This window comes from Nuphar pumila, chromosome 13 (genome assembly GCF_984573655.1).
Source record: "Nuphar pumila chromosome 13, dmNupPumi1.hap1.1, whole genome shotgun sequence".
Classification (NCBI taxonomy): Eukaryota; Viridiplantae; Streptophyta; class Magnoliopsida; order Nymphaeales; family Nymphaeaceae; genus Nuphar; species Nuphar pumila.
Genome location: NC_143261.1, coordinates 5,565,534 through 5,853,891, shown reverse-complemented (window position 1 = coordinate 5,853,891; position 288,358 = coordinate 5,565,534). Strand labels below are relative to the sequence as shown.

At 38.1% G+C, this 288,358-nt stretch overlaps 3 protein-coding genes across 3 annotated transcripts; 2 read left to right on the top strand and 1 right to left on the bottom strand.

The window, feature by feature from the left end:
• Positions 1–28,527: 28,527 nt before the first annotated feature.
• On the bottom strand, positions 28,528–29,989 carry LOC149817610 (putative transcription factor At3g04930). Its single transcript, XM_089984617.1, has one exon. It carries the CDS (start codon positions 29,879–29,881, stop codon positions 28,676–28,678), a length of 1,206 nt encoding a protein of 401 aa, XP_089840743.1. The 5' UTR covers positions 29,882–29,989; the 3' UTR covers positions 28,528–28,675.
• Positions 29,990–51,669: 21,680 nt separating this feature from the next.
• Positions 51,670–62,460, top strand: LOC149817609 (protein S-acyltransferase 18-like). The gene is made up of 10 exons (XM_089985464.1): positions 51,670–51,711; positions 51,792–51,905; positions 52,014–52,337; positions 58,825–58,893; positions 59,000–59,071; positions 59,168–59,296; positions 59,412–59,492; positions 61,660–61,824; positions 61,906–62,070; positions 62,101–62,460. Exons 1-10 carry the CDS (start codon positions 51,670–51,672, stop codon positions 62,458–62,460), a joined length of 1,521 nt encoding a protein of 506 aa, XP_089841590.1.
• A 5,396-nt stretch (positions 62,461–67,856) lies between these two features.
• Positions 67,857–280,386, top strand: CHR18 (chromatin remodeling factor18). The gene is made up of 26 exons (XM_089984290.1): positions 67,857–68,128; positions 71,207–71,262; positions 83,629–83,704; positions 83,795–83,837; positions 88,864–89,030; positions 89,130–89,185; positions 89,307–89,382; positions 98,715–98,781; positions 117,770–117,836; positions 118,275–118,341; positions 140,152–140,235; positions 140,369–140,410; positions 177,587–177,742; positions 187,636–187,713; positions 187,786–187,854; positions 187,960–188,025; positions 188,144–188,272; positions 204,664–204,720; positions 225,522–225,611; positions 260,834–260,899; positions 261,712–261,780; positions 261,861–261,965; positions 262,119–262,244; positions 264,591–264,649; positions 264,728–264,764; positions 280,031–280,386. The coding sequence occupies exons 1-26, from the start codon at positions 67,904–67,906 to the stop codon at positions 280,244–280,246; spliced, it is 2,349 nt and encodes a 782-aa protein (XP_089840416.1). The 5' UTR covers positions 67,857–67,903; the 3' UTR covers positions 280,247–280,386.
• Positions 280,387–288,358: the final 7,972 nt, after the last annotated feature.

Here is a 288,358-nt window from a genome sequence, read left to right as displayed (position 1 = left end):
ACATCTCCAAATCTTTTGTTGCCATGATAAGTATGTATAATTCATCCGTTGAGAGTTGGTTTCCAGACACATAAGCAACTCACCACATAACATCAGATAAAAAGGCTCTTGCAAATAAGACTAAATATCATAGCCATGCCTTGGTAATAGTACGAAATGGGGCCAATCTCCCGATTGTTAACATGGGTAATATTTCTCTACCTCTACTATTGGAAATTTGCTTAGTGAGAGAAATTTTACATGTCCCTAAAATTAAGAAAATTTTATTGTTGATAGATTGATTTAGTAAGGATAATAGTTGTATTTTTTAGTTTCATGATAAGGGCTTCCATGCTAAGGAGTAGAAGATCAGGACTTGTGGATCCCCAAATTTTTAAAACAAAAATGAGGGTTTATCTGAAAAAGATTTTGGATCCGAGAACCAGATCCGAATATCAGATGAGAGAGTTATGGGTTCTGCTCTTTAAGTTGTGTGTCTTTCCTCCTTTATCGAGCAGAGACCAGCCACAATAGGAGCTCGAAATCTTTAACGTCAGGCTTTAGCTTGTGAGTTATTATACTTCATGTGTGGATCCTATAAAAAAAATAAGATTGATGGTGTGAGCCACCACCAAGGTTCAGAATAAACAAAAAAACACAAACAAGTATGTAAAAGTTAGAAAAAATCACACTTATAATAATAAAAAAATTTAAATAAATACATAAAAGGGGGTGGAATCAAACTTCGGGCTTGAGTAGCCTGTCTCTATGATGATGATGAGTGTAGTAGAACTCAAGCAGCACTTCGGCTAGGCATAAGCTCTATGAGCCTGGGTTAGATAAAGGATCTGGATTCTAGGCTAGGTGAGGTAGACTTAGCTAGGCTAGACCTACTTAAGAAGAGTTAGGGTGCTAGGTTGAGTATAGGCTTCTACAGAATAAGGGAGCTTCTAAATCTCCAATACCAAATTCAAGATTAGAAATACCATATCCCTATTTATAGATTTTTTAGCAGATACAAACATTGTTCCTATGTATTTGAGATTCAAAGATTCAGATTCATCTATGAATGGCGAGACCCAATTGTTTGAGGGTTTAAAGATCTCTTTCTGATTGGCCAGCGGTTTCTTAACTTAGAGATTAGGGAAAAGATAGACTAAAAAATTGTCTAGGACTCTAAGGGTTAGACTAGGTTTAGTGAATCTTATCTCACGAGTTAGAAGGATAAGGATAAGAGTTTCTTGAGGTTTATCTCTATCTAGTGCATCTTTTTTAACCAAATTAACTAGTAATGACACATGGTGATAATGATACATGGTGCTAACGACAATTCAGATCTTCTAATGACAATTCATGTGTTGTTATGGAGATGTTGATAACATATCCAAATTTGTGTCAATTGCTAATGACAGCTCATGTGTTAGGAAAATGTTAATGACAGAGCATAGTCTAGGTCAATTGTTAATGATAATTCATCATTGCTATTGATACTTCAAGGTCTACTAACGATAATCCATGTGTCATTAGTAGCTGAGACAAGACTATCAAACTAAGTGGATTTGTTTTGGTCATAACTTTGAACTCGAATGTCATGTTGACTTAATTTTTGGCTTGTTTGAAAGCTAAGGTCCTCTAGTTTAATTCATCGCTTGGGCAAAAATCTTGAAGATGTAATTTTGAATGAAAAAATTTAAGTTGAAGATAGAATATCTCTGAAATGAGTTGAAAATACTAGATTTGGGGATATGACTCATACCATGACTTTAGTCAAAATTGGGGTGTCTACAGATATCTCTCTTTGTTGTTGAGTGTGTGAAGCTCAGTCAATAACAAAGAAAGTAGACACACCAGTTTTAAAAAGAATAAATGATTGACTTTGATATTGTGTTTTGAAAAAGTCTTGTGAAAGACAAAGACATGATGAAAAATTGCGCAATGTGAAACTAAACGCATGTCCATATATGTAACACCCTAAAATTTTAACTCAAAAATCATGAGAACTTTTTCTTTTAATCCACAATTCAATGTGGGTTAATCGCTTATGTGCATGCACCGACGTTTAATAACTCCTTAGAACCAAATTCAAGAAAGGACTACCATTGTGTTAAAATCTATTTTTAATACTTTTAAAAATAACAGAAAAATAATTTACGAATAAATTTGGTTAAAGAGATTTGGCGAATTACAGAACTATCAAACCATACACTGAATTAAATCAAGTTTTGTCATTCGCATCGATTAGATTAATTCAGTTTCATAAATTTAAAATAATGTCAAAGTCCATATAATGTCCAAAATAACAAATTAATGTTTAATCCAAAAGTACCCGAGAAAGGAAAAGATTTGACTCTCGACCTGCCGTAACATCCCACCATCACAAGGCATCCTCAGTTAATACCTATATGTAATATTTTGGATCAAACTCATCAAGTCCCAATAGGATGTACTAAAACCAATACGTGTAAACTGAATCAATATATATGAAACATGTTTTATTCACTTATAAACATTCCTTTAAGTAGACAATCATTTAAAAACATGCTTTCAATTACAATTGCATATCACGAACCTATTCAATAGTAAATACTAAATTTATGCATGAGCAGATAGGTAATGCATGCACTTACCAATGCAAAATAGGTAGCTTTTTATTCATGAGTGGCCCTAACTTCTTTAATTTATGTTTTTTTAAATGATTCATACCATGTCTAAGTTAATCCACATACAATTTTTGTTTCATTTCTTAGCCTTATGAGTATTAACATAGGTTTTACTTGGATCAGAGCAATAGCTCAGAAGGAGAATTTTTATACAACTTGTGGCTTAACTCTGGTCGAGCACCAGTCATCTGTTCTGGGTGAGGGACGACCTTGTCGAGAAAGAGCTCCCAACACCTCTATCCTGATATATCACACTTCACTCATAAGTTATTTACTTGCCACTCTACAGCTACTATGGAGGTTTTTTCTATCTTATCTTCGTGGTTGGGGAGAAGTAATATTTTGTGCTTAAAACTTAATCCCAGACAGCCGAAAGTACTGCTTACCCTCTCATTGTAAGCATCAATAAAATTAATGTTCATAATTTGTTCATTAATTTCAATAATCTTGTTTTTTTCTTGCACACATATAATGAACCTATCTCAAAGGTTCTTTGGTTACCTTGATGCATGATTTCAATGTCATCATCACTTTCATACCAAACATGTAAATCATAAAACATTTGTATTCATTTATATACTCATTTTAGGCATTGAATATAAATAACATCATGCATTTATATTATCACATGCCACACACTTCAGTACACATGCATTTACATATTCAGTATTAGCTTTCATTTAGTGGGCAATAAAAGAACATTCAAATGACATGCTTTATCAAAATTTAGAACATGCATTCAGTCAATATCATATTGCACAATTACATATTTTGTACTAAATATCATGTCATCTCATTCACTTATCAAAATCAGAAGCTTATGCTTCACATTAATTCAGCCCGTACTTGGTTAATGGTCTGATTCGGTGGAAACTACCTTGTTGTTACAGAAGCCACCCTGCTATACACAGGCTGAGTTCAGGACCCACTTTTCTGTGATGGATACCCTCATTTGTAAGCTTTCATGCCCTGCAAACCCTTCGTAAAAACTCCTTGTGGTTTTGAAGTTACGAGTGATTTACTAATTAATGGTAGGTTGCCAACTACATAGTGATAAAGAATAAAGGCAAGTATATGCTAACACACATTCTTTTTTTATAATTATCTTACATTTTTTATTGAAACTGGTAAATAAACATTTTTTTGTGAGGACTACAGCTGAGCTGCAGCAAGCCTGGGGCAAACATGCAACTCGCTACAGTCTTTGCAAAGGTGCACCAGCAAAGTCGCACCTTACTAGTCACCTGGGACTGGAAGGCAAGCTAGGGTCAGTTTGACCCTGACCTACAGCATCTACACGGGTGCAGCTGTGACTACCCTCTGACCAACACAACTATGTTTGTCAGGGCAAGCATGGCCTGCATCAACATAAGAGCAGCCGGCTGGGGCATTGTCAGACCCTAGCCGGTTTGTATTATTTTATTTTATTTTATTTTATTTTTGCTGCTACAATAGAACGTGAAAGAACTCAAAAATCTTCATAAAACAGATTAACATACAATCCTAAATCAAACATCACAAGTAATGAAAATAAAACAGTCCTACTTTGATAATAGATATTACTTATAGACAATGAGGAATCAGGTCTTCATTAAATTGGATCTGAATCAAATCCCCACATAAGAGTAGTTCATGTTAACATCTAGTTGTTTGTCCATGAATCTAATTGAATTAGGGTATGTAGTTTTGATGCTAACATCGGGACAGAACCAATTACTGGGGTAGGCACATTAGCCTTAGACAAGAATAAAAATTCCTCTTTTTTTCTAAACCCAATCAGTCCCAGCTTGACAGGGACTGATCCACACCCATGTCCAGCACCATAACATGACAGATCCACGAATGGATCAGTCCAAATCATTCCAAAAAATTTCTTTTAAAGGAAAATGCTCATACTGGGGCGTTACTACCCGTAGTGTTTTTTTTTAACTCGATCAGTCCCAGCCCAATTAGGGACTAGTCTGAACCATTTATAAACATTGTTCAGAACTGATCCACAAGTGGATCAATTCTAGAATCAGATCCGCATGCATAAAAACAAAAAATGACAAATGTCCATATCGATGGTTATACAGGTAGCGATTTATAATAATTTTTTTTAACTACTATTTTGTCCTTGCTCAGCCAGGGACTGATCTGAGCCAGTTTCAGTTACACATACATGACTGATCCATGAATGGATCAGTCCATACCATTGGTTTCGCAATTTGTTCAACAACATGCTCAAACCCGAGCATCTATACCCATACCGCCAGTTTCTTGGCTTATTAAATGCTTAATTAGAAACTTTGAATTATTAGCCTTTTTTTCTTTTTGTTATTAAGTAAGTTTTGATTTTACATTGGCTTACCTTCATCCATATCCAATTGGGACCACTAGGGTGGACGTCCCACCCTAGGGATGCCGATTCTCAAAAATATTAAACTTAGGAAACGTCTAAGTGAACTCTATGGCTCACATAGTCTAATTTCTTTTTAGGAAAGTTTTCAATTTCTTTGACTTTAGGTTTAAGGAGATCCTAAACAAAAATTTTCAGATTTTATTCAATGTAGGAAACTCCATTTAGGTTTGACCCACATAAAAAACGTCCAACCTATTGGACTCTTGCAATTTTTATTAATTGCAGTTAAGTCCCAATTTTTCATTATGTTAAGTTACTAAAATTAACTCTCATATAAATTTTCCTTTAGATTTTAAATCCAATTAGGATCCAGACCCAATTAAGCAAATCCAAACCCAATCCATATTCAAATTAGGCTTCTAAAATCCAAACACAAATTCACATTAAATTCAATTCAAATTAAATTAAATTCTAATTCTAATTTAAATCCAATTTAACTTTGAATTTAGATTCAATTTCAAACTTAATTAAATTATGTTTCTATTAAACATCTAAATGTATTCTCAAGTTAACCTTAATTAAATTTTAAATTTTTCACCCAATTTAAGTTGAAAAAGTTATATATTTAGCCTTTAATAATTTCTAAAAAAATTGCAGGTATAACAATATAAGCCTAGAGCGTCTTTCCAAATGAGGATGAATCAAATACTAAGCAAGAACCTTGTTTCACATGAGGGATAGCAAGAAGTTTTTGTTGAGTGAGGTTATATGAAAGACGAACAAGTGCTTTGTTACGTAAGATTTTTCAGAAGTCATCTCCAAGTTTTTCAAAAGACAAACTTCTTTTAAAAGACAAGAATAGAGACAAGCTTTTAAGAAAAAAACATCGAGATAAGACAAAGACATCTGCTAGTCCAAATATGCTTTGAAGAAAATTTGATAGTGAGATGATTTGTGCATTGGTCAAATAGGTTTTGGATTGGTTCATTAATCTGTAGGATAACCTATGGGCTTAATGTTCATTTATCTACAGGATTATCCTAATATAGAATTGGGTTAGCTTTTCTTAATAGGTTAACTAGGTTCCTGCAAGAAAATAAGTTAGAAAAATGCAAATTTCAATAAAAAAAATCATGTATCACACATTTGTAGACTAAAAATGTAATAACCATAATTTTTAGGCATTTATTTAAATATATTATAATATATATTTCATAACAGAGTGATTTGGGCCTGAGATCCAAATTTCAGATCCAGGACCCATAAAGGGATTTTTTCGAATAAATTTACCTCGTAAATTTTATATGTATGTATAAGTACAATAATTTTTAATTAATTAAATGATTCAGGGAATAATTATTTAAAAGGGGTGCGTAGATGGGTCCGGGATCCACATTTCGGATCCATATACCCGTATAAATATTTTAATATATATATATATATATAATCATAATAAAATAAAGAAAACAGTAAATAGTGGAGATGGATCCACTCTTTATCCAGCCCGGATCCAAATTGGGATTTGGATCCCGAGTCATAGAGTTCGGACCCATTACCCGAATCCGTAAATAAACCACAAATGGGGGTTAAATTATATGTATAATGTTAAATTCAAATTAAATAAATAATTAATATTAATTATAAGAAAAAATAAATAAACAACTGTGGTACAGGGGTCGGACCCACAATTGGACCCGCAAGGATCCAACTGAGGATCCGCTAGCGTTTTGCGACCCGGATCCAGTTGTAGACTGGATTTGGTATCGCGGGTCACGGGCTCGGACCCGGACCCGAGTTCATTTTAAAAGGGGGTAGGGTTGCCCGATAAAGCCATAAAAAAACAAGAAAGGGGGGCAAGAGGGGGGTTACGCAGGGCGTAACCGACCCCGCACCTCTCGGTAGAGGAGGGTTTTTGGGGTCGATAAAGGGGGGAGTGGAGAGGAGATCTCGCCCTCTTCCCCCATCTATCTCGTCTATCCCTCTCGTTTTCGTGCGCTCCGAAAAAGAGGTGGTCGCCGGCGAACTTTGGCCACCAGCAGCCACCACAGGCCACGGCAAGCGCCCTCTGTCACGGCAGCAGCGTGGAGCGACACCAGCAGCTTGGCCTTCGCGTCTCCAGCCTTCGATCGCCGGGAAATCATCAAAATGGTACGATGCTCCTCTTGATTCTAGGTGAGGGATCGAACATGGGTTCGATCCCGTGTAATCTTTTGAGGCGAGGGTCCATGGGGATCTTTTGGATGGCCAATTTTTGTTTCCTTGGTTGCTTCTTAGATTAAATTTCGATATGGGGGTTTTCATCGACCCTAATCCGAAAACCCTAACCTATGATTTGGAGGTTAGGGGTTTCCATTGTGAAAGGGGGGTCGGCTAAGGTAGGGGATGGCCCCAGCCGTGTAGGTCCCGAGTATTTCTTTTTGGGATTACCTCAGATTTGGGGGTTCTGTCAACCCTAAACCTAAAACCCCAAATCTATGATTTGGGGGTTTCGGATTTCCCTTATGAAGGGGATGTACGATTTCGATTTTTCTTATATAAAAGGGGTTTCTTGTTTATGCAACTCTTTAGATTTCTATTGGTGATAATGGCCCGTTCGATTTATAAATTTGTTATGAATGATGTTTTTGTTAACTATAGATATGATGGATGTGTAGGGAGTCTGATGGATTGAGTCGTTATAACTAAAGTATGTGCATTAATTCTCTTCCTTGACTCATTAGGTTGATTCTGTTTAGCAAACTCCAACGTGTTGAGGCAAGCTCTAAGCAAATATTTATTAAAGTAGTAGGTTGTTTCTCTGAGCCAACTTTCAAAGAGGGATGGACAATTTTTACACTTAAATTGTATAGCGGACTGGGTTATTGTCAGCTTATTGGTTGCTACATCCTCTGTCTTTGGAGTTTGAGCAATTCTTAGGTTATGACTCAAAGTTTGCTTTTAAGTTGTTAATGGACTATCTCAGGCATTGGAATTTTTATCTTAGGCAGATATGGTCTTACTAGAGTTATAAGATGTGAGTTGCTGGTTAGCAGATCAAGAGTTTCCCAGACATTTGGTGGGTATATAAATTATTGTTTGTGGTATTTTAGGTGTTTAGTTTATGTGCAGAACAATGCCCTGTTTTGCTTTCATAATTAGTTACAAAGGATCAATATCACATGATGCACTTCACTTCCTAAAGGATGCATACAATTGAAGAATGACTTGCTTTTGCTGGCCTATAGTGAACAAAGAAAAAGGGAATCGACCTTTCTGTCCAGAATTAAGAAAAGGGGAAATCTGAATAGTTTCCAACTGAAATTGTTACTGGGAAAATACTTGTTGGGTACCCATCTTCTTTGGGTTGTTTTAGTGTCGAGCAGAAAATGAAACTTTTGTTATAAAACTGTGTGTGTGGGGGCTGTACTCACACTGAAATTGTGAGATACGCAGCTTAAATTCGTGTGGGGACACGTGCATTAAGCTAAATGGTGTTCGTAATGGTTGATTTTATTCATAATGTTAATCATGTTCATTCATGATAGGTTGATAGTGATGCTCATGCATGAAAGTTGTCAGGTCTGTTTCTGTATTGCATACATAATTGGGTTTGACAGATTTATCATGGGGTTGTGTATAAGCACCATGTAAATGTTTCTTGAAACCCTGAGCTTTGGATAATGATCTGATCATGTTGATCGATCCTTGTGCGCATTAAGAAAATTATGCAAACTGTATTTTCTTTCCTGAAAATCTATGTCCTTTCAATATGATTGGCTGATATGTGTTGGCTGGACTGAATTGACTATATTTCTAGCTAGGAGGTTGGCGGGTCTGGGATTGGTAAGCCCGACTAACTTCCCTAGCATATGGTAAAGCTTACACTTTTGCCCAGTAATTATGTAAGTGTTGTTTTGCTTTTCATCATACTAGTTGTGAAATCTGGAATGTGAGTATGATCTGGTTATCGATAATTCTTCTTGGGCATGAATGCTTGTTTTATTATGTGCAATGGTACATGAACACTCACACACTCAAAAGAAGACATGGGTTGGTTAATACCCGTATGTGATGTAAGTAACACACATATAGCGGAAATGCATATGATTGATAAATGACATGCATATGGTTGGGTTATGATTGCATGAGTGTACATGCTTTTGGCATTATTGGCATAGTGTTATGAGTAAACACTACTTGGTTTTATTGTGTGATGCATCGATGGCCTAAATGGACCATTATCGGCCTGGAGAGCCATGGGTTTAGTTTTCTTTCACATATGTTTTAATTGCATCACTTAAACCACATAAGATGGTTTGGCACATTACTACACTGTTCTAGTTAATCATACGGGCTGGAGTTCCGTAAGGGTCCCTGCAAGGGAGAATGCGGGTTTTCACTTTACTTTTGCATATAGTGTTGCAAACTTAAAGAATTAACTTTAATAAAAAGAATAAGAACAGTGTAATATACATTCTAGGATATCTCATCTAGAGTATGAGAATCTTAGATATCCAGTCTTGGAGAGACTGTGAGGATACAAAAACTCTGTGTGCTGTAATTTTGTCCCCTGAACCCGATATTGAGGTTTTTTCTCCTGGCCACGGTTTTAGGGAGAGTCCGTCACTTCACCCGAAAGTGGTGTGTTGGTCACAGCTGTGAGTTTGTTAATGGTACCAAGAAAGTGGCACATGTGGGCGTGGGGTGTCCCTTGTGTCCCCGACATTAGATGTGCAGGTTTAATGTTCCGAAGGTGATTCGGTCGAGAGCTAAGTTGGAACCCAGAAATAAAATACAAATTGTGTGTTAAGCTACCCTGGAAACCTACTTGACCTCGGGGTTTGTATCCATTTGGTGTATCCGCGGGCAACGGTAATTAAAAAGAAGAACTTAAAGTTGTGTGCATTTAATAGGGCATGCATATGGAAAGATGAAACTTAAATAAAAGATAACAAAAAGGAATCATGCATTGCACATAATCATGCATTTTCCTGTCATGCATGTTTGAATCATTATCTATATCATGACATGAGTTGGTGGTAGCATAGGATTTACTTATTGAAATCATGCTGCAAGGTTTGGATATTTAGTTCTTGATATATAGTACTGATTTACTGTTCTTGATTGTTGAGCATATGTAATTGTTGGTAGGAATGGATATTTGAATGCTGTAAATTTTACATCTGCACTCACTCAAATCATTGCATGAAATCTTATCCATGTTCTTTGTCTCACCTGGTTTCTTTAGAAGTAGTTGTGCTCAGAATTTTGGTTCTGACACCCTACTTTGTTGGTTTTTCACAAGACATGGTGAACAGTGAGGCTGGACTGGCTACTGGGGATGGATGAGAGTCATACTTGAGCTTGACCGCTTCAGCAGGGGACAGAGTGGCTCTTTCTTTTGTCTTAGTTCTTCTCGCTTCTTTTCAGTTGTCGCTTTATTTTCAGTTGAATAAAACCTTGTCTTTAAAATTTACTCTTACTCATAAATAAAGGAATTGGTTTGGTTCTTATGGATGATGATTGCAACTTCGTTTGTGGTGGTTGGGCTATCGAATGGAAATTGAAACTGTGAGGACCCCAGATCTCTGGGAAGGTTTCCGCATCTCTTAGAAAAAAAAATATTCTGCATTTTAAAAGGGTATGGATTGGGGTCGTTACAAAAAAGATCAATTTATGGGTTGAAACAAACCTCATAATCTTAGTTCAAAAGTTTCTCTGATGAAATTCAAAGACATGGCTTTAAAATGTCAACATTGGACTATCTGTTGTTTATATATAAAGATATAGATAAGATTACTTTGTTACTTATCTATATAGAAGACATCATCATCATAGGGAGTTGTGAAAACCGCATTTGAAAAATCAAGTCTTCTAAACAAAAGGATTTGGGGAAGTTGATATATTTTCTTGTAGAGGTTGATCATAGAGGAGACAAGCTCAGGCTTACACAACATAAATACACTCTTGATTTATTGGTCAAGATGGGAATGGTAGACTACAAACCTTCGCCAACTCTGAATACTCAATCAGAAATTGAACATATATGATGTAGAAATTTATGAGGATCCCATCAAGTATTGATGTATAGTAGATGTGCTTCAATATTTTTACTTTTACCCATTCTGATGTAGTCTATGCAGTGAACCAAGTCTCCCAAATTATGCATGAACAACAAACAGAGCACATGAAGGATGTTAAGAGGATCCTTAGGTATTTGAAGGGAATGATCAAAGGTGAAATGGTACATGTAAAAAGGTCTCAAAATAAAGATGTAATTTCTATTATGACATTTTCTTATGCAGATTGGGTAGGAGATCCTAATAAAAAGAAGTTGTTTTCAGGTTATTGTGTATATATTGATGAGAATACTATATCCTAGAGAGGTAAAAAGCAAAAGGTTGTTGCTACATCTAGCACAAAAGTTGAATATTGATCTACGGCTGCAACTACATCAAAAGTGACAAGGATTCATCATTTGTTGAATGAAATCAAGAAAAGAATATCGAGATCAATACTTTTCTATGATAACCAAAGTGCAATCAAAATCTCATTGAATCCAGCGCAGCATGGAAGAACAAAACACACTGAGATAGATCGGCACTTCATTAGAGAGAAAATAGAAGATCTTGAATTGAGATGAGGTTTGTTAGGACTGAAAATCAAATTGCAAATATCCTTACAAAGAGGCTCACCAAGCAAAGATTTTGGCTATTGATGTTAGAACAGTGAGATATGTATATAAGGGTATTCTTGTAATTTTATTATTTTTAACCCTTTTTCTCTTATTAAGGGCAATGTTGTAATTGGCCTTGTAATCATAATATAAGGAGAATTTCTAAAGGACGACCCACATAGGAAAATCGTCCTTTTTGCCTACCCTAACTCTCTCTTTCATCTTTCTTCCATATGTGATTGATCTTTGGGTAAATCTATCTGATATCAAAGTCTAAGACATACTAGTCGTGGTGGTTGTTGAACAGGTAGAACTTTGGTGGCTTGATGTGAAAAATGCATTCTTCAATAGATATTTAAATAATGAAGTTTATATGCAGTTGCTATATAATGTGACAGGTTTAGAGGTGAGAATAAATCAGCTACTTAAAGCAATCTATAGTCTGAACCTAGCGCCTAGTTTGAAAAGTTCAATACAGCAGTTAGACAACCTGCTTTTACACAAAGCTATTTCATGAGTTCATGACAAACATGTTTATTTCTTCATCTTGGCACTTTTGTTGTATGTTGCTGAGAAAATTAGATATTCCTCTCCTCTTTGCTTGGATTGCCATAGTTATAGTAACATTTAGGACACTGATGAGATTTATCAATCCCAGTGTTAAATTACTAATCTGCATAAATTTGTGAATATGATTTCTACGTTGCCAATAAAAACTTCATTTGTGAATATGCTGGATATATTATTAATAAGATCTTCACAGTATTTGAAAGTTTTGCCCATATTTTGATTATCCTGAAGTCTCGATAAAATGTCGATCTCCCATTTAGTCAAGAACTAGACAAATTAACCACTATAGAATATGTTAATTGCACCATGGCCAATATCCTAGTATTTGAAACTTCAATGTGATTCTCTATTATACATTGACATGATCAAGGTTTTGACCTTGCCGTCACAAAATGGCAATTTGAAACATGTTTGGTCCAGCAGTGGAGACCATATTGGCTGTTTGTCTCTTGGAGAGCAATGCATCATGTATTATGTGTTTTGTCTAGAATATACAGATTTTTCCTCTATTGAAATATTCGGATGAATCAGAATTTTTTTGCTGAACAGAACTTGTCTAGAGGTGATGCAACCAAGAAGCCTAAAGTTGCTGAAGATCTCCTCTATTATTGGAAATGATGGCTAAACAAACCACATGCTTGTGTAAGTTGTATGTCTGTGCAATAGAAATTGCTCCCAGTATTTGGTATCAACTACAGAGAACTCGAACTAAAATCTATGCCAATAACCTGAGACGCCTCCCTGCCCTTTTTCATACAACTTTTTGCCATCCCAATATTGCTTATCTTCTCGGCTATCGAAAAAATATTGCTCATCTTCTCTTTGCTGTTATATCTCATTTTTTGTTCTCTTTTTTTTTCTGGTGCTTGTCTGTTGGGTATCATTGTAATCATCTAAAGTCCTTGAAGATGACAAGCATAAAAGTTTGTAAAGAGTCCAGTTCGCTTCTTCCCCAATTCAATAGCCGATAACTGTCGGCTGTTGAATCTGTCTTTTACAATGGTGGCTCCACTGAGCATTTCCCAACACGCCACCCTCCACATTTAGCATGAAAGACTGAGTGGAAATTAATGCAGAATTTGTGGGGATCACTACCCTCAACCTGTGTGAGTGATACTTTGCTTCACCATCCATTTTGAAAATATGGATGATACGGTAATAAGATGCCAAACCATGCCAGGGTAGGGAGCGGCAACAGTGCCCCGCAGCAGAAGTCAGCATTTGCAATTCACTTCCACCAAGAGTTTGTGATGCAAATCAAGTTAAGGGTGATCCATTGGAAATGTGGAGAAAAGAAATTCACCATTTGGAGGTTGAATTCATCCTGTATATGTTGCACTCATCATGATTTTTTTTGTCACTTTGTGTTTTCTTTTTCTTGTCTGATACCAGGGATTACCACCGGTAGGGTTTTAAGCGTTCCATTACATGCTGAGAGATTTCTGCAATTTCAGTGTAAAAAGCAACAAATGCCCAGGGAAAACCACCGGTAGGGTTTAAGCGTTCCATTACAAGTTAAGAGCATTGCTTGCAGTCACAGGCAGAGAAGTGAAGTTAAGAGCATTGCTTGCAGTCACAGGCAGACAAGTGATATGAGGTTGAAGCATCCCACACTCGCAATCCTCTTTGTACATCGATAAGGGCCCAGACATTGCTGAACAGGGGCAAGAGAGAGAGAGAGAGAGTCCACCCAAACAAAAAGCCCTTTGTCGTCTAATATGCCCACAAGCAACCAGTGGAACTTGCATATAACCTCTACCCTCAATGAACGTCAATCATTGCCAACCATAGTAGGCCATAACATCACCACCACCGTGGTGATCCACGCGCACCAAGTCAGGTGTTCAGAGCATTCTAAACGAGAATTTCAGAAGAAAAAAAATCATGTATTGGAATGGCAAAGCAATTGGCCGAACTCAGACACCTCTCAACCTCATTCATGAAAAGCAGGGAGGTAGTTCCTGCAAGTCCCTTGTTACCATGACACGGGAATCTAAATGAAGCAATAGTTGTAACGAGAACAAGAACAATCGGTAACTCAGACCCACTCAACGCAACACCAATTAATCCAACATTGTATAAAAAACAAAGAGAACCTCAAGAATTTCAGTCAAAAACTAGATGTATAAGAAACAAGGTCTTTAGCTCCTAACTATCTGTGTTTCTAACAAAAGCACAGTTAATGCATTATAAGGAAATATAAGTGAGACTAGCTAATCCATTTTATAGCAATTGTATAAGATGAACCAAAAACTGAGACATTTTAGAACCACCTTAAATTGATTTGCAATACAAGTTTTTTATTGGCATAAACCATTTTATAGGCTCCAAGATCAATCTTTGATAATGGATCTAGTTTCACATGAATCATCAACATTCCCTTCCGGAGCCAGACATGCCTACAAGTAAATTAAATGAACAAATTTTACAGCAAGAACGCCAATATATAGAACACCAGATAATCAGATGATATACATTGCAAAACAAAACAGAAAAATACTATTTCGTGTCAGATGAAGCAGAAATTATATTGCAAAAACTGGAATTAATACTCATGCTGGACTGTATCTTTTAACAAAGGCAACACTTCATATGCTCATCCAAGGGCCTTCCAATCTTGTATGAATCCATTGCAACTCAATTAATGACATAGGTAGCTCAACACACAAGCTTTTCCAGACCACAACATGAGTAACCAACTAAATAGGCTCACAGAATCAAATATCTGTAATGAAACAAGCGGAAACAAGAAATATAATGTGCACAAACACATACACAAGTCAACTATAGGACAATACAAATGCACTAATGCACTACACAAGCACAAAGGGAATACAAAAGCTTCAAAAAGCTTAACAAAAACACAGAGGTAAAAAAGATTGATGTATTGATCACAAACATGCTTAGCAAAAGCATGGAATACAAAATGGGGGGAAACAACCCCTTTATATACAAGTGGGGACCTTGGGGAGCTCCCAACAGAGTCGTTGAGAGCCTCCCATGACCCTTGGGATTGCTCCCAATGACTGGTCTTTTAAACATAGATCCCTCATACAACAATTAAATGACATAAAAATAAATAAAATATGTATATACAAAAGATATATACAAAGACAAAATGGTCTCCTAATGGACAGTACCTATTAGAAGAGTAAAAAAAAGGCCAAAATGCCCTTGAAGGAATATACAAATTACACAATATAACTATATAGATGCATATTTTAACACTCAAACTTACGGTGGAATCACCGAGAGTTTGTTGAGAAGAAAAATGAACTAAGGTGGCAAGAAGAGCTTTGGTGAAGAAATCTGCAAGCTAGTACTTAGATGTGAATATACGGCTATTTGATAGTTCCACGTAAATATTCAGCACGAACATAATGGCAGTTCATCTCTGTGTTTTGTATGCTCATGGAATGTGTGATTGCTCGCAATGTAGATTGCACTTTTATTATCGCAACACATCTTCAATGGTTTTGAGATAGACAATTCTTATGTCTTTGAGAAGGTTCCTTAACCATACAATTTTCATTGTTGTCATAGTCATCGCATGATACTCAACTTTAATAGAACCCCTTTTGATTGTTATCATATCCCATGAAGACATGTTCAATGGCCTTAGGTCATAACTTATCCCTTTTGTAGAAAAGCACAAAGCATTTGCAACAAAAAATTCAGTCTTTTGAAATCGGGGAATATTTTAAACAATTTTTCAAATGGAGAAACATTTTGCAAAGAAAAAAGCATTCTATTTATTAAGTATCTTGAAGGCAAAACAGCTTCGCCCCAAAACTTCTTTAGAACATATTTAGAAATAAGTAGGGTTCCAGCGGTTTCCATTATATGTTTATGTTTTCTTTCCACTAACTCATTTTGTTGAGGAGTTCTAAGACAAGATCTTTGATGACAAATACTATTTTTGCTTAAATAATTGTGAAAAACACATGTATTCACCTCCTGAGTCGAATCTAAGAATTGAAATATCACTTTGAAATTGATTTTTAATCATCATATGAAATTCTTTAAAGAAAGAGAATACATCTTATTTTAAATTAAGTAAACCCATGCATATATTGTAAAGTCATCAATAAAAACAACATAATAAGAGTAACTTTTGAACTTTATAAATATATTTTTTTTGCCTCACTCCCGCACCCAAGTTTTTTTAAAGTGCCGCACCCTCGCACCCGCACCCATGTGACATAGCATAGCCAAATTATATCATACATGTATCACAAAAATCATCGCCATTTCTGATACATAGTACAGTTAAACCTTTCTGCAAACTATCAATATCATTGAAACTCCTTCAAGGTACTTACAATCAAAAACATTACAACCACTAGAATCAGCAAAAGATCTCCACTACATTTGTCCAACAGCTTTTCTGAACAACCATCATCATCCAACCAACAACTAACCCTTATAAACTTCTTTGATAAGCTCCCACCTGCCTTCATATCTCCAAGAAAATATATTTCAACTAGTTTAACAGATAAGCCCTTTCGGGGTAACCAATTTCTTCAACCACATATACAAAGAATTAGCATTTGACTTCCAACTCACAATCAACTTTAAGTGAACATATCCTTTCATTGTATGAGATTGCATCAACTGTGCTTTTAATAAGATTTTTCTCCAGGATAAAAGTTCTGTCCAAGTCATAATCTCATGATTTAAGACCAAAGCCTTCCTAGATGAGAACAATATCCATGCTAAATGGAACACAAAATGCACAAAGACAGAACTCACATGACCAAGGGAAAGAGTAACCTCTCGTAAATTTTCTAGTCCACAACTATAATCAAACTCAAGATTAGGCATGCCTTCCTATATGAGAATAGTCTCCACTAAATGGCAGGCATATAACTCAACAAAGATAGAATTCAGATTACCAATGGAAAGAACACTATCTCATATATTTTCTACCACACAAACCAAACTCAGGTTCATATTTTAAGGTAAGTGCATCAGATAAAGAATGAAACTTACATGTGCAGGCAGCATAGCCATCATTACCCCCAATCCCCATCCCTCACCCCCACATAAAAAAAAGAATACTTTCTGTCACCAGATTATCCTATTCTAAGATCCCTTCATAATATGAAAAGTTTCCACCCAAATTAAATGAATCAAATCAGGTCAGGCCTCACTCCTGCAAAGATAAAGAGTTGCACATATAACCAATTACATGTAACTGTACATTTCAACAGCCAAAAATAGCAAACAACTAAAGATGATAGCAAACCTAGTACCATGTTGCAACAATTGCAAGGAAAAAAATAATGATTTGATGCCATATCAGTTGTATGACATTATTGCCTTTTAAAAGCCAAGAGAATATTCTCGATTCATGGCAACAAATGATGAGGACAAAGTAACGAGTTTGATATCATCATACTAGTAAGTCTTTAGAAATGCAACAAATTAAACTCCAGGGAGATATGTGAATTCTTCTATTTTCTTTCATTTTATTATTGCTACAGCACTCAGTAATGAGTTTAATGTGATATCAGTTCACCATAATCACATCTGGCAGTTGAAATGTTCAATACAATGGCATTGCAATTACTTACACGTGAAGAATCATTAGCATTATGAGAGTGAACTCCTGCCCACTTGTGAGTGATTCAACTCTGACCTAGTCTAGAATTTTGGGTCCTCAACTTGAATAGGGGAACCTGGGACAATATCATGATACATTTATTTTTGAGATATTCCAGATTATCATGATGTTTGCTTTGTTATGGGGGGAAATCTTTAAAAGCACAATAAATTGGACTAACATAACATTTTATGATGATGCATGTATCTAAGCATATGTATGGGATGTGTATATATTGCATATTCACCAATGCACACTTGGTAGGATGCAGTTATACAAAGACACACACAATTAGGACCAAGCAAACACGTGTAAGCTCATCATTTTAAATTAACAAAATCAACCTTCAATTCTCTGTTTCCCAAATTGTCTTTCAGGCATATTCGTTGTCACAATGACTTGGTCAAGTACGTTAAACTAGTGCAATAAGAGTCCCTATCAAAATCTAATGGCACGCGAAAATCCAATGTCAACTTAATTTTCAATACCTCTCTGAACAATATGAAACCTCCTCGAGTTTAGGATGCATAAAGAACCAACAGAAGCAACCCAATGCTTTTCCACACACTAAGCCCACCACAAGATAAAACTTGTGATCAACCTGAGTTAAAACACTTGTCAACAGAAAAAAAGAAACCTACCAAACACTTTCCTCACCTTCACCTATCCATTCATTATTCTTACCACACAATGGAATAATTAGAATCACTTCTAGACTGTCACAGGGACTCGGCAAAACGGGTGCCGCACCCGCGTCGACGCGACGCGGGTGCGCGTGCGGCACCCGGCACGGTCAACCCGACCTTGGGTGCGGTCAACGCACCCAAGGTCATTTGTGTCTTTTTTTTTACTTTAAAAAAAAATCGCCCAATAAATGTGCTGCTAAGGGGAGGATTAGGGCAAATTTTTGCCCTAATCCTCCATTCCTCTCTTCCCAACCTCTCCTCCTGAAGCCTCCGCCGGACCCCGACACCGCCGCTGACTGCTCCTCTTTAGGTACGCTCTCTCCTCTCTGACTCCCTCTGCTCTCCTCCTTTACTCTCCAACTCCCTCTGCTCTCCTCTTCGACCCCTCCCCTACACAAAGAGGGTGCAGGGAGGGGGGCTCGGACCCTCCCCTGCCAACAGAGAGTGCAGGGAGGGGGCTCGACCCCTCCCCTGCACAAAGAGGGCGCAGAAAGGGGGCTTGGCGCCTCCCCCGCCAACAGAGAGTGCAGGGAGAGGGCTCGGCCCCTCCCCTGAACAAAGAGGGAGGATGGCCCCTCCCCTGCTAACAGGGAGCGCAGGGAGGGGGATCGACCCCTCCCCTGCCAACAGAGAGTGCAAGGAGGGGGCTCGACCCCTCCCCTGCACAAAGAAGGCGAAGGGAGGGGGCTCGGCCCCTCCCCTTGCCCCTATGTGGGCTTTTGGATGTTCGATATGCGTTGGCTCAGGTGGGGAGTCGAAACAGCTCTCCTTCCTGCACTGATATTTTCAATGTCGGAATTGACGGATAACGCTTCGCAGTTGCGTGGCCTTCGGGCCAGTGCTGTGACATTTACGAGGGATGCTACCTGGTTGATCCTGCCAGTAGTCATATGCTTGTCTCAAAGATTAAACCATGCATGTGTAAGTATGAACTAATTCAAACTGTGAAACTGCGAATGGCTCAATAAATCAGTTATAGTTTGTTTGATGGCACCTGCTACTCGGATAACCGTAGTAAAGCTAGAGCCAATAGTCTTGTAGAATAGAATTGTAGATTGTTAATTTGATTTATTGCATGCATGATGGATTGATTTGATGATATTGTGATAATTGTTTTTTATTTCATTAGTGTTAATGTTGTTAACTGATAAAACTTAAAAATTATATATATATATATATATATATATATATTTTGCCGCACCCCCGTACCCAAGGCTTTTGAAAGTGCCGCACCCCCGCACCCATGTGACATAGCTTCTAGATCACAGTCATGTCTCAGTTTTTCTGTTGTATTTGAACCTGAAGTTTGGCGTGCTTTTTGAAAGATATCAGTAATACAGATTCCAATGAAAAACTGAAGATAGACCTCTATAGAGAGAAAAGAAATTCATAGTATCTAAATTTATAACATAAGACTACTCATTCCCAAATTCACCAGATCTGGGTAATCAAATCCATGTTTAAACTTTAAACCATCAGAAAAGCAAAGCTAGTTTTTTATCATTTTATGGCCCGATGCATCTTAGGCTCAAAGGACAAAGTCAGTTGACATTGCAAACAAATCTAAATATGTGAGACTTCAAATGTGCATCTTGATCTCAACCTACCTGAAACTCAACAGTGTCCATTCAAGCATGCATAATACCAACATAACTGCATCATCCACCACATCAACAATATAACCCATCCATAGTATCCATTATCCAATCATGACCAAGTCATATGACAAGGGCAAGAGTTGCCCTTAAACTGCCTTAGCTTTTCGGTAACCAATTAATAGTATTCACACATATCTGGACAACAATACCAGAAGTCACACCAAGATATGTCAATTGATAGCAGGCAGTATATGTATATAAATACATAAACTTTGTTAAGGTTATACTTTATTTATATCGTAAACAGTTTTATCTCTTAATCATCTTAAATGCTTCAAGAAAAACAGTTACAGGCAAATTTTTTGCTTAATCTAAACCTGTAGGGTGTATCATTGTTTATTTACTAAAAATTGATTTAACCAGAATTTGTTTCTTTTTTCATCAAATTTAGTGAGATATGAGCCATTGATTTTTTATCACTCTAAGAACACATTTAAACATGAAAAATAATTATCTAAAGCATGTTTTCATCGAAAGATAAAAAGTAAGATTTACCATCTAAAGCATGTTTTTCTTTTTAGAATACATCACACACAGATGTATTCTATATAATTTACTAAACAGAAAACATGTCATAAATGGTAAAGCTCTGTGTTTAGATGAAAACATACTTTAGATATACTTTAAATAGTCGCTTTTCATGTTTAAATGTGTTATTAGAGTGATAAAAAAATAAATGGCTAATATCTCAGTAACAATGATAAAAAAATCAAATGTTTAGTAAATAAACAATGATAAACACATCAAGAGATTTGGATTAAAGCAAAAAAAAATACTTATAACTATATTCTTTTTAAAGCATTTAAGATGGATAGGAGATCAAACTATTTAGAAGCTAAACTATGTTTTTTTTAAGCGTTTAAGATGGATAGGAGGTACCTTTATACTGAAAAGGCTCATTTCTAACAAGAATCCCCAATCTGATGTCATTTTTCACATTTTCCTATTTTTGCATTTTCTTTTTAACTTTCAGCTTTTAGTTTGTCCTATTATTTTTCATGCAACAAAACCTAAGAAGATAAACCCAAGCAATTAAAATTTTCGCCCACCATCTTTAGTGAATGTATTATGTTTCAAGGTGCTATTATTTATATCATCGTGACATTTTCATCGAGGCCCAAACAATGTTGTGTCGCAGGTATGAAAGCAACTCTCCTCCTAATGTATGACTAAATTCAAAATTAAAGCATGATTAAATGTTCCACAGCTTGCCAATCACATATGCAGCATCAGTGATAACCACCACTAGTAGCCAGATGTGATCTTCATGACCTAAGATCATTCTGGTACCATGAGACAGGTATCAACAACCATAAGCCAGCAAAAGCAACTACCTATGCAATTATTCCAAACATCTAGTGGGCAGCACAAACCAGGCAGGATCTTCTTGAACGCAGCTATTGATATAGATATTCCTGTCCCATCTAGAACTAAGCCATTTTTCCAGATGCAACTATGCGGTGCAGCCAATAAAAAACAAACAGGTTGATACACCTAATTTGAACTGAAACATTGAACACCCTAACTTCAATTGCAAATAGCCAGGAGTCACTCTACTTAGGTCTTCAAAAAAAGCAAAATAGCAGCTTGAACAATTGGTGCCGCCAATAGTTACAACAAAACCAAGAATCCTAACAAAGGTGTACCATCAGGTTGTGCAAGTAATTGTTTCAAACCTTTTACCATATGTTTTTGCTTCATCAGATGACAACTATGAAAACTGGAAGGATCTCTGCAAGATGGGTACTCTACCAAGCCTTGCACTGGTATCATACCTGTGCCAGTTCTTGTAAAAACCGAAAAAAAAAGTGTTGCTACTAAATTTTTGTCTATCTTACAAAATATTTCAAAAAAATTGCAATTTGGGCCTAAATCCACATTTCGGATCTAGGACCCATAAAGGGGCAAGCAGTTATAAATAGTATCAACCAAAAAGGAAATAAAAATAATAAAATAAATTTTTTTATTATAAGGTTAATCTGGAGATCCACAATTGGATCCATTTGGATCCAACTTGTGGATCCATATCATTGGGGTTGGCTTACGGGTCTCGGGTCCGGACCCGAGCCGAGCCCTGTGTAACAGGGCTTATAAGAGTAAGGGGCAACCCGATAAGGGTTGCCCGATAAAATCTGAAACGAAAAAAAAAAGAGTAGAAGAAGGGGCAACCCGATAAGGGTTGCCCGATAAGTCTGGAGCAAAAGAGGGACACAGGGGTTAGGGTTCTGAGAGAGAACCCTAACGGTATCGCATGGGGGAGAAAGGGGAGGAGGCCTTGAGGCGCAGCCGCCGGCGGGAGGTTCGGCCCCGACTTTGTCGGGCTATCCCTTTCAAAAGCAGGGGGGGTTCTTGGGTTGGTTTCCCCCTCTCGCTCTTTCTGATTCCCCAAAAATCTCTCTCTCTCTCTCTCTCTCTCTCTCTCTCTCTCTCTCTCTCTCTCTCTCTCTCTCTCGCTGTGTGTGCGCACGCCGGAGGAAGGAGCCCATTACCGGCCATCCGCAGGCATCAAGGGCCCCTCGAGCATCTCCTTTCACGGCAGTTGGAAGGAGCGTCACCAGTCGGCACCCCTCTGCGACAGCCGTCTCCGGCCATCGGAAAACCACCGTAAGAGGTACGGGTCCCCTCTCGTGGAAATAAATGAGCAATCGAACCCCGGTTCAATTTTGTGCTCTTTTTCTTTGGATGGAAACAGAATAAAGGGTTCGGTGGTTTATTAAACCCAAGGGAGTAGGGTCGATTGTATTGTTGAGTGGACTAAGTCTGTGCAGAACCTTGGTTCGGTGGGGTTACTGGTTATCGTAAAGAGGGCTTTTCTTTTACATGTATTGGATTTTTGAACCCCAAATCCTTTATCCTCTGCCCACCCCATTGGAGAGTGCTGGACAGTGTGTTATGGATGATTCGGCTTATGATTGCTGAAATCTAAGGTCGCCAAAATCCTTGTTGGTTCGGCTACAGTCAGCTCTCTTTTAATAGACCAGTTCATTTGGTATAAGTTTGTGATTCGTAGTTCTGTACTGCAAATTCTAAGAAGGGGCGTGTTATTTTATCATCCTGCGTAGTTATATATATACTGTAATGGTCTAAGTTGGCTGACTGGTATGCATAATATGGATTACTTGATCTGTGTTTTGATCTTGCATATTCTATTGTTTTGAGAAGGCTGTAGTTTTATGCTTTGTTGTCAACGGTTGTCAAGGAAGAAATGGATAATAATGATTTATGATTTTTTTTTATGCGTACAAACTGAAAACCGGATTTGGTATGAAATTTGCTCACTCTAAATTTTGCTCGCTGAGTCTGGAAGATTAGATTGATCTATATTTTTTTTTGTTAGATTTGGACCATGTAACACGTATATTTTCATTCCACCAAGCTAGTTAAAATACTACATGTTATGTTAATCCTCGTAAGTAGGAACACTGAACGCTTCTGTTTTACTTGGGAAAGGGCATGTGAGAGGTCCATTATGTGGAAGCAAGATTTACCTGTCTAGTGCTCAGGGTTGGGATAAAATCAGACCCTATGGTTTTCTTTTAAATTGGGATAGTTGTGGCAAACTAGTTACTACATAAGAAGATACCTACCTGGGTTTGACTGTTCCCGGTAGAAGAGTTGTGAGACATTAAAGAAATGCCATTCTTTGAAAAGGGGATTTTTTTCCTCTATGATGTTTAAGTCTTGACAGCATACACAGGCCCAGACCGGGCCTGTGCATATGCTGTCAGACCCAGCCGACAAGGTCGGCTGGGCTGGATGTGTTAAAATATATATATAATGTATTTAATTCCTGCCTCCCTCCTTCAGTGATATATTGTTCGGTTTGACAGGAGGAGTGTGAGTTTTAATAGATGCACATTTTGATGGAAATGAGCAAAGTTATGAGTATACATGTAAACTGTATAGTCATGCTTCTACTAGACTATTGATGTCTCATTTAACATAAGTAAGCGAAATTGCGGGGTTTATTCACGTGCACATACTTGTAGGAGATACGTTTTGATGGATACCTATATGTGATGGAGGTAGTACACGTAGTGAGAATGTAAAAATGACATGCTTATAATTGGGTTTATGGTTGCATGCTTTTGACACTTTGGCCTAGTGTTATAAATAAAACACTACTTTTGCTTTTGTTGTGATGCATTGATGGCCTAATGGGTCATCACGGCCTGTAGAGCCGTGAACTTGGTTGTTTTCCCTATATGTTTAATAGCATCACTCAAACCACTCAAGTTGGTAGGGCACACTACTACACTGTTCTCGTTGTCCTCACGGGATGGGGTCCCGTAAGGGTTCCCGCAAAGGGAGGATGTGGATTTTATGGTGTTGCACACTTAAACAATTGACTTTAATAAGAACAGTGTAACTTATGTTCTGGGATCTTCCATCTGGAGAATGGAGATCTTAGAAGTCCAGTCTTGGGGAGACTGTGAGGATACAAAAACTCCGTGTGCTTAAATTTGGTCCCCTAAACCCGATATTGAGGTTCCTTCTCCTGGCCACGGTTTTAGGGAGAATTCGCCACTTTACCCGGGAGTGGTGTGTTAGTCACAGCTGTGAGGTTATGGTACCAAGAAAGTGGCACTTGTGGGCGTGGGGTGTCCCTTGTGTCCCCGACATTAGATGCGGAGGTCTAATGTTCCGAAGGTGATTTGGTCGAGAGCTAAGTTGGAACCCAGTAATAAAATACAAATTGTGTGCTAAGCTACCCTGGGAACCCAACTTGACCTCGGAGATTTTACCCGTTTGGTGTATCCGCGGGCGATGGAATTAAAAAAGAGGAACTTAAAATTGTATCATTTAATAGGGCATGCATATGGAAACATGAACTTAAATAAAAGAAAATAAGGTGTTCATACATTACACATATATCATGCATAATTTTGCTATGCATTAGATCAGGCATGGTCTGTTTCTTTTCCCTGATATATGTTGTTGGATGGGTGATGGTTACTCTTTAATGTATGTAGAATACCCTGCTTACTCAAAGTGAATACCTGTTATTGATTAAAGTTTATGCATACTTAAATGATGTTGCATGGATGCTTAAGTTGGACTGAGTAGATGTAATAATTGTTTTTCCTCAAGGAGAATTGCATACAATTGTACTTGTGTTCTTTATGCTCATTTATTTTCATTAGAGGGATCTGTACGCAGAATCCTTTGGATTTCTGACCCCTCCTTTTTATGGTTTTTCACAGGAGAAGGAACTCAGTGAAGTGACTGGTGTCTGGGCAAGTCACGGGTGCTACGCACTTGCTGGATAAATCTTAGAGGGACATCATGGCTTTACTTTTGTTTTCCTTTTAGGTTCAATTAATGGATGTTGCACTTTCAATAATTCATTATGCAAATGTCTCTAGACATGTTTATTAGTTTTTCAATAAATGAATAATGGTTTGATGTTGGTTGGGAAGATAAGTGTAAGCTCTATCGTGGTGTGTGGTTATCCAGCGGTGAGTGGAACTGTAAAGGCCCCAGGTCTCTGGGAACATTTTCACATCTAGAAAAAAAAAATCCGCATTTTCGAGGGAATGAGTTGGGGTCGTTACAGTTCTGGTTACTCCTAGGTACATGCTTTACTATCTTTCAAAGTTAACTCGGCTCATTTTGTCCATCTTATAATTCAATCACTTTGTAGCCTATGCTCGACATTAAAAGTGCTTACTATTAACCTATGTCAAAGGGACTCGCCAAAGAGCTTGCCACATCAGCATCGAAGCGGGTTGCCAGGGTTATATGTGTCCAAAATAGACTAACAACTTTGACCAAGACTATTTTGGTCCACTTTAAAAATAAAATGTGTGTGTGTGTGTGTGTGTGGTGGTACCCTCCCCACCGACCCCTCCTCCGGCACCTCTTTTTCTTCCTTCTCCTCCTCCTCTCTTTCTTCGTCCTTCTCTTCCTTCCTCCTCCCCTCGTTGGCGTAAGGGCCGAACCCAAGCTTGTTAGGTTCAGCTCTAGTGAACCCAAGCCTATTGGGTTCGGCTCTGGTGAACCCAAGCCTGCTAGGTTCGGCTCTGGTAAACCCAGGTCTGGGTTCAGCAGAACTCAACCCAAGCTTGGGTTGTGTTCCAAGTTCGGCTGGTTCTTTTTATGAATTTTATTTGAATAAAAAATTACTTTTTTTGGTTTTAAGGACGAAAATGGTGAATTTATGCATGAAGAATGGTAGATTGTTAATTTAATTTAATGCATGATGAATTGATAATATGATAATTGCTTTTATCTCATTAGTATTAACTTGAAACTGTTAAAAATATATATATATATATACCTTCTTTGCACCCCCACACCCAAGTTTTTTTAAAGTGTCGCATCGCCGCACCCGCACCTGTATCCACAATCGAATCCACACCTATGTGACATGGCTATTAACTATATTTATTGATCATATATTTATCGATCATTTTTGTTAATTAACTACACACCCTTGACATGCATTAGATTTTAAGTTCACGAATTTTTTTTTCAACTTTTAGTTCATAACTAATGGCTTATAACATCATATGTGCATAGCATGTAAAATGCAGTATAATTGCGCAATTTTGCATGTGTGTGTATATATACTTATGTGTGTGTATGCATCTGTTTCAATCTTTTTAGAAATTCCTATGCCATACCTTTCTTACCCTGTACCTATGTGACATAGGGAAGGATCATCTGCTGGCTCTCATATAGGCATACACAGGAGATTCAGACTAACTGAAGAGCCATTTAAAGCCCTAGTTTCATCTGTCAACAATACATCAACCTCTAGAGATTACTAGATGCTTCCTGAAACCTCTGCAACTATGACTTGTTTATTGTAGTTCAACAAAGAGGTCATTCTTCTTATATGAAGCACAAACCTACTCTAACTGAAGAAAACACAATTCCTAATAATATTGTAGGAACCAAAATTGTTTTTGTTGTGTTATTTGTAACTGAAAATGCACTATACTTCTTTAGAAGTTTCATGTGTGTGTGGTTGTCAAGATCACCAATCATAACTAGGATTTTTTTCTCTACATAAACATGTCTTGATTCCGTGACAACTAAAATGAGAAAAGCTTTTCCATATTGAAGACATCTAACTTGATTTCATCATGGTAATGTGTTGTAACCCAGGTCACTTTACCCTCTTTTCTTTTAGTAAAGTTATCCTTTTGAAGAAAAAAAGTTGGTAGAAAAGAAAAGAAGATTTATTTGAAGAGTTGTTTAGAAGTTTTTCTGAACTCTTATTTGAACACTTGGTTAGTAGCCTTCTGAACTCTTCCTTGTAGAGCTGTGTGCATTGACAAAGAGTCATTCCAAAATAAAATGGGATAACTGAACTTTATTATATCTGAAGATCTTCAGCCATGAGAATTTCCTGCCAATGTTATTATACAAATAAGGGTACAGTTTACTATATCCATGCCAATAGCATGAAGAAACCAACCATCATTCTTTAAGCTTCAAGTATCCAACCAAATAGCCATGGCCTAGCATGCGACTAGAACTAAAACAGACATAAAATAAAACAAGCTACTTATAGGGTACAAGTACAACCACATCAATCATTTACTTTTATAGTTTACTAAACCAATGCCAATGGCATGGAGACCAAACAAATAGCCATGTCCTAGCGTGGAACTAAAGCTGAAACAGACTGAAAAGACAAAACAAGCTACGTATACCTGTAGGCTCTTATTGTCACTTCAAGCAAATGAAGGATTGCTCACGAGCTTCCAACAAGAGTTCAGAACAAATATTATTACAAAGCAAGGACCATGCAAAAATCCAGCTTAATGACATCATCGTTAAAACTTTCCTGAAACTACCAGTGCTCAGCTGAAATGATTGATCACGAAAACAGCGGTAGTCCAGTAAGCAACACACTCTTGAAATTCATCAAACACAGAAAATCTTAACAATTCCATGCTTGTTGAAGCATAACAGAATAAAAAGATGTGGTCATATATTTTTTTGTTTCCATTGTGCCAACCCAGTGCCCAAAGTATCTCTTTATTTCGCCACAACATTCCTCATGCTTCACAATGGTGCTAAGCACTCAGGTTTTCTTCATGTTCAAATCACATCTCATGCAACAAGTGCAATTTCAGAAAACAAACATGCCCACTTCACATCTCTTGTAGGTAAGTACGGTTGCAACTTCTTCAGAATTTCTCATTTCAAAACATATTTGAAAAAAAAAGAGAAAGAGGAAAACACATGTAGACTTACAATTATGCATATAGACAAGAAGTAGCTCACGAAAAGAAGGTGGAGGAAAAGGAAAGAAAATAACACTCGCTACAACCAAACACCCACCGGTAAAACAAAAAAAAACAAAGAAAACCATAAATTAAATAATGGAAAATTTTCAACATGCAAGCGCAAACGTAAGCCCAATAATTTTCACATTAATAAACAGTCATAACAATCAAGAAAAAACAAAGAAAAGCACAAGGGAACTAGGACAAAGGGGCAGGGAAAAGAAAGAAGGAAGAAAAAAAGAAAAGGAAAAAGATCTTTTTTTCCTTTTCTAGTTTGTTCAAGTACCCAACGACTTCAACTCTTGCAACGTTAACTTGATCTGTTCCTGCACCAGCTCTATCCTCTTCAAATAGACCTCCAACTCCAAAATCTGCTGCTTCCGCCACTTCTCATCGGAGCCGACAGCCTTGAACTCGCCGGGTTTGAACTCGCCAGCACCGCCGAAACTCAAAGGCAACGGATTCATTCCTAGTCCAAACCCCGAGTGTGACGGCCCGTTCACCGCACAATACATCATCTCCTTGAAGATCGGCGACAGGCAACTCCGAACCGTCTCCTCCACCACGCTGTGAACCGAAGGGTTACCGCAGTTACCCCCTGAACCAGTAACCACTCCTCCACCTCCTCCTCCACCGTCCGCCACCGGCTGCGGAGGGGGAGTTGGCTGAGGAGCTTGAGCATGAGATTTCCGCGGGGCCCGCCCAGGCTTGCGCTCAACCACCGGCTCCTCGTCGTCGTCCACCACAGGAGCGAAGCCAGCATGCCATATCTTCTTCGATATCTCGAACGTCAGCTGGTCATGCGCGCTCTTGAAAGCAAAGTCCTTTCCGGAGCTGAGCTTCCGGACAACGTTCCGGTACTTCTTCTTGAGCCTCCGGAGCTTCTCGACGAGCTGATTCTTGTTGAAGTCGAACTGCAGGGTAGCCTTCATCTGCTCGTAGAACGGCGTCATGTCATGGAAATTAGGGTTTCCCCTCCCAGAGTACTCGTAGAACCCGTTGAGCAGCCCGATCTCGTCCTCCTCCGTCCATAGCCTCTGGAACAGCCGGCGCGAGTCCTCCCCGACGGTCACAATAGCCTTCTTCTCCATCTCCGAGTCCCCCGGCGTCACCTGCACTGGGATAGAGAGCGCGACCGAGATCGGCGTCGCCGGCGTCACCCCCTGCGATGCCGAGGACGACGAGCGGATGCGCTTGGTCTCTCCCTCTCCGCCACCGACGGGAGCGAGCGGCCGCTTGCCCCCGCCACAGGCGGAGCCGTTCTCCCTGCCGGAGGAGGAGGAGGAGAAAGAAGGGGAGGAATTGGGGCCTAGGGTTTTGGATGCGGGGACCTCACCCTCGGCCTCACCTTCTCCGACGCCGTCCCCTTCTTCCTCGTCGTCCTCCTCCTCCTCGTGATCTTCTTCTTCCTCCTCCTCCTCCGACGAGGATGCCGAGGAGCAAGAGAGCGGGAGGTCGGGGCCGGGAGGGGACGGCGAGGGCATTTCGGAAATTCACAGACTTTTTGCTCTCCCTTTTGCTCTCCGCCCTTTCGTCGCACTTACTTTCGCCTCCCTCTCTCTTTCCCTCACACGGCACACCGGCGCGTAATCGAATGCGGGCGATAGCGCACAAGCGAGGGCATTTATAATGGGACAGGCTGATGCGATGGCAAGAGCCTCTCGAAATGTCAACCCTACCACGAATCATTTCGCCAAATGACCTTTGCCGAGGTCCGGCTGCACAACGAGCCGAGCTTGAGCAAGCCATTGACATCGGTTAGGCTTCATTAGCTAGATTAAGCTCGGTTCTTGTATTTGTATACGGGGTATTATTAGTATAATATGTATATATTTTGATAGTCATATCATCGCAACAAACAATGGTGTTCCAGCGAGTAAGTTGTTGTCACTCTCAGTATATGTCGCGAGTTCGAACCTGTTCCCTTTCCTGTACGTTTTCAAAGAAATTTTTTAAGGTTAGGTTGTTCATCTCGAGTTGGGCTTGAGTTTGACTCGAGCTGGTTACAGACATAGTGTTCAACATGCATAACCTTTTTAAGAGTTGAGCCAAGCTAGCCCAAGCTCGGCTCAAACCTGGTTTGTGCGCAGCCCTATCCGAAGGTTGAATGCCAGCATCGCTCGATGGATTTGGTCAGATAGAAAAAGAATAACGCGTTCTCTCATATGCGTATGTATGGTAGAGGTATTGGACATAGGGCACTGGCAAGTATGGATGGGTCGGAAGTCTTTGGATTATGGACATTGGACAAATTTGTGCTGCTTATGGACTCGAGATTTTTTTTCCCTGTTAAGGACGCCTAACCAAGTTAGGTCATTAAGACCTAAAGAAATTGTTGGGCGCCCATTTTAAGGAGTAACTCAAATGTGCTAACTGAAAATATGTGAACTTTCATGTTAATTTGGAATTTCATGAGTTCTTTTTTTTTAAATCTTGCTGTATGGATGTGATCTACCTACTTGGTTTTATAAGAATGAGCTCTTAGATCATCCAATTACAACGTGTAAGCATGGTATTTTAAGAGTTGAAAATAGGCGGTACAGAATTTTCATAAATATTCAAACATTCAAGTCATATTTTTTTCTTCAAAAAGACAATTCAGCCTACCAAATGAACCACGTTGAACATGTCTATAAAGTTGGATTTGTGAAAAAAAAATATCAGAAATACCCCATACATATTATTCATTATTCACATATTCCAATGATCCTTATTTTTAAGTATTATAAACTTTAAACAACTTAGTATACGTGTATATGCTAATACAATTTTTCTAATAGCCAAGATAGAGGATAAGCTCAATTGTAAACCTAATATCTTTTACACTACAAGAAAAATGTTATTTAGCGACGGAAAATTATGACGAAAATAATTCATCGCAATGTTGTAACGGATTAGTGAGAGAAAACTATTCATCCCTAAAATTGAAATTAGTTACAGAATTTGCGATAGAAAAATTTCATCGCAAACGTTGTCGCAAATTTATGATGAATTAGTGACGGACAAATTTTGTCTCACATTCCGTCGGAACTTCACGACGGATGAGTAACAACATTTTTCTGTCACTATTTCGTCGCAAATTTGTGATGGCGTTTGCGATAGATTTTTTCTGTCGTTAATCCATCACTAAATTTCTCGTAAAACCCTAATCTGGGCCCCTTTCTTTTCACTTTCTGTTTCATTCTGTCAGTCGCAGTCTTCCGCCCTCACCTTCACCTCCTCCTTCTTCCCTCACTCCATCTCTCGTCGCTGTGTGCCGCCACCGACGACCCCCGAGCATGTCATCGTGTGCCACCACCGCTGACCCCCAAGCATCGATGTTGTTGTGTGCTGTCGCCGTCGACCTTCGAGCACCGACGTCATCGTGTGTCGTGTACCAACGACTCCCAAACAACCTAACTCATTGACAGTGCCTCATGGTGCGACAGGGTCCAGACACGACGGGGCTCTCACCCTCTCCGGCGCCCCCTTCCAGGGGACTTGGGTTCAGTTCATCGGTGAAGACGCTTCTACAGACTACAGTTTGGTAGGCGAAGCCTACCGATTTTCAAGTTGGGCTATTCCCGGTTCGCTCACCATTACTAGGGGAATCCTTGTAAGTTTCTTTTCCTTCGCTTATTGATATGATTAACTCAGCGGGTGGCCTCATCTGACCTAGGGTCGCTAAGCTGAGATGAGAAATCGCCTTCACAGTTTCAGCAAACTTCTGACGCTTCATGCGAGCTGCTACAATCCACCGCACACAGAGTGCACGACTATGGTAATACACCGCTTGCCTCACCGCATCGTGTTGTGAACCAACATTTCAGTCGATGGCACACCCATAAAAAAGGCATCGTAGGCCAATCATTCATTTATATATTTGTGCTTTGTAGGTGCGTAGCTGAGCTAATTGCGTGATGCTTAGTGCTAAGCATCGCATGCGGCTAAAAATGTCATGAAAAAAGAAATAAGAAAAATGCAAAGCCAAAAGCATGCAAATCGGGTAAATACCCATGGTGATTAAGTGATGTAGGCGCATCACAGGTTATTTAATTTCTTAGACACAACACTTTTTTGTTCACACACTCACTTAGTTGTGGATATCTAGGACTGCTTTGCTGGAGTTCAGAGATAATGCTGAGCATGATTTGAATGTATGAAAATAGAAGTGCTCTTAGTTTTGGAGTTCGAATTTCATGCTAGTCATGGTAGTAGTTAGCGGGATATTGAAGTGTGTTGGCTGCAAGTACATTTTGACATTATTGTGGTATGAATGAGTGATTGTATTTCCATGTTTGATGTAATTGTATTCATGCTTGCATGAAGTTATTTTCAATTTGATTATGCCTTTTATGTGAAATTATATCATAAAAACATGCTTCAAATGAATGTATCGTGTTGATGAATGTAATTTCATCATTCTAAATATCCTTGTGATGAGTGTAAATATGATATGATGGTTTTGCACATGAAAATATTAAGTTATCAATGCATGCATTATAGTTCCTGTGATTAAATGACATTATATATATATATATATCAAATCATTATATCTACCATCAATGCATGATAAATTAGATATTTTCTTCATCATAGCATTCTTAAGATTCTCTTTTAATTGGTTATGATAATATCTGTAACATCATAGGACAAAATGACTGCAAACCATGAATGGATATACCGTAAGATAGTTGACAATAAGGTATCGCTTGAATAAATGGATGGTGTTGACAATTTTATTGAATTTACAACTGCAAGTGTCAGTACAGTGGATCCCGTCGGATTAGGTTTCCCTGCACAATGTGTAAGAATAATCGATTTGTAGATCAAGTTTTGTAACATATGAACCATTCATATTAGCCTCGCAAGCTCAACAAGTTTACTATACTTCATATCCAAATACAAGAAAGTCAGATAGAAATGAACGATGGGCAGTTTGCAAGGTGAAGTCTAAACTATACTCCGAGTATTATCAGTTACAGAAAGACAAGATTGCTGAAGAGGGTGATTACTATCAATCAGATGATATGTATGACTTCTCTTATGATCATAATGTCATACATGGTCTGCATGTCATATCTCCATTGTCTCATGGCACACATATGAAAGAATGTGATCCAAATGATATACCAAGTGGATGGGCGCCCAATGAAAAAGACGACGAAGAGAAGAAGGAAGAAGAAGAATATGAAAGTCAAACAAGTGATGAGGAAGCATACTCGAGCTAGTAAAATACATCTTATAATACATACCATATCACTTTCTCATATACTCTTATGTTTATATTTCGGAGACCATACTAGTCGTGGTTGTAGTTAGCGGGATATTGGAGTGTGTTTGTTGCAGGTACATGTTTGACATTGTTGTAATATGAATGATTTAAATGTATTGCAATGTTTAATGTGACTATGCATGCTTGCATGAAGTTATTTTTCATTTGATTATGTATTCATGTTCATGGAATTGCATATTATGTTAAATTCAATGCATACTTATCATATACATGCACAATTTATGCATAGTTATAAAACTGATTCATGTAGAACCTTTAAATCTTTACATTTCATGCATATATCATGTCCATGATAAGATCAAGAGTTATGTAATTTGTAACGCCCCAAAATTTTGACTTGTGATTTCAAAAACTTATCGAAAAACCTTTCAAATATTTAAAGTTTTAACTTTTAAAAACGGCAGCGGAAGATATTTAGAAAGGAGCACAAGTCAACAATCTTGAGTACGTTAGCTAAAAAACTATCATTCACATGAACTATAACTTAAAGAAATTGAAGAAATAAGGCAATAGATTAAAAATCTGCAGTTTATTACAAAATGAGCATTTTGTTCCAAAGTTCAATAATCTAAAGAAAACTCAAAAAGACTCAGAGTCAAGCCGCCAACAGAAAGAAGATAAATCTTGATCCATATTGCACCACGCCATCGGCCGCCTGTGAAGTCCTACTCCTCACCTGCCCATGAATTGGGTCAGTTTTATAACAAACCAGTAGGTGCACGAACAGATAAGTAGAATGAAAATAAAGCAGGACATTTATGAGATAAGCAGTTATGATATTTAAACAATCAATACAATTGTAATCTATTCTAACAAGTGTAATATGTGCAAAGAGTTGTTAGTTGAAGCATTTCAAGCAGTGTAAGTCTCAATCATCTACAACTATTAAAGAAGATATTCTTTAAGTTCTGATATTAATTGGACTGTGGGTACGCACAGGCGTGAAACGTAGAAACAGCCGAGACCGATCCGGGGGTTTATTATGTCATTTGTTTTCATTAACCCGGATGGCTGACTGAGTCCGCTCCTAAGAGGACGGTCAGTGACCAAGTGAGTAAATCCCCAAAGGCATTCGTGGCTCATGGATGCATCCAACTTCTACAGAAGTACCTAGGAGTTACCACCTAGGATAATTTATGGTAATCCCAATTCCCCTAACTTCGATGACTGGGGAAGCCGAGTCTTTTGCCCGTGGGGTGATTGTTAACAACCTGTCCATCGACATTTTTTGTACCATCCATCCTCTCCCTTGATGAACCGTGAAGGTCGAATGGGTACGACAGGGGTTTCTTTACCGCCGCCCCATCCTACATGCTCTGGTCTATTAGACTCACTCGAGCATTTTGCCTGTGAAGGCGAATGATCACCATTTATGTGATCTCAGCATTATGCTAAATGCACGCATCGAGGTTGCTACAACCTCATCATCCAACCATCGTAACCCACATGGGACGTACTTGTCCAAAAGTACGATCGTACCTTCCTAAAGGTACAACTACGATGGAAGGGCAATATAATGTTTTATGATTGTTTTGGTTCATACATGACATGCATTGCTCTTTGAGCAATTGGCCTATGGAGGCCGACATTATCTCATCTATATTAATAAAGTGTTGGGTTCCCACTTCAAGGTACTCCATGACCTTTTGTCAAATTTATACCATACCTGCCTTAAGGTTCAGTGATAATAGTAATTGTAGTGGGTTTCTCTCTAGAAATGAGTCTATTCATTAAGTATGCAAATTTCAAAAGGATAAGCATGCAGGACAGACAATCACAAGTCAAGAAGTCCTACAGGTAAACAGGTATACCAATTAAACTACTTGATTCTCTCTATAATGAGTCCACTCATAGAGTTTACTCTAAACATATAGTTTTAAAAGAATCAGAACGAGTTAAACACTAACTAGCAATTCATAAATTAAATACTTATTCAGATAAGTAAGTATGTAAAATAACTATTTTATCTCAGGAGTCTTATTTTATTTAATTCATCCAAAATCCTCGTGTGACTTTCCCCTACCTCGGGATGTCGTGCAGTTGCGTGCGTCTACGAGTGTAGATGATACGAGGCTCAGGCCGCGGAGCCAGAGCGGGGTTCGATGCGAAGTCTGCAAAAGTGTGAGTATTCAGCGCTACGTTAATTATCATGCGAAGAATAGAAGGTCAGGCCTGTCGATCAAAAAAGAGAGAGGCAGCAGGGGTGTGCCCCTGCTGGCCGAAATCAGAAAAACGACAGAGGGTGAGCCCCTGCCTGCTCACAACAGCGGAGCGACCGGGGCTGAGCCCTCTGTCGAAAACACCGACGCGGCAGGGGGGGTCAGCCTCTGTCGATCGCAACAAAGCGGCAGGGGCTGAGCCTCTGCCGACAGCCTTGAGACGACAGGGGGGCAGCCTCTGCCGAAAGCAACGAAGCGACAGAGATTGAGCCCCTGCCGACAACAACAAAGTGGCAGGGGCTGAGCCCCTGCCGGCAACATCAAAGTGGCAAAGGCTGAGCCCCTGCTGGCAACATCGAATCGACAGGGGCTGAGCCCCTGCCGATGGCGTTAAGGTGGCAAGGCCTCGGCCCCTTGCTTGCCAACACTGAATGGCAGGGGGCTCGGCCCCTGCCAATAAAATTAATAGAAAAAAAAAAACGGGGGCTTCAGCCCCTGCCAGGCGGAACAGAGAACAACAAGGGCTTCAGCCCCTCGCATGGCGAACAAGAAATGGCAGGGGTCTCGACCCCTGCCTGGCATAAATATAAACGGCAAGGGCCTTGGCCCCTGCTCGTACAAATAGGGAATGGCAGAGGCCTCAACTCCTGCCTAACGAAATAAGGGATGGCAGGGGCCTCGGCCCCTTGCCTGAAGAGCCAACGAATGGCAGGGGTCTCAGCCCCTGCCTGATCGAGTCACGACGACACCAAAACAAAGAAGGGGAAAAGAAGGTGTCGTAGGGGTGACTGGACCCCTGCCAGCTCTTCGACAGCCCCAAGAGATAGGGGGAAAAAAGTGACAGGGGCATGAGGGCTCCCTGTCGACCCTCCGATGGGCACAGGAGAGGCGGGAGGGCGCGACAGGGGCTGTGCGCCGCCTGTCGACCTCCCGACGAGGTGACAGAGAGGGGAAGAGGGAGGAGAAGGGGGGGGGGGTACGACGTACCTGGGAGGAGATCGACGACGATGTCCGGCGTCAGCGTGGGGCGCAGCGACGGCCGTGCTGGTAGCGTGCGCAGGGAAGGAGGAGGTCGGCAGCGTGCGCAGGGAAGTAGGAGAGGGTCGGCGCAAGGGGAGCGAAGAGTTGTGTGCTTCCCCTTGCCCTCTTGCAGGGTTCTTAAAGGCCTTAGGGGGGCGATGGAAGGGGAAAAACCCCGGTGGGTTTCCCTAATCTACCCGAAAACGAAGGGGGGAAAGGGTTGCGGCGCTCGGGAAGGGGGTTTTCTCAAAAATCCCCTTCTTGAGTCGGGTTATGAAAACCCTATTGATGACAGGCCTGAGTCGGGTCCGGACCCGACCCAACCCGGATCCGATACAATTTTTTTTAGTGGTTTTTACATAATTGATCAAAATAACATTTTTATTTGTTAGAATATGGTTCGTAGAGGTCACAGTGGTCGAGGACCCAATGGTCGAGGATCAAATGGAGGTCGTGATAGCTAGTCAAAACCTTCGTCTTCACGTAATGCTTTGCTAGGTATATCATTTAAATAATTGTATACTTGATTAGTTTAAATGTGCACTGTGTAAATTTCTAACTCATTTTTCTATGGATGTTGTTTCGCTTGCACATGACCCACCTACATTAGCTATTCATACACATCACGAGACAACGTCGGATGTAGGGTCTTCTCAGTATGACACACGATGACTCATTCAAATAGTGTATATCAATAGTCGACCATAAGTATTTCATTTTCACTTATCTAATATTTATCTTATAAATAGTGTATATCGATAGTCGATTGTTAATGTGTACCAATTTATGTGCAGTGCGAGGTTCGAGCCACAATAAGTAATACGAGGAATTAGGTAGTCACTAGTTCATCATCTTTCAGGACCGATCGTTAAATGGAAAGAGTACCCAAATGAGGTGTTGGACAAATTGTGATCCTCATTCATGGTATAGAATCGTTTATCAAAGCTAATGTGTTTTATATTTAATTTTTTATTATAGTTATGTGTACTAACTTTTTAAAATTATTTGTAGGCTTTGAATCGCTTCACGATTGTGAAGAAGGAGCAGGACGCGAGGCAGATGTGGCAGAAGGTGGATGTCAGTCGATTTGTCGATATGCTGCACAATATGAAGACTGCAACAATAAAAGCATCTGGTGGGATAGATGATCCACTATAGTGGAAAGGCCATGACCCTCCTAATATCAGGTCAGATTATTGGGATGCAATGTGCGACAAGTGGGCAGGCCATGAATTTCGAAACCACTTAGCAAAGGCTGCACAAAACCGAGTGAAGATGCCCAATGCTCATCTACATACAGGTGGATCTAGGACTTTTGGGAGCCACCTAAAGAAAATGGTAACTCATTAATATATATTGTCAAATTTATAAGTATTGTTGCATACTTTTTAATTGATTTTTTTATCATTTAACCTCGCAGAAAGCAAAAAAAAGAGACATTATGCCTTATAAGGATGTGTTTGTTGAAACACATAAACGTAAAAGCATGGGAGAGCTCGTATCAGAGAATGCGAGAGCGACAATGATATATATTTATTGTATTAATAAACATTATAATAGACAAGTTACCATGCACATTATAATTCTTAATTATTAATCCATACTGTAATCATTACTTTGTAGGAGTTATACGAGCAGCAGATGGTAGAGCGATATGACAATGACTCCACTCAGCATTCGCCTTTTGATCATGCTGCATAGGTGACTATAACCGGTGAACCAAAAAAAGGTCGTGTGTTCGGGTTTGGGAGTAATATGAACACCATACCAGTCGTTGCCTCCTCCAGCCAAGGCTCTCAGAGTTCTCCCGCCAGTATCAACTCTCAGTGTCTGATTGACCCTGCTAATTATTGAGATGGTGTTCACCAGCTTGTTAAGGATATAATGCATGACTTTTTACATGAAGTCATTCCCGACGTTGTCCGTAATGAGTGGTGCAGCTTTTTTTCGAGACAGGAGAACTTTGTCTGCAGGTGTCTGTCAGGTATGAAAGTTTCATATCATTTGTTTCATGTTGTTAGATTTCAATCTAGTATATGCATGATTTCGTCACATATGAGCATGATTTCATCATTATGAAAGTTTTTTGACTACCTAATAAAACATATATGATTAATTGAATCACTATAAAAGTTTTTTGACAAACTTAGAATACATATGAGCATGATTTCATCATTATGAAAGCTTTTTGACAACCTTAGAACACATATATACATGAATTCATCACTATGAAAGTTTTTTTACAACCTTAGAACACATATATAAGTATGATTTCATCACTATAAAATTGTTTGACTGCCTTATGACACATATATGCATGATTGAATCACTATGAGAGTTTTTTGACAACCTTAGAACACATATAAGCATGATTTGATCACTATGAAAGTTTTTTGACTGCCTTATAACACATATATGCATGATTGAATCACTATGAAAGTTTTTTAACAACATTAGAACACATATAAGCATGATTTCATCACTATAAAAGTTTTTTGGCTGCCTTATAACACATATATGCATGATTGAATCACTATGGAAGTTTCTTGACAACCTTAGAACATATATATGCATGATTGAATCACTATGAAAGTTTTTTGACAACCTTAGAACACATATATAAGCATGATTTCATCACTATGAAATTCTTTAACTGCCTTATAACATATATATGCATGATTGAATTACTATGAAAGTTTTTTGACAACCTTAGAACACATATAAGCATGATTTCATCACTATGAAAGTTTTTCGACTGCCTTATAACACATATATGCATGATTGTGATACATAACACGTTTATTTGACGGCCTTATAAACCATATATGCATGCTTGAATCACTATGACATTTTTTTGACAACCTTAGAACACATATGTGCATGATTAAATCACTATGATTTTTTTTGTCAACCTTAGAACACATATCTAAATTTTGTTAATGTCCTTCACTTTATTGCTAGTCTATGTGTCATTCATCCATGTTACTTTGATTGCCTTAGATTAGGTGCATTGCATATAATTTATTTCATTATATTTTTTTATCAATACTAACCTTTCAGTTCTCTTGTAGGATACTAGAGATAATCAGCGCAGAGGAGCTTGTAGAGGCATGGATGAAGGGGCAGATCGAGATAATGAAGAGGATGATGCTTCGAATCTTGACGATGATTAGATTCATGTGTTGAATTTGTTGCACCTTCTTGTTGTTTCAAACGAATCTTTTTGTATATGTTCAATTGTAAATAATTAGAACCTGGCGAGGATTATAGTAGATCACTAAATTTTTTCCCCTTGTAACTTGTGTTAAATTTGTTTCACCTGCTTTGTATATGTATTTTTTATGTGTACTTTGTTTTTTATATACAGGATATATAAATTGTATAATGAGAAAACTTTTCTCGATATTTATATTTAAAAAAAATATATATGTTTTAAAATTTTGCGATGGTTTAGCGATGAATAATATTCATCGCTAATTAGTATCGGCCTCCAATTTAGCGACAGATTAGGGATGAATATTTATCCATCGCAAAACTGAATCGGTTGATGTTTTGCGATGGATTATAATCCATTGCAAATTCGTCGCTACAATAGCGCCAGAATTGGCGATGGATGTGCATTTGTCGCAAAACTAAATCTCTGCGGATTAGTAACAGCCTCGCGATGAATCATGACATTCACTAATCCATCGCAAATTAGCGATGTAAGTAGCGACAGATATGTTCTATCTCTAATTAGCGACTAGGAAATTGCGATGAATGTTATCTGACGCTAATTCATCGCTAGTTCGTTGCTAAACTGTTTAGCGATTGATTTACGGTGGATTAGCGATGGATTACGTCTGTCGCTAATTCACAGATTTCTTGTAGTGTTAGCGCATGTATGGATTAGACTCCTGAAAAATCCAATTCAAGAAATTGAATTCCCAAGAGTCTAAGTTATTTGTTTGGATAACTTTCAAAATTGGAATGGTTCTGGATTTGTGGATAGAAATGGAATCCTATATATGTTCGTATGTGTAAGACTTTAAACAAAAAAAAAAAACCAAGCTTCTAGTGGTTTTTCATACAAAAGAGTACCATAAACTCAAACAACTTGACCCATTAGGCCTGTTTTATCTAAAAGTGTTGTAGACACGTTAATGTGTCCCTATCAATTGTCCAAAATTGTTGATAACATTTAATGTGTCGTTAGGAGTTTTTTTAAGTATCATTAGGAGGGTGTAAAAATGATGAATTTTCATTAGCACAAAAAAAATGTCTGTAGCACAAAAAATGCATTGTTAACACCAAGAATTATCGTTAACAAGAATTGTTGTCAACCTTTCTTTTGTCGTCAATTGCCTTTTTCAGGTGCATCATTTAGAAGAAACCTCTCTTATCCTTGCCCACTCACCTTCCAAACTTGGAATAGAATACTCTAAGTCCAAAACCCCTTTACAAAAATAAAATATATATTTAAGGCAATATGCCTCAAATAAATCTCAGTTTTTCATTAAAAACAGTTCAATAAGAGTCGCCCATCCCAATATGGACTATGTCTAAAGTTTTAAATCCCAAATATGCAGAAAACATATCTAAATTCATTAGAAAAACTATAAATGGGGGGGAGGGGGGCACTCCCCCTATTTCAAATATAATTTTTGTCATCCTAGCACAAATTTACTATGTTGAAATTTTTGCATAACCTAGTCTAGCCGACCTAGCCTAGTTCAAGCCCATATTGAGCCTAGTCTAGGACTCAGATCCCCAATCTCACTCATTTGGAGTCTGCTTTGCCAAAGATACGCCCATATTCTCACGCTATTCAAACATAGAAATAGCTACCTAAGCCCGAGGTGAGATTTAGTTTGTTTTTATGTTTACTCTGTTTATTTGATGTATTTTTCTAAGTTTTCATAGCCCTAACATTTTGTATATTTCTTTATTTTCATATTTTTTTGAGTCTTGGTGGTTCCTGCCACTGATCTTATCTTTTTCATAGGATCACATATGATATACGAGCTTTTGCAACATTGTCACTCCAAAAATAAAAATCGAAGGTTCCTTGTTCGGCTGATCCCTACTCAACAGAGGAGGAAAGATGTGTGACCTTGTAGAACGGTCCCTACAATCATCCTAAATTCAAATATGGTTTTAGACCCATCTATTATATAAAAAAATTTATCTTTCATAAAATCAATGTTTTTGTTGTTTTCAAAAATTTGAAGATTCATAGAATTATGCTCAAGGTGGCACTATTCATTTAATTAAAAGATCCAAGTTTCTGGGATTTAACACTACAAGGTTAGTAGCTTCGGTGTTTTTTTATATTTTTGAATATTGGATCCACCTTGGATCCAAATCCTATTTTTATGTATTTTGTCATGTCCGACTCTATCAATTTGACAAGATCGTATTGCACTAACCGTAAGCCATTTCCAACATTCTAGGTCTCATTGGAAAATAGACATTTGTCTCTTTGTTTCTCATGGTTAGCATGATTTCATATTCAAGATCTATGCTCTCTGAAAACACATGCGAACAAGAAAAATAGTCATTTTTTTTTTACAGAACAATCTCAATTCCCATACCTATATTTCTATGATTCGACATACAACAAAAGTTTCTTAAGAATATTGATTCAAGAAATACAACAAAAGTTTCTAGAAAATGAAGCAAAGTTAAGCAATTATAAACATGTGTATAGATAGAGGAGTCGGAATGTCCTAGTCAGAAAAGTTCAGCCCATTAGTGTGCAAGAAATAGTGATCCCGACAGTCATAACTACATCCGCTCAATCCAACAAATATGAAGAGATTTTAAAACCTGTAAGAGAAACTGGAAAATTTTACCCGTTAAATGAAAGGAATCAAGGAAGAAAGAAGGCCTTATGAGATCCAGGATTTTATCCTTGGTCTAGATAATGATCCCTTGGGTCTCACCTCCCTAAAGTTTGTTAAATTCAATGGAATAAAAAATCCTTAGATTCATGGCAGCTTATTCTTGGATACTTGCTCCGATTGTCTAAAAAATGAACACACATTGATCATATAGTTCATAAGGAGTCTTGAGGGAGAGGTCTTGTCTTTGTTCTCTACACTGGATGTTTATGATATAAGATAGTTTCAGACCCTTATGAACTTGTTCATTGAGCGATTCTGATTCAGGGTGGACACTCTATCGATGATCAATTAACTCTACAATCTTAGGCAAAGGAAGGATGAAGATGTCAAAGATTCCATTAATAGGTGAAGATTAGTGTATTAAAATATAAAAAACTCGACCTGGGAGTCTCATGCCATCACCCTTATCATGAACAACTTTAATCAACCTCTCAAGGGTCTCATGGCTACTTAGAGGAGTGAGACCTTCATAGATTTGATTGATATTCTCACTTAGATAGAAGACAATCTTAAATGGGGTATGTATGATGAGATTCTGGTTAATAGTGCGCCTAAGAAGGACATATTCGAAAATGAAGAATCACGTAGGAGTCGGGTTAGTGTGGCTACTCCTCGAAGAGAAAAGAAAAAGTCTTTCAAGCAAAACTAGGGGTATGCTCAAAATCATAAGTAGTCTAATGATAGAGAGTTCATCGAGATCCAACAAACTCAATCTCAAGTCCTGGATATTTAATCGTAAAATGAAGATTTTGAATTGCCCAAAATGTCAAACACTCTCTAGATGAAAGGAAAGGACCCAACAAAGTTATGTAGATATTATCAGACTCTGGGTCATGACATTCAAGAGTGCATTTTCCTTAGGCACATAATCTAAGACCATATTGACAAAGGTGAACTGATCTTGGAAAATGAAGAAGTTCAGAAGGAACCAAGTTGCATTTAAAACATGAAACTCTGCATAATTAGCAAAGATGAACTAGTATTACAAAATGTTGTCATAACCCCTAGAGTTTATATTGACTTTGTTGATAAAAAAAGAGCTGCATAATTGTCTGAATCACTATTTTCTACTTGCCCTTAGATCCACTAATGTGATACTCAAGTCAAGGAGAAAGATGAGAATGCCTCTAACCAAGTATTGGAAAAAGCGATTGTAACTGAGTCATCCATTGAGATCATCATTATAAAGGAAAATGAGGAAGGTCTTGCAAAGGTTACAAAAGATGAAATTCCTATCATGGTTTAGAAGTGGGAAGCCCTATTCAGGCTCAAAAAGAGGATGATCCTACCAAGACTCTAGAAAAAAAAAGTTCGGTTATGCCATAATCCACCACTGGTTCTCCCACTTAAGAAGAAGAAGAAGAGGTTTTTGAAATTTCTATTCAAGAGGAAGACTTGAATATTCTAGTGTGATGGAAGACTTTGACTTATCTAACTCGATAGATACAGGTGATCATGCTCAGACGAATTATTTGAATTATGTTATAAAGAATTCAAAAACTAAAATTCCTCTTGATTCTTTGGAGGAAGTCGAAAGTTCTATTGACGAGAACTCTCAAGACAACCCAAAATTTGAGAAAGGGAGATGCAACCTTGTTATACCCATGATAATGTTATTCCTTAATCTTGTGATCGTAGCTTGGACCATGAGAAATATCCATGGAATAACCAAGATTCTCACATAATCAATCTGAGCTTTTGCATCTAATATTGAAAATGGTAGAGTCACTTGTAATTTGCATTATATAAAGCAAATCTATGCTGGGTTAAGAGAGCAAAGAGGTTAATAAATATTTTCAATAATATAGAAGATCAACATCATCTGCCTTTTTACAAAGCCACATTTGAGGCAACAATGGAGAAAAAATTTAAATCATAATATTTTTCAAGGTTGGAAAGAAGGAGGACAAAATCATAATATGAGTGAAGAGGAAAATGTCATAGACCTATCCTCCCAGCACTTGCAGTCTATCACTTGGTCAGATCTAAAGCACACTTTATTCTCTATATCAGGTCAGAGAGTCACAGGAGGTAAGACTTCACTATCTAAATTATGTTTGCTTTCAACTTCTTATAATCCAAAGTCATGCATTCATCATTCTCACATCTTTCAAGAATATAAATTAATTGTGTAATCATATTTTGTAGATAGTCGTCTAAAATATATAAAATATAAAATTCAAAAAAATAAAAAATATCATAAGTGGAATAATTTTTAAAATAAAAAATGAAAATTTTTAAATTTTCAAAAAAGTGCCCTTGTTGCTGCAAATTTTGTATCATTTGAATGATTTTTGCTTAGAAGTCTTTGCATTTATGAGAAGTCCATATGCACTTTATCCAACTCCTTGCATCATTAGCACTAGTCATCTTTCTTCCTTTATTATAATGAGGAAGCTTGAAAGTAAAACCCTTTATAAGACAAAAACAAAAAATGAATAAGCTTGTAGTGAAATAGAATGATAAATCTCTTTGTGAAGCCTAAAAATAGCAAATAATAAATCATGTATGTTCATGTTGACTCGCATATTCTATGGTTTAAGATCACAATGATCCACTTAGAGGAAAAACTCTTCAAGCTGAAAGATGATAAGACTACCTTTTGTTTTATCTTTACTTCTCATCTCCTTCTTTGGCCAATCTTGTGGACTTATCTATCTTATACTCTGGTACCTTTAGCTCCTAAGTCATGTTTTCAACATCCTTGAAAAGGATTAAGTTGGTTATATAAATATATAATGCAAAACCTACCATTCAAGCCTTACCCTAGAGCATTTTTTTAATTTTATGAAGCGGAGCATCGAGAAAAAAAAGCTCAAAAAAATGGGAAAATGTCAAAAGTAAAAAAAAGAAAAAGAAAAGCGACATTATTTAAAGAAATGAACACTCCAAAGATTTTAGTGCTTCCTTTATAATCAAAGATTTCATGCAAGAGATGCCCTGGATCCTCTATCCACTTTATTTTCTTTGAACCTCACGTTCAAGGATAACGTATCCAACTTCCTTTGTTAACCCTTTTGAGCCTCGTGATACCCAAAGTTTAAAGAAAAAAAATCTATTTACTTCCAAAAAAATACCATCGCTTACCATTGTTATTATAATTATTCAAAGTTCAATAACCCATGTCTTATTATTTCTTTCAAAGTCTTTGAAAAATGGTTGGCCATTTAGAAATATTCAATATAGATAAGTTTGATGCAAGCCTTGGAATGAGAAGACTAAAGTGCATGAGAATGGAAAGTCTCAAACTTTTATGTGCTTAGAACACTCATTTTCGGGCCTACATGATCAAGGAATCTTACTCATTGTTAGGTTTCTATATCAGTAGGTGTAAATTCTATCATGGTCAAAATAGAGTGAAATTAAATCTAAGATTTTTATAGTTCATGCACAGATGAGTTGTTTACAGTTAAAAAACCTAGGTCCAATCTCAATTCAAATCAGGGAGAAATAAACCGTTAATTGAAATTGGTTTTTTGTTCACAGAACAGACTTGTTCGGTTTAGCTTTACCGAATATCCATCAATGAATTTACAGAATGAAATAAATTCTATAAATTATATTGTAATTAGTTGGGTGTGTCTAATAAAATCTTCAAAAGAAATCAAGTCTAAACTTTATCCTAGTTGAGAACTAAAATTCATTCACTACCAGCAGTTCTTGATCTTGGACAGATTGTGTTCTAAAAATTTTAGTTTCTAGGATATTTCACGATTTTTAATTCATAAACCATAATGAATTTGTGCACAAGATTTTTATTGTGTATTATTCATTATAACATACATAAAAATATTAGTCATAAACATGGAACAACTTTAGAGAAATAAAATCAACAAAAATATGCAGTCATTATAAATTTTTTGTCAAAAAAAAAATTTGTTATGACTTGCAATGGTTGTATCTCCTAATCTAGACCTCAAAGGAACCCAATTTTTTTTAGGATTGTTCCTATATGTCTGAAACATTTTTCTAAAATTTGAAAATTTTTGGATTCATAGTTTTGGAAAATCATGCATTTATTTGAGACTGATTTAAATAGAAATCACAAGACATAATACACTTTTAACAAGCATATAATTAAATACATGTTTTACATAAAAAATGCAATAAACATGTATTCCGTGAATTTTAATCAATATCAACATATCATACACATGCATTTACACATCCTAGCATGCTATAATTACAAAGGTTAAATTCGTAACATGCAAGATCCAATGTATTTTTATATAAGAATCTATTTTTTCTCAAAAGAGACGTTCAAACACCAAAAATGATTTTATAATAAAGATTTTGGATTTTAAAGCATTCATATGCATGGAATGACATATGCAACCTAAATCCAAATCCATACGTGTTGTTCATACATAAATGTCATGCTAAACCATACTTCTGAATTAATCTAAACCATTTTTCTCAAGAAGATATCCAAAAACCCAAAACAAATCAATTTTTACATAAAGAGATTTGATATTAATTCATACTTACACATCCAATATCATATTTAACATGAATTTGATATATTACATACAGTTTATGCATAAATATAAATTTACACCATCAAAAATGTTTTTAAGAAAATAGATACTTTAGTTTCTTCAAAACTGATTTTTCGCCAAAAATTGTTTAGAGCTTTGATCCATTATAATCAATATTATATCAGTCATATGTATTATACATGACTGATATATGCATTTTAATATGCATATGTGGTCTTCATGCATATGTATATTGACACTATGAATACATATTGTTAGTATGCCCCTATCTTAAAAGCTAAAAATGAAAAACCGAAACCAAAATTTCAATAGGCTGCACCACCAATTAAAGAACCACACTAGCTTTCAGACATTCAAGAGACTCTAAGGGGGCATGGAATATAGGGAGGAAGACAAGAGAGAAGGGAGAGAAAAAATAGAGAGAACGATGAGGGGGGGGGGGGGGCATGAATAGGGACTTTTATAGGCTTGTCCACATGGGTTTTTCAATCACTTGTGGCTCCATCCTAAAAGATATGAGAGAGAAGGGGCTTCCAAGAAATTCCTAATAGAATTCCTCTCTCAATAAGGAAGATACAACCCAAGTTGGTTTCCTTGACATAGGAGATTTTATTTTATTTTTTTACTATTAGTTACCTAATTAAATAAGGAAAGTAGGAGTGGACATCCCGCCTCCTTGGATTCTTTCTTTGGTTGAGTTCATTCCATAATAGATTTTCAAGGAATTAGGAGGGCCCCACCTAAGGAGCGTCCCACCCTAGGTATCTTTAATTACTAAAAAATATGAAATCTCCTAATTAATTAGCCTACATTTTAAATTAGGAAACTAATTGAAAGTTTGATTTAAGATAAAGTAGAGATTTCTGGGATATTAGAAAATAAGTAAGTACAATCTTTTGCCAAATAGGATGGGCTCACGGGGTGGGGGGTGGGGGGGGGAATCCCACCCTTGAGATAATTCTTGCTTAACTTAATATATTTAATTATTAAATTTCAAATCCCATTTAAATTCTTAATTTAATATCCAATTACATTTTTAAATTTAATCCATATCCAAATTTGATCCAATTTATTTAGATCAAGTCCATATCCCAGTCTAAATCCAAATTAACCTCTAAATCATAAATTCACATTTAATCTAAATTCCAATTCAATTCAAAATTCAAATTTGTGTTGAATTAAATTTAATTCTAATTTTAAATCCACGTTGAATTAAATCTTGATTAAAATTCAAATTCACTTGATATTCAAATTCGAATTGACACTCCATTTAAATTATAATTGCACCTAAATTGAGACATAAAATTTATATTTTAATTATTTAATATTTACGTAAATTTTGCATTTATTACATGAGAAGGAGGTCGATGACCTGCTGAAGATCCTTTCTCCGTCTTCCTCTGTACTCCATGCTCTGGATGAACTCATGGATTTGATTGATCTTTCCAAGTGGATTCAATGATGAGCTTGGAATGGGAAGGAAGGTCCTTAATGATCCTAACCCAATGAGCGTATCCTCTCTCCCTGGCATTCACATTTGAGATGAAACATCCTACTGAAATGAAAATTCCATGGTGATCAAGCATAGTAAAGCCGATCTTCCACCTATTCCTGAAGGAACTGGAGATATTGATCATCAGTCATTCATTAGGGGGAGGATGCCATCTACCATCACAGTGCCATTGACGGGCGATAGGATGGGTAGAGTTTTTACAGATGAGCAGGATGTATTCTCTGATTGCTCTGCTACACCGATGAGTAATGAGAGGACCCTCCATTCATAGGTTCTCAAACAATATGGCATTTCACAATTGCCACAGCTTCCAAATGGCAATCTGAAAGCCCACTAACCAAGCCTGATTAATTTGCTTCTGTTTGAAACGATGCTGGCTCCATCGTTGAAGGAAGCGAGAGACAGATCTTGATGGTAAAGACCATCGATTGAACCTCCTACAGATGAGTTTCTATACCTGTTGTGTAGCTGTACATGAAATAAACAGATGGGGATGTGTTTCTGCATGCATTTTATAGAAAACACAGATATTGGCCAGAGAAAAGCCAAGCCGCTGAAGACGATCCTGATTAAGGAGGCGGCCCTCCATTGCAAGATGCAAGGTGATTTCAGCCCAAGGATGATGACCCTTGCACCAAATCGACTTCGTGATATTGAGCTTGGGATGGTGTTTGCGGATTATCTGCCAAGCTTTGAGGGTCTCCAAAGTGGGGGATTTGACCAGCATCAGCACGTCGTCCCTGTCAGGACTTAACAGATTGATTGATAACTGAATATCGTAGGAAGATAGAGCTTGATGGATTTTGGGGGGAATATCCATCTCCTGAAGGTTGTCGTTGGGGAGACCGTCTGCCACAGAGATAGGATGAAGGAACTGAACGAATGGTCGTGAAATGGGCATATCTAGGAATTCAATCAAGGCCTTGGGCCCCCGCCCACGGATCTAGCCAGAATTTTGTTTTGTGGCCATTCCCTATACGCCATGATAGGCCTTCCTTAATGCTATGGAGACTGTTCACAATGCTTCTCCATCCGTGTGACCCTCTGTCAATGAGTTTAGGAACCCAAATAGAAGATCTACTCTGCTAAGGTATTTGTTCTTGCACCATATGAACCCATGGATTAGGATTTGACTGCAACACCGACCATCCCTGCTTAGCTAGACACCCCAGGTTATGCTCGAACAACGGTTTAATTCCCAGGGTTCCCACTTCCTTCTGACGACAAACCTTCTCCCAAGAAAGAAAATGGAAATGATGATGCAACGAAGAATCATGTCACAGAAAGGTCTTCATGAACTTTTCTATATTCTGAATAACTGAAGAAGGGAGTAAGAAGCAAGACATCGAATAATAGGAAACGAAGCAAGGACAGATTTAATCAAGATTAATCTCTCGGCCATGGAGAGGACCCGATTGCTCCAACTTTCCAATCTACTACGAAATTTGACCAGCAGTGGATCACACATGGATATTTTAAGCTTCCCTTTAAATAAAGGTAGGACTAGATACTTGATCGGAAGAGAAGCTTGCGACCATCCATAAATCTGGTCTATATATCTCAAACGAAAGGGATAAATTAAAAGGGATGTATAAAGATTTCCCTAAAGATTTCCCTAGACTAACAGATAATCTTGAGGCACTTTCGAATGCCTGTAAAATCGATAAAAAATTACCAATCTGCAAAGAGAGAGTGAGGCCATATGAATTCTTTGATCATTGCTGGGGAAATAAAACCCTCACTTTTCGCTTGAAGAAGTCGTCTGCTAAGTCTATCCATCACCAAAAGGGATCACCTATACCCCTACTGCTTTTCAACATCGGTAGTTCGCCATTGATTAACACCGCAAAGGAAGGAGTCGAGATGCACTGCATAATTCGTTGAACCCATGAATCGGCGAACCCAAATCTTCTCAAGGTATCTTGCAAAAAAACCCAATCTACGAGATCGTAAGCCTTCACAAGATCCGTTTTAAACAAAACTGACAGGATCCTACTATGAGCCATAGAATCCACCAACTTGTGAGCTAACAGGATGCGCTCCTGTATGCTCCGACCTTTTAAAAAAGCTCTTTGATTTTCATAAATAATGAGGGAACATTCGAGAAACCATTATTTTTGGTAACGATCTTGTGCAGAAAATTACACAAACTAATGGGTCTGAATTTAGAAAAGGAGTGGACACCTTTCTCTTTGGAATAAGGATAATATGGGTAATGTTGATGTGAGAGAGCACCCATATTAGCATGGCTCTCGTTGTCAATGGTCGGATGAGGGCCGGATGGTGCCAAAACCAAATTTAAATCTGAAATACAAAAAGTATATTTGAATCCTAATATGGATCTAAAGCATATCCGATCAGGTAGGGTTGAATGTAGATCCCAAATACATGTGATAAAGATGCATCCAGTAAGAAAAGGCTAAAAAAAAAGCATTTTACATGTTAAAAACATAATCAGGACAGATTTTGATCAGAATCCAAATTGGATTCAACAAATTAGAATGACCTGAATCCAAAAATAATCCAAGTAAGCAAATCCATATCTGATCCAAATGCACATTTGCGACTTGTTTTAAAGAACCGGGTCCAAAAATAATTTGTAGGATTCAGATCGAATACCCGGATTATGTTCGATCCGTTTGAACCCCTGTTTTAGACGTTAAATACGGATAATACCTCTAAGTTTCTAAACAACAAGTTCAAAATTCAAAACAGAGAGATCTGACCGTTGGAGCTCATCCCTCTAGATACTCACGAGGCCCATTTCCGCCTAACAGCTAGCCATTCCTCAACGAAACCTCGATCCCGAGAAACATGCTCAGAGAATGACCCACGGAACGACCCCTGCGCGCAGTTCCTGATGGGTTTCTGAGACACACTGCCCTCCAACCACAACCCCTCGGAAGAATACCCTCACAACCATGAGACGGCACGGATGGCAGCTCCCTCTTCACCCACTTCAGGTCAAACTCTCTGTTCCTCCGTGTACTGCCAAATCTGAAACCCCAACTCTGATAATCCCCTTTTTCTGTTTGTTTTTCAGATAGCGGGAATTGCAATTTACAGTTTTCTGGTAGTTTCCTTCTACACCTTCTTAGGCCTCTTCGTCGGAAACAGGGTAGCCGTAAACACCATCCTTACCCTCTTCTCTTTCGCGGTATGTGCCAACTACGCCATTCTTTTGTATCCCTCCCAGGTTCTGTTATTTTCTTTCAATCTGAGCTACACATTTCGATTCGGGTCCTGAATCGCCGGTTTCTTGTAGGCATTTTCAGTAATGGTGCTCTACATAAGGTGCACAGCGATTGATCCTTCCGACCAGACTCATCGGAAGAGAATACGAACAAAGAATAGCGCATTTTCGAAGCTGAATTATAGATATCTCCTGGTTCAGATCGTATTGAGGTTCATTAGGAGGGTGGAGAAGAAGGTCCTGAGGGGATGTATAAAGAGAAATTACATGGATACATGGACATCTTCTGTCCAGATAGAGCCGTTATTGCCATTTCCACTCGTTGACAAGGATGATGCAGTTTCACCCGATCTGAAATATGAAGACATCTCTTACTGCTCCTTCTGCGACTTTGAGGTAAGCGGAAGCATCCGTGTTATATTACTAGCAGACAAGTTATCCTATAAATTCTGTTTTGTTTCTAAGATTGGATTTTTACATTTGTTTTGGGATCGGATGGTTACTTTATTTAAAACACTAGTTCCTCCATATTATTCCAAACTCATTAGTTCTGCTAGATTCAATTATGCAACTGTAATGCTGTTGCAAAAGTGACCAACCATCTCCTGGTTTCAGTGAAATGAAAGGAATTGAATTTTCTTGTCTGGTGATCTCTTAGGCATGATCTAGAATCGTAAAAACAAAATACTTAAGGATTGACCTTAAAATAGATTATAAAGCAGAAAATTTTATTTGAGAATATGGATTTTTTTTTGTAAACAATAAAACAGAGAACATGACAAGAGAAAGAGACACTGATATTTACATGGTTCGGTGCTGGGGTCACCTACATCCATGGCAAGATTTACCACACTCACTCAACGTGTGGGTTCTTTTAGAATAACCGATAGCGATATATATACAAGAGTTTACAAAAAAAGGAGATTTACTTCAACATTTTTCTAAATCTCCTTTTGTTAAGATCTTTTCCTTCTAAACCAGAAACGTTATGTTTCCTAGATCTTACCGTGATTTGGCTGTTGCTGTAGATAATTTCCTGATTTACAGGACTCTCTTCTCTCATCTTCAGCTTTCTTTTGATAATCCTTATTGTGCACACCATTTGATTTCTTACTATTATCATGCCCCCTCAAACTTGCGGTGGGGTGAAACCATAACCCAAGTTTGCTACGAAGACGATCGAAATCTGATCGAGGGAGAGCTTTAGTTGGAATATCAGCAACTTGTTCCGATGAGTGTACAGACTTGGTAATTAGATTGCCTCGAGCAACTATCTCTCATACAAAATGAAAATCAATTTCAACATGTTTCATTTGAGTGTGAAAAGCAAGTTTGATAGTAACTTGAAGGGCAGACAGATTATCACAAAATAGTATAGGTGGTTCGGCAAGAAAAACACCAGTATCACGAAGTATAAAAGACAACCATGTGAGTTCAGTAGCGGTGGATGACATGGCTTTGTACTCTGCTTCAACACTTGCCATGGCCACTGTGTGTTGATTCTTGGCACTCCAGGATATACAGTTGGCTCCTAAAAGTGTGCAAAAACCTGTAGTAGATCGCCGAGTAATTGGACATCCTACCCGGTCAGCATCAGAAAAAGCATATAATTTAAGAGACATTTTAGAAAGCAATCTGATGCCATAATCTAATGTTCCATGCACATATCTTAAAATCCTTTTAAGTGAAATATAGTAGGATTTTGCATAAATTGACTAACATAATTTATAAATGAATTATTGGGTCGTGTAAATGTCAAGTATTGTAATCCCCCAACAAGACTTCTATAAAGGGTACTATCTTAAAACATTTGTTCACTTTCTTTTGTAGGCCACATATTGGAAACCATGGGAGTAGAGACAGGTTTAGCTCCAACATTTGCGCTCTATCGAAAAGAGCATAGGCATAACATTTCTGATTAAGAAATAAACCTGCAGAAAATTGATGGACTTCGATTCCCAAAAAGTAATGAAGATAACCCAAGTCCTTCATTGCAAATTCATGGCTAACCTCTTCAACAAATTTTTGTAACATAGAAAGATTACTGCCAATAAGAATGATGTCATCCACATAAAGCAAAAGAAGCATGGTCATGCCATTACTCTGATAGATAAACAAGGAGGAGTCCGCTACACTGGAATAAAACCCCATAGTAAATAAAAAGGTCTCAACCCTATCATACCAAGCCCGTGGGGCTTATTTTAATCCATACAATGCTTTATTCAATTTACACACATAATCTGGTTTGTGTTTATCGCGGTACCCAAGATGTTACAACAACAACAACTACGCCTTCATCCCAAAACAATTGGGGTCGGCGATATGAACCAACAAAGAAAATCATTATGGGTCTTCCACATGAATCCTTCTCCTCCATTCATTTCTATCCAATGCCATGTCCTCGGTGAGGTCGGCGATATGAACCAACAAAGAAAATCCAGGATGTTGATTAATAAAAACTTCTTAAGTTAAGAATCCATGTAAAAGTGCATTTTTTACATCCAACTGTCTAATATCTCAGTTATGAGAAGGAGCAATAGTTATCACGATACGAATAGTTGCAGGCTTTATGACTGGAGAAAAAGTCTCCAAAAATCAATCCCAGGGATTTGGCTAAACTCTTTAGCCACTAACCGAGCTTTAAGTTGCTCTAAGTTACCATCACTCTTTAATTTAGTCTTGTAAACCCATCTACTTTCAATAACATTCATGGTCGTGGTCCGGGGAACTAAGACCCATGTGTCATTTTGATGCAAAGCTTTGAGTTCTTCTTCCATGGCTTGACACCATCTAGGATTCTTTAAGGCTTCAGTCAAACTTTTTGGTTCTAAGGGAACTGACACGGCCAAAAAATATTTCAGATTTGGCTTTACAATTCCTTCTTTAGATTGAGTAAGAACATTGAGAGTATTAGGCTGAATTTCAGTACTTGGATTGTCAAGCTGCACGTTTTGGTCTATATATTGGGGTTGAGTCTCAACACCCTCTCTATGAGAACTTGTCTCATTGTCACTAGGATTGGAAGTGTTGTCTTGAACATTAGGCTGAATATATTCTTGATCACCAGAATTTGAAGAGATGATTTGATTTTCATTAATCAAATTTGAAGGATTCTCTTGAAAACTATCAAACTACCAATTATCTGTAGGAGGTTCAACTATGTTATTCGGACAATGGCAACTATTGGAATAAAGAAAACTGACCAACTCTTCATTAGACACTATGGATGAAAAAAGTTTTTCAGGTTGCCGATATGGGAAGGCATTCTCATCAAACACCATATGCCTCGAAACAAATACACGAACAGAAGGAGGATACAAACAGTGGTACCCTTTATGAAACTCATTGTATCCTAAGCAAACAAATGGCAATGATCGTGGTCCAAATTTATTTTTGTTGTACTCCCTGATATATGGAAAGCATCGACAACCAAAGGATCTTAAGCAAGAATAATCTAGTTCCTTCATTAGGAGAAGTTCAAAAGGAGATTTCATATTGAGAGTGAGTGATGGTAATCAATTGATCAACCAAACTGCAGTCAAGAAGGATTCTACCCAAAACCGGACAGGGAGGTTGTTGTGAAAAATCATAGTCAATCCCAATTCAGTTATGGAACGATGTTTGCGCTCAGCCATTCCATTTTGTTCAGGTGTCTTAGGACACGCCTTCATATGCCTAATGCCTTTGCCTTTAAAAAAAAATCAACTCTTTGATGTTTAACTCTCCCCCTTCGTCCATTTGAAAAATCTTGATTTTCTTTTCAAATTGAGTAAGAATCAAATTATAGAACTCAGTAAATTTTATTGAGATCAAATTTGGCCTTCATAGGATAAAACCAAGTAAAATGTGAATATTCATCAACTAGCATAAAAGCTCAAATTTTGAACTGAAGATATGGGCGCTAGCTCCCACAAGTCACAATGAATCTTGCCAAATGGTTCAGAGCAATGTTTATCAATTGAAAGAAAAGGTAACCTACTCATTTTGCCCATTTGATAGCTTGGGCGATTATAAGCTAATTGCCTTTGTGAAGTTATCTTAATTCGTCTATGCTTCGCCAAGAAATCTATCAACTGCATATTAGGATGACCGAGCCTTGAGTGCCACACGTCCTTATTGACTGATCTGAAACAAGAAGAATAAAAAACTTGCTTATTTTCTAAGGTGACAATACTATTGTCTGTCACCACCACCTTGTTGTTGATCTTTTCCTTTACCAAAAAACCATTAGCCAAAAACTCAAAAGAATACATGTCAGAAGTCAATTGACTAACTGAAATTAAATTCTTCTTAATCTCAGGAACAACAAGAACATTTTCCAGTTTTAAGCATTGATTTTCAACATTCAAATTTGCAGTATCGGTATGAATAATTTCAAGAGTAGAACCATCACCAATCATATTTTTTTCTGGACCATAATATCTATTAAGATTAACGAGTTTACCTGAGTCCAAGGTGATATGAGTAGTAGCTTCTGTGTCCAGGAACCAAGCATTATCTTGTCCATCTGACACCTTCAGGGTAGCAAGAGCTTGTGGGGTATCTTCTGCTTGAAACGCCTAATTAAATCGATGCCAAAAATTGATCGCACTATGATTCAACTTATTACAGATTTGGCAAACCATTCCTTTCTCCTTATTTTGATTTTGATTTGAACCTTGGTCATTGTTTTTGGGACCTAATTGATTGCCCCGATTAACGGTTTGCCCAGTTTGGGTAAACTCGTGGCCCTTGGAATTAAATTGCTGCTATTTTTTATTTGGATATCGATATTTTTGGTATTCAGTATTTTGTCCCACAAAAGCAACGTGATGACTAATACCATCATTAGCATGAAGATCATGTCTGGTCTAATGACTTTGCAACAAACCAACTACTCGCTCATATGAAGGTATCAGTGGTTTCAACATCATTGTTACAAACGATTCATAGCCAGATCCAAGTCCATTTAGCAGCCAAAACACTTTAGTGTCATCATCCATTGACTTGCCTATACCTGCAAGTTCATCGCATACATTCTTAAAAAAATATATATATTCAACCATTGATAATTCATTTTTGCGATAAAGTTGCAATTTTTGGACCAAGAGGAACTCATTCTCTTTAGAGACATGAGCAAACGAGGTTGTCAAGGCATTTCATACCTATTAAGACGTTTGAAGACCCACGACAATGCCAAGCACTTCTTCAACGAGGGTCCCAGTTATCCACCCACGCAACAAACGATCAGATTTCTTCCATGCTACATACTCTAGATTAGGAACGGTGTTGCTGATTTGGATATTCGGAGGGGATATTCACCATCAAGAAAACCCACCATATCTTAACTCTCAATGAGACCAAGAAGCTGAGTGCCATAGTAGAAAATTGTTACCACACTCACTCAATGTGTGGGTTCTCTTAGAATAACCGATATATATACAAGAGTTTACAAAAATAGGAGATTTACTTCAACATTTTTCTAAAACTCCTTTTGTTAAGATCTTATCCTTCTAAACTGGAAACATTACGTTTCCTAGATCTTAGCTCAACGTGATTTGGTTGTTGTTGTAGATAGTTTCCTGATTTACATGACTCTCTTCTCTCATCTTCAGCTTTCTTTTGATAATCCTTATCATGCACACCATTTGATTTCTGACTATTATCTTGACTCTCAATGAGGCCAAGAAGCTGAGTTTGCCACCGTAGAAAATTGTTGTGATTGAGCTTGAGTGTCACAAAGTTGGTGACATTCAAATTGAACGGATATGGATACTTGATTGAATTTGTCGATTATGCAGCCATGACGAAGAGTGAACCAGACATGCACAAAGAGAGGAAATGAGAAGCTCACCAGACACTTTTCTCTGATACCATGTAAACAATAAAACAGAGAACAGGACGAGAATGAGACACTGATATTTACGTGGTTCGATGTTGGGGTCACCTACATTCATGGCAAGATTTACCGCACTCACTCAACGTGTGGGTTCTCTTAGAATAATTGATATATATACAAGAGTTTTAAAAAATAGGAGATTTTTCTTCAACATTTTTCTAAAACTCCTTTTGTTAAGATCTTATCCTTCTAAACTGGAAACATTACCTTTCCTAGATCTTAGCTCAATGTGATTTGGCTGTTGCTGTAGATAGTTTCCTGATTTACAACTCTCTTCTCTCGTCTTCAGCTTTCTTTTGATAATCCTTATCGTGCACACCATTTGATTTCTGACTATTATCATTTTTGTCCACCATCCACCTATGGATGTTGATTCCTTTTGTGAAGGGTGGGAACCCTAGGAAAAGTGAGGATTGTGGAATTTATTAAAAACCACATGTGGAGCAATTTTAGGAGGCAAGAGGAAAGTATCCCAGACTGTGAACAGGATAACAGGATAGATGGCAAACTGAGTAATCTTAGCCACTTTTTTACCAACATTATTCTGGTAGGAAGTAAGCAAAATATCTAGTTTGCAACAGGAGAAATTGGTTGATCCCTAAGAAGTTACTAAAACTTGCCAAGGTTTCAGTTTTTGATGAATAGCAAAAACTAATCATTTTTTTTGTAAAGAAGCATTAAATGCCTTTCACTGAACATTTGATTTTTTGTTCTCCCAGAAAACCTTCCAATCATGCCTCTTACTGAAACATGGAAGTATTATTTAACACCCTTTGAGGCCATTGTTAAGAGAAGAAAAGGAATACTTACATGATTTGAGCAACTTTTACTTCGTCAAAAGAAATCATGTATATTTATTTTGGCGTCTCAATGATATATTGCTAAACTTTCTCTAGAAAATATGTTTGATAAGATTGTGCTAAAGATAATACAATTTCTAAATTAACTAGATCAATTTTTATGAATATGTGGAAGATATAATGATTTCTAAATTGAAATTTGCAGGTTAAAAAACACAGCAAGCATTGCAGGAGTTGTGATCGTTGTGTCGATGGATTTGATCACCATTGCAGGGTTAGAAATCAAACCAAGTTTCAAATGAACTGTTCTCCTTTTCTGCTAGTTCGTGAATCAGTCAAATGCTTATATACTGACAATAATTGATTAGCTATAATTGCAGTGGCTGAACAACTGTATTGGAAAGAGGAACTACACCACCTTCATCCTCCTAATGATATTTGTTCTGTTAATGGTCAGTGCTCCTACCAGCCACTTTGTCGACTAGCCTGCAAAGTTCATAGCTGCTTGCTTTAACTGATTTTGAGCCTGTAACTTCTAAATTTTACAGCTAGCAATTGAAGGAGGTGTAGGGATTGTGGTATTTATATGTTGCTTTGCAGACAGAAAGGGCACCATGCAGGGTTTGGCGCTGAGACTTCATACCAAGTTTCCAATTTGGGTCCTTGCAACCATTTCTGTATGCATATATTCCTGTGACAAATTTGGATATTATTGGTCAAATAAATGAGACCAGTTGATTCAACAGATTTATTATACTGAAGAGTTAATGAACTCACATTAACTCCATGCAGGCCTGCTTAACTGTAATTGCGGCATACAGTTCTGTAGCACTGGGGCAGCTCTTCTTCTTTCATGTGGTTCTTATTCGAAAGGTACAACTTTGATCAGTAGGCTGTGGGTGAAATTATCATTTATAGTCATCCTGTAATTCCTTCATAAAAAAGTGATTCCATGGCCTGATAAATGTAATGAAACAAGAACAAGAATAATGTAGTTCCTCCTATGGGCTTAGAAGAACACAACCAAATTACAAAGGACCACTTATGGGTCAATCACATAAACACATACAATCAACCCATCAAGGAGCAAGAACACACATAAAATATAAATCTTTGTGTTGAGAAAATGCTTGAGAAAGCATACCTTTACAAGGGGGGAGAGCTCCCCTATTTATACACACAATGAGGCCTATAGGGCCATTGGGACACTCCCCAACGGCTAGAAATAGAGCCACTCGGGAGGTCCCAACGACTCTATGGGCTGGATTACATTTAAGCCCTCAAACAAAAATATAAAAACCTATTCTAAAAAGAATAATAAAAAAGACTGTTGTGCTCCTAATGGGCACAACCTACTACATGATTGTGAAAAGACAAAAATACCCCTAATGGGTATTTGCCTATTACAATGAGTCAAGCATACATATTAATATATATATAGAGAGAGATAGATATGTATATATGCATATCTTAACTCATAGTGCTACAATCGAGAGTTTGTCAAGGAAGAAATGAAACCTGAGTAACGAAAGTGCTTTGGTGAAGAAGTCCGACAATTGATACTCGGATGGTACATATGGCAAAGTAATGTTCTTTTCAAGAATTCTTCTCTGATGTAACGACAATCCATTTTGATGTGTTTGGTTCTCTCATGAAAAGTATAATTGACAGTGATATAAACTGCACTTTTGTTGTCACAACATAATCTTGAGGATTCTACTACGTGAACACCCAAGTCTTCTAGTAATTTCTTCAACCAAACCAACTCAGAACTACGGCTGCCATAGCTTGGTATTCTGCTTCGGTAGAGGACAAAGACACCTTTTGTTGCTTGCATTTCCATGAAATCAATGAATCCCCTACAAAAGCAAAAACACCCGTAGTTGAGCGTCGATCATTCACATTCCCTCCCCAATTAGAGTCAGAATATACAATAACCTCTAACGGAGAAGAAGATGACAAAAATAAACTGTAATTAATAATATTTCTGATATATCTAATAAACTATAATTAAGCAGGCCTGGGGAGGTCCCAACGACTCTATGGGTTGGATTACATTTAACCCCTCAAATAAAAATATAAAAACCTATTCTAAAAAGAATAATAAAAAAAGACTGTTGTGCCTAATGGGCACAACCTATTACATGACTGTGAAAAGACAAAAATACCCCTAATAGTTTTTTGCCTATTACAATGTGCCAACCATACATATTAATATATATAGAGAGAGAGAGAGAGATTTGCATATCTTAACAATAAAAATCACCGAAGAATAGTTTTAAAGCAGTCAGAAATGTTTGTTCAACCTGGAGTAACAAGTAATGCAAATTACTGTTCTTGTTGCTTGCATTTCCACGAAATCAATGAATCCCCTACAAAAGCAAAAACACCCGTAGTTGAGCGTTGATCATTCACATTCCCTCCCCAATTAGAGTCAGAATATACAATAACTTCTAACGGAGAAGAAGATGACAAAAATAAACTATAATTAATAATATTTCTGATATATCTAATAAACTATAATTAAGCAGGCCTGGGGAGGTCCCAACGACTCTATGGGTTGGATTACATTTAACCCCTCAAACAAAAATATAAAAACCTATTCTAAAAAGAATAACAAAAAAAGACTGTTGTGCCTAATGGGCACAACCTATTACATGACTGTGAAAAGACAAAAATACCCCTAATGGGTTTTTGCCTATTACAATGAGCCAGCCATACATATTAATATATATATATATATATATATATATATATATATATATATATGTGTACAAATATAGATTTGCATATCTTAACAATAAAAATCACCGAAGAATAGTTTTAAAGCAGTCAGAAATGTTTGTTCAACCTGGAGTAACAAGTAATGCAAATTACTGTTCTTGATTCACATGATTTTTTTGTAACTAAACCCCCTTTCGCTGTTATTATGATAATGGGTGGATTAATTACTTTTTCTATGGATATGGTGTTTTGAGTTATCTTAAAACCCCTTGACTGATCACCTTTTTCTCTGGCATGTCTCCATTCCGAAATGCAGGGAATGAGAACATATGATTACATTCTGGCAATGAAGCAGGAAAGTGAAAGGATTGACATATCCGATGATTCAGATTTTTCATCTGATGAGAGTATCGATCTCAATACTCCTGAGAAAACTAGCTTTGCTTCAAGGTTCACGTGGGGAGGATGTACCACAAGCTCTGTATGTTTCAAATATGATTTCACAGTTTACTGGTTTTCTTATTTTTATAGTTAACTGAATTTCATTTCAATGCAATCACAGAGCAACAGAATGTCAACAAAACTAAACAAAGGAATGAATAATAACCCAAGCCCAAAAACCAATTTCAGAGTGACAATTGATCCATGGAAACTGATAAAGATGAGCAAAGAAAAGGCCTTAATGGCAGCTGAGAAGGCCCGAGAAAGAATTAGGAAACAAATGCCAGTCCATCCTGAGATGGGAAAAGGATATGAGTTAGATAGACCAGCATCGTTAAAACCACTTCCCTTGGAGCAAAAGAGCGGGCCATTGATGAACCAAGAAAGGAAGGCCTGTCCTGCAACTGACCCGGTCATTACCAGAGTTTGGTTGCCGAGTTCACCAGTAAGATCAAGTCCAATAAGGCGGTTTCCAAGTTCTCCAACTGTGTTTTCCAGCAGTCCAAGTACACTTCTGGTGTCTTGCCGGCAAAGTCCCTTGGACTCCCCGCGAGTTTACAAGAGCAACTTTGATTTGAAGCTCACGGAGGTGTCTGTGGAGCTGGAGACTTATATCTCTAAACAGGTCTTAAGTTCAGTATTGAAGAAAGGAAGGGGAGAGGAGTCACCCATGTAACTAGCCATTAAATACTATCCTTTCTACTGTTTCTCACTCTGAGAGAACAACTTGCTTGGTAAATTATGGTTTCTTACACACATAGGCAAGTGCACCCTCTCTCTCTCTCAACTCAAGGCTTTTGAGTCTAGCTTCCTTTGGCAACATTTAATGGTGAGAGTTATATTGACATACATCCTGCTAGCACTTCTATTAGCTGACTGGCACTCCTCTTCATTGCCTACTCTTTGAGACCGAATCTTGGGACCAGCTGCAAAAGGGGTATACCTCCAGTAATATAAAAGAATGTTTGGTATTCTTTTCACAGTTTCGTATAGATGATAAGGAATGTGAGTAAATCATGGCACTTGTGTTTGTAATAAAATGCTTTTTTATGTTTATTTTAGTGATTATTGCATCTACTTTTTTCGTGGTAATGTTCAACAATTACCTTCTTTTTTTTGTGATTATTCTATTACTGCATTAACTTGGCATAATTAGTCGGGCACCGCAGGGACTGGCTGCATTGAGCTCTAGACACTAGTGAGAGCCGACTTCTTTATCTCTTTGTATGGTGCAGTAATGAAATGTTGATGCATCATATTCAACTATGACCTTTATATTTGTACTCGTATTCACCTTGCTGAGTTTTAATTTTAAATTTGTGATCAGCAGAACTACTTTGTGAAAATTGACATGAAGTTTACAACTTTAACAAAGCAAAAGTGACTGATGCTGCACATGGATCTGGGACGCAATTAATTTGGAAATTGGAACATCTGGTATGAAAGCATGCCCAAGGAACGAGATGAAATAGCAATTATAGTGGTGATTTGGCAACGTGTGAGAGTTTCTACTGGTGTGGCATCTGGTCTTAGTTGCCGTCTTGATGAATATCTGAGCTGGAGTGATTATCGTCAATGTCCCTTGGCACTCCGAAGTGGCAAACAATGTTTTTGTGAGGCTAGGCATTTATCTGGCTTGGGGCACTCACCGCTTGTGGCCTTCCTACTACGATTCTGCTGCGGGTTCCCCACAAAAAATATGGATAAAATAGATCGCTGCAGGGGCGCCTTTAAATTCTTTTCAGCATAAGGAAATGTGAATCTTCTGACATCCAATAGTTTTCTTCTTATCTCCACCCCCAACCAACTAGCAGAGCAGATGGAGAATCGGTTTGCACAAATACCTGGACGAAAGGGGGGACAGTTGTAGGGTTTTGGGGAAGAAAGGTTCAAAGAATTAAACTGGAAGGAAAAAGTTCTTTTTTTTACTACCTCAAAATCTTTGCTGCAATGAATTGAGAACATGAAACTGAAGTTTTCTTCTGTTTATTCTCTTAGCATAAACAAATGTCAAGAGAACCGGTAGTTTCTAGTTCCCTCCTGCCATCCAAAAATTTTCAATTTCACTTCTGATTTTGTCAAACATGAAAACTAAAAACGGAAAATGATCGTAGTGGACGACAAAATGACATGTTTCTCAAAATGTCTCATAATTTTTTAAATTCACAAATGTTTGACTTCTTTAGGACCTTTTTTCCCTTCTAGTATGAACGAACTTCCTGAAGTTTGTGCGATATGTCAGTGTGCACTCTTGGTATCACAAACTCACTAAAATGTAGATTTACACATTTTTTTTAGATCTCACAAAGTTTGCGTAACTAAATTTGTGAACCTCCTATAACTAAAATTTGCATAACTTCGCGAATACCGTACAAAATTCTCATATATAGTACGTCATTCGCGAGATACCATGCAAACCTTCTTTCGATAACTGATCATCAAGGAGATATGCAAATATGTGGCTATCTACATAAATTTTTTTACATTCACATGTTAGTTTAATCATATACAAAGTCATTTTTGTTTCTTTTTTTTTGTCATTATGGAAAGAACCCTAACCCTTTTTTGCGATATACCATGTGATTCTCATGAAATTTTATTCTACATTCCGACGCGGTTGCGGTATCATTCTCATCGACTTCCCTGATTAGGTCAAAAAGAGAGTTTCATACAAATAATATATATGCATATTGTTTTATTTTATTTCAAACTTTTTTTTGTAGATATGAGCATTTAATAGCCCCATGCGTATTTGTGTTTGGTTGTTGTTGTGAATGTTTTTTTAAGTTTTCCTGTGTTTTATTTAATATTTACCACCAGATTTACCGTTTAAGGTTTTTTTCCTAGATATATATTTGTTTATGTTGCAGATTATTTATGTTTGTTTGTCTGTCCTTTAATAAATATTTTATATTTTTTCGTCGGTGTAATGGGGATAGGGTTGATTGTGCACAAGCATTGAATAGGGGTAATAAATATTTTATGTTTTTGCGTTGGTGTAATGAGGATAGGGTTGACTGTGCACAAGCATTGAATAGGGGTTAGGGGGTATTATAGGTAATTGGTTTTCATACTAGTTATTGTAGGTAGTTATGTTAATTGAATATATGAAGTGTATATGGATGATATTTTCTCACATGTTTTTTTCATTATATGAATGATATGATGGCCTCTCAAAGGGTTAAAGTATACTACCATAGCATTGATCACCTTATTTGGAGATCTGTAATGGTCTCCCAAATAGTAATTATAAAACTAAATATACGGAAGAATCAATGATCCTTGGATATAGTTGTTCTTTAAAACTAGACGGTCAACATATATTAATAGATGTCTTGAACGATGATGATATAGAATCAATGTTATTTAGTGGTGACGTTTACTTAGTTGCACGTAAAGCTGAATAAGAAGTTATTGCTTGTGAAGTTAAAATAAGTAGTTGAAAGTGATGTATAAGAAGCAATTGATGAATGAAATGATGAGAATCCTATAGAGAATGTGCATCTATCTCATACACCATCGATCGAGCTCATTCCTTTGCCAAACATCAAATTGTCTCAACAGTGAATGATATTGAAGTTCCAAACATTGAGTTCATACATGCAAGGATATGAAGTTGCCCAAACCGATTAGGGATAAAAATGTTTGACGTGCAAGCAATAAAAAACTTCCACGAACAATAGATGTTGTACATTATCAAAGGATCACTGCACGGGATGTGAAACCTATGATCATGCAAAAATTTTCCGCTTTTCCTTTTTATTTTTTTCTTTCCTTTCTACCTCTTTTCCCTTTTTAAAGGGGATAAAAGAAAGAAAGAAGATAGAAGAAAAAGAAAGAAAGAAGAGAGAAACTCTTTTGCAAGGTCTCACTTGACCTTTATTTGAAAACATTTGAAATTACTCACCTCCATTTTTTGAAAATTTGAGGAAAAAATGGAAAGACAGGATTGGCTCGTCGGTACGAGGTTCAACCGTTACTGGCGACTTTATCAGGGATAATTGAACAAAAGATCGAATAAATGCCTTTTGCTTTGCTTAAATACTGTCTAAGTAATTATTTTGGAATCCTAAATGCACAAAGAATCATGCTTGTGCAATGAACATGCAAAGATGTATGCTTTTGAGGAAATATTTCAGAATTTTTGGATTTTTCAAGTGATTTTGAAATAAGTTTGAAAACATTTTGAAAAAATGGTTCAAAAGGTTGAAATTGATTTGGGAAAAGTGAACTTTAAATCTAAACTTGGAAGATTTTGAAATGGAAATGAAGGATAAAACTTGAATTCAAATTTGAAATCAGAAGGTGATTTTAGAAAATTGGATTGATTTTCAAGGTGAATCTCAAAATGAATTCCAAAACTTTCATTTAAAATTCAAGACTTGAAATAGAATTTGAAAATAAATATAAAAATAAAGAATTTGAATGAAAATTGAAAATATTGAAAATATGAAATTCAGAAATGAGGATTGAGAATTGGAATTTTTGAAATAAGATTTAAAACCAAATGAAATTCGAGAATGGCAGTGAGGATCAAACTGATGGATTGGATCATCGAGATGCAAAATGAGGATTCACAGTTCTCATAAATGTTAGATGCTTGCAAGCATGATAAGTGAGCATTGCACTTAGAGTAATCTATTTGTTAAGAGTTGTTTAATGAATTGTTTTTTTTTATATTTATCAATTATTTTTTAATAAACTTCTTCAATGTTCTAAGTCTTTTATATTTTTTTAAAATATTTCATGTTGAATACTTATTATACACATAAAGTGAAACACGATAGCAGAAAGGAAACTAAACACTCAACCTCACTCCGAGGAAGGGACCCAATTATGGTGAATGTCTCAAGTCATATGTAAAGACAACCAGTGGTACTCGTATTTTTGTGTTTATATTCAATTTCAATTGATGATGAAAACAAGTTAATGAAAAAAACAGATGCACAACAACCAAAAGTACCAAAGAGCATGAATTTTATGAATAAACTATGTTGGTAAGCGATTTAAGTGTTATTTTTGCACGTTAGTTAGTTTGTTTTTTTGTAGCATTTGTATGTAGACGAATTTGAATCTATCATAAATTTATCACATATCTAATGTCTTATGTAGCAATAGGAGCAAAACTTATCAAGACCATTTGTGAATCTCAAAAGCGATGTTTTTGTTGTTTTCTACCAACTAAAAAAAATTAACAAGTAAATGTTCAAAACAAAATGAATGACATATGGGCTCGTGGATGCTTGGAGATCGGCTAATTATTGTATGCTTTCTTTAAATTTGACAATGTATCTATTGCACAATTTTGCATATTTGCAAAACATAAATTTTCATGTGCACAATGACTTTAAAACATGGGGCAAATTTTGAAAATTGTCGAGCATGCCATTTTGCTATACAATATGGTTATTTTATGAAAAAATGCTACTTGCAGTAGACCATATATATATATTTTCAAATGTGTGATCCGATTATGACACTCTTAATTTAGAGTCAGATTCAAAGAATGACGCTCTATATCACTAGGGACGTCAAACAATCGAATTGTATTTGATATCCGACCAAATTAGATTGCATTTAGTTGCATTTGGAAAGCCAAAACCATATCTGGCTATAATCGGATACATATGCGATTTTGATTTTTTGCGGCTGAGTCCACTAAATATCCTAATTTGATGAATACCCAAATCAGTTTACATGGGAAAAAGCCAATCTGGTATGAGCTTTTCACCATCCAAAATTTGAACCCGTTTAGCCTACATCTGATTAGTCGGACATGGTATTTGCGACATCCGATCCGAATCCGAACAGTTTACGGCCTTAGTCCCCACGTTTTCAAAATATGGACCAGCAATAACCTGAACCATATCCGAATTTTTCTGTTATCCTCGTAACATTCGAGTGAGCGTTGGCCTGGAGTGGAGAAGGGTCTTTGTAGTTGCTTAGCTAGTAAGGCTCGCTTTCTACTTTTGAGCTGTGACCAGCCTGCCCTGCGCACCAAAAAAGAAAGGCTCCCGCTCAAAAGCGAAGAGAACAAAAGGGTATTTAAACAGAGGGCGCCACAGCGGACGCGCAGACTAGGCAGAGAGAGTGCCGCGCGCTAAGGGCAAGAAATTGAAATGGAGGGCGACGACGACTGGGTGCTGAGCGCCGAGGACCTCGACTCCTTGGAGAAGGACGCCCTCAAGAAGATCGCCCAGCGGCAGGTCTCCTCTTCCGCCGCTTCCTCCCCTTCTCCCCCTCCTTCCCCTTGGAAGGATTTCTCTTCCTCCTCCAGAAGGCTCTCCGTCAAGATCTTCCAGCACTCCCCTGGGAAGATTGCCGTAGAAGCCCCCTACAATACCGTAAGCAACCCCCTCTCTCTGTCTGTCTCGTTCACTCATTATCATCGTGTTCTTCATTGAGAAATTCTTCGTTACGTTTGAAGAATTTGGAGCCCTAGCTGATCTTCTTCTGCTGGTATTCGCGATGGATGCATCGGAACGACCTCCGTTTCTTCGTTTATGTTTCTTTCGATAAACAAACATGTTATTTCCCCCCTTTTTTCCCCCGTCCATCAGATTATCTGTATAATGTACCTGTTTTGTATCGGGTGTGTGTTTCTGTTTCCTTCTGCTCACGATTTGGTAGAGAATGCTCATTTGCACTTCCCCACATGTTTCGGAAGCGCTGCGTTTCGCTCTTCCTAAGCGCTTTTGGGGGAAACACATTTCTCCACTCCTATAGGCGCTTCAGGTAACCCTGGGCAGAACTAAGAAGGAACCTGACTAAGATTGAATTCATGGACTGGCAAGATGTAGGGCTTTTTCAAAATGGTTGGACATTGAGTCTACAGATGACAGAATCATATAGGGATGCGCATCATCAATCCTTTATGAAATAACATATTTTTTCCCTCCTGCATGGTATTTGGGGGAATAGTCCTCCTTTGTCAACTGTATTTGCATATTTGATATATCTGAAAAGGCCTAAGACAAACTGCATGCAGTAGAAAGGCATCCTGTCTGTGAGTAATGTGTGATACATGCAATCAACTGTTATTTATTGCGTGTCTGCCCATTCTTTTGAAATAGCTCTTAAATGAACTTCGGCAGAACATACTGTGCGTCAGGTTATGGTATTATGACCAATTGGCTCCAAGAAGTAAAGAATATTGTTGGAAAAAATGGGGAAGATTAAAATATCCCGAGTCTTCACCTAAATAATCAAAATTGGAGGCACTTACCCCTAGAGGCATACATCCCAAATAACAATCACATATCTACCTCTTATGAAACAGAGACCTTTTTTACTTTCTAGATACCAATGATCCTATAGGTAGTTTCTACACTAAAGATGATCACAAACATACCTCTATTTGACAAAGCATACCCAAACATTTCTTGGAAGGTTTGACCCAACCTTTTGAACTTTGAAGCCATCAAATTGATACCTTGCTATGAGTTTGGATGTTGAATGAGGGTCTTCATCATGCATATTCCTCCATAGATAGAAAAGTCAGAAAAAGGATTTGATCCACTACATCCATATCTGTTTCTACTTGTTAGCCTCCATAGTGCTCATAACTAGTCATCCACTACAGTGATCATCTCATGCTCTTAGTCTGGCATCCTCTGCTGTATAAGTTTGAATGTTGCATGTTTCTCCATCAAGGGCAACAAGGGGATTTGATCCACTACATTCAGATCTTCTACTTTGTTGACCTCCATAGTGCTAAGAACTGGTCATCCGAAGAAGTGATCTTATCCTCAGTGTCTTCTATCCCTTGGTTGAGGCTGGTGTAATGAGTCATCAGCATAGCAATCCAGTATCTGGCTCATTTTTTCTGATTCCTGCAAACTAGTAATGCATGTACTAGCTAAGTGGCAGCCTGTTCTTTGAAAGTAGTGCTTTTTCAATAAGCACAAGATCGTGATGAAGGATTCAAATACCAACTTATTAGGATGTGATATGCAGAAGTGTTAGGTTCTAATGTCGAGCAGCAAAGTAGAAGCCACTAATATAGCTTATTGCGTGGCACATTAAGTATATCCATAAAACAAAAGGTACGAAGCTATTCTTTGAGAAAGCCCAAAATTTCTAAACCATTTTCTAATGGTTAATGCTGGAAATTTCAAGGAAGTGAATATGTGGTGGATTGAATTATTAGAGATGAGAATGGGTTTTCAGTCTTTCATGGCTCTAACAAGCATCAATAAATTGATAGAAACGGTTCATGGACAAATGGATTGTTTTAGGAACATGAACAAATGTTTTAGGGTTAACCACTTTCAACCCACTTATTCCCACTTCATGTAGCCCAAGGTGCCATTATCGCATGTCTGAAGCATGATACCTGATAAATGCATACCCTAGTCTTCCCATGCCAAGTAATTTCTGAAGAATGGGCATTCCGAACTAGATGGAGGGATATCTTATTCCGTTGCATTTGCATCACATATGACACAACTCTGGAGGTGAAAACCTCTAGGCATTAGGCTCTGTAACAAATATCGTGAAAAAATGCCTGAAAGTTTAAAATGCAATTTCTCACGAGATTTTCAAACTATGACCAATATCTCGATATTTACCGTTTTAGCAGATATTTATCCCGAGTTTTTTATTTTTAAATGTGTTTTATTTATATTTTCTTATAAAAAAGATATTTTTTATTTTTAATTGCTGAGATTTTGCCGAAAAATTGTGAGATTTATGAAAAATTTCAAAATCTCTCGAGTTTTTGACTCCCGAGATTTTGCCGTTTTTAACTTTTGTCACTATGGCATTAGGATCTTTAAAGTGGTGACCTTTTAAGGAAATTAGCCACAAAAGGTTGACACTTGACACCTTAGGCACTGACTCAGGATACCATATACCCTACCTTGGAAACGGCTGCGTGACCAACTCAAGTGACCATGATCAGAAAAAGTATCCAAGTCCTAGCACTTTCATGATATTATTCAGAAGTAAGACTAATTATTTCCTTCCATTCTCCATATCCATATTCGGCTGGAAGATCTAAGGCACACAGGTTATTCAGCTCCTCCTAACCAGCATTCAGCTATTGACCATGGCATTAAACACATTCAAAACTTGAAACAGTTGAATAACTTGTACATTAAGTCTCTCAGCATAACTGATTTTATGAGGTGGTGAGGTGTCTATACAGCTTATAGCTAATGCATGAACAGTTTTGGTATTTTTTTAACGCTTTGACTAATGTATAGTTTTGATATTTGTCAACCCTCTGTTTATCTATGACGTGTTTAAGTAAGAATTGCAGTTGCTAAATTTAGCACAATACTATTAACATCCTTCTCTCTATGCATGTATGTTAACTCTCACTTCAAATTCTAAAGTTTTTTATCTACCACTATCAACTAAATATACTCATCATATCATATGCTAAAAGCTTTTTACTTTTCTCTTCTCTGCACAATCAGCAACTGCTAGCTGCGCTGAAGTCCCTAGGTGGAGGTGAATGGGATAAAAGTAATAGGTAACATCTCTTCTTCTTTTTCTTTTTTGTTTTTCTTTCTTTTTCCTGCCTTTTCAAACATACTGCATAGATATGCATATTAAACTTTATTGCAATATATCTTGCACTTATTGTTATACCCTAAAACTGGATATTGCAGCATAAATTATTAGATTTTCCAACTTTCGATCTTCTATTTTTACCTTGGTTTCCATCCAAATTTTTATCTAACCTTAATTCTCATGGAAAAGGATCTACTTTTTCCTATTTTCTGAGTCTTCTTAATCGCTGCAACTTCTGTCTTCAGCCTGGTCGTTATTGGGTGGCATCATCAGGTGGTCATGTAGCAAGATATATAACATTGATACATAACTGAAGTTGGTTTGTCCTTAATGTTTGCCAGTGGAGTGATAAAATTGCTCTGGTCTGAGGCCTTCCATACAGATATGCTTCTCATAAATATACTGCCTGATGATGTGTCTAACCTAATGTTGCAGCCTGAAACCAGGAAAGATGAGAAATACCACATGATAAAGATGGAGAAAACCAGTCAATAGTACAAGAAGATAGTGAACAACCTGGGCAGCATAACAGAGATAGCATAGTATACAAGAGAAGGAGAGTAAGTGCAGCTGAAGGTGGAGTTATTAATTTTGGTATATAACAACATATTGAAAGTCACAAAAACCATCAATTGTTTGGCCCTTGGACAGCCTATTGGTCAAAAGAAAGTGGTGTTAAGAAGATCGGCTAGGAATTTTTCATTGATGAAATCTATAAATCAAAGAACCAGGTGATTAGATTGAAGCAGTAAGAGATAAAAAAGTGGATAGAAGCAATGAGAGAGATAGGAGACTGCAAAAATAGTACATGGGAAGTTGTTGAGATACTAATGGACGTGAATGTAGTTGCAACACATGGATATATGAGGTTAAATATAAATCAGATGGGAGCATAGAAAGACTCAAAGCTATATTTGTTGCGAGAGGATACAACCAACAGAAAGGTATGGATTATGTTAGAATTATATTGTCTGTTGCATTACCCTTTGACCGGCCTTTTTTTTCAATTAGATATCAAATATGCATCTTTGCACTGTGAATTGAAAGAAGAGGTGTATATGGAGCAACCATGTGCTTCTTTCAAGCACATTTGAAGAAATGTGTACAAACTTATTTAGTTCACTTATGGTCTCAATCAAGCCTCTATAACTTGGTTAGACTTTTCATAATGCCATCAAAGAGCGTGGTTTTATTGAGGTTCCTATAGTTTATTCCCTAAAGGTTATTGTGCTTATCTGGGAAAAAAATTTAATATCGCGGAAAAGTGAGAAACAAAATACCAACGTTAAGTCTAATACAAAAACAAAGTATAAGGAATTGGTTGGATTAGTTGAGATTTTTTGGGATAGAGGCTTGAAAATATCTCGATCAGATTTGTATTGTGTTAATAAGAGTGCTATTTCACTTATGACTAACCCTGTGTTGCATGATCATTTCAAGGATTTTCAGGCTAATTATCATTTTGTTAGAGGAAGAATTGACAGAGGAAAGGAGATAAAATTCATTCATGTTAAATTATATATCAAATATTGTAATCTTATATATATATATATATATATATATATAAAGGTGATACATATACTATATATATATGTATATGTATCTACCTAATTATATATATAAAATATATATTTCTTTATTATTCGCCGTAGGTGTAGTTTAATCATTTCACCATTTTTGCGCATATTCATTTTATGAATATGCTTGTAATTTTGTTTTTTTATTTTTCTTTTCTTTCTTTTTTTATCTTGACTTAGTCAACTCACCTTGGGGGGGGGGGACACTCTTATAGACGTTGGGCCCCTCCAACGGTCACAGACGTTGGGCCCCTCCAACGTCTATGAGTTGGACCCCTCCAAGGTCCTCCTTATTGTGTATAAATAGGGGCATTTTCCCCTTTGTAATTTTATGGCTTTGGCTCAAAACCCAAGTGTTTTTCAATAAAGCTTTTATTCTTTTATGCCTTTGTGCATTTGTGAGATTTAGTGAGTTGTGCTTTTGTGCACAAGTGTTCTAAGAGTGCTTTTTGTGCACAAGTGTTCTAAGAGTGCTTTTTGTGCACGTGTACACGCACTTATCATCAAGAATATTACGGTATTGATCATAGTATCTTGTTAAAGATACTTTTACATGGTATCAGAGCCAAGGTTTGAGGAAGGAAGATTGTGTGTTTCTCCACATTCTTGGGTGCTTCGAAAAACATGCCTTCAAGCTAGGGGTGGCAATCAGGTCGGGTTGGCGGGTCAGGTTGTCGTGTCAGCATACCTCAACCCGAACCCGACCCGTTTATTAAATGGGTCGGCTGTGGCAAACACGAACTCGACCCGTTTAATAAACGGGTAACTTGACACGACCCGCCAACTCATTTAATAAATGGGTTGGGTCGGGTAAACGAGTTTTCAGGTTGGCGGGTCAGGTTGGCGGGTTGGGTTGACGGATTGGGTTGGCAGGTTGGCGGGTCGGGTTGACAGGTCGGGTTGGCGGGTTGACGGGTCGGGCAGACGGGTTGGCGGGTTGACCCACCCGCCTAACCCGTTTATTAAATGGGTCAACCGGGTTGGCGGGTTGGCATACCCCCAACCCGAACCCGACCTGTTTAATAAACGAGTTACGCGGGTCGACCCGTTTATTAAACGGGTTGGCTTAAGCCCAACCCGAACCTGCCAAAAAGGCGGGTTGGCGGGTCGTGTCAGAAATTGCCACCCCTACTTCAAGCTATCGGAGATTGGAGTGGATCATTTTCTTCGGCCAATATTTTAGAAGTCTTCTTTGTCAAGAAAGACTTAAAAATCTATTGAGGTACATGTTCTTCTTTTATTTCTATCCTCTCTAATGGGCAAAAAAGAATCCCACTTCTCCCTCGAGTTTAAACTCAATGGTTCAAACTATCATGTTTGGACCAGTAATATGAAAGCCCATATTAAAGGGAAGGGGCTTTGGGGGTACGTTCAAGGTTTGATACCGGAACCCGAACAAAAAAATATCATCATGGAAAAAGGAGATCTACCTTCAAAAGTGGGCTTTGACCTTTCAACAAAATGAGATGACTATTCGAGAATACTTTGCCGAATTGTCTTCCATTTGGGACGAGCTTGCTATGCTTGAACCCAAATGGAGTGGTGACGCTATCGAGCTTAGACACAAACAACTAGAGGAAGATCAATTTTTTAACTTCTTAAATGGTCTTAGACCCGAATTTGAACAAATTCGGCCTTCTCTTCTTTCTTCTTTCACATCTTCTGCCATTGAAGATGTTATTACTAAATTAAGTGGGAAAGAAACCCGTCTTGGCATTAGTAACAACAATCCTAGCATCCTTGCAACCTCCTCTATTTAAGAAGAAAGTGAATGGGTGGATGTCGTTTCAAGACCGGGTAATAATGTGAGGACTTACAAACCTCATTTTAATAATCAAAATCAAGGAGGAAATTGGCAAAATGAAAAGAGAGGCTATAGCAAATTAAATTGCCATTTCTGTAAAGAACCGGGGCATATCAAAACAATTTGCCTAAAATGGAAGAAATTGCTTGCAATGGCCACCACCATTCAACCGGAAGAACGACCATCCTCTTCAAATGGGTCTCTCTCTCCACAACAAATTATGGAAGCTCTTCAACTTCTTCTCAAGGGAGGAATTTTCGAAGCCGCTATGTCAACCTCTTTCCCTCCCGGTAAGACATCTTGGCTCTTAGATTTTGGTGCATCATTTCATATGACCTCAAGTGCTTGTTCTCTTTCCGAATACTCTAAAAATTCTTTTTCATCTTTTGTCTCAACGACATATGGAACATCCTTTGAAATTAAAGGAATAGGCCCATTTATAAAAACAAGATTTTTTTATTCCAAAAATTAGATTCATATCAAAACTAAATCTGAATTTGCTTTTGGTTTCTCAACTCTCGGACCATGGTTGCGATACAAAATTCTCATCTAATAAATGTTGGATATAGGATCGCCGGTCCGAGAAGTTGTTTGGGGAAGGCTCTAGGAAAGGAGATCTCTACAATGCCGACTTTCTTCAAGTTTTCAAGAATCAATTTTGTAATATTGTCCAAAATAAAGATATTCATGTGTGGCATAAGAGACTTACATCCTAATATTATTAAAATTTCATATTTATCTTTTGTTAAACATCTTTGTAAAGGAGATTTTACATGTAATAAATGTATTCATGGAAAAATGAAAAGTTTACCTTTTTATCAAAGATCCATCCTTACAACAAAACCTTTTAAAATTGTTCATTCGGATGTATGAGGTCCGACTCCTGTGATATCTAAAGGAGAATTCTCATATTATGTGATTTTTGTTGATGATTATACTAGGTATTGTCGAATATACTTTCTCAAACATAAGCATGAAGTTTTTTCAACTTTCAAAACTTTTCATATGATGATCTTAAATCAATTTAATGGGAACTTAAAAATCCTTAGATCCGACTCTGGAGCAGAATACCTATCAAATGAATTCAAGAGTTATCTTGAAAGTTATGGTTATCTCCATCAAAAATCTTGTCCAAACCCCCCTCAACAAAATGGACTAACCGAACAAAAATATAGGCATATTATTGAAACAACTCAAACTTTGCTTATTTCGCAAAACATTCCAAAGAAACTATGGCCTGAGACAACCCTTATATCGGTCTATCTCATAAATAGACTTCCATAAAAAAATCTGAACAAAATTTCCTCTTTTGAAAAATTATACGAGAAGGAACCTGACTACAACAGGTTAAGGGTGTTTGGATGTAAATGTTTTGTCCTTACGAATAAAAATGATAAGCTTTCCCCAAAAGCCATTTTTTGTGCCTTTTTTGGTTATTCGAAAACCCAAAAAAGTTTTCGGTGTTATGATATTAAAAATGACAAATTGTATGTCTCTAGAAATGTAAGTTTTTTGGAAAATCTTGCTATCTCCTCCTCATCAACATATCGATGAGGGATCATCTAGAGAGCCTATCACCTATATCCATAGAGACAAAAACACCTTCAGAAGTGCTCTTGAAAGATATGATGACACCAGTAGGACTGTTTCTCCAAGCGAGGAGAACCTGCGAAGGACCGAAAGACATACGAAAGCTCCCTCTAGGTTTATCTCATATGACTCATTTTTACCTAAATACATGGCTTGTCTTAGTGCCATTTATTCTTACATAAAACCTAGAAATTTTGAGGAAGCACGTAAATATTTTGAATGGATAGAAGCTATGGAGAATGAACTCGGTGCTCTGAGAATAGCAAAGACTTAAGAATCTCAAGATCTTCCTAAGGGTAAGAAAACAATAGGATGCAGATGAATATTTTAAGTAAAAACTAAGAGCGATGAATCTCTTGAAAGATATAAGGCGAGATTAGTTGCAAAGGATATAGTCAAGAATATGAGATTGACTATGAAAAACTTTTGCCCCTGTGGTCCGAATGGTCACTGTCCGATGTCTCATCATCGTTGCCTCAATCAACAAATGAAACATCTATCAAATGGATGTTAAAAACGCTTTTCTAAATTGTGATTTGAATGAAGATGTATATATGGATGCTCTACCAGGAATGGAGACTCCCAAAGGGAAAGTGCTTCCCCATTGGTGTAGTTTAATCATTTCACCATTTTGCGCATATTCATTTTACGAATATGATTGTAATTTTGCTTTTTTATTTTATTTTTTTTTATTTTTGACTTAGTCAACTCACCTTGGGGGTTCCACTCTTATAGACGTTGGGCCCCTCCAACATCTATGAGTTGGACCCCTCTAAGGTCCTCCTTATTGTGTATAAAATAGGGGCATTTTCCCCTTTGTAATTTCATGGCTTTGGGTCAAGGCCCAAGTGTTTTTCAATAAAGCTTTTATTCTTTTATGCCTTTGTGCATTTGTGAGATTTAGTGAGTTGTGCTTTTGTGCACAAGTGTCCTAAGAGTGCTTTTTGTGCATGTGTGCACATGCTTATCATCAACAATATTAAGGTCTTGTTAAAGATACCTTTACAATTTATTCATATCTTAAGTAGCATATATATTTAAAATGGTTGTCAAGAGAAAGGCACATATTTGAAGGACAAGTTGTACATGTTTGGAGACATGTGTTGTAATGAAAGTATGCAGAAATGTATACACACAAGTGCACAAGCACAATAACAGTCCACTAGGGGACAATACAAGAGCCAAGAGGCAATATAAGCACAAAGTGCAAACTGGGCGTACAAAGAGCCAATATAAGAACACAATATAAAATAATAAGCTTTTATTGATGTGACGTGCTTGAGAAAGCAAGTTACAAAAATGGGGACAAGTGTCCCTATATATACATAACAATAGAGGGAGAGGGAAGAGCTCCCAACAGTCACATTTTGTGATGGTTTGAGGCAAAGAGAGGGTGAGTTCCCAACGGTCATAAATATGACCGTCGGGAACTCTAATGGCTCTATAACAATACATATTCTAACAATGTGTAACTTGAGGACTCTGTAACCCAGACTCTTCTAACAGGGCACCACACCCACGTTGTGTTAGAGCAACAAGATCGCGGGCGTACCGAGTTCGAGACCGGTTTGGATCTGCGAAAGTGGCAACCATGATGGAAAACACGCTGAGTGGCTCTGATCACAAGGGCTGCAGTAGCAGCTCAGGCATGAATCTGTTTATTATATAATACTGCCTCTAATTAGGGTTATCATACAAAGGACTAAACAACCCTTGATTATACAACTAATTACACAACACGTTTGGATCTCGGATCCACATCGGACCCAAATCCAAACCTGGGACAATGCAATAAAAGATATAACGTCTTAACAACCTCCCTCAAGAAGAGCATGCATTTGAATCATGCTCATCTTGCCTTTAAGAAACCAAAATCTTTTGACTGTCTAATCGACAAAACTGAAATGCATATGTATATTTCAGAAGCATGAGCAAAAAATTGTCAAATTCAAAAACACATGCGTGAGCATGAAATCGACATGTACATTTTCAGATGCACGAGCAAGGAAACTGATAATCTTGAATTACATACGTATTTTCTGTAACAACCCAACTCATACCCTTTGAAAAATGCGTTTTTTTTTTCTAAGAGTTGCGGAAAACTTTCCAGAGACCCGAGGTCCTTACTGTTTCAATTTCAGTTGGATAACCACACACCACAAACAAACTTACATTTATCATCCATAATCAACCAACTCTTTTATTAATGAATCAATAAGAGTCTCGTACTAATGTCAAAAGTGAAGTAACAACTACATGAAATAAAAGAACTTAAAGAAACAAAAATAGAGTCACTCTATCCTTAAGTGAAGCAGTCTGAAGCAAATGTGGCCCACGTATCCCCTCAGAAGGGAGTCGACTGATCACCTATGACTGTGAAAAACCATAGAAGTAGGGTGTCAGAATCTGATGAATCCCGCAAGCAGGTCCCTCTAGTGAGTCAAATATGAATAAAGAACATAAATAAGATTCATGTAATATTTTAGAGGGATATTGTTATAACCAATTCATCAGACGATTAACCATTCATCCAAAAAGGAAATAAACATTAAGCATGAGAGAACATTAAATAAGCAACATGGATAATAATTTAAACAATAAGGGTATTTAATATGCATTAGGGAACACCATCATACATTCATCAATAGATAACAACTAAGGGGACAAGTAAATATGCACGATCTAATGCACAACAGGAATATGCTTGATTATATGCAATGCATGGGCCCTTTATTATCTTTCATTTAAGTTTTCTTTTTTCCATGTGCATGCCCTATTAAATGCACACAATTTAAGTTTCACTTTTTTTTATTTATCGTTGCCCGCAGATACATCAAACATGTAAAAATCATCGAGGTCAAGTAGGGTTTTCTGGGTAACTTAGCATACAATTTGTATTTTATTCTGGGTTTCAAACTTAACCCTTGACCAATATCAGGAAATAGCACCATCCATCGGAATATTGGAAAACAACATTCAATGTCGGGGACACCATGAAAAACAGCATCCACTGGCGTCACTTTCTTTGCTATACCAAAACAACAACAGCTGTGTCAAACACACCACCCCCACGCAAAGTGACAGACTCTTCCTAAAACCATGGTTAGGAGAAGAACCTCAATATCGGGTTCAGGAGCAACAACAACATACACAGATTTTTTGTATCTTCACGGTTTCCCCCAAACCGCAATATCCTAGAATCTCATACTAAAGAAGAGACATCAAGGAAACACAAATTATATTGTTTTTTAATTTCTTTTATCTTGTTATTAATTTATCTCTTTTATATTTGCAAATCAACATGCAAAATTAATAACATAAGCTTGCAAATCAGCATGCCAAACTCTTTACGAGACCATAGCCCGTGGCAACAGAGAACAATGCAGTAAAACCATAATAACACATTTGATTTTTGCAATGCATCAAAACAACCAAAACAGAGAACAACCTGCTCTCGAGGCTCCCCGGATGATGCAATTAGGTCATCAATGCATTAATATGCAATCATCACCAACCACATGCCTCTATGCATTATTTTTTTCACATGCTTTTCAATGCACATTCATGTATGCAAACTTTTGAAATGTGCATAAAACAAATCCTCATATGCATGCGATCATATAATCACGCCAACTACATGCTTCTATTCATGAATCTTCTCAAATGAACAAGTGAACAATCATGCTATGATGTACTTGCCAAACACATAAATTCAATGTACACCCATGCAGAAGATGCAACCTTACCATATTACTTTAATTCAACATATTTATGTCAAGTAGAGGCGTATGCAACAATTTCATTCTTTAGCATGTAGATGGCTAGTTTTATACACAAACTTTTATAACTATTACATTCAACATCTATTTCCCGCAGATTGACTGATTGTCCAAGACTGATCAACTTTAACACTCCCTAATGGAGAACAAAGTTATAGGCAACTAAAATTTTAAATTCCAATTTGATTTTCCAAACAAATTTCTTTTACATGTTGGAAATCAGATCGTTAGTCATACCGAACATCAGACCCTTTTTTTTTTTACATGTCAAACTTGCTTCCAAAACCATATTTAATTAAATCAGATTTTTAGAACTATTAACAAAACAAATTTACTCAGGTTGGAGAAAACAAATTCCACACATGAAACTATAACTAGATTTTAAAGCATGACAGTCAATGCACTAACTCCAGATTAACAACATAATCAACACATAAGCATACTAAACACAGGCTAAACCATTTTCACTTATAAGAACATAGGAAACAAATGCATAATCAGATCGTTAGTCAAGGAATCAACACATCAAAAACTTCAGAAAACATTAACTGCAACCCTCAATACATATACATATACATATACATGCTGATCCGTGTGTGTATATATATGCCAGAATTGGTGTGTTGAGAGACCTATTTCAGCAAGCACACAAGAGTTCTACATATCGAGAGTTGTTACTACTGATCACTGAGAACAACCCAAAAAGATTGGTATTTAACAGACTTTCTCCTTTTGTTTTTCAATATATATATATATATATATATATATATATATATATATATATATATTTCTCGTGCAAATTGAAGAGGACCAACTAGATTTCATTATATTCCTGAGCCTCAAAACGTATATTAGATCCACCAATCAAGATACTGCAAAAAGCCGAGGGTAACTCTGATTCTCATGCAGATGCAAACCCATGATATAGTTATATGGAAATAAAAAAAACCGGTATCAACATAAACAAAGGAAATCAAATTTTGAGACACTGTACAAATGTATGATGAGTGTCCTGAGGGTGAGCAAGGTGCCGATGCAGCTAAGAACTCCTCCCCAATCTTAATGTAAATCGGTCTAAAATTTCAGTATTTCCAAAAACCTTGAACATAAAATCTGGACCAGATCTGTGCATGTTAAATACATGACAGATCGGTCCAGTTCCATAGCCCTATGGCACAAAAAAAATCGGCCTATACATATGTAAAAACATATATATATATATATGCATAAATATATATAGATTTCAAAGAGAAGGTAAACATTGATCTAGACCATGGTCCTAGAGTAGATTTGATCTAACCCTCTTTCTCATTGGCTTTTCTCAAAAAGAAAAATATCACATGGAAACCAAATCCATGTTCTTCTTCTCATCCGAAACAATAGAGAAACCCGTACCTCAAAATCGGCGTTTGAGGGTTGCGGCTATCACGAGAAGGAGAGCGATTCCATCTGCCTCGACTGCTCCGACATCATGGAGGGGATTTCGAGAGGAAGAGGAAAAGAAGGTGTCTACCGCGGGTTGTTGGTCGCCGACACCGGAGGTCCTGCTGTTGCGCGTGAAATCAAGAGGGAAGAAGACAGAGACGGGGAGGTTACCGGTGACAGTGACCTTGCTGCCGAGCGAAAGGTCAAGAGGGAGACAAGTGCAGAGTGAAGAGGGCGAGACCCTCTCCAGCCCCCTTTTATCGATCGAAGGCCTTCCCTCGTTCCGCGAAAGGCGGAGGGAGTCGGTTACGACCCTCCGTAACCTTCCTTCTTTTTGAGTTTGGCAAGAATCGTGCCCTAGGCATGATTCTTGTAAACGAGGTTTTATTAACAAGGGGTCGAGTTTGGGTCCGAACTCTGCGACCAACGACTCGGGATCAAAATCCCAATTTGGATCCGAGCTGGTTATAAGAGTGGATCCTTTGCTGATATGGGTCCATGAATTTGGATCCATGTCTAACTTGAAAATGTGGATCCACAAGTTGGATCCAAATGGATCCAACTGTGGATCCTCTGCACTAAAACGATTTTTTTTGGTTATTACATTTTCAGATTCATGCTTAATGAAATCAACAAGTCTAATATATATATATATATATATATATATATATATATATATATATTCATTTAAGATGCACGATCATGAAATCGACAAACCTAAAGTGTGTGTGTGTGTCTATATATGTATATATTCAGATTGCATGAACAAGAAAAATCGATAATCATGAAAAATAAATCTCGCTCTCTATATAAAATCGGTAATGTGTATATATATATATCTTTGAAATTAGATTTTCCTTTTTAACTCTAAACTCATGCTCGAATCGATTTATACGAAGTCTTTTTACGTGCGAATTAAGAGAGAAACCCGTACTTTGAATCGAAGATCGGAAAAGACTAGAAAAATTATAGAATGCTTGTTTTCTTCTTCTCTTTTCTTTTCTCTGTCTCTCCCTATACCTCACTATTTTCCCTATCTCGTCTTTCTCAACTTTCTCTCTCTCTCTAAAACACGAGTTCTAGAGGGAGAGAGGTCTCTAGCCTCTTTTATATATTTTTTATTTCTTCTAGAGGGGGGGGGTGACGTCCCCTTCGAGATGCTCCTCTTAGGGGTAGAGTTCTACAATTTGTAGAACTCTACCTCTAACCTCCTTATCTTTTAGATTTTATTTAAATATTATTTCTTTTTATTTTTAATATTCCAGGGGAATATTCTAGGGGGTCGCTCCCTTCAGGAATTCCATACGGGGTAGAGTTCTACCTCTCTACCATATCCTTATTCTGAATTAAAAGTAGTTGAATTTAAAGTTTAAATTCGTTTTATTTTAAAATTGCCATGGATGGATTATGGACCCATGATCCTAATTCGCATCCAATATCCAATTGGATCCCAACTTCGACCGAATCCTAGGCAACATGGATCTTGGATTGGATCCAGATCCATATTAACTTGGGTCCAATGGAGCAGATGTAGTCCAATCCAAACAAAAAAGATTAAAAAATAGAGGTCCTTCAAGTTAAAGTTTTAAATTCTTCTTTATTTTAAAAACTTATGGATGGACTATGGGTCTTGGCTGGACCCATGACGCAAGTCCAGATCCATTTGGATTTTAGCCCTTATATATGTATACATATATATTCATAAGTATTAATCAATATGGATCTAGAACCATGTCAGTTCTGTTGCTTAATTGGTTTTGTGGTGGCAATAGTTATTAGTGGGGAAACATCTAACTTCGAGTTCTGTTGGTGTTCCTGTGAAGAAAAATATGATTGCATTTTTTGTACACTAACTTGGACTTCCATGATTACCATGAGATACCAGTTTGGTTAGTTTCTACTCTTGAAATTCTGTTTTTAGAGTATAATCTTTCCACCAAGATATTTGCAGAGCATTGGAATCCTAAAACAAATAAGTTCTGGGCCGTCATCTATTAAATTTCTGTTAATTCCTCTTTGTGACAATTTTCTTTTGTAATTCCAGATAATTCATAGCATTCATGAATAAGAGAAAATTTGGCTTTCTTTTGTTTTTTTGCATCAAATATTTCATTTATCTATGAATAATAAGCGAATGCCTTTCTTTGTAGGATCTGGATCTACCCTGAATCCAAGCTGAAGAACATCGAAGCTGCTCTGAATTCACTTGAGAATCTTTTATCCAGTGTGCGATTCAGAGACTATGTTTAATAGAATTTCCTTGTTCCTTCAGTTTCTTTGTTGTTTCTTGATGGTCGGATCTTTTTTGATTGCCAGGTTCAAGTTTTGCCCCCACTTAAGCTACACAAGGAATATACAGGTGGCATATCACTTAGTTGGATGTCCTATTAACTTTGTCAGCTTTCCAGAGTTGATAAAAGTAGCTTTCAGTTCATTTATGTAACACGACTTCTGTTTTCTCCATACCTGTTAGTGTCATTCTGATTGAGTATCTGTATGTCTTGTAAGAGGTAGGTTGGTGGAAGATAACACATTCTCTCTCTCTACACACACATGATGTATGCATGTATGTCTCTATACATGTGTATGTATGTATAGAGGGTTCATCAAAGGCATAAACCATCTTTTTTAACTTTAGGAGTGTTCTATTATCAATGAATTTACCAAACTACCCTTATGATGTTGGTGCTTTTATAATTTAAATTGCTACTTTTAGGATTAGACTAAAACCGTTTTCTGGAGGGGAAAGTAAAAGCCACAAGATTTTTTCAAGAATTAAAAAGAGTAATTTAATTATTTTAACTTCAGCACATGTTTTCTTTGACTTTCAAACTAATGGTGGAATTTCAAAGTGCCACTACCTTAGTGTTAGTTTGGTAATTTCATGCTGGTCCAACACTCCTGAAATTAATTAAATGCTGACACACATATTGCAGCTGATGGTTTACTGTCTATGACACAATCTGGGCCTTTGTGAAAGATAAGGTGGCCTAAAATTAAAGTTGTTCTCAATCTTTCTCTCTCTCACATGCATGTTGTATGTGCATTCTGCATGCATGAATAATTTTTATGTGCTCTTATTTCTTCTTGTAAAGATGGATATGCATTCAATTAATTATTCTCAGTCTTGGAAATTCCATGATACCAAAAGAATTGAGGTGAGATGACGGCATGAGATGTTTACATTTACAGTCCTAAAAGTTTGCAGTTTGCACCTTTGGGTGGTGAATGTACCATTCTAATCCATCCTGGAAATTTGAAGGATCTTTGATATGTAGTTAACCCACTGGGAAGGTGCTGGAACCTTAATCTTTCCAATAAAGGAAACACCAACAATCTTTGTTCTTCATTTGTTGATATACGAGAGGTATGAAGTTGATAGACAGAGACAATCATCTTTCAGTCTCCAATCTAGCTGAGACATGTACCAAGATGGAGGGATTTAAGAGAAATGATAAGTAGGAAGATATTTCAGTTGCCTTCAGTCAACGTGATTGTTAGTGTACATACATAATGCTGCTACACTTGAAAGTGGTGATAGTGTTACCATTGTAAATTTGTATTCTCTTATAATGGTTCCATGGATAAACCCTCTCTCTCTCTCACGTCTGTGTGTGCTGTATACATAGTCCAATATCACGTGACAAATGAAATGTAGATTTTAGAGATCTCACAACATATTATGTAAAAGTGAACACCTGAAAGTTTTAGATTTTCAAAATATTGCACAAGTATAAAAAGTAACTATATTGCTACTTTAGAGTTTTGGGATTCTTGAGAGTCCATTTGTTTTGGAAGCCAAACCCTGTGAAAGTTTCATCATATTTGTAAGAGTAAAAAATGCTTGGAATTGTATGAAATCATTTTATTTGGTCACCAAACCATATTGAATGCTAGTCTTTTGCGAACATAAAAACTTCTTCTTTTCAGTCAATTGAAATATATATTGTTTGATTCCCTAAATATCATCCATAACTATTAATTTTTGTGGAAGATGCTATTAAGCCCCCCAAAACCTCCATTAATCTCTCTCTTTTTCTTTGAAAAAATTGAATAATCTGTGATTTATAAAAACAATTATGTTCCACATGGTTTTGAAATGCTGTTCGGAAATAAGGACAAAACGGTAAGAGAATTGAAAGGATATAGTCACATTATACTTTCCCATAGTATATGTATCTCCCAACCACAAATAAATTCACGATTTTTTTCCTAGTTTCTTCCACTTGCATCATGTCAATCTTTCTTATTGGTTTGTGATAGGTATCTGTACAACATGCCCAAACCATCTTAAATGGAATTTTCTATTTTTTTTAGTATATAACCATCTTTAATGTTTTAAATTTCTAATTCATATATGAATGATATTATTGTGATCTTGTAAAAACATCCTTTTAATAATAAAGGCACTTGTTTACCACATAACACTTCACTAGCTTGTCGCAACTTCAGCCGCTACAAGCCTAGAAGAAAGTTGAGAAACCGTATTGGTGATATCTTCTTTAAATCTTCCACACTTTTCATAGTGTTGAATAACAATATCTTGTATTTTTAATGACATTTTTTCATTGGCTTTCTCACTAAACTTGCACTCTATGTTATATTTTTTATTTATTAACTTAAAGCATTTTCTCCTATACGTTACATCAAAATTCTAGTCTTGTTTGTATATCTTTCTGTCTTAACTAACAACATCTGCAAAAAGCATACACGAGGGGATCTCCTCGTGGATACAAACAGTAAAGATTTATGATACATGTATAGTGTGTACCCAATGCGTACGAGCGTGTCCTACAAATGTCCTGGAAATGATACCCTGGGACGGATGTAAAGCTAAGCAAATTGCTTCTGCACCAAGAACGGAAGACATTACTTCCTTTTATAACTAATGCAAATAGTTATAAGCTTAAAGAAGATACTCGGTGTAATCCAACCTTAATTGAAAATATACTCGCCTCTCCATTTGTAGTCCTAGCAATCCTTACAACTCCCTCCTACATATCTTGAATGTTTTAGTGTTTTTATATAATATCTCCTTTTTTTGATGTTGATCAAATTAGTTTCCTTTGGAACTCTCTCATAAGCCTTCTCTAAATTTATAAAAAATGTAAATTTCTTTTCCTTTTTCTAAATTTTTCTATGAGTTGTCTTAACAAAAAATAGCCTCTATTATTGATCTTCTTGGCATGAAACCAATTTTTTTTGATATATGTAATTTGCTTCTTAGACATTGCTCTATCATTCTCTCCCATAAGTTTATAGTGTGACTCATAAGTTTAATACCCATATAATTAGAGTAATTCTAAATATCACATTTGCTTTTACATATAGGAACAAAAGTATTCTTTCTCCACTCATTTGTCATTTTCGCTGTATGTCAAATATAAATAAATTTGCCAACCATTTTATCTCAGTCTTAACCATTGACGTACAAAGCTCAATGGACATACCAACCTGTTGTATCTATTTTCTTCATCTTCTTTGTTGCTTTTTCTACATCATCACTAATTTTTCCATCATTCTCTAGTGAAACTTTCCTTATTGTCATACTTCATTTTTCCTTTCATTTAACTAGTCACTAAAAATATTTTCTCCATCTATCTTTACACTTATCACCTTTGCCTAACTGCTTTTCATCTTCACTTTTAATGCACTTCACATTCTCTGGGTTTCTCTTTATTTTTGGTTAACTTAAATATGTTTTACACCTTATTTTGTACTCAACATGGTATAAATTCTACCTTTTACACCTTATTTTTGTACTCAACCTGGTATAAATTCTATCATATGGATCATATTTGGCCTTACAAGGCCTTGTGTCTACTTTTTTTGGTTGCTTTATGTTTGTCTAAATCTATCATGTTTTTTTTCTTCTTTTGGCTTGTTTCAAAATATACTTTCTTATCCTTATTGATTTTAGAACTTTGATGCCACCGAGTTTCTTTGTACATATGAGTTTTTGCTTTTGATTCCCACGTGCTTGTTTGGCAACCTACGTAGTAATCCATGCCATTTGCCTCTGAAGTTGATCTGAATGTATTATCCAATTCTACCTTGTTTGAGTAACATTTTATTTAATCTTTGTCTACATTGTCTCCTTTAGCTGCCACCACTTAATCCTTGGGTTTCTTTTGATAACTTTTATCTTGTCATCTTGCTCTTCATGCACAAATCTAAAACTAGTAGTTTATGTTTGGTTGTAATACATTCTCTTGAAATTCCCTTGCAATTCTTGCTTGCACATTTTTAATTCTCTTCCTCCTAAAGGAAAGTGATCAATGTGTTCAAGTGTGATTCACTCCTGAATTATTTCATGTGTCCAACTTTCTTTTGAAATTATGTATTAATTATTGCGAGATTGATCATTGAATGCGATTGCAAATTAATAATCATTTCTTCTATCTCATGTAATCTCCAAATCCACATCCTTCATCTATTATTTCAAATTCATTTTTTACCTTTCGGATATGTCCATTCAAATTTCTACCCATAATCATGGTTTCATTTTCTAGAATTTTTCAAATTGCATGGATGAAGAAGAGAGAAGATCATTGTAGAAGAAAAAGGTGAGAAGGCAAGGTGTGATACTTGGTTACATGTGAGTCGATTATGGAGAAAGAAATCATGCCAAAGAAGGGTGGAGGAAGACAAGTTATTGAGAGGCGTGGAATTATGACTTGAGAATTTGGGATTATAGTGGAACTTGAGTTTTATAGGTGGTTCTAATCTAATTTATTTTTCTGGAGAAAATGCTGGAGTTTAATTTGTACAATTCCCGTATGACCTTGGATGCAATATCTTCTTCTAATGTATCAATCATGAATGGAGGTACATTTTGAACTTTCCAAAAAATATAATTGAGTTATTATGTTGTGTTGTGTTTTTTTTTACTCCCACTCTTTCGCTTTAAAATCAGACTCTGAGAAGCACACTTCTTCCTAGACCTCTGTTTCCTATTGCTCCAAAAGTGCTGCAATTTCAAGCATTGGAAGTGTGCTTCCAAGCACAGGCAATGCTTCTGCAACATGGTACTTGTTTAGAAAACTTTATATTTTATTTTTGATTAAATCTTATTTTTTTAGTTCAGAAAATTGTTCTCTTTTTATTTTCACTTCCTGTTTATGTGTTGGAAGTTGATATACTGTCTAGGAAGCTGCTTTGCTTGGTGTTCTATGAGTTTGTATTTGTCTTTTTCTTGTTTATTACTGAAGTTTCTTAAATAACGTCATTCTGCCCATCTGTGTGCATTACATCTCAGTGTTTCCAAATATTTATGTTTGAACCCTTAGCAATATAAATGTTCAAATGCTGAAGTGCGTTTTGATGAAACTGCATTTCTACATATAGAACTTTCTTGTGTGGTTAATGTACTTCCCAATCTGCAGATCAGTGCAAGGTAGCCTCACCAGGAAAAGTGCATTTGCAGCAATCATCTAGCAGCGAAAGGAGTAACAATCCCGAAGATGATAGGTCAAAAGACGTGCCTAAACTACATCTCAGGATTTTCCTTCACGCTAGTGCAAACATTGCTGCTAAGTTTGATTATCATCCAGTACTGTCTAACTGTTCTTATATGTTTTTTATTTTATTACACAAATTCTTTCAACGTGATATGGATGTTGGTCTGATAATTATCTTTTATCTCGTCCAGTTACTTGTGAGAACAATGCACATGATTCCAAAAGCTAGTTGGCATGCAAAAGAAAGGTGCATGCTATTTTTATTGCTATAGTTGGAGTCCCCTGGATGATCCTGTGGAACTTGACTTATATTATTTTTTAGAAGTTCTTGTATTGACGATGTTGCTACAACTTGTATTCCATTGCAGATTATGGATGTTCCCTGTTTCCTCTTTGTCGTCTGCAGAGAAAATTTTTAGCCAGATTCATGATGTTATTGTTGAGGTAAGAAATTAAATCTGTGGATTTTAGTGGGTCTTATTGGGTACTGGGTATCTGAACTATCTACTTTAGCCATGATATCCAATGAATTGCCTGATTCATGAAATGATGCACAAACAAGCATAGTCACGTGCACTTTATGGGGTATGATTGTTAGAAAATAACATATATGATTATACTTGAATATATATATATATATGTATATAACTATATATTTAACGTATGGACTTATATTCTTGTAATACTTTTTATTTATTTATTTTGTTTTTTTATTTCCTTTTTATTATTCTGTTTGTCTTTTTCAGCAAACAGCCATTGTTGACTGTCAAGGTCTGTTAAACAGTCACAATGTTGACTGTTTGACTAAGAGCTGTTAGGCTACTCCCAACAGCACTAATTAGAGCTGTTGGGAGTAGCCCAACGGCTATTCCAACAGCTCTTTTCATGTACAGTCCTCCATAAATAAGGGCATGCTGCCCATTGTAAAGACATTGAATATAGAGGGTTTCTCCTCTCACATGTATTAAATCCATAGTGCATGTGATGCATTTTTTTAGTTGTCCCGTGAAGTGTTTGAATACTATTTTAGCACTTGTATTTGAATGCTATTTTGGTCTAGCATATGTTGTGAATGTTTGATATATCAAGTTATTTGGAAACTTGATTATTTGTAAGTGTCTCTTCACATGGTATCAGAGCAAGGTTTATGATCAACCGTGCATTGGTGGGCTGCCTTGTAAAGCATGTTTATTCTTTTTCGTGGTGGTGATTCTTTTTCTCTTCTAATTCATCATGGGTGAATTCTTTCCACACAATACAAGCAACTCCAACTTTATTCCTCCATTGAAACTTGAAGGAAGCAACTATAACATTTGGGCGGGACTCTTGAAGACATTCATCAAGGGTTAAGGTTTGTGGGGATTCGTAAGAGGTACTATTCTTGAACCTACTCTCAAAATTACATTAGGTGAAAATGGGGTTAGGGCTAGTCTTGAAGAAAGAAACAAAGTCATGGAAGAATACTTCAAGAAATTGGATGAATGAGAAATGAAAAATGAGAAAATTCTTTTATGGATGCTAAGTGGAGTTGAGACAAAAATTGCTTCAAACCTATTATGCTACAAAAAGGCAAATGAAGCGCGAAAATATCTTAGAGGTATGTTTACCGAAAAAGATATGGCTCATAAGTATTATCTATTACAAAATAGTACATACGTATATATTTGTAATTTTTTAATTTTTTGTTTCTTTTACTTTATGTTTCCTGTCAAGTAATTAGAGACGTTGGGTACAACCCAATGACTATCTCTCTTTGGATCTTTAGCTTACCTCTATAGATAAGGGTTTTCAGCCCATTGTAAAATGTATCTTATGAAAAGGGTTTTTACTCCCTTATGTCATTAATAAAATGCTTGGGAGAGAAAGATTTAGAATGGTTGACAAATATTTTTAACAAGATTTGACAGACAAATAAGATGCCTAATGAGTGGAGGAAGAGTACTTTGGTGCCTCTATATAAGAATAAGGGTGATATACAAGATTGCAGAAACTATCGTGGTATAAAACTCATGAGTCATACTATAAAACTTTGGGAGAGGGTGATTGAGTCTAGGTTGAGGAAGGTTGTCATGATATCGGAGAATTAATTTGGTTTTATGCCTGAAAGATAAACTATGGAAGCTATACATCTTCTTAGACAACTTATTGAGAGAAATAAAGAGAGGAACAAAGATTTGCATATGTTTTTTATTGATTTGGAGAAGGCATATGATAGAGTACCTAGGGACGTTCTCTGGTGGACAATGATGAAGAAAGGTGTTTCTCTCAAGTACATTAGTATAATTAAGGATATGTATGAAAGAGAAGTAACCAATGTTCGCACTTGTGGAGGGGTGACAACCAATTTTCCTATAAGGGTTGGGTCACATCAAGGATTTGCTTTAAGCCCTTTCCTATTTGCTATAGTGATAGATGGACTTACAAGATCAATTCAAGAAAATGTGTCGTGGTGTATGTTGTTTGCTGATGATATTATTTTGATTGATGAGTCTAGAGCTGGGGTTAATGCTAAGTTAGAATTATGGAGACAAACATTTGAAGCAAGAGGTTTTAAGTTGAGTAAGATTTAGACAGAATCTATGGAATGTTGGTTTAGTAAGCAACGAAATAGTGATGTGAGTGTAGTGAAGCTTGGTGAGCAAGAAATACCGGTGGATGATTCTTTCAAATATTTGGGATCTATCATTCAAAAGTATGGAGAAATTGATGGAGATGTAAATCATATGATAAAGGTTGGGTGGATGAAATGAAAAACTGCAACTGGAGTGTTGTGCGATCGTAGAATGCCATTGCGGTTGAAGGGAAAGTTTTATAGGACGACTATCATGCCCGCTTTACTATATGGTACGGAATGCTGGGCTGCCAAGAGACATCATATTAAAAAAATGAGTGTAGCTGAGATGCGTATGCTTAGATGGATGTGTGGAAATACAATAAAAGATAAGATTCAGAACGAGGGGATACTTAAGAAGGTAGGCGTTGCACTCATTGAAAATAAGATGAGAGATAATCGTTTACGGTGGTTTGGACATATTCGGCGAAGGCCTAATGATGCTCCAGTTAAAAGGATGGAGAAATGAAAAAATATATTAGTTAAAGGAGGTCGGGGTAGGCCTAGAAAGACTTGGATGGAGATGATAGGAAAGGATATGAATGCTTTGAACCTCGTCGAGGACATGACTTTGGATAGAAATGATTGGAGGAGAAGGATTCATGTGGAAGACCCATAATGATTCTCTTTTTTGATTCATATCGCCGACCCCAATTGTTTTGGGATGAAGGCGTAGTTGTTGTTGTTGTTGATGTCATTAATAAAATAGTGCATTTGCAACACTTTGCTCACGTTTGTGGTGGTGTGTAGTGTGAATACTCTAATGCTACTTTGTGCTAGCTTATGAATGTTTGAAGCATCAAGTTAGTTGGAAACTTGATTGCATGTTAGACTCTTCACATGGTATCGAAGCTTAGTGTATGATCAACGATACATTGGTGAACTACCTCATAAAGCGTGCTTACTCTACTTCGTGGTGCTGATTCTTTCTTCTCAACTAATTCACCATGGGTGAATCTTTTCCACACAATACAAACAATTCCAACTTTATTTCACCATTCAAACTTGAAGGAAGCAACTACAACATTTGGGCGGGATACTTTGAGACATTCATCAAAGGACAAGGTTTGTGGGGATTCGTAAGCGGTACTGTTCTTGAACCCACTCCTAAAATTTCATTAGGTGAAAATGGGGTTGAGACTAGTCTCGAAGAAAGAAACAAAGCCATGGAAGACTACTATAAGAAATTGGATGAATGGGAAATGAGAAACGCAAAAATTCTTTTATGGATGCTAAGTGGAGTTGAGACAAAAATTGTCTCAAACCTATGATGCTACAAAAAGGCAAATGAAGCGTGATGATATCTTAAAGGTATGTTTACCGAAAAAGATATGGCTCATAAATATTATCTCCAAGAAAAGATTAGAAATATCAAACAAGGAGATAAAAATGTAAGAGATTATTTTATAAAATTATCTTCCATTTGGACCCAACTTGCCCAATTTGAACTCAAATTGGAAGGAAAGTGCCTAGAAATGTGAGGAATTCAAGTTGAAGAAGATAGACTCTTCACATTCCTCTATGGCTTGAGACCCAAATTTGAACAAACAAGGGCCTCTTAGCTATCATCTTCATCACCTCCTCCTATTCATGAGATTCTCACTAAACTTAGTGAAGAAGAAACTGGGCTAAACATGAGTAACAATATTAGTGTTCTTGCTACCTCTAGCAATGGTCAAGAAGAAGATTGCGCTCTTGCCGAATCAAAACCAGAGATTACATTTAGCCATATAAACCGCCTCACCTTAATAGAAATAGAGGAGAATAAAAAATCATTTGCCATAACTTTAATGATTTTGGTCATTATTAGGCCTCAATGTCCTAAATACAAGTGTAGGCCTAAAGAAAAACGTGTTGCCGCTGCACCATCAAAACAAGATGATGAGACTTTGAAAATCAAGAACCTCACCAAATCTTTATCTCAACTGACGGAGGCATTGCAACCATTTCTTAAAGGATCTACCTCAGGAGCGGTCATTGCATCATCTTCCTCTCCTGGTATGTGCTCTAGACTCCTTGATTCATGAGCTTCTTTTTATATAACTCCACATAAATCTATATTATCAGGATGTCAATCTAATTAAAAAACATCCTTTGTTTCTACTGCTGACGGTATTACCTTAGAAATATAAGGTCTTTAAACTTTTAAAAATGATTTGTCAAAACATAGCAAATTTTATATTCCAAAAATAAGAGTTATACCTCAACTTCATATTAACCTACTTTTAGTTTCACAAATCTCGGATTATGGCTGTGATGTCATTTTCTCATCAAATAAATGTTGGGTGCAGGACCGCCAGTAGGAGATCTCTATTATATGGATTTTCTTTGTATTCCAAGGCAATCATTTTGTAACACTGCCCAAACAAAAGATATACATACTTGACATCATAGACTTGGGCATCCAAATATAAAGAAATTAAATTTTGTACCTGTTACCAAGAATATTTGTACAAAAAATTTTGAATGTAAAAAATATTTACTTGGTAAAATGACAACCTTGCCTTATGGTCAAAGAAACTTTTATTCTTCAATGCCTTTTGAATTAGTTCATTCAGATGTGTGGGGTACTGCACTCGTAGCATTTAAAGGAGGATTCTCATACTACGTTGTGTTTATTGATGATTTCACTAGATATTGTTGGATTTACTTTCAACAACAACAACAACAACAACTACGCCTTCATCCCAAAACAATTGGGGTCAGCGATATGAACCAAAAAAGAAATTCATTTTGGGTCTTCCACATGAATCCTTTTCCTCCAATCATTTCTATCCAACGCCATGTCCTCGGTGAAGTTCAAAGCATTCATATCCTTTCCTATCATGTCCATCCAAGTCTTCCTAGGCCTACCCCGACCTCTTTGTTGGATTTACTTTGTTAAATTTAAATCCGATGTGTTCGCAATCTTCAAAACATTTCATAACTTGATCAAAAATCAATTTGAAAGAAAACTCAAAATCCTCCGAACTGACTCTGGAGGAGAATATTTGTCAAATGAATTTAAACAATTTTTAGAAAATAAAGGAATTCTACATCAAAGATCGTGTCCTAAAACTCCACAACAAAACCAAATTTCAGAAAAAAACACAAACACATTATGGAAACTACAAGGACTCTCCTTATTGCTAAAAATGTTTCAAAAAATCTTTAGGCCGAAGCTGCGTTAACTTCAGTATATCTTAGAAATAGGATGCTTTAAAAAACATTGTCCGATGAAATTCCCTTTGAAAAATTATTTAAATATGAGCCTCACTATCAAAGACTTGAGAATCTTTGGTTGCAAATGTTATGTATGTTTTAAATGATAAAGGAGATAAACTGTCTTCTAAGGCTATTTCCTGTGCGTTCATTAGTCATTTTGAAACACAAAAATGATTTAAATGGTATGATATAAAAAATGATAAACTTCTCGTCTCAAGGAATGTTAATTTTGTTGAAAATGGAAGTGGATTTGAAGGAAACATGTCGCAAGACGTAAATTTTGATTAGTCATTCTTGTTTAAACTACTGTGTAATGATGAAAATATCTGTGTAGAACCTCCCATTGAGAATATAACAACAACTGAACCAATAATATACACTAGAAGGAATCGAAATGCAACTTATTAACATGAAAATCAAAGTAATCATGAAGTAATCGAAATGCCGTAGTTGTTTTGGGATGAAGGTGTAGTTGTTGTTGTTGTATATATACATATGTGTGCAATACCCAATAGGGGTATTTCTGTCATTTTGTATTAGCTACATAGTTGTTTATAAAAAACTATTATTTATTTATTTTTAGAATTAGTTTATATTTTTATTTTTTATTTTTTGTTTTTATTTCACGCAAGTGGGGGCCCCACATAGATTCGTTGGGGCCTCAAACAGTCACAAATGTGACCGTTGGGGGCTCCCAATGTCTCTATGGATAGCCCCTTTTGGCCTCTCCTTTTTCTCTCTTCTTTGTGCATAAATGGGTGTTGCTCCCCATGTATTCTCAGTGGCCTTTAGGCCCTCATTCAATAAATAATGTGCAACTTATGCCTCTTCGTAGGCTTCTTGTGATGTCCCTTAGTGGACCATTGTCTTATTCTTTATTATGAGGTTATTTTTGTCCAATGTTGGACCTTATGAATGTATTATGCATTCTTATAATTCATTTTCGCATACTTTCTAACAGATGCATCATATATGAAATTCTGTGATGGACAAAAACAATGCCATAAGAAGGCAATAAATACTCATGGAAATCAATTTCTAAATAGGTGAGTTCATACAAAATAGCCGATTTGAAAAACAAATTTCAAATCAAATCCAACAAAGTTAGATTAAAACCTTATAAGAATTAGTGCAATTAGATGCACAAACAATATGTCAGTTGATGCAATCACATGCAATGCAACATAGGATGTCTTATGACAATTTTTATAAATTTGAATAAGTAAATAAGCATGCAAATACAATGCTTGAGAATCTTTAAAAGGATCATAAGTCCATTACTCAAGAAACAAATGAACTAAGGCACATCTCATACAACAGTCCAATAAATCTCACTAAATAAACAAGAATAACATATATAATCTTTAGATCTAAATCTATTACGGGGCAATTGAAGGCAACATATAGACTCCAAAAGAGCTAAGTGCAAAATCACACAAATACAAAACCAATAGGAGCTAACTAAGAGCTATGCATAAACATAAAAATGTTGACATTATTGATAAAATATTCTCAAAGAGCCATAGAGATTTTAATAACATAAGTAACTATGAACCCACATATGATTGCATTAAACAAGAGATTTTTCTCACAATGCAATGAAAGTACAATATCCAAGATGCATGATATAAAATATCAATACTCAAGAAAGAAACCAATAAGATAAACACACAAAAAAAAGATTTGAGTATATGATAACTAGTCATGCTTATGCTATTGAATAAGGACTATTTGAGGTATATACCTAAAGATGCCTTAATCCAACACAAGTCATTTGAAAATAGTCTTAATGAAACAATGTCACTCAACCATACATGAAATAACACATTCACATGATAATAGAAAAACCTTATGAGAACATAGAAAATACGTCTATATTAAAAAAGGATCACACAATACATCTTTTTAATCTTTATGCTTGATCACATCAATTTTTTTTGAAAGATAGTCCCCACATATGTTAAGAGACATTCAAAAAAGGAATTTAGTATTTTGCAAAAACATGAAGCACATAAGATTTTAAGAAATCACATATTTTGCAAAATATAAATTTTCACTAAACATATCATATATTTCAAAAACATTTAATTTTATCATAACCCTTTTACAAACACTTACCGTACATATGAAAATAGAAAAGCCAAAGATACATATTAGAATACAAACTTCTTAAATCCATACCATTCATTAATATGAATCTTTCTCAAGACATCAAACCTTGCTCTAATACCATGCCACAAAATGGTACAGATCCCAATGCACTTTGGAATACGTCAAATGAGCCAAAAATACAATGTAGTTAAACACTCATTCACAATGAAAATACTTATAAAACACAAGACTTAAAAATAAACAATTTCAATAAGTATGAAATTCAAATAATACAAAAGAAATGAAAAATTACAAAAGAGTCGCACTATAACACTCAAAACCTAGAAATCTATCCATTACTCTCTCACTTTACAATGCACACACACCCCTGTTTATAGGGAAGGAGAGAAAAGGAGAAAGGGAGAACCCTTCTAGCGGTTGGAGAGGATCCAACGACTACCAATATAATCGTTGGATCCTCTTCAATGGTTATATAAAGTCAATGTTGGTTGAATTAGTCAACCCAAGTTGACTATTATATATAATATATATATATATATATATTATATAAATAACAATATATATCTTCATTTATATTATGTATATATGTATACATGCATATATAAATATAATATATATATTATAAGATTACATCTGATGCAACTTTTCGTGAAAGTATTTTAAAAGGTAATTTTCAATAAAAATCGTTTATGCAAACTGTGCATCAAATCTTAAAATTTCGGTTCACACGAGTGGTGAAGTTCAGGTCGAACAAAAGGAACATGTTTAAAAGCTTTTGTACCCCAAACAAAGACAAACTTTATTGCCTTAAATAAAATGTAAATAAAACGTGCTACCCTCTGCGGAGTGCTCAACCAAAAATAACAAGAATTATTACAATCCAACTTAATCAAATGGCCTTTGGCCTTAAAAAAAATAAAATAAAGAAAAGAAAAATTCAGCAGGGCTCTGTTCCTTTGCGGTCTAGCTTTCTTTTGTCTTCGCACAGGCACAACCCTAGCAATAACAATCCTTTCGTCCACGTAGATTCACCTGCAAAACACAAGACACAAAACAAAAGAAAAGAAAACGCAGAACACGATTTTGTAAAAGTAATGAAGGTTAGTTACTAAAATCAAAATCAGTTAAACACTATGAAAACTAAAATATATCTAACTAACTAACTAAGTATGTAACAACTACAGATTCTTGCTAATTACAAGAAATCAAAACAACCTAACTAATTAACTATGAAATATCAACTTAACAAACTAACTAAAGAAAATATTGAATCCATTTAACTAACTAATTACATAAAGAAAACTAGAAATCTAGAAATCTAATCTACCGACAATGGATGCTTAAACTAATAAAACTAATAAAAAAAAACTAAATTAGACTGAATAAAATAAAACACACACTTTGCTGCAAAATAAAAAATTATCAATGTCATTCACGCTGGTGCATAATTTGCGTTAACAACGTGAACCGTTGGCGCACGGTTGTGCATGAACTGCGTGAAACACACGGTCTGCTAAAAATAATAAAACTTTATTGAATTAATTTAATAAAAATCATGAAATGCCACATTGTTGTCCTACAGTTTCCATATTCTAATCCTTAATTTTGTAAAAATGCTGGCTCATGCTTGGGAAGTTTAAAAATCAGTTGGCTGCATTTCTTAATTAGCAGGTTGCTGCATTGAATATCAAAATCTTTTGAACTAAAGTCATTTGCATATCAATATTTGGGTCAAAGTTTGTGGTTTAGGTGGAAGATTTGCCTTATCTTCATGAAATGACTCTGATGTTCAACTAAGATCGTTTATAAATATCTGATATGTTTTAATCTCTAAAATAATTTCCTATAGGTACAAAAGTTAGATCCTCTGGTACAGCGTGCTCTAGATGCTGCTTCTGCTGTTTCAGATCTTCAATGTAAGTGCTAAACGCCTTTCTCCATCTTCCAAGCAACTCTGTTCATGTCAATATATTGAAGCATGCAGTAGTTTATTACCCACAACTTTTTTTTCGTTGTTTCCAAGTGCTGCAGTGTCGTTGTTTGCTGATGTAGGTTATAGATGAGACAATTCTGCATGTTGATTGATTTTACATTGATATTCTAAAAGCCCAGTTATTATTGGGAGTTGAGCTGTACGAGTTTTAATTCTGCATCACATTATTCTCCAGTCCATTCACCCATGACACCACTATTTGCTTTCTTTATGTTTTTAAGGTTACTTTCTATGTCACATAGGTGCGGGTGTGGCAATAGGGCACTTTAAAAATACTTGGGTGAGGGAGGCATGTAATGAGATATTGCGGAAATATAAAGAGTGCATGCAAGCACATACAACAATGAATAAAAGAGAAAATATCACAAGTCCACGAAGGGACAATACAAGCGCAAGCCTTTAAGAAGGCAACAATATACAAAGCCTCTTATTGAAAAGAGAGAGGAGCTCTCCAAGATAAGAATACACAAGGGGATCACCCCTATTTATACAAGAGAAGGAGGAGGAAAAAGGAGGGCCAAAGGGCCTCAAAAGGAGAGCCAAAAGGGGGCTCCCATAGAGTCGTTGGGAGCCCCCAACGGTCACATTTGTGACCGTTGGGGGCTCCAACGACTTCTATGTTGGAGCCCCTTTAGGTCCTCAAAAATAATAAAAAAGAAATGAAAAAAATAAAAAGTAAAAATTACATTTGTTCAAAAAAGAAAAAAAGAGTTGTTTTCTAAAACAACTGTGAAATTACAAAAATACCCCTATCGGGTATTGATGTAATAAACAGAATTTATATATATATATATATATATATATATATATATATATATATATATAATAGGTACATTTTAACACCCCCCCTCAAACTTTACGGGGGAAGGACGGAAAGTTTGCCGAGAAGAAACATGAACCGAGGAGCCGGAAGAGCTTTAGTGAAGAAGTCTGCCAACTGATATTCTGAAGTGACATATGGCAGAGCAATAGTTCCTCGTAAAAATTCGTCACGAACATAGTGGCAATCCATTTCGATATGTTTCGTACGTTCATGAAAAGTATGATTGCTGGCAATATAGATAGCACTCTTATTGTCGCAACACAGCTTTGAGGCTTCAGTAATATCAACTCCCATATCTTTAAGCAAACTGCGAAGCCATACAAGTTCCATTGTTGTGGTTGCCATTGCTCGGTACTCAGCTTCAGTGGATGATAGTGAAACTTTCTGCTGCTTCTTGCATCGCCAGGCAATCAACGAGTCCCCTAAAAAGACACAAAAACCAGTAGTTGAGACTCGATCATTGGGATTACCTCCCCAATCTGCATCAGTATAAGCAAGAAGATTCAAAGGGGAAGAGGAGGATAGAAATAGCCCCTTTATTGATGGTATTCCGAATGTAGCGGATGATTCGGAGAACCGCACTCATATGCACGGTTGTAGGAGCATGCTGAAATTGACTGACTGAGTGAACCGCATGAGTGATATCTGGTCTGGTGATGGTTAAATATGTAAGAGACCCAATGAGTTGTCTGTACGGTGTAGGATCTTCCAGAAGAACACCATCCTCTAACCGCAACTTGGCATTAATAACCTCGGGAGTCTCTACCTTCTTATCATCAGAAATCCCAGACTTAGAACATATATATGCAACAAGCTTCATCTGTGACAAAATATATCCTCTAGGAGAATATACAACCTCAATTCCAAGAAAATATCTGAGAAAACCTAAATCGGACATATCAAAATTATCTTTTAACATATTTTTAACATTAATAATACTACTTTGATCATTTCCAGTGATAATCATATCATCAACATAAAGCAACAAAATTACGATACTAGAACCTGCATTTTTAACAAAAAGAGCAGTGTCAGTATAACAAGAATGAAATCCTAATTTTATCATGATATCACTAAAACGATCATACCAAGCCTTAGGAGCTTGTTTAAGACCATATAATGCCTTTAAAAGCCGAAGTGTTTGACCTTGCTTAATATTTATTCCGGGTGGTGGATCCATATAAACTTCTTCACTTAAACTTCCATTTAAAAAAGCATTTTTTACGTCAAGTTGATAAATAGGCCATTTTTTGGTTGATGCGACAGCTATTAAGGTTCTGACACTTGCATACGAGCTACGGGGGCGAATGTTTCTTCGTAATCAATACCATATTCTTGGGAGTATCCCTTTGCAACCAATCTTGCTTTATATCGTTCCAAAGAGCCATCGCTTTTAGTTTTAACTTTGAAGACCCAACGACAACCAATAGGTTTTTTGTGTGAGGGTAGATCAACTACTTCCCAAGTATTGGCCTTTTTTAAAGCATTTACTTCAACTTGCATTGCTTCAACCCAATGAGGTATAGATTTAGCTTGATTATAGTGAGTTGGTTCAAAATAAGAGTGTAGAGTTATCAAACATGCCCGATAGTTGGGAGTTAAAGAGTCATAGGAGACAAACCTATTTGGGGGTATTGATATTCTAGAAGAATGCCTAACTTTGTGGTTCCTCAATGGATTCGGAAATTTGAGAGTATTTTTCGAGGGCACTAATAGGTTTTTCTTGATTTCTTCTTGAGTAAACATTTATATTGGCATTGCTATCATGAACATTTGTATTTGAATTACTATCATTTGAGAGTGTTATGTCAAGAGGGGATACCTCGTGAGTGTCATCTATGTTTTCAAGAGAATCTTCTTGTATGTCATCAATAAGATCATATAAGAATACATAATTGATTTCATTTGTCTCTTCTATTTTATCAAAACCGTTTTCTTCTTCGAGAAATGTTACATCTTTTGAAACATAGAGTTTATCATTCTTAAAATCATAACATCTATACCCTTTTTGATTTTCACTATATCCAAAAAATACACATTCAATTGCTTTGGAAGATAACTTATCCCTTTTATGTAGTAGGACAAAACATTTGCAACCAAAAATACGAAGTCGATTAAAATCGGGTGAAAACTTAAAGAGTTTCTCATAGGGAGAAGCATTTTTTAACTTAGAAGAGGGCATTCTATTGATTAGATAGGTTGAGGTAAGAACGGCTTCCGCCCAAATTTTTTTTGGAATATTTCTAGACACAAGCAATGTTCTAGCGGTTTCTATAATGTGCCTATGTTTCCTTTCCGCTAGGCCATTTTGTTGAGGAGTCCTAGGACATGACTTTTGATGACAAATGCCATTTTGGTTTAAATAGTTTTGGAATTCGTGAGATAAGTATTCACCACCGGAATCGGATCTTAAAATAGATATGTTACTTTGAAATTGATTTTGAACCTTTTTATGAAAATCTTTAAAGAAAGTAAATACTTCCAACTTATGACTAAGGAAATAAATCCAAACATACCGAGTAAAGTCATCAATAAACGTAACATAATATGAATAACCCCCTTTAGACATAACCGGAGAAGGACCCCAAACATCCGAATGCACCAATTCAAAAGGCCTTGATGAGAAAAAGGATCTAGTTGGAAAAGGAATAGACTTCATTTTTCCAAAAATGCAATCTTTGCAATTAATTTCTTTTTCCTTACAAAATTTGTTTCCAAAAGGAAAGAGATACATTTTGGAATAACTTGGATGACCAAGTCTTTTATGCCAAGTTTCCATATTTTTTTCTTGGACATAAGAACAAAAAAAGTTTGTAGGGAGATCAAGATGGTCCATATAATTGAGGTCTCCCTTTCTATGGCCTTGCCCAATCCGCTTCCCGGACCGGAGATCCTGCACAAAGCAACCATTAGATGAGAAAGATATTTCACATCCATGGTCGGCAATTTGAGAAACCGAAAAAAGGTTTAAATTTAATTTGGGAACAACTCTTACTTTTGGAACACAAAAATTTTGAGAATCTTTAAAAGAGCCAATACTTGAAATTTTCAAAAAGGTTCCATCGGCCGTTGAGACACAAGAGTCCTTTGAATTGATGCAAACATCACTAAGTGCATTCTCATGAGGGGTCATATGAAAAGAAGCTCCGGAATCAAGGATCCAAGAATACGTACCGGGTGATGATGTTGAAGCAATGGCCGCACCCGATGTGGAGGAAGAAACTTTAAGCATTTGTTGGAGAGCCATAGATATTTGTCCAAGAGTTTCTTTAATGTCATTGTTTTTGCCTTCATCTTCTTTAGAGGTGGTTTCTTCAAGAGAGGCTACTTTAGGCTTGAAGGCTCCCATAAGCTTTGGACAAACGGGTCTAATGTGACCCGGCTCATTGCAATAATGACAAACAATCATTTTTCTTCCTCCATTGTAGTTCCCTTGTTTCCCAAAATGAGGAGGCTTATAGGTTCTAACATTGTTACCCGGTTTGGATACGGCAAGGACTTCATCAACATGCTTACTCATGCCAAGCCTTGTCTCCTCTTGAGTGATTTCGGCAATAACATCCTCAATAGGAGGAAAAATAGATCTATGGAGAAGTGAGGATCTTACTTGCTCAAATTCGGGGCGTAGCCCAAAAAGAAATGGAAACAATCGCTCTTGTTCCATTTGTTTTTGTCTTAAATCAACATCTTCCATAGAAACCCACTTTGGCTCTAAAAGAGCCAATTCATCCCATAGTGGGTTAAGGGCACTATAGTAGTCTTGAATGCTAGAATCACCTTGCTTGGTGGTTCTAACTTTTTCTTGCAAGAAGTATGCTCTTGCAAGATCCTTTTGGGTATACATACCCCTCATAAAGGAACAAGCTTCATTGGCTCTACGAAATTTAGCTATATTAGCACATACCTTAAGCTCCACATTGTTTATAAACCACGCAAGGATTTTTGCGTGATTGCTTTCCCAATCTTCTACTTCCTTTTGATGATTTTCAATGGCCTTGAGACGAGCATCTCCCTCAAGAGCTTTTTCTTGATCTTCTTCCATTTTTGTGAGCATAAGCTTAGGTTCCCGAACGGTCTCCATGACATAACCCCAAAGCTTCTTCCCTTTGAGATTATTCTCCATTGCCGATGCCCACATCATATAGTTCTTTCCATTGAGTTTGAAAGAAAGATCAATCTTTGTCTCCATGATGTTGCCAAGAAGTGAGAAGCTGTCCACCAAAATAAGAGATACACGAACCACACCTTTCCTTCAAGAATCGAGTGGCTCTGATACCATGTAATGAGATATTGCGGAAATATAAAGAGTGCATGCAAGCACATACAACAATAATAAAAGAGAAAATATCACAAGTCCACGAAGGGACAATACAAGCACAAGCCTTTAAGAAGGCAACAATATACAAAGCCTCTTATTGAAAAGAGAGAGGAGCTCTCCAAGATAAGAATACACAAGGGGATCACCCCTATTTATACAAGAGAAGGAGGAGGAAAAAGGAAGGCCAAAGGGCCTCAAAAGGAGAGCCAAAAGGGGGCTCCCATAGAGTCGTTGGGAGCCCCCAACGGTCACATTTGTGACCGTTGGGGGCTCCAACGACTTCTATGTTGGAGCCCCTTTAGGTCCTCAAAAATAATAAAAAAGAAATGAAAAAAATAAAAAGTAAAAATTACATTTGTTCAAAAAAGAAAAAAATAGTTGTTTTCTAAAACAACTATGAAATTACAAAAATACCCCTATCGGGTATTGATGTAATAAACAGAATATATATATATATATATATATATATATATATATATATATATATATATATAATAGGTACATTTTAACAAGGCAAACAATGTACCAAAATATTTGTGGGCTGAAGCTGCCCTTACAACTTTTATCTCATAAAAAGAATGCCATCTTCCTTAAAAAAATATCATCCTTGTTGGAAAACTTTTTGGTACTCAATCGCACTATAATAGATCGAGTTTTTGGTTGTAAATATTTTGTTTTGAATGAAAAAAAGAGAACTTTCACCAAAATCCATTCCTTGTGCTCTACTTCATTAAGAAAGTAAACATGCCAAGATCCTTGCATTGTTTATGAATATTGTTGAGCTCAAGATATGTGCCAACATTGCTAAATTTCGCAAGGCAAACAAGACATGATTTTTCATGAAAGGATACACAAAAAGCCCTTGCAAGACAATTCTTTCTCCAAGAAAAAACACGTACCATTAAACAAGGGCACATGAGTGTTCGTTGTAATTTTAGTACTCTTAACCCCTTATGGGATGAACTACTCTTCTTGAACCCAAGTGGGTTGCTATTGAAGATGTTGAACTAAGAACAAGGCAAATGAAAAAAGAATACTTTGTTCAATTTTTACATGGGCTTATGCCCGAATATGAACAAGTTAGATCGTTTCTCCTTCATATCTAAGCCTCTTCCTTTGGAAGATGCTATTGCTGAAATATGCCAAGAGGAGACTTGTCTTGGTATTATAAATAGAAGAGATGAAGTGTTAGCCGTGTCCAAGCCTGACAATCATGTCAAAACATACAAATCTTCTATATTCATGAGAATGGTTTATTCGATTTATGCACTAATTTAAAAACCTCCTATGTTTCAACTGTTGATGAGACATCTTTGCAAATTAAAAGTATTCGAACCTTAAATTCTTCTAATTTTTTTTCTGCCAAAAGGTTTGTTCCTAAACTAAGTTTAAATCTTCTTTTCGTTTCACAAATTTTCGATCAAGGATGTGGAATCTCCTTCTCATCTGAGGGTTGCTTCGTGTAGGATCTCCGGTCCGGGAAGCAGATTGGGCAAAGCCATAGGAATGAAGATCTCTACTACATGAAATATCTAAACCTTCCTCTAAACTCTTTTTGTAATTATGTCCAAGATAAAAAATATTAAAACTTGACATAAACAACTTGGGTATCGAAGCCTCTCAAATAGGTATCTTCTTCTCTTTGGGGAAAAAATTTGCAATGAAAAAATTTAGTTTGCAAAGATTGTATCTTTGGAAAGATGAAATCCACTCCCTTTCCAAATAAAACCTTTGTCTCCAAGAGACCTTTTAAATTAGTGCATTCGGATGTTTGAGGACCTTTTCCGTCATATCAAAAGGAGGCTATTCATATTATGTTACCTTTATTGATGATTTTTGTAACGCCCCAAAAATTCTAAGACTTGTAACTTTTTAGAATAGTTTAAAAAGCTTTGAAATCATACAATAATCAGAGTTTAAATAATACTTCAGCGGAAAATGATATTTTTAAAACCACAAGTCAATGGACCTTGAGGGCATTACAGCGAATGGTCTAGAAACAGAGTTTCAATAATTGAGAATTCGTTTGTTGAAACCAAGAAGAAGCTTACTAAATCAGTTTTATTAACTCACGGTTTAAGAAAAGAGAAATTTTGAAACACACTTTATACCAAATTTACCAACATGTTCTCAGGAGCGAAACGCCATGGAAAAAACTCTATCTTGATCTCATCACGCCATCATGCCATCGCGACTGTATTACCTATCCATTACCTGCCCATAAAATGGGTCAGTTTCACTAAAAACTGGTAGGTGCACAGACATAACAATATTGAACATAATTAAGCAGAATAATTTAATATGTCAGGTAGACAGGCAATTATATAGCAATTTAATTTCAACAGATTCAGAGAGCAACTATCATGAGCACAATGCTAAAATTATTACAAGCATTTTACTGGCACAAGTAGGCTAACTATTACAAGCGAAGCATTGCACAAGAAAGTTAACTCGCAAAATACAATGCTTCGTCAACCACACACACAATTCCATAAGTATTGAACCTGTTGTACCCTATAACTTCCATATGGGCATAACTCAACAAATTGTGTGATCAGATTATGTTTCGATATTAACTGGCCAAGCGGGTACGCACAAGGCACGACTCTAGAAACAGCCTAGACTGATCCGGGGGTTTATTATGCTATGTATTTTATGATAACCCGGATAGCTGACTGAGTTCGCACCTAAGGGGATGGTCGGTGACCAAGAGAGAAATCCCCGAAGCAGCATAAACAATGGATGCATCCCAAACATGGAGAGCTACCACCTAGGATAATTATGGTAGTCTCATTCCCCTAACTCCGATGACTGGGGAAGTCGAGTCTTTTGCTCGTAACTGCCATTAATGGCCTGTCCATCGAAGTTTTGTACCTTCCTGTCCTCTCTCCTGACAGGAGTCATCGATTCGAATGAGTACATCAGGGGTAGTTAACTGAAGACCCATTCTACATACTCTGGTCTTTCGACCCACTCGAGTATCTTGCCGGTGAAGACGAAAACATCACTTATTTAGGTGATCACAACATTTTGTCATTTGCACTCATCGAGGTTGCCACAACCTACTCATTCAATCATCGCAATGTAAGAAGACGTACTTGTCAAAAAGTACGGTCGTACTTGTCAAAAGTAAGACTACGATGAAAGAGGAAATAGTTCCACAAAAGAAATCCCAATAGATATTATCTGTAAAAGAATTAATACAACATATCCTGGCAAGATAAGTCTTGAATTCAATTCAACAACATTTTTCATATTTCATGATGCAAGGTCATCTCGGATCTCTCGTCCGATCAACAAAGTACTTAACATGTTGTGCATGTCTAAAAGTACGCTATAATGAACAAGGGAGGTGTGTGGGCTTCTCAAAAGGAACACCCAACACCTAACTTCATAACAATCCAAAGAATAAAGGAGTGCTCATTTGACACGATTTATCCTTAAAAGTCATAATGCCACATTAAGTCATTCATGCAAGGCACAACACTATCAAACTCGCATCCAAAATTTATCTTAGTATCGACATGTGACACTAGATTGATAAATAAAGAATGGGTCTTTCAACAGAACCCCACTCATTCATATGCTCATGCCCCTGATCGGGGTTATTCAAAATGAGCCGCAACTTGAATCAAGGTTATAAAACATTTCTCCCAAGTGTGTGGACTTGGGAGGGGCCAAATGTGACTTCGCAATCCTGCAAGACTTAATCATACTTTGCAAAAGTTGTGCATTATAAAGAGCACCAAGTTCGCAGAAGGAAACTCGTTTTTAGGGAACTGAAATGCACAAGCACAACTTCTAGTGTTTTGAAAACAAGTGAAAATCAGGATGGGCACTAGACTACATTTATGTAGGTACATATTTACCATAAGTGTCAACATATGCAGGTTATAACATGACGACAAACAATGCTCGGCTTGCGATGCCGCACCTCGAGCAAAAGCACATAACACACGATGTACCAAAACCATACCTTGGCCACTTAGATAGACAAACACATAAGGTCATAAGTAATACATGAGACCCGAAGTCAGACCTCACTTAAGGGAAATGTCCAGGCAAAAATGTATGCAATAAAAAATGGCATAGGTATTGCAAGAAGTACGAAACCACACATCAAATTCATAAACAACTACACAAAGTAATAATCGAAGAATGAAATTGTACCTCGACCCATGCGCATACAAACATGATAATACACAATGCAGAAGCAATTATAACTCTAAGCATATCTAGCATGGCATCTTAGTCATTTCAACTTAAATATGTTCATCAATTGCCTTTTGTGCGACTTTACCCTACCTTGGGATGTCGTGCAGCTGCGTACGCCTACGGGAGAGGATAATACGAGGGTTGAGCCGTGAAGCACGATCGGGACCTGTTGCGTAAATAGGCAAGAGTGTTAAATATTGAATTTTGCTAATATAATTAATGGTGCGACGAGGACATGGGTAGGTTTAGGCGGCACAGAGTGATCCCCCGACTGCTGATGACAACGGGGCGACAGGGAATGAGCCAAAGTCAAATATAGCGAGGCGGCAGGGGGCGAGCCCCTGCAGACAGCACTGAAGCGGCAGGGGTCGCACCCTTGCCGACAACAGCGAAGTGGCAGGGGGCTAGCCACTGCCGACAACAACGAATCGGCAGGGGGCTAGCCCCTACCGACCACACTAAAGCGGCAGGGGTCGCACCCCTGCCGATGGCAGCGAAGCGGCAGGGGGCTAGCCCCTGCCCACAGCAACGAATCGGCCGGGGTCGCTCCCCTGCCGACCACACTGAAACGGCATGGGTCGCACCCTTGCCGACGACAGCGAATCGGCAGGGGGCTAGCCCCTGCCGACAACAACGAATCGGCAGGGGTCGCTCCCCTGCCGACAACACTGAAACGGCAGGGGGTCGCACCCCTGCCGACGACAGCGAATCGACAGGGGCCGAGCCCCTGCCGTCCGGCGAAAGGACGATGGCAGGGGGACAAACCCCTGCCGGAGAGAGAGAGAGAGAGAGAGAGAGAGAGAGAGAGAGAGAGAGAGAGAGAGAGAGAGAGAGAGAGAGAGAGAGAGAGAGATCGGGGCGAAGGGGTGTCGCAGGGGCCCTTGGCCCCCTGCCGGCACTCCGACGAACCCCCAAAAGAGGGAAGGGGACGACAGGGGCCCTGTAGGCCCCCTGTCGGGTCTCCAAAGGCAAGGAGGAAGGTGGGAGGGCGCGGCAGGGGCCGTGCGCCGCCTGCCGGCGTCCTGGCGAGGTGACAGAGAGGGCGATGGGAGGGGGAGAAGAGGGAAGAGGAGACTGAGATAGAGGGCGTACCTGGAAGGGGAGCAGGCGAGGTGGCTGGCGACTCTGGAGGCGTCGATCGAGGGCGGCGTGTTGGGGACGAAGGGCTGTGTGCCCTCCCCCGCCCCCCAGCAGGGCTTTTAAAAGCCTCAGGGGGGGCGATGAATGGGGAAACCCTGATGGGTTTCCCCCAATCTCCCCGAAATCGAAGGTGGAAGGGGGGCGGCGCTCGGGAAGAGGATTTAAAATCCTCTTCCTGAGTCGGGTTATTAAAACCCTAATGAAGAGGGGCCCGGGTCGGGTCCGGACCCGACCCGGCCCGGGTCCACATAAAATTTTTTTAGCGGGTTTTACAGTTTCACTAGATATGTTGGATAAACTTTCTTAATTTTAAATCTTATGTCTTCTCCTCTAAAAAATTCCATATGATTGTCAAAAATCAATATCAAAGCAACATCTCTATTCTTAGATTTGATTCAGGTAGTGAATACCTATTGAATGAATTTCAAAATTATTTAGAAGTAAACAAAATTTGTCACAAAAAATCATGTCCTAGAACTCCCCAACAAAATAGAATAACCGAAAGAAAACATAGACATATTTTATAAACCACTAGGACACTGCTTATTTCTAAAGACATTCCAAAAAGCTTTTGGGCCTAAACCACTCTAACATCAACTTCTTTGATAAATAGAATGGTCTGATCATCCTTGTAAAACATATCACCTTATGAAAAATTATTTTAAAAGACACGCGACTTCAATCGGTTGTGGATCTTTGGTTGTGAGTGTTTTGTTCCTTTTCAAAAAAGAGATAAATTGTCTCCAAATGCCATTGAATGTGTATTCATGGGTTATGGAGATAACAAAAAAAGACTATAGATGTTTTGATCCTAACAGTATCAAGCTATGTGTTTCTAAAGACGTAACCTTTTTGAAAAATCAAAATGGTTTTGAGAAGATTAAAGAAAACAATGAAGTTGATTATATATTTTTATTTGATCTCTTGCTACAACAAGAGTTGAATTCTTGTGATGATTCTTTGGATGACATAGAGGATAATCCCTTAAATATCAATGAAAATGTGCATGAAGAATCACTTATAAATAATGATATTATTGTTAAACCTATGCGAACTTATAATCGACGTGAACAAAGGAATCCTCCAAATGCTTTTGAAAAATATTTTCAAAATTCATCATTAGAGGAAACCTCCCTTAGGAGATCCAATCGTATCTTTAACCCACCAAATAGGTTTTTATCTTGTGACACATTAACACCAAAATATAGGTCATGTCTAATTACATTGCATTTTTATTAACCATTACATTATAATGAGGCCAAAAATTTTTCTCAATGGGTTAAAGCTATGAATATAAAACTTAATTTTATTGAAAAAGCTAAAACATGAAAAATAACTTCATTACACATAGGAGAGAAATCTATAGGATGTAGATGTGGTTTTAAGGTTAAAACCAAGAGTGATGGGTCTCTTGAACGATAAAAATCTAGGTTAGTGGCCAAAGGGTACCCTCAAGATTATGGTATTGACTATGAAGAAACATTCGTCCCGGTAGCTAGAATGACTAGTGTTTGGACCATGGTTGCCAGTTGAGGAAGCGGGAGCGGAATGCGAAGCACTTTCAAAATTTTAGGAAGCGGGAAGTGTAGGACCACTTATGAGCGAATTGGGAATCGTCTCAAAAGCGACCTAGGAAGCGACCTAGGAAGCGAAAAAATAATAATAAAAAATACAAAAAATTGAAAAAATGGGAAAAGTGTGATGGGAATCGCACTTCCCACTAAAGGGAAGCACATTTCCCATTTAAAAGTGGTGCTTCCCTGCACGTTTTGGAAGCGCGACATTTCGCGCTTTCGAAGCGCGTTTCGGGGAAGCATGCTTCCCCACTTACCTAGACGCTTCCAGTAACTCTGGTTTGGACCCTTATAGCTGTTGCATCTATTAAAAAACGACTCATCTACTAACTAGATGTGAAAAATGCTTTTTTGAATGGTGAATTAAATGAAGAGATTTAGATGCTTCTTTTGTCTGGATTTTGTATTGAAAAAAGGTAAAATCCTTAAACTTTAAAAAACTTTATGCGGTCTAAAACAAGCTCCAAAAGCTTGACATGATAAATTTAGTAATGTAATGACTCATCTGGGTTTTCATTCTTGTTATACCGACACCGCTTTTTTTGTTAAAAGTACATGTTCTATGCTTGTTATTCTTATACTTTATGCAGATGTTATGATTATCACTGGAAGTGACAAACAAGGAATCAATGATATTAAAAATATCTTAAAAGAAAACTTTGATATGTCTGATTTAGGTTTCTTAAGATTCTTTTTAGGTATTAAATGTAACGACCCCAACGCCTATCCGTTAAAAAGTGATAATTTTTTTTAAACAATTGCAGAAACATTCTTAGAGACCCGGAGCCTTACAGTCGTAACCACATCCACAACCACAAGAGATCTTACACTACCATTAGTGAAAGCTATCCAATTTTATTCAATAAAATATGAAATGTCTAGAGACATAAACATGAATAATAATAACAATAACAATAATAAGAACAAGTCTATAAAGTAGAGCCCCTCTGTCCAAACTGAACATTGTCTAGCAATCATGTAACACCCTGTAGTAGCAAGTCCCATCACTGAGTCTCAACAACTGTGAAAAACAAAAGTAAGGTGTCAGAATGCGAGATCCTGCGTACGAATCCCTTTATCAACTCAAATAAGAAAACAGAACATAAATGAGATTCATGCAATATGTTAGAGAAAATGTAACAACTATTTCATGCTTCAATTGATCATTTATACATTTTAAGAATAAACAATATGTAACCGGAGATATCACATTTCAGAAAGCAATAAAATTGCTCGATCTAATGCAGAGCAGTAAAATGCATGAATTCAATGTACATGCATGAATAACTTAAGTTATTATTAAAGTTTTCTTTCTGTATGTATGCCCCTATTTAATGCACACATTTTTGTTTTTCTTTTTATTAACATAATACGCGGATACTCAAAATGGTTAAACAACTCTCCAGTTCAAGTCGGGTCCCCAGTTGTAGCTTAACACACAAATTGGTATTTTAATAATGAGTTTCCAACTTGGCCCTCGTTCGACTTCAGGATTCGGCACCGTTCATCAGAACATTAGAATTCATCATCTAATGTCGAGACATTAGGGAAATCAGTATCAACTAATGCCATTTTTCTTGGTATACCAATAACCATAACTGTGTCTGCAAACCACCTCCAAGCAAAATGACAGAATCTCCCTAAAACCTTGGCCGGGTGGTGAACCACCTAGTTAGGTTTAGGGGCAAAAGGGAACAAATGTACGCAAAGTTTTAGTATCCTCACGGTTTTCCAAAATCGTAGTCTAGGATTCCACACTCTAAAAGAGACATCCAAAAAAACATTAATTACATTGTTTTCTCATTTATCTTATCGTTTAAAATAATGATTTATTTCAATTCTTTGTTTTGCAATTCATCATGCAAAAGTCAAACCTTCGTTTCATAATTTAACATGCGAAACTTATCACGGGACCACGACCCATTATTATATGAAACAATGTAATTTGTTTAAAAACACTATGTTGATTTTTGCGATGCATAGATTAAACATGGAGAAATACCTACTCGAGGCCCACACGGCCTACAGTGATCCATTATAACCACCAATGCATATAAGACAAAATTCATAATGAAGATGCCATTTATGCAGTCTTTTCACATGCCTTCTGAATGCACATTCGCACATGCTCAACAAGGATGTGCATGAACAATTTTTTTTCCTTGCATGTGTTGTCATAATCATGCCAAATACATATTTTCTTTCATGAGTCAATTTATGCCCACATGCCAACTACTATGCGAATTAATCATTATATCAAGATTGGCACATGCCCATAGAATGCATGTATAAATAACATCACATTAGAAACAATGAGCATGTATACTTAGTCAACCATAAGCATGCAGAACAACATCTTAGCATGAGTAAGGCCTAATCATTCATAATAGGAAAAAAGTCTGGAAATTTAGAGCATCAGTTGAATTCTCTTTAAGCTCAAATCAATGCCTTTAATGTGCACAAATTTGAACCTTTGCCATACTCAAACCTATACATCCATGCTACATAATTCTAACATGTAGTAACCATGAATCCACATAACCATTAGATTCAGAAGTGAAAGATTTCTGGGTTTTTCTTTTCAACAGGCACCTAGCCTAGCCGAACCCAGTCAGCTGAGTCTGTACCTAACTAAACTGCCCCCAGCTGACCCAGTTGACTGGGCTAAAACTGAGCCCTCTGCCCAGCTGAACCAGCAGCTCAATTGGGCCTGCCAGCAGAGATTTAAAATTTATTACATATAATTTTTTTGTAGCAGTTGTCTCTATTTTTATTTTATTATTGTTTTTTTAGCTAAATGCCTGCCCAGCAGCGTCTGGGATGCATAGCCAGTCCAACAAAACAAACCATTTTGTTTTCTGTTTTTATATTTTTTATTTTTGATAGGGTTCCAGCCCACCTGCAGCCACTCCCAGTTTGGCTGGGCTTGACAGGCTGCCAAACAATCCCCAGCCGGCATTGGTTCGGTTGGGTCCAGCCAACACTGTCCGGCCTAGCTGAACCTGGTTTGGCTGGGCCTGACAGGCTCAGTAGTTGTGTTTATAGAGGGGGATAATAGTCAATTGTTTTATCCCTGACATGTGTTTATAGAGGGGCATTTTTGTAACATAGCCCTAGGGATAATAGGCAGCCATAGGGATAATAGTCAATTGTTTTTGTCTTCTTCTGAAACCAAAAGGGGATGTCCCTTGTATGTTGTAGTCTCAAGTTCTTTTTGAAGCTAGCGGAAGGATTTCATATTCTTCTCTATTGTTACCTCTTGAGCCTTTCTTCATTGGGTCTGATAGCACCTTGTGCTGTGTTGAGTGGTGCTAAGATGCAACAGTCCATGCTTTTGCAAGCCTTCGTGGAAGTTTCAGGTCTGAAGATCAATGGGAAAAAAAGCTGCTTGATTACCTTTAGTTCCCCAGACTCCATCTCTTCTATAGCATTAAATTTTAGTGGTTTTGGGCTGTCTTTTGTGTGATCTTCCTCTTGGACAACTTGGTCTGTACCTATGGAAAGGGCAATATGAGGCTTCTCCTTGTGCACATAAGGAATATAGAATTGCTCAAAAAATTCAAACATGGTAAATGTAGTATCTTTTAGTTGTGTCTCGTACCATCCTTGTTAGGAATGTGCTAGCTAGCATGCCACTAGATGTTTGTTTTCAGAATGCCTTTGAGAGTATAAGCTTGAAGAGATAGAAACGAGCTATAGACAAAATGTTTTGGGGGTCTGTCGGAACAGAAAGAAAAAATGCTGCTTTTGTGGAAAAGGGAAAGTGAACTCTCATTTGAATGTGGTTTGAATGACCACTTGAGGCTAGTAAAAGACATTCCTTAGATTGGGGTGAATGTTTGAATTTTTGGAGCGAACAATGCAATAGCGGCACGTTACACATTCCATGAAAGAACCTTTCTTTTTTCAAGGTAATTGTTGTTTTCTTCTTTCATTCTTTTCTTGTTTTATTCTTTCCTTGCCTAAAAGTGGGAGCAAAGCGATCAATAAAAAAAGTAACAATTGAAGCAGCAAAGTGACTGATTGTACTTTTGTCTTACCCAATGTTATAAAAAACGCCTAGGTAAGTGGGGAAGTGCGAAACGCCGTGCTTCCGAAACGCACATGAAAGCACCATTTTTTTAGGAAGCACGCTTCCCTCCTCACTTCCCCCACACTTCCCTCATTTTTTTTTCAATTTTTTTTATTTTTATTTTTCTCTTTTTTCGCTTCCCCCTTGCTTCTGGTTCGCTTCCCTCTCTCTTCTGGTTCGCTTCCTAGGTCGGTTTCGAGACGATTCCTGATTCGCTCCTAAGTCGTCCCACGCTTCCCGCTTCCTAAAATTTTGAAAGTGCCTCGTTTCCCGCTTCTGCTTCCCACTTCCTCAACTGGCAACCATGGTCTTACCTGTCTTAACCTCCTAACCAACCCTGGCCCTTTCCTAAACCTAACCAAAAAAGGCAAGCAACCCGAATCAGACAAACAGACCACACACCAACTAGACAGATTTTAGGGTCAGCCATGGAGGAGGAGAAGTTGATTTATCAATTTCTAGTCTTCATCTATCATGTGTTTCATCCATTTTAGGTTCTATTAATTTTATGACAGCTTTTTCCAATATGTGCGAACCTAGAATAACTATGCATAGATCGCCCCTCTTTAAAGGAACGACGAAGGTAGATCTGCACTCCCATTTCTCTTCAAGCTCATCTCTTCCTTGTCTTCCTCGATTTTTCTTTTCTCATTTGTCATTTTTGTCCTTGTTTGGGCATCTTCACGATCTAGGGCGAGCTGCAACACCTTGTGGCTGCAAGGAGAACGTGTGTGTTGATTGCGTGTGGACTTAACCTGTCAAAATAACGAGCCAAGGTAGGAGACTTGATCCCTCTTCTCACGATGGTGGTATGCGTATGCACACTTGTTTGACTAGATATATGCTTCTCTGATTGTTTTGATTATGTTTAAGAATCTATTATGTGCATTATGCTAGTTGCGTTTATGTAAATGTATGAGTTTTGGGAATGATTTTCGTAAGGGAGTCGGGTTGGTAGCGAAATGCCATCTTCGAGACCCAACCGATCCTTTGGAACAAAGAGAAGCCCAACGAGCTATCCACCCATTTCGGCTTGCTCCGCAGTAGGATAGGCTATACATGTGTAGGCTCGCGTTTGTAGGCGTCGTAGCAGAAGTTGTAGGCTCGCTCACTGCTAGGCGTAAAAAGCTGCTATGTGAGGGCATTCTGTCTTCTTATGGCTGGATGGGAACTCCACCGGTGGGCCCTAAAAAAGAAAGGAGCGAGGGAGTGATAGCCAGGCAACCCTAGCTTAGCCTAACTGTTGCTCGTGAGCCGCCAAGTACCAGTATTATAAAGCACAAGTATAGATTTCTTTGGGTTGGGAATTCCTCCATGGAAAAGGTGAGTCTCGTTTCTTGGAAAAAAAGTAATGAGACCTATCAGCATGCCCTGGGGGGGGGGGTTGCGGGGCTTGACATTAAGGACCTCTCTAACTTGAATAAAGCATTAATTAGCAAATGGCTTTGGATACTGTCCACATTAGGTGAAGATTGGGCCACCCTTATCTGCAATAATTGCCTGTCAAGATGGCCATGGTAGTGGAAGTTGCAATCAAGTTGAAGACTAGGCTTTGGTCTATGGAGGGTGTAGAATTTGCGAGCTTTTTTAGTGCATTTACTCACTACCTCGACAACCTCACCCCGTCGTTAATATTTTTAAGTTGACCCTTATATAATCAAGAAATACATGAGCTTACATACTTGTTGCAAGTCGTTGTGGGTTATACTCATACATCCAAATGGGACATGCTCAGTTGGAAGGCCTCCCTTGATGGTATATTCCGGTTTAAGGCTGTTATCACTCTCTTTTGCCTCTTCCATTGAGCCTCTACCCTCAAATTAATCTGGGGTATTGGGTCATTCCAGTATCTTGAAGAAGGGATCTGAGTCTGGATCCACCTAGGTTTGGATCAGGTTTGATCCATTGATAGAACTTGTCGGTTAGGTCCAGTTTTGTTTTTTTTTAATCTAAGGGAAAACCCCTCATCACAGACTCACATTTGCTGGCCTCTGGTTGGTAAAGCCCTTGAGGTCCCCCCTGCCCACCAGGGAGTACACCCAGCATCGATCTTGCGGTAAGGAATGCCACCTATGGGTATTGAACTTATGACATCTTGTCAACTTGGTGACATTCTCAAGTTGCCCCTACCAGATAATCTGTGCCCTTGTGGGTAACTCCAGTTAAGTTGAGTACTAGATTAAGTCAACCTGAAGTCCCTGGCTGAAGTATTCTCGCTTAAAAGTTAGACTTCCCCTGAAAAACACTTAGTACAAGACTTGCCCTGAGGGGATTTGGCATAGTGGGGTGGGGCCTAGGCCATTAGATGGGCAGTCGAGGCTCGATTCTTGCAGTCCCCACACTCTTGCACGAGCCGACGTCCCATATAGGCCCTGGGGGCGAGGGTCTGAGACAACAACTGTAATTATGGCAAGCCAAGAAACATGTTTTGGATCAAATCAATTTACCAAAAAAAAAATTAGAATTTCTTTCATTAAATTTTAGCTCAATATGAGCGGTTGATTTTTCACCCCTCTAAGAAAACACATTTGCATGAAAAATACCTAATTGATTGCATGTTAACTACTAAGTAGTCTATGATAAACACATCTATTGATTTAGATCAAGCAAAAATCACCTGCAAACACGTTTTTTTGCTGGGACCTAACTTGGGGCCTAACAAAAAATGGGATCTGACTTGAACATTCTTGATTACAGCATCTATGTAAGTTATTAACTGTTTTAAAATCCCATTTCTGGTCTAAACTGTGACACTTTTGTTAATCTCAGATTTATATGATAGCATTCCTGCCTATATTGAATCAAGGCTCCTACCTTTTCAGCGTGAAGGTGTCAGGTACATTGCCTTATTTTTGTGTTTGTTGGGAAATTCCCTTGAAAAAAGGTCATTATGGAGCCTCTGGCTTTGGTTATGAATTTCATGGCCCTTCATTTATATGCTCACTATGTTTATTGTGTTTAGATTCAATTCAGCTTGTAATATCCTTATTCTGATAAACCACAGCGTTTATTTTTCATTTTTGTTTTTTATATTGTTATCTGTTGGTTTTAAGATTCTTGCATGAATTTTAAAGTTTCTTTTTGTTTTTGATCTTTTAAGAAGAAACTGTTACATTAGTTCATTGCATCTTAGTGTATTGAGAGTGCACTTGCAACATGTTCCAAGTTATTGCTGTTTGTGTGCAGCTGTACATTTTTGTTCACAGTCCTATAAGGTTCCTTTGTCTTTTCATAGGCTGAGAAGCAACATCAACTCTATTTATCTACTTTTCAGGTTCATTTTACAACATGGAGGACGGACTCTTCTAGCTGATGAGATGGGTCTTGGGAAGACTTTGCAGGCATCTGAATTTAGGCTTAAATTTCATCATTAACCTTTTGCTCTGTTTCCTTTGGCTTCCTTTCCCTGATTATATTGGTCACTGTATCTTTGAAACATAAAGATAATGAAAAGTTATCATAAGAAAGAAAGACATGGCATCTTGTTCTTATCTTTATATCTTACAGGAGGAGATTATATGGATATCCGTATAAACCCTAGCTGTTCCATTGTTGCTTCATGCCTCGGAAAGTCTTTAACCATCTCATGCTGTAAACCCCGTGAATATCCATAAAAACTTTTGTTTAAATCATAATCACAAATATCGATATCAGCTATATCCTGGCGAGGCTATTTCTCTCGATATTATAGGTTAGGTGATGAATCTTGGGAAAACCTCTAGGCTTAAAATATTTAAAAAATATAAAAGTAACAAAAATAAGTAAGAAAATATCATGTTTAGACTAAAATACATATATAATAAAAGAAAGAAGAAAAGCATATTTAAGATGTAGAAAATAAATAAAAGCAGAAATAATTGATAATATCACGATATTCCCATGATAATATCATGTTATTATTATGTTAGCGATATTTTCAAAGTATCATGATGCTTTACCTTTAATATCAGTCACTGAAAATATGACCATAATCATGATATTTTGAAAATATCACCAATATCTGTGACTGGTTTGAATGCATTATGAAGCTTAACATGATTCATTTATTCTTTATCCATTATAAATAGTTGTTTGTTTGCTCCAACAGTAAGATAGTCCTTGATCTTACCCTAACTATGTAATATTTTCATAGTAATGTGGCTGAGAGCTCTTTTTCCTCATTTGTCACCTTTTCGTAAGATCTTAACTCAGATTATATGGTATCAGATCAAGGTTGTGATCCTTGTACAGCTGCGTAAAATCAGTTTTGAGTAGTTTAGGAGGTTAGAACTGTACTATTGAGAGCCTAATGGGTCCAACTCAAACAGCTAACATCCAGAGAAGAGCTGATAGTTCAGCCCTACTGCCAGTCTCATGTCTGATCTTTGTGGAGGAGTATTTTTTCTTCAAATAGATTTTATTGAATAGGTTACATATGTCAAAGAATTTAGATGCCTTGGTCCAATCCCAGTGCTCCACATGTTGTGAATCATGAAATTTTCACGGTATCTATTATCACTGCTATAGGGGGGGTTCTGAGTAAGTTTTGTTCCCTTTGTTGACTGCCAGTAATGGCACTTCTGTTTGGATGGGTTCTATTGTGTGAGTTATTTTCATTAACAAGGTTTAACTTCAGTTTTGACCCGTTGGTTGAGAAGCATACAAAGGATTGGAAGTTTGATGGCTGTGAAATCGTTGTATTTCCTAGTCAAAATAGTTCAACATGATCAGTTAAGGTTTCAGGCTTGGAGAATCTGCTGTTTGATCTGTTTATATATCTGAATTCAGTTTTCTTCAAGTGTCTGAAGTTCATTCTTCCACTTTTATTCTTACTTGACTATCGCTGCATGATGTTAAGGTTGCTTTGCTATATATTTCTCTGCAAGTTTACACAATTGGATGTGTTTGTTTTTTACACAAACTTGGCCCTGACCCTGATAAATTAGCTGCTCAAGCTACTAAATGCATATTTATAGGTTATCCAAAAAATCAAAAGGGATATCGATGTTATGATCCAATTTCTCGCCGAGAGTATGTTAGTGCGGATTTATCTTTCTTGGAATCCATTCCATATTACTCTAGTACCGGTTCCTCGATGCAAGTTGATCCAGCTGAGTCTTTTCCTTTACCTATACCTCCTTTTCCCTTGGAATCCGTGCCCTCATTCCCGAACCACACTTCATCCTCTTCCAGATTTCATAATCCTCCATTGGTATATGTGCGTAGAGATCCACCTCCGCAAGTGCCTCCATCTTCCTCTTCCCCTGAGGTAAGTTCTACTGACAGTATTGATCTTCATGATGATGATAACAGGCCGATTGCTCTACGAAAGGGGACACGACAATGTACTTTATATCCCATGTCTCATTTTGTCTCAGAAGCCAGAATTGGAAATCAGTTGAAATCTTTTATTTCAGCTTTATCTGCTGAAGTTATTCCTCTGAACTATCAGCAAGCAGAGCTTGATACTCGCTGGAAGATGGCTATGCAAGAAGAAATTGATGCCTTAATATCTCAGCATACTTGGGATCTAGTTGATTCCCCAGCAGATGCTGACATTGTTGGATGTAAATGGGTATATACGATAAAGTACAAATCTGATGGTTCAATTGAACGGTACAAGGCCAGATTAGTAGCCAAAGGGTATACTCAGACATATGGTATTGATTTCTTTGAAACTTTTTCTCCTGTTGCACGGATGGGTACCATTCGTCTTGTTCTCTCAGTAGCTGTGCAACATGGTTGGAACCTGTACCAATTAGATGTGAAAAATGCATTTCTATATGGGGACCTATCTGAGACTGTTTACATGCAACAACCTCCAGGATTCGAGGTTGAGGGGGAGTGTCAGAAGGTGTGTAGATTGAAAAAGGCAATTTATGGCTTGAAACAAAGTCCTCGTGCATGGTTTCAGAAGTTCTTTGAAGTGATGTCAGGTTTTGGCTTTAATAGGTCAGCAGCAGATCATACACTATTCATAAAGAAAACTAGCTCTGGCATAGTCGTTATGGTGGTATATGTGGATGACATCATTCTTACAGGTGATGATGTGAAAGCTATTGAAGCCACAAAGGTTCATCTTTAAAAACACTTTGTTACAAAAGACCTTGGTTCACTCAGGTATTTTTTGGGTATAGAAGTTGCCAGGAGCAGTGAAGGGATGGTTTTGTCTCAACGTAAGTATGTTCTTGACTTATTAAAGGAAACAGGAATGTTGGGAGCTAAACCCGCAAATATTCCCATGGACCATAAAGTTCAGTTGTTTGAAGAAGGGTCAAAACCGGTTGATAGCAAAAGCTATCGCTCCCTAGTAGGGAAACTACTGTATATAACTGTGACCAGGCCGGATATTGCTTTAGCAGTAAGGAAAGTTAGGCAGTTTATGGACAAACCAACGGAGGTACACTGAAATGCAGCTATAATGATTCTCAGATATTTAAAATCTTCTCCTTGAAAAGGGTTATTATTCAAGAAAGGTGGAACTCTGGAGATAGTGGCTTACTCTGATGCTGACTATGTAGGATCTGTAGTGGATAGAAAATCTACCACAAGATTCTGTGTGTTTTTGGGAGATAACTTAATTTCATGGAGAAGTAAGAAGCAAAATGTGGTTTTTAGGTCGAGTGCAGAATCATAATATAGGGCTATGGCCCAAACAACTGCTGAATTAATGTGGGTTCGTACTGTTCTACATGGTCTTCAGGTGAAGGTTTCCTCTCCTGTGACCATGATGTGTGATAACAAGGCTGCCACATATATAGCGAACAATCCTGTCTTTCATGAGAGGACAAAGCATATTGAGGTTGATTGCCACTATGTAAGAGATATGGTTCAAGCTGGTCATATCACTATCAAATATCTAAAGTCGGAGGACCAAGTTGCAGATATGTTTACAAAGCCTCTTGCTCGTCCAAATTTCTCAAAATGCTGTGACAAGCTGAGCATGATTGATATCTATGCTCCAGCTTGAGGGGGAGTGTTGAGATTAAGAGGTTTTAAGTTTAAGTTTTCTTAAACTATAGGTTATTTGATATTTCTTGTTTAATGCGAGACTTGTATGTAAATTTTTACATTGGCCTCTCTCTATTTAACATAGAGATTATCCCTAATCAAGATTAACGAGTTCTCTCTTAGCCGACCTCTCTCTCTCTCTCTCGCTGTCTTTCCCTCTCCTCTCCTCTCGTCTGCCGCGGTTCTGGTGCTCCTTATTCAAGTCGCCACAGTAGTTCCTCCCATGGTTAGATTTGCATATATGAATGTGCATTTGGAAAGCATGTGATTTATTTCATGTATGACATATTGTTATAGTTTTTGCATATGGTGCATCAGTGATCAAAATGAATCATCGTAGGCCTGGAGAGTCTTGAGCTTTGATTTGCTCATTCTTTATTTATTTGAAATGCATCATAAAAAATCCCATTAATATTGTTGCACTGTTCTATGCTTTTTTCACGAGCGGTGGTTCCGCGATGGTTGTCGCAGGAAAATATGCGAACTTGTGCCTTTGTTTTTGCATGTTGAATTGCAAATTAAATAATTGACCTTTAATAATCTTCCGTCGTTAGAATGAGAATCTTAGAGTTTCGGTTTTAGGGGACCACGATGATACAAAACTGTGTGCATTATTGATTACCTCTGAACCTGATATTGAGGTTTTTTCTCCTGGCCAAAGTTTTAGGGAGAGTCCGTCACTTTACCTAGGGGTTGTGTTGAGACACGACTGTTGTTTTGGTATACCAAGAAAGTGACACTATTGGATGCGGGGGTCCTTAGTGTCCCTACATTAGATGCGAATGTATAATATTCCGAATGTGATTTAGTCGAGGGCTAAGTTTGAAATCCAGTAATAAAATACAACTTGTGTGCTAAGTTACGCTGGAACCCCACTTGACATCGATAAATTTTACCCGTTTGGTGTATCCGGGGGTAATAATAGCAATAAAACGTGAAACTTAAATGTCTACATCTTAATAGAGACATGCATATGAAAGAGAGCTTGTTTAAAGATAATAAATTATTTATGCATGTGCACTAAAATCATGCATATTCTTGCTATTCATTAGATCATGCATCGTTACTTGTTTTCCTTAATTATGATATATTGGTGAATTCTTTATGTTTGTTTTTTAATGCATGTAAAATGTCTTTAATGCTTAAATTGTGGTCTCTATTAATAATAATTGTTCTTTTTTGCTTTGTAATTGTTCTATATTGCATAAATAGTTAATTGAGTTGTGAATTTGTTATAATTATATCCTTCTAAAATATTACATAAATCTTATTTATGTTCTTTTTACTTATTTGATTCATTAGAGGGATTCATATACAAAATTCTTTGGACTCTGACACTTTTACTTTTTTATTTTTCGTAGCTTTAGATGCCCAGTAATGTGACTTGCTTTTGAGAGGAGTCATGAGGAGACTACACGATTGCTTGACATATTCTTTTAGACAGCTTGACTCTTCTTTTTTCTTTATTTACATTTTATTTGCTTATGTCTCTGACTCTGCATTTTAATAAATAAAGTTTGGATTTGGTATGGTTGAAAAGATGAGTATAAGATCTCTTGTGGTGGTAGTTGCGTTTAACTGTAAGGGTCCTAGGTTTCTGTGAATGTTTTCACACTTGTTTAAAAAAAATTTTACCACTTTTTATGGGTACGAGTTGTGGTTGTTACATAGGTAGTTTCACCAAGCCTGCTGCTTGTTCTTCCCCGATGCTTTGGCATCCAATTTAGTTTAATCATGCGAATCAAGACCAGAATGCATGATACTTTTGAGAGAAAGATTCATATGAAGCAAAACAAGCATGAAAAGTGGAGATTTGAGCATTGCGACTTACCTGAGGTGGAGGCTCCTTGGATTCAAGTTTAGGATTAGCTGTAGAAGTGTTGGGATCAGAGTCCATGGCCTCAACTCTGTCTAAGAAGGGAACAAGTTGAACTCCTTTTCTCCTGACATATGTATGAATAAATGGGTTCCCTTCTAGAAAGTTGAGTTTCATTATGGTCTATAGGACTTTTGGGATCCTGCTCCACAAGTGGAAAAGGAATTAAAAAGGGGAAATCCAATCCTTGCTCTTTCACTTTTTCAATTTGATCAAAATATGGACATACTCAAGAAACACCACATTTCTCGAAATCCAAAGTTTCTTACTGATAGGATCAAAAGTTTAATAATCTTTTTGCCTATTTGGAAATCCTAACAAGCAACATTTTATTGTTTTGGGAACAACTTCTCTTTATATTTTTTGGCAAATAAAACAAAGCATGTACATCCGAAAATTCTCAAACATGTATAATTAGGAACATTGTTATACAACTTTTGGAAGAGCGATATAACTTCAATCATTCTAGAGGCCATACAATTTATCAAATTAATTACCATACTCATTCCTTTTGCCTAATAGATCTTAGGTATCTGATTGCAAACAACAATGCTTTAGTGCTCTCCAATATATGTCTCTTTTCCTTTTAGCTACTTTGTTTTTGCTTAGGTGTGTAAGGGCAAAACTTTTTATGCACAATTTCCTTTTTTTTCAAAAGTTTTCGAGATACCTGACTAATGTATTCTCCCCTTGAATCAGAGTTCAATACTTTTATTTTTGGCACTAATCTGAGTCTCAATCATAACACAAAATCTTTTAAAAATTTCATATTGTTCACTTCTATTTTTTCATAAACTAAATCCAAGTGTATTTTGTATAATCATCTATAAAAGTGACAGTATAACCTATAAAAGTGACAGTATAACCTCTCTTACACAAAATTGGATAAGGACCCCATACATACATCTGAATGTATAAGATAAAAACAGTAGCATACTCTGTTACCTAGGACTAAAAGGAAGCAAAGGTTCCGTATCCTTTTTAGAAACTGCAATGAGCCACTCACTGCTGGGGTACTCCACCTTTCCCATTGACTATGCCAAAAGACTAGTTGATTTTCCAGGACTAAGTCAACTGGGCTGGTAAATCCCAATGACAAGCCAAATGGGCCTATTACCCTTTTCAAAAAAGGGCCCGTGAACCTTAATAAGGTTTTCAGGGTTCTATATATCATCCAACTAACGATCCTTTTACACTCATGTGAATGGATATTTAAATCCAAGCACTTAAAATCAATATGAACAATATTCTTTCAGAATAAAGGTTTTTGAAAACATTTGAAATGAAATTTCATATGGTTTTCAATGACAAATCCAATTTTCTGAGTAACACTATTTCAAATAAACTCAAAGACGCTAAAATAAAAATAAAGGACACAAAACAACATAGAAGATAGCTAATCACTTTTAAACCAATTTAGGAAATCTAATGACTTTTCAAAACAATTTTGAAAATCAGTTTAACTTGAAAGCGGTTGTAAAACCATATTTAATAACAATATACCCTTGTGATTTTTGAAAAAGTCATTAACTTTAGAAAAGTGAAAGCTGAAATCAATTATTTGGTTCATGGTATTTACTTTCAAATTACGTAATAAAAGAGAAAGATTAACTTTTGAACATTTAAAAAAACTATAAATCACTTAATCCAATTGCTTACAATAACTAATTTATCAAAACTGTAATCTCATTATCAAGAAACTAATTCAGAAAGTCTAAATCTAATTATAAAAATATGCGAGTAATTGTTTACTTAATTGCTTATAATTTATAACTGTAAAAACTTTAACTAATAATGCATAAAATTAACTTAAAACATCCTCATCATAATTATGAGAACTATAATTACACATAAAACTAATTTATTAAATATCTAATTACTAAAATCATAATTAATCACTTCCCTAAAAATCACGTGCTTCACAAGTTCGTCCTCACGCCTCCTCTCCTTAGTCCTTCCTCTCTCTCCACTTTTGATACTCCCTAGGGGTCACCACGTCGGTTAATTTATAGAGGGCCTAAGGCGGCAAAAGGGAGGGGGTGAGAGGTTGGGGCAAAATTACTATTTTGCACTTGGTCTTCCTACTTATTTACATGTAACCTCATTTATTTTTCTTTTTGTTTTTATTCTCCATTTACTTAAGACATCACATGTAAATAAGCAAATACCCTCTAGTTGAATCCATTAAAAATATCTAAAAATTCAAATTCCCAAAGAAAATAAGTGAACTTTAAGGTTTTAGTACAAATTTTGAAATTTTGTGGTTGGGTCCAAAAGTGCGCCTCTTGAAATCAAATGTTTCTTTGGTCTTATATTTTAAAAATTCTATCTTTACATATCAGTACTTTTTGTCAAAAGTCTGGGGGAATATATTTCATAATTTAATTATTAAAACATTTTCCTGTTATGTGCACCTTTCACAACACCTGGACGGATGAGGACATAGGTCTGACTTTTATATAAATAACTATATTTGGTGTAGTATTAAGGTTTATTACTGGGGAAAAGGTGGTATACTACAATAAGCCTTCTCTCTTACTGCCAATCCCAAAGCTTCTCTTGGATAGCTGATCCTGCATAACAAAATTCATAGGGAAAAATCACATTACAATCTAGTGATTTGGCCAACAAATATATGATTTATAGCAAGAGTGGGAGCATGAGACTTGAAAAATATTCAGTGTACTCCCAGGACATGATACAATAGTAGTGATTATGACCTTCTAAAGGAACATTGACTATCAACTTTAGAGATAGACATGGATGATCCTTTTGCTGCGCAGAAAGTGCCACTGCAAGGATGAGAGTTGAGATACTCATGTATAGTAATATGACATGACACCTTTAAGTCTATTAGCTAACTAGAGGGGCTACCAATTATACCTATGTATGCAGTATCAAAAAAAGAAGGGGAAGTTGAGAGAGAAGATGCAACTGCGGACTGAACCAAGAGTTGTTGAATCTTCTGTTGAATATGCTTCAGGATATGAGAATATCTAGTAGGTGAACGCTTTTAAGAACTGAAAATGGAGAAGATCACATCCCAGCGCTACCTGATTGCACATCCTTAGGCTTTGTAGCTTCTCAACTAGGTGATGTTGTAAAACCCCCAAGTTTTTTTTTCTTCAAAGTTCATGTATTCTTCATATGCCCTAGTTTTCCGTTGTAATGACAACTAATATAACTCATGTCTACTCTGTATAGTTGGACCTTCTCCAATTGGGCGTTTGTAACGACTCAAACTCATACCCATTAAAAAGTGGTAAATTATTTTAATTTTTTTTAAACAATTGCGGAAACATTCCCAGAAACCTGGGGCCTTTACAGTTATAACACATCCACAACCACAAGGGATCTTATACTACCATTATCCAAACCAAATCAACTTTATTAATTGAATTCATATAGTCAGAAGACATGTTCCAAAGAATATAAATAAAGCAAAAGTGTGGAGCCACGCTGTTCCTAAAAGAATCTGCCAAGCAGTCCTGTAGCCCGCGTAGCTTATCGCAAAAGCAATTCTCCTCATTGGACCTTAAAGAATGTAAAAACACAAACGTAGATGTGTCAAAATAAAAAATCCTGCGTAGAGGTCCCTCTAATGAATCAAATAAGTAAAAAAGAACAGAAATAGAAATCATGCAACATTTTATAGGAATGCAATTATGATAAATTTATAATTTAAATAATCATTCAAGCAATAAGAAGCAATTGCTAAGCAATACGAAATATCAATTAAACAATAAAAACATTTATCATGCAATATAGAGCAAATATCATACAATCACCAATATATCACAAAAAAAGTAAATATGCATGATCTAATGCATAACAGGAATATGTATGATTTTAGTGCACACGCATGAATAAATTATTATATTTTATCAGAGTTTTCTTTTATATGCATGTCCCTATTAGATGCACATAAACTTTAGTTCATCTTTTTATTACTTCTTCCTGCGGATACTAAAAAATGGGTAAACAATTTCCGAGGTCAAATTAGGCTCCCAATTGTAGCTTAACACATAACTTTTATTTTATTACTGGGTTTCACACTCAGCCTTCGACCAATATCAGATATCAACACCATCAATCAGAATATTAGAAATCAACATATAATGCTAGGATACTATGAAAATCAACAACTATAATGTCACTTTCTTGGTATACCAAAACAAAAACTTTGTCTACACACCAACCTCAGGCATAGTGGCGAAATCTTCCTAAAACCGTGGCCGGGAGGTGAACCTCAGTATCGGATTGAGGGGCACAACAACACACATAATTTTAGTATCCTCACGGTTCACCAAAACCGCAAAGTCCAGGATTCCCATACTAAAGAAGGGACATCGAAAAAGCGTAGATTACATTGTTCTCTTCTTTTATCTTGTTTTTAATTTTATTTTTTTATTTTATAAATCAACATGCAAAATTCATAACACAGGTTTGCAAATCAATCATGTTCATACACAATCATGTTCGGATATGCATGCACATGCACAATCATGTTCAGGCTGCATGTATATGCAAAATTTCATATATCACGTATGCATGAATACACATTTTCATTCGCTTATGCTTGATCCATAAACAAGTAAATATGCTTTTGCAGATTTACATAAAGATATGTATGTGTACAAAGAGTTTTCTCACAGGCATACATGATTTTTACCTTGGGTTATTCATAGAAGGTAAATTTACCATGGAACAAATACTTAATATACAACTTTTAACATGAATAAAAATTCTGTTTTATCATAAGAACAAACATATACAAAAATTTTAACTAGATGTAGAATATATACATATTCTTTCCAAGATTTTAACTGCGCTAAATCTGGGCCAGATTTGTGCATGTTTTAAGCATGGAAAATTTGTCCCGATTTAGGAATTCACAACACATAATAAGATACATATACAATATACGTATTGATATATGTATTTTTCTCAAAATAAACCCCAAAAAGGAGAAATTGTTAATCTCAATCCATGCACGATAGAGTAAATATCCAGATTTACTCTTTTTCCATAGTTTTTCACTAAAATATGCATGAAAATCCAATCCATGCTATTTTTCTCATTCAAAACAAAAGAAAGAGTAGCCATAGATTGAAAGAACTGAAGGCAAAGAGAGCTCCCACAATGCTCTTCTTTTTCTTACTCCTTTTGCCCTTCTCTTTCTCTCTTTTTCCTTCTCTTTCTCTCTCTTATCTCTTTTTTCTTCTCTCTTTATTTTTTTTGGATCTTTTTATAGGCCACAAGGAGGGTGACGACCCACCCTCTCCAGCCCCTTCTAGATGGGATGGCGAGAGAGAGAGAGCTCTCCTCTTTTGGGACTCTCACTCTCACTTTACAAAAATTTTAAAATTCCTTCTTTGACTTTTCAAACCTTCTTTCCTAAATAAATTAAACCTTCTCAAATCCTCCTTACCTTTCTTAAACCAATTTAAGGACTCCCCTAAGGAGTCCCAACTAATTAACCAAAAGTGAATTTCGGAATTAATTAAAATTAATTAATTATTAATTAATTATTAATAATTAACTATCTAGAAACTTTCAGAGGGTACCTTATCCCTCTGAGTGTCTTTTTAAAACTAAATAACCTCAATTTCAATATAAAAAGTGAATTTTAAAGCTAGATTTTTATTGGGTATTAGTTTTGGATCTGGATCTAGATCCAAGATCGAAATCCATATCCAAAATCCAATTGGGTCCTGGGCTGGATCAAATACAAATTATTATGGGTCTTGGATAGTGTCCAAATCCATATTTATTTGGACCATAGGCATTGGTTCCAGTCCGACCCAAATCCGGACCAGACTCGTCGAGACAGTCATTTTTCGAAAAATGCGATTTTCGGGTCAACCGTAACCGGAATTCAGAAAGGTAAAATATCATTACGCTTAGAATTTCGAGACGCATCCAACGATATATAACTTGAATTTTGCCATTCGTCCAAAAATACCCTGAATCTCGCTTGAATTTTAGGGCTGAAAATAAAGCTTTTTTTTCACGTTTTAAGTGGCTCGTTTAGGCCTTGTCGATGAGACTTGGGCCAAACCCAAACTTTAAAGCTTCTGCTTAAAATCGAGAATCTACCAATTTTTTTTCTATACTTAGCCAAATTTTTGAAAAATCTCAAAATGGCTAGGTGTGAAATACGCAATATTACAGCTGTTGAGAATAGGTGGTTTTAAGTAAAGTTATTTTACATTAAGATGGTATTTGTAATTTAGTTTTAGAATGGGGCTTTATTGTAATTATGTCTTTAAGCCTCTCTCTATTTAACATAGAGAGGCCCTAATATCGGATTAAGAGTTCTGAGGTTTTCTGTGCAGCCGTCTCTCTCTCTCTAGGACTCGGGTCAGATTTCTACATGGTATCAGAGCCATCGCCGATCGTGGGAGCGTGATCGAGTGTGATCAAAGCTCGGCGTGGGAGCATGATTGTGGGAGCGTGATCGACTTTTACGTGGGAGTGTGATCGAGTCTGATCAAGGCTCCCATGATCGTGGAGGCCATCGTGATCGTGATCAAACTCCGATCCAATGAGTAAAAGAAATCAATAGAGCGATCTGGTCAGCGATGTAATTTTTTTTGATCTGATGACAGATCTGGTCGTGTTGTGGGTTCGTGGATGCTTGCTGTGGGTTCGTTGCCTCGTGTTTTATTGTTTCGTGACTACCTACTGCCTCGGTGGTAGTTCCTGCCGTCAGTCTCGTGACTATCTGTTGAGAATGTGATTGCTGTTGGTAAGTCTACATATGGTTGGGGCCCTGTTTTGGTTATCTTGATATAGTTGCTGTGGGGAGATTGACTGCTGTTGGTACAATTTCCACTGAAAAAGGTCGTGGCTTCTTGCTTATTTTGGGTAGCAAGCCAACACGTGGTGGTGTTGCTCGAAAAAAAATGAATGACTTAGTGCCGAACTGTATATGTCTGGGGAGCTGCCCCTGTTATGAAAAAAATTACTGCTGCATATGCAGAAGTCATGTTAGTAGTGAGTCACTGAAGTGCTGAATCATTTTTCTGTTTGTGGGCTGCTGCTCACTACTGTCGTGGTTTTTTTTGTTTGTTGTTCATGAGTGAACAACTGCTGATTGGAATTTCAGTTGGCGTGTGAGTGTAACACACGGTTGTTTTCCCTGTTTGGTTTGGAGATTGTCCTGTTTTTCTTGGAATTTCAGTTGGCGTGTGAGTGTAACACACAGTTGTTTCCCCTGTTTAGTTTGGACATTGTCCAGTTTTTCTTTAACCAGAAGTATGGCTGAAACTTCGAAATGTGATTCAAAATTGGAACATATTGGAGAATATAAGGCATTTGTCAATCCCTTTTCGTACGGCTCGTCTGTAAGGTTAAATGAAACTAACTATGCCAGGTGGTCCAGAACATTTATGATGTCATTATCTGGACATCGTAGAAAACATATCTTGTTGGAAGATGAACCCACTGAAAAGGTGGGAAAATGTTACCTGGGATGAAGATAATGACATAGTTATGTCATGGATTATGAATAGTGTCGAACCCCATATTGCAGATGGTTTAATTTATTATAATACAGCCAAACAGATGTGGGGTAATCTTCGAGATACATACTCACAAGAGACTAATGTGAGTCGTATCCTACAAGTCGAACAGGAAATATACAATTTACAACAGGGAGATCAAACCTTGGCCCAGTACTATACCTCCGTAAAAGCTGCTTTTGAAAGACTTAATGCTCACAGACCTCTCTGTTGTTCGAAACAAAAGGATCATCAAGAACAAACTATGGTTGCTAGGTTTCTTACAGGTTTATCTTCAGAATTTTCTGTTGCAAAAGTCCAAATGTTGACTGGTTCGGATGTACCTACTCTTGCTGAGGCATATAACCGTCTAAGCAGACTTGCAATATCTCTTCCACATTCTCAGCCTGTAACTCAGTCATCTGCCTTAGTTGTTTCATCTGGTTATGGACGTGGAAATCTTCAGAACATCAGAGGATGAGGTCGCGGACGAGGTGTGGGAGGCAGAGGAAAGCTTCAATGTACATTCTGTGGAAAATCTGGACATTTAGAAGATCGTTGCTGGGATAAGCATGGCCGACCAACCTCCTCTTCATAAAAGTCATATGCTCCTAGAGCTAATACTACTCTCGAGGCAACAAAGGCACAAGACAATATTTCTGCAAGTGACAGTAGTATAACCCTCAGTCGTGCTGAATATGATGAGCTGATAGCTCTTCGTCCTTTGAGTTCTACCTCTCCTATTGCTGGTGTTGCCTATTCAACCGGAAATCTTCTTCATCCGACTGACAGTAAGTGGATTATTGATTCCGATGCATGCAGACATTTGTGTGGAAATTCACTTGCTTTTTCAGATCTAAAGGATATTAAGGCTCAGGTTGGAGTCTCATTAGCCGATGGGAGTACCTCCCCGGTTGTTGGTCAGGGAAATATTTCTATATCCTCCTCATTACAGTTGAAAAATGCTCTTCATGCTCTAAAATTTTCTCAAAGTTTACTTTCTGTTAGTTGTCTTGTAAAAGAACAAAACTGTAGAGTAATATTTGATCCAATGGGTTGTCATTTTCAGGATTTGCTGACAGGGAAGAAGATTGGTGGAGGCTATGAAGAAAAAAGAATCTACTACTTACATCATCCAATGGGTACTGTTCATGCTGCAATGGAACATTCATTTAGTCCTGTTCAGTGGCATCGTCGTCTTGGTTATCCTTCATTGTCAAAGCTTCGTTCGGTCTTTCCTCAGATTCCCTCCACCACATCATTTCAGTGTGAAGCATGTCAGCTGGGCAAGCATCATCGAAGTTCGTTTCCTTCGAGTCAGAGTCAGTCTAGTAATAAAGTCTTTGAACTTCTTCATGCAGATGTATGGGTGTCGATACTATTTAGTTATTGTTGATGATTTCTCTAAGTAATCATGGGTGTTTTTAATAAAGGAACGATCTGATGTTCCAAATATTATCAAATCTTTAATTCTTGAAATAAAAACTCAGTTTGAATCGAGTGTCAAGATTGTTCGCACTGATAATGCTCTCGTGTTTAAATCAAAAAGTCTGTTACAATTTTACCATGATAGTGGCATCCAACCCCAAACTTCCTGTGCCTATTCATCTCAACAAAATGGGGTGGCTGAGCGAAAACATCGTCACCTACTTATATTGCCAGGACCATTATGATCCAATCAAATGTTCCTGCGTTATACTGGGGAGATGCAATTACAACAGCTTGCTATCTGATCAACTTCATGCCTTCCTCTTCTGTGGGTGATCAAATTCCAATTCATATCCTAAAACCAAATACCCCTCTCTTCTCCCTCTCGCCCAAAGTGTTTGGATGTATTTGTTTTGTACACAAACTTGGCCCTGGCCGTGATAAATTAGCTGCTCAAGCTACAAAGTGCATATTTATCGGTTATCCCAAAAATCAAAAGGGATATCGATGTTATGATCCTACTTCTCGCCGAGAGTATGTCAGTGCGGAGGTGTCTTTCTTGGAATTCACTCCATATTACTCTAATACTGGTTCCCCGCTGCAGGATGATCCAGCTGAGTCTTGTCCATTACCTATACCTCCTTTTTCCTTGGAATCCGTGCCCTCATTCCCGAACCACACTTCATCCTCTTCCAGATTTCATAATCCTCCATTGGTATATGTGCGTAGAGATCCACCTCCGCAAGTGCCTCCATCTTCCTCTTCCCCTGAGGTAAGTTCTACTGACAGTATTGATCTTCATGATGATGATAACAGGCCGATTGCTCTACGAAAGGGGACACGACAATGTACTTTATATCCCATGTCTCGTTTTGTCTCCGAAGCCCGAATTCGAAATTAGATGAAATCTTTTATTTCAGCTTTATCTGCTGAAATTATTCCTCTGAACTATCAGCAGGCCGAGCTTCATACTCGCTGGAAGAGGGCTATGCAAGAAGAAATGGATGCCTCAATATCTCAGCATACTTGGGATCTAGTTGATTCCCCTGCAGATGCTGACATTGTTGGATGCAAATGGGTATATACGATAAAGTACAAATCTGATGGTTCAATTGAACGGTACAAGGCCAGATTAGTAGCAAAAGAGTATACTCAGACATATGGTATTGATTTCTTTGAAACTTTTTCTCCTGTTGCACGAATGGGTATCATTCGTCTTGTTCTCTCAGTAGCTGTGCAGCATGGTTGGAGCCTGTCCCAATTAGATGTGAAAAATGCATTTCTATATGGGGACCTATCTGAGACTGTTTACATGCAACAACCTCCAGGATTCGAGGTTGAGGGGGAGTGTCAGAAGGTGTGTAGATTGAAAAAGGCAATTTATGGCTTGAAACAAAGTCCTCGTGCATGGTTTCAGAAGTTCTTTGAAGTGATGTCAGGTTTTGGCTTTAATAGGTCAGCAGCAGATCATACGCTATTCATAAAGAAAACTAGCTCTGGCATAGTCGTTATGGTGGTATATGTGGATGACATCATTCTTACAGGTGATGATGTGAAAGCTATTGAAGCCACAAAGGTTCATCTTCAAAAACACTTTGTTACAAAAGACCTTGGTTCACTCAGGTATTTTCTGGGTATAGAAGTTGCCAGGAGCCGTGAAGGGATGGTTTTGTCTAAACGGAAGTATGTTCTTGACTTATTAAAGGAAACAGGAATGTTGGGAGCTAAACCAGCAAATATTCCCATGGACCATAAAGTTCAGTTGTTTGAAGAAGGGTCAAAACTGGTTGATAGCAAAAGCTATCGCTCCCTAGTGGGGAAACTACTATATGTAACTGTGACCAGGCCGGATATTGCTTTAGCAGTGAGTAAAGTCAGTCAGTTTATGGACAAACCAACTGAGGTACACTGGAATGCAGCTATTATGATTCTCAGATATCTAAAATCTTCTCCTGGAAAGGGGTTATTGTTCAAGAAAGGTGGAACTCTGGATATAGTGGCCTATTCTGATGCTGACTATGCAGGATCTGTAGTAGATAGAAAATCTACCACAGGATTTTGTGTGTTCCTGGGAGACAACTTGATCTCTTGGAGAAGTAAGAAGCAAAATGTGGTTTCTAGGTCGAGTGCAGAATCAGAATATCGGGCTATGGCCCAAACAGCTGCTGAATTGATGTGGGTTCGTACTGTTCTTCTTGATCTCCAGGTGAAGGTTTCCTCTCCCATGACCATGATGTGCGATAACAAAGCTGCAACATATAGCGAACAATCCTGTATTTCATGAGAGAACAAAGCACATTGAGGTTGATTGCCACTATGTAAGGGATATGGTTCAAGCGGGTCATATCACTACCCAATATCTAAAGTCGGAAGACCAAGTTGCAGATATGTTCACAAAACCTCTTGCCAGACCAAATTTTTCAAAATGTTGTGACAAGCTGAGCATGATCGATATCTATGCTCCAGCTTGAGGGGGAGTGTTGAAAATAGGTGGTTTTAAGTAGAGTTATTTTACATTAAGATGCTTTTTGTAATTTAGTTCTTTATAAAAGGGTTGTAATACCGGTTCCCCGCTGCAGGATGATCCAGCTGAGTCTTGTCCATTACCTATACCTCCTTTTTCCTTGGAATCCGTGCCCTCATTCCCGAACCACACTTCATCCTCTTCCAGATTTCATAATCCTCCATTGGTATATGTGCGTAGAGATCCACCTCCGCAAGTGCCTCCATCTTCCTCTTCCCCTGAGGTAAGTTCTACTGACAGTATTGATCTTCATGATGATGATAACAGGCCGATTGCTCTACGAAAGGGGACACGACAATGTACTTTATATCCCATGTCTCGTTTTGTCTCCGAAGCCCGAATTCGAAATTAGATGAAATCTTTTATTTCAGCTTTATCTGCTGAAATTATTCCTCTGAACTATCAGCAGGCCGAGCTTCATACTCGCTGGAAGAGGGCTATGCAAGAAGAAATGGATGCCTCAATATCTCAGCATACTTGGGATCTAGTTGATTCCCCTGCAGATGCTGACATTGTTGGATGCAAATGGGTATATACGATAAAGTACAAATCTGATGGTTCAATTGAACGGTACAAGGCCAGATTAGTAGCAAAAGAGTATACTCAGACATATGGTATTGATTTCTTTGAAACTTTTTCTCCTGTTGCACGAATGGGTATCATTCGTCTTGTTCTCTCAGTAGCTGTGCAGCATGGTTGGAGCCTGTCCCAATTAGATGTGAAAAATGCATTTCTATATGGGGACCTATCTGAGACTGTTTACATGCAACAACCTCCAGGATTCGAGGTTGAGGGGGAGTGTCAGAAGGTGTGTAGATTGAAAAAGGCAATTTATGGCTTGAAACAAAGTCCTCGTGCATGGTTTCAGAAGTTCTTTGAAGTGATGTCAGGTTTTGGCTTTAATAGGTCAGCAGCAGATCATACGCTATTCATAAAGAAAACTAGCTCTGGCATAGTCGTTATGGTGGTATATGTGGATGACATCATTCTTACAGGTGATGATGTGAAAGCTATTGAAGCCACAAAGGTTCATCTTCAAAAACACTTTGTTACAAAAGACCTTGGTTCACTCAGGTATTTTCTGGGTATAGAAGTTGCCAGGAGCCGTGAAGGGATGGTTTTGTCTAAACGGAAGTATGTTCTTGACTTATTAAAGGAAACAGGAATGTTGGGAGCTAAACCAGCAAATATTCCCATGGACCATAAAGTTCAGTTGTTTGAAGAAGGGTCAAAACTGGTTGATAGCAAAAGCTATCGCTCCCTAGTGGGGAAACTACTATATGTAACTGTGACCAGGCCGGATATTGCTTTAGCAGTGAGTAAAGTCAGTCAGTTTATTGACAAACCAACTGAGGTACACTGGAATGCAGCTATTATGATTCTCAGATATCTAAAATCTTCTCCTGGAAAGGGGTTATTGTTCAAGAAAGGTGGAACTCTGGATATAGTGGCCTATTCTGATGCTGACTATGCAGGATCTGTAGTAGATAGAAAATCTACCACAGGATTTTGTGTGTTCCTGGGAGACAACTTGATCTCTTGGAGAAGTAAGAAGCAAAATGTGGTTTCTAGGTCGAGTGCAGAATCAGAATATCGGGCTATGGCCCAAACAGCTGCTGAATTGATGTGGGTTCGTACTGTTCTTCTTGATCTCCAGGTGAAGGTTTCCTCTCCCATGACCATGATGTGCGATAACAAAGCTGCAACATATAGCGAACAATCCTGTATTTCATGAGAGAACAAAGCACATTGAGGTTGATTGCCACTATGTAAGGGATATGGTTCAAGCGGGTCATATCACTACCCAATATCTAAAGTCGGAAGACCAAGTTGCAGATATGTTCACAAAACCTCTTGCCAGACCAAATTTTTCAAAATGTTGTGACAAGCTGAGCATGATCGATATCTATGCTCCAGCTTGAGGGGGAGTGTTGAAAATAGGTGGTTTTAAGTAGAGTTATTTTACATTAAGATGCTTTTTGTAATTTAGTTCTTTATAAAAGGGTTGTAATACCGGTTCCCCGCTGCAGGATGATCCAGCTGAGTCTTGTCCATTACCTATACCTCCTTTTTCCTTGGAATCCGTGCCCTCATTCCCGAACCACACTTCATCCTCTTCCAGATTTCATAATCCTCCATTGGTATATGTGCGTAGAGATCCACCTCCGCAAGTGCCTCCATCTTCCTCTTCCCCTGAGGTAAGTTCTACTGACAGTATTGATCTTCATGATGATGATAACAGGCCGATTGCTCTACGAAAGGGGACACGACAATGTACTTTATATCCCATGTCTCGTTTTGTCTCCGAAGCCCGAATTCGAAATTAGATGAAATCTTTTATTTCAGCTTTATCTGCTGAAATTATTCCTCTGAACTATCAGCAGGCCGAGCTTCATACTCGCTGGAAGAGGGCTATGCAAGAAGAAATGGATGCCTCAATATCTCAGCATACTTGGGATCTAGTTGATTCCCCTGCAGATGCTGACATTGTTGGATGCAAATGGGTATATACGATAAAGTACAAATCTGATGGTTCAATTGAACGGTACAAGGCCAGATTAGTAGCAAAAGAGTATACTCAGACATATGGTATTGATTTCTTTGAAACTTTTTCTCCTGTTGCACGAATGGGTATCATTCGTCTTGTTCTCTCAGTAGCTGTGCAGCATGGTTGGAGCCTGTCCCAATTAGATGTGAAAAATGCATTTCTATATGGGGACCTATCTGAGACTGTTTACATGCAACAACCTCCAGGATTCGAGGTTGAGGGGGAGTGTCAGAAGGTGTGTAGATTGAAAAAGGCAATTTATGGCTTGAAACAAAGTCCTCGTGCATGGTTTCAGAAGTTCTTTGAAGTGATGTCAGGTTTTGGCTTTAATAGGTCAGCAGCAGATCATACGCTATTCATAAAGAAAACTAGCTCTGGCATAGTCGTTATGGTGGTATATGTGGATGACATCATTCTTACAGGTGATGATGTGAAAGCTATTGAAGCCACAAAGGTTCATCTTCAAAAACACTTTGTTACAAAAGACCTTGGTTCACTCAGGTATTTTCTGGGTATAGAAGTTGCCAGGAGCGGTGAAGGGATGGTTTTGTCTCAACGTAAGTATGTTCTTGACTTATTAAAGGAAACAGGAATGTTGGGAGCTAAACCAGCAAATATTCCCATGGACCATAAAGTTCAGTTGTTTGAATAGGGGTCAAAACTGGTTGATAGCAAAAGCTATCGCTCCCTAGTTGGGAAACTACTGTATGTAACTGTGACCAGGCCTGATATTGCTTTAGCAGTGAGTAAAGTCAGTCAGTTTATGGACAAACCAACTGAGGTACACTGGAATGCAGCTATTATGATTCTCAGATATCTAAAATCTTCTCCTGGAAAGGGGTTATTGTTCAAGAAAGGTGGAACTCTGGATATAGTGGCCTATTCTGATGCTGACTATGCAGGATCTGTAGTAGATAGAAAATCTACCACAGGATTTTGTATGTTCCTGGGAGACAACTTGATCTTTTGGAGAAGTAAGAAGCAAAATGTGGTTTCTAGGTCGAGTGCAGAATCAGAATATCGGGCTATGGCCCAAACAGCTGCTGAATTGATGTGGGTTCGTACTGTTCTTCTTGATCTCCAGGTGAAGGTTTCCTCTCCCATGACCATGATGTGCGATAACAAAGCTGCAACATATATAGCGAACAATCCTGTATTTCATGAGAGAACAAAGCACATTGAGGTTGATTGCCACTATGTAAGGGATATGGTTCAAGCGGGTCATATCACTACCCAATATCTAAAGTCGGAAGACCAAGTTGCAGATATGTTCACAAAACCTCTTGCCAGACCAAATTTTTCAAAATGTTGTGACAAGCTGAGCATGATTGATATCTATGCTCCAGCTTGAGGGGGAGTGTTGAGAATAGGTGGTTTTAAGTAAAGTTATTTTACATTAAGATGCTATTTGTAATTTAGTTTTAGGATGGGGCTTTATTGTAATTTTGTCTTTAAGCCTCTCTCTATTTAACATAGAGAGAGGCCCTAATATCGGATTAAGAGTTCTGAGGTTTTCTATGCAGCCGTCTCTCTCTCTCTCTTCTCTCTCTAGGACTCGGGTCAGATTTCTACAACAGCGTTAGGCTATATCCTAACAGCTAGCTGGTGAAATAGAAAATGACCAAAATGATATGATTGATCATCTTAATGATGGCCAAAACATAGAATAATAAAGGTGAATTAGTTAAAAGGAGAAAACCTAATGCTAGCCTAAAAGTATACACTATGTATACTTAAACTACTCTTAATGAGTATAGCAAACCTAAAACCCACAATACATATTTCATAACACATATCTTAACATATCCACCCAATCTGCCGCTTCTACATGATAAGCACCAAGAAACCAAATCTTGGTCTCTTGAGCCTTTAGCTCAACAAGAGTCTTCCCTAAAGCGGGCAATATAGGATGATGCATGATTCTGACTTTGAAATGTGGCACTAAGAATTTGTGTTTTATGTGTACTAACTGTGACCTGAATATCTTCGGCTTATTATTATCATAATAGTGATCACAATTTTGTAGTTTGTGGCTTTTGAATATGTTTCTGATGTCTTCAGGCACTTGTTGTTACTGCTTGTGTTCAAGATTCCTGGCCTGTTCTTGTCCTTCCTCATCATTGCAGTTAAAATGGAACTTGACTTTGAAATGTGGCACTAAGATTTTGCGTTTTATGTGTATTAACTGTGACCCTCTGAATGACTTTGGCTTATTATTATTCCAAGAGTGATTGCGGTTTTGTAGTTTGTGGTAATTGAATATGTTTCTGATGTCTTCAGGCAATTGCTGTTACTGCTTGTATTCAAGATTCCTGGCCTGTTCTTGTCCTTACCCCCTCATCATTGCGGTTACATTGGGCCACTGTAACTTCAAACTTTACTGTTATTCTAAACCCAGTTTGACTTAAATATTTCTTTTTGATGATTTGACATGTAATTATTTTTATATGATATGAGTTTTTCTTTATAAGATGCATTTTTCTGTGCTGTTTTACAGATGATCCACCAGTGGATGAACATTCCGTCAAGTGACATAGTGGCATGTTTCTTTGAACTTTTGTTATGAGATGGGACTGTTGAATAAATTTATTATTTATGCTCATTTTGTTTCTATTTTATAGCTTCTTATTTGGTTTGTTTATCATATCTAATAATGTATGTTAATGTGATTTATTTTGCTTCAATTCTTTTCTGTCAGAATACTTTAAAATTGTTTATTTAAGGTGTTGGTTATGATATTTGTATACATTATTGGGTAGATGGAAAGGAGAATGAGATAAAGGGAGAGAAAGAGAACATGGGTGTTTAGGGTATTACATGAATGACTCTATTGTCCTTATAATACAAGACATACCAGGTTGGCTGTGAACATGTCGATGATGCTCAACTTGCTTGAGGACTCTGTATCTTGATCTATTGATCAATGTGGTGAATATATTAACCAATGGTTCTGTTGGAATATGGAGTCACTGGATTGTTTGCTGATCATATATGGGGGCTCAATGCAATGTGAATGGCGGTTTTGTCCCAATAAAGTGTAATTGTTTGTTTTACTTTAATTTTCAGTTCACTTGTTGCCTTGAAGCACAATCAATAGCATGCTTCAAGAGCCATTTCCTTGTACTTTGTTTTAGCACTTATCTCGACACAATATATTTTTTCTTGCTTGTGAAACTCAATTTCTTCCAACGTATGCACAATATTCCCAGGTGGATCCTCTATCAGCTAAGGAGCCAACTCATTTGCATCTATGTGAATTTTTGCATGCAATGATTATGATTTGTGTGGAGGATTCTTTTTCCTGGTTCCTCCTTGAGATTACTTTTAACACCTTAAATGTAGTTTCTATGTGGATGAGTTTACAGATCTATTACTCTCCCTTAATCAAGTATGAAATATTTTCAATATACACATGCACATGCTAACAAAACAACCAACACACCTCTCCAAGCATACACATGCACATGCATACATGTAAAATTAATTATTTAAAATTATAATAGGTAACTTTAACTTAGTGTTTGTGTTTCATGCATGATTGGGTATTATATTGCTCTTGAACTCCAAACATAACACAAAAAACAAACAATCTTCAGCAGCTTTTCCCATAAGGCTCACTTCATTGTTTTTTGAGCCATCCATGTGTTCAAGTAATGGACAGAAAGTTTAGAACCACGTTGATGGTTAGTTTAAAGTAGGATGCTTCTCAGCAATGATGGAGCTATTCGTGATTTTCTTTCACACACACGTGTACATGAACACGCACACATACATTGGTGGCCTAGTGCACTAGAGACCTGCATATTTGGACATAAGTTTCTGTTTAACAGTCATAACATTAATAGGAGAACCGGGTAAGCATGGTAAGGCATTTGTTTATAGTGTGAATTGTGAACCTCTTTCTGTCACTGACAACAAGATTCGATCTTGAAGCCCCTCATTAACCAAATGCTTATTGAAGAAAGATATGCGAATTTTGCTGATGCAATATTTGCTTTAGTAAAGCAACCTGTCAAAGAATAGAATTTTTGGTTATTCCACAACATATGAACTCATGATTTTTCAGTGTCTTCTTTAATAGGATTGCAATAAACACATAAAACAATAACATATATGCTGGATATGGTGATAAATATAGAGTTCGTTGCTTGCCCTTCCATTTGTGTAGAGTGATTGCCACTTTATGTTTTTATATTGAGTTTCAGTTATTTCTTCCTCTTAAAGAATTATGAAATGTCTGATATCATGTTTAAGTTTCCTTAGGTACTTTATATGAAATTTTTGAATAATTTATATTTGCTTCTGACCAAGGTTGTAAGTAGCGTATCGTTACCTGTATCGTTCGGCCAAAAGTATAACGACCCCAACTCATATCCCTTGAACATGCAGATTTTTTTTAAAATCGATTGCGGAAATATTCCCAGACCCGGGGCCTTTGCAGTTCTACTGCCAATTGGATAGCCAAACACATTACAAGAGATCTTACATTTATCACCTCAAACTCTAGCAACTCATTGTTTATTAATTATGAAAGGAAAAATATTTAACAATAATTGCAAGAGACATATCAAAGTTATTTAAATGACATAAAAGTAAGTAAAAGAAAACTGAGCCACGCTGTCCATCTGTGAACGGTTTAGCAAAAGTGTGACACTCGTAGCTATCTCAGATGATAATCGCTTCACTGATCTCCTGTGGCTACAAAAACCACAAAAGTAAGGGTGTCAAAAATCCGAGAAATTCTACGAACATGTACCTCTATTGAAATAAATGAGTATAATGAATACAAATAAGATTCATGCAATAAAAAACAATTATTAAGCATGAGAAAACATTTAATAAACAATAAAAACCAACATTTAAGCAAAACAACCATTTAACATGTTTTAGGGAACAATAATATGCATTCACTAACATTTAACAGTTAAGAGAACAAATAAATGTGCATGATCTAATGTATAACAGAAATATGCATGACTTCAGTAAAATGCATGAGTAAATTATTATCTTTTATTATAGTTTTCTTTTTATATGCATGTCCCTATTAAATGTATACAATTTAAGTTCCTCTTTTTAGTTACCGTTGCCTGCGGATAAACCAAACGGGTAAAATATCCCGAGGTCAAGTAGGGTTCCTCGAGTAACTTAGCACACAAGTTGTATTTTATTATTGGATTTAAAACTTAGCCCTCAATCGAATCACTTTCGGAACATTAGACCTCCACATCTAATGTTGGAACACTAAGGACCTTCACATCCAATAGTGTCACTTTCTTGGTGTTGATTTCAGTCAACCCTAGATTGTATTTTAGAGAGACGAGAGAAAAAGAGAGAGAGAGAGGTTGCATAATTCATTAACCCTAATCACCTATTTAAATAGGGGATTAGGTGAAACAAAATTATAAATAGGTATACGTAATTATATAAAATTACGTATGACCGCCCCAAGGATTATGAATATTAATATTGAACATTTTAACACTCCCCCTCAAGCTGGAGCATATATATCTATCATGCTCAGCTTGCTGCAACATCTTGAGAAACCGACACTTGCGAGAGGCTTGGTGAAGACGTCTGCCACTTGGTTTTCAGAAGTCACATGACTAGTAGAAATATGCCCTGCTTGCACTAAGTCACGTATATAGTGACAATCAACTTCAATGTGCTTTGTTCTCTCATGAAAAACTGGATTGTTAGCTATATAGTGATAAATTTCCTTATGAACCGACGTGATCTGTTGATGGTATGAGAAAAGTAACGGGAAAGAAGAAAAGTTTCAGAAATCGGTAGCCACTCTTTTTCTTAGCAGCTGCAGTAATGCTACATTACTCTTAATAGGGTTACACTAATCTTTTACAAGGACAAAAGTGTCCCTCATTAGTAACACATGTTACATTAGAATACAAAGGAAATAAAACACGTGATTGGATATGGATCCTTTATCGGATCCATATCCAATCCATATTTCATATTCTAATACCCTCCCTCAAGTTGTGCATGGGGTTGAACCATGTGCAACTTGTTCTTCAGATACCAGAAGCGGTGACTTGTGAGACCTTTTGTAAACATATCGACAACTTAGTCTTCTGAAGGCACATAAACTGGTTCAATCTCTTTGTCGGCTATCTTTTGTCTGATGAAATGTTGATCAATCTCAATATGCTTAGTCCGACTGTGATGAATAGGATTGAATGCAATTTGTATAGCACTTCTATTATCACACATAAGTGTTGAGTTTGAGATATCCTCTCCCATCTCTGTAAGTAGATGCCCAATCCAAGTCACTTCTGCTGTGGCGGCTGCCATAGATCTATACTCTGCATCTGTGCTAGATCTTGCCACAACCTTCTGTTTTCTGCTACTCCATGAGACAAGATTTCTTCCAATGAAAACACAATATCCTGAAATAGACCTCCTCTCATCTGGATCCCCTGCCCAGTCTGCATCTGTATAGGCCAGTATGTCATGTTTTGGTGTCTTCCATGAAGATTGAATATATGTGAGTCCATCACCCACCGTTCCTTTTAGATAGCGAAGGATGCGTTTGACAACATCCATGTGACCAGTTTTGGTTCATGCATAAATTTAGATACTTGATTAACAGAATATATAATGTCTGGTCTAGTAAAGGTCAGGTATTGTAGCATACCCACTAAACTGCGATACTTGACTGCATCAGGATATAACTCACCATCACAAATACTGAGCCTTTGGTTGACAACACTGGGTGTGGGTAGAGGTTTAAAATCCGTCATTCCTGCTTTAACCAGAAGATCAAGAGTATATTTATGTTGAGTTAATGACATTTTTTCATCTTTTCTGTCTACCTCTACACCAAGAAAATATCTCAGCTCCCCAAGGTCTTTCATTTTGAATCGCATACTCGACAAAACTTTAATTCACTGAATGTGGTCTGGAGCATTACCGGTGATAACAATATCATCAACATATATGAGTAAGAAAACCATAGTGGTACCGTCCCTATATATAAACAGAGAATGGTCAAGTTGGGAACGAAAGAAACCATGTTTCTGGATTTCTAAGGAAAAGCTTTCAAACCATGACCTAGAAGCTTGCTTCAATCCATACAAAGCTCTGGTTAATTTGCATACATATTCTTTTGTGTCTCCCTCTGCATAACCTTGAGGCTGCTCCATGTAGACCTCTTTCTTTAAGTCCCCATGAAGGAATGCATTCTTAACATCAAGCTGACTAAGGATCCAACCATGTTCAATCGCCAAGCCAAGTATAATGCGAATAGTTCCCATTTTTACCACTGGGCTGAATGTCTCATCATAATCCTGACCATATTCTTGAGTGAAACCCTTGGCCACAAGATGCGCCTTGTACTGTTCAATGCTACCATCCGGTTTATATTTAATTTTATAAACCCATTTGGAACCAACAACATTTTTATCTGTAGGGCGGCCAACTATCTCCCATGTTTGACACTCATGAAGTGTCTCGATCTCCTCATTCATCACTTCAATCCATTTGTTGGATTGAATAACTTGATGACAACCAAGGGGTTCATCGTGTTTTTCAATCTGGGATAGAAAAATCTGAAAGTCCATATAAAAGTTGTCATAACTAACCCACTTTTCAATAGGATGCCTTATCCTGCCTGATCTTCTTGGTGCTTCTCTGTTACTAGACAATGCAATGTGTTCTTCAGCAGGTACATTCGTTTGCTCTCTATGTCTCATGGTATTCACATTACCTTTGTATCTCAGACACTCTGCTTGTGATGCATCATCTGAAACTGTCTCGCCATGTATGTTTTCAGGAGTCAAAATAGTATGCTCGGCAGTATGTGAAATAAGTTCAGCACTAAGCCATGGATCATACCAATTAGCAACTGCACCAATATGTTCACGATTGACGTCTGCTTCTTTTCCTAGAAAACTGTTTCATCAAAAACAACATTTCTGGAAATTCTAATCTTCTTATTGGCATTATCATAGCACCTGTAACCCTTGTGTTCATCTGCATAACCTACAAATTGGCATATAGAGGCTTTGTCCTGAAATTTAGTCCTCATGGATTTGTCAATATGTACATAACATGTGCATCAAAAACTCGTAACTCATTATAATCGGGATGTGCACCAAAGAGAACATAATAGGGAGATTGATTTTCAAGAATAGGCATAGGAAGACGATTTATCACATGCGTGGCAGTGTGAAAAGCTTCAGTCCAAAGACTAATGGGTAAATTACTCCCATGCATCATACTCATTGCACTTTCCACAATATGTCTGTGTTTACGTTCAACAATTCCATTTTGTTGTGGAGTGTACAAGCAAGAAACTCTACGATGCATCCCAATACTCACCACCTTCATCACATTGGAGATTTTTGATATTTTGAGAGAATTGATTTTTAACATAGGCATGAAAGTGACGGAAAATGGAAAAAACTTCTGATTTGTGTTTCATAAAGAATATCCAGGTAAAACGAGAGAAACTGTGAATAAAAGATACATAATATTTACTTCCAGAAGAGGAAGGATTAGGGGCTGAGCCCCAAACATCTGAACATATTATCTCAAAGGGCATGGAAGCTCTTTTATTTATTTGATGAAAAGGGAGTACATGACTTTTGCAGACATGACAATTGGGATATATTTTATCCTTCAATGAGGGTGAAACAAACTCTGAAAGAAACCATTGGACACTAACTTTTCAATAAAGACTTGACTACAATGACCAAGACGAGAATGCCAGAGATCTGACTTATTACATTTGGATGTACTTAGGACGCTTTTAGAGATGAGATCAGACTTGGGCTTCAAGACACTGGAGGCTGGATCTTCATTAAAGACATACATGTCTCCATGTCGCTCTCCTTTAGCGAACATCTCCTTCGTTTGAAGATCCTTGACAAAGACAGAAGTAGGAGTAAATTCCACAGAAGAATTGGTAGAATCAACAAACTTAGAAACAGATAAAGGGATAGATCTGCTTTAGATTCAAGTTGGCCATAGCAGATAGTAGAAGATCCTTAGCATCATCACTGACCCAAAATGTACCTGCATTTCCTGATATACCAACATTTCTATTGTTTTGCATTCTATTCCGATTTTGTGGGTTGAACCAGCAGTTGGCCTTGATATGACCTCGTTTGTTACACTGATAGCATGTGGGAACAGTCTTTGAAAAACTGACATTGAAAGTTGGTATAGGTAGTAACCCGCGTCCACCCTGGATTAGATTTCCCTTGCCTCTGCCACGTCCTCCTCGTGCACGATCAGCTATCACCCCTGTGGCAAGGATCTCATGCGTAGATGATTGTCCTGTTGAAGCTTCAGACATGCTTTTGAGTGTCATCTCATACTGAAAAAGTTTGGCGCGTAACTCCTCAAAGGAGAGCGACGTAGGCAAACATAATAAGGATCTAACAAGTGTTAAATTATATATCTAATCATTCAATGTAATATATACATTTTATATATATAAGGTAATACATATACATATATTAATATATATGTATATGTATCTACTTATTATATATATAAAATATATATTTCTATTTGTTTAGCCGTAGGGGTAGATTAGTCTTTTCCTCTATTTTACGCACATTCACTTTATGAATGTGATTGTAATTTATTTTAGTTTTCTTTTTCTTTTATTTTTTCTTTTCTTTTTGTAAAGTACCAAAAGGTACATTGGGGGGCCCACTAACATAGACGTTGGGCCCTCTCCAACGGTCACATTTGCGACCGTTGGAGGGGCTCCAACGTCTATGAGTGGAGCCCCTCCAAGGCCCTTCTTGTGTTGTTATAAATAGGGGTTTCACCCCTTTGTATTTTTCATGGCTTTGAGTCAAAGCCCAAGTGCTCAATAAATCGATTCAATTGTTTTTATGCCTTTGTGCATTTGTTAGTTATTTGTGAGTTGTGCCTTTGTGCACAAGTGTTCTAAAGTGTTCTTATTGTGCATTCGTGGTGGGTCTATTATCAAGAATATTAAGGTCTTGATATTAGTATCTTATTGGAGATACTTTCACATGGTATCAGAGCCTCGTTGAAAGGAGGATCGTGCATCTCGCCACTTGTGAAGTACCTCGAAAAACGTGCCCTCAAGCTAGTGAACTTTTGGAGTAAATAATTTGCTTCGGGCAATATTTTAGAAGCAACTTTTGTCAAGAAAAGTTTGAAAATCCGTTAAGGTACGCATTATTTTCTATCTTTTCTTCTCTCTAATAGGTGAAAAAGACTCCCACTTCTCCCTTGGGTTTAAACTTAGTGGTTCGAATTACCATGTTTGGGTCGGCAATATGGAAGCCCATATCAAAGGGAAAGGCCTTTCGGGCTACGTTCAAGGTTCCATATCGGAACCCGAACCTAAACTTTCTATTATAGAGAAAGGGGAGATTAAGATTCTTGAAGGTGAAGATAGACAAAAGGCCTTAGAAGAATATTCCAAAAAGCATGATGAGTGGGAAATGAAGAACTTCAAAATATTGTCTTGGATTTTTTCATCCGTTGAAACCAAGATCAATGCCAACATCATTAAGTTTAAAAGGGCCTCCGAAGCTTGGTTGTACCTTGAAAAAATGTATACTTCAAGGGACTTGTCTCACAAATACTATCTCCAAAAGAAAGCTTTTACTCTTCAGCAAAACGATTTATCCATTCCGGAATATTTTGCTGAATTATCATCTATTTGGGACGAGCTTGCCATGCTCGAACCAAAATGGAGCGGCGAAGCTATTGAATTAAGGCACAAACAACTAGAGGGAGATCGATTTTTCAACTTCCTAAATGGTCTTAGACCCGAATTTGAGCAAATTCGGTCCTCTCTTCTATCCGCCTTCACATCTCCCTCTATTGAAGATGTCATCACCAAGCTAAGTGGTGAGGAAACACGTATGGGGATCAATAAGAATAACCCAAGCATCCTTGCTACACCTTCTCAGAGTGATTATGAAGTGGTTAATGCTGTGTCAAGACCCAGAAATAATTTGAAGACCTACAAACCGCCTCATTTCAAAAATCAAGGGCAAAATGATCGATATGGCAAGAGAGATTATAGCAAATTAACTTGCCATTTTTGTAAAGAACCGGGGCATATCAAACCCAATTGTCTCAAATTGAAGAAATTCCTTGCCGCAGCTTTAGCATCCCAATCGGAGGAACGGCCTTCGACATCAAATGAACCTCTTTCGCTTCATCAAATTATGGATGCTCTTCAACCTCTTCTCAAAGGAGGCATTTCTGGAGCCGCTATGTCATCCTCTTCCTCTCTCGGTAAGACATCTTGGCTACTTGATTCCGGTGCTTCGTTTCATATGACTCCAAGCCATTGTTTTCTTTCTGATTATTCTAAAAATTGTCTTCCATCTTTTGTCTCAACGGCGGATGGAACACCTCTTGAAATTAAAGGAATAGGCAATTTTGAAAAACAAGACTTCTTTATCCCAAAAATTCGTCTTATACCAAAACTAAACTTAAATCTATTTTCCGTTTCTCAACTCTCGGACTATGGTTGCGATATAAAATTCTCTTCTGATAAATGTTGGATACAGGATCGCCAGTCCGGGAAGTTGATTGGGGAAGGCTCTAGGAGAGGAGACCTCTACTATATTGATTTTCTTAAAATTCCCAAGAATCAATTTTGTAATGTTGCTCAAAACAAAGATATTCATGTATGACATAAGAGATTGGGTCATCCCAATATTGTTAAAATGTCTTATTTGCCTTTTATTAAGCATCTTTGTAATGAAAATTTTGTTTGTAATGAATGTATTCTTGGAAAAATGAGAAGTCTTCCTTTTCCTCAAAGATCCATGTTTACAAGAAAACCTTTTGAAATCGTTCACTCCGATGTATGGGGTCCGGCTCCGGTGATATCTAAGGGAGGTTTCTCTTACTATGTTATCTTTGTGGACGACTTCACTAGGTTTAGTTGGATATATTTTCTTAAACATAAACATGAAGTTTTTTCAACTTTTAAAACATTTCATATGATGGTTTTAAATCAATTCAATGGAAATTTAAAAATTCTTAGAACCGATTCGGGTGGTGAATAAGTTTCCAATGAATTCAAAAGCTATCTTGAAAATTATGGAATTCTCCATCAAAAGTCTTGTCCTAAACCCCCCCAAAAAATGGGTTGGCTGAACGAAAACATAAGCATATTATTGAAACCACACGAACTTTGCTCATTTCTCAAAATATTCCGAAAAAACTTTGGGCGGAGGCCGCCCTTACTTCTGTCTATCTCATAAATAGACTTCCATCTAAAAACTTGAACAAGATTTCCCCATTTGAAAAATTATACGAAAAAGAACCTGATTATAGCAGGTTAAGGGTTTTTGAATGTAAATGTTTTGTCCTTACTGATAAAAATGACAAACTTTCCCCTAAGGCCATTCCTTGTGCCTTTCTTGGTTATTCTGAAACTCATAAAGGCTTTCGCTGTTATGATATTAAAAGTGATAAACTATATGTTTCCAGAAATGTAAGCTTCTTGGGAAATATTAGTGGTTTCGAAAAACTTGAAACTAATGACGAGAATATAGACTATTCCTTTCTGTTTAATTTATTAACTGAAGATGATGATACTAGTGATGATGAAACAAATCAAAATGACTTGAATAATAATGAAACTCATTCTGATTCCTAAACACTTCATCAACACATCAATGAAGAACCACATAGAGACCCTATAACCTACTCTCATAGAGATAGGAATACTTTTAGAAGTGCCCTTGAAAGATATGATAGTGAGTCTACCCCTTCGAGTGAAGGAAATCTTCGTAGGACCGAAAGATCAAGAAGACCCCCTTCTAGGTTCATCTCATATGAGTCCTTCTCACCAAAATATAGAGCTTGTTTAAGCGCCATTCACTCTTACATAGAACCTAGGGATTTCGAGGAAGTACGAAAATGTCCGGAATGGATAGTCGTTATGAATAATGAACTTGAAGCCCTAAAGAAAGCAAAGACATGGGAGTTTGAAGACCTCCCTAAAGACAAGAAAGCAATAGGGTGTAGATGGGTGTTTAAAGTCAAAACTAAGAGTGATGGGTCCCTTGAGAGATATAAGGCCCGCTTAGTTGCAAAAGGATATGGTCAAAAATATGGGATTGATTATGAGGAGACTTTTGCCCCGGTTGCTCGGATGGTCACCGTCTGATGTCTTATAACCGTTGCCTCTATCAATAAATGGAACATCTATCAGATGGATGTTAAGAATGCGTTTTTAAACGAAGATCTAAACGAAGAAGTATATATGGATGCTCCTCCTGAAATGGAGTCTCCTAAAGGAAAAATGCTTCGTCTTCGAAAAGCACTTTATGGTTTAAAACAAGCTCCCAAGGCTTGGTATGATAGGTTTAACTCCGTAATGTTGGAAAATGGTTTTTCATCCTGCTTTACTAATACTGCTTTATTTGTTAGAAAATCTAATGCAGGGATTGTTATTCTGCTACTTTATGTGGATGACATGCTTATAACTGGGAACGATTCTAAAGGGATTAAAAGCATAAAATCCATTTTAAAGGATAAGTTTGAAATGTCTGACTTAGGCTTCTTAACTTATTTTTTGGGTATTGAGGTAGCATACTCTCATAGAGGATATTTTTTGTCTCAAACTAAGCTTGCATATGAGATTATTGACAGGTCAGGTATTACAAATGATAAAATTTGTGAAACTCCTGCTATAGTAGGAGCTAAAATGAAGATTGATGATGGTGTTCCTCTCCCCGATCCTACTTCCTACAGGCAACTAGTAGGATCGTTGATGTACCTAAGTATCACCAGACCAGATATCTCACATGCGGTGCATACGGCAAGTCAATTTCAGCATGCACCAACTTCTGTTCACATGAGTGCTATCTTACGTGTCGTAAGATACCTAAAGCACACTAGTAATAAGGGAGTTTTTCTGTCTTCCTCTTCTGAGTTTATTGATTGCTTATACTGACTCTGATTGGGGAGGTGACCCAAATAACCGTCACTCCACCACTGGTTTTTGTGTATTCTTAGGAGATTCATTAATCTCATGGAGATGCAAGAAGCAACAAAATGTGTCTCTATCATCAACTGAAGCGGAATATCGTGCCATGACGACTACTACCATGGAAATTGTTTGGATTCATCAGTTGTTGGAAGACATGCCGATCACTATTGAAGGGCCTACCAAGCTTTGCTGTGACAACAAAAATGCGATTTATATTGCTAAAAATCACACTTTTCATGAGCGGACCAAACACATAGAGATGGATTGTCACTATGTTCTGGAGGCGTACCTCAAAGGGATCATTGACCTTCCATATGTCACGTCCGAATATCATTTGGCAGATTTCTTCAATAAAGCCTTGTGTGCTCCCCGTTTCAACTTTCTTCTTAGCAAACTCTCAGTCATCTTGCCCTAAGTTTGAGGGGGGGTGTTAAAATTATATATCTAATCATTCAATGTAATATATATATTTTATATATATAAGGTAATACATATACATATATTAATATATATGTATATGTATCTACTTATTATATATATAAAATATATATTTCTGTTTGTTTAGCCGTAGGGGTAGATTAGTCTTTTCCTCTATTTTACGCACATTCACTTTATGAATGTGATTGTAATTTATTTTAGTTTTCTTTTTCTTTTATTTTTTATTTTCTTTTTGTAAAGTATCAAAAGGTACCTTGGGGGGCCCACTAACATAGACGTTGGGCCCTCTCCAACGGTCACATTTGTGACCGTTGTAGGGGCTCCAACGTCTATGAGTGGAGCCCCTCCAAGGCCCTTCTTGTGTTGTTATAAATAGGGGTTTCACCCCTTTGTATTTTTCATGGCTTTGAGTCAAAGCCCAAGTGCTCAATAAATCGATTCCATTGTTTTTATGCCTTTGTGCATTTGTGAGTTATTTGTGAGTTGTGCCTTTGTGCACAAGTGTTCTAAAGTGTTCTTATTGTGCATTCGTGGTGGGTCTATTATCAAGAATATTAAGGTCTTGATATTAGCATCTTATTGGAGATACTTTCACAACAAGAACATGATATTCTGATCCAGGGCATTCAGTGTTTGCTGCACCTTTTCTTTATCTGAGACTGGACATCCAACCATGGCTAATTGATCTGTGATGCTTTTGACTTGATTTAAGAATTCAACAATGTTTATTGCACCCTTTCTTATCATCTGAAATTCGCGTTTAAGAAACAACACTTTAGCCTCTGATATTTGAGAATAGGTCTGAGCTAAAGCACCCCACAAAACTTTAGATGTGCAATCATCAGGGATGGAAATCAAGACTTCTTATGACAATATGGAAGTGATGTATTCGACGAGTGCCTGATCACGCTTCATCCAAGTAACAAATGCAGGGTTGCAAATAGTATTCAGCAATCCTCCATCCTCTTTGGCTTCGGTGGTGATAAATTCTGGAGGCATTGGAGTCTATCCATCTAAGTGGCCTGAAAGATCTTGACTCCGAATAAAAGGGGCAATCTGTCTTTTCCAAGTTAAATAGTTGTTGGTAGTTAATTTTTCTGAAACTAACTGCCCCATGAAACTGGAAGAGAGACCTGAATTACTTGAAGAATCCATTGATAGACCGTTTGACAGCGGAAAGAAACCGGTGGCTGGGACAAAAAGTAAATGATTGACAAAGAATTAAGACAAAGACAAAATAAGTGTGCCAGACAGATTTGAGGGCTGAGAAGGACTGATGGTAGATCTGAAAATATTTTCAGATCTGCGACAGACAGAGTGATCACTAAAGGCTGTGACAAAGACAAAATATCATATCTGAAGGGATTTCAGATCTGCGAGGAATGGAGGAAACTCGAATTAGACAATGATGACCAGGAATAGAGGAAAGGACTGATAGCAGATCTGTCGCAGCTTTCAGATTTGCGACCGAGAGAGAGAGACGATAATAAATCTGAAAGTATTTCAGATCTACGACACAACAGATCTGAAGGGGTTTCAGATCTGCAAGATAATAGAAGGAAAGAAATAGATCTGGGAAACTATCAGATCTACGACAGAGTTTTAAGATTTGCGACAAAGATAGAGAGAGACGATAATGAATCTGAAGGTATTTCAGATTTACGACATAGCATATCTAAAGGGATTTCAGATCTGCAAAATAATAGAAAGAAAGAAATAGGTACAGAAAAGAAAAGAGGGATGAGTACCAACCTTCACGTTGAAAGGAAAAGAAAAAGGTACCAACTTTCACGCTGAAAAAAAAATTCAGATCTGCTGTTCACGCTAGAACTCTCCACGCTGGAACTTGTTCACGCTGAAAAGGGATTTGCTGTTCACGCTGATCAGGCACGTGATCTGTCAAGTCCACGCTGGAACCTATTCACGCTGAAAAGGGGATCTGCTGTTCAAGCTGATCATGCATGTGATCTGCCAAGTCCACGCTGGAACCTATTCACGCTGAAAAGGGGATCTGCTGTTCGCGCTGAAAAGGGGATCTGCTGTTCATGCTGACCAGGCACGTGATCTTGCAACTTTCAAATCTTCTTCACTCACAGGATCAATCCTGCTTTGATACCATGATAAATTTCCTTATGAACCGACGTGATCTGTTGAAGGTATGAGAAAAGTAAAGGGAAAGGAGAAAAGTTTCAGAAATCGACAACCACTCCTTTTCTTAGCAGCTGCAGTAATACTACATTACTCTTAATAGGGTTACACTAATCTTTTACAAGGACAAAAGTGTCCCTCATTAGTAACACATGTTACATTAGAATACAAAGGAAATAAAACACGTGATTGGATATGAATCTTTTATCGGATCCATATCCAATCCATATTCCATATTCTAATATATAGGTGGCTGCTCGATTATCACACATCATCAACATTGGGGATGAAATCATCACTTGTGGATCCTTTAGAAGGGACCGAACCCACATCATTTCAGCAACTGTTTGAGTCATAGCTCTATATTCTGATTCAACACTAGAACGAGCTACCACAATTTGTTTTTTACTTCTCTAAGTAATTAAGTTTCCTCCGACAAACACGCAGAACCCTGTGGTGGACTTTCTATCATCGATGGCCCCTGCATCATAGTCTGCATCTGAGTACACAATTATATCAAGGTTAGAGCTTTGTTTATATAGCAATCCCTTTTTAGAGGAGGATTTCAAATACCTGAGAATCATCATAGCTACCTGCCAATGCACTCGCGTAGGTTTGTCCATGAAGTGGCTTATCTTGCTCACATCTAAGGAGATATCTGGCCTTGTTACAGTGACATCTAAAAGTTTACCAACCATGGATCTAAAACTTCTACTGTCAATAGGTTCTGCTTTTTCATCATACATATGGAGTTTAGGATCCATGGGTATATTGGCTCGTTTGGCACCTAACATCCCTGTCTCCTGTAGTAGGTCAAGTACATACTTTCTCTTTGATAGAACTAACTCCTCACTGTTTCTGGCCACCTCTATGCCCAAGAAATATCTAAGAGATCCGAGATCTTTTGTGACAAAGTGCTTCTGAAGATGAATCTTTGTGTCTGAGATGTCCTTTGCACTACTCCCTGTAAGAATAATATCATCTACATATACAACCATAACCACAATACCAGCGGAGGTATTCTTGATAAACATGGAGTGATCCGAAGATGACCTGTTGAAGCCTAATGCAGACATACACAGTCTCATACAGGTCCTCATATAAGTAGGAATTTTTCATATCTAACTGACATAAACTCCACCCATAATGAACAACTACAAATATGACCAACCGAATAGTTCCAAGACGACCTACTGAAGAAAAAGTCTCAAAGAAGTCAACTCCATATGTTTGAGTATATCCTATTGCGACTAACCGGGCCTTGTATCTTTCGATTGGGCCATCCGAGTTATACTTAATGGTGTAGATCCACTTACATCCAACAATATCTGCATCAGTGGGAGGAACAACCAACTCCCATGTGTCACATGTGAGCAATGCATTCATCTCAACCTGCATCGCTTGCTTCCACTTAGGATCTAATAACGCTTAATGATGATTAAGTGGGACATAAGTGGCAAATAAAACAGAGATAAAAATTTTCATGTAAACACCAAGTCGTGCCTCAGTAACAAACTTGGAAATAGGATGTAAGGTGCATTGTCTTTTACCTTTTCTGAAAGCGATAGGTCTATCATCATCATTAGACATCTCAATATTTTCAGGAGAACTTACTTCTGAAGAAGGTGGTGATGTAGGTGCTGATTCAGGTGGTGATCTGCGAGTGTACACCTGAGGAGGATCATGATACCGAGCAGTTGGGGAAGACTGAGAGATAGTCCGAGAAAACGACTCCAAGGGAAAAGGAGGAATAGGAAGAGACGGGGTATCACCATGTTCAACATGTAGTCTGGATGCAGTGGTATAAAAAAATGAACACATTCAAAGAAATATACATCTACACTAATATACTCTTGACGAGAGATGGGATCATAACACCGGTAGCCTTTTTGATTTTTTGGATATCCATGGAAGACACACTTGATGGCTTGGGCAGATAATTTATCACAGTTAGGTCCAAGTTTATTAACAAAGGAAACACATCCAAATACTTTTGGAGAAATCGGGAAACAGTGGAGCATTAGGATAGAGAATTTGAAAAGGGATTTGTTCTTCCAAGGATGAAGACGTCATACGATTAATTAGATAACAAGCAGTGAGAATAGCATCCCCTCAGTACGAGGGTGGCATATTTGATTGCAACATAAGAGTACGAGCAACATCGAGTAGATGCCTATGTTTTTTCTCTGCAACACCATTTTGCTGAGATTATGAGAACAAGTAATTTGAGGGCGGATGCTACAATTTCGATAAAACTGTAACAATTCATTGGATTTAAACTCGAGAGCATTATCAGTGCAAATAATCTTGACAAGAGAATGAAACTGAGTCTTTATTCCATTGACAAAAGACATAAGAATGGAGGCAACCACCGATCTTTCTTTTATTAAGAAAACCAATGACAATCTGGAAAAATCATCAACAATAACTAAGTAATAACGACACTGAGATCGACTAGGTACTCTACTAGGTCCCCATACATCAACATGCAAAATCTCAAACATTGCTTGACTCGATGGGCTCTGACGAGAAGGAAAGGAGCTTCTGTGATGTTTGCCCAATTGACAGACGTCACGCTTAAATGACTCAGATGGAGAAATCTGAGGAATAAGTCTATAAAGGTTTGGCAAAGGAACATGACCAAGATGGAGATGCTACTGATAGGTACTGGAAGATGGCTCAGACACAGAATTCATGGATCCAACTGGTTGATGAAGATAATAGACACCACCCTCCTCATGACCTCTACCAATCCTCTTCCTCGTCAGCAAGTCCTGAAAAATACAACACACAGGATCAAATATCACTCTACAATTATTCTCCGTAGCAATACGACTAACAAATAATAAGTTATGAGGAAATGAAGGAGCATGAAGGAGATTAGTCAATTGAAGTGTTGGAGATATAGAAATGTTTCCCTGGCCTACAACAGGAGATCTCCCATCAGCAAGTATAACATTGCGAGGTTCCATAATAAGGTGTAGCTTAGAAAAATTATGGGAAGTTCTACACAAGTGTCTAGAGGCACCCGAATCAATGATCCATCTACTACCTTGATAACTCAGGCTATCACCTGTAGAGCATGCCACCTCAGCAACAAGCATAGGAACACTTGGACGAGGAAGCCGGTGAGACACCAATTCATCGTACTCTGCACGACTTAGAATAACCGAATCCCCGGAGGAGGTAGTGGGGGTCTCTCCCTCGAGTTTAGCAACTTGAGCTTTGGACGCATTCAGTTTAGATGATGGAATAGGAGATCGACCAGTCTTATCCCAACACCTATCTTTAAGATGTCCAAGTTTACCACAATATGTACATTGAATCCTTCCTCTTCCTCCAGTACTGCGTCCGTGACCTCTTCCTGAAAAATTCAAGAAAGTACCTCTTCCACGACTTGAGGTGATTGCTAGGGCTGATGCCTGTGATTCAGATTGAGTTTGAGGAAGAGTAATAGCAAGCCTACTCAGACGATTATAGGCTTCTGTAAGAGTAGGAACATCAGAACTAGTTAGCATTTGAACTTTGGCAGCTGAAAGATCAGATGATAACCCTGTAAGGAACTGGGCAACCATAGTCTGCTCTTGATGGGTCTTCTGATTGGTGCAACATAAGGGTCTGTGTGCATTTAGTCTCTCAAAAGCAGATTTAATAGAGACATAGTATTGGGCCAACGTTTGATCTCCTTGCTGCAACTTATAAATCTCCTGCTCAACTTGTAGAATGCGACTCACATTGGTTTCATGAGAATATGTATCACGGAGATTGTCCCACATTTGTTTAGTTGAGGTGTAATAAATCAGTCCGGCTATGTGAGGTTGTACACTATTCATTATCCATGACATCACAATGTCATTGTCTTCGTCCCAGGAAACATATTTTCCTGTTCTTTCAGTGGGCTCCAATTCCAACAGGATATGTTTTTTCGATGACCCAAAACAGACATCATGAAGGTGCGATACCACCTTGCATAATTAGTGTCATCTAGCTTAACTGAGGATCCATATGAAAAGGGATTCACAAAGGCCTTATATTCACCAATGACTTCTGTTTTTTGGTCGTTATTTAGAGCACGTGAATCAGCCATAATGACAAAAAAAAATTGCTCACCAAGGGCCACAACAAGACACTACAAGAAATCCATTTTTTTTTGCAACAAGGGTCACCTGCCTGTGTAATCTTCTTCCAAATCTGAATGGCGATCAGATCATCACCCCAACCACAAACTGAAAATGTTCTGTTGCAATGACTATCGACTTCAAGACTAAAATTTTTTCAGCAAAGACAACCAACTTCAAGACTGGAACACCTACCATTTAATCTTCACAATAATGGTCTGATCACCGATGTTTTTCTTATGCAACACGATGACCATACACAGACCCACAAGCCGATCGTGATCCATAGCATCTAGACCTTCTTCACGCATATTGTCCTTCTTCGCAATCAGCGGCAGCCTCATCAGCACGATAAACACCAGCACACGATCACGATCATGTACTGACCTCAACACCAGCAGGGAGGAACACGCAAACACCACTGGTCATGGCAGCACAATAACGGTCGCAACACCAGCACGCACGACATGTACTGCTCACGACAACACGTCTCTAGCAATGGGAACATGATTACGGCAATAAAAATGTTTTAATCTACAACAAATCACGATAATCAACGACACCCACTTCTACTTCACCCTTCACGACTGGCAGCCTGATCATGATCCACTATCAGAATTTTTTTTAGAGCCGATCATCTACTTCTTCACCCTTCATGACCAACAGCATCCTCAAGCAACAACAACAACAACGTCATCCCAGAAGGCAGACCCGCTTTGATACCATGTTGATTTCAATCAACCCTAGATTTTATTTTAGAGACACGAGAGAGAGAGAGAGAGAGAGAGAGAGAGAGAGAGAGAGAGAGAGAGAGAGAGAGAGAGAGAGAGAGAGGTCGTATAATTCATTAACCCTAATCACCTATTTAAATAGGGGATTAGGTGGAATGAAATTATAAATAGGTATACATAATTATAGAAAATTACATATGACCACTCAAAGGATTATGAATATTAATATTGAACATTTTAACACTTGGTATACCAAAACAACAACTGTATCTAACACACCACCTCTAGGTAAAGTGACAGACTTTCCCTAAAACCCTGACTAGGAGAAAGAACCTCAATATCGAGTTTAGGGGTAATAAATGAAGCACACGGAGTTTTTGTATCCTCATGGTCCTCCAAAACTGAATCTCTAAGATGCCCATCCTTTCGATTGAAGATCTCATATCGTATATTACACTGTTCTTATTTATTATCTTTTTTTTTATTAAAAGTCAATTATTAAATTTTGCAATTCAGCATGCAAAAGCAAGGGCAAAAACTTGCATCTACCCTTGCGAGAGCCATTACGAGACTCTCGCCCGTGGATACATAGAACAAGGCATTACGGTGCAATAAAAATAAATATGATTTTCGCGATGCATTTGAAATGATTAAAGAAAGAGCAAACCACAACTCGGGGATTACCAAGCCCACGATGATTCATTTCGATCATCGATGCACCATACACAAAAACCATAACAACATGCCATATATGAAAATAAATCACGTGCTTTCTAAGTACATATTCATATTTGCATATTTCAACTATGCGCGTAAAACAAGAATATTTAGAAGCATTTTCCTATTCAATTCCCGTGATAGTGACACATGCACGCTTTCATATAATGCACCTATTCAGTCTATGGTATGCTTTCATTCACTATGCATAAATATTGTTAAAATGTAAAACTGTACATATATGTATATATAATAATATTATATTATTATATATATATAAATACATTTTTAATTTCTTTCTTTTCTGTATTTTTTTCCTTTATTTTTATTTTTTGTCTTTATGTCATCTAGTTCAGTTTGAACTAGAATGACTGTTGCTAGTCAAGTCCTGTCCAGACTTGACTAGCAATAGAGCTGTTGGACTGACACAGTCCAACAGCTCTTAATAGAGCTGTTGGACTGACACATTCCAACAGCTCTAAATAGAGCTGTTGGACTGTGCCCAACAGCTCTATTGAGTCCTCTTTCAGCTGTGTATATAAAGGGGTGCAGCCCCTCTTGTATTTTACTCCAATGCTTCTTAAGCAATTGGTTTTTCATATCAATAAAGAATACATTTTTATTTTTATTTTGTTTCCAGTTATACCCTTTTTAAGGGTTATGCTTTAGTGTCATTCTTGACACTTGCTCTTGTTAATCAAAGCTCGTGTTTCGAAGATCCCCATTTCATTTCATGGTATCAGAGCCGCGGAAGTACTAAATCTTGAGGAAAAGCTGCCTCGGTTTCCGTGCCCGTTTGCAAAAGTGTTCGCCACTTGAAGAGAAGTGTTTTATCACTTCATTGGAGAAGATTTCACATCTTGTTGTATTGTTTTTTTTTTTTTCTTTCTTATTTTCCTTCTTGTTTCTCTTCTATCCCTATTCTTTCTCTCCTTGTAATCGATGGATGACAATGATAAAGTCACCATCATGCCTATGAAACTAAGCGATACGAACTATGTAACATGGGCTTCAATCATGAAGCACCATATATGGGGAAAAGGCTTATGGGGGATTGTGGATGGTTCCGATTCGGAACCTAAGCTATCTCTTACTAAAAAGGAGGGAGATAAAGACGTCCCTCTATCGGAAGAAGAGAAAATCAAGGCTATTGCCTCATACGAGAAGAAATGGAAAGAATGGAGAATATCTCATGCGAAGATAATGTCATGGCTTATCAATAGCGTTGACATTAAAAAATGCTCAAGTCTTGCCAAATTTGATCATGCCGATAAGGCATGGGAATACCTTAAGAATATGTATTCCCTTAAAGATATTGCACACGTGTGCAACCTCCAAGAAAAAGTTCGAATGATGACACAAGGAGACAAAACTATTCGTGAATATTATAATGGGTTGTCCGAACTTTGGGAAGAACTTTCCCTTTTAGAACCAAAGTGGCATTGTGCCGAAGACATCGAGCTTCGTCAGAAACAACTCGATGTTGAACATTTTTACCAGTTTATCACTGGATTAAGGCCGGAATTTGAAACCACTAAATCGGCCCTACTTCACCGGGGAAAAATTCCTTCTATTGTTGAAACTACTGAAGAGTTAACAATGGAAGAAAATCGTCTCCGGAAAGGTTCTTTAAAAATTGAAGATGATTCCGTTTTAGCCGTGTCTAGACCAGGGAATCATGTTCGATCATATAGGCCTCCTCACTTTAACCGACAAAATGGTGACTATGATAAGAAGAAAGTTATTTGTTATCACTGTCATGAACCGGGACACTACAGGCCACAATGTCCCAAACTTAAGGAGCTGAGAGAAAAAAGAGCTGCAATTGCTGGATCGGAGCCTAAAGATCAGGATGCACCAGTTTCCCTGGCCCAACTAATGGAGATCCTTCAGCCTCTCATCAAAGGTGCCTCTTCCTCATCTGAAGCTTCAACCGGCGCAGCAGCCTCATCTTTTTCTGATTTAGGTAAAATTTCTTGGCTTCTTGACTCTGGTGCATCTTTTCATATGACCCCAAATAATCAAAGTCTATCCAAATGTGTTAAAAATAAAACAAGTGTGTCAAAGGTCTTTACTGCTGATGGGACTTCTCTTGAAATAGAAGGAATAGGAGATTTTGAAAAAATTTATAAAACAATTTTTTTTTATTCCAGAAATTAGACATGTTCCTTAATTAAATTTAAATATTTTATCTGTATCTCAAATTTCTGATTATGGGTGTAATATTTCTTTTTCTTCTCATGGTTGTTGGGTACAGGATCGCCAGTCAGGCAAGCTGATTGGGGAAGGCCATAGAGAAGGAGGACTCTATTACATGGATTTTTTGGAAATGCCGAAGAAAGCTTTTTGTTATAATATTCAAAAAATAGAGTTGGAACTGTGGCATAAGAGACTTGGTCACCCACATATAGCCAAAATCCAACATTTTCCAAATCTAGGGAAATTTTGTAACTCTGAATCATTTGATTGTAAAGATTGTATTCTCGGCAAAATGAAAAGATTACCATTTCAGAACAGAACCTTTTTCTCTTCAAGACCACTTGAATTAATACACTCGGATGTTTGGGGTCCTGCACCAGTAATTTCTAAAGGAGGATTTGTTTACTATGTTATTTTTGTCGATGATTTCTCCCGACATACGTGGATGTACTTTCTCAAACATAAGTCTGAAGTATTTTCATACTTTCAAACTTTTCATAATATGGTTAAAAACAAATTTCAAAATGATATTACTATTTTTCGCACAGATTCAGGGGGAGAGTTTTTATCCACAGATTTTCAAAATTATCTTAAATTGCATGGCATCACACATCAAAGATCTTGTCCTTATACACCTCAACAAAATGGACTGGCAGAACGAAAACATCGCCATATTATAGAAACCACTAGAACTTTATTAATAGCAAATCAAGTCCCTAAAGACTTTTGGTCAGAAGCTGCCTTAACTGCCACCTATGTCATTAATAGGATGCCATCTTCTTCGTTACAAAATATCACTCCCATTGAAAAACTTATGAACATTTCTCCAGACTACTCTAGATTAAGAATATTTGGGTGCAAATGTTTCATATTTACTGACAAAAATGATAAACTTTCCCCTCGTGCGATTCCCTGTGCCTTTTTAGGATATGCTGAAAACCAGAAAGGTTATAGATGTTTTGACTTCAAAAATAATAAACTATATGTGTCTAGAAATGTTTCCTTTCTTGAAAAGGAGAGCTTCTTTGATTTTAGAAAATTAAAAGACGTCACTGAGTACTCCTTTTTGCTAGATCTAACATCAACATCTGATGAATATGACCTTGATTGTAACTTTGATGATGATCCAAGAATTATTGATCTTAATGTTGAAAATGAAGAAGTTCATAGAGATACTAGTATTCAATATTCCAGGCGACAAGAGTCTAATACTCCATGTGCACTTGAGAAATATTCTAACATTCCAACTAGACAATCATCCCGAATCTCGAGGCCTCCAGAAAAGTTTGTATCATACGAGTCTTTCTCACCCACATATAGGGCAGTTATTGCATTAATTCACTCATATGAAGAACCATCCACATATTTTCAAGCAAAAAATGATATCAAATGGATAGAAGCCATGAAAGTTGAATTAGATGCACTTGAAAAGGCTTCTACATGGAATATTCAAGATCTTCCTCCAGGGAAGAAAACTATAGGATGTCGATGGGTTTATAAAATTAAAACCAAGAGTGATGGTACTCTTGAAAGATATAAAGCCCGTTTAGTAGCCAAAGGTTATGCCCAAGAATATGAGATTGATTATGAAGAAACCTTTGCTCCGGTGGCTCGTATGACTACTGTCCGAACCTTAATTGCCTTAGCTTCTATCAAAAAATGGTCTATTTTTCAAATGGATGTCAAAAATGTTTTTTTAAATGGAAAGCTAGTTGAGGAAGTATATATGGAACCCCCTCCTGGTCTAAGTATTCCTAAGGGTAAAGTCCTTCGCTTAGAAAAAGCTCTTTATGGACTTAAACAAGCACCAAAAGCTTGGTATGATAGGTTTAGTCGTGTTATGATTGATATTGGTTTTCAATTCTGTTTAACTGACACTGCTTTGTTTATTAAGAATTCTGATGCAGGGATCATTGTGCTTCTTCTCTATGTGGATGATATGATCATCACCGGAAGCGATAAACAGGGAGTTGAAACAATCAAAACACTTCTTAAATCTCATTTTGAAATGACTGATTTGGGCTTGTTGAGATATTTTTTAGGCATTGAAGTTGCTTATTCTCCTAGAGGATATTTATTATCTCAGACTAAATTTGCTTTTGATATTGTTTTCAGGTCTGGTATTACTGATGATAAGAAAGTTGACACTCCAGAAGTTGTTAATGTTAAAATGAAGATTGATGATGGAGAACTTCTTGCAGACCCTACTCCTTACAGACAGCTTGTCGGGGCACTTTCCTATCTATCCATTACCAGACCAGATATTGCACATGCTGTTCATACAACAAGTCAATTTCAACATGCTCCTACTTCTGTTCATATGGGAACAGTCATGCGTATTATCAGATACATCAAGTCCTCTCTTTCACGAGGACTTTTCTTATCTTCCTCCTCTTCTCTTGATTTAATTGCATATACTGATGCTGATTGGGGAGGTGATCCCAATAACAGACACTCAACCACTGGCTTTTGTGTCTTTTTAGGGGAATCATTAATCTCGTGGAGGTGTAAAAAGCAGCAGAAGGTATCTCTCTCATCCACCGAAGCTGAATACAGAGCCATGGCAACCACGACCATGGAAGTAGTTTGACTCCGACTACTGCTTGCTGACATGGGAGTTGAAGCAACAAAGGCTTCACAAATGTGTTGTGACAACAAAAGTGCGATCTATATTGCCAGTAACAGAACATTCCACGAACGCACCAAACACATCGAAATGGATTGTCACTACGTCAGAGAGGAATATCTACACGGGATAATTGATCTGCCATATGTCACTTCAGAATATCAGTTAGCAGACCTCTTTACAAAGCCTCTCGCTGCTCCCCGATTTCACTTTCTCTTAGACAAACTTTCGCTCATTGTACCGTAAGTTTGAGGGGGAGTGTTAAAATGTAAAACTGTGCATATATGTATATATAATAATATTATATTATTATATATATATATAAATACATTTTTAATTTCTTTCTTTTCTGTATTTTTTTTCCTTTATTTTTATTTTTTGTCTTTATGTCATCTAGTTCAGTTTGAACTAGAATGACTGTTGCTAGTCAAGTCCTGTCCAGACTTGACTAGCAATAGAGCTGTTGGACTGACACATTCCAACAGCTCTAAATAGAGCTGTTGGACTGTGCCCAACAGCTCTATTGAGTCCTCTTTCAGCTGTGTATATAAAGGGGTGCAACCCCTCTTGTATTTTACTCCAATGCTTCTTAAGCAATTGGTTTTTCATATCAATAAAGAATACATTTTTATTTTTATTTTGTTTCCAGTTATACCCTTTTTAAGGGTTATGATTTAGTGTCATTCTTGACACTTGCTCTTGTTAATCAAAGCTCGTGTTTCGAAGATCCCCATTTCATTTCAAATATGTCAATTGCTATGTCACAGGGATTCGGCTAGCAGGGTGCCGCACCCGCGTCGACGCAACTTGACGCGGGTGCGGGTGCGGCACCGGGTGCGGTCAACCCGACCCTGGGTGCGTTGACCGCACCTAGGGTGATTTTTGTCCATTTTTTTTGGAAATTTTTTTGGGTTGCCCAGCCCCTTGTCGACCAACCTCACAAAGGAGAAGAAAAGAAGGGGAGGGTTTTTCACCTCGAAAGGCCGCAACAACGGGGCCGTCGGGGTTGCTCGGTGACGGCGACGATCATCGGGAACCACGACAACCATAGCAGAGAGGGGACAGCAACGGTGCTGTCGCCGACAACTGTAAACGTCAGGTGGCCGGAAGAAACGAGACCGTCGATGTAACAGGGAGAGAGGCTGAGTGGAAGGGGCGACGACTTTCCCGACGTCGGGGTTCTGGCGCAGCCGATCGCCAGTCAGGAGGTCGCCGCTGATGTCGCAGGTGGCCGCCGGGAGGACTGCCGAACTCAGAGAGGGGGAGGCGAAGAGGCTCGGAGGTCGGCAACGACGAGGGACACAGGCGGCGAAGGTGGAGGATCACCAGAGCTTGGAGGCTACCGTCGGCTTCGTTCGCCGACGTCCTGCGACACAGGGGACGAAGAGGGGGGGTGCTTGCGCCGTTGGGGGGTCTGTCGGACTGAGAGAGGAGGCGAACAGGTGGCCAGCGGCGAGTCACTGACGCTTGGTGGCCGCAGGGAGGAACGAGAGGAGAACGAGCGAGGAGAGAGAAGGGGCGAGGGTTTTTGCCCCTCGCCCGAGACACCTACGTCTTTTAAAAGCCACAGGTTCTCGAGGCTTCGAGAACCGGGGTTTGGGTTAGGCTCGTGTCCGGTTTGGACCGGATCCAGGCCTGACAACAGACCAAACCCCCGACACGAGGAGTCTGACACTTTTTTTTTTACGGGCATTACACATGGACCTTAACAGCTACCATACATTCATACATATACACTATATATATATATAATTTTTTTTACATTTTTGCCCCTGCTACACCCCCGCACCCGGTTGTTTTGGAAGTGCCGAATCCCCGCACCCGCACCCGCACCCGCACCCGCACCCGCACCTGCACCCATGTGACATAGGTCAATTGTAGGTTTTCACTGTAGGCCTATTCAAATCAATGCATGTTTGCTTTGAGTGTACATATCCACGTACATGCATATCCCCATCAAGTGTACCTGTTCATGTCAATTATATGATCTCAATATGTTAGCCCATACATATCAGTGCATGCTCTCATTACTTTGCATATACACCGCACCCACAACAATACATGTTCTATCAATGCTTACATAACTGTAAATGCACTGCCCTCTTTTTTTTCAAGTGTAACTATAAGTACACTTTGCCCCCTTTGGAATAGATGCATAAGCCTCTCCTTTTTTTTTCACTGAATGAACAACACTGCACACTGTACATGTAAGAATTTCTCTCTTTTTTTTAGAATTTACACCCAGCCAACCTAGTCGGCTGGGGTTCCAAACAGGCCCAGCTGCCCTTAGTCAGCTGGGTTGGTCTGGTCAACCCCGGGCCGGGCCCGACAAGGGACTGCCAGGCTTGTCCCAGTCTTGCCCAAGGGTCGGACTGGGCAAGGCAGGTTCCTACCTGTAAGAAAATGCAATCCACAACAAATACCTCTCAACAAGTTCTCACAATGAGATTATAAGAACCACAAAGGTTCACAAAGAGAGCATCAACACAAATCTTACACCAAACCCGAAAGAGGGTATTCACAACAAAAATAGAAAAAATAAACTTTTATTAAACTTGGGATAAAATCCCACACTCAAGAGAATGATATGTACAAGGGGAATTACCCCATATTTATAGAGGGAATGAGAGGAGCCTCAAGGGAGTAGTTGGACTCCCAACGACTCTATTAGAGCTGTTGGGAGACGACACCTTTGGAGCTGCACCTTTTTGGCTAGTCAAAAAGGTGAAGCCTATGAGCGTCCTAAAATGGGGATTTAAGTTAGTTCTTGTTGGGTTTTAACTTGAACTAATCAAACTAAAAACTAACTGAAAAAAAAGAAAAATATTACAAGGGATTACATGAGCTACCTATGAGATTACATATAAGATACATGAGTTGCCTATGAGATTACATATTTTAACACTCCCCCTCAAACTTACGGTTGGATAACTGAAAATTTGCCTAAGAGAAAGTGAAATCTAGGACCAGCGAGAGGCTTGGTGAAAAAATCAACCAACTGATATTCTGAAGCAACATAGGAAAGATTGATGGTGCCGCACAAAAATTCCTTTCGAATATAATGACAGTCCATTTCTATATGCTTGGTGCGTTCGTGAAATGTCCGATTGCTTGCAATGTAGATAGAATTCTTGCTGTCACAACACAGATTTAATGTTTTTGAACTTTCAACTCCCATATAAAAAAGAAGATGTCGAAGCTAGACTAATTTCATAGTGGTTATGGACATTGCCTTATATTCAACTTCTGTTGATGAGAGGGAGACCTTTTGTTGCTTCTTACATCGCCATGACACCAAGGATTCTCCAAAGAAGACATAAAAACCTGTAGTTGAGTTGCGGTCATTCGGATCACCACCCCAATCTACATTATTATAAGCAAGCAATTCTAAATTAGAAGTAGATACAAATAAGCCTCGAGAGATAAAATTTATAATGTATCTAATAATGCGCAAAACTGCATCCATATGAACAGAAGTTGGGGCATGTTGAAAGACATGTGCAATGTCAGGTCTTGTGATGAACATATAGGATAGAGCCTCAACAAGTTTTCTATATGGAGTTGGATTCTCAAGTGGTTCTCAATCATCAATCTTCATTTTGACATTCACAATTTCAGTAGTATCAATGTGTCTTTCATCTGAAATACTTGACCTGACAACAATATCCAATGCAAACTTAGATTGAGTTAGCAAGTATCCCCTAGGTGAGTATGCAACTTCTATACCAAGAAAGTATTTCAAGAAACCCAAATCACTCATTTCAAAGTGCGTTTTGAAAATTTTTTTAATATCATAAACTCCTTGTTTATCACTTTCAGTGATGATCATGTCGTCAACATAGAGTAAAACGATGATAATACCTGCATTAGAGTTCTTAACAAACAGAGCTGTGTCAGTAAGACAAAAACGAAAACCAAAATCAAGAATAACCTTACTAAACTTGTCATACCAAGCTTTTAGAGCTTGTTTGAGACCATACAAAGCCTTAATTAAGCGAAGAGTTTTGTCTTTGGGAACATTCAAACCTGGTGGTGGATCCATGTATACTTCTTCAACTAAATTTTTATTTAGAAAAGCATTTTTAACATCCATTTGAAAAAGCTGCCACCCTTTTATCGATGCTAGAGCTATTAGGATTCTAACAATAGTCATTGTAGCTACTGAGACAAAGGTTTCTTCGTAATCTATTCCATATTCTTGGGAATAACCCTTTGCTACTAATCTGGTCTTGAATCTTTCAAGAGTGCCATCACTTTTAGTTTTCACCTGGTATACCCAGCGACAACCAATAGGTTTCTTGTTGTTTGGAGGATGATCTTGGATGGTCCAATTATTTGAGCATTTTCTAATGCTTCTAATTCAACTTTCATAGCTTCGACCCATTCTGGTTGATCGTTGACTATATCATAACTGGGGGGTTCTACATTGGAATGAATTAGGGCAATAAAGGCTTGATGTTTTGGTGAAAAAGACTCGTAAGACACAAACTTTTCAGGAACTTTCGAGATCCTAGTGGATTTTCTAGAAGAAGCAACTTCTTGTTCCCTTGTGTATTTGTTCAGGGCACACTGTCTTTCTAAGTTTCCTTGCCTAGAGTTTTGAATACAATCCTGAATGTCGTTAATTGGATGTGAATCAATCATACTCATCTGATCATCGAGATCAATTTCTCTTTCACTATTTTTTGGAACTAAATCCAACAAGAAGGAACACACATCTATTTCAGTAGACTTTATATTTTAAAAAAGGCTTTCATTTTCTAGAAAAGAAGCATTCCTTGAAACATATAATTTGTTGTTTTTAGGATCAAAACACCTATAACCCTTTTGATGACTAGCATATCCTAAAAAGGCACAAAGAATAACACAGGGAGAAAATTTGTCATTTTTATATGTAAAAACAAAACATTTGCAACCAAATACCCTTAGTCTAGAGTAATATGGAGTTTGTTTATAAAGTTTTTCAGTGGGAGAGATATTATTTATTGAAGATGATGGCATTCTATTAATAAGATAAACTGCAATTAAAATAGCTTTAGCCCAAAAGACTTTAGGGACTTGATGTGTGAAGAGAAGAGTTCTAGAGGTTTCTATAATGTGCTTGTTCTTTCTTTCCGTTAACCCGTTTTGTTGAGGAGTATAGGGACAAGATTTTTAATGTGAAATCCCATATGAGTACGAAATATTGAAATATCATTTTTAAATTGGTTTTTGACCATATTGTGAAATATTTGAAAAAATGAAAACACTTCAGACTTATGCTTAAGAAAATAAATCCAAGTATATCGTGTAAAGTCATCTACAAAAATTACATAATACAAAAAACCATCTTTTGACATAACTGGGGCAAGACCCCAAACATCGGAATGTATTAATTCAAGTGGTCGAGTAGAGTCAAAGGTTCTTTCATGAAAAGGTAATTTTTTTATTTTTCCAAGAATACATTTTTCACATTTAAAACTTTCAAGATTACAAATTTTTTTCATGTTTAGAAAGAACTGAATCTTGGACATACAAGGATGACCAAATCTTTGGTGCAAAAGATCCAAGCTTAATTTTTGAACATTGCAGCATAATGTATTTTTGGGTATTTCCGAAAAATCCATGTAGTATAAGCCTCCTCTATGGCCTTCCCCAATCAACTTCCCTGATTGATGATTCTGTACCCAACATGCATGAGAAGAGAAAGAAACATTACACCCATGGTCTGTTAGCTAAGATACAGGTAAGATTTAAATTTAGTTTAAGAATATATCTAATTTTTGGAACAAAAAATCCTTATGAGTTTTGAGAACTATTTTCGAAATTCCCTATTCCTTTAATTTCAAGAGCTGTTCCATCCACTGTTCCATCCATAGTAAAAACATTAGATCCACTTGAGTTATTACATTGAGAAAGCAATTTAAGTTAGTTCTAGTTGGGTTTTAATTAGAACTAATCAAACTAAAAACTAACTGAAAAAAAAGAAAAATATTACAAGGGATTACATGAGCTACCTATGAGATTACATATGAGATACATGAGTTGCCTATGAGATTACATATTTTAACACTCCCCTTCAAACTTACGGTTGGATAACCGAAAGTTTGCCTAAGAGAAAGTGAAATCTAGGAGTAGCGAGAGGCTTGGTAAAGAAATCAGCCAACTGATATTCTGAAGCAACATAGGGAAGATTGATGGTGCGGCGCAAAAATAACTGTAAATGCACGGCCCCCTTTTTTTTCAAGTGTAACTTTAACTACACTGTCCCCCCTTTGGAATCGATGCATAAGCCTCTCCTTTTTTTTTTCACTGAATGAACAACTCTCCACACACAGTACATGCAAGAAATTCTCTTTTTTTTTGGGATTTTGGTGTAGGTGTATACATGATATGAATGTCTGCAACCCTGAAATTCAATTCCTAGGTCTGAGTTATGTTCATGTGTATGGATGTTAACATTTGATATAAATGAAAGGTTTTATGTGCCTACATTCATGGGACATGTTTAATTATCGTGCATTTATGATTTGGTTTTAAGTGCATGTGCATACATGGAATCAATATGTATTGGCATGTACAATCTTGCATAAATGTTTTCTTGTACTTATGAATCATGAATGAATGTATGTGGGTTAAGTGATTTCATGAAAGCAATTTCACATGGATGGTGAACACATGCATATGACTGTGGTAGCTCCCGCACATTGTTAAATTGGTATGAATAAATGTGTATTTGGAATCATGTTGGTATTATTGCATAAATTGCATATTGTTATGATTTTCTGTGTATGATGCATCGATGTTCTAAATGAATCATCACAGGCCTGGAGAGCTTTGAACTTTGGTTTGCTCTTTCTTTAATTGTTTAAAAGCATCGAAAAAATCAGATTTATTTTTTTATTGCACTGTTCTATGTGTTTCCACGGGCGGGAGTCTCGTGATGGATCTCGCAGGGGTAGATGCGAGCTTTTGCCTTGTTTTTGCATGTTGAATTGCAAAACAAATAATTGGCTTTTAATAAAAAGATAATAATTAAGAACAATGTAATATACGTTCTGAGATCTCTCATCTGGAGAATGTGAATCATAGACATCGGGTCTTGGGAAGACTGTGAGGATAAAAAAATTTTGTGTGCTTTATTTTGTCCCCTGAACCCGATATTGAAGTTTTTTCTCCTAGCCACGGTTTTAGGGAGAGTCTGCCATTTTACCCGAGGGTGGTGTGTTTGACACAACTGTTGTTGTTTTGGTACTAAGGAAGTGACACTTGTGGGTGTAGGGTGTCCCTTGTGTCTCCGACATTAGATGTGGATGTCTAATGTTCCAAAGGTGAATCGGTCGAGGGATAAGTTTGAAAACCAGTAATAAAATACGAATTGTGTGTAAAGCTATTTTGAAAACAAAACTTGACCTCAGAGATTGTACCCGTTTGGTGCCGCGGGCAATGATAATTAAAAAGAGGAACTTAAAGTTGTGTGCATTTAATAGGTCATCCATATGAAAAATGAAACTTAAATGAAAGATAATAAGATGATTCATGTACTACACATAAGTCATGCATTTTTCTGCTATGCATTAGATTATGCATATGTTATCTGTTCTCTTAATTGTTATTTGTTTTGTGGATGCGTGATGTTTAATTTCTACGGGATGATGTTTCGATCAAGATTTTGGATTTACTGTTCCAGGGATAGTTCGAGAATCTCTGATGTTAATTTTCATTGATATTGAAATGAAATAAATGTTTTTGTCTTGCTTCCCTTGTAATGTTTCAGAATGCTTAACCTTATAGTATTACTTGTTTCCGTTATATTGAAAGAAAAAGAAAATTTCTTCAAAATTTGGGTTAAGATTTCGGGTTGTTACATGGGGTTCTTCCTTGTCCCTCCCAAAGAACCCCCTTCGTTGCCGCCCTTCTGAAATCTGCCCTTTGATCTCTCCCAATCCTTGGTCAGAACGGTTGCCGACTCGATCACATCAGCCAAAGTAGTGGGCCGACTCGTCAGGACGCGAGTCCACAACCCATCCTTCAACCCATGCACATACTTCGCCGCCCTCACATTCGCCTTCTCACTCTTGAAGATGTTCGGGCAGTACCTCTCGAGGCTCCGGAATCTAGTAGTGTAGTCCACCAGACTCATGGTCCGCTGAGTCAAATCAAGGAACTATCGTTGCATCTGTTCCTCGGCGTAAGAGGGAAAGTATGCTTCCAGAAACTCTTCTCTGAACGTCTTTCAAGGAATCTTGTCCCAGTCGGCGAACTTCACCCTTCGCAGAGTGTCCCACCACTTCTTGGCATCGCCCTTCAGATTGTACGTGCCAAAAGGTGTCTTTCTGTACTCGTGGACAGGTAGGACATCGAACGCCCGCTCCATCTCCTCTACCCAGCTCTCTGCTGCCTCTGGTCTGCCTTTCTTGAAAAAGTTGGTGGATCCAACTTCAGGAACCTTTCGAAGGAAACATCGCTCACATTCGAACCAACATCGACCAGAGGGTCACGCACGGCTGCTTGAGCCGCTTGCGCTGCTTGAGCCGCTTGAGCAGCTAGTGTCGCCTGCATGGCCTGTGGAGCCTGCAGAGCCTGAGCAGTTTGCGTTGCGTGATCCGTAATAGTCTCGGTTAGGGTGTGAATGACCTCCATCATAAAGTCCCTCTGCTCCTGCCAGTTCGCGGGAGCAGCAGTAGAGAACGAAGCACCTCTGCGTGAATACGACATCTGCAATGCACATATTTTTGACAAAATTAGGCCTTTATTGATCCTACCCTCTTGGGTTGATCATGAACAATAATCGTTCATACAATTACACTAAGACCTTTAAATTTCACATAAATACCAATTGAACTATAATTGCAATCAATCATACATAGTTCACATACTTTAAATAAAAGTATCAAATGGCCTTACCAGTGAAGAAAACGACTCTAGAGGACGAGTCACACTTGTTGACGCTTCAGGACAGAGCTCACATACCAAAAATAGAAATTTTAATACTCAAAAGATGATAAGACCACAAGTTTTTGTGGTAGCTTTGATACCAAACCTGTAACGACCCCAACTCATATCCCTTGAAAATGCGACTTTTTTTTTTTTAAATAGTACGGAAAAACATCCCAGAGACTCAGGGTCCTCACAGTTCCAATTCTACTGGATAGCCAAACACCACAACGAACTTACAATCATCATCCATAAATAGCAAAACAAATTCTTTATTTATTAATCAAGAACCAATCTAAAAAACAATGTTCTACCCAACAAAAAGTAACATAACAATTGACTGAAACAAGTAAATGAAAAGAACACTAGAACTGAAAGACTAAAAAGAATGAGCCACTCTATCCAACAATGAAGCTATCAAGAACCCAGTGGGACTCTCGTGCCCTCCCAGTAGCTGTCAATCTCACTGATCACCTGTCCATGTGAAAAACCAACAAAGTAGGGTGACAAAACTGAAATCCTCAGCACAACTACTTCTAGTGAAACAGGTGAGAAAAAGAATATAGATAAATTTTCATGCAAAGATCTGAAGCAAATGCAACCTGATATTATATAGCTTTTAAGAAATTTTTCATGCAACAATTATAAATACTAAGCATGCAAAAACATTGAAGCAGTAGCAAGCAATAAAACTTCAACATGCAATAAGAAGTAAACATTTCACATTCACCATCATATATTAATTGAGGAAATAATTAAAATATGCACGATCTAATGCACAACAGGAAAATGCATGAATTTTGTGTAAATGCATGATTTCTTTTGTTATCTTTCATTTAAGTTTCTCTTTTTCCATATGCATGCCCTATTAAATGCATACAACTTTAAGTTTTATCTTTTTAATTACCATTGTCCGCGGATACACCCAACGTGTACAATCCCCGATGTCAAGTTAGGTTCTCAAGGTAGCTTAGTACACAATTTGTATTTTATTAATGGGTTTCAGACTTAGCCCTCGACCGAATCACCTTCGGAACATTATACCTTTAATATCGGGGGACACAAGGGACACCTCACGTCCATAAGTGTCACTTTCTTGGTACAAAAAATAATCACAATTGTGACAAACACACCATCCCCAGGTAAAGTTGCGGACTCTCCCTAAAACTGTGGTCAGGAGAAGTAACCTTAATATCGGGTTCAGGGGAACAAAATAAGCACACAGAGTTTTTGTATCTTCACAGTCTCCCCAAGACCGGATCTCTAAGATCCCCATTCTCCAGATGGGAGATCTTAGAACATATATTACACTGTTCTTACTTATTATCTTTTATTAAAAGTCAATTCTTTAAGTTTTGCAACACCATATGCAAAAAGGTAAAGAAAAAAGCTCGCATACACCTCTGCGAGAATAACTAAAATAATGTAGTAATGTGCAAAAACCAATATGTGTAGTTTAAGTGATGCAATAAAACATATATGAAAAACAACTAAGTTCACGGCTCTCCGGGCCGGTGACGATCCATTTGGCCATCGATGCATCACATAACAAAACCAAAGTGATGTGTTAGATAACATCAGACTAATGTGCTAAATGCACGTGCACCTATGCAAGACAAAGTCAATCATAAGAAAGTAATGCCACACATCACATGCATTTTTGTCTTGTGTATTTCCTACATCCATGCACATGTATCCATGTCAATGTATACTCCCTTTGAGTGTGTGTGCACGTGAACAAAACTGTTTATTATGCATTTCCATGTTAAGTGAAACATCGACCATCTAGCATGTGCATGATAACATAATTTTGCATGATTTATTGTATAAAATTTAAAACATCAAGTCTTTGGCCCAGTTTTTATGCCAATAGGTGTTACCCCTTGCAATTCTGATTGCATGCACAGGGCAACAGGCCGGGAAGTGAGACCCAGTTGTAGCCTTTGGCAAGTGCGGGTTGTGTAAGAAGGCTAATCACTAGCAGGCAGGTGATTGCCGAATGATGCCTTCACCTGGACTTCTTTGTAGCCTAGAGAACGACAAGGGTGGCAGGGGTGCTAAAGCTCCATTGCCTATAGCCTTGTGCAAAGAGGAATTGTTGCATGTGGGTGACGTGATAGTGAGCTGGGTTGAGTAGGTCGATGGAAGGAATGTTAGAGTGTAAAGGGGGTTGAAGAGGAGTGATGTAGGATGATCTAAGGGAAAGGTCATGGAGGTCAACAATGGAGGCTAAGGCCTATTAGGTGCACAGCCACCCACCAATAGTTGGGTTCCCAACGAGGATGGCATGCAGGGAGAGAGACAAATGGGAAGAGGGGTGGAATGGGGCTGAGTGTGGCTATGCAATGAGAGAGAGAGAGAGTTGATTTCTGTTTTTGAGGGGGAAGGCCTCCTTGAATTCCTTTCATTAGTGAAATCATATTCTCATTCACTTACATATTTATAGTCAAGCCTAACCTAATACCATTACAAAATTTCCCATACTTAGAATTTGGGCTGGTCTCTAACGCTCACTTGGTTCTTATTGGCTGCATGGTAACACTAGGCTATGCCTGGTGTACTGGCATGAGCTTGGCCTAGTCAATCTCACACAAGTTCCCAGGGCTTTTTGGTTGGCTCATCCCTATGTCCACCGCTATTTCATGTTTCTGTACTAGCGGTTGTCTAAAGGCATATTCTCAATTATAACAATTGACCTTGTCTATTGTAAGCTATGTCAAATAGGTGCGGGTGCGGCGATGCGGCACTTTAAAAAAACTTGGGTGCGGCGAGGGTATATATAATTTTTAACAGTTTTAAGTTAACACTAATTAAAATACAAAAGGGTCATGATAAGAAGATATCTATGTATGTGTGCTGAAATATGAGAACTAGAAATATGGGCATTTCCAACACTGTTTTTGCAAATCCAACCATGTGGATGTGCTCAGCAGGGTGAATTTGCTAGGAATCAACCATTGGATGGTGTATTTTTGATGAAAAAATGCAATTTTTGAATGCTTGAATATTTATTAAGATTATGAGCTATTGATTTTAAAGCCTTAAAAAGATCTCATTTATGCATCAAATTGGAATGATTCAAGAGCTCGTTCTTATAAAACCAAGCATGTAGATCACATCCGTATGGTTGGATTCAAGAGAAAATAACAAAAAATCATGAAAATCGCAGTTCACACATTAGTTCTCATATTCTAGTGATTCTTTATATATATATATATTTATAATATTTGGATAAAACTGAACTTAGTTAGGGTTAACCGAATCTGCTTTTGAGATAGAAATGGGCCTTGGTGTGGTTGACTTCACCTGACACGAAGCTGTGTCCAAGTGTCGCACTCGCATGGGTGTGGGTGCGACACAGGTGCGTTGCCTTGTTAGAAGAGTCCGTGATACATAGGTTGTAAGGCATGTTGTGTACACCAAGCAATAAAAAGTTAAAAGATGGTTTGGTCTTGACTCCTTCCTAAAATGGTGGCAGACCATCCAATCTAAAAACTCTGAAAAAAATCACAATTCTGACTGCTGCATATGCAAACAAAAGTTGTAAGTCTTGCTTTTGCCCCCTTCTTTCCGTATCTGTTCTTTGAAGCAAACATCATATAATTCTTGATTTTAGCTATTGTTTTTATGTTTGATCATAGCACCTTATTTAAATGTTCTACTTTTAGGAAGCTTGTTCACTGTTCTGTTTATCCATTCAATTGGAAGCTTATTCACTGTTCACAATGTAATTGTATGTCTCTGTTCGTTTATTGTTTCTTTGGTCTTTTTTTGTGATTTATAATTAGCATTTGAGACTTATTTTAGAAACTGCTATTGCCTTTTGATTAGAATCCTCTGTATAAATTGCTTGCAGGTTGTTTTATCACAATGGGGTGGATCAAATAGAGGAGGTTTTAGAATAGTACAATCAAATACTACGAGAAATGTCATGTTGGATGGTGTATTCAACATAGTCTCTTATGATATTGTTCCCAAGATGCAGAGTATGATTTTGGAAGCTGAATTTAAGGCAAGTTGAGGAAGAAGAATTGCATCCCTTTATCTGTCCATTGACAAACTGTTAATGGTTTTTGTTTTTAGATAAAGATTTATGGTGCTATAGTTTGATCATACAACCCATCAAAGTGCCATGATGACAAATATATTTGATTCTCTAGTGATTTCTAGTTGTATCCTTTGCTTGAATTGAAATTTCTTTTTCTTTCATTTCCTTTATTCGTGTAAAATTGCATGCTAAGTGTGTCATGTTCCATTTTCTATTAAATGTGTGTTGTTGAGCTGAGAGTAAAAAAGGAAAGGGCAGTGGTTGGTGGGTGGGTTCTAATGAGATGGTTGGATGGTTGGGTTGCACTATCATAACCAAGAGGTATCTGATTTAAATCAGATAGGAGTTATCCTCAGCTTGCTTAACAAGGCGAAAGAAAAGTATTGTATACTTGTATAGCTGGTTAACAGTACAGGTTTAATGATTTTAATCTCAAATTGGTTTCAAGGGGTCCTAAGCTTCTCTTCAAAATTTTTAGGTTTTTGTATTTCTCATGGAAATCAATGTACATTATTATTTATTATTTCTTTTATTTCTTTTATTTTTATTTCTAAGAGGAAGAAAAGTATTATTGTGAAAACTTGATAAGTCACACAGAAAAAGTAGTACGTTAGAAGGGGGAAATTAAACCCCAAGGGAAATTGCAGAACGCCGCTTGCCCTGGTGATCTACCAAGAAAGATCAATTAGAGGCCACTTGAGCTGAGCTCAAGTCAAAACTTCCCTTTAGACAGAAATAGGGATAGAAAGTACTGGTTTATATCTCTCTCCAAAGATTGTTTATTGCATTGTAGCCAAATCTCCCACCAAGTTTGAATAAGTCACCATCTCCAAATCAGCATTCAGTATCCAGTTCATGTTGAATCAGAACAAGTATGACACTTGCTGAAAAAAAATGGCACTCACAAGAAACATGTAGAGTGACTTTTTCATTGTGGAAGCCAAGATAACACCAATTCTCTAGATGGATGCCAGCTTTTTTATGGTTATGCTCAGTATAGAATGCCAGTTGAGCAGGACCTGCTAGGAAAAAATCTTTCACCCTCAAAGAGGGTTCGAGCCCTCAAACAGACTTGGGAGGACAAAAACAAAAAGGATTTGCAGCTGGGTTTGTTTAAAAAGTTACCATCTTTGGGGCAAAAGCCATTCTGACAAGTCACAGTTAGCCAAAAGGATTCTAGCCTTTTAAAACTTTGAACTCTTTCCTCAAAGGTGTCTTTTAACACAGTAATATCTCATAAATTTTCCCTATATTTTCATGTTCGTAAATATAATTTTTAATTAAATAATTATATTTAATGTCTAAAATTAAAAATATTAAATTATTGTATATGGGTTGACGTCAATATGGGCTTGGTGATGGTCCAAGGCCCATTGACGAGATCCATATATATATATGATGTCAATATGGATTTGGACCTGGTCCAGGATCCATATCAACTAAAAAGCCCATGTGTGTGTGTATATATATATATATATATATATATATATATATATATATATATATATATATATATATATATATATATATTAGGGGCTGACATCAATATGGATCTGGACATGGTTTAGGATCCATATTGACCAATACCCATGGATATAAATACATATATAGGCTGAAATCCAAGTGGATTTGGGTCATGGGTCCAGCCCAAACCCATAGCCCATCTATAAATCTTTAAATTAAAAAAATGAATTTAAAACTTTAACATGTATATATATATATATATTAAAAGGGGGGTAGTTAAGTTAGGAAAGAGTTCTAAGTCAAATTGAACTCTATCCCAAACATAATTAAATGGGGGGCGTCACTCCCTAGAAGAATCCTTCTTCTATAAGAGAGAGGCTAAGCCTCTCTCTATCTCTCTCTCAAAAGCGTTGGAAAAAGAAGAGAGAGAGAGAGAGAGAGAGAGAGAGAGAGAGAGAGAGAGAGAGAGAGAGAGAGAGAGAGTCACCTTCTCCACTTCCTCCTAGTCTTTTTGCATTTTCGCTTTAGTAAGGTTCGAGTTCTTCTCTTTTTCCTATAGAATGAAGGTTTAACATGACTTAAATCATATGTTTAAGGGAAATTTATGTCTGATTTTTTTTGCATGTATAATACATGTAATTTTAACGTTCTTGATGTTTAAATTTAATTTTCTGCATCCCTAATCATGTCCGAAAATTTCTGCATGCATATCCCATGTATTTTTTTAGTGTTCTTGATGATTAAAACTGATTTTCTGCATCCTTGAACATGTCTCCAAATTTCTGCATGTATATCCTTTGTATTTTTAGTGTTCTTGTTGCTTAAAACTGATTTTCTGCATTCCTGAATATGTCTGAAAATTTTATGCGTGCATATTCCATGTATTTTTAGTGTTCTTGATGCTTAAAACTGATTTTCTGCATCCCTGAACATGTCTGCATGTATATCCTATGTATTTTAGTGTTTCTTGATGCTTAAATCTGATTTTCTGTATCCCTTAACATGTATGCAAATTTCTGCATGCATATCACATATATTTTTAGTGTTCTTGATGTTTAAATCTGTTTTTCTGCATTCCTGAATGTAGAAGATGAACTGGGCCCTAGAGAAAGAGAGAGAGAGAGAGAGAGAGAGAGAGAGAGAGAGAGAGAGAGAGAGAGAGACGGCTGCAAAGAAAAACCTCATAACCTTAATCGATATTAGGGCCTCTCTCTATGTTAAATAGAGAGAGGCTTAAAGACGGTATTACAATACAACCCTTTTATAAAGAACTAAATTACAAAAAGCATCTTAATGTAAAATAACTCTACTTAAAACCACCTATTTTCAACACTCCCCCTCAAGCTGGAGCATAGATATCGATCATGCTCAGCTTGTCACAACATTTTGAAAAATTTGGTCTGGCAAGAGGTTTTGTGAACATATCTGCAACTTGGTCTTCCGACTTTAGATATTGGGTAGTGATATGACCCGCTTGAACCATATCCCTTACATAGTGGCAATCAACCTCAATGTGCTTTGTTCTCTCATGAAATACAGGATTGTTCGCTATATGTTGCAGCTTTGTTATCGCACATCATGGTCATGGGAGAGGAAACCTTCACCTGGAGATCAAGAAGAACAGTACGAACCCACATCAATTCAGCAGCTGTTTGGGCCATAGCCCGATATTCTGATTCTGCACTCGACCTAGAAACCACATTTTGCTTCTTACTTCTCCAAGAGATCAAGTTGTCTCCCAGGAACACACAAAATCCTGTGGTAGATTTTCTATCTACTACAGATCCTGCATAGTCAGCATCAGAATAGGCCACTATATCCAGAGTTCCACCTTTCTTGAACAATAACCCCTTTCCAGGAGAAGATTTTAGATATCTGAGAATCATAATAGCTGCATTCCAGTGTACCTCAGTTGGTTTGTCCATAAACTGACTGACTTTACTCACTGCTAAAGCAATATCCGGCCTGGTCACAGTTACATATAGTAGTTTCCCCACTAGGGAGCGATAGCTTTTGCTATCAACCAGTTTTGACCCTTCTTCAAACAACTGAACTTTATGGTCCATGGGAATATTTGCTGGTTTAGCTCCCAACATTCCTGTTTCCTTTAATAAGTCAAGAACATACTTCCGTTTAGACAAAACCATCCCTTCACGGCTCCTGGCAACTTCTATACCCAGAAAATACCTGAGTGAACCAAGGTCTTTTGTAACAAAGTGTTTTTGAAGATGAACCTTTGTGGCTTCAATAGCTTTCACATCATCACCTGTAAGAATGATGTCATCCACATATACCACCATAACGACTATGCCAGAGCTAGTTTTCTTTATGAATAGCGTATGATCTGCTGCTGACCTATTAAAGCCAAAACCTGACATCACTTCAAAGAACTTCTGAAACCATGCACGAGGACTTTGTTTCAAGCCATAAATTGCCTTTTTCAATCTACACACCTTCTGACACTCCCCCTCAACCTCGAATCCTGGAGGTTGTTGCATGTAAACAGTCTCAGATAGGTCCCCATATAGAAATGCATTTTTCACATCTAATTGGGACAGGCTCCAACCATGCTGCACAGCTACTGAGAGAACAAGACGAATGATACCCATTCGTGCAACAGGAGAAAAAGTTTCAAAGAAATCAATACCATATGTCTGAGTATACTCTTTTGCTACTAATCTGGCCTTGTACCGTTCAATTGAACCATCAGATTTGTACTTTATCGTATATACCCATTTGCATCCAACAATGTCAGCATCTGCAGGGGAATCAACTAGATCCCAAGTATGCTGAGATATTGAGGCATCCATTTCTTCTTGCATAGCCCTCTTCCAGCGAGTATGAAGCTCGGCCTGCTGATAGTTCAGAGGAATAATTTCAGCAGATAAAGCTGAAATAAAAGATTTCATCTAATTTCGAATTCGGGCTTCGGAGACAAAACGAGACATGGGATATAAAGTACATTGTCGTGTCCCCTTTCGTAGAGCAATCGGCCTGTTATCATCATCATGAAGATCAATACTGTCAGTAGAACTTACCTCAGGGGAAGAGGAAGATGGAGGCACTTGCGGAGGTGGATCTCTACGCACATATACCAATGGAGGATTATGAAATCTGGAAGAGGATGAAGTGTGGTTCGGGAATGAGGGCACGGATTCCAAGGAAAAAGGAGGTATAGGTAATGGACAAGACTCAGCTGGATCATCCTGCAGCGGGGAACCAGTATTAGAGTAATATGGAGTGAATTCCAAGAAAGACACCTCCGCACTGACATACTCTCGGCGAGAAGTAGGATCATAACATCGATATCCCTTTTGATTTTTGGGATAACCGATAAATATGCACTTTGTAGCTTGAGCAGCTAATTTATCACGGCCAGGGCCAAGTTTGTGTACAAAACAAATACATCCAAACACTTTGGGCGAGAGGGAGAAGAGAGGGGTATTTGGTTTTAGGATATGAATTGGAATTTGATCACCCACAGAAGAGGAAGGCATGAAGTTGATCAGATAGCAAGCTGTTGTAATTGCATCTCCCCAGTATAACGCAGGAACATTTGATTGGATCATAATGGTCCTGGCAATATAAGTAGGTGACGATGTTTTCGCTCAGCCACCCCATTTTGTTGAGATGAATAGGCACAGGAAGTTTGGGGTTGGATGCCACTATCATGGTAAAATTGTAACAGACTTTTTGATTTAAACACGAGAGCATTATCAGTGCGAACAATCTTGACACTCGATTCAAACTGAGTTTTTATTTCAAGAATTAAAGATTTGATAATATTTGGAACATCAGATCGTTCCTTTATTAAAAACACCCATGATTACTTAGAGAAATCATCAACAATAACTAAATAGTATCGACACCCATACATCTGCATGAAGAAGTTCAAAGACTTTATTACTAGACTGACTCTGACTCGAAGGAAACGAACTTCGATGATGCTTGCCCAGCTGACATGCTTCACACTGAAATGATGTGGTGGAGGGAATCTGAGGAAAGACCGAACGAAGCTTTGACAATGAAGGATAACCAAGACGACGATGCCACTGAACAGGACTAAATGAATGTTCCATTGCAGCATGAACAGTACCCATTGGATGATGTAAGTAGTAGATTCTTTTTTCTTCATAGCCTCCACCAATCTTCTTCCCTGTCAGCAAATCCTGAAAATGACAACCCATTGGATCAAATATTACTCTACAGTTTTGTTCTTTTACAAGACAACTAACAGAAAGTAAACTTTGAGAAAATTTTAGAGCATGAAGAGCATTTTTCAACTGTAATGAGGAGGATATAGAAATATTTCCCTGACCAACAACCGGGGAGGTACTCCCATCGGCTAATGAGACTCCAACCTGAGCCTTAATATCCTTTAGATCTGAAAAAGCAAGTGAATTTCCACACAAATGTCTGCATGCATCGGAATCAATAATCCACTTACTGTCAGTCGGATGAAGAAGATTTCCGGTTGAATAGGCAACACCAGCAATAGGAGAGGTAGAACTCAAAGGACGAAGAGCTATCAGCTCATCATATTCAGCACGACTGAGGGTTATACTACTGTCACTTGCAGAAATATTGTCTTGTGCCTTTGTTGCCTCGAGAGAAGTAGTATTAGCTCTAGGAGCATATGACTTTTATGAAGAGGAGGTTGGTCGGCCATGCTTATCCCAGCAACGATCTTCTAAATGTCCAGATTTTCCACAGAATGTACATTGAAGCTTTCCTCTGCCTCCCACACCTCGTCCGCGACCTCATCCTCTGATGTTCTGAAGATTTCCACGTCCATAACCAGATGAAACAACTAAGGCAGATGACTGAGTTACAGGCTGAGAATGTGGAAGAGATATTGCAAGTCTGCTTAGACGGTTATATGCCTCAGCAAGAGTAGGTACATCCGAACCAGTCAACATTTGGACTTTTGCAACAGAAAATTCTGAAGATAAACCTGTAAGAAACCTAGCAACCATAGTTTGTTCTTGATGATCCTTTTGTTTCGAACAACAGAGAGGTCTGTGAGCATTAAGTCTTTCAAAAGCAGCTTTTACGGAGGTATAGTACTGGGCCAAGGTTTGATCTCCCTGTTGTAAATTGTATATTTCCTGTTCGACTTGTAGGATACGACTCACATTAGTCTCTTGTGAGTATGTATCTCGAAGATTACCCCACATCTGTTTGGCTGTATTATAATAAATTAAACCATCTGCAATATGGGGTTCGACACTATTCATAATCCATGACATAACTATGTCATTATCTTCATCCCAGGTAACATTTTCCCACCTTTTCAGTGGGTTCATCTTCCAACAAGATATGTTTTCTACGATGTCCAGATAATGACATCATAAATGTTCTGGACCCCACCTGGCATAGTTAGTTTCATTTAACCTTACAGACGAGCCGTACGAAAAGGGATTGACAAATGCATTATATTCTCCAATATGTTCCAATTTTGAATCACCTTTCGAAGTTTCAGCCATACTGCATGTTAAAAAAAAACTGGACAGTCTCCACACTAAACAAAAAACCCCCGCGTGTTACACCCACACGCCAACTGATATTCCAACTAGCAGTTGTTCACTCACGAACAACAAAAAAACCCCCACTACAGTAGTGAGCAGCAACCCACAAACAGAAAGATAATTCAGCACTTCAGTGAATTACATCCAACACGACTTCTGCATATGCAACAATATTTTTTCCATAACAGGGGCAGCTCCCCAGACATATACAGTTTGACAATAAGTCATTCATTTTTTTTCTCACGAGCAACACCACTAAGAGTTGGATTGCTGTAAAAAAAATAAGCAGGAAGTCACGACCTGAAATCACGACATTTTCAGTGCAATTAGTACCAACACCAATCAAACTCCCCACAGCCACGATATCAAGATACACAAAATAGGGTCCCAACCATATGTAGAATCACCAACAGTAATCAGACTCCCAACAACAACTATATCAATATCTCACGACATGTTCAGTGCACACTATACCAACAACAATCAACTCCCAACAGGTAGCCACGAAACTGACGGCAGGAAATACCACCGAGACAGTAGGTAGTCATGAAACGATAAAAACAAGAAGCTGCGAACTCACAACAAGCATCCACGACCAGCAGTGTGATCAGATCTGTCAACAGATCCAAAAAAAACATTTTACATCGCTGACCTGATTAGGTATTTATTTCTTTTACTCATTGGATCTGTTGGCAGATCTGGTGGCCTTGATCACGATCTGATTAGGTATTGAATCACGATCACGATGGCCTCCACGATCGATCGAGCCTTGATCAGACTCGATCACGCTCCCTCGTCACGGTCGATCACGCTCCCACGATCACGCTCCCACGTCACAGTCGATCACGCTCCCACGGTCGGTATGGCTCTGATACCATGTAGAAGATGAACTGGGCCCTAGAGAGAGAGGAGAGAGAGAGAGAGAGAGAGAGAGAGAGAGAGAGAGAGAGAGAGAGAGAGAGACGGCTGCAAAGAAAAACCTCAGAACCTTAATCGATATTAGGGCCTCTCTCTATGTTAAATAGAGAGAGGCTTAAAGACCTAATTACAATACAGCCCTATTATAAAGAACTAAATTACAAAAAGCATCTTAATGTAAAATAACTCTACTTAAAACCACCTATTCTCAACACTGAACATATCTGAATTTTTTTGCATGCATATATTATGTATTTTGAGTGTTCTTGATGCTCAAATCTGATTTTCTGAATTCCTAAACATGTCTGTGAGTTTCTGCATTCATATATCATGTATTTTGAGTGTTCTTGATGATCAAATCTAGTTTTCTGAATTCATAAACATATTTGCAAGTTTCTGCATGCATATATCATGTATTTTGAGCATTCTTGATGCTCAAATCTAATTTTCTGAATTCCTAAACATGTCTGCAATTTTTTGCATGCATAAAACGTGTATTTTCAACGTTTTTGATACTTTTTTTGATTTCCAGCATGCCTGTGATTGGTTTCTGTGTTCTTGATAGATTTCAGCAGTGTATATACACACACACACACACACACACACACACACTATCCATGCATGTGCTGTTTGCACATGCTGTTTGCAGCTGTCCGTGTGTGTTGTTTTGCGCATGCTGTCTACGCATGTGCTGTCCACACGCGCTGTTTGCACATGCTGTCCGCATATGCTATTTGTATATGCTGTTTACGTTATGCTGTTTAGCTGTTTTCCTTATGCTGTTTGTATATGTTGTTTAAATTATGCTGTTTATGTTATGTTGTTTGCGTGTGCTGTTTGTGTTCTTTTGCAGATTCGTAGACTAATATCTATATGTATATATATTTATGCTGATTGCTTTTCAACAGATTCACAACATAAAATAAAATATATACATATGATGATTGCTTTTAAACAGATTCTCAGAGTGATATATATATATATATGTGTGAATGATACCAATTTTTGTATCATTTTTACTCCTTGTTCTGTTTATGTGAAGGATATTCACATGAAGAGGACGTTCGTTGGAGAAAGTCGGGAATGTATATCTCTTCAAGGGGAATCCCTTGGTTCATGTTCCAGTCTAAGATTCTGAAAAGTCAGGTTGTTTGGTCAATGAGTTATATTCTAATAAGTCAAATGTCTGGCATAGTCACTTAGCCAATTGTAATAAGGCCTTTATTAAGAGGCTTGTTTCTAGTAATTTGATTCCAACATCAAGTTTGAGACATGAGTTAAGTAAAAGTTGTCCTAGTTGTCAAATGTCTAAGAGTCATGTACTTTCCTTTATTTCGATTAATGAAAGAACTTCAATAATAATTGGGCAAGTCATCCTTATACCAGTCCATATTAGAAATTGTTGACACAAGTCCATTTCAGTGACATCAAAAGTGCCTCTATGTTATCCTATTAATCCTATATGATAAAAATCACATTTCTTGAGTTTGTTCAACATTTCATGCAATAGACAGTTGAAGTTTGAGAAGTGATTCAAATTAGTTGAGAATGAACATCTTGTTTGGTCATTGATAGCAAACTACAATTGGACATATTTAGGTGCTACATCCCTTTCTTTCTTTTTCTCTTTGTGTTTCTACTTTGAACTTGGTAATTTATTAGTTACATTCTACCAAATGGCTAAAAAATTATTAACTTAAAGAATTATATCAAGATTGGAAAATTCTGAGAAATAGATAATCTTTCAATCATGTTCTGTTATCAACTTGAATTTCCATCATTCTATGTTTCCCAGTCCATCCATGATGCTTTTGGGCACTTTGATGTGTATAAGACCTTTTTGTTAAGTATGAGAACTGGCAAGATCCCATGATTTCAGAAGGGTTATGATGCCCTCAGATATCCATCTTTGTTTCTGGTCCTATGTGTGACTTTGCCTTTCTTCAGGTTGTCATTGCAGATGAGTCTCATTTTCTAAAAAATGCCCAAGCAAAAAGAACGAATGCTTCTCTTCCTGTCATACAGGTATTATTTTGAGAAAGAATTAGGTTTAACGTTTTGGTGTGAATCATTTCTGATACTGTATGTGATTGTCAGAAAGCTCGATTTGCCATCTTGCTAACTGGAACTCCAGCATTATCCCGACCGATTGAGCTTTTTAAGCAGGTCATATTTTCAATAATTTAAAAAACTTCAACATGATTTATTGTTTTGTGCTTCTAAATATGATTCTGTTTCTTAAATTAAAATGGATTTGTTTGCAACATCCAGCTACAGGCACTGTATCCTGATGTATACAAAAATGTACATGAGTATGGAAATAGATATTGCAAGGGTGTAAGTTCTGTTTCATACCCCTCTTCTTGGTGAATTCTGTTTCAGTGTCTTTATAACCTTTGATTTTGTATCATTTAACAAAAAAGGTTATTAACGAATATGTTTTATCTCCCAACAGGGTATATTTGGAATGTACCAAGGAGCAAGCAATCATGAGGAGCTTCATAATTTGATGAAATCAACTGTAATGATAAGAAGGCTTAAAAAAGATGTTTTGTCTGAGCTCCCAGTAAAACGTCGGCAACTGGTAGCTTTTGGCAGCTTTTGATTTTTTTTGTCTGGTTAGGCTTCTATTAGTTTACTGATTATAGGTTTAGCAGTATGCATGCATGTAAGAAAAATCAATAGCGTTCAAAACTGCTGATTAGTTGACGTGCTCTGTTGAAGAAATCAAGAAAGAGTAACGAGAAAGAATAGAGCCTTCTTGGGAATCGGCAGCCTCTGTTTTCTTTTCTTAATGGCTGCAGTAATCCATCATTAGACTTAAAAGGGTTACAATTCTTTTTACATGGACGAAAGTGCCTTGTATTAGTAATGCATATTACGTTAGAATATAAAACATATAAAACACGTGAATGGCTGTGGATGATATGGATCCTCTATTGGATCCATATCCGATTTATATTCTAATACCCTCTCTCAAGTTGTGCATGGGAGTAAACCATGTGCAACTTGTTCTTCAGATACCAGAAAATTTCTTGTGAGACCTTTTGTGAACATATCAGCAACTTGGTCTTCTGAAGACACATAAACCGGTTCAATATCTTTGTCTGTTATCTTTTATCTGATGAAGTGTTGGTCAATCTCAATATGCTTAGTCCTATTGTGATGAATTAGATTGAACACAATTTGTATAACACTTCTATTATCACACATAAGTGTTGAACTTGAGATATTCTCTCCCATCTCTGTAAGTAGATGCTTAATTCAGATCACTTCTGCTGTGGTAGCTGTCATAGATCTATATTCTGCCTCTATGCTAGATCTAGCCACAACTTAACAAACCTCCTTTCATTTGGGTCCCCTTTCCAGTCTGCATCTGTATAGGCCAATATGTCATGTTTTGATGTTACTCATGAAGATTGTACATATGTGAGTCCATCACCCACCGTGCCCTTTAGATAATGAAGAATACGTTTGACGACATCCATGTGACCAGTCTTTGGTTCATGCATGAACTGAGATACTTGATTTACAGAATATGCAATGTCTGGTCTAGTAAATGTAAGGTACTTTAACATGCCCATTAAACTGCGGTACTTGCTTGCATCAGGATATAACTCACCATATCAAATATTGAGCTTTTAATTGACAACACTGGTGTAGGTAGAGGTTTGCAATCTGTCATTCTTGCATGCGTTGAATATGGTCTGGAGCATTACCAGTGATCACGATATCATCAACATATATAAGTAAGAAAACCATAGTGGTTCCATCCCTGTATATATATAGAGAATGATATAGTTGGGAACGAAAGAAACTGTGGTTCTAAGGAGAAGCTTTCAAACCATGACCTGGAGGCTTTCTTTAAACCATACAAAGCTCTGGTTAATTTGCATACATATTCTTTTGGGTCTCCCGCTGCATAACCTTGAGACTGCTCCATGTAGACCTCTTCTTTTAAATCCTCATGAAACTCAAGCTGACTAAGGGTCCACTCATGTTCAATTGCTAGGCCAAGTATAATACGAATAGTTCCCATTTTCACCACTGGGTTGAATGTCTTATCATAATCTTGACCACATTTTTGAGTGAAACCTTTGGCAGCAAGACGTGCCTTGTACTGTTTAATGCTATCATCCAGGTTATATTTAATCTTATATACCCATTTTAAACCAACATTTTTATCTGGAGGGCGACCAACTATCTCCCATGTTTGACACTCATGAAGTGCCTTGATCTCCTCATTCATCGCTTCAATTCATTTGTTGGATTGAATGGCTTGACACAAACCAAGTGGTTCTTCGTGTTTTTCAATCTTGGGTAGAAAAATCTGAAAATCCATAGAAACGTTATAATAACTAACCCATTTTTCAACTGGGTGCCTTATTCTGCCTGATCTTCTTGGTGCCTCTCTATTATTAGACAATGCCATGTGTTCTATAGCAGGAACATTTGTTTGCTCTCTGGGTCTTCTGGTATAGGGATTTCCTTTGTATCTCAGACATTCTGTTTGTGATGCCTCATCTGAAACCATCTCACCATGTATGCTTTCGGGAGTCGAAGTAGTATGTTCTGTAGCATGTGAAATAAGTTTAGCACTGAGCCATGGATCATACCAATTAGCAACTACGTCAATATATTTACAATTGTGGTCTGCTTTATTTCCTAGAAAACTATTTTTATAAAAAACAATATTTTTGGAGATTCTAATCTTCTTATTGGCAGGATCATAGCACTTGTAACACTTGTGTTCATCTGCATAACCTACAAATTGGCATATAGAGACTTTGTCCTGAAATTTAGTTCTCATGGATTTATCGATGTATACATAACATGTGCATCCAAAAACTCGTAACTCATCATAATCAGGATGTACACCACTGATTTTCAAGAATAGGCATAGGAAGACGATTTTGTTAAATTATGTATATAAATATATATATACATATACTTATATATATACATTCGTATATATACGTATATATGTATATATACATAATATATTTTTTTTGTTTTGTATAAACCAAAAACCCGATAGGGGTGTTTTGGTAATTCCACTTATACCTTTTCTTTTTTTTCTTTTTTCTTTCTTTTTCCCCTTTTTCTTTTTCTTTTTTACTTTTTCAGTTTCTACTTTTTAGGACCATAAGGGGCCCCACCTATCTAGTCGTTGGGGCCCCAACAGTCATATTTATGACCGTTGGGGCTCCCAACGGCTAGAAGGGAGCCCCCTTTATGGTCCTCCTTTATGCTCTCCTCCTCTATATATAGAGGAGGCTCCCCCTTGTAAATGTATTGGGTTTTCACCCTTCTTTTCCTTTCTTCAATAATATCCAACTTATGACTTTAAGTCATTTTCTACTTTTGAGAGTTTTGTGTGTGCACTTTTAGTGCTTGTGTTCTTGGCTCTTGTGGTCACTCTTAAAGAGTGCCTTTCGCTCTGTTGGTGCTTCCGCCTCTTTTTATTACATGGTATCAGAGCAAGGTTGGTGATTGGGCTTCTCTTTTGTTATCTTGTAACGCGTGCTTCTCAAAGTTTTTTGAAGAAAGGAAGGATATTTGGTGCCGATGGAACGTGACTCTAAAGTGGAGCTTTCTTTTAAGCTAAATGGGTCCAACTATCTCATGTGGGCCTACGCTATGGAAAATCATTTAAGAGGTAAGAAACTTTGGGGTTTTGTTATGGGAACTACTCCCGAACCCTCTCTTGTTCTCACTAAAATCGAAAATGAGGTTGAAAAAGCTTTAGATGGCGATGAGCGCATCAAAGCTATCAATGATCATCAATCCAAAGTTGAGGATTGAGAAAGTAACCATGCCAAAATTTTGGCATGGTTTATGAACAATGTTGACCTTAAAAATTGTGCTAATATTGCCAAATTTAGAAGGGCCAATGAGGCTTGGTTTTTCCTTAAGGGTATGTATACCCAAAAGGATCTTGCTCGACAAATTTTTTGTCAAGAAAAAATCCGTTCCACCAAACAAATGGATATGAGTGTCCGGGACTATTTTAGCTCTCTAACCCCTCTTTGGGATGAACTTGCTCTTCTTGAGCCCAAATGGGTAGCTCCGCAAGATATTGAGTTAAGAAGGGAACAAATTGAAAATGAGCATTTTTTTCTATTTCTTCATGGACTTCGCCTGGAATTTGAACAAGTTAGGGCATCTCTTCTCCATAGAAGCAAAGCCCTACCTATTGAAGATGCCCTTGCCGAAATATGCCAAGAAGAAACTCGACTTGGCTTAAGCATTAAGAGTGATGAAGTTTTGGCCGTCACTAGGCCCGAATCGAATGTTAAAGCCTATAGACCTCCCACTTTAACAAAAATAGTAATGGGCCTAGAAAGGGTATAATATGCCATTATTGTAATGAACCGGGACACATTAGACCGGTTTGTCCAAAACTTAAAGGAAAAGTAGCCGCGGTTGGAGAAAATTCTCCAAAGGAAGAAAGTGTCAAAGAGGGAGATATCAAAGAAACTCTTAATCATATCTCCGAAGTTCTCCAACATCTTCTCAAGACTTCTCCTTCAACATCCGGAGCCGCCATCGCCTACTCTTCATCACCTCCAGGTATGTGGATACTAGACTCTGGTGCTTCTTTTCATATGACATCTCATAAAAACTCTCTTTCAAATGTTTTTTCCGAACCCATATCCTCCTATGTTTCAACGACCGATGGAACATCATTGAAAATTGAAAGTATTGGAACACTTGACTTTAAAAATTCTCAAAATTTTTTCGTTCCTAAACTAAGAATCGTTCCAAAAATTAATTTAAATCTTTTGTCCGTTTCCCAAATCACCGATCATGGATGCCAAGTCTCTTTCTCACCTAAAGATTGCACCGTGCAAGATCTCCAGTCAGGGAAGCTGATTGGGCAAGGCCATAGAAGGGGTGATCTCTATTTTATGGACTTTTTGACGCTTCCATCTAAGTCATCTTGCAATCTTGTAAAAGACAAAAGTATTGGAATTTGGCATGAGAGACTTGGCCATCCAAATTTTGTAAAAATGTCTCTTTTTCCGTTTTTGAACAATACTTGTAAAGAAAATTACATTACTTGCAAAGATTGCATTTTTGGGAAATCTAAAGCTACTTCATTTCCTCAAAGAAGTTACTTTACCACTCGGCCATTTGAACTTGTTCATTCCGATGTGTGGGGACCTTCCCCTATTTTGTCTAAAGGAGTTTTTTTGTATTATGTGGTCTTTATTGATGACTTCACTCGATTTACGTGGATATACTTCCTAAGTCGCAAATCTGAAGTCTTCTCCTTCTTTAAAGAATTTCAGGCAATGGTTAAAAATCAATTTTTGGTAAATCTATCTATTCTTAGGTCCGATTCGGGAGGAGAATATATGTCCAATGATTTTCAAAGCTATTTAAAAGAAAATGGAATTTGTCATCAACGTTCTTGTCTCAACACTCCGCAACAAAATGGTCTTGCGGAAAGAAAGCATAGGCACATAATAGAAACTACAAGAACGTTATTGATTTCAAAAAATATCCCAAAATCCTTTTGGGCCGAAGCGGTTCTAACCTCAACATATCTCATCAATAGAACCCCTTCATCCTCTTTGAAAAATCTTTCTCCATTTGAAAAACTTTATAATCTGTCTCCCGATTATAAAAGATTAAGAATTTTTGGATGTAAATGCTTTGTTCTAACTCGCAAAAATGATAAACTTTCTCCTAGGGCTATTGAATGTATTTTCTTGGGATATGGCGAAAAACAAAAAGGATATCGATGTTTTGACATACTTAAGAACAAACTTTATATCTCAAAAGATGTCACATTACTCGAAGAAGAAAATGTTTTTTCGCACCAACCAAATGAAAATATTGACTAATCCTTTTTATTTGACTTGTTACCTCAAGAAAACATCATAGATGATCATGTTGATCCTAGTGAATCTCTTAATGAAGATCTTTTTGAACATCCAAATAAAGATCAAAACTTAGAAGAAAATGCTTCAAGACAAATACAAGTCTACTCTAGAAGGAATGAAAGAAATCTTCTTTGTGCCCTTGAAAAATTCTCTCAAAGTGAGTCGATTGAAGAGACCTCTCAAAGAAGATCAAATCTCATTTCCAAGATACCAAATAGATTTGTTTCTTATGACTCTTTTTCTCCTAACTTTCGAGCATGGCTACTTGCTCTTCACTCCTTTCATGAACCATCTCATTACAATGATGCTAAACAAATTGCTTATTGAAATGAAGCTATGAAACTTGAATTTAATGCTCTTAAAAGAGCGCAAACTTGGGAAATCATTGATCCACCCAATGGCAAGAAACCCATTGGATGTAGATGGGTTTTTAGGGTAAAAACTAAGAGTGATGGTTCATTAGAAAGATATAAGGCTAGGTTGATAGCCAAAGGATATGCCCAAGAGTATGGGGTAGATTATGATGAAACTTTTGCCCCAGAGCTCTTATTGCTATAGCCTCAGTTAAAAAATGGCCAATCTTTCAACTTGATGTCAAAAATGCCTTTTTGAATGGTAATTTAAATGAAGAAGTTTATATGGAATCGCCTCCAGGTATGAATTTAAATGAAAAAATTTTGAAATTAAAAAAGGCCTTATATGGACTTAAGCAAGCTCCTAAAGCTTGGTATGACAGGTTTCGTAATGTATTAATCAATTTAGGTTTTTCTTCTTGCTATACACACTGCTCTTTTTGTTAAAAGGACAGGTGACTCCATTATTATGCTTCTGCTGTATGTTGATGATATGATCATCAATGTGAATGACAAAAAGGGAGTAAATGATGTTAAGTCTATGTTAAAAGAAACTTTTGATATGTCTGATCTTGGTTATTTGAGATATTTTTTAGGGATTGAAGTGGCTTATTCTGCTCGAGGATACATCTTGTCTCAAATCCAATTAGCTGCAGAAATCTGTACCAAATCAGGAATATCTGATGAAAAGAAAGTTGAGACTCTCGAAGTTATCAATTCAAAACTAAGACTTGAAGATTGAGTTTTCTTGAAGATCCAACCCCCTACCGTCAATTAATCAGATCTCTCACCTATCTATCCATCACACATCCAGACATAGCTCATGTGCTTCATGCAGCGAGCCAGTTTCAGAATGCACCTACTTCGGTTCTTATGGCGGCCGTAATGAGAATTGTGCGATACATCAAAGATACGATCTCCAATGGACTCTTCTTATCCTCTTCCTCATATCTTGAATTGACTGCTTTTATTGATGCTGACTGGGGAGGAAATCCCAATGATCTTATCTCAATTACGGGTCTTTGCATTTTTTTAGGTGAATCTCTCATCTCGTCGAGATCCAAGAAGCAGCAGAAGGTCTCATTATCATCCACTGAAGCTGAATATCGGGCTATGGCGGTGACGACTATGGAAATTGTGTGGCTCAGAAGTCTCCTTGGTGACATGGGTGTTTCCATTTCCACTCCCACCAAGCTCTGTTGTGATAACAAAAGTGCGATATACATTGCCAGCAATCACACATTTCATGAGCGGACCAAGCATATCGAAATGGATTGCCATTATGTTCGAGACGAATATCTCAAAGGGACCATCACATTACCATATGTCACTTCAGAGTATCAACTGATTGACTTCTTCACCAAGGCGCTCCCAACTCCACGATTCATGTTTCTTCTTGGCAAACTTTCGGTCTTCTCCCCGTAAAGTTTGAGGGGGCATGTTAAATTATGTAGATATAAATATATATATATATATACATATACTTATATATGTACATTCGTATATATATAAGTATATATACGTATATATGTATATATACATAATATATTTTTTCTGTTTTGTATAAACTAAAAACCCGATAGGGGTGTTTTGGTAATTCCACTTGTACCTTTTCTTTTTTTTCTTTTTTCTTTCTTTTTCCCCTTTTTCTTTTTCCTTTTTACTTTTTCAGTTTCTACTTTTTAGGACCATAAGGGGCCCCAACAGTCATATTTATGACCGTTGGGGTTCCCAACGACTAGAAGGGAGCCCCTTTTATGGTCCTCCTTTATGCTCTCCTCCTCTATATATAGAGGAGGCTCCCCCTTGTAAATGTATTCGGTTTTCACCCTTCTTTTCCTTTCTTCAATAATATCCAACTTATGACTTTAAGTTATTTTCTACTTTTGAGAGTTTTGTGTGTGCACTTTTAGTGCTTGTGTTCTTGGCTCTTGTGGTCACTCTTAAAGAGTGCCTTTCGCTCTATTAGTGCTTCCACCTCTTTTCATTACAGATTTATCATATGAGTAGCAGTATTAAGAGCTTCTGTCCAAAGATTGATAGGCAAGTTACAACCATGCATATACTCATTGCACTTTCCACATTATGTCTATGCTTACGTTCGACAATTTCATTTTGTTGTGGAGTGTACGGACAAAAAACTCTATGATGTATCCTATTATCTTGGAGGAAATCTAAAAATTCTTTGGAGGAATACTCACCACCTCCATGATATTGGAGAATTTGAATATTTTGGGAGAATTGTGTTTTAACGTAGACATGAAAGTGACGAAAAATAAGTAAAACTTCTAATTTATGTTTCATAAAGAATATCCAGGTAAAGCAAGCGAACTTGTCAATAAAAGATACATAGTATTTACTTCCAGAAGAGGAAGGATTGGGGGCTGGGCCCCAAACATCTGGACATATTATTTCAAAAGGCTTGGAAGCTCTTTTATTTATTTGATGAAAAGGAAGTATATGACTTTTGCAGACCTGACAACTGGGACACATTTTGTCCTTCAATCATGAAGGTGAAACAGACTCTGAAAGAAAACCATTGGATACTAATTTTTCAATAAAGACTTAACTACAGTGACCAAGACGAGAATGCTAAAGATCTGACTTATTACATTTGGATATACTTATAACGCTTTTAGAGACATGATCAGACTTTGGCTTTAGGACGCTGGAGGCTGGATCTTCATTGACGAAGGAATTTGGTCTTCCACAGATGATGAAGGCATGCTGTTGATCAATTTGCAGGCAGTGGTAACTGCATCACCCCAATATGAAGCAGGAACATTGGATTGAATCATAAGGGTGCGTGTTACGTCAAGGAGATGCCTGTATTTTTGTTCAGTGACCCCATTTTGTTGAGAAGTATAGGCACATGAGGTTTGAGGTTGAATTCCATGATCCCTATAAAATTGCAATAATGATGTGGTTTTAAACTCAAAAGCATTATCAGTGCGAATAATCTGAACAACTGACTCAAACTGGGTTTTTATTTCAATGACAAATGATTTTAGAATGTTAGGAACTTCAGATCTTTCTTTTATTAAGAATACCCAAAGAAAACTTAGAAAAACCATCGACAATAACAAGATATCAATGACATTGGGTCCTGGTAGGAATCTTACTAGGGCCCCATACATCTGCATGAAGAAGTTCAAAAACCTTATGACTGGACTGACTCTGACTAGAAGGAAACGAACTCCGATGATGCTTGCTCAACTGACATGCTTCACACTGGAATGATGTAGTAGACGGAATTTGAGGAATGACACGACGAAGCTTTGACAATGAAGGATGTCCCAGACGATGATGCCATTGAACATGACTCGAGGAAGAATCGACTGCAACATAAATGTTTTCCACAGGATGATATGGATAGTAGACTCCATTTTCTTCATAGCCTCCATCAATCTTCTTCCCAATCAGCAGATCCTGAAAATGACAACACACATGATCAAATATCACTTTACAATTTAGCTCTTTTGCAAGGAAACTCACTGACAATAAACTTTGAGGAAATAAAGGAGCATGAAGGACATTTTTCAACTGTAAGGAAGAGGATACAGACACATTTCCCTGACGGATAACCGGGGAGGAACTCCCATCAGCTAATGAGACTCCCCGATGTGCAGTAATAGCCTTTAGATCTGAAAAATTTTGAGAGTTTCCACATAGATGTCTAGAAGCACCAGAGTTAATAATCCACTTACTATCATGGGGAGAAAGATGGTCTCCGATAGAGTAGGCCACACAAGCTACGCGAGAAGAGGAACTTGAAGGACGATGAGAGACCAACTCATCATATTCTGCACGGCTAAGAGTGATAGGTTCACTAGTAGAATTGGATTCATGCTTCACCTCTAGGTTTGTAGCATTAGATTTTGGAACATTTGGCTTCAAAGGAAGAAATTTAGGCCGTCCATGTTTATCCCAGCAACGATCGTTTAAATGTCCTAATTTTCCACAATAAGTACATTGGAGTTTACCTCTACCTCCCATACCTCTTCCACGACCTCTGCCTCTAACATTTATAGTATTTCCTCGTCCATAACTAGATGAAATAGCTAAAGCAGATGATTGAGATGCAGGTTGAGATTGTGGAAGATAGATGACAAGTCTACTCAATCGATTGTATGCATCAGCAAGAGTAGGAACATCCGACCCGGTCAACATTTGCACTTTAGCAACTGTGAACTCTAACGATAAGCCTGTGAGGAACCGAGCCACCATAGTCTGTTCTTGATGATCCTTCTGTCTTGAGCAACACAGAGGTCTGTGGGCATTAAGTCTCTCAAAGGCAGCCTTAACTGAAGCATAGTACTGGGCCAAGGTTTAATCACCTTGCTGTAAATTATATATCTTTTGTTCAACTTGGAGAATACGACTCACATTCGTCTCTTGAGAATATGTATATCGAAGATTATCCCACATCTGTTTAGCTGTATTATAATAAATTAGGCCATCTGCAATATGAGGTTCAATGCTATTCATGATACATGACATAACAATGCCATTATCTTCTTCCCAAGTATTATATTTCCCAGTTTTATCATTTGGCTCAGATTCCTATAAAATATGCTTTCTACGATGTCCAGATACCGACATCATAAACATCTTTGACCACCTTGCATAATTTGTTTTATTCAATTTAACAGAAGAACCAGAGAAAGGATTGACAAAGGCTTTGTATTTCCCAATAGCCTCATTTTTGTAATCAGATTTGGGAGCTTCACCCATAATGATAAAATACAAAAAAATCTCTACAATTGTTGCTGCTGCACAATACATAGATCGACGACGGTGATTTGTCTTCACCACGACACCCATATCTGTATCAGATTGGAAAAAAAAATTATGTGCCTCACACCCAGATCTATATCAGATATTTTTTTTTATAACAACGTCCGCTTCACGCTGCTGCACAACAACATAACATAGTAATGATCTGCTCCACAATACGTAGATCCATACTGCAAATCTGAAAAAAATTGATAACGTCTGCTTCGCGCTGCTGAAAAAAAAACTCTGAGAACACCTGCTCCACACTGTCATTCCACCATCACCAACACATAGGCACATATACTGCCTGTCACCCTCTTCACGACATCTGCACAACACCCATACCTACACTCACTAGATAGGGTCGACCGAAAGCCTATGGCTTCACCACGACTTGTAGATTTGATTACAGATCTAAGTCATGACTTTTGTCAGACTACAGATTTGTTATTAGATCTGTACCACCAAAAAGAAACAATGGACACCTTACCCGATCTTCTACACATGATCTACCTTCATGCGCGATCTCGAAATCATGCGATCCACCTTCACGCGGTTTGCTTCTCACGATCTATCGTCACGCGATATGGTGCAGAACCAAAGGTCACGTTCCCAAGAGCGTCGACTCTGATACCATATAGATTTGTACAATAGAGAGTGTAATAGCAAAAAAAAAATTGTTTTGCTTCGGGCCGGACCCGACCCAGACCACCGCCTCTCGTTGTCGTTTAAGACAGCGAGGCAGGCGGGAGGAGGGTTACGAACCCCACCCCCCCCCTCACCGCCTTTCCCCTCTGCTCTCTCGTCTCTCTCCCTTACCCTCTCGCTCTCTGCGATTTCTCTCTCACTCTCTCGTCCCCGACTCTCTCCCTCATCGCCCCTCTCGTTTCCCTCTGTCTCTCCGTTTCTCTTGCTCGTCCACTGTCACCGACGCAGGCGACCCCCTGACAACCCGCGGCCACCGACGGCAAGCTCCTCTCCGACGAGCTTCCTCCGACCCCCCCTGCCTCCTTTTCTCTCCTCTTCTCCCTGTCATCGACAGACTGGGGCAAAGCCCCTTCCCGTCGGTTGTTTACGACGGGGAAGGGCCGTGCGACGGGGTTTTTAGCCCCACCTGTTGTCGACAGGTCGGCAGGGGGAAAACCCTGTCGCCTGTGAGGAGGGTTCCGACAGGGGGTTTGGGGCCCCTGCCTGCCCTTTTGTCTCTACCAGGGGGGGGGGGGTCGAGACCCCTCCCTGCCTCCTGTTCCTCTAAGGAAACCGACTGGGGCCTTTGGTCCCTGTCTCGTTTCCCTGTTAAGCGAATCGACAGGGGCTTTTGGTCCTTGCGTCTCTCTCTCGTTGCTCATTTTCCTGGCAGGGGCCATCGACCCCTGCCCTTTTTTTTGTTGTTGCTATTCCAGCAGGGGCCATCGGCCCCTGCCCTTTTTGTTGTTCCAGCAGGGGCCATCGACCCTTGCCTTTGTACTTTTCCAGCAGGGGCTGATGGTCCCCTGCTTTTCTTTTTCTTTTAAGATTTCCAACAGGGGCCGAAGGCCCCTGTCTTTTTAAAAATAACCAGCGGGGGCCAATGGCCCCTGCACCTGTTCTTTTGGTGGCAAGGGTCATTTGGCCCTGCCCCATCCTTTTTACGAGTCAATTGGGACGGTTGGCCCCAACCCTATGTATCAGAGAAGTCGAGTCTTCTCCTTGCTTTTGCTTTTGTCTGGGTTGCATGTTAATGTCGCTTATTTGCAGCTACAATGGATCCCACTCGCGCTCCGCGACCCAAGCCGTCAATCGTGTATATCCGCAGACGCCAACATGCTCGTAACTCTCCAAGGTAAGGGAAGATTGCACGGAAGACTTCGATAATTGAATTAAGTTCAATTAAACTAAAAATGATCATTAAATAAATAAATAAAAATATATATATATATATATATATATACAAATATATATATTTATACAAGTATGCACTTCACTAAGGACGCAGTTTCGCGATCCTTGCCCTTTACCTTTTATCAGTCTTTACTTGCCGTCGTGCATCGCATCGAGATCTTGCGTTGCACTCCTGCTTACCGTTTTTACTTGCCGTCACACATCACGTCAAGGTTTAGTGTTGCACTTCTGCTTACCGCCTTTAGCTTGTCATCACGCTCTTGCTTTTGCATATGTGTTGGTATTGCCTTTCTATTGCAGATGACGTGCAGGTTCTTGCTCTTTGCGTATGCTTTAAAGGCATCCTCGTGGAGGATGCAAGGGGCATTTACCACTCTCTCTTTTGCGCCGAGGGTTGAGTTGGGAGCTAGCGTTACATCCTCATCTAAGGAGAGGGATACCTTGCAAGGATCCTGACTCTTCGAGTATGCAGTCCTGCAGACGAGTTTGGGTTCGAGCGAACTACTTAGCAGAGGTTATGTTGAGAAACCTGTATCCCGTCTATCGAGGCCGGTATCGAGTCATGCGAGGCATATAGATACCCCGATAGCGGATGAAATTCTAGAAAATCGCATGCATAATGTTGGCACAAGGTACTGCTGTTCAAAAAGATAAAGTAAAGTTGATAAACATTATATTTTTGTGAAACACTCCTGTCGAGGCTTCTATTGAGGAACTATACCCCCTTCATCCTAGAGTACTTGTAGTCGTGCACAACACGTCTAGTACTGCGATGATCGGATGAGACAGTCGTGCGACCTTGAATAGTGCTAAATGCACAATGCTGTAATCACATAAAATGGCCTCACATTCGCCTTCACAGGCAAGATGCTCTAGTGAGTTAAAGACCACAACATAGAATAAGCCGTTAGTTAAACAACCCCTAACACACCCATTCGTTTCTTGTTGTCTCTCAAGGGAGAGGATAAAGCGATACAAAAACTCCAATGGAAGGTTGTTAACAACCACCCTACGACCAATGATCTGACCTCCTCAGTCATTTGAGTTAGGGGAAAGGGGCTACAATAGTTAGCTCAACACTTGTGCAGAAGTTGGATGCATCCGTGGCACTGCTTTTCAGCCTCTGGGGAATCCTCTCTCGGCTAAAGCCGTCCCCTTTGGAGCGGACTCAACTAGCTATTCGGGTTATTGAAAATACATAGAATAACAGATGCCCGAACTAGTCTCAGTTGTTTCTACGTTTTACCTGCGCGTACCCGCAGGCCAGTAATATCGAAACATAAAGTATGTTCACATTGGTTGTTGGGTCGTGAGACTCGCTTGCACTACTGATTCGCTTCGCGTACCCGCATGTCAGTAATATCGAAACATAAAGTCTGTTCACATTGGTTGTTGGGTTGTGAGACTCGCTTGCACTACTGATTCGCTTGCACTACTGACTCGCTTGCACTACTTACTCGTTGCACTACCTATTCGCTTGCACTACTTATTTGCTTGTAGTACTTACGCGTTTGCACTATGTACCTGCTTGCATTGCTTACTTGTTTAACTGTATATCTGCTTTAAACGGCGTAACCTACTGAATTAAATGTACATAATTCAGTTTCCTGTAGTCTCTTTTGTGCACCTACTAGTTTTTTGCGAAACTAATCCATTCTATGGGTATATATGATGATTAGGTACACCACAGGCGATGGCGCGATAGCAAGATGACTCCAAGACTTTCTTCTTTCTGCTCTTAGCTCGCATCCTGGATGTTTGAGGTTTTGTAATGGATTTTCCTTGGGATATCCGAATTTTGTACTATTTGGAGAATTTCTTAAATGAAAGTGGTTTTTCCAAGTGTTTGCAAGTAGCATGGGTTGTGCGCTTTGGTTCTTTTAGCTAACGCGCCCAAAGTTGTCAGCTTGCCTTTCTGAAAGGTTTGCAAGTTTGAAATTTTGGGACGTTACACACAGAGAGAGAGAGAGAGAGAGAGAGAGAGAGAGAGAGAGAGAGAGAGAGAGAGAGAGAGAGAGAGAGAGAGGTTATTTTTCTTAATCTACACACCTTTGATAGGAGTTAGGGGACAAAACTATAAAAAATTATCTTAAGTGTTAGATCCCATGGATTTCTGCAAAAGTTGTATGCATCTCTTGCTACGAATGCCTCTGGGGAATTCTCTCTTGGTCACTAGCCATCCCCTTGGGAACAAACTCAGCTAATTGTCCGGGGTATCAAAATACATAAAATAACAAACCCTCGAGCAGTCTCAATTGTTTTTACTTTTTACGTTCTCCTGTGCATACTCTCAGGATAGTTAATATCGAAACAAGATTATTATGCTCATTTTGCTTATTTTGAACTGTACATCACGAAAGGAACAACATACATGTTAGTTTTACTATGAATTTTTGATATCTATGCACTTATCAGATTTTTGTAAGTCTAACCCATTTCATAGGTACAAGTGTTGATTATGTCGGTACGACAAGCGATGACACGATGGCGTAATGATATTAAAATGAGACTCTTTCCCTGATGTTTCTCTCTTGAGGACATTTTTGTAATTTGGTATAAGGGTTTCTTTGAAATTCCACTTTTCGTATAAACTTCAATTATTTAAAACCTTGTTTTGAATCTGTTTGGTTTCAATGAATGTGCATTGTCACAAATCTGTTGTGGAAAGGAAGGTTCATATGTAATGCGTCCGTTGACTTGTTATTTCAAATACCAATTTTCGCTGAACTGCCATTTTAAACTCTGAAAAAGGATCGATTACAAAGCTTTTCAAAATTTTCCTAAAAAGTTACAAGTCCGGGATTTTGGGGGCATTGCACAAATCCAGGAAGAAGTATGAGAAATGAGCCATAAAGAGATGGAAATGGGAAAAAGAGTCTCATGGGAGCCAGCAAAGTAATTGTCTCTATGTTGGTAGAGTTGGTGTCTTGGGCCAGCTCATAATTGGTCTGTTCTTAGGGTGTGACTCTTGCATTCATTTTTGTCTTTAGATTTTTATTAAACCTAACAGCGCCTTGCAAAAGAAATAAACAAATGAACATTTATAGAGCACTTGTACAACTCTATCTATTAACTCAATTTTCATTACAATTTCTAGTACAAGTCAAAATGTTGTTCTGAGAATTACAAGATTTTTCATTACACAAACTAACAGACTAATGACCTAACTGTAGACTAAGATGCTTGGCTCTGTGGTTGATATCCTCGTCGTAGTATCCTCTGAGCGTCTTTCAAAACCTTTGCTATCTCTATCAAAAAATTGTCAATCTGAAACAATAATAATCCACTAATGAGCTATAATGCCCAGTGAGCAACTAATTACAATCTCAATAATTAGGTTTTTATTATTTCATTTCATATACTATTGCATTTTGTTATTTCATTATTTCATTTTATATTTTATCTTTTTATTGTATTTTAAATTACAAATGTAGCTGACATTTTTTGTTTACTTCCCCAAATTTGTAAAAATTTTTAGGAGATTTTTCTTGTGAATAAAAGTTCCCGTGAATGAGTTCTATGACTATGATGTGAACGTCAAAGAAACTTAAGTAATTTCAATTATGTGAACAAAATCATGTTGAAAATCTGAAACTGTTTCATCTAATTGAAATCTGTTTCTGGATCACCACATTATATGGGTTGTGAAAAGCAAGATCTTTTTCTTTGATGTAATCCAGCACTTAGGCATTTAAACTTTGTGATTTGTGCCATAATGACAACTTTATGTATTTCATCTTTGGGAGGCAACTTCTCAATATTTTGTTGATGTTAACATAACATATTCAGCTGAATATTGGTAGAAACAAATGATCTGCAGTTCTTTTATATAATGCTAAGAATGGTGGGTCTCTGTACTTCAGATGAGCTTTGATTGATGAAAAACATTGTCATCACTTGATAAATGCTGTGGGTGCATCATTTGATTACTATATATTTGGTCAGCCACTTGTTAGTTAGTGAAGTCCATGCCAATAGTGGTCAAATTAGGTATTCTCATCTTCCTATTATACATTTTCAAGTGCCTTAAAACAGATTTTTTTCCCAATAACTATTTTTGCTTGTTTTTTCAGGTTTTCCTGGATTTGGATCAGAAAGAAATGAAGCAAATCCGTGCTCTATTCCAAGAGGTAAGCTCATTTACAAAAAAACAGTGAGTGATGACTACTTCCAAAGTCATCTTTCTCATTATTTTTCTTCTAAACACAAGGCCAGTTAAATTTTTGGTTTGCTTGATATGAATCATTTGACCCTACTGTCAGTGATAATCTCATGTAATTTGAAGTGCACAATTAGCTTTTCTCATCAACTAGGTCAATATAAAGTTGAATTTGATTTACAAGATTGATTAGGGGAATATGAGAGGAAGTGGATAAAGAGGTTTGTTGTTCAAATAGTCTAACAAGGTAAGGGTTACCTTGACAATATTTGATGTGTACTCTTTCAGTTAGTATGAAAGTACTTTGGACAGAGAGAGTCACATGACTTTATCTGTTGTCTTGCGTAAGCAAATGATTTTCCCATCTCTAATATGTTGTGCAACCTGACAGGGTATGTCACATGGATACAGTTGAAGATATGGGGATACAACCATTTTGATTGAAGTTTTCAATTGTGTACAAAGGGATATGGAATGACAGTCAAAATGGACTGTCCCTGTGACATAGCTGGCAATAGGGATGGCGGTAGACCGGTCTCCACCCCCTCCCCATCCCAAAATTTTTCCCTCCATCTCCATCTCAAAATAGCTGTCCCCATCTTTGTAACGCTTCGAAATTTTAGCCTAAATTTTGAGGATTTTTTTTATATATATAACAGCAGAAACAAGTAATACTATAAGGTTAAACATTTCGGAATATTATAGTGGAGAACAAACCAACACATTTATTTCATTTCATTATCAATGAATAATAACATCAGAGTTTTAATGACATGTTCTAAAAATGAAATCAAGCTGTCCGGGAACAGTAAATCCAAAATCTCTATTGAAGCCTCATCCCGCAGTCACTGATAAACTCTACTCATCACCTGAAGATTGGTAAATTTATAGTAATTAGACTACAACTGTCTAAGTAGGAAATACTGTAAATTTTCTCGAGGTATATCCTGTGTCAAGTATGTGATGTGGGTGCCGTGTATGATTTTCAGAATATACAGAAACAAGTAAAAGAAACTAAACAACAACAGTAACATGTATAAAACTTACCCGACAATTTCAACATCGGCAAAATCTAAATCTCACTGCTCCAAGTTCTAAAGCATGCTAAAAGTAAAGAGATGCATTATGAAAGAACTGTTTAATTGTGAAACTGCAAATCAGTAAGCATGCTAACCGACGCTAGCTTTCGTTGAGGAGCCCATCTGCCACCTATGTGTGAAGGCCCAATGAGCACTTGAAGAGGGTTTTTTTTTTCAACCTTGCTGCACCCAAGTCAATGGTGTAGCGCCACCTTTGGTTCAGCAGATCGCGGTAGACCTCTATGGGTCGACCGATCAACACCACAGTGGCCTGCGCCACTGTTTCCGCCTATCAAAGCATGCAACAAGCTGCCCTATTGATGATGATCAACAGGGGGTTGTGAGATAACCTACAGCAGGCCTGGAATAAGTCGACCAATAGGGTCGACCAGGTTCGCGGTCATGGGTGTAACCGAAATGAGGCTGGGGTCAAACCGACCGCTGCCCAATCACATTATATATATATATATATATATATATATATATATTTGAACGGCAAGCTGGGGTTAGGCGGACCCCTGCCCATTATACAACGATAACATGGAAATTGAACTTGCAACGTCTGAACATAATGAGACGTGTACTTGCTGACATATTTTCTATCATGTTCACATTGCAATTTTTTTTTTTGCATTTCCTGGAACAATGTCCAAATTAGAACAAAGGTTAATGTAGCATAGGGAACTACCTCTTCACTTGAGTCACGGTTTTATCAAGCACGGATTTGCAAAAATATTAATCGTGTACATACTTTCATACCTAGAAAATAACATGTTTCATTACATAATCCAGTTGCATGTTTGCAAACCATATAAGCAAATTTGTGACATCTAAATACATCTGTCCGTCCAGACCTATTTAAGGAAATTTACTATGTGCACCAAATCAGTAAGCATGACATCTAGCTTCATCCCTAAAACAAAAGATTCATATTATTCTGTATGAACCTCTTGAATATGTGTGAATGTGTTCCTTTATAACCAAAAAAAAATTTAACGTGTTTCCTATACAGTCTCCAAAATAGGTATATGCTGGAGTTACATGCTGTAACAAGTTTTTAGCATACCAGCATATGTAGATTCATCATTTGAGTATATGACTGAAAATAAATTGTAAGGGTGCCAACATATACAAATTATTTATTCGTGAGTACATGTATGTGCACATCATTAATTCTAGATTTTTTTTTCAAGAATATTGGCAGATTCATTTTACCACTTTTTTTTTTACACGTGTATACCTGATTTGAAATCAGCTATACATGAATACGCAGGTTCATGTTTGAACCATGTTTATAACTTTGCAGACCCTCACACCTTGATCCACATATCTTATATACACCATGGTTCACAACTACACTTTCCTCCATATTTTTTTTTGTATAGATCAATGTAAAGATTCTATAGGTCTGGTTTCAAAAGTTTATGTGAGGATGGAATATATGTATTTTCATACATATTCCGATGGTATGCAGTATATGAGTACACTATGGCATCATGCACAAACATAAGAATCTAATGCCCCTTACCTCTTGTTGGAGTTCTGAGCGAACAAGGCAACGCTTCTTCTTCGCGGAGCGGCACACCACCTCAGCAATGGAGTCTACACTCACTGAGAGAGAGAGAGAGAGAGAGAGAGAGAGAGAGAGAGAGAGAGAGAGAGAGAGAGAGAGAGAGAGAGAGAGAGAGAGAGAGACGTCCAATGTTTCTCTCTTCTCTACCATTTTGATTTCCCTCCCCCACGTAGTGTAGTTTTGATTTTTGAAACTCAACCCAAATCTCCAGCCCACTGTTTTAGTGGGTGCTTAATAACTTCCAAAATCGCCCCCTTTCTCCTTTGGCAAGATTTTCTCTAACTTCCCTCATTATTTGCTTTATGGTTACCCCTCTTCCATGTTCAAAATTCAAGAGGCCCCTCCACCTTCCATTAACCATTATTGAGTTTACCATTTGGGAATTCGTCCAGCCCCTTCCATGTACGCCTCCCCGAACACGTCTTTATTGGGGAAGTTGAAACGTCTTTCCCCTCCCCCCTTCAAAAAAATTATTTATTATAGTAAGTTGAAACGTCCTTAAAAAAACATCACAAGGGGATTTGCACTGACACCTCCAACCAACCACGCGGATTTGAACTGTTTACCTAAAATGTTCTAATTCATGTTTATCTTATCTTATCCAGTCGTTTCATACTAATTGCACAACCCACTCAGGATGATCCGGTACCTTTAAACCAGTCACGTAAAAATATTTATATATTCTAATTTCCATGTGAATTCACAACATAATTTCAAGGTTCATGCATTATTTTTAGGGAAATGCAAATATGATAATTTATAACATTTAAGGAATTTTCCATGCAACAATTATAAGTGCTGGGCATGCAAAAAGCATTAATGCAGAACAAGTAACAAATCTTTAACAAGCATTAGGAATGAAACATCATACACTCACCATCATGTAATGATTGAGGAAACAATTAGAATATGTATGATCTAATGCATAGCTGAAAGATGCATGCTGTAATGCATGAATCTTCTTATTATCTTTCATTTAAGTTCTCTTTTCCTTATGCATGCCCAATTAAATGCATACAACTTTAAGTTCCTTTTTTTAATTACCATTGCCCGCGACACCAAACCCGTACAATCTCTGAGGTCAAGTTAGGTTTCCAAGGTAGCTTAGCACCAGAGTTACCGGAAGCGCCTAGGCAAATGGGGAAGCGCGCTTCCCCGAAGCGCGCTTCGGAAGCGCGAAACGTCGCGCTTCCGAAGCGTGAGGGGAAGCGTCCCCCTTTTTTGGAAGCGCGCTTCCCTTTTATGGGAAGCGCGTCCCCCTTTTATGGGAAACACGCTTCCCATAAATGGGAAGCGCGCTTCCCCCACGCTTCCCCCTCGCTTCCCCATTTTTTTCATTTTTTTTCGCTTCCCCTCGCTTCCGGTTCGCTTCCTAGGTCGCTTCCGGTTCACTTCCTAGGTCGCTTCCGGTTCGCTTCCTAGGTCGTTTTCGAGACGGTTCGGAATTTTCTTTTAAGTGGTCCTGCGCTTCCCCGCTTTTTAAAATTTTGAAAGTGCCTCGCTTCCCGCTCCCGCTTCTCGTATCGCTTCCCTCTCCCGCTTCCTCGACTGGTAACTCTGCTTAGCACACAAGTTATGATTTATTTATTGAGTTTTAAACTTAGCCCTCGATCGATATCAGGAAACAACACCATCCATCGGAACATTAGACCACATCTAATGTCGGGGATACTAGGGACACCCCACGCCCACAAGTGCCACTTTCTTGGTATACCAAAACAACAACTGTGTCGAATACACCACCTCCAGGTCAAGTGGCGGACTCTCCTTAAAACTGTGGTCAGGAGAAAAAACCTCAATATCGGGTTTATGAGACAAAATAAAGCAACAAAGTTTTTGTATTCTCATAGTCTCCCCAAGACCAGATCTATAAGATCCCCATTCTCCAGCTGGGACATCCCAGAACGTATATTATACTGTTCTTAATTATTATCATTTGTTGTTAAAAATCAATTCTTTAAGCTTTGCAACACCATATGCAAGAGTAAAGGTAAAAGCTCACATCTACCCCTGCGAGAACCCTTACGTGACTCCAGCTCGTGAGGATAAACAGAACAGTGTAGTAGTGTGCAGTACTAACCTGTGTGGTTTAGGTGATGCGATATAACATATATGAAAAACAACCCAGCTCACGACTCTCTAGGTCGGTGATGGTCCATTTAAGCCATCGATGCATTCCACGCCAAAACCAAAGCAATAACAAAGAATCACATATTCTATATGCCTACACGCAATGCCTTATCAATATGCAAATAGACTATTCATAAGCATGTGTTTTCTAAAGGTATATGCATCTTTGCTAAGTGAGATCCTGCATAATCGCACATGTAACGCCCTGACTCGACACTCATATGTCTACAACAAACCGACCTGTAGGTTCGGTTACCAGATCATCATTCTACATCATTAGTTTTTTTTTTCAAAGTTACCACAACCTACCATTAGGTTTTAGCTGATATACAACTTAATGAGCATTTTGGATATTTCCGTAAATATGCATTTTAACATCAAAAGTTATGGCCCTTAATATGCACTTGAATCATCAATTTACTAAGCCGCTAAATATGCATTTGAGCATCGTCTTAACCAGTGTTTTAAAACTCGCCGAGTCAACTCGGTGACTCGGCTCAGCTCGGCCCTCCAGCGAGTCAACCTGGCAAGCTTAACTCGGGCTGCGAAAACTCGACTGCTGACTCGGCCAGATTCGGCTTGACTCGGACAAACTCAGCTTGACTCGGCCTGACTCGGCTTGACTCGGCCTGACTCGGGCGAGTTCTGGGATGTTTGAAATTTGATTTTTTGGGTATTTCACACACACATATTCACTTTTGTACTGAATAATACATCTTTCCCATGGACTGTCAGGAAAGATCTTTTTGAACAAATAATTGTTATAGTATATAAATCAAACAACAAAGCATTCTAGTCTATAAACCCAATTAACAAAGAATTCTATGCATCTAAAAGCAGGGATTTCTTTCAAGACACATGGAGATTGGAGAGTTAGGACCAAAGAATTCCTTATCTGAATATCACATATTACTTTACATACATGATGATACAACTTCATAAAAACTCTGCCTCTATAACTAACATTTCCCCATCACCACCCTTTCGTGGACCACTAGAGGTCCAAGGCAACTTCTAGTTTTCCACTTTATGTTCTTGTAAATGATAGTTTATCTTATACAGTGATACTTTTCCCCAGTCTGTAGCATTTGGTGCAGCTTCTGGACCATTTTACCAACATCATCTGTCTCTGCCCTTTGTCTAATTGGAATCTTTTTTATTTAAGAGCTGGGCATCATGAATCTAAGGCCTGCAACAATTTCACTTTTCCTAACCTCTAATCTTAGGCATTGAAAATTTTATTCTATCTTCTTTCGAGCTGCTAATAGCTGTTTGAATTCTTTCAAGGTGATGCACAGTGCAAAAAATATGTCCAAATCCATTATGTGTTCTTTGTTTGTCCAAAATAATGAATCTCTTAACTCGACCTGCCATTCTCTTTATATTGCATGATCCAAGTGACATCAATCCATAATCACACATGATACCAGTGCCATTGGGTTCATGTAGTTCCCAAGGGCTATGAAGGTGTTGGCGTGATGAATCACTCTTGCACTGAATAATACATCTTTCCCATGGACTGACAATTTATATATTGTTTTTCTTTTAAAATCAAAAGTTAACAAAACCCGGTCCGAGTCACCGAGTTGACCCGTCGAGTCACGAGTCAATAAAGAACGAGTCGAGTTCCGAGTCACGGGTTTTAAAACCTTGGTCTTAACAAGCAGCTTGGGGATAGAACCTTGGGGATATAAGATTTGGTATACAGGAATAAATAGGAATAGGAATGGAGTAGGGATTGTTATGAGTCGTGAGTTTATAGATAATGTAGTTGAGGTCCGTAGGAAGGGTGATAGGATTTTACTTATTAAATTAGTATTAGGTACGAATATTATTAATATTATTAGTGTTTATGCACCTCAAGTAGGTTTAGATGGTTCCATTAAGCGTCAATTTTGGGAAGATTTAGATGGAGTAGTATAAGGGATATCTTATGGAGAAAGGCTTTTCATCGGCGGTGACCTTAATGGGCATGTAGGCATTAGTAGGGATGTATTTGAGAGTATCCATAGGGGCTATGGTATAGGAGAAATAAACAAAAGTGGAGAAAGGATTTTAGATTTTGGTTTGTCCTATGATATGATCTTAGCAAACACTTGGTTTAGGAACAGGGAGTCTCACCTAGTAACATTTAAAAGTGGGGTTAATACGAGTCAGATAGATTTTTTCCTACTTAGAAAGAGAGATGGGGGTTGTTGCATCGATTGTAAGGTTGTACCGGGAGAAAGTGTAGCTACACAACATAGAGTCTTTATTTAGATCTTAGAATTAGACAATACCGCAAAAAGGGATAGACATATGATAGATCCTAGAATTAAGTGGTGGGCACTGAAAGAAGCTAAACAAGGAATGTTTGTAGAGCGGGTAGTTATGGAAGTTGATTGGTGTCTCGAGGAGGATTTAGAATCTATGTGGAATAAGATAGCGGGTGGCATGAGAAAGGTGGCTAAGGAGGTATTGGGTGAGTCTAAAGGCGGTGCATCGCTAGGTAAGGATACATCGTGGTGGAACGAGGATGTCAAATTAGCTATTAAGGTTAAAAGAGAGTGTTATAGAAATCTAAGTAAAAATCGTGATAATGAGAATCTAAGTATATGATAGCAAAGAAGGAAGCTAAATAAAGTAGTTCGGAACGCGAGAGATAAGGTATATAAGGAGGTTTATGACAAGTCGGATACCAAAGAGGGTGAAAAGGATATTTATAGGCTTGCAAAGATGAGAGATAGGAAATCGAGGGATCTGGGTATGGTTAGATGTATCAAAGATGAAACACAAAGGGTTTTAGTCAAAGATGAGGAGATTAAGTAGAGATGGAATTTTTTTTTGATAAGCTATTTAATGAAAGTCATGCTCAGGATCTTGGAGACTTTTCAATTCCTTTTCATGAGATGAATCGTGACTTCATGCGCAAGATTCGAAATAAAGAAATTGCAGAGGCTTTAAAGAAAATGAAATCAAGAAGGGCAGTTGGCCCAGATGGTATACCTATCGAGCCTTGGAAATGCTTGGGAGAGAAAGGTTTAGAATGGTTGACAAATCTTTTTAACAAGATTTGGCCGACAAATAAGATGCCTAATGAGTGGAGGAAGAGTACTTTGGTGCCTCTATATAAGAATAAGGGTGATATACAAGATTGCACAAACTATCGTGGTATAAAACTCATGAGTCATACTATGAAACTTTGGGAGAGGGTGATTAAGTCTAGGTTGAGGAAGATTGTCATGATATCGGAGACTCAATTTGGTTTTATGCCTGGAAGATCAACTATGAAAGCTATACTTCTTCTTAGACAACTTATTGAGAGAAATAGAGAGAGGAACAAAGATTTGCATATGGTTTTTATTGATTTGGAGAAGGCTTACGATAGAGTACCTAGGGACGTTCTCTGGTGGACAATGATGAAGAAAGGTGTTTCTCTCAAGTACATTAGTATAATTAAAGATATGTATGAAGGATTAGTAAGCAATGTCCGCACTTGTGGAGGGGTGACTACCAATTTTCCTATAACGATTGGGTTACATCTAGGATCTGCTTTATGCCCTTTCCTATTTGCTATAGTGATGGATGAGCTTACGAGATCAATTCAAGAAAATCTGCCGTGGTGTATGTTGTTTGCTGATGATATTGTTTTGATTACTGAGTCTAGAGCTGGGGTTAATGCTAAGTTAGGATTATGGAGACAGACATTGGAAGCAAGAGGTTTTAAGTTGAATAAGAGTAAGACAGAATCTATGGAATGTCGATTTAGTAAGCAACGAAGTAGTGATGGGAGTGTAGTGAAGCTTGGTGAGCACGAAATACCGGTGGATGATTCTTTCAAATATTTGGGATCTATCCTTCCAAAGTATGGAGAAATTGATGGAGATGTAAATCATAGGATAAAGGTTGGGTGGATGAAATGGAAGAGTGGAACTAGAGTGTTGTACGATCGTAGAATGCCATTGCGGTTTATGGGAAAGTTTTATATGACGACTATTAGGCCCGCTTTACTATATAGTACGGAATGTTGGGCTGCCAAGAGACATCATATTCAAAAAATGAGTGTAGCTGAGATGCGTATGCTGAGATGGATGTGTGGAAATACAATAAAAGATAAGATTCAGAACGAGGAGATACGTAAGAAGGTAGGTGTTGCACCCATTGAAAATAAGATGAGAGAGAATCGTTTACGGTGGTTTGATCATATTCGACGAAGGCCTAATGATGCTCCAGTTAGAAGGATGGAGAAATGGGAAAATATATTAGTTAAAAGAGGTTGGGGTTGTAAGAACCACAAATTTTACACTAAAACTTAAGAATTTTGTGGATTTGGGCCAGGATCCGTTATTGGACCCAAAAGAAAATTTCGGATATTAGAGTATTTTAGTAATATTATATAAAAAAATATTTAAGGAATTAAATATTTCAAATCCTCGGTTCGGACCCAAGTGGATCCAACCCTTGGGTCCACTGCTGTTTAAGCGACCCGGACCCAAATCAAATTTGGGTCCAGCATTTCGGGTCGTGGTTCGGACCCAGACCCGATCCACCCCCTGTTAAAATTAAAGAGGGGTTAATGAGGGGGGGGGGGGGCAACCCGATATGGGTTGCCCGATAAAAAGCTTTGAGGGGGGAAACCCTCTCCCCCGAGACATCGGGTGTTAGGGTTCAGCCGAACCCTAACACATGAGGTGATGGGCGTTACAGGGGGAGCACACCGCAGCCGCCGGGAGGAGGAGGAGCTCCTTCCTTTTCGGGAGGCCACCCTCCTACAAAGAGGGGACCCCAAACCTCTCTCTCTCTGTTCTATTCTCTCTCTCACTCTCTTCTCTCTCTAAACCCTCGGATCACCCCGAGCTCGGGCCTGCTGTTCGAAGCCTTGACAGGAGACGCAACCGACCTCCTATCGTAGCTGCCGCAACCTCCTCGCCGGAAAATGGTAGGGTTTCTCTAATTTTTCTTCAGGTCGATCATGGATTGGGTGGGGTGTGGGTTGTCCAAAACCCAAATGGGTCGACTTGCTGGGGGAGGGAAAATCTCCAATGTTGGGGTTGTCTGTCACCCCAAACCGAAAACCCCAAATTTTTAATTTGGGGGTTTCGGATTTCTGTGTTAGGGATCGAGCATGTGTGTGGGGGGGTTTCAGATTATTATGAAAAACAGAAGAATAATAAAATAGATAAAAATTAAAGAGGGGACTGTCCGTGTTTCACAGTTTCGTAAAGAGATGACTTTAGAAGTAGCAGTGGATAAACCCAAATTGGAGGGGTTTCTTCCAGGCTTGTGATGATTCAGGCTGATTTTTTTTTAGTAATGTTGTAATACAAGTTAGGCTTATGAAAATCTTGTTTAACAGATCATATTTTTATTATTCTGAAACACATATCATGCTTGTGTTGATTCATGCTGGCCGATTGGTACAGCTGTTGCTTTGTGATTATAAGTTTTCCATGTTAATTCTGATCACCCACTTGATATTCTTGTTATTGCTCAATGTTGATGGTTTAGTCTGTAAAGTTATGCTGAACTTAGCATAGTTATAATTAGCCTATGTTGATTTAATTATTATGTAAATCTATGTTAAACATAACATAATTTATGTTGACTGATGCTAATGGTTTCATTCTGTAAAAATATAGCATGTTGATGCTGGCCGATTGGTACAGCTGTTGCTTTGTGATTATAAGTTTTCCATGTTAATTCTGATCACCCACTTGATATTCTTGTTATTGCTCAATGTTGATGGTTTAGTCTGTAAAGTTATGCTGAACTTAGCATAGTTATAATTAGCCTATGTTGATTTAATTATTATGTAAATCTATGTTAAACATAACATAATTTATGTTGACTGATGCTAATGGTTTCATCCTGTAAAATATAGCATGTTTATGCTGGCCGATTGACACTATTCCATTATGTAAACCCTAACTTGTTTAGGTAAATTCCTGTTAGCTTATTTTGTCTATGTATTATGTTGGGAGATGTGGCATGCTTATGATAACTCATGTCAACTATTGAAGATACTGGTAGTTACCAGGTTTGTTGGAAATTGTCATAATGAGACCCTACATGATAATAAATTTTGCTGAGCATACATAGAAGTGGTTACATATTAGATGAACATATAACTTGGTGTACACTGAATCTTTAGACATGTGCCTTGTCTAATGGGCAAGACAGATTGGACTACCCGATCCGGGTTAAGTACCTAACGAAGGTGTGTGGTCTGGTTCAAGTATGTTGGTAAGGAAATTAAATAATAACTTGTGTGCTTGACTGGTTTAGAAGCACCGGAGCACTGTGGGTGGGTTATGTAATTAAAATGACTGAGACTGTTATATACACCTGGGTAGAATGACTAAGGTTGAGAATCCTACTATTATGATAATAGAAACAAGTTGGGGAAATGCCCCATACTTCGGGAAATGAACTAATGAAAAGAGTAACCCACTCAGTTTCGGGCTTACCTTGGAGAGGGTAAGTGGTACAAAACTCTGGGGACATGTGTTTGGTTTCGAACGTAAAGCGACTCGTTGGTCCCAGTCCTCAGAGTCGGGGGACCCGGACTACCAATTGTGTCCTAGGCGGTAGTTCCATGTTCTTCTGCAGAAGTTAGGGATGCATCCCGGTTTGGTTTTGGCCTTTGGGAGTTTCTCTCGGTCACTGGCCGCTCCCTTGGGATTTCAGTCACAGTTAGAAGGTTCGGGTTAATAAAACGACCTTGAATAATATACTCCCGAACGTTCTCTTCTGTGATGGTTGCCTTGGCCCGTGTGTACCCGCGGGATAAGAAAAGATAAACATTAACTAGAACAGTTAGGTATCACGGTGTTGGAGTCATTAAAGAGACACTTGCTTACTCTTTCATCATGCTTTATATTCGGTGCATATGAGGAAACGACAGCCTAAATTGTGTATTTATTAGTTAATTGAATGTTATTCATGTTAGTGTAAGTTCTGCTTTAATTGCTTAATACCTTGCTTAATTGTTGTAGTTGCATAAAATGCTTTTTGTGCTTAAGCATAACTGTTACATAATCTACCTTTCTATTCAGATATATGTCTATGATTGCTGTTGCATCGAATTCCTTTTGTGTTTATGTTAGACTGAAATTCAAACACGACACCCACATCACACTTGACACATGATCTACTTGCAAGAATAATTGCAGTTTTCCTACTTAGACGTGGTAGTCTAATTCCTATAATTTCTATTATTTTCAGGAGAAGAGTAGTTCTATGAGCGATGCGGGATGAGGCGCTGACCCAGACCCAGACTTGATCTATTTGTTCCTTGGCGGTTCTGCTTTCTTTCAGATTGAGATTTTTGTTTTGAGACTCACAATGTGAAACTCTGATGTTGGATTTTATTATTATTGAAGTGAAAATAAATGGTGTGGTTTGCTTTTACCTTCCTGTATCGTTCTGAAATGCTTAACCCAGGAATTATTAGTTGTTTCCGCTTAAAAAAAAAAAATCCTGGAAAATCTGGGTTAAAATTTTGGGGCGTTACAGGGGTAGGCCTCGGAAGACATGGATGGAGGTGATAAGAAAGGATATGAATGCTTTGAACCTCACCGAGGACATGGCATTGGATATAAATGAATGGAGGAGAAGGATTCATGTGGAAGTCCCATAATGATTTTCTTTGTTGGTTCATATCGCCGACCCCAATTGTTTTGGGATGAAGGGGTAGTTGTTGTTGTTGGGTCTTGACAAGCAGCTAACTATGCATTGGAATACCAGAGAATTTTACAGTTTAATATACACATGACTATTGTAACGCCCCAAAATCGTGGACTTGAAACCTTTTATGAGAAAGGTTGAAAGCTTTGAAATCAATCATTTATCAGATTTGAAGCAGAAGTTCAGCGGAAGATCAAGTTTAAATTAGCAAGTCCCTAGACTTTGGGCACATTACAACACAAATGCAATATTCCCCTTATAAACCAATTTGCAACTTGAATATATATTTTATTGAAATGAATACAAGAACCACGTTTTGGTAATACAGTTTTAGTAATCTAGAGTTCTAATCAGAATAAATACTTTCAAAGAAACTTTATATTACATTTATCAAAAGTGTCCCCATGATCGCAACGTCAGGAAAGGGGCCTTGCCTTGAACGCATCACGTCATCGTGCCATCGCAAGCTGTCTCAACCTGTCCACTACCTGCCCATGAAATGAGTCAGTCTCACAGCAGACTAGTAGGGTGCAAAAAATAAAAAGGGACAAAGACTGCAATAAGCAAGATAATCGCTAGATCAAGCAGGAAAAGCAAGACTAGCAGATCTGACAGAATGTGCTGTGGAGTAAGTAAAACCCTAGTAAGGCAAACAACTACATACAAGAGCAATAAGGATCATAGTGCTAAACAAGCAACTATAGCGTTCCCACATATACTATAGGTGAAGAGTAACTAACTCTATCCACCAGTCAAACAAAGCAACTGAATATGACAAACATTCGTAACAATGCTCGCCATACATACAATTACAATTAGATGACTCAGTCCATCGGCAAGTAGCTACATTAATCGTAAGGCACAAGCTATTGTATCACAAGAAATTCATAAGCTACACATGATAAGCAATCATACGGTAGCCGTTATAACACAAGATGTAACAACTAGGATAATGCTAGTATTATAAGCAATGGACTAGTATGAGAAGCTAGTTATTACTTAGCAACGAACTGCGTAAGCAGTTTAACCAACTAGAGTAATGCATCGACAGGCGTACATAGCTCAACGAGTAGCGTACTGAACTACCGAGCTAACAAGCAATCAATCAATTCACGTCACAACACGCATATCTCATAATCATGCGTGTGAGTTATATCTTGTCTCATTATGAGCATGCCGTTGTGGGTACGCACAAGGCAAAAACGTAGAAACAACCGAAATCGATTCGGGGGTCTATTATGCTATGTATTTTATTATACCCCGAATGAGTGGCTGAGTCCGCTCCTAAGGTGACGACCAATGACCAAGAGAGTAAATCCCTAAAGGAAAACAAATGCCCATCCGAACTTCTGCAGAAGTGGCTTGAAGTATTTCCCCTAACTTCCGATGACTGCGGAAGTCAGATCTTTTCCCGTTATTGCCATTAATGACTGTCAATCGGAGTTTTGTACCATCCATCCTCTCTCTTGATGAACCATCTCGAATGAACACGACGGAGGGTTTCTTATCCGCCGTCCCATTCTACATTCTCTGGTCTTTCAACCCAATCGAGCATCTTGCCTGTGAAGACCCATGATTATTATTTATGTAAATTACATGCGCCACTGCGCGTTCGAGGCAACCACACACCTCTCATCCTACTCACCGCAGTACGCAACGTACCTGTTCAAAAGTACAACCACGATGAGAGGGGTAAGGATCTCTCGCAGGAAATCCCTCAACACTTCTGCTTTATAGAAGTCTACAGTGAACTCATTCTAGTTCCAACTTATCGTGCTCGGGTCCTTTTGACAATCGCAAGCATTCTGCCTATTAGGCGAATATCAACATATCAGGATTTAGCTTATTGTGTCAATACACGTTCAGAGGTTACTACAGACCTCTCGTCCCGCTCTTTGTAGTCCAAATATATCGTACGTGACTAAGAGTACTACTACAAGAGGAGGAACATGGATTCCTCATAAGATATCCAACAATAATCTCGTGAGAGAAGAAAGAGCGCCAACTATCGTGGTTTGACCAGAAAGCCTAGAAACTAGGTCTTGCATCAGAGGTGATGTAACGCCGATCTAGCTATGGCGCAAGTACCTCAATAGGATTCTCGCCCTACTCGTGCACAGGATCCTAAACAGGGTTGTCGGAGTCGTATTTGATAGGCGAACTGAGGTTGTAACACACCTTTCCCAAATACATCGATTTCAGAGATCCAGCCGCTATCTCTGCTTTACAAAGCTATACATCCTTGAAAATAGGTTTGCACCTAAGACCATCATCTTTGGAGAACCGAAGTGCATAAGTGTGTGTCGTGGCCTTTAACACAAGTGAAACGATATACACTATGCACTCGAAGCTGCACTGAGGGAGTACAAGCCGACAAGGGGGCAAACCCGTGCACATACTAATACAATGGCAAATTGAGGGGCAAAACTCGATGGGCGAAGCTGCACCGCGAGGGTAGAACGTTAGAGCTACACACAAGGTATGAAATAAAAAAAAAGCGAAGTTAAGTATGGGGGCACTATGCAGGCCCGATAAAAGGAGTGTTAGGGTTCAGAACCCTAAAACAGGCCAAATCACAAGAGGAGGAGGAGGGGGCAATGCGCAGCCGCCGTGTGAAGGGGAGGATAGCGGATCCCCTTCCGATTTTCGTGGCACCCTTCCATATCTCGCCTCCTTCCTCTCCCATTTAACCGAACCCTCTCTCTCTCGGTCTTCCTCAACTCTCTTCCGTTTCCTTTCCGGCCACCAGCCGCCGGCAACGCTGCTGCTGTTCCTCCTTCCCTCACATACTCCCTCGACTTCCTCAGCTCGACAGAGGAGACCCCACGCCGGCAAACCTTTCGTCTCTCTCTCTCTCTCTCTCGCCCATCCCTGTCGACAACCCCAACCATCGGCAGCTGTCGATGTCGCCGACGACCCTCCACCCGTGACAGCAGCCTCTGAGCGCCGGAAGAGGTAGGAATTTTCTGTGTTCTCCTTGATTGGGTATGTCATGGGTTGAGACTATGGTGTGGGTTGTCCGAAAAACCCCAAATCTTCGATTTAGGGATTTCGTGAAGGGAATCTCAAATCTAGTTCCTCCCTTATCCTCGGATTTCTTCTAAACTTAATGTCATCAAAAACACCAAATCACCGATTTGGGGGTTCCGGTTTTCTATGTTGGAAAGGGGGCATTGGATTTGCTATGTATCCCAAAGCAAAAATCTGGGATTTTGGTTTGCCGAAAATTCCAAATCCTCTATTTGGGGATTTCGGATTGCCAATAGTAGATTTTCCTATGGTTGTTGCTGATTGTTTGCATCAAGCATGCTCAGCCCATTTGAGTGGGTTTAACCAATACAAGGGCAGAATTTGGGTTCTGCATGAGTGCTTAGTATATTTTGTTTTTAAGAAAATCGGTATTGGATCTTCAAATCTTGTCTAAATTGGGTTATGTATATTTTATGGAATTTGTTAAGATCATGTATGAATGCTTTAAATTTTGAAATGTATGCATACTGTGACTCTTGAACTGCATGCTCGGGCTTTATATTTGATATTAGGACCTCTGATCTGCATCTTTCGCTTGGACGTTATGGGATGGTGTTAGTCTAATTTTGGTTTTGGTACTGAAAATTTTGGCTGATTAACCCTGTCAAGTGACAACAATTATTGAACCGCTACTTACAATCCTTCTTTGTTAAAAATATGATTCATATGTTTTGAAGAGTAGGTATTAGGATGGAAAAACGAAGTGCTTATTAGGATCATGAATCGATATTGTATGTCCTTATAATTATATATATATACAATTGCTAGTGATTTCACAGAATGGATACGATGGGTTTATCATGTCCAACCTTGATATGTGACATTACGTGGGTTACATACTACTAGGGACTGTACTTCCCGTGTTTAACACATAACATCATATGTTTGCATTTTTCTTCTTGTAAACCCAACTGCGTGCCTGTATTTTTAGCACCTGATACATATATTCTCATACATACCTCTGCACACACATAGATATACATTTCCATGATGAAAATGGATGCACATTTATGCTGCATTTGCATGCTCAGTTGGGACATACTCTTCTTGCCTATGTATATAGTAGGTTATGAAAAACAACAATACCTAGGAGTTGTACAAATGAAACAACATATATAAATGTGTCTCTGGTTACATTTTGTCTCAGGTCCATCATGTATTCCAGATTGCTCAATGACTAGTTAACTACGTATTATAATGACTTTCGATTTCGTATGAAGTTGCATGTTACTCAACTGCTAGATGCCTAGTTAGCTGCATATTATGATAGTATTCTGTTCATATGAAATTGCATATTAAACTGATGCTCAATGCCTATTTAGTTGCGTATTAAGTTGAGATTCAATTTAATATTTAACAACATACTCACTCTATGTTCAATGCATAGTTAGCTGCATATTAAGACGATACTCAATTACTCATTTAACGACATCTTGAGAAGACCAGAGAGTCGATCCTCGACCCTGGCACAACACAAGTCAGTTCTTTGCTGTCTACGTATGGGCATTATGTTTATGGCTGAAAATGGGTGATGTTACACATTTGTGAAAAACTGTGTTTTTAATATTTATTGCCGTTGAGAACAGTGATTCGCTATGAAATTTTATATGGGCATTCTACTTGTAGGGGAAAATATGTGCTGCTACGCATTGTGAAATCTTGTGTTTTAAACTCTATTGATAGAATGATCATGTCATGCGTAAATTGTTTAAATCACATCTGCATGCTATTGTGTTTGACACAGGTTGCTAAAATACTACTGTTTTTTGGGGTTCAAGAACTGCGTATAGGCATGTTGTTGAATCCAAAGCATTAAGTATGTTCTGATTAGTTTTCTTTTTGTGAAAATATAATGGACTCTCATATGGGAATGCTCAAGCTATGACATGTTTGGGGTATGATTCCATGGTTACATTACCACATGTTCTGAATGGGTCATTTGAGAAACCCTACCTAATAGGCAATATGGGTTGAATACCCGATACGGGTACTCAGACTATTAGCTTTTATGTTATGGCAATAAAACTGATGAAAACTTAATATTAAAGGTGGAGTGCCTGACTGGTTTAAAGGTACCGGGGCTTCTGTGCTTGACTGGTTTAAAGGCACCGGAGCACTCTGAGTGAGTTTGTGCAATATATACAAAGAAAAAAAAATGGATGTATGTGTACCTTGGCAAAATGACTAAGGTTGGAAACCTACTACTAGGATAGTAGGAGATAGTTTTGGGGAAATGCCCCTGTACTTTGAAAAATTAATTAAATGAAAAGTTTAACCCACTCAGTTCTTGGGCTTACCTTGGAGAGGGTAGGTGGTACAAAACTCTGGGGACATGTGTTTTGGTTTCGAGCGTAAAGCGACTCGTTGGTCCCAGTCCTCAGAGTTGGGGGACCCTGTCTACCAAATATGTCATAGGTGGTAGCTCTTTGTTCTTCTGCAGAAGTTAGGGATGCATCCTGTTTTGGTTTTGGCCTTTGGGAGTTTCTCTCGTTCACTGGCCGCTCATTTGGGATTTCAGTCTCTGTTAGAATGTTCGGGTTAATAAAATACCCTTGAATAATATATCTCCGAACGTTCTCTTCTGTGATGGTTGCCTTGGCCCGTGTGTACCCGCGGGATAAGATAATATAAACACTATTTAGAACAGTTAGGTATCATAGTGAGTGAAGTTATTAAAGGGACATTTGCATATTCTTTCAGCATGCTTTATATTTTGAAATTGTAATGAACTGAAATCTTGAAATGGGTAAATATGAGATGATGGAACTATTACATGAAAGCTATGCATGTTATTGTTATTGCTGTTGCATAACCTACCTCACTTGTTTATTAATGTTGCATACCATGTTTTACCTGCTCATGTATATGACTGTTGATTACTGTTGTTGCTTTACGTGCTATTGTATATGCTAAAGATTTACACTTCACACCCACATCACATACTAGACTCATGATGTACCTGCATTAAGAGTTACAGTTTTCTACTTAGACGTGGTAGTCTAATTCCAATCAATTTACTATTTTCAGGTAAAGAATAGGGTTTAGGAGCTGCTGCGGGATGAGGCATCAGATCGAGATTTTTGAATTTATTGTTCCGGGGATCGCTTGGGTTTATTGAAAATTTTAATTGTTCATATCATTTAAAACTCTAATGTTAATTTTCATTGATATTGAAATGAAACAAATGTTTTGGCTTTCTCTCCACTGTAATGTTCCAGAATGTTTAAGCCCATAATATTACTTGTTTCCGCTGTCATAAAAAAAAATTCCTCTTAAATTTGGGTTAAAATTTTGGGGCATACTTGAAATCAATACATATGCAAAAGCACAAAAACCCTACTATCGATGATCCGAAATCCCCAAATCTGTTGATTTGGGGTTTCCAGCACCTCAAACCCCCAAAACCCTCTTTTCGTTAAGGATTGCGGCAACCCCACACTACATGCTCAACATGTGGTACATCTGAAGAAGAAAAACAATAAACCTACCTCTTTCGGCGTGATGGTGGCTGCCGCCGCAAGAGGAGTGGTCCCGGGCTTCGGTTGCTCTGCTGTCGAGCAAGAGATTCAAGAGGGAGAGCGTGAAGCCGAGGGATATATATATATATATATATATATATATAGAGAGAGAGAGAGAGAGAGAGAGAGAGAGAGAGAGAGAGAGTTCTGCTAAAATGGAAGGGGAGGAGGCGAGATATAGAAGGGAGCCACAAAAAAATGAGAAGGGTTCCGTTATCCTCCCCTTCACCCAGCGGTTGCGCATCCCCATTCCTCGACCTCCTCACCTCTACGTTGTGTTAGGGTTCACAAACGAACCCTAACACTCGTTTTTATCGGGCTGCCTGTTTCAGTTTTTTGTTTTTGTTTTTAACCTGGTTTGTAACATGGGGCGCGGCTCGGGTCTGAGACCCGCGAACGTGCCGCGATTTGGATCAGCGGATCCTTTACTCAGTTGAGTTTGTGCTTTGGACCCATACGGGTCCAATTGTGGATCCATATATATATATAATTTTTTTAACACTCCCAATTTGGTACGGTTTCGGTTTGGCCACACTTGTGACCCGCAACCCCTTCATAAAAGGGGTCCAGGTTTTGGGTTATTCGGATCCATCCAAGGATCCGAATCCGCAAAGTTTTGAATCATTCCTTTTATAGATGCCAACGTGGTATGAATTTTCGATCCAATTTGTTTATGCCTTCATGTGGGCAACTCTGGGTCCAAGGATCTGAAAATTATCTTTATTATATGATTGAAACTATGGATCCAATGGATGTAATTTGGATCCAAACCTTTAGTATATGAATATAGCTCCAAAATAAACTATTAAGGATTCTAATTAAGGTTTTTTCTTAAGACCCGTTTTAAAATTCGTGGATCCCTACTATTCATCAAGGATCCAATATCAATTCTAACACGGATATTGGGGACCGAAAATCAGAGGCCCAAACAAGAGATTGAAATTTATTGTTAGAAATCCACATAATATATTTGTGATCCAATATCTACAATTCAAATAGAATATTAGAGATTTGACATTGAAGATCCAAACAGGATACCCGAGACCCAAATACTATTAAACAAATACGGCACTAAAAAATATCCTTTACCAGCTTAAGGGTCTAACTCTCAAGTTTATCTATCTGATAAAAATCACGGGTATTACAATCTCAATCTACCTTTATTCCTATTTTAAGAGGATTAAGAAGAAATTAATATGAGGAATGGTTTAGGGTTAGGAATATATGTATATATATAAAGATTTCATAATATATTAAGGTATATTAATAATTTCATTAACGGTGATCGGGGATGGGGACATGGCAGAGCAGGGGCAAGAGTAAGTCCATCCCCACCTTCATCCCCGTACGGGTTTTGATTTTCACATTCATCGCCGGTCCATTTCCTGTTTTATGTCCTTCATCCCTGGTGCAAACGGGTTGTGTTCGGACAAATCCCCGTTTCCCCCCGGTCCACTGCCATCCCTAGCTGGCAGGATAGGAACTGGCTTGATTTAGTTTCGTCTATGTGAATTACAGAAAATGCTTGATACCTTGCAGGCAACATGCTTTCAAACATTTAACCTAGAATTTTATTTTGTTTGTGATTCCTATTATGGCTTCCAGTTTCATGATGTTCATATTTGACAGCTTGGAGTCCAAGCATTCTAAATTCTATAATAGTTCTCATTGCTTTCCCTTTTTTTTTTCTAATCATGACATTTAATCTTTTGCCTTGCACATTGATCCACCTGGATAATGGTTGTCTTGTTTTGGATATTGACCTTGCATTTTACAGTTGGAGATAATAAAGAACAAAATTAACAATTGTACATCTGAGGAGGACATTCAGTCTCTTAAATTTTCCCAAAAGCAGCTTATCAACAAGGTTTGCAATCATTGTTCATTTTATCTGCTTTTTGTGCGGGTTGAATTGTGAGATTTTTTTGAAAAAGTGTTTTCTGAAATGCAATCCTTGAAAGGCATAATTGAGACTGTTGAGCAGCCATTGGATTTGTTATATTCCATGGTCCAGGTATTCACATTCTTATTCTCTGCGTCTCAATACTATGGGTGGCTAATCATTGCTGCTCTCTTTCTTTAAGAATTTTACATTTCAGTTGACAGGATTCAACTTGAAAGCTATGGAGTAGCATAGTATATGTTTTTTAGCTATGACATGTAAGGAAATGCATTCCTCTAATTACAAACCAAAATGTCCGCCAATAAATCAAATGGAAAAGCAAAAAAGTGTCACTAAGGACACACAAACACCCACAAAGGGTTCTCCACAACAAAGAATATATAAAATATATTTTACTAATCACCAAAATGCAAAGAAATGCATTACAAATAATGAGGGGGTTCACCCCTATATATACACGAGGTAATCTCAATAGAGTTGATGGAACAGTCCAACAACTACAATTAAAGCTGTTGGAACAGTCCAACAGCTACAAATAGAGTTGTTGGACTGTTCCAACAGTTCTATTGACTAGTCAACTCTATGTTGACTAGCCCAAAAGGAACCTCACTAAAAGAAAAAAAGAACAAATAGTTACGACATATTTGCATATATATATATATATATGTATATATACACACACACATATACAAATATGTATACGTACTTGAGTATGTATACATCACTGTCACCGATATATTGAAAATATCGCGATATTATCGGCTATTTCAAGGTATCCGATACTATTGGGAATATATCACAATATTTTCAATATATTAGGAAATTATATTTCTTGTGATAATATTTCGATAAATATCTTTACAAAAAGAGAAGGAAGGAGGGAAAGAAAAGAAGGAAAGAAAAAGAAGAAAGGGAAGACAAGATGGAAGGAAGGAAAGGAAAGAAGGAAGAGAAGAAAGGAAGGGAGGAGAAGGAAAGGAAATGAAAGGGAAGGAGGGAAGGAAGAGGAAAATGAAGGAAAGAAAGGAAAGAAGGAAAGGAAAAGAAGAAAGGGAAGAGTGGATGGAAGGAAGGAAAGGATAGAAGGAAGAAAAGAATGGAAGGGAGGAGAAGAAGGAAAAAAAAATGAAAGGGAAGGAGGGAAGGAAAGGAAACGAAGGATGAAAAGAAAGGAAGAGGAAAATGAAGGAAAGGAAAGAATGAAAAGAAAAGAAGACCGAGAAGAAAAGAAGGAATAAAAGAAATGAAGGGGAAGAATGAAAGGAAAGGAAGAGAAGAAAGGAAGGAAAGGAAAGAAGGAAGAAAAGGAAGGAAGAAGGGAGGGGAAGAAGGAAAAGAAAGGAAGGAAATGAAAAGAAGAAAGGAAAGGAAGGGAAGAAGGGACTGTTTCTTTCTTTTTCTATTTTTTTATTTTTACTTATTTTTTAGAATTTTTTAATTTTTACATGTTGCCGAGATATTCTCGAGATATTTTCGAGATTTATCAACTTTTGAAAATTTCCTCGAGAAATACCCTCACTGAGAAATTACCTTTGACGATATAGGTAGTATATATTACATATTATATATATACATGTATATGTATATTGTATATATACACATTATGTGTATATACATTTTAACACTCTCTCAAACTTACGGTAAAGTAACAAAAAGTTTGCAAAGAAGGAAGTAAAATCTAGGAGCAGTGAGAGGTTTGGTGAAGAAATTTGTCAATTGGTACTTTGATGTGATGTCTGGCAGATCAACAATGCCTTGAAGATATTCCTCTCGTATGTAATGACAATCCATCTTGATGTACATGTGTGGTTGCTAGCAATATAGATAGCACTCTTATTGTCGCAACACATCTTTAATGCACCTTCAATTTGGATTTCCATATCACCTAATAATAATGTTCTCAGCCATACCACCTCCATTGTAGTAGTGGCCATTGCCTGAAACTCAACTTTTGTCAAAAAAAGAGAGCTTTTGTTGCTTTTTGCATCGCCACGAGATTAGAGATTCACCTAGGAAAACACAGAAACCTGTGATTGAATGCCTATTGTTAGGATCACCTTCTCAATCTGCATCAGTATAAGCAAGTTTAGTGCAATAGAAGAAAACATAAACAAGCTTCTAGAAATAGAGTTTTTAAGATATCTAATAATGTACAAAACAACTCTCATGAGAACAGATGTGGGAGCATGTTGAAACAGACTAGTTGTGTGTATAATGTGTGCTATATCAGGTCTACTTATTGACAAATGAGAAAGAACTTCAATAAGTTGGATCATCATCACTTTTCATTTTGACATTTGTCACTTCTAGAGTATTAACTATCTCGTCATTCATGATACCAGACCTGAGAACAGTATCAGAAGCAAACTTAGACTAAGATAATAGATCCCTCTAGAGGAATAAGTAACCTGTATACCTAAAAAGTTAAAAAGACCCGAGAACAATATCATAAGCAAACTTAGACTGAGATAATAGATACCCTGTAGGGGAATAAGCAACCTCTATACCTAGAAAGTTTCTTAGAAAACCTAAACAAGTCATTTCGAAATTGGTTTTAAGAATCCTTTTATTATTTTGAACTCCCTGTTTGTCGCCTTCATTGATGATCATATCGTCAACATAGAAGTAAAATGACAGTGATTTGAGAGCTTGTTTCAAACCATACAAAGCTTTTTTTAAAACGAAGAATCTTTCATTGAGGGATGCTCATACCTAGGGGTACCTCCATGTACGCTTCTTTTATAAGATTTTCATTAAGGAATATATTCTTTGAAATGAAGTACGAGGAATTATAAGGATAAGGTGCAAAAGCACCAAACAAGTCCAATAATTGACAATTACAAAGGCACAATAGGCATAAAAGTGCATAAGCAAGAAGTCCACGATGGGACAATACAAAAAGCCTTCAAAGGGCAACACCAATAAGTAAGAATACAAATATTATTGAATAGGTGCTTGGAGAACAAATAAGAGAAATAAGGGGAACACACCCCTATTTATATACATCAAATGAGAGGGGAGACCATTAGGAGATCCCCTCATAGTCGTTAGGGAGCTCCCAATGGAGCCCCAACGATTATATGAGTAGGGCCTTAAATGGCATCATAAAAAAGGAATAAAAAAAAGGAAATAAACTAGGAAAAAATTAGAAAAAGCTAAAATATAATTGTTTCTAGAAAACAACTATAATTACCTATGAAAAGACAAAAATTCTCCTATTGGGTAAACTAATACAAAATAGATCATATATATATTGACTCTCCCCCTCAAACTTACGGGGGAATAACCGAAAGTTTGCTAAGGAGAAAAATAAATCAAGGAGCAGGAAGAATTTTTGTGAAGAAATCCGCCAACTGGTACTCTGATGTGATATACGACAATGCAATGGTTCCTCTCGGATATTCATCATATACATAATGACAAGCCATCTTAATATGTTTAGTTCGCTCATGGAAGGTGTGGTTGCTTGCGATATAAATTGCACTCTTATTATCGTAGCACATCTTTGAAGGAGTTGAGATGATTATTCCCATATCACTGAGAAGACTTCAAAGCCACACAAGCTCCATGATTGTTGTAGTCATTGCATGATATTCAACTTCAGTTGAGGATAGTGATACTTTATGTTGCTTCTTGCATCTCTATGCAATCATAGTCACTTTAGAATATACAAAAACCGGTAGTTGAGACTCTATCATTCGGATTTTCACCCCAATCAACATCAGTATAGGCATGCAAATTAAATGAAAATGAGGATAGGAAAACCCCCTTGATTTTAGTATTTTTGATGTAATAACACGTATTTTCAAACTTAGTTGAATTCGTTTGATTATTAAATTCAAACAAGTATGGGAGAAAAATTGTTTGAGCCTCGATTTTAGATCGATGCTTTTGAGTTTGGGCTTGGCCCAGGTCTCATCAACTAGGTCTAAACGAGCTCATCAAAACATGAGAAAAAGTTTTCTTTTCGACTTTTAAATTCAAGCAAAATTCGGGTTATTTTCGGGCGAATTTCAAAAGCGAAATTCGAGTTATATATGGTTAGATGCGTCTGGAAATTCTGAGCGTAATGACTGAACCAGACCTAGCAGGGTGCTGGTTGGGCACCTCGCAACCCAACCGAGTCACTCGGCTGGGCATGCCAGGCTGTGTCAGGCTCAGTCAAGCCTGCCGTTGGACCTGACAGCCCCCTGCCAGGTTTGTCCAGATCTGACCTAGTTGATTGGGTCCAACTGGGCCTAAACCGAACCACAACCGACTGAGTGCAACTGGTTCTTCTTTATAAAAAAATGTTTTAAACAGTTGAGCCCAGCCGTCCTGCAGTCGGCTAAGCCATGGGCAGTCAGCCCCAGTCGACTAGGCCGGTTGGGCTATCGACTGGGTTGGTTAGGCTGTGTGCCAGACCTAGTTGGCGGGTCATGTGTTATATATATATATATATATATATATATATATATATATATATATATATATATATATATATATATTGAAACATGTGTTGTGGAATTTGAATTTTTAAAAGTTTTGCAAGTATGGGTATTCTAAACACATGTTAAGAATACATACAGGTTTCATAGGTGACTGAATGCTAAATTTGTGCATAAGTGAGGGTTGAATTAGCCTATATAACTTGCAGTTATGCTTGTAATTTTTCAGATTTTTTATTCTTATTGTATTCGGCCCTATGCATATAAAGGGTGCTATGTTTTACTTTCCTGTGCTGTGTGAGCCTTGGACCTGTGTTGCTCTTTGTTTTAGTTGTTAAATGCATCACAAAAATCAAATGCGATATTATGGTCTTATTGCATTGTTCCATGTTGCCACAGGTTGTGGTCTCGTGAAGAGCTTTGCATGTTGATTTGCGAGCTTATGTTATTAATTTTGCATGTTGAATTGCAAATTAAAAGAGATGAATTAATAAAAAGATAAAAGAAATTTAAGAAGAGTGTAATCTACGCTTCTTTGATGTCTCTTCTTTAGTGTGAGAATCTTGGATATTGCCGTTTTAGGAAAACTTAAAGGATATTAAAACTCCATGTGCATTGTTGTTGTTCCTGAACTCGATATTGAGGTTCTTCTCTTGGCTACGGTTTTAGGGAGGGTACGCCACTTTGCCTGAGAGTGGTGTGTAGACACAACTGTTGTTTTGGTATACCAAGAAAAGTACAATTATAGTTGTTGATTTATATAGTGTTCCGACATTGATTGTTGGTTTTTAATGTTCTGATGGATAGTGTTGATTCATGATATCGGTCGAGGGCTAAGTTGGGAATGCAGTAATAAAATACAACTTGTGTGCTAATTTATCCTGAAAACCCTACTTGACCTCGAGAACTTTTACTTGTTAGGATTATACGCGGGCAACAGTTATTAAAAAGAGAAACTTAATTTGTATGCATTTAATAGGGATATGCATATGAAAAGAAAACTTTAATAAAAGATAATAATAATTTATTTATGCATTGCACTGAAATCATGTATATTCCTGTTATGCATTAGATCATGCATGTTTAATGTCTTTAAGGCTTAAATTGTGTTCACTGTTATTTATTAAATGTTCCCTCATGCTTAATAATTGTTTTTATGTTGCATGAATGGTTAATTGAATTATGAATTTGTCATAATTGTATCTCTCTAAAATATTGTAGGAATCTTATTTATGTGCTTTTTACTTGTTTGTTTCATCAAAGCGATTCATACGCAAGATTCTTTGGATTCTGACACCCTACTTTTTGTGTTTTTCACAGCATTAGATGAATAGTGGGAAGGACTTGCTTTTGAGAAAAATCACCAAAGGACTACACGACCGTATGTCAGATTCTTGGGACGGCGTCACTCTTTCTCTTGCTTTCTTTACTTTTATTCACTTATGTCTCAAACTATATGCGTTTGAATAAATAAAGTTTGGATTTGTTTGGTATGAAAGATGAGTATAAGATCCCTTATGGTGGTGGTTGTGTTTAACTGTAAAGCTTCAGGTCTCTGAGATTGTTTCCGCACTTGTAAACAAAAAATGCCATTTTTTCAGAGGTATGAGTTGGGGTCGTCATAGGTTTGGTATCAGAGCCCACCACAAAATCTTATATTCTATCATCTTTTGTACGAAAATTTTCCTTTTTTTTGTTAGTGAGCGATGTCTAAGGATGCCAGCAAGTCGTGCCTCGTACTACAAAGCTGTGTCTTTTACTGGTAAGGCTATGAGGCACCTTTATGAAAATATGCAAATTTCTTATTTACTCATGATTTAATTCTTAATCTTGTGATATGAATTAAGAAATGTTGAGGTGCGTGTAATAATTGTACTTTTTGTAAATGTACCAGACCAATCCTAAGGGGGTAGGATCGATCAAGGTTAACTTTTAAATTTTTTATGATAGGCGTATTATCGTACCCACGCTTAGACTTCTTCTGGTGCTCCCGCGGATTGGCAGGAGCGGATGGACTCCATGATGAATGCCCTCCACACCCTGACCTAGACAATGACGACGCATGCAGCACAGACGATTCAGGCAGCGCATGCGGCATACGTGACGTAGGCAGCCAACTGCATCCATCCTCCCGAGGTTGTCCCTATTGAGAATGTAATGTACGAGTGTGGTTCTAGACCCATATTGTCTTGTTTTATGTTACAGGTTGGTATTATTGGATCTTGACCGACAGACCCGATCCAATGTTTATTGTTTATATAACACTGAAATATAGCACGATAATTGCATGCTCGTGCGTCGTGATATCAACCGCCGCCTCCTCTCCTTCCAACCCTTCTCTCTCTCCTGCAGTGTATCAGATTGAGGCTGAAGGTACGTTCTTCTGCAGTGTACGAGATTCAGGCTGTAGGTACGTGATTTCTCACATGGTATCAGAGCAGGTCGAGTTCTAAATTCCAGGTCAGGATTCTTTTCTCCTCTTCTTCTATTCTAAATCTGATTCTTTTCTTCTCTTCTTCTATTTCAAATCTGATCTCATTAGATCAGATTTCATCCTCTTCTGTTAAAAAAAGAGTGATCTATCAATATTGGGTTGAATCTCCTTTCTTCCCTAAAATCTTTACTCATTTTTTTTAAGATTCAGCTTTCTTCTTCCTCAATATCAAATTTAAACTCGTCGCACAGTCTGATCAATCTGTTTCTCTTCTTATTTTTTCCTCTTTGACGCTAGTGCTTTCTTTTCAATCCAGACCAAATTGAATCTGGACAGACTGATTCCCTTTGTCTTCCATTTTTATTCCTCAAAATCTTTGATTGGATTATTTCTGTTTGTGCCCAGGTCATTAAATTAGATTCGGATAAGATTTCCACGACTCAAAGTGAAATCAGATCTGAATCGAGCTCTTTGTTTTAACGTGATTTTTTTCTTCCATCGTCACGTTTGTTCCTTCTAAACCTTATTCAAAGTTCCGATTTAAAAATTTTCACGTCATTGTCTTGTGTTACTAATTACTCCGGACTGTTTACACCAATATATTCTTCGCAGCAAAAAAAGGGGTTTTATATTGCTGAAATCAGACTGCTGGTCAGAGTGTTTTCTTGTTATCATTCCACATGGATTCTCCTTCCCTTCCGTCCAGTTTCCTTGGACAACTTATATCTGAGAAACTAAACAACTCAAACTACTTGACCTGGAAACGACAAATTTTGCCTTTTATTAAGAGCTTGGACCTCTCTGGGTATCTTGATGGAACAATTCATGTGCCACCAGAATTTGTCTTGCAGGAAGAACAAGATGATAAAGGAGAGGTTTCCAACAAATTAGTCAGAAATTCAGAGTTTGCAACATGGAAAAGAAAAGATCAGGCAGTTGTGGCCTATGTTACCTCTATTCTTCTCAAGAGGTATTTGTGGCTATTGCAGATGAATGTTCAACCAAAGAGTTGTGACAGATATTGGTTCAAACCTATTCGCAAATTTCAGAAGCTAGGATTTTGCATTTAAAGAGAGAGTTTCAACTCTTAAAGAAAGAGGGTTTATCGGTTACAACGTACATGAACAAAGTCAAGAGCATCACAAATCAACTAGCCATGGTGGGCTGCGTAATTCTTGACAAAGAAAAGGTTCAACACGCACTAAATGGTTTGGGATCTGACTACCACATGTTAGTCACCTCTCTTTTGTGCCTCGCTTCATTGCCTAGTTTCGAAGATCTACGAGCTAAGTTTCTGCAATATAAAGTCACCATTAGAGGTGAGGAAGCGACTCTGAACTCCAATAATCATGAGGTTCTTGTCACAGGAATAGCGTCAGGGCGAGGACATGTGGGTTTTAGAGGTAGACGTGGATATGGGAGAGGCAACCAAGGAGGTCGTGGGCTACTTCCCACACCCAACATGTCACTCAATTCATATCCAGGGAATCAATACTTTAGAAATATACCGACATGTTTTCAATGCAATAAAAGAGGGCACATTAAAGCAAATTGTTGGCATAATCCGCAAAACAAAGGCAAATTTAATGGTGTCGGGCTTTCTACTAGAGGACAAGTAGGGGACAGTCCCAAAGGTGATGAAAAAGAAAATGTGAAGAATCTCTTGATTTCAGTTCTCTCAGGGTTGAGTTTCAAACAAACTGAGCAAGGGACTTGGTACATTGACTCTGAGGCTGCTGCCCATGTGACAGGTGATGTTGGTAAGATTTCAAAACCCATACCTTATCGTGGTAAATTTAGTATTAAAACTGGAGATGGTACTCTTCATTCTATCTCCCATGTTGGAAATATTTTCCTTCCACTCCTCTGCCCCTCATTACCTTTATTATATGTTTACCATTCTCCTAGCATCGTTAAAAATGTTGTTTCTGTTTCTAAACTTATCGATGATACTAATTCTTCTGTCGAATTTACTCCTTCTATATAAGTCAAGGACCTCACGAAAAAGACGCTCGTTGAAGGAGTAAGACAGGGAAACATGTATGTTTTCAAGGAGTCTCCTCCAGTTCGTGGTGCATCAATAAATTCTCAGCATATTCATCCAGTATTATTCAAAAATTGTTTCAGTCTATCTCAATGTAATAAGCTAGAGATTTGACATCGTCGTCTTGGTCATTGTAATCATTCATTTATTGAGAAACTTGCGTCCAGAGGATTTGTTCCACAGTCTAGTGTGAATGTTGAGGCTGATCTTCACCTTTGTTCTAGTTGTCAATTATGTAAGTCATGTTCTTCCATTTCATTCAATAAATCAAAGAGCTTCTATGCCTTTTGAAATTGTTTATTCAGATGCTTAGGGACCTGCCCTGCAAACTTCTTTATCGGGAAGTCGTTACTATGCTACTTTCATTGACAATTACTCTAGATACACTTGGATTTATTTTATGAAACATAAATCTGAAGTTTTTAAGCTTTTCTCCTCATTCTGTGCCTTAGTTGGTAATCAGTTTTCAACTAAAATTCAAAATTTTCACTGTGACGGTGGAGAGTACCTATCAAAGGAATTTACTGAATTTCTCCAAGATAATGGGATAGGTCGTCAGATATCTTATCCACACACACCACAACCAAATGGTGTGGCGGAAAGAAAACACAGGCATATTGTAGAAAGTGCGCTGAGTATGTTACATAGCAGTCATATTCCTTTAAATTTATGGACGAAAGCCTTCCATTCAGCTGCCTATGTCATAAATCGACTACCAATGAAATTGCTAGCAGATCAGTCTCCTTATTTTACACTCTTTGGGGTTTATCCTGACTACAATGAATTGCGTGTGTTTGGCTGCATATGTTATGTTCACATTGACAGTTCTCAACGTCATAAGTTTCATTACAAGGCATCCAGGTACAGGTTTGTTGGATATGCTGACTTGTATAGAGGATATCGGTGTTATGATCCCATCACTAGCCGCATCATAGTTTCACGGAATGTCGTATTTGACGAGACTATTATTGATGATTCAAGAAGCGCAGGGGGACACAATACAGATGCTGAAAGTTATCAGCCATGGCTTGTTACTGAGGTACTTGATCAAATAACGACGCATGACGTACCCTCATGCCATACACCATCCGCAGAACGGGATAGTACAAATGTACACCAAGAAGAGGAAAGGCCGACAAACACATAAGAAATTAATATGCCTGTAGTTTCAAATGTTACAAAGTTTCAAGGGATTACTTATGTGCAGCGAAACAAAGACAATGTTCAACAACGACCTATTGTGCAACCCAGGAGGCTTGAGAGGATTCATCATCCTATTGAAAGATGGGTAAGTTATGATCACTTCTCTACAGACTTACAACTGTTCATCTCCTAGATTGAAAAGCATGATGAACCTATCAGTTTCTCACAAGCATCTATGCCAATCAAATGGGTTGAAGCGATGAATGAGGAAATGCAAGCTTTACATGAGTGTGGTACTTGGGAGATTGTTCCTAGACCATCGAACAAGACTGCTGTTGGATCTAGATGGGTCTATAAAATCAAGTATAAACCCGATGGATCCATTGAGCGTTATAAGGCGAGGCTATTAGCGAAAGGGTTCATTCAAGAATACGGGCAAAATTATGATGAAACCTTTAGTTCTGTGATTAAGATGGGTACTATTTGATTAGTCTTGTCCATATCAGTTCAGTATGGATGGACTTTAAGCCAACTTGATGTTAAAAATGCCTTTTTGCATGGCAGTCTCAAAGAAGAGGTGTATATGGAGCAACCCGCTGGTTATACAGAACATAGCCCCGATACACATGTTTGCAAGCTACGAAGAGCCATCTATGGGCTAAAACAGGCCTCCACTCATGGTTTGATAGTTTCTCTGTTGAAGTTCAAAGACATGGATTCGTTCGATCTCGTCTTGATTGTTCACTTTTTATTTTTTAAGATCGTCAGGTATGCACCTTGATTCTTATATATGTGGATGATATCATTGTTATTGTAAACTCTAATAAACATATAGAAGCTACCAAGGTTTTACTGAGTCACCAATTTAAAATGAAAGATTTGGGGGTTTTACGTTATTTCTTGGGGGTTGAGGTGGATCGACAAGATGAAAACCTTTTATTAACTGAACACAAATATACTTTAGACCTATTGGATAAGGCCGACATGAAGGATTGTAGACCCCTATCCACTCCTAGCATCCTCAATCAAAAGCTTAGTTCTCAGGATGGGGAAGCATATGAAGATTCCAAACAATATCGGAGCCTTGTGGGTATGCTCCAATATCTCACATTCACTAGACCAGGCATTGTATATGCAGTGAATCAAGTCTCTCAATTTATGCATGACCCACGAACGAAGCATATGAATGCTATCAAGAGAATTCTTCGATACTTAAAAGGAACTCTTGGAGATGGTCTTGTTTATCATCAGTCCATGTCCAAAGGAGAACACCATCAACTGGATGCATACACAAATGTAGATTGGGCTGAAGCTCCAGATGGCAGGCGGTCGGTTTCTGGCTATTGAGTCTTTCTTGATGGGAACTTGATAGCGTGGAGTAGTAAGACACAACGTGCAGTTGCACTATCCAGTACAGAAGATGAGTATCGATCTATGGCAGTTGCTACTGCAGAGGCCACATGGCTGAGACATCTTTTGACTGAAGTCGAAGAATCTACTCTACCCACCACTCTCTTTTGTGATAATCAAAGTGCCATACATATTGCGTTTAATCCCATTCACCATAGTCGTACAAAGCATATAGAGATCGATCAACACTTCATTCGACAAAAAATAGAAGATATAGAAGTCGATCCTGCTTCTGTTCCTACAGCTGATCAAGTGGCTGACTTATTCACTAAGGGCCTTACTAGTATGCACTTTTGGTTCTTGAAGAACAAGTTGTCAATGGTGCAAGACCATGCACAACTTGAAGGGGAATATTGAGAACGTAATGTACGGGTGTGGTTCTAGACCCATATTGTCTTGTTTTATGTTACAGGTTGGTATTATTGGATCTGGACAGATAGACCCGATCCAATGTGTATTATTTATATAACACTGAAATTGGGAACGATAACTGCGTGCTCGTGCATCGTGATATCAACTGCCGCCTCCTCTCCTTCCAACCCTTCTCTCTCTCCTGCAGTGTATCAGATTGAGGCTGAAGGTACGTTCTTCTGCAGTGTACGAGATTCAGGTTGTAGGTACGTGATTTCTCACAGTCCCGAACCCCGGTGGAGTTTCCTACGAGAAATTTCTGAAGTTGGATCCGCCAACCTTCGTAAGGAAGGCCGATCCAGAGGCAGCGGAGAGCTGGGTCTAGGAGACCAAGCAGGCATTCGATGTCCTACTTGTCTCCAAGGATCGGAAGACCGCTTTTGGCACGTACCGTCTGAAGCGCGATGCCAAGTGGTGGGACACCCTGCAGAGGGTGAAGTACGATGGAGTGGACGAGATTCCTTGGGTGGTTTTCAGGGAAGAGTTTTTGGACGCGTACTTTTTCTCCTACGCACGAGAGCGGATGCAACAAAGGTTCCTGGATCTGACCCGGGGAGGTATGAGTTTGGTGGACTACACCACCAAATTCAGGAGCTTGGAGAGGTATTGCCCGAATCTGTTCAGTAGTGACAAGGCGAGGGCGGTCAAGTACGTTCGCGGGCTGAAGGACGACCTTTGAGTTCATGTGATGATGAGTCAACCTACCACTCTCAGCGATGTGATAGAGTCTGCGACCGTCTTGAACGAGGAATGGGAGCGGTACAAGGATGGGTCGCAGCGGAGATGCGGCAATGGAGGTGGCTCTGTGGGCGGCGCGAGGAAGAACCCACTTGCGGGTGTCAAGAACAGGGGGTTAAGAGATAGCAGACCCAACAGGGAACCCAGTAGGGTCGACCTCAGCAGGAGGGGAAGGCCCCACTTGTGTGCCGATGGTGCAACAAGAGCCATCCTCACGACTCTTGTTCTTTGTTTAGAGGGGTCTGCTATCAGTGCCAGTAGGTTGGGCACATTGCGACTTAGTGTTCAAATAGGCCAACGGGTCAGGGAGGACAGCTGTAATAACCGCAAATTTTATGCAGTTACCTAGAAATTTTATATGTATATATTTTATAATTAACGTGATTTGGGCCTAGGATCCGTTACCCGGATCCAAAAGAAATATATAAATTGGTATTAAAGTATATATATAATAATAATACTAAATAAATAAATAACTAAGATTAATTGTTATAAGAAAATAATAATAAATAAATTTGTTGAATCCACAATTGGACCCAAATTGATCCAACCCATGAATCCACCGTTATTTGCGCGACCCGGATCCATATTTCTAGACATCAGGATCCAAATCGCGATCGGATCCAGCGTCGCAGGTCGCAGTTCGGACCCAGACCCAGCCCACACCCTGCGTAATGAGAGAAAAAAGGAAGAGATGGCAACCCGATATGGGTTGCCCGATAAAAACAGAAAAGGAAAGTTAGGGTTCAGTGTGAACCCTAACTAATATCGCATGGGAGGGGGTGGGCCGGAGCACAGCCGCTGGGGGTTGCCTCTCGTTAAAAAGGGGAGAGGACCTCGCCTCTCTCCCTCCTGCTCTCGCCTCCCTCTCTGCTTCACACCCACCATCTCTCATCTCCCTTTTCCTCCCGCTGCCTCATCTATCACTCTCTTCCCGGTCGACGACTCCGACCACCTGCTGTAGTTGTCGCCAGCAACCAATGTTGTCGGTGACCTCCTTCTCGCAGCAGCGTCAACCATCTCTTCCTCTGCTGCATCTTGGCAGACCTCTGCAACATCCCTGCCCCTCCCAATCTCGATAGTCACGACAACACCGACGGGGTTCGTCCGAGCGTCCATTGCATCACAACAACCTCCGATCGTCGTAGAAAGGTAGGATCAATAACTTTTCTTGTGGGTTATTGATTGGGTCTGGGTGTGCTTGTGTTGGTCAAGAAAAAAAATATTTGAATGTTGAAGGCCACTGATAACCTAAACTGAGAACCCAATTTCTTGGATTTGGGGGTTTCTTGTTTTAGATTCATAGGATTGTTTCTTGAATGCAGAATGGGGTTAAGGAAAAGGGGTCTGTTGGTGTTCTTGATTTCCTTCATTTGTTATAGCTAAAGTATTTATGAAATGAGTTGGTTGGTGTTCTTGATTTTCTTTATTTCAGCATTCTTGGAGTTTTTCTCTCCATCTGGGTGTATTGTATTTTGTGTTAATTTTGTTGGATTGTCTGGATTTGGGGTCTAGTTATCTTGGAACAAAAAGATTCCCGGGAGCCATTGCTGCAATGGATGTACAACCTTCTGATTGAGGCTGTGCAATAGCACATTCTGATGATTGAGATGAGGGGATGCAATTTGACTTTTCGGGCAGTAAGGAGTCCTTTAAAGAAAATGTTCTGTCAGTGATCTGGCCTATCCATTCCATTTATGTCTGTTACGCTACCTGAAAGGATGTTTCAAACATACAATAAGTGGCTAATTGAAAAAGGTAGAATAATGGCCACATTACACAATCCGTTTGGATCTTGTCTGCTTTAGGAAAACGTAGGCATAATTTCCTACGATTGATGCTTGTTCGTGGAGACCCTCGTCAACCTTGCCACTTCCCTGTCCATATCCTCATCAACCATTATCTTTTGCATTCGACTCTTTGGCTATATACATACAACCTTATCTATATGTGGCATGCTGCAATTTATGGTTTAAATATCCAGTGTGACAGGGGGTTGATTTGATGACTTATCTTACTCAACCCAGTTGACCCTCCTATCAGGACAATTTCTTTTTAGGTTTTAGTTATACATGATTAACATTAGAACTTATGACGATATGAATGGACTTTATTTGTTTTACTTGTGCATGAACCCATTCCTCATGTTAATTTTCTTTACAATAGAGCATGTTATCCGTTCCAATTACAAATATTTGGTAATTTAGGTTCTGATGTTGCTTTTACATTGAATCTCTACTTTATCACTGCCCCAGTTTCACCGTTAAGCTCTCTTTATGACAATGAAGTTTATACAACACACTAAATAGTTAATAATGGAAAAATCCTGAAGGAGGATGCATATCTGACTTGGAGATTCAGATATGGCAAATGCCACGAACATAAAAACAATGTAAACATATGGGTTATATGATGTTTTGTTGACAGTTTAAATACTTGAGTAATATGTTATTTTGTGGATTATATCAAATCTGATTTCCTATTAGTTTGTTGACGGTGATTAGAGTTGATTATATGATATCTTGTTGTGTTCTATCACGAAATCTGATTTTTTTTTTTTAATATTATTATATTGATTGATATCCAAGACAACTATATGTCATTTTACTGACTATATCAAATCTGTTTCAATGCTGGTTTAATAACTGATATCAAATCTGAATACATATGTTTTTGTTACCTATTATCATGCTTAATTTCAAGTTCTTTTATTACCTATTATCAGACTTGAGTTCAAAGTTATTTTATTTCCCATCATCAGTATTGACTTCAAGTAGTTATGTTGGTTGTGATCAGATCTGAGTACATGTGATCATGTATAATCTTATACAAGTTGTATGCATGATATTGTGGGAAATTGAATATGCTGCAGTCTAATAAGCTTCTTCCTCATAATTTCTTAAACTGCAGATTTCTTGACGATAAATGCATATTGAGTTGCATAGTTACTTGGGTCCAAGTGCATATCAAACTGCATAAATTATGATATTCGAAGTGCATACTTTTTGGAAGGTTCTGATTAAGCTGCACCCTTACTTATGTTAAAATGTCTATTGAGTTGCTTATTTTCTAATGTTCAACTTTATGTTAAGGTGTATAAACTTTCTAACGATCAATGTCCTAGCACACTACATACTTTCTGAAATTATCAAATGCTAGTAAAGACACCAGAGCACTATGAGAGGGTGTTTGGGAACTCCTGCCTAATGGGCAATATGGGTTGAATACCCGATACAGGTACTCAGACTATTAGCTTGTGTGCTATGGCAATAAAACTAATGAAAAACTTAATATTAAAGGTTGAGTGCCTGGCTGGTTTAAAGGTACCGGAGCTTGTGTGCTTGACTGGTTTAAAGGCACCGGAGCACTTTGAGTGGGTTATGCAATCAATATGACAAAAGATTGGGACTGTTCTATATACCTTGGTAAAATGACTAAGGTTGAGAATTCTACTGCTGTGGTAGTAGAAGGAAGTTGGAGAAATGCCCTGTACTTCGGGAAATTAATTAAATGAAAAGATTAACCCACTCAGATTCGGGCGTGCAAAACTCCGGGGACATGTGTTTAATTGTTTCGAGCTAAAGTGACGCGTTGGTCTCCAGTCCTCGGAGTTGGGGGACCCAGACTACCAATATGTCGTAGGTGGTAGCTCTTTGTTCTTCTATAGAAGTTAGGGATGCATCCTGTTTTGGTTTTGGCCTTTGGGAGGTTCTCTCGGTCACTGGCCAATCCCTTGGGATTTCAGTCTTAGTTAGAATGTTCGGGTTAATAAAACAACCTTGAATAATATACCCCCGAACGTTCTCTTCTGTGATGGTTGCCTCGGCCCGTGTGAACCCGCGAGATAAGATAATATAAACACTATTTAGAACAGTTAGGTATCACAATGAGTAGAGTTACTAGAGAGACAATTTCATAATCTTTCAGCATGTTTTATATTTTGAGCTTGTGATGAAACGAAATCCTGAAATGTGTAGATATGAGATAACTGAATTAATAATGTGATTGTTAAATGAATGTTATGCATGTTATTGTTATTGTTGTTGTAGAATATGCCTTATTTGCTTAATGCCTTACCGACTATATTGTTGTTGTTGTTGCATAACTGCTTACTTGCTCATGTACATGACTATTGCTATTGTTGCGTAATCTGCTTACTTGCTTATGTATATGCTAAAAATTACACAGGACACCCACATCACTTACTAGATTCATGATATACCTGCATTAAGAGTTACAGTTTTCCTATTTAGACGTGGTAGTCTAATTCTTATAATTGTTATCATTTTCAGGCAAAGAGTAGACCTATGAGCGGTTGTGGGATGAGGCATCGGATCAAGATTTTTGGATTTATTGTTACAGGGATAGTTTGAGTTCCTTTTATGTTTTTTAAAACTCTGATGTCATTATTCATTGATAGTGAAATGAAATAAACGTTTTGGCTTTCTCTCCACTGTAATGTTTCAGAATGTTTAACCCCATAATATTACTTGATTCCGCTATTATATATAAAAAAAATTGTCTTAAATTTGGGTTAAAATTTTGGGGCGTTACAACAGCATCAGCAGGCATAACAGCAACAGGGACAACGAAGGACGAAAAAACGAGTCTACGCTACTACAACAACCACGAAGGACGATCAACCTGATTTGATCGAAGGTATCTTCCTAGTTGCATATCATTTGGCACATGTTATGTTTGATTCTGGCGCTACTCAATTTTATAGCCTCGTCGTTTGCAAACTTACTTGATTTAGTTCCATCTAGCCTTGATAAGGCTCTTGATGTGATGTCACCTATGGGTGCATCTTATTATTGTGGAAAGTACTTTTCTGCAGTTTCTATGGTGATCGAGGGGCAGGAATTGTTTGTCGAGTTGGTCGTACCAGATATGACGTTTTATGATGTCATTCTGGGTATGGACTGGTTGTTCAGACATAATGCTACCCTCCAGTGTTGGGGCAAGGTCTTTTTGGAGCATCTCAATTTGTCTGCATTGTTATTTCATTCGACTAGACCGGTGAGTGAGGTGAAGATAGTTTCCGCTTTGAAGATCTCCAAGTACTACAAGCAGGGTTGCATGGTATTCTTCGCCAGTGTGTCCGCGCAGGACAGTCAAGCGACACCCTTGGAGCAGTTAGACGTTGTTCGTGTGTAAAACCCTCAGGAAAAAAATGATTCAGGTTGGATCGAGACCCGACTCGAGGCCACCGCCTCTCTTTGCCTAGTAAAGGCAACGGGGCAGGGGGGGGTTCAAATACGAAACCCCTTTCCTCTCTTGTTTTCTTTGCACTCTCCCCCATTTCCCCTCTCGCTCTCTCGTTTCTCTCTCGTTACCCGACCCCCTCTCCCTCTCTCCTTGCGTTTGCTGAGCAGCGGCCTCCAACAACGATGCCGACGACCTTCCCTCCGGCAACCCACCGCCTCTTTCCCTCTCTGTTTCTCGCTCATCTCCAACGCCGCCGCCGGCGGCGGCGGTGGCGACCTCCTATCTGGCAGCCCTCAGGTGACCACCTTTCACCTCCCTTGTTGACGGGATCGACAGAAGCAACCCTGACCCGAGTTCCCTTCCTAAAACCCAAGGTCGGTAGGAGGTGCGCACCCCTCTACCGCCTCCTCTTCCCCTTTTCTTTTCTTTTCTTTTCTTCTCTTCTTCTTTTTCCTCTACTTTTCTTCTTCCTTCCGTCGACCGACAGGGGCAAAAGCCCCTGCCTTTCGGTCTTTTACGACAACGAATGGCCGTTCGGTACGGGCTTTAGCCCCTACCACTTTACCGACAGGTCGGCAGGGGTAAAACCCCTGCCGCCTGTGAGAAGGGTTTTGGCAGCGGGTTTTGTGCCCCCTACCTGCCCTTTTTTTCACCAGGGAGGGTCGAGACCCCTCCCTGTCTCTTCTTTTCTACAGGGAGGGTCGAGCCCTCCCTGTCTCCTTTTTGTTGCGCAGGGGAGGGTTCGACCTGTAATGAAAAGAGGCGGAAGCACCAATAGAGCAAAAGGCACTCTTTAAGAGTGACCACTAGAGCCAAGCACACAAACACCAAATGTGCACACACAAAACTCTCAAAAATAGAAAATGACTTAAAGTCATAAGTTGGATATTATTGAAGAAAAGAAGAGAAGGGTGAAAACCCATACATTTACAAGGGGGAACCTCTTCTTTATATAGAGGAGGAAAGCATTAAAGGAGGACCATAAAGGGGGCTCCCTTGTAGTCGTTGGGAGCCCCAACAATCATAAATATGAAAAAGAAAAAGAAAAAGGGGAAAAAGGAAAAAGGTAAAAAAGAAAAAAGTACATGTGGAATTACCAAAACACCCCTATCGGGTTTTTGGTTTATACAAAACAGGAAAAAGTTATATTATTATGTATATATACATATATACGTATATATACTTATATATATATATATACGAATGTATATATATAAGTATATGTATATATATTTGTATATACATAATTTAACATGCCCCCTCGAACTTTACGTGGAGAAGACCGAAAGTTTGCCAAGAAGAAACATGAATCGTGGAATTGGGAGCGCCTTGGTGAAGAAGTCAGCCAGTTGATACTCTTAAGTGACATGGCAATGTGATGGTCCATTTGAGATATTCGTCTCGAACATAATGACAATCCATTTCGATATGCTTGGTCCGCTCATGAAAGGTGTGATTGCTGACAATGTATATCGCACTCTTATTATCACAACAGAGCTTGGTGGGAGTGAAAATGGAAACACCCATGTCACCAAGGAGACTTCTGAGCCACACAATTTTCATAGTTGTCATCGCCATAGCCCGATATTCAGCTTCAGTAGATGATAATGAGACCTTCTGCTGCTTCTTGCATCTCCACGAGATGAGAGATTCTCCTAAAAAAATGCAAAGACCCGTAATTGAGATACGATCATTGGGATTTCCTCCCCAGTCAGCATCAGTAAAAGCAGTCAATTCAAGAGATGAGGAAGAGGATAAGAAGAGTCCCTTAGAGATGGTATTTTTGATATATCGCACAATTCTCATGACGGCCGCCATATGAACCGTAGTAGGTGCGTGCTAAAACTGGCTTGCTGCATGAACTGCATGAGCTATGTCTGGACGTGTGATGGATAGATAGGTGAGGGATCCAATTAATTAACGCTGGGGGGTTGGATCTTCAAGAAGAACACCATCTTCAAGTCTTAGTTTCAAATTGATAACTTTGGGAGTCTCAACTTTCTTTTCATCAGATATTCCTGATTTGGTACAAATTTCTGCAGCTAACTTCATTTGAGATAAGATGTATCCTCGCGCGGAATAAGCCACTTCAATTCCTAAAAAATATCTCAAATAGCCAAGATCAGACATATCAAAAGTATCTTTTAACATAGACTTAACATCATTTACTCCCTTTTTGTCATTTCCAGTGATGATCATATCATCAACATACAGCAGAAGCATAATAATGGAGTCACCTGTCCTTTTAACAAAAAGATCAGTGTCAGTATAGCAAGAAAAAAAACCTAATTTGATTAATACATTACTAAACTTGTCATACCAAGCTTTAGGAGCTTGCTTAAGTCCATATAACGCCTTTTTTAATTTAAAAATTTTTCCATTTAAATTCATACCTGGAGGCGGTTCCATATAAACTTCTTCATTTAAATTACCATTCAAAAAGGCATTTTTAACATCAAGTTGAAAGATTGGCCATTTTTTAACAGAGGCTATAGCAATAAGGGCTCGAACACTAGTCATTCGAGCAACTGGGGCAAAAGTTTCATCATAATCTACCTCATACTCTTGGGCATATCCTTTGGCTACCAACTTAGTCTTATATCTTTCTAATGAACCATCACTCTTAGTTTTTACCTTAAACACCCATCTACATCCAATGAGTTTCTTGCCATTGGGAGGATCAATGACTTCTCAAGTTTGCGCCTTTTTAAGGGCATTAAGTTCAAGTTCCATAGCTTCATTCCAATGAGCATATTGTTTAGCATCATTGTAATGAGATGGTTCATGAAAGGAGTGAAGAGCAAGTAGCTATGCTCGAAAGTTAGGAGAAAAAGAGTCATAAGAAACAAATCTATTTGGTATCTTGAGAATACGATTTGATCTTCTTTGATAGGTCTCTTCTATGGACTCACTTTGAAAGAATTTTTCAAGGGCACAAGGAGGATTTCTTTCAGACTTGTATTTGTCTTGAAGCATTTTCTTCTAAGTTTTGATCTTTATTTGGATGTTCAAAAAGATCTTCATTAAGAGATTCACTAGGATCAACATGATCATCTATGATGTTTTCTTGAGGTAACAAGTCAAATAAAAAGGATTAGTCAATATTTTCATTTGGTTGGTGCGAAAAAACATTTTCTTCTTCGAGGAATGTGACATCTTTTGAGATATAAAGTTTATTCTTAAGTATGTCAAAACATCGATATCCTTTTTGTTTTTCGCCATATCCCAAAAAAATACATTCAATAGCCCTAGGAGAAAGTTTATCATTTTTGCGAGTTAAAACAAAGTATTTACATCCAAAAATTCTTAATCATTTATAATCGGGAGACATATTGTAAAGTTTTTGAAATGGAGAAAGATTTTTCAAAGAGGATGAAGGGATTCTATTGATGAGATATGTTGAGGTTAGAACCGCTTCGGCCCAAAAGGATTTTGGGATATTTTTTGAAATCAATAACGTTCTTGTAGTTTCTATTATGTGCCTATCCTTTTTTTCCGCAAGACCATTTTGTTGCGGAGTGTTGGGACAAGAACGTTGATGACAAATACCATTTTCTTTTAAGTAGCTTTGAAAATCATTAGACATATATTCACCTCCCGAATCGAACCTAAGAATAGACAGATTTCCCAAAAATTGATTTTTAACCATTGCATGAAATTCTTTAAAGAGGGGGAAGACTTCTAATTTGCGACTTAGGAAGTATATCCACGTAAATCGAGTGAAGTCATCAATAAAGACCACTTAATACGAAAAACCTCCTTTAGATAAAATAGGGGAGGGTTCCCCCACACATCGGAATGAACAAGTTCAAATGGCCGAGTGGTAAAGTAACTTCTTTGAGGAAATGAAGTAGCTTTAGATTTCCCAAAAATGCAATCTTTACAAGTCATGTGATTGTCTTTACAAATATTGTTCAAAAAAGGAAAAAGAGACATTTTTATAAAATTTGGATGACCAAGTCTCTCGTGCCAAATTCCAATACTTTTGTCTTTTACAAGATTGCTTGTAACGCCCCAAATTTCAAACTTGCGAACCCTTTTCAGAAAAACAGGCAAGAGACTAGAAATATCTCTTTCCTTCAGAGTTTGTTTATGAAATCAGTGGAAGATTTGTCTTTGATAAATCATAAGGCAAGCTGACAACTTTGGGCACGTTAGCTAAAAGAACCAAAACTGAAAAGATTCGGATATCCTAAGGGAAATCCGATACGAACCCCAAGCGTCCAGGACGCGAGCTAAGAGCAGGAAGAAGAAGTCTTGAAGCCATCTTGCAATCGCGCCATCGCCCGTAGTGTACCTAATAAACACCTGTACCCATAGAATGGGTTAGTTTCGCGAAAAACTAGTAGGTGCACAAGGGAGACTACAAAGAACTGAATTAAGTACATTTAATTCAGTAGGCTACGCAGTTTAAAGCAGATATGCAGTTAAACAGGTAAGCAATGCAAGCAGGTGAATAGTGTAAACACGTAAGCAGTACAAGCGAATAAGGCGTGCGAGCGAGTAAGTAGTGCAAGCGAGTAAGCAGTGCAAATGCGTAACTAGTGCAAACAGTAAGCAGTTCAACGCAAGTAAGTAGTTTAAAGCAAGTAAGCAGTGCAACTGACCAACGCAACATACGATCCATTTGATCGTAAGTTGAGAACTACTACGCAACAAGCTTGTCCTCGTTCCTAGAACGAGGTCTCTTCATCTAATCACCATCAGGACATCGTTTGTCGCTCACTACTTCTAACAAACGCATTGTCTTGAACAACCTTAATCTATCCTCATCTCTCAAAGTCTTACGCGGCTAACCGTCACCGGTTATGACGCACTAAGGCTTCATACTTTCTCATAGAAGCTCACCCTTTCGTAGAAGGTCCAAAACATGATCACTAACTCAAATCACTAACGATCTGATTCTCATATCTGAGTCATGCACGTAATCATGCTAAAACAGAAAGCCGAAACTATGAATTCATAGTTGGCTATCACAAACAATCTCAGAAGATCGTCACAGCTCACCATAACTCTTTATGGTAAGCGAAAATACAAGATCCACGTCGGATCGTTCGGTCCGACAGATATACGACCGGACAAGGAATTACCGCCCTAGAGGGTATACCTGATCTTGGACCCTACACTTCCTCACAGGAGTTCACCGTCTTTGCAGCTACCCGTTCGTGGACAGTGTACATTCTCACAGAGATCTCCTACTCTAGCCGGGTCACTCGATCTGGGAAATGTATAACCTCACAGCGAAACCTTTGGGAAACCGATCCCCAACATATGCCATATCCAATGAAAATCATTGCGATACACGCATCAACACAAAAGACCGCTCTTGGGGTCGATAGCTACTAATACAAACAACAAGATCAACGCCGGATCACCTGGTCTGGGAAATGTATAACCTCCCAAGGAATTCCGCCCTAGATGATATACCTGATCTTGGACCATACACTTCCTCACAGGAGTTCACCGTCCTTGCGGCTACCCGTTCGTGGACAGTGTACATCCTCACAGAGAATCTACCACTCTAGCCGGGTACCTGGTCTTGATCATACACGCCCTCGTAGATAATCCTTTGGAGATCAGGTGCTCGACAAACACCCTACTCGGTGATACACGCATTTATACAATCGACTGCTCCGAACAGTTTACTACTCAGCCACAATATGGGCACAAGCATGTATATCAGCAATATGCATTGTATCACTCCGCGTAGAAGTATATAATCCTACGCATCGTATGATTGCCATGAGGAATATTGCAATCCTCAAACAGGCCCTCAAAGCATGTGTAAACGACACATGAGAACGCGCAGATATGGCAATTCAGTTGATTCTATGGGCAAGGTGTAACTAACTCTACCTGTCAGCCAAACAAAACAACTGAATAAGACAAGCACTCATAACATTGCTCGTAAAACATATAATTACCATAAAATGGCTCAGTCCATGAACAAGTAATTAAATTAATCGTAAGGCATAAACCATTACATCATAAGCCATTCATAAGCAATCATACGACAACAATTATATCACAATATGTAAGCAACTTATAAGACAAGCGGCCACATCAATCCTAGTTGCCACCAGTTCGTAGATTACGAGTTGTATGCAATTACATCAATCATAAGAGATGCAAGCCAACAAGTGTTACGCTATAATAAGCACCAAACAGTTCGACCAAGGGATAAAGCAAGTCACATGCTAATATGTAGCAACTGGTATAATGCTATTATTATAAGCATTTAACTAGTATGGGAAACTCCTTATTACTCCGCAAAGAACTGCGTAAGCAGTTTAACTAACTAGAGTAACGCCTTGACAGGCGTGCACAGTTCAACGAGTAGCATACTGAACTATCGAGCAAACAAGCGAATTAGTAGTGCAAGCGAAGCAATAGTGCAAGTGAATCAGTAGTGCAAGCGAATCAGTAGTGCAAGTGAATCTCACGACCCATGACCAGTGTGAACAGACCTTATGTTTTGATAATTACTGGCCTGCGGGTACGCGCAGGCAAAACATAGAAACAACTGAGACTAGTTCGGGCGTCTGTTATTCTATGTATTTTCGATAACCCGAATAACTAGTTGAGTCCGCTCCAAAGGGGACGGCATTAGCCGAGAGAGGATTCCCCAGAGGCTGAAAAGCAGTGCCACGGATGCATCCAACTTCTGCAGAAGTGTTGAGCTAACTTGTGTAGCCCCTATCCCCTAACTCTAATGATTGGGGAGGCCAGATCTTTACCCGTGGGGTGGTTGTTAACAACCTGTCCATTGGAGTTTTTGTACCGATCTGTCCTCTCCCTTGAGAGACAACAAGAAGCGAACGGGTGCGTTAGGGGTTGCTTAACTAACGACCCATTCTATGCAGTGATATTTAAACCACTCGAGCATCTTGCCTGTGAAGGCGAATGTGAGGCCATTTATGTGATTACAACATTTTGCATTTAGCGTTGTTCGAGGTCGCACGACCGTCTCATCCGATCATCGCAGTACTAGACGTGTCGTGCACGACTACAAGTACTCTAGGATGAAGGGGGGTATAGCTCCTCAATAGAAGCCTCAACAGGAGTGTTTCACAAAGATGTAAAGTTTATCTACTTTACTTTATCTTTTGAAACAACAGTACCTTGTGCCAACATTATGCATGTGATTATCTCGAATCACATCCGCTATCAGGGTATCTACATGTCTCGCATGACTCGATACCGGCCTCGATAAACGGGATACGAGTTTCTCAACAGAACACCCACTAAGAAGTTCGCTTGAACCCCCAATTCGGGATCACCCGAGATATGCCCAATTCGGGGTCACATCCTTCCAAATGCTTTGATTTGGAGCAGTCTTCGATGCTTTTGCGCAGCTCCTTGAAATCTCAAGTCGACACACACGAAGAGCCAAGATCCTTGCGAGGTATCCCTCTCCTTAGACGAGGATGTGCCGCTCTCTCCCGACTGAACTCTTGTCGCAAGAGGGAGAGGGGTAAATGCCCCTTGCATCCTCCACGAGGATGCCTTTAAGGCATACGCAAAGATCAAGAACCTACACGTCATCTGCAATAGCAAGGCAATACCAACACCTATGCAAAGGCAAGAGCCTAGGCGCAAAGCTCGACGGCAAGGTAAAGGCGGTAAGCAGAAGTGCAACGCAAACCCCCGGCACAACGTGCAACAACAAAGTAAAGACCGTAAGCAGGAGTGCAACGTAGAACCTTTGCGTGATGCTCGGCGGCAAAGTAAAGGACAAGGATCGCGAAACCGCGTCCTTGAGTTAAATGCGTACTCATATAAATATATATGATATATATATGCATATATATATATATTTATTTAATTGTCCTTTTTAGTTAATTGAGCTTAATTCAATTGTCCTAGTCTTCTGTACAATCTTCCCCTACCTTTGAGAGTTGCAAGCTTGCTGTCGTCCGCAGATGTACGCGATTGGCGGCTCGGATCGCGGAGCGCGAGTAGGGTCCGTCGTACGAGCTGCAAAAGTAACAATCTTAGCAAGCTAATACCAAAATGGAAAGTCAGGGGCACTATCGCCGTCCTGACGTAAGGAAAGCAGAGGCAGAGGCATCGTGCACATGCGCACCTGCTATAAGCGCAAGGAGCAGGGGCAAGGCCACGAGGCCCTGCTGACATGCTGTCAGCAAACAACAGGGAGGCAGGGGGGTGCTCCCCTGCCTTCCGAAAGCAAAGGTAGGCAGGGTTGCGCCCCTGCCTTACGAAGGCAACGAGGGAGGCCGAAGCGTCGCCCTGCTTGCCAGAAGAGCAAACAGACAGGGGTCAAGCCCCCCCATTAGCACAAAGGAGGCAGGAGGCTTTGCCCCTGCCTACCGAATATACAAAGAGGCAGGGGCTTGGCCCCTGCCGGTCGAACACGCAAACAAGCAGGGGCAAAGCCCCTGCCTGACGCCCGAGAAGAGGGAGCAGGGAGGGGCTCGCCCCCTCCCCTGCCGCAACAGGTAGCAGGGAGAGGGTCGGCCCCCCCTCCCCTACCGCAACAGTGAGCAGGGAGGGGCTCGGCCCCTCCTGCATGGTACGAAGGCAGGGAGGGTCGAGCCCTCCCCTGCGAAGATCGAAGGCAGGGAGGGTTCGAGCCCTTCCCTACGATAGACAGAGGCAGGGAGGGTCGAACCCTCCCCTGCGCACCTAAATAGGGGAACCGAAAAAAAAAGGGCAGGGGCCTTCAGCCCCTGCTGGAACAATAAAAGGGGCAGGGGCCGATGGCCCCTGCTAGGAAAATTAGCAGAGAGGGAGAGAGACGCAGGAGCCCCCCCCCCCTGCGGCCTTTGGAAGAGGAGGCAGGGACCAAAGGCCCCTGTCGGCTTGCCTAACAACGAAATAAGACAGGGGCCAAAGGCCCCTGTCGTTTCTGAGAGGAAAAGAAGACGAGGAGAGAGGGGCAGGGGTTGGAAACCCCTGCCGACCCGGCAAAAAAAAACAGGTGACAGGGGGGGCGTCCTCCCCCCCCCCCCTTGCCGACTCTTTGAAAGGTGAGAGGCAGGGGCAAAAGCCCCTGCCAACCAGTCGAAACACAGGCGGTAGTGGGTGTCGCCCCTTGCCGGCCTGCCGACTGAAAAGGAGAAGAAAGGGGGAGAGGAGAGAAAACAGGAGAAGGAGAGAGAAGGGGCGTACCTAGAAATCATCGACGGCGGCAGCGGCGACGGCGGAAGGAGGTCGCAGGTGGCGGCAGGTCGACCGGGGTCTCCAACGAGAGAGAGGGCGTAGAGACAAGTCGGGGGGAAGACCGAGAGACGAGAGGGGGAAGGAGGTTTCGAGAACCTCCTCCCTCAGTCGCTACGTTCTTTTAAAAGCACGCAGCCGACTGATTTACCCGGGTCGGATCCGGCCCGGATCCAAACAAAATTTTTTTTTTTGAGTTCTTACATTGCAAGATGACTGAGATGGAAGCGTCAAAAAATCCATAAAATAGAGATCACCCCTTCTATGGCCTTGCCCAATCAGCTTCCCTGACTGGAGATCCTGCACGGTGCAATCTTTAGGTGAGAAAGAGACTTGGCATCCATGATCGGTGATTTGGGAAACGGAAAAAAGATTTAAATTAATTTTTGGAACGATTCTTACTTTAGGAACGAAAAAGTTTTGAGAATTTTTGAAGTCAAGTGTTCCAATACTTTCAATTTTCAATGATGTTCCATCGGCCGTTGAAACATAGGAGGACATGGGTTCGGAAAAAACATTTGAAAGAGAGTTTTTATGAGATGTCATATGAAAAGAAGCACCGGAGTCTAGTATCCACATACCAGGAGGTGATGAAGAGTAGGCGATGGCGACTCTGTGAAAGTATCTCCAACAAGATACTAATATCAAGACCTTAATATTCTTGATATTGAACCCACCACGAAAGCACAATAAGAACACTTTAGAACACTTGTGCACAAAAGGCACAACCCACAAATAACTCACAAATGCACAAAGGCATAAAATAATGGAATCAATTTATTGAGAACTTGGGCTTTGACTCAAAGCCATGGAGAAATACAAAGGGGAGAACCCCTATTTATAACATCACTAAAGGGGGCCTTGGAGGGGCTCCACCCATAGTCGTTGGAGCCCCTCCAACGGTCACAAATGTGACCGTTGGAGAGGGCCCAACGACTATGTTGGTGGGCCCCCCAAGGTACCTTTTAGGTACATATCCAAAAAGAAATAAAAATAACAAAAAGAAAAATAAAAATAAAAGAAAAATAATTACAATCACATCCGAAAAGTGAATGTGCGCAAAAATAGGATAAAGACTAAACTACCCTTATGACAAAATAAATAGAAATATATATTTTATATATATATTTGAGTAGATACATATACATATATATTAATATATGTATATGTATTACCATATATATATAAAATATATATATTACATTATATGATTAATGTACATAATTTAACAGACTCCGGATGTTGAAGGAGAAGTCTTGAGAAGGTGTTGGAGAACTTCAGAGATATGATTAAGAGTTTCTTTGATATCTCCCTCTTTGGTACTTTCTTCCTTTGGAGAATTTTCTCCAACCGCGGCAACCTTTCCTTTAAGTTTTGGACAAACCGGTCTAATGTGCCTCGGTTCATTACAATAATGGCATATAATTCCCTTTCTAGGCCCATTATTACTTTTTTTAAAGTGGGGAGGTCTATATGCTTTAACATTTGATTCGGGCCTCGTAACGGCCAAAACATCATCTCTTAAAGCTCAAGCCAAGTCAAGTTTCTTCTTGACATATCTAGGCGAGGGCATCTTCAATAGGTAGGGCTTTGTTCCTATGGAGAAGAGATGCCCTAACTTGTTCAAATTCCGGGCGAAGACCATGAAGGAATTGAAAAAAGTGCTCCTTTTCAATTTGTTCCCTTCTTAGCTCAATATCTTGCGGAGCAACCCATTTAGGCCTTAAATTGGGCAAGCTCATCCCAAAGAGGGGTTAGAGAGCTAAAATAGTCCCGGACACTCATATCCATTTGTTTGGTGGAACGGATTTTTTCTTGACAAAAAAATTGTTGAGCAAGATCCTTTTGGGTATACATACCCTTAAGGAAAAACCAATCCTCATTGGCCCTTCTAAATTTGGCAATATTCGCACAATTTTTAAGGTCAACATTGTTTATAAACCATGCCAAAATTTTGGCATGGTTACTTTCCCAATCCTCAATTTTGGATTGATGATCATTAATGGCTTTGATGCGCTCATCGCCATCTAAAGCTTTTTCAACCTTATTTTCGATTTTGGTGAGAACAAGAGAGGGTTCGGGAGTAGTTCCCATAACAAAACCCCAAAGTTTCTTACCTCTTAGATGATTTTCCATAGCGGAGGCCCACATGAGATAGTTGGACCCATTTAGCTTAAAAGAAAGCTCCACTTTAGAGTCACGTTCCATCGGCACCAAATATACTTCCTTTCTTCAAAACTTTGAGAGGCACGCGTTCCAAGATGACAAAAGAAAAGCCCAATCACCAACCGAGCTTTGATACCATGTAATGAAAAGAGGTGGAAGCACCAATAGAGCAAAAGGCACTCTTTAAGAGTGACCACTAGAGCCAAGCACACAAACACCAAATGTGCACACACAAAACTCTCAAAAATAGAAAATGACTTAAAGTCATAAGTTGGATATTATTGAAGAAAAGAAGAGAAGGGTGAAAAACCCATACATTTACAAGGGGGAACTTCTTCTTTATATAGAGGAGGAAAGCATTAAAGGAGGACCATAAAGGGGGCTCCCTTGTAGTCGTTGGGAGCCCCAACGGTCATAAATATCACTGTTGGGGCCCCAACGACTAGATAGGTGGGGCCCCTTTATGGTTCCAAAAAGTAAAAACAGAAAAATTAAAAAGGAAAAAGAAAAAGGGGAAAAAGGAAAAAATGTAAAAAAAAAGTACATGTGGAATTACCAAAACACCCCTATCGGGTTTTTGGTTTATACAAATCAGGAAAAAAGCTATATTATTATGTATATATACATATATACGTATATATACTTATATATATAAGTATATGTATATATATATATATATATTTATATATACATAATTTAACACGACCCTCCCTGCCTTTGTTTGTTGCGGGGAAGGGCTCGAGCCCTCCCTGCCTTCGAGCTATGCAGGGGAGGGTTCGACCCTCCCTGCCCTCATAGTACGCTCGAGGAGGGGTCGAGCCCCCTCCTCAGTCCCTTGGTATTAGGGGAGTAGTCGAGCCCCTCCCTGCTTGTCAATCACATAGGGGGAGTGCTGCAACACCTTGCCTCCCTATTCTTGTTGACGGCGGGGGCTCGCAGCCCCTGCCCTTGTTTCTTGCACGTAAAGCAGGTTCGAAGGGGGCACGTTGCCCCAGCCTCTGCTTGTTTCATGTCAGGACAGCGGCAACGCCCCTGTCCTCTCTACCTTTCTGATTGAGATAGCATGTTGACATCTTGTTTTTGGAGCTCGTACGACGGATCTCGCTTATACCCGCAGATGCCAGCAATATCGCAACTCCCCAAGGTAAGGGAAGATTGCACGGAGGACTTGGACAATTGAATTGAGTTCAATTAACTAAAAAAAGAACAATTAAATAAATATATATGCATATATATATTTTTTGCAAGTACGCATTTAACTCAAGGACACGGTTTTGCGATCCTTGTCCTTTACTTTCTGTCATGTCTTTTCTTTGCCGTCGGGCTTTGCGTCCAAGCTCTTGCTTTTGCAAATGTTTTGTTATTGCCTTGCCATTGCAAATGACGCTCAGATTTTTGCTCATTGCATGTGCTATAAAGGCATTCTCGTGGAGGATGTAAAGAGCATTTACCACTCTTCCTCTTGCGATTAGAGTTGAGTCGGGGGCTTAACGATACATTATCGTCTAAGGAGAGGGATCTCTAGCAGGGATCCTGGCTTTTGGAGTGAGCAGTCCTACGAAGTAGACTTGAGAATTTAGGGAGCTACGCAAAAGCATCAAAGACTGCCCAAATCGAAGTATTTGGAAGGATGTGATTGACTGGTTCTGTTCGTCTATTCGATATATCTCGGGTGACCCCGACTTGAGCGAACTTTTTAGCGAGAGTTCTGTTGAGAAACTCGTATCCTGTTTATCGAGGTCGGTATCGAGTCATGTGAGGCATGTAGATATCAAGATAGCGGATGAGATTCTAGAAAATTGTATATCAAAATGTTGGCACAAGCTATTAGCTGTTTCAAAAGATAAATAATGTCAAAAGTAAAGTTTGAGAAACTTTACATTTTGTGAAACACTTCTGTTGAGGCTCCTATTGAAGAGCTATATCCCTTTCATCCTAGAGTACTTATAGTCGTGCACTACATGCTAGTACTACGATGATCGGATGAGATGGTCGTACGACCTCAAACAGTGCTAAATACACAATGCTGTAAACGCATAAAAATGTGATCACCTTCATAGGCAAGATGCTCGAGTGGTTGAAAGACCACAACATGTAGAATGGGTCATTAGTTAAGCAACGCCTAATGCACCCATTTGCTTTTTGGTTTCTGTCAAGGGAGATGATGAATCAGTACAAAAACTCTAATGAACAGGTTGTTAACAACCACCACAGGCAAAGATCTGGCCTCCTCAGTCATTGGAGTTAGGGGAAGGGACTACCAGACATTATTCTAGGTGGTAGATCTCCAGAAGTTGGATGCATCCATTGCCAAGTAACTGCCTCTATTATAGCTATTTTGCCTCCCAAAGTGTGGAGGCTTGTAGGTTTTTATATGATTGTCGGGTTAGACACGGCTAACACTTCATCTCCTCTTTTTATCATGCCAAGACAAGTCTCCTCTTGGCATATTTCGACAATGGCCTTCTTTAAAGGAAGAGGCTTAGATCTATGAAGAAGAGAAGATCTAACTTGTTCATATTCACGCCTAAGTCCATGTAAGAATTGAATAAAGTGCTCTTTCTCCATTTGCTCTTTTCTTAGTTCAACATCTTCACTAGCAATCCATTTGGGTTCAAGAAGAGATAGTTCATCCCATAAAGTACTAAGAATGCTAAAGTAATCACGGGCACTCATGTTCTCTTGTTTGATGGTATGTGAGAAAGAATTGTCTTGCAAGATCTTTTTGTGTATATATACCTTTCATAAAAAATCATGCCTCATTTGCCTTGCAGAATTTAGCGATGTTGGCACATATTTTAAGCTCAACATTGTTCATAAACCATGCGGGAATTTTGGTATGTTTACTTTTCCATTCTTCTATCTTAGACTGATGGTCTTCAATAGCTTTTATGTAAGCATTTTCTTCTGATGTTTTTTCTTGCCCTTCTTCCATCTTGGTGAGTTTGAGTTGAGGTTCTGGAATAGAGCCCATCACGTATCCCCAAAGCTTCTTGCCTTTGAGGTTATTTTTCACGGCGGAGATCATGTAATTGGTACTATTCAACTTGAAGGAGAGATCAATCTTTTGCTCATTTTCTATTGTGACTTAGGAAGAAGAAATAAAAAGTGTGGAAGAACACGAAAAAGCTCCTCCACTTAAGTTGTCGTAAGTACGTCGATCCCCGAGTCACAATCTTTTAATGATCACTTTTCAAGAGACCAAGCGCCCTGATACCATGTAATGAAGTATGTAGAATTTCAAGGATAAGGTGCAAAAGCACCAAGCAAGTCTAATAATGGACAATTACAAAGACACAATAGGCACGAAAGTGCATAAGCAAGAAGTCTACGATGGGACAATACAAAAAGCCTTCAAAGGGCAGCACCAGTAAGTAAAAGAATACAAATATTATTTAATAGGTGCTTGGAGAACAAATGAGAGAAATAGGGAGAACACACCCCTATTTTTTTACATCAAATGAGAGGTTACCAAATCCTGATTAATATGGGTCCAGATCCATATCAACTTGGATCAAATAGATTCGATCCGATTCAATCCAGAAAATGGTAAAAATAGAGGCAGATCATTTTTGAAAAATGTGATTTGCGGGCCAACCGTGACCCGATTTCTGAAAAACGAAAACCCAATGTTATCAAAATTACGAGACACATCTAGCGGTATACTTTTGCTTTTGAATTTTCCCTGAATTTAACCTGAATTTTGCTCGATTTTTGCTTGTTTTTAAAGGTTAAAAACAAAAAGTTTCTCAAATATTATTTGCCTTTTTTTGGTCTTGTCAGTTGGCCTTGGGCCACGCCCAGATCCAGTATAATTGAGGATATTTTCAACATGTCATTTTCTTACTTATTTCTGCTATTTTTATGTATTTTTCAAAATTTTCAAGCATCGAGATTTTCTTTAGCTTTATCAACCTAACCTATATTATCGCGAGAAATAGCCAAGACCAATATTTGTTACTATGATTTGACTGTATAAAAGTATTTTCTATATCTATAAACGTATACTAGATTAGGCATTTTTCGCATTTGGATGATTTTTTGGAGAGAGAGAAAATAAATAGCTCATATTGAACAAGAACTTGATGAAATAAAAATAAATTTTTATCATAAAATTTGTTCTACTGGAATCATGGTTTTTATAAGCTATGATAAACACATCTACAGGTGTGTATTAAACCCAACCCCTCTGCAATTGTATTTTTTTAAGTGTTTACCATTCAAGGTAATTTCTCACTGAGGGTGTCTCTTGGAGAGATTTTCATGGGTTGCTTTTTTTTTGGAGAATTTTGGGAGTTTAAGAATTTGAAAAAGATACAAATAATAATAAAAAGATAAGAAAATAATAAGCCTTGCATTAATTTTCTTGCAAACAATTAAAGAAACAAATTTTAAAAGGTTTAAAAATATAATAGTAATTGTAAGCTTAAAATATAAACAATGAGTTTTTCCCAAAATATCGTGATATTTAAAGAATGTTGCGATATATTACCGATAATATCGGCTGACCTTAAATCATCAATATTATCACGATCTATGTCACATGGGTGCGGGGGTGCGGTAGTGCCCAAACCCCCCAAATAACATTATTGAAAATGAGAGTGACAAAGAGAGCAACTGAGAGTGAGAGAGAGAGACAATGAGAGTGACAGAGAGAAGAGAGACAGTTAGAGAAAGAGAGAGCGACTGAGAGTGAGAGAAGAGAGACCGTGAGAGTGAGGAAGAGTGAGTGAGAGAGAGAGAGAGCGAGTAAGAGTGAGAGAGAGACGTACCTGATAACTGAGGAGTGGCTGGAAGGAGTTGGCGAAGGCGTGGGCATCAGCTTGAGGAAGCAAACTCGGGAGGATTAGGGCAAAAAAAAACTGCCCTAATCCTCCTCCCCTCAACCTTTTTCATCGGGCATTTTTTTTTGGTCCAAATATTGGCCACAAATGATCCGGGGTGCGTTGACCGCACCCAGGGTCTCGCTGACTGCACCGGGTGTCGCACCCACACGCGCACCCACATCGCATCGTGTTGATGCGGGTGCGGCACCCGGCTGGCCGAATCCCTGTGACTTAGATCACGATATTCTCAAAATGCAAGCGATATTTGTGACGTTGGTTTAAGACATTGTTTGGGAGCTTCTAATTTTCCAATTTAATATACTTCAATACAACCTACACACACATGTATGTATGTATGTATGTATGTATGTATGTATGTATGTATGCTATATTATATATAATATTTATGCATCCATTATGTCTAGAATGTGTCTGCATGTCTTCACTGGGTCGACCTTGTAAATGGATGATTTCAGTTGACTCAAACGGGTCAATGAGTTGACCTGTTGTGTTTTAAAATTAGTCACAGATATGAGCGATATTTTCAAAACATCACAGTATTATTGCTGTGTTTTCACCAAACTATAAGTAAAATATTGTGATATTTCTGAAAATATCGCCAATTTGATTATATCGGGATTAGGGATGCAAGCAGATCATATCCAGATCAGCTACATTAATTGGAAATTCGGATCTGGATTGGGTTGGAAGTTCGGAACAGCCAAAAATCATAAAAATGGCATACTGGATCCGCTCTGTTTGCATCCCTAATTGTGATATTGTCACAAGAATATTGCAAGATTCTCGTGATAATATCGCGATATTATCAATTATTTTTGCTGTTTTTATTTATTTTTTACATCTTAAATATATTTTTATTCATTTCTTTATAATTTTTTACTTATTTATTTTATTCTCATGTATTTTATTGTCTAAACATGATACTTTCTTGCGTATTTTATTTCTTTTATTTTTTTAAAGAATTTTAAGCCCCAAGATTTTCCTGAGATTTATCACCAAACCTATAATATCATAAGAAATAACCTCACTGAGATATAGCCAATACCAATATGTTTGTGACTGGTTTTAAAGGGCTTTTTTCCTCAATGTTTGGCTGAATTCTGCTGATTCTTTTTACATGGATACTTCATTGCCTTTCAATACCAAGTTGATCTCTGACTTTTATCTTTTTGCTTCAGATCTACACTGATTCCGCAGAAGCCAAGATTCCATCAGTTTTAGATTACTTGGGAACTGTCATTGAGGTGATGTTCTCATTATTTTGTGCTTCAATTAGTTTTTACCATGTAACAGATCATCTTATTGTCTTAGAAATCTGCTTGTTTCATATATGATTTAATGGATTGCACTTTTGGATTCACATGTTTGGTTTTACTCCATTTTATGGGTTATCTGGAACCCTCATCCATCCTCTCTCCACCCATATTTTCTAAGTGTCCTATTGTAGCCTGCTGATTAACCCACCATAATCCAAGATTGGCTTCAGAGGGGATTATATAGTGAGACAAAGTCGGCATTTGGACCAAGATCCTAATCCATGTTCATAATTGGTCTGTGGTAGTTTATGTTCTTAAATTATTCACATTCGTAATTTCCTTCAAAAGGGAATGATGCCTTAACGGCCATGGCATTTGCGCAAGGACCCCTAAAAGATGCTAATTCTAGACTCTGGCCATCAAATTATGCAGTATAAATAGAATATCTGCTTATAGTAGAATTCCTTCAAATTGATGTATTGTTTGCAAACAGAACCAACATGTTACTGCTTTGGCTTGTGGTTCCTTATCATGACTTTGGATAAGAAGTGCAAATTTTGATTTCTCAATATTCTTCCAGTCTCATTCTTTAGTGCACTTACATCCATTTCTGGAAGCATCTCATTGAGCAAATCGTGATCATTTATCGAGTTCTTCCTAGTCAATGCTTTGTCAACCCATTGGCTGGTTCTTTCATAGGAATCTATAATCATACTAGCTATGAGAGGTAGGAACAGTAGCTGTCACTGTTTGTAGGTGTGATATCTCTATGTTTGTTCAAGCCCCTCTTGCTGTTACAGGCGGGATGCAAGTTTCTGATATTTGCACATCATCAGCCAATGATCAACTCAATCCACCAATTCCTCCTTGTAAGATTATCCTGCTTCTGATCTATTCTCTTCCAGGAAAATTGGTAACTGCTTATGTGCTACTTCCAACCATCTTTCAGAAGAAGAAGATAGGATGCATCAGAATTGATGGAGAAACTCCTCCATCATCAAGGCAGACTTTAGTTGTTGATTTTCAGGAAAAAGATTATGTCAAAGCAGCAGTGGTATGCTTATTTTATTATGATGTTATGACCATCTTTTTTTCCTTTTTTTCTTCTCTTTTATCATTCTTTACATTCAATGTGGCATCTCTGATATTTGCATTAATTATATTTTCCTAATTTTGTATCTCTAAGTTAATTTCCATGTGCTTTTAGCTCTCAATAAAATCTGGGGGAGTTGGATTGACATTGACAGCTGCAAGCACAGTCATTTTTGCAGAGCTGTCCTGGACTCCAGGTGATATAATACAAGCAGAAGACCGTGCACATCGGATTGGTCAGGTAATGCTAGTAGTAGTTTCTGAAATATTTTTAGTTGAATTTTCTGGCTTGTCACATATATTGTTTGCATGTTCTTGGTGCCTAAACTAACCCTGTTCATAATGTTATTGACTTGTTTGCTAACCTAAATATGCATCTTAAATGTCATTAGAGATTCAATCAGTTCCTATCATTATCTATTTTGTTGTTCCTGTCATAATGTATAATTATCATGATTTACTTTTAACTGTGTCACATGGATACAGATGTGGGAACAGGATACAGTGCGGATATGCTTGGTGTGACATGGCAGTTCTTATAAATTAGGACATAGTGACATGGCCGTAGATAGACAGACACACACACACACACAGATTTATGTATGCATGCATGTCTGTGTTTGTGTGTCTGCTACAGTCAGTTGTGCCTACAATCTAATTGGAATCTCTCGATGCAAGTTGTGTGACTTAATCTAACCTTGTAAATGTGTCCAGTACAAGGTTACCAGAAGCACCATAGGACATGGGGAAGCACAAAACGTGGCTCTTTCGAAACATGTTGGGAAGCGCCAAAAAATTTAGGGGAAGCTCGCTTTCCCTTATTTTTTCATATTTTTGTGTTTTCATTTTTATATTTCTTTCTTTTTTCTCTTTTTTTGGTTTCCCCTTGCTTCCCCCTCGCTTCCTAGGTCGCTTTTGGTTCGCTTCCTAGGTTGCTTCCAAGACGATTCCTGGTTCGCTTTTAAGTCGTTCCACACTTCCGCTTCCCGAATCGTTTCTCGCTCCCGCTTCCCCGACAGACAACTCTAGTCCAGCATGATCGATTCAGTAGGAATTGATATTTGGATCATGTTTTTTCAACAAAAAACTTGTTTTTTTTACTCAGCAAAAATTGGTGCATTCATGGCCATCGATTTTTGCGCTGTCGGGAAAACTTATGCATAGGTCGGATTCTGGCGATCCAAATGCTATCTCCTGCCAAAAAACATGTAGATCACATCGACAAAGAGATGGATACTACGAAAGGAAGAAAGGATTAGAGAAATTGAAGAAAGAAAAACTAATGGGAGATCAAAGCATACAAAGGGAGATAAAAAACCTTGAAAGAAGGCAAGAAAAAAGCGGATATCTTGGACAAGAAAGGGGAGAATAGTTTAACAACCTTTGATTGATGGGGTCTTATCCATAGTTGGAAAACACAGTGATCCGACTCAGAAATCGTCGTGGTTGGATCAGATTGCCAGTGACTGGGCCATCGATCCAACCCAAACTTGTTTTAGACAGGTTCGGAAGTGGATCGTCTAGGAATCACCCGACTCGACATGGACTCAGCAACTCCCCGAGTCAGCCCTGAATCAGACGATTCAAGACTAATACATGCCGAACCGTTTTTGACCCAATTCTTCGAGTCAAACTGGTATATGTACCGATCGTTTCGAGATGAACAAGTTTTATTGTTAAAAATGTATAAAAGGGGGGGTCGATTGACTCTTCCCCTCGTTCTCCATTTTTCATTTTCCATTTTCTGGATAAGCTTCTTCCCCTCCCCTCCATCTTCCGCCAAATCTCTCTCTGCTAGCTATTGCCGCCAGCCTCCGACGAGCACCGATGACCTCCCGTACTGCTGACAGCCATGCTCTCTCTCTCTCTCTCTCTCTCTCTCTCTCTCTCTCTCTCTCTCTCTCTCTCTCTCTCTCTCTCTCTCCAAGGTGAGTCTCTAAGAGGCGATACACGATGCACGACTTATTTATTTTTTATGTTGATGTTTTATAGTTTTTGTTCTTTGATGCTTTGATTTAGTGAATTTGCGGCTTGGAGTTTGATAATTTCAATTCACATTGTAAAAAACATAGTGTTATATTCATTATTTATAGTATTATTAAAAAAAACACTAAAAAAATTTAGGTCCTAACCTGTCCGAGTTACCGAGTCGACCCACGAGTGAAGGGTCGGGTGATGCGAGCCCAAGTCACAGGTTTGCCAACTATGGTCTTATCCTTGCCCCACTGTGATACCATGTGGAAAATCGGTACCTTGCAGTATTGAAGAAGAGAAGAAGAGAGGAAAACAATAGAGAAGAGGTGGCTGCAATAGAAGACGTCCCAATATGGGAGGCGTCCTCCTAGGTTTTAATATATAAATTTTGTTGGACAAAAATGCCCCTGTAAGTATTACATGATGGACTCTCAAGTCCCAACATAACTTGAATGACACAAATACCCTTATACAAAGGAACAATGAAATACACATGTGTAATATGCATAACCGTTAACACTTCAGAGTAATATTGGCTACTAGAAAATGGTTGATTTTGTACTAATCTGTTTTCCTGTTTGGCTGCCTAAATACTGGTCTTCTTTTTTCGCAGGTATCCTCAGTTAATGTTTACTATCTATTAGCCAATGACACTGTTGATGACATAATCTGGTAAACATGGATTCTCTTTTTTGTTGGATTGGCTATTGCTTTGATTTTCAGATTGACAATTTATTATTTTACTTCCAGGGATGTAATACAGAGCAAGTTAGAAAATCTTGGACAGGTACATCTACTACCCTGGTTCTATGACAAAAAGAAATAAAAAGATTTTAAAGTACCAAACAGTTTTATGCCCTTTCGCTGCTGGAAAACTCGTTTCTTTAGATCTTGGTGTTTATTCCTATTTATTTCCGAAATCTAAAACTTGTTATAAAATTTTGAAAGTCTTCATTCTTTCTTAGTTCAAGTATCAAAACTCCGTCAATATCTGCCACTATGATGGATTGGTGTGGACGAGTTTAAAGCATGTAAATTGGCTAATGTAAATCACTTTTTATGTGTTTCTTATAGCACGTTCATCACTTTCAGAAAAAAGATTTAAAGTTTGCATGTCTTGTTGAAGATTTGAGGGTGCTTTGGGAATAATAATAAGTAATGTTGGACAAAGAAAATAAGGGGTGTGGGGAGGGGTTGAGGTCAGGTAGCTCTGGTTTCTTTCTTGCAACACTGATAGGAGAACGAGTGAAGAAAGAAAGTGTTTTAGAATCTGAGGAAAGGAGAACAGGGTTCTGTCAACTATCCAGCCTATTGAGATTGGGGCTAGGCATTCCTTTACCAGATATTTAATTACAGACATTTTTTCACTATGTTTCAGCCATCGATTGGTCAGTTCTACTGTTGATTCTATACATTTGTAAAACCAAGGTTACCCAAGAGCGAAGTGGAAGCGACAAGTGAGGGTTTTTTAGGTCCATGTGAAGTAGGAATCAAGAATTGATTTGGCAATGCTAAAGATGTGAATTTGTAATATCGTGTGTTTTTATATTATATTAAATGCTGGGATTTAAAAAAAATTGGCTAAGTGTTGTAGTAACATCGATAAATCCTCGATTTTAGGTGGCGTCAATTGAGTTTGGGTTTGGCTTAGGTCTCATTGACAAGACCTAAATGAGCCAACTAAGATTTGGTAAAACTTTCTACTTTTGACCTTTAAAATCAAGCAAAATTCATGTAAATTCAGGCAAAATCCAGATCATATATCATTAGATGCTCCTTAAAATTCTGAAAACAACAATATTTATTTTTATGAATTCGGGCGGGCTCGAAAATCGCATTTTTTCAAAAAAGGCCCGCTTCGATGTGATCGGTTCTAAATTGGATCGGATCGGATCCGTATGATCCAAGTTAATATGGATCTAGACCCTGTCCAAGACTCATATTAATTAGGATCTGGTTCAGACTGAGATCCATATAGATATTGAATATGGATCCAGATCCAAAATCCAATTCCAACCAATTTAAAGTTTTAAATTTAACATAAAGGTTAAATTGAATGAAATTCGAAGTTAAAGGGACTCTGTGAGGGGTGAGATACCCTTTGAAACTTTTTTGAAAATTTATTATTTAATAAATAATAAATAAATAATTAATTATTAAAAAATAATTTATTCCGAAAATTCTTTTGGATAGAGCAACTACCTCATATGTAGGAATTCTAGAAGCGCCTAAATGAGGTTAAAGTAAAATAGTAAAACAAAATAAAATACCAAATTGATAAAAAAGTAGTTAAAAAGAAAAGAGGAGGTTAGAGATAGAGTTTTGCATTAGAAGAACTCTATCTCATAGCCAAATGAGTGAGAATCTCGAGAAGGACGTCACCCTCTCTCTTGAAGACCAAAAAAAATAAAATTATAAAAGGGCCTAACTCGTCCCACTCTCTAGATTTTGTTTTCTAGAGAGAGAGAGAGAGATAGAGAGGGAAGAAGGAAAAAGAAAGAGAAAAAAGAGAGAGAGAAACGGAAAAGAGGAAGGAAAGAAGGAAGATGGCTTCCTTCCATTCTGATCATCCGACATATGAACTTTTTCCATCTCCGATCGATGGTACGGATCCCTCCATCGATTCAAACGTGGAGAAATAGCTTAAGTTAAATTTATGTAATGTTTTTGGTGGAAAAAAAAGTAAAGAAAAGGGGGAAATCTGATTTTTTTTATTCGAATATTGAAATACGTGATATCGAGTATATATATATATATATGATATGGTTCTGGATTTGCGTCTGGTTTAGACCCATATATTGTGTTTTGTATTTTGCACATGTTTGTATTTTATATTTATAATCTAGGACATTATCGTCCATAATCTTTTGTTAAGTGTTGTATATAAACACAGGTTTCTAGGTCACGATTGATGAACTTTCTGTGCAGTCTCTTGTCTCCTATCTACTTTTCTGTTGATAGAGAAGGCGTGGCTGAAACTCCGAATTCTGACATGGTATCAGTGCAGGTTGAATCGATCTACCCTCATTAAAGGTTGGTTTCACATTTCCTCTATTCCTTATTCTTCCTTCTCTCCTCTTAAGTTTCACGTCAGATCTGCTTTTTTCTTTTATCTGGGTCTCCTTCTATTCCTTATTCTACATGACAGATCTGATCACGTTAGATCTGGTGCTGTTTTATTGTAGATCAGATCTCTTTTGAAGATCTGTGTTTTCTTATTCCCTTTTAATTAAAGGATCATCCCAAAATCCGATCACGTTAAGTCTGATTTGTTTTCTTCTGAGATCGTGTTCATCCTTCATATTTTATTTCCTCTTTTATATTTCTTATCTAGATCGCTATATCAGATCACGTTAAATCTGATCTGTTTTCTTCTCAGATCGTTTTTCATCCTTCATCTTTTGTTTCCTCTTTTATATTTCTTATCTAGATCGATATATATTTTCCATCAGTTTCCCACAAAAACAATCTTGTTTATGCACCTTATTGTTGTTGGATCAAATTTTCTAAGTTTGGTGTCAATTTTTTTTTTTTTTTGAATCACGCCATCAATTATTCTGGCATATTGGAACTTCATAAAGACCTGTGTTGTGGTTCTAGTACATAACCAGTAACCAGCACTAATATTTAAAAAAAATCCAGCACAAGGTCCAAAATTAAAGGCATCTGAAAATTCCTCTTTTCTCTTGCAATCCATCATTAAAAATATGGATTTGTCTTCCACTCATTCAGGTCTTTCCTCTAGTTTTCTGAGTCAACTCATATCTGAAAAACTCAACCATTCTAATTTTTTGACTTCAAAAAGACAAATAATTCCTTTCATAAGAAGGCAAGATCTTTTTGGGCATCTAGATGGATCAATTCCAGCACAACTTCAATTTATCACTCAGGAAATACAGGATGATAAAGGGACGGTCTTATCTCGAATTATTCAAAATCCTGATTTCATGGCTTGGATGAAAAGAGTCCAAGCATTAGTCGTGTGCATCACTTTTACCTTATCTTAGGAGATAATGATTGCGATTCCAGATGATTGTTCAGTCGCTGAACTGTGGAATATGTTGGCTCAGACTTATTCTCAAATGTCGAAAGCAAAGGTTTTGTATCTCAAGTGAGAATTCAAGTCATTAAAGAAGGGATCCATGTCTGTTATGGAATATCTGGACAAGGTAAAAAGCATCAGTTGGCTCTTGTTGGATGTGCGGTCTCGAACATAGATAAAGTGCAACAAGTTTTAAGTGTATTGGAAGCAGACTATCACTTTCTTGTCACGCCCCTCACATGTTTACCTGTTTTACCCAGTTTTGAAGATTTACGGAACAAACTTTTACACTATGAGATCAGTTTGAAGAAGTGTTGTGAAAAGCGTTGAGGCGTAGCGAGGCGCTCCACCAAAAATCGAGGCGAGGCGTAAGCCTCTAGGCGTAAAGCATAAGCCTCAAAAAGTTTTTTTTTAACTTTAATTTTTTTTTAAAAAAAATGTCTAAAAATACAAATAAATAAAGAAATGCTTTATTGATGAAATAACAACCAATAAGAAATAGAAAATCTCAAATAAGTACTAAAAAATATGAGATTAACATATAAAAGTAACTAAAAACTGATTATATAATTGGAAAATATATGAGATTAACCAAAAAATGTTAAAATATACTAAGAAACTTATTATATAACTGAAAAATATATGAGATTAACCTACAAAAGTTAAAATATATGAGATTATTCTAAAAAACATGAGATTAACATATAAAAGTAACTAAAAAAATGATTACATAACTGGAAAATATAAGAGATTAACCAATAAAAGAAAAAATATACTAAGAAACCATTTACATAATTGGAAAATATATGAGATTAACCAACAAAAGTTAAAATATATGAGATTATTCTAAAAAATATGAGATTAACATATAAAAGTAACTATAAAACTGATTACATAACTGGAAAATATATGAGATTAACCAAAAAAAGTTAAAATATACTAAGAAACTGATTACATAACTGAAATAACTGGAAAATATATGAGATTAACCTACAAAAGTTAAAAAATATGAGATTAACATATAAAAGTAACTAAAAATTGATTAAATAACTGGAAAATATATGAGATTTGATGAGTTGTGGAGCCTAATTCAGAGTTTTTTCCCGTACAGGAGGGGGGGTCGTAAGGGGGCAGCGCCCCCCAAAAGATTTTTTTTCTTGGGCTTAAGTTTGGGATCCAGTTTCATATGGATCATATCCGACTTGTTTAGGTTTAGGGTTGTCGCCCTTGCCTTATATAAATTCTTTCTTTTCTTTTTCTCTTGTAACTGCTCGAAAAAGAGCAATAAAGTTTTTCCTTTGGGCGGCCGTTGTTTTTTACTCTCTCTCTCGGATTTGAGGGGAGATTTTTTCACGTAAATCTGTGTGTCCTTGCTGTGTTTGGTTTGATCGTTCTTATTTATTATTTCCTTCGGTTGTTTCTTGCTCGCGGTTTTCATAACGAGATTAACCAACAAAAGTTAAAATATACTAAGAAACTGATTACATAGCTGAAATAACTGAAAAATATATGAGATTGACCTACAAAAGTTAAAATATATTATATTATTCTAAAAAATATGACATTAACATATAAAAGTAACTAAAAAACTGATTATATAACTGGAAAATATATGAGATTAACCAACAAAAGTTAAAATATATTAAGAAACTAATTACATGACTGAAATAACTGAAAAATATACGCGATTAACTAACAAAAGTTAATATACTAAGAAATTAATTACATAACTGAAATAACTGGAAAATATATGAGATTAACCTACAAAAATATTTTTGATTATGTCTCAAAAGTCTTGTAAAAAAAAAATTTTTTTTGCGCCTCAAGCTTGTGCCTTGAGGCACAGAGGGCCGCGCCTCAAGGCACATTTTTTATAACACTGGTTTGAAGAGTCTTTTTGATGATGATAATAGACAGTCAGACTCACAAAATGTTAGATAGGCTGACTTATGGGCAGGTCATTGTGGAGGAAATTATCGCCGAGGTAGAGGTCAAGGACGCTATGGTGGACAAGTGGGGCGTGGGTTGCTTCCTACCCCAAACATGCCTCCTTATTCTAATGTAGGAAATTCAAGAAATGTTCCCGCATGCTTCTTATGCAATAAAAGATGACACATTAAAGCTGATTATAACAAAGGCAAGAATCCTACAATTCGGTCAAAAGGGAGATTGATGGAGGTAAATATAGTGAATATGTGCAACTTTTATTGGCAACTCTCTCAAAGATGACAATAACACAAAATGACAAAGGAGTATGGTATATAGACTCTGGAGAAGCCACTCATGTCATGGGAGATGCAGGTAAACTCTCGAGCTATCTCCTTATTTCAATAAAGTCAGTATTGTCACTGGAGATGAAACTCATCATTCCATTTCTCATACTGGAAATACCATAATACCCTCATTGAATTCTTCCATAAATTTGTCTCATGTTCTTGCTCCTAATATCGAAAAGATTATTATTTTTGTATCTAAACTTGTTGATGATACACATTCTTTTGTCGAATTTACGCCCTCTTTTGTGTATGTTAAGGACCTTCAAACGAGGGAGACGTTTATGGGAATAACATGTATGATCAACACGTGTTGTCATTGCACGCGTGAACAACATGCTGACGGCATGTTTGCAGTCACATTGTCACAACCTAAAACACATGCATGATATACATGTACATCATGCTGCGAAATCTGTCCAAATTGCAGGCATGATCCACATGTATATCATGCTGCGAAATCAGTCCAGATTGCAAGCATGATACACGTGTACATGTTGCAAAATCAGTCCACGACACAGGCAAGATATACATGTATATGATGTCGCGAAATCCATCCACAATGCAGGCAAGATATACATGCATATCATGCTGCAAAATCTGCCCAAATGCAGGCTGATATACATGAACAAGAATGCAATAATACATGTTTTATATATAAAAAAACATAAGCATGATTAAGGATGCAGAAAATAATTTTTTAAACATCAAAACATCATAATTATAAGCATTATGCATGCTGGAAATTTGTAGACATGATTAGAAATGCATTATCTTGGATTTAAGCATCAAGAACGTAAAAAAATACACGAAATATGCATGCAGAAATTTTCAAACATGTTCATGGATGCAAAAATATGGATTTAAGCATCAAGAACATAAAAAATACATGGAATATGCATGCTGAAATTTTCAAACATTTTCATGGATGCAAAAACATGGATTAAAGCATTAAGAACGTAAAAAATACATGAAATTTGCATGCAAAAATTTTCAAACATGTTCATGGATGTAAAAACATGAATTAAAGCATCAAGAATATAAAAAATACATGGATTATGCCTGCAGAAATTTTCAGACATATTCATGGATGCAAGAACTTTGATTAAAGCATTAAAAACTTAAAAAATACATGGAATATGCATGCAGAAATTTTCAAATATGATTTGCCCTTAAACCCACATGATTTAAGACATGCTAAACCTTTGTTTTATCGAAAAAAGAGAGAAACCCGTACCTTGATTCGAATTTTCAAAAAAAATCTAGGAGGAGACTTCTCTTTTTTTCTCTCTTTCTTTCTCTCTCTATGGACGTTTTTCCCTTTTCTCTTTTTTTCTCACTTTCCTCTCTCTCTCTCTCTCTCTAGGGGACGGTTTCTAGAAAGAGTCTCTCTTTTCCTTTTTATAATTAAGGAATATCTCTAGAGGGGGATGACTCCCCCTTCTTGATGATTAGGGGTAGAGTTCTACCCATGGTAGAACTCTACCTCTACCTACCATTATCTTCTATTTTATTTTATTTTTTATTTTTGTTTTATTTTACCTTATCTTGTGAAATATTTCACACTAGAGGGGACACCCCCTTCTAGAGGATTAAGTGGGGTAGAGTTCTACTTCAGGTAGAACTCTACCTCATCCTCTACTCTTTAAATTCATACTTATGTTTCTAAAGTTTAAATTCATTTTAGTTTTAAAAAGGTATGGATGAATTATGGGTCTGGGCAATTGGATCTCAAGCCAGACCGGGCACTAGTCAATATGGATCCTCGACTAGGTCCAGATCTATATTAACATCAGTCCAATAATAAATGGAGCGGGTCGGAGTCTGATCCAAATAAAAAAAGACCAAAAAATAGAGGCCGGTCAAATAAAAAAAATGCATTTTTTGAGCCAATCGATATTCAAATTCGATAAACTAGGTTTTCTACGAGATCTACACACATGACCTGGTTTTTGTCTTGTGTTGCAGTCATAACCCTCAATTTCGTACAACGACTGTGGCTCAATTTTTTCCTGAGACACCTCTCAGATGTCTAGAAGGTCTCCATAAAAGGGTTTGGCTATAAGTGATTCGGTTTGAGAGCTATAATTATTTTACAAAATGAGTTCGTTAAGAAAATCATGACAATCTTTGCATCATAATGTAAAATATGATAAATATAGGAAAAATGCAATCATCAACGTGTAATATTAATTTTAAATCATGTATCTACCATATATGATGTACCTAAGCATCATTTAGACTCTTAAAAACGTCATATGGTCATAAAACATGCTTCAAATCTAAAACTACCAATTTAACTCATGATTTATGCACATTATAACTAGTTTAAGATGCTATCATGAAATCATTATAAAACACATGAAATAAATTTACAGGAACATGATTCATATTGTAAACACATGAAAGAAAATAAATATTCAATCAATCATGCTGGAAACAAAGATATAACAATTTTAAATTATGTAGGAACACAAAAATATGCGTTTCACGTTACCCGATTTCTCGGTTTAACTATTCGGGTATAATTTTACCGAAAATGTATTTTTAAATATGTTTCAAAGCATGGTATTGATTTAAAAACAATTTTAAAACCTTTTTCTAACTTGTTCTAGATCTGATTCACCATGGATCAACCCGTAGAATCGGCAAGATGCACGATTTATGCGTTTACATTCGATCTATGCTACGAGTAAGATGAATCCTACCTGAATCGTGTTCTAGGATGAACTAATGCCTTCGTCTCTTGTCTTAGCACCTTGGAACATCTTTAATGGCTGTTGAAAAAACTCTAAGAAAGGAGAAAGAAGATAAAAAGTAGAGCAAGAAAAGGTAGAAGATGAGAGAGATGTAGATGAAATAGGAGAGGTTTTAAATAAGGGAAATAGGGGGGTGTCCCCTCCTATTGGACTCTCCCCTCTTCTTCTAGAGTTATAACTCTATCACTTTAAGAGGTTGGCCCCACTAGGTAGGACGTCCCACCTAGAAGAGTCCTCTAAAAGAGTCTCCTAACAATACCCAAACTCTAAAAAAAAGACTTTCTACTCTACTGGGTCTCTTAAGAGTCCTTAAAAAATTTTCTAACTCATTGTGAGGTCCGCTAGGGGAGGCATTCCACCCTCTCTAGAACCCTCTCAATTAGTTTGAGAGCTTCATCCATAAGGCTCTAGAATCTAAATTGGGTCCCACCTAGGTGGCGTCCCACTTGGATCCAATCCAAACAATCGAGATCCGAAAACCCTGAACCATGTCCAATCTCAGTTAGGTTGGATCCAAGAACCATTTATTAATTCTAAATTCAACACTTAAATTAAAGATCCATATCCATTAATGAAGCCCAAATCAATATTGAATCCAAATACTAAGGTTTGGATCTGAATATGACCTATCCAAGATCCATAAAAACCTTTGGCCACTCCTAAACCCCCGCGGGCCACCATGTTGGCACATGACACCCCATTGGGCTGGGCGTGACCCTCTCGGTCTCATAAGGAACCTTGTTTGAGTCCAAAACATAGCCCGATCAATTTAAAAAATTCAAATTTTGAATCTTATCCTTATTGAAAACCCAAAATGGAGATCAGTCCATTTTGAAAATCGTATTTTCTGAACCAACCTATATCCAAAATCACCAAATCTGATTTCCTACGAGATCTACGACTTATAACAAATCTAACTAGAGTCCTAGTTCAACTTAAACTCTTGAATTTCGCTTGAATTTAAGTTGATTTTAACTTGAATTTGGTTTGAATTTAAAAGTTACCTACTGATTTCTTTTGGACATTTCTCACCCAACTCAACATGATTGTGTTTGCATCTTCTCGAGTGACGTAATAAAGTTTACATTGTAGATAGTATAATGCCTCAAAATTTCAGACTTGCGAACCTTTCAGAAAACAGGCAAGAGACTAGAAAAAATCTTTCCTTCAGAGTTTGTTTATGAAATTAGCGGAAGACTGTTCTTTTGTTAAATTCAGAAAGGCAAGCTGACAACCTTGGGCACGTTAGCTAAAAGAACCCAAAACTCACAAAATTCGGATATCCAAAGAAAAATCCGCAACAAACCCCAAAACGTCCAGGACGTGAGCTAAGAGCAGGAAAAAGAAAGTTTTGAAGTCATCTTACCATCACGCCATCGCCCGTGGTGTACCTAATTATCACATGTACCCATAGAATGGGTTAGTTTCGCGGAAAACTAGTAGGTGCACAAGCGAGACTAAAGGAAACTGAATTAAGTACATTTAATTCAGTATGCTAAGCAGTTTGAAGCAGATATGCAGTTAAACAGGTAAGCAGTGCTAGCAAGTAAGCAGTGCAGAATATAAACAGTTCAAGCAAGTAAGCAGTGCAAACAGGTAGGCAGTTCAAAGCAGGTAAGCAGTGCAACTGTCAAACACAGCATGGCGTTTTTTTTTATCGTAAGCTGTGAACTACCTCATAACGAGCTTGTTCTCGTTCCTAGAACGGGGTCTCACTATTTCTAACAAACTCTTTGTCCTAAACAATCTTAATCTATTCCCATTTCTTAAGGCCTTACGCGGCCAACTGACACATGCTATGACTCACTTAAGGCATCATACTTTCAGAAAAAGCCCACCCTTCTATAGAAGGTCCAAAATATGATCTTGATCTAAAATTGCTAAAGATCTGATTCTCACATCAAGGATCAACATGTAATCATGCTAAAGCAGAAAGCCAAAACTATAGATTCATAAGTGGCTATCCCAAACAATCTCAGAAGATCATCACAGCTCACCATAACTTTTTATGGTAAGCAAAAACACAAGATCCACGCCGGATTGCTCGGTCCGGGAAATATACGACCTCACAACAAGGAAATACTACCCTAGAGGGTATGCCTGGTCTTGGACGACACACTTCCTCACATGAGTTCACCGTCTTTGCAGCTACCCGCTCTTGGATAGTGTACCTCCTCACAGATTCTACCGCTCTAGCCAGATTATCAGATCTTGGAAATGTACAACCTCACAAGGAAATCCGCCTTAGATGGTATACCTGGCCTTGGACCATATACTTCCTCACAGGAGTTCACCGTCTTTGTGGCTACCCGTTCGTGGACAGTGTACATCTTCACAGAGAATGTACCACTCTAGCCGGTTAATCTTGTCTTGATCATACATACCCTCACAGAGAAATCCTTTGGGAACCCAGTCTCCAACAAATGCCATATATAATGAAAATCATTGTGATACACGCATCAACACAAATGACCGCTCTCAAGGTCGATAGCCACTATTACAATCAACAAGATCAACGTCAGATCACCTGGTCTGGGAAATGTATAACCTCACAAGGAAATTCCGCCCTAGATGGTATACCTGGTCTTGATCATACACGCCTTCGCAGATAATCGTTTGAAGATCCGGTCCTCAACAGATACCATACTCAGTGATACATGCATTAATACAATCGACTGTTTCGAACCATTGACCGTTCTTGGGGTCAGTAGCCACCAATATGGTCACAATGATGTATATCAACAATATGCGTCATATCACTTCACATGGTAAAACAAAACACAAGAACACTCATTCCTCCAATAAGGTTTCATGAACCATGAACCTATTATCGCATACTCTCAACATTTATTATCACGTGACATCGAATTATTCCCACAAGGAACATTACAATCCTCAAATAGGACCTCAAAGCATGCGTAAACGATACATGAGAACACACAGATATGACAATCCAACTGATTCTATAGGCGAAGAGTAACTAACTTTATCCGACAGCCAAACAAAACAACTGAATAAGACGAGCACTCATAACAATGATCGCAATACATACAATTACCATCAAATGGCTCAGTCCATCAGCCAATAATTAAATTAATCGTAAGGTATAAACCATTGCATCGCAAGCCATTCATAAGCTATACATGATAAGCAATAATACGGCAACAGTTATATCACAATATGTAAGCAACTTATAACACAAGCGACCACATAAATCCTAGTTGCCACCAGTTCATAGATTACTGTTGGCCACAATATGAAATCCTAGTTGACCACAATATGAAATCACATCAATAGTTAAATTAATCGTAAGGTATAAACCATTGCATCGCAAGCCATTCATAAGCTATACATGATAAGCAATAATATGAAATCCTAGTTGACCATAATATGAAATCACATCAATCATAAGAGATGCAAGCCAAAGTACTACATTACAATAAGCACCAAATAGTTCGACCAAGAGGTAAAGCAAGTCACATGCTAATATGTAGCAACTGGCATAATGCTATTATTATAAGCATTTGACTAGTATGAGAAGCTACGTATTACTCAGTAAGCAGTTTAACCAACTAGAGTAATGCCTTGACAGGCGTGCATAGCTCAACGAGTAACATACTGAACTACCGAGCAAGCAAGCAATCAACCAGTGTGAACAGTCTTTATGTTTCGATAATACTGGCCTGCGGGTACGTGCAAGAAAAACGTAGAAACAATTGAGACTAGTTCAGGCGTCTGTTATTCTATGTATTTTCAATAACCCGAATAGCTAGTTGAGTCCGCTCCTAAAAGGACAACTTTAGGCGAGAGAGGATTCCCCAAAGGTAGGTAAGCAGTGTCACGGATTCCCCAAAGGTAGGCGAGAGAGGAGTCTGCAGAAGTGTTGAGCTAACTTTTGTAGTCCATTTCCCCTAACTTCAATGACTGGAGAGGCCGGATCTTTGCCCGTGGGGTGATTGTTAACAACCTGTCCATTGGAGTTTTGTACTGCTTTATCTTCTCCATTGACAGACAACAAGAAGCGAATGGGTGTGTTAGGGGTTGCTTAACTAACGACCCATTCTATGTTGTGGTCTTTAAACCACTCGAGTATCTTGCCTGTGAAGGCGAATCAGTCACAATTTAAGTGATTACAGTAGTGTGCATTTAGCACTGTTCGAGGTCGCACGACTGTCTCATCCGATCATCGCAGTACTAGCGTGTAATGCACTACTACAAGTACTCTAGGATGAAAGGGGTATAACTCCTCAATAGGAGCCTCAACAGAAGTGTTTCACAAAGATGTAATGTTTCTCAAACTTTACTTTACATTCTTTATCTTTTGAAATCACCAACAACTTGTGCCAACATCTGGCATGTGATTATCTCGAATCTCATCCGCTATCGGAGTATCTACATGTCTCGCATGACTCGATACCGGCCTCGATAGACAAGATACAGGTTTCTCAACATAACCCCCGCTAAGAAGTTCGCTCGAACCCCAATTCGTCTGCAGGACTGCGTACTCGAAGAACCCGGATCCCTGTTAGGGATCCCTCCCCTTCGACGATGATGAATCGCTAAGCTCCTGATTCAACTCTTGTCGCAAGAGGGAGAGCGGTAAATGCCTCTTGCATCCTCCACGAGGATGCCTCTAAAGCGTATGCAATGAGCGAAAACCTGAGCGTCATCTGCAATAGCAAGGCAGTAACAATATATATGCAAAAGCATGAGCCTGGGTGTAAAGCGCGACGACAAAGTAAAGACTGTAAGCAGAAGTGCAACGCAAAACCTCGGCACAATGCGCGACGGCAAGTAAAGACTGTAAGCAGGAGTGCAACGCAAAACCTTTGCGCAATGCGTAACAACAAAGTAAAGACTGTCAGAAAGTAAAAGACAAGGATCGCGAAACTGTGTCCTTGAGTTAAATGTGTACTCATATAAATATATATATATATATATATATATATTTAATGGTCCTTTTTAGTTGATTGAATTTAATTCAATTGTCTAAGTCTTCCGTGCAATCTTCCCCTACCTCAGAGAGTTATAAGTTTGCTGGCTTCTGCGGGTGTAAGCGATGGATGGCTCGGGTCGCAGAGCGCGAGCGGGATCCGTCATACGAGCTGCAAAAGCGACAATCTTAGCAAGCTAACAACAAAAATAGAAGGTCGGGGGCACTGCCACTGATTTAACGTGAAGGAAGTAGAGGCAGGGGCATCGTGCCCTTGCGCACTTGCTATAGCGCAAGAAGTAGGGGCAGGGGCTGCGAGCCCCTGCTGACCTGCTGTCAGCAAAGTACGAGGAGGCAGGGGGCTGCACCCCTATCCGATGAAGGCAACGAGGAAGGCCGAGGCGTCGCCCTGCCTGCCAGAAGAGTAAAGAGACAGGGGACCAAGCCCCTACCCGTTCGCACAAAGGGGGGAGGCAGGAGGCTTTGCTCCTGCCTACCGAATACGCAAAGAGGCAGGGGCTTGACCCCTCCCCTGAATAACGAGGATGTCACCAGCGCCTTCGCTGCAGAGAGAAGGAAGTAAGTGGTGGCCGGCGGTGGATGGGGTCTCCAGCGAGCCGACGAGAGAGAGTCGGGGGAGGCTGAGAGGGGGAATCGTGAGGGCGAGAGTGCAGAGAGAACGAGAGAGCAGGAGAGAGACGGTGAGGCCGGGGGGGGGGGTCGTATTTGAAACCCCCCAGCCTCGCTGTCTATAGAAGACCCGAGGGAGGCGGTGAGGTTGTGCTCGACCGCCTCTCCTTTTGGATCCGGGTCGGGTCCAAATCTGGATTCGATCCGGGTCCAACAAATTTTTTTTTGAGGTTTTATAGATAGTGTTGTATTCATAAGTTATACTTAATCTGGTTCTTAGGATGTTGTTGTCATTTGTTATATTGTATAAGGTCAAATGGTCCATCTTTCATCTTTTTCTTATGTAACTCATAACTAGCTATACAAGAGCAGTTTAGAAGAGAAAGATTGTAGCCAAAGGGGTCTGACCCTTTATTAGCATTGTAATAGCTCTACTGTGAAAGAATTCACTTTTTGCTCTGTCGCATCTTTCTTGATTTCCCCTTGTTTGAGAGGTTACATGTGAGATCATCTCTCAGTCTCATTGGGGTATTGCTTTTATGCCATGGTGAATCATAGGAGAGGGTATAAATAACGGAGGAAGAAAGAAGGGAAGAGTGATCTCTATCGGTCATCCAGCCTATCGAGATTAGAGCTGGGCATTCTCCTTTTGTTAAGCATTATATACCAAGTCTATGCAACTCAAACACTTAATAAGGTCTGTCTTGATTTATTAGGTGTTTACACTGAGTCTGAACATAACGCAAAGTTATCCACTATGTTAAAAAATGTCATCAGGTAGATGGTCAATCTGAAAGAAGGGAAAAGAAGTGACAAAAGAAGCAAAGGTGGAGGTAAAGAAAGTAGAAACCAAGAAAAAGAAAGAGGATAGGAAATTGACAAAAAACGATACAGGGACAAAGATGTACTAAAGAGGAGTGAAAATGAGATAAAAGCAAGGATAGAGAAAGTACAAAAGAAGGGAGAAAGAAAATGCTCTTCCTAGTAAAATTATTACTTCTAATTTCTAGTAAGAAATGGATTTCTGGAGTCAATATCCATGTTGGTGACTGCTTGAAAATATCTGCTTAACCTTTTTTTCTGGAATCTATTATATTGGAGTCGACATGATTCTTTTTGTATTGATTCATCTCTCCTTGTTGAGCTAACCTCTCTTAAAAAATTTCTTTCTAGCTTCAATACTTTCCACTACACCATGTTGACAACTTATAGCAGTGTGCTGCTTCTGTTACTGGGTCATTATTTTTGGTGACTTCAATATGAAACCCTACCGCATAGCTTCTCCTTTTACTCATTAGGATAATTTGGTCAAATGTCTCTGTGCAGCTCTCTTTTTTAATATACAAGATTTTTTGTCTATTATCCATAGTAATATATGGTCCCCTTTGTCTGCTAATGTGTCTCATGGATTATCAGGTGCTTGATGGCTGTGAGAACTCTTTGGAAGTGTCAGCCAGCCAGCCAAAGTGCAGTCCCAGCAAGCAGGTGAGTCCCAAAGTCTCGGTTAGCCAGCCAAAATCCAGTCCCAGCAAGCAGCTAAGTCTAGACTCCTTTTTGAAACGTTGTCAGCTTCCTAGTGGCAGTCATGGTAGTGATTCTAAGCCTCCTACTCCAAAGAAACGTAGGACTTAAGTGTATATCAATTGGTGTTTCTTGTGTAACCACCTGTAGTGTGTATTGTATGTATATGTCCACCTTTCTTACCAGGTCATGTATGTAATGCTTGATATATAATATATAATATATATAATCAATTGATGTAACATTTTATGGTCTTTGATCTCTCCATGGGCAAGCTGGTTTCTGCTGAAAAAAAAAAAGAACTTCTGGTGAGCAATGACCTTTTTCTTATTTTTTTCAAAAAATATTCATTGGTATAAAATAGTAAAACTGGAATTTGGAAGAGGTTTAGGTTTTTTCTCGTATAAAAAATTCCATGGTCTTTCAATGGAGTTGTGGGGTAAAAGGTTTTAATCTTAGCAACATTGATGAAACCTTCCAACCTATTGACAATGCTTTCTTAGAATATTCCTGATCCTGCTTTAGCCACTCCCGTATTGCTGCCCTGAAGGCTGTCACTGGGATACTCCAACTTACCCTTGTGTCCTGTCCACTTTATATAATATAATCCTTAATGGAAAAATTACACAAAAAGGGAGTATCCTGTATCCTTTTAGCTGTGTCCTTGTGACATAGTTTGAAGGAAGCGTCCCCCCCCCCCCTAATTTTTAGGTTATGACTAGTCATCAGCCTACATGACATGCTGAGTTTGCACTTCTACAGATTTTTTTTTCAAAATTGTCTCTTGAACCAAAACAACTACAATCCTTATGTCTAGTTTTGGATTTGGCAATTCAGATGAATGACCTGGTTGCTTTCCTTATTTATCCACAATTTATCCAACTCTATGTCAGGCTTAGCCAATCTTTGGTTCATGCAGCCTTTGAACATTACACTGTATTCCTTGTTAAGTAGTCTCTGCTGATGAATCCATATGCTTGTCAAACTGCACTCAGTGTATATCCAGTGTGTGTTGAATGGATGTTCAAAACCATGTGCCTTTGGCATTATGATTTGTATTGGCCTTTTTTCTTTATTTACTTTTTACTTTTTCCTCAAATGTCTATTCAAGTTGATGAAGAACCCAGCTGACAAGATCTGCATTGCCGAGTCATACACCTGCGTGTACTTGAAATGGTCGGTCTTGGTGTGACACCACCCATCACTGGTAAGAATGATTCTAGTGATCCTTGATAATTGATTGGTGCCTTTGGAATCGAGCAGAGCATGTCTTCTCATTCCCACACATATGAAGACTTGCAGAACAATATGATAGTTCACAACCTTCACCATTGTGGCTGATTTGTTTGAACCGATTGGTCCATTTCCTTGCAAAGTTGGCTGGGTTAAGCTCTAAAAGGGCCTAGTTTGAAGTCTCTCATTTCTTGCCAAGATCCTGGTCACGTGAACTGGACTAATTCACCCTGCATTTACTGGCTATGCCTTTGATAGCTGATGTAATATCATGTATTTTTTTATATTTTTTAGCTGAAAAATATAAATATTATATTTTTATTTAATTAATAAAATCGTGGGAAAATGTTAAAAATATAGGTGATGTCAACTGGGTCTGGGTGTCGCCCAAAGCCCACTGACATGAGCTAATTCAGTTATGTATAATTTGAGATTTTTTTTGTTTGTAACCTTTAAATTAAAGAAAAATTTAAGTTAAATTTAGGCAAAATTAGAAAGCAAAATTCAAGTATAACCACTGTTAGATCCACCACAAAATGTAGATCATGTAGGCGACTTGTTTTTTCAAAATCGGATTACGGTTGGTTGGGAAATTGTATTTTTTAAAAATGATCAGCATTTTGTAACTTTTTCTTGATTGAATTGGATTGGATCTGTTTCGTTTGATTTGAGTTAATATGGATTTGGATTCAGTTTAAGATTCATATTGACTAATATTGATTAGAATCTGGTTTAGGTTGGATTTAATTGGATATGGCTTTGGATCTAGAATTCAAATTTAGATTTATAATCCATCTATGATAATTTCAAAATCAAGTCGAATTTAAAGTTTTAAATTTAAACGTTGCTTAAATTAAAGTAAAGATGAGGTACCTGGGGTAGAACTCTACCTCATGAGGATTTTCAGGAGTGTCCTCTGAAATATTTTTTAGAATATTAATTTGATAAAATTTAATAAAATAAATAAATGATAATAATATCGAGAAGATAGGAGAGTAGAGTTCTACATGTACAACTCTACCCAATCAAGAGGACCATCTAGAGGTTACGTCACCTCTCTAGAAGATTTAAACAATATTTAAAAAGGGGATCTGAAGCTTGTGTGAGAGGGTACGAGAGTTAAGAGAAAAAAGAAGGAAACTCGTGTGAGAGGGTTTATAAAAAGAAAATAAAGAGAAAGAAAAGAGTAGAAAAAAACTGAAAAACACATACATCTATCGATTTTTTTAAGTTCACACTATGAATTAAGGTGAGGGTTTCTCTTTCATTTCACACGGGAAAGAATATGTATAAACTGATTTGGGATTAAGTTAAGAGGAGAAAAAAGGGGAAAATCTAATTTCAAAGGCGATATATATATATATTCATTGATTTTTTATTTTTCCTTGTGCATCTAATCTAAAAATATGCATGTCGATGTTATCTAGCATGCATCTAAATACATATATGTTGATTTTCTTGACCTTGCATATGAATATGTATTTAGTTCAGGTTATCGATTTTTCTTGTTTATGCATACTTAATATATATTTCAAGTTTGACGAGTTTAGCACTCATGCATTTGAATAATATGGTATGATTGGTATTCACTGTATTTCTAAACTTGCTGATTTCTTGTTCATGCTACTGGAAAATATATATGCATTTTCCACTGTTGAATACATGACTTTTTGCATTAAAATATATATATTTGTGTGATCCAGCCTGCTGATTATATTTTTTTTTAGGGCTGAGTTGGATTCATGTATGTAGCCGACTCTTTACATGTTATTTTGGGTCTGGCCGACCATTGTGCAGAATTCTGATCATGCACAAGGATCAGAACAACTGTTGTGCATAGGTAGATACAATCTGGCTGACCCATGTACATGATGCAGATCAAGTAAATGGATCAACCCCACTGTTGTGCACATGTATATACAATCTGGCCGATCCATGTACATGATGTTGATCATGTACATGGATCAGCCAGCATGTTGTACATGTTTGTACAGGTCTAGCTGACTCATGTACGCCAACTCATGTACTTGATTTTGATTATATACATGGACTTGATTTTGATTATATACATGGATCAGTCAGCATGCTGTTACATGTGTTTTTTTTTTGGCCGACCCAGTCCAGCTGATTGCATATATGTTTATTTAGTCTGGCCGACCCATGTACATGGATCAGACCAGCTGCGGTTTATGTGTGCATTCTTGTCTGGTTGACCCATGTATATGAATCTAATCATGTATATGGATCAACCCAACTATGATATGTTTATTCTTGAGTGGTCGATCCATGTACATGAATCTGATCTTGAATATGATCTATGTACATCTCTTGATATGGTCAATACATGTACATAATTATGTGTATGTAAATGAATCAGACCAGCTCTGGCTAGTTTTTTTTATGGTCGATACATGCACATTAATCGAACTAGGATAATGATATTGTCTGTTTTGCCAATTTGTGTACATGATTTGAGTATGTACATAAATCTGATTGGCACTTTAAAAAAAAGTTTCTGCATAGTGGGATCTTGAAACCATCTTGCAATCGTGCCATCGCCCGTCTCGTAAACCTAATCATTATTTATACCCATAAGATGGGTCAGTTTGATGAAAACTGGTAGGTGCACAAGACAATATAGAACAATTTGAGCATATACATTTAATCCATACATGATACATAATTCAACAGTAATATGAACAAATCTAGCATATGCAATTAATTCATGCATGATACACAATTCAAGAGTAATATGAACAAATCTACCATATGCAGTTAATTCATGTATGATACGTAATTCAACAAGTGATGTGAGCAAGATAACTTTGTTTTGATATTAGTTGTCTTGCGGGTACACACAGGCACAAAATATAGAAACAACTGAGACTAATCTGAGAGTTTATTATGCCATATATTTTTTATATCCCGGGTAGCTAGCTGAGTCTGCTCCTAAGAGGATGGTCGGTGACCGAGAGATGATTTCTCAAAGGCATACATGGCAATAGATGCATCAAACTTCTGCATAAGTTCATGAGATATACCACCTTAGATACTCTCAAGTAGTCCCATCCCTTAACTCCGATGATTGGGGACACCAAGTCATTTTTCCGAGGGGTGGTTGTTAATAACCTGTCTATCAGAGTTTTTGTACCAATTCATCCTCTCCTCTCTTGACTAAAACAAGAGGTGAATGGGTGCATCAAGTTTTATTTAACTGACGATCAATTATATATGCTCTGGTCTTTCAAACCAGCTCAAGCATCTTGCCTATGATGGCGATTATCACCATTTATGTGATTTAAACAATGTATCATTTGCAAGCTTCGAGGTTACCACAAACCTCTCATCTAATTATTGTAGTACTATCATGTCGTGCATGTCTAAAAGTATGGCTACGATGAGAGAGGTATTGGTTTCTTAAAAGAAACCCTAACTTAATGTTTCATAAAAAAAAATAATACAACTATTTAGTTTGACATGATCTAGTCTTTTCAAATATTTTTATAACATTGTGCAATTTGCACAATATGAGATTGCCACGAATTTCTCATCCAGTTATTGTAGTATCAACATGCTATGCTTGTCTTTTGATACTGCTTACAATAAAAGGGGTATGGGTTTCTCAGCAGAAACCCTGCCCAACTGCATGCTCATGCCCCCAACTAGGGTTATCTGAGTCATATCGAAATCTCAAACCGAAGTTTGTAAAACATTTCTCTCAAATGCGCCAACTTGGGACAACTTAGTTGCAATTTCACAACCTATAAGCATGCAGACTTTGCTTTGCAAAACTATGCATTTGGAAGGCTGGATTCTTGCAAGAAATCCCTTTTCTTTAAAACTCTATTGTCCATGCGCAAACCCATGTCTTTTGAAAAAGAGCGAGTAGGGAACACGTAGGATAGGATACACTCTTGCATGTCCTACGAGGATTGCATTTATGTAAGAATAATACATATATTATAATGCAAGCCTATGCACATTACTGTGCAACGACAAAGTATAAAGCAAGACTCAATGTGTGAAACTGCATATCGAGCTGAATAAGTGCATAAGCAATGCATGAGGTACAAAACTATACCTCAGCTAAATAAATGCATAAGCAATAGCCTGTGCACTAAAGCGATGACAAAGTAAATGACATAAAGGAAGAGGACAAGGATCGCAAAACTATGTCCTTGAATTAAATGCGTAAGCAGTAGCCTGTGCACTAAAGCGTGATGGCAAAGTAAATGATATAAAGGAAAGAGGACAAAGATCACAAAATTGGATCCTTAAATTAAATGTGCGATATATATATATAAGTTTAAAGATTTGTCCTTTATTGTCCATTGTGCAACTTTTCTCTACCTCAGGGATTGTCGGAGTTGCTGACATCTCCTAGGCGTAGGTGATGAGTGTCTCATGCCTCGGTGCACACATAGAGTCCGATGTGTTGATGGGGTGCACTAATGGGTTCATTGTACTGCAAAAAATATAAGAATCATATGTTGTATTTGGGTCACCAAGGGCCAAACTTGAAAAAATGAGGGCAAGGCTATGCCTCTGCTCACCATCCTCGAAAAGAAAAAGGAGGGTAGGGGTGGCACCCCTGCTCGATAGTAGAAACAAAAAAGAGGGGGCAAGGGTTGTGCCCTGCCTACCGACCTGTCAAAAAGTGGGAAGGGGGAGAGGTCGCGCCCTTGCCCGATGGTCTGGAAGAAAAGAGGAAGGGGGCAGGAGCACAACACCTGCTTGCTGACCTGATAGAGACAAGTAGGGGGCAGGGGCATAATCCCTGCCGACCAGCTTGATAGAAATGAGGGAGGACAGGGGGCAGTGACTACGCTCTTGCTCGTCGGATAGAGAGCGAAGGGGGGCAGGGGTTGCACCCCTGCACGTCGATGAGGAAAAAGAAAGGGGGTAGGGGTTTCGCCCCTACTCGTCGGCCAAAAGAAGAGGGAAAGGGGTGAGGTAGGGGGTCGGTGCCCTCTGCTAGCACCCCTCAAAGAAATAGAGAGAACGAGCAGGGAGGGGGATGCACCCCTCCCCTGACCGCAAAGACAAGGGACCAGGGAGGGGGTGACGCCCCCTTCCCTGTTAACAAAGGGGGAAACACGGAGGGGCGTCACCCCTCCTTTGTAAAAAGGGGAACCAAGGGAGGGAGTGTTGCCCCCCTACAGTCGACCTGCTGAAAAATAGGCAATGACAAGAGAGCAACGCCCTCCTGCCGACCAAAAATAGCAAAGGAGAGAGAGAAGTGGGGGGGTGCTCGACATCCTCCCTTCTGGCAAAACCAGAGCCACCAACCATGGTTGCCAGAGGTGACTGCACAGCAGTGCTGCCATGTTCAGGTGGACGATAAGGGGGTTGTCATTATAGCAACCGCCAACAACCATGAGGCTGCTGGAGGTGATTGCACAATAGAGACAAAGTTGACCCGATCATTGGGCAGACTCAGTTTGTGCCTAACGGCAGACCAAGTCGACCATACCGCTCGGTCTAGGTTTGACCTAAACTAAGCCAGGTCAGCAGGCAATGGGGTGACTCAGTCTAGACGTGTCCAGACCAACTTAGAGAAAAAAATATATAGTATAACAGATCGACTCGGTCTGGATAGACCAAGTCCAGTCTGAGCTATGTCGATAGACCGAGTTAGGTCTGTTTTGTTAGCAGGTTGACTCGGTCTAGATAGACCAAATCAGGTTTGTTTTCTTTGACAGACAGGCTCGATCTAGACAAACTGAGCCAGGTCCATATTTATGGCATACCAATTTAGTCTGGATAGACTGAGTCAGATCTGCTTTTGGCGGATCGATGTGGTCCATATTGAGTCGGGTCTGCTATTGGTAGACCGACTCAGTCTAGACCGAGTTAGACCAGTGATTGGGTTTTACTGAGTTGGCCAGGTTTTAGAAAAAAGAATATATATATATATATATATATATATATGTGTGTGTGTGTGTGTGTGTGTGTGTGTGTGTGTGTGTGTGTGTGTGTGTGTGTGTGTGTGTGTGTGTGTGTGAAAGTGGATATGGACATGTACTTGGAGAGGGGTAGAAATCAAGAAGGTGAAGACCTCAGTTTTTCCAATATGACTTGAATCTGGGTTTTGATCCAAACTTAGATCGGATCGCGTGTACATAAAGTGAATCCAATTGGGTTTAGTCCAAATCCAAGTCTTTTCCATCATTGACATCATACTTATGCCAAACCATCACAAAAAGGTTTGGATCAGGCGTACTAGATCCAAGATCCAGTCAGGGTTATAGTTGAAAACTTAAATGATTTGTTGTGGAATAAGAGTGGATCTAGATCCATAATTCAATCGAAGATCCAGTTCAACTAAATCTGAACTGTAATGAATGCGAATTAGATGTGTAAACACCCCAAATTTTCCTCATCCATTTTCAGACACACCCCTCGTGCAGTGCCAACCCTGGTAGGTTAGTATAGGAGTCAAACACCAAGTTGTTCCAGTCCAAGTGCCATTTTACCCCTTTTCATAAGAAAAAATATCATTTTTCCCCTAGGTCATCCTAAATTCCTGTCAGTGAGAGTCAATCAAACTCATTTGTAAACTCAGAACAATTAGAATGTCAGTTATTTCTAGCTCACCTGAGCTCATATTGAGCAGATCATGTTCATTTCTAATGATTCCTGCCAAAATGGGATCATTTCTTGAGAAATGAGCTCATTTCTCACTCAAATCAAAGTCAATTGTCTCTGATCAGTGATTCCCAGTCAATTCTATTCTCTTGAGTCTAGCCTAAGCTCACCAAGAGTTCAAGTGCTCCAGTTTCAGTTCAAATCGACTTTCAAGTGTCTATGAGCTCAGTATAGCCCATTTCAGCTAGATTTGAGCTAAATTCAGTCAGTTGAGCTAGTGTTTGAGCTTCAATTTTAGTTCATCTCAATATTACTAACATTTATTTCAGCTCAAACCCAGTTCTTATCCATAGTTCACTTCACTCCAATGACCATTTCTCATTATTTCTCTAAAAATGACAG

Coding starts and splice junctions, on each gene's coding strand:
- CHR18 (XM_089984290.1), top strand. CDS start 67,904: ATGGAGGGCGACGACGACTGGGTGCTGAGCGCCGAGGACCTCGACTCC. Junction 89,031..89,129: donor CTAAGTTTGATTATCATCCA/GTACTGTCTAAC, acceptor TATCTCGTCCAG/TTACTTGTGAGAACAATGCA. Junction 262,245..264,590: donor GTGCACATCGGATTGGTCAG/GTAATGCTAGTA, acceptor CTTTTTTCGCAG/GTATCCTCAGTTAATGTTTA.
- LOC149817610 (XM_089984617.1), bottom strand. CDS start 29,881: ATGCCCTCGCCGTCCCCTCCCGGCCCCGACCTCCCGCTCTCTTGCTCC.
- LOC149817609 (XM_089985464.1), top strand. CDS start 51,670: ATGAGACGGCACGGATGGCAGCTCCCTCTTCACCCACTTCAG. Junction 59,072..59,167: donor TGATATTTGTTCTGTTAATG/GTCAGTGCTCCT, acceptor TAAATTTTACAG/CTAGCAATTGAAGGAGGTGT. Junction 61,825..61,905: donor GAGGATGTACCACAAGCTCT/GTATGTTTCAAA, acceptor ATGCAATCACAG/AGCAACAGAATGTCAACAAA.